The sequence below is a fragment of the Lathamus discolor genome, chromosome 1, assembly GCF_037157495.1.
Source record: "Lathamus discolor isolate bLatDis1 chromosome 1, bLatDis1.hap1, whole genome shotgun sequence".
NCBI classification, from domain to species: domain Eukaryota; kingdom Metazoa; phylum Chordata; class Aves; order Psittaciformes; family Psittacidae; genus Lathamus; species Lathamus discolor.
This window is the reverse complement of record NC_088884.1, coordinates 67,427,382-67,698,463: the sequence shown is the minus strand read 5'-3', so window position 1 is coordinate 67,698,463 and position 271,082 is coordinate 67,427,382. Positions and strand designations below refer to the sequence as shown.

Sequence of the window (271,082 nt, the reverse complement as noted above, 5' to 3'; positions counted from 1 at the left end):
GGAAGGGCAGCAAATCCGGCACCACCACTGTTTCCTTTGGCAAATACTGCCTCACCCTGCCTTGCCCTGTCGGTATTCTAACCTGGGGAATGGGGCTGTCTCTGAGCTGTGCAGTGCCAGCATCCACATACCAGCACCCAGGCACGCAGTGATGCAAAAGGACATTGTAATGATAGAGACGGGATTAAACTGGACCTGCTAGAGCGAACCCAGAAGAGGGCCATGAAGATGCTCAGAGGGCTGGAGCGCCTCTCCAATGGAGACAGGCTGAGAGAGTTGGGCTTGTTCAGCCTGGAGAAGAGAGCTCCAGGGAGACCTTAGAGCAGCTTCCAGTCCCTAAAGGGGGCCTACAAGAAACCTGGAGAGGGACTTTTGACAAGGGCCTGTAGTGACAAGACAAGGGGAAGTGGATTTAAACTGACAGAGGGGGATTTAAATTAGATATTGGGAAGAAATTCTTCATTATGAGGGTGCTGAGGCGCTGGCACAGGCTGCCCAGAGGAGCTGTGGCTGCCCCATCCCTGGCAGTGTTCAAGGCCAGGCTGGACACAGGGGCTTGGAGCACCCTGCTCTAGTGGAAGGTGTCCCTGCCTGTGGCAGGGGTTGGAACTGGGTGAGCTTTAAGGTCCCTTTGAACACAAACCATTCTGTGATTCTATGACTCTACAAAAGGGAGGCTCAGCTCCCTCCTTTGGGCCAGCGCTGAAGCTCTGTGGACCAGCCTGTCCTCAGAACAATCCCTTACCTGCCCCACCACAGCCGGCAGGCTGAGGGTCTCACATGGACATGGAGCTCCCGCAGAGACTACTGCCCTGCCTGGGAGCTTGGGGGCCTCTTGTGCGCAGGTAGGGCTAGAGCTGGCTGTTGCGAGCTGCTGGGGTGCAAGAGCACTGTGCCACATGTCACAGAGGGGAGCAAAACACGCTGTCTTCATCCTCCCTGAGCATCAAGGCAATGCGGTGTTCCGCATGTCTGTTTGCACAGACAGCAGGGTGGAACGCTGCTGTGTTTTGCTGAGGGAGGGATTTAGGGGATAAAATATCCTCTCCCAAGTCACCAAGCCTGGCCCTGCAGGCCCCCGGCCACTTCCCATCTGGAGGCTGGTGAAAGCCAGATACTGTTGAAAACATGGATAAGGAGAGCAGCTGGAGCCCAGGATACATCCGACCACCCCCCTCAGTGCCACAACCTAATAGAGATCCATTAGGCAAGGTAGCTTGTGGCCTCCAGAGCTTTCTGAAAGAGATAAAAAGCCAGCGAGGTGGAAGAAAACTGCACATCTCCGAAAGCCAACTTTCCCCCAGTCTCGGAGGGGCTCTCTGATGAAAGGCCCCATTGCAGGAAGTGGCAGACATGGGGGCCGTTAGCACTAATAACCAACAGCAGCATCGGCCCTGAGAGAAGCTGCGCAAGCAAAGTTTGCTGCTGCCCAGGTGATGCCAGCAGCCATTTCCCAGGCACTGGGCGATCGCTCCCGACATGCATGCGAGCAAAGCCGCCGCAGGGGCCCGGAGGGTTTAACAGGCTGTTAGCAAGCAGAGCGAAAAACTGGCCAAAATCAGGGAGTTTGCTGGAAAACGGTTGCCTGGCGCGACTTGGGAGAACAGGAATGGGTTTAAGGGGGAGAGGATGTTCACTGAGTGTGAAGCAGCCGATTTAAACGGTCTCTGGGAGCAAGAGCGAGGGAGGGAGAGCCGCTCACAGGTGTTAGCTGCGTGCATCAACCCAAAAGGAGGGCAAACCCAAGGGCACGGTGTGGAGGAGCAACCCCCTGGCAAGGGCTGGCTCCATGTGTTGCTGGCACATCCACCCACAGCCCCACTGAGCCTTCAGCTTGTCTTCGTCAAACAGCCGACCCAGCCACTAGCTGTATCCCAAAAGGGAGGGGGCTGCGGCAGTGAAATGCTATAGCCTGGCACCCACACCACTCAGATCTCCAGGAATCAGTGTCAGGACCTGCAGGAAGAATCAGGTCAGCAGGGACCTCCAGAGAAAAAGCAAAAGCAGAGCGTGCAACATCCACGGGCATTTCTCAGGATGGGGAGTTGGGAGAGGAGCTCTGGTAGGCTTTGGCCACCAGTGTTGGAGGATGTCACAGGAATCTGCCCTGCAGTGACAACGCCACCCAGACTACAGAAGGGTGTCTCTGCGCCTGCAGAAATAGGATACTGGCGGGGAGGAATACGCCAAGCACTGACACTGTAAACAGATTGTTTCTGGCAATGATCTCTGTGTCATGGCCACAGATCCCAACAGACCCAGATCCCTGCCGATCATGGGAGCGTGCAAGGCAGGCAGAGCTGCCAGGCCCCTGCCTGGTGATGATGATGAGGGAGCCATCACCACCACCCATGTGAAGCAAAGCCACGGGAGTGTCCCTGAGCACAGGAGGCTTTGGGGTGCAATCAGCTCCTTGTGAAAGCAGGCAGAGGGTGTTCAGAGCCCCAGAGCTACCAAGGGAGTCCCTAAAAAGCCAGGGAATCAGAGACATTTGCTCCCAAAAGTGATTGTTGCCATGCAGGACCCAGTTGCCCCCCTGGCCATGGGGTGAACAGAGGAAAGGATGCTGCTGTGAGGTGGATTTCCAATGCTGAAGGGCTGTGTTGGGCAGGAGGGCTCCTGCCAGCAGGCACCTCCTGCCCGTGTGCCGAGGAGCGCTGCTAGACTTGGTTTTGCTGCTTGCGGATCAGCCGCTAACGCCCAGCATCATCAGCTGGGAAGAGCCGGAAGCGAACCAAGGCTGTCGGGAAGAACTGCCAGCACGTGCTGTGATGCTGCCCGCTGCCTGGAGGCAGAGAAGAGGCAGAGTCCTGCCACTACCCCTGGGGGTGCACGGGGTGCTGGCACCCTCTGCACCTCCCAGTGTCCCCAGGACACCCGGACAAACCTGTTCCCCTCCAACACTTCAGCTACTGAAGCTGGTGCTGTTCCAGCCCCGAGCAGAGCTAGAGAAGAGGCTCTCCTTACATCTGACTCCACTATGGGGGAAATTTCTTTGGCCACCAGCATCTTGCTGGGAAGTCGTCTAGGACTGGGATAAGAGATCCCTGGGGCTGGGGGCTGGGCTAACGTGCAGTAAGATGCTGCTCCCCTCCACATGTCCTCACGGGCTCAGTGAATGAGGGAAGCTGAAGAAGGTCATGGGCTTCTGGTGTGTGTGATAGGGAGCTAAAGCAAGGGGAAGTTAAATGCACGGGGAGGAGGGCACACGAATGCTGTGGCAGAGCCTGGAGCAGCTCCCAGCCACCCTACTTCCATCCCAGTGTGCACAAGGGTTTTATTTCCCTGCCTGTGCTTGATGCTCTGGCTGTAAAACGGCTGTAAAAGAGCAACTGTGCCTCGTAATGGCTTCTAGAGAACACAGAAGCATATGTGCCTTTACCATTACGATCATAATTGCAAGCATTCAAAAGTTGAGATTTGCAAGCTCCCAGCTTCCCAAAGGCGGCTGGATCCGAACCCAAATGACATCCAGAGGAACGAGGAGAAAATCAGCTCAAAGCAAGGACTCATCTTTAATTGATGCTGCAGTACGGGTGAGCAGGATCCAGGCTGGCAGCCTGAGCTCCCCCAGCTGCCTCTGTTAGAGGGCAGCCGTGCCCACAGGTATGGCCATGGAGGGGCCCCAAGCATTGGCTAAGACCCTCATGGTCCCGGCAGGGCTGGCTGTGTATGGGCTTTGTGTATTTAGGATTAACCCCAGAGACCGTGATGGTGGCAGGGGCTGTGCTGGTGAATGCCCCTCCTGTGCAGGCACTCAGTACCCTGCAGCTCGCTGGCCCCTGGGGCTTTGCTGGTGTGGCCTGGATATCATTCTGCAAATGGGTGCAGGGTCTTTGCAGCCGCATTTACAGTAAGCTGAGCTTTGGGGCAGCTGGTACAGCATTGGACCTAAACCATTCCTTCACAGGTGCCTGTGAGTGGAGTGAGAACAGCCCAGCCCCAAACCTCCCTCCCATGCTGGGCTTGTGCAGCTGGTCCCTGAAGCTATTGTGAGGGAAGCCTGAGCATCCTCTGCTTTTCCTGTTGAAAGCAAGTTTCCAGCAGCCTTTTGAGCATCAAAAGAACATATAAGCACGCATGGTGCACAGCCCAGCTTACCCAGCACCACCATGGTGTCCCTCCTCCTCACCCCTTCTTCCCTCATCACCTCTCATGCAAGTTGTTGATTCAAACCACAATCATTTAGGGTAAAACACACCCAAATGTAGAAGGGATAAGAGCAGCTCTACCCATGCTGGGCATCCCCAGGGCTGGGGAGGCTCTGCTGCAGAGCTGACAGGGGGCAGTGGGGCCAGCCCCTGGCTGCTTTTGTCCTTACTGGATTTGCAACAAACCCCAGGCTGTGGCTGCAAAAGGGACCCCGAGCTTCAGGACTGGCGACGGTGGTGGCAGCGGAGTGAGCTGCTGGTGTTTGCTGGGGGATTCAGGGCGCAGGGTGTGCGGGAGCGGGCCATATGGCCGGGAGCAGCGTGCGGCACGCCGTCCCGGCGGCAGACCGGCAGCCGCGGGCAGAGCCTCTCCTTGGGAAGGGCGGCCGTGCCAAGCGCCGGCTCCGGGCACAGGTACCGGCCGCCTGCCAGGTACACTCGGATGCCACGGGAAGCTGGAGCCCGTGGCGCAGCACGGCACGGCAGGGCCCGCGCAGCAGCATGCTCCGTGCAAACCTGCGGCCCCTCCTCACCCCCGGGGACATGCAGCGGGTCACTTGTCGCCTCCACCCGGCCCTGGTGAGTGTAACCATGTGGGTGGTTGTAGCAGGGTGTTGGTGTTGATGTGCCGGGGTCGTCATGGGGACTACGAGCGGTGGAACGGGATGCAGCCACCTAAATGTGCGTGTGTGGCAACGCGTGGCGGAGGGGGCACAGGCGTGTGCTGCTCAGCCCTGTGCTTGCGGCCGTCTCAGGAGATTTAACATGGAAACAGGATGGCGAGTGGCACACTGGCAGTTACGGCACATCCAGCTCCTCCTCTGCTTGCTCTGTCCCATGCCGGGGGACAGGCTTCTCCAGTGGGGGCATAGAAGGGCTCAGCATCACTGTCCTCTTATGATAATCGTTTTCCAGCAAGGGAAAGACAAGGCAGCACTCCTGCCTTGTTTGAGGTGCAAGGGGGTGAAAAAAGCTATCAGGGATGTGTCCTGAGAAAGAAGGGCTTTGGGGCAGGCATCACAGAAGGCTCATGAGCAGAACAGGTCCTTAACTAATGCTACGGAAGGAAGGGGAGGGGGCAGCGCATCAGGTTTGCCTTTCACATGGCAGAATAGAGGGTGAGGGAGAAGGTAAAGAAAACACAGAGGTGCAGACGTGCCATTCCTGTGCGTTGCCTCTATAGTGAGCAGCGTGCTGCCTTACGGACCGTCACCTTCCTTCGGCCACCCTTCCCTGGGGGCTGGCACAGGCCCAGCTGCCTCTTCTCCTCTGCTCACCCTTGGCTTCCCAAGAGCAGTCCCAGGATGGATGCTTTTGCCCTTCGATGTCTCTTTCCCCCAGATTAGGGAGGAGGAGAGAGCTTTGCTATCAGAGGGCTGGCTGTGGGCAGAGCTCCCTCACCCACTGAGAGCCTATGGGCTCTTGAGCCAGCTTCGTTTGGCACGGTCTCCTTTGCAAGTGAGACCTGCTGAAGGCGGCCCAATCCTATTAGCATCAGGGATTTGCTTCAGGTCTCCCGTCATTATCCTGATGACATTTCACTGTGCAATAAGCTTCAGTCTTTCAGGAGACTCAGATTCAAGCGTGCCGCTTTTCCCCCCACAGGAACCATCCCTGTGCTGTGCCAGCGGAGCCTCGCTGCTGCAATCAAGAGTCACCTTGGTATTCCCACTGGATATGGCATTTTCTTTCTGCCTTTCACATCCCAGGCCGGGAGCAGGATGGATGCCACCGCCAGCAGAGCTTTGGGTGAAACAAGTCCTGTGTTTGTCACCCAGTGACCCAAGACAAAGCCATTGTGTCTTTAAGCCCCTCAGAAGGGTAGGAGCAGGCAGGGTCAGGCCAAGGGTTTGTCCAGCCCTGGCAGCGACCGAAGGGAGATGCTGGAGACAGTCAGAGGGCAAGCATTCACTGAGACTTTCCCCAGGCCTCCAGAAGCTCGGGGATGGAGGACTCCTGACCCAGGGATTGCTTCTTGGATTTGGTGTGTCCCAAAGGGTTTCTTCTTCCTGAGTTTGTCTGGGCTTCCCTTGGACCCAGGAAGTGCTCATCACCTGCAACAGCCAGGGGTGTAGAGTACCCACTGTTGAGCCTCAGCCACACCACCACCCCACCCCCCCCGTCCCCCGTCCCCCGTCCCACTCCTCACTGCTTCAGCAAAGGAAAGTGTGAAACACCTGTGATCAGGGATGCAGGAGAATCCATGGAAAACCTTGGGAAAATAAGGGAAGGAAAAGAAGGTGAGATACTGAATCCTAACAAGTTATTCCTGATGATCTATGTGAGGTTTTCAAAACGCTGAGGACAGATGAGGGGCTCACTAACTACTTGCAGCCTCACAAAGGACAAGGTAAGAAGGAAAATGTGCAATGGGAGGAATAGGACTAAATGAAAAAGAACAGGAATAATACATGAGACTCCAGTGACACGTATGTGGCTAAAGCAGCGTGTCAGGCTGGAGCAAGCCAAGCATCATTAAAACTGTGCCAAAAGCAGCGGGGCGGGCTCAGGATGAAGGATGTGACAGGTCTGCTCTCACTTCTGCAATCTCCTGAGCACAGTGTTGGGGTATGGATGGAGGGGACAATGAAGCCTCCTGTGTGCTAGCTCACGTACCATGGGCAGGGAAGGTGTGCGACCCTGTGAGGAGAGCTAAGTTTGAGCCTCCCGGGCCCTGCACAGGGCAGGTGTTCATCCTCACCCATTGCTCCTCTTGGAGATGTTCACAGTCCAATAGTTGCTGCAGGGACAGATATCCCTGTTGTCCCCCGAATGGGGTTCTCACTGATGGACATTCATCCTGTGATGAGAGCCCCAGGTGCTGCCGTTGGTCTCACCCTTTGCTTTCCACTCTTTGCACTGCTTCAGGATGCACCATCAGCCTTTCGCAGGCAGAGGGTGATGAAGTGCATGCCCTCACTGGCCGTGGGCTCAAATGCAGGGCTGCTGCCCTGCTAACTTTTAATGCTTGCCAATGTTTGTCACAAGCAATGGAGGTAATTGCAAGCGCAAGGAGGAAAATGAGCACTTGGCATCCACCAGCAATGAGTTCCCCCTCTGTTGCCAGCAGCACTTGAGCCAGGTTAGAAATAGGTGTAAAAGCTGCCGTCCGCATCCTTTTTAAGCCGGAGCAGCCAGCAGGGGTGGAGGCGCTGGAGCTGGCACCGCTGGGGAAGGGCCGGCTGCTGCACGCCGAGCCAAGCGCCGGGAGAGGAGTGGAGCTTGGCTGGAGGCTTCCGCACCAGGGTCCTGACTGGTGCAGGGGAATGGGGAACCAGGTCCCGGGCAGAGCAAAGCTGGCTCAGGAAGCTGCTCCCCACTGTGCCCCAGAGCTCCTGTGTTATCGCAGGCACATCACTGAGCACAGCATGGCCAGAAGCATCTCCTGGGTTCTGCTCCCTTTGTGTTTAAGAGACTAAGATGAGACCTTGGTCCCCTGATTATGGAAGGTGTGAAGGATGCAGAGAGCTAAGTGTTTGGAAATCTGGGAGCTCTCCTGACCCAGTTTGCCCCTCCGGAGTGAAGGCTGGAGCCCCTGTTTCATGGGGAGAGCTAACAGCTTAAGGTGGCTCTCACTAAAGTATTTCCAGCGCTTTAGGTGAAGGAGATAGCCTCAGACACTTAGAATCATAGAATCGTTTGGTTGGAAGGGACCTTCAAAACTCATCTAGTCCAAACCCCCCGCAAAGAGCAGGGTCATCTTCAGCTAGATCACTTGCACCATCCTGCAGCAGGAAAGTGGTACAGGCACCAGAGATGCCTTGTACCAAAGGGCTCTTTGGAGAGGCAGGTGATGCTTTAGCATCAAGCTCACATTTGAATGTTAAACTCAGATGTCCAGGTTGTCCTTCAGCCCTGAACAGGAGCTCTCTGGCTGTGTGGGGACAGCGGCTGCCACCAGCCTGCCCTCAGCAGGCAGCAGGACCAGTGGGAGAAGGGGTGGCCAGGACAGCAGCAGTAGGAAATGTCATGCCTTGCTGAGCAGCGGAATTGCACAGACAAAAAAAAGCTCAGTCCTCAGAATTAGCAACACCTGAATGGGCCTTCTACCGTCTTCCACATCATCGCCAGAGACAGTTCCCTGTTGCACCAGCGGTACCTCGGGGGACAGATGCCCCTGCAAGCCACGCTGCCCTTGCAGCCGCTCTCGTGCCACTTCTCCCTGTGCTATGGGGGATCAGTGGCTTTAGAAGCTGAAGGGGCTGGAGCCCCCCAAACCTTGCCAGGTTCCCCTTTCACACAAATGCCCGTGGGGCTCTGACTTCATTAGTGAGATGTGGGCTTCCAGTCCTGCTCACAGAGAAAAACCTTGCAAAGGTAACGCAAGTGCAGCCTGGAGGCTCAGGAGTGGGGATGAAATAAGAAAAGTCCCCAAATTCCCCCCCCCCACCTTTTATATTTTTTGCTTTAATCTCACCATCTTTATGCCAGCTTTTGGCTTTCCGCAAGCCTGGGTCCTGCCTCCAGCTGCCCAAGGGCAACACCGTGCCAGGGCTCCCCTGGGACAGGCGCTGATGGACATTGCAGTCTCCTCCTGCAGCAAAGATGCTTTCCCTCCAGAGCAAGAGAGCTGGGCTGCTGGCACCCATCCCACTCCCTGTGTGCCTGGTGGGGACCCTGGGTGGGCTACCGGCCCTCTGCTCTCCATCTGGCTCACAGCAGGGGATGCATCCCCATCTGCATGGCCTGCCTGGAGCTGCAGCTACTCTCCGGAATGTCTCCCAACGAGCCCGAGCCGGTCCCCCTCCCCTCGCCTCTTCCCCGGGGGCCGCATGCTGCGTGGCTCCATGCGATTGCAGTGGGAGGACAGATCTGAGGAGACAGGAGGAAAACAAACTCCCTTAAATGTGATGGAGGGACTGCCTTGTTCTGTCAGCCATCGCCCCCCCTGCTCCTGGCTTGTCTCCTGCCGTTTTCCTCTCTTTCTGGGTATAAGATGTCACAAGGATTAGGCCCGTATCTCCCCTGGGTGCTGTGGCTCACACCCTGTTCATCTCTTGAGGTCACCTTGGAAGCTAGCTCTGCCCCTTCGAACACGGCTCCAGAGAAGACTACAGTGGAAACTGCACCTTTGAAACGCCGGGCATGGGTGGACATGGAGTTCTGCTCTTACCCTTCATGAGCAAACCCTTGAACTGTCCTGGCTTGGTGACCAGCCAACGTTGCTGCTGGAAGAGGGATGCACTGCTCGGAGAGCCAGCGGGGCTGCACTGGGGCAGTGGGGGTGTAGCCAGGGCAGGGGCGAGATGCTCCAAACCTTCAGAGGTGTCCTGCAGCTCCAGAGGTGGCCGCTGAATGTGAGTCCATGAAGCATGGTGCTGGCACCACAATTGCAAGGCGCGCAGATGTGTGTGGCAGAGTGCACCACGTCCCAGGAAGTTCACCATCTTTTGGGGGTCATTGATGCGAGACACTGTCCTGATGTGTTTTATCTGCTGCACAGCCTCGCTGGCAGCAGAGGGAAGACTCATGGGGTCTCCTGGTGCACTTCATCCCCTTCTCAAAGTGGCTCAGAGAGGCCATACTTGCCCCCAATGCCCCAGAGCCAACCCTACCACCCTGTGCCCACAAGTCCTGCTGCCCTTTACCCCTGGGCATCCATCTACTGTCACACCACCTGTCTCACCTCTGCCACCATCAGGGCGGCCGCCTTCCTACCCAGCATCCTGGGAGAAAGCATCCCTTGCAGTCCTGACGCGTGGCACCTCTGCAGCGAGGCTGCCTTACCACTGGGCTTTTAATGTGGAGTTAATTGCAGCTGACAGTGTCTGAGCCAGGGAGATCTCTCCTGGGTCTCCGGGTCCATGGCAGTGCTTGGCCAGGATGGAGTGCGAGAGGAGGGAGAGTCAATGCTGCCAGCAAGTTGCTCCAAGACAGGCAGAGAGGGAGCAAGGGCTGCAGCGTCTTTATTCCCTCTTGACCCATTTAAAGCAAGCACCGGTGACTAAGGGAGCCGTCAGGAGGATAAAAATACCTCCCACATGTTTCCTAGGAGGCCAGGAACAGAAACAGGGGTGCCACCACCTCTCCGGTGAGCGCTTGGTATCATGAAGTATATTGCAGTCCCGAAGAGGGAGTCCTCCGGGGTCTCAAACATGACCACATGAGGGGGTCCTCTGCTCAGTGCCATGCGTGGTCCCCCAGAGCTATCTCCCTTCTACCCTCGCTTTCTCTTCCTGGGGCTGGAGCGGTCAGAAAATCCCCCCAAAAGCAGTGGCTCTCCCTTGCTCCCAACAAAAGGAGAAAAGCACCATGCAAGGATGTGTTCCCTGCAAACCTCAGCCGTGCGGGTCACTGCGCTGCTGTTGGAATGTCCCTGCTGCTGCACTGCTCTCCCCACTGGGCTCACTCCTCTGGGTGGGCTGTCGTGGCCAGAGGGATGGATCCCAGCAACCCAGAGGAATGCCTCCCTGGCCTGAGCTGCTTCAGGCATCACATTGCCATCTCGGGGAAACACACACCCGAATTCCTGGGTTGGTGGCAGGGATCTGATACTGCCTTCCCAGTCCCTCCATGCTGGCACACCTGAAAGCTTTTGCACTTGGAGCAGGCTCAGCACACCGATGCTTTGCAAGCAAGATGCTTGCTCCTGGTATGTGGTAGGTGTTCTGTTCTTCTTCAGGTCACACAGCTGGCTGCTGCTCTATTAGACCTGGAAATGCATCTTTCACAGGAAGCCACAATATTGGATGAACCTGGGGTTATTTTCAGCAAACCCAAAGGTATTAAACCACGCAAGATACCCTGGCTGCTTGACCGCAGCTAGCAGTTCAGGGAGGGGAAAGAACCCGTGCAGGAGGATGCTGTGGCCTTTGGGATGCTCTGGCCCCTGTGATGATGTGGTTTGCAAAGCAGAGAGCAAACAAGTCTCTCTTGTCCGCAGCTTTCATGGGCAGATATGTCTGCAAAATCTGGGTGAGGGTTAGCAGGAGGCTGGATGTGGAGGCAGAGGTTTACGGGAGCCAGCCGGTTGCACAGTGCTGAGCGAGCACCACCAGGAACCCAAATGTTGCCATCCCTAAAGGACTTGCTTGCTTAATAGATCCACCCAGATGTATATAAGCAGACGGTGCAGAGCAATGCTTTAGTGGTAGCGAGGGTGTAAGATGGTCTCCCTGGAGCATTACCGGGAAAAGCAGTATATGCTGAAATAGGCAGTCCTGCTTACCAAATCTGTAAATCCAGCTCTGGCTATATTTTCATCTTTCTAATAATAAGTGCAAATATAGTAAGGATGAATCACAGGCTGCATGCTGCAGGGCTTTTTTCCCCTCCTTTCTCTATGAATCTATCATGTAGGGGAGAGGGGCTGTCAGAGAAAAGGAGCTCAGACCCAGGCAAGGTCCTGTCCCAGGCAAGTCTAAACCCATCCCCTTGCACCTCTGCAGGCTCTCTGTCCTGGCCAGGAGCCAGCGGTCCCTCCTGCTCCGATTGCCTCCACCATTCCATCCCACCAATGTAACACTCCTGCTCATGGATGTTTCCTTCCTGGGACACTCCTGGACCACCTCCAAACCACTGGACCTGTCCCATCCCTGTCCGCATCCCAGATGCTTTGTACATCCCCACATCTGGATTTGCCTGCTGGGATTTTTTTTGCTTTGTTGCAAGGACCTTTCTCAAATGTTAATGCTTTCCTTTTGCTGGAGAGCTCCTCGGCTCATCTGCCACAACACATTTCACACGCTTCTCCTAAAATTATGCCCTTTGCTTTTCCCAGTGTTCAAGCTGATGTGGAGCCCGGCGTGCCGGCGGCATGCGAGGACAGCAGCTTGTCGGCTCTGCCTGGCTCCTGGGGCAGCAGAGTGAGGGGTTAAGCGCTGCCCAAGTGAGCATTTGCTGGCTGGTGGCTCCTGGGTAGAGGACTGCAGAGGTGGGAGAGCTGGGAGATGTTGGGGGACAGTGGGGGGCTCTGCACGGACCCACTCTGGGCTTCACACATGCTGTAAGTGGGGAGAGGAAGATAGATCAGAGCATCCCTTGAAGCAGGACAGGTTTCAACACTTCCCCCACCTCAGCACACATAAGCCTGAGATCAAAGTACATTACAACATAGGCGCAAGAATTTTAGCTGCGGGTGGCTCTGGATTTGGGCTGAAAGCAAGGGATGAGCTAAAGATAAGCTGCTCTTAACACCTCCCAGGCCAGCCCAGTGGTTCCCTGCCTCCCACCGATTTCTCTCTACTGTAGCCCAACCATAGTGGGCTGCACATACTCCTTGCACAGCCTTTACCCACCTCCCTCATTGCCACTGCTGCTGTCTGGGCCAGGAGCGGGGACACAGGATGTGCCCCAGTGGGCCCCTGCGGTGGGGGAGCAGAAAGGCCTGGCCTTGGTGGGAGAGGTTCCCACAGAAAGTAACCCCAGCGGCAAGGGGGGGCTCTCCTGAGCATGGGGTCAGTGCCCGGTTGGCTTTGGCAGACACCCGCTGTCATGGGGAGGTGGTGTTGAGGGGTCCCTTTCACTGCTGAGCCGTGGCCACTCAGCATGAGGCCTGGGATGGGGCTCAGGTGGGCAGGGGAGTGCTGGGGGCAGGTCAGCAGGGCCCAGAGGGACTGCCCTGGCACACACCCCACTGTTCTGCCAGTACCTGCAAAGGGCTCTCCACAGCCCCCGGCACAATGTGTCCATGCATGTGGGCATCCCCCCAATCCCCTGCATCCTTCCAGCCCCTTCCATCTCCTGCACCCCTTCTTCCACTGCGTTCCCATGTGTGCTTTGCATCCCTCATCTCCTACAGTGTCCCTCACATCCCCCTGCATCCCTTTACATCCCCCTCCACCGCCTGTATTCCCTGAATCCCCTGCATCCCATCACAGTGTCTGTAACCTCCCACGTCCCCTGCATCCCTGAATCCCCACTTTCCCCTCCTCCATACCTGTATGTGGGTTATGGGGATGTTATATTTACCTCCCAACCACTCTAAACTGTAAATGAGGACATTCAGGGTTTACCCTTCTCCAGCAGGACTCCCCCCAAATATCCGTGTTGGGAAATGCCAAGGGGGGATCCAGATTTGGCCACTGTCCCTCTGCGGCTGATGCTGCAGTAAGCAGCCAGTCATGACTGTGTCTGTGGTTAGAGCTGATTAAATACATCTAAAATGACTCATTGGGGAATTTTCATCGTTTTTCTTTTAATAACTCCTGGGTCACTACAGGGCATGAAGTTTGCTTCCCTGAGTCTGGTTCCCCATTTCCTTGTGGAGATAGATAAATAATTGAGGAACTGAATAGAAAACCAGAAACACAGGGAGACGGTTATCAGGAATGCTCTGGGAAACGTGTCACCCCAGCTGCCTTTATAGATTTCATTTTGATATCAGTGGTAAGGGGTGGGGGGGCAGAGACACAAGGGAATTTGGCAGGAAGGGATTGAAGCAGGCAGGGCTGGGGGCTGGGGCTGGGCTCTGTGGGAGGATATGGAAGGGAGGATGATAGGTCTCTCATTCCCCCTGATCCCGATCCACTGCTCCAGCTGTTTCTGCCCCTCTGCAGTGGGGTTGCTCAGCGTCACAACAATGCTCCCTCTCCTTCTGAATGGGAAGTGCTTTCGGTATCTTCTACTGCAGATAAGCCAGGATCATGCTCAAGGGAGGGTGATGGTGGCCATGAGGGGCTAGCAAAGGTGCCCAGCCACAGCCGTCCCTCCTGTTCCCATCCTTTGCATTGATCTGGCATCTACTTTAAGATTACCCTAGCTTCACAAAGGAATTAATAGCCTTACCAAAAACATTATTATCGTCAGAGAATAAGAATGGCAATTACTTGCAGTGGAGGAAGAAGATGCTCTTTTACGCTTCACTCCCACCATAAACCCCGATTTGAATTGCCATCATGAGCTCAGTCTCAGCCACAGCTTTTGGCTGCAGGTGCCTTCATCCTGGAGTTCCGCTGCTCCGCAAAATGCCGGTGCCTCTCAAATCAGGAAGCAGCATCTGGTAGCAGGACCCAGTCAGACTGCAACCCCTGTAGGGAAGGAAACGAGAAAGACATCTGCACCGCTGAAACCTGTTGGGATGGGGAAGCAGGGGGAATCTCCTGAAAAATCCCACCTGCTCTTCCCTGCCCGCAGCTCTCCTCCCAGCACGCGTCCTGTGGCTGTCACCCAAACCCCTGCCCATCGATCCAGGCTCAGAATAGCTCCGGCAGCAGCCGGTGAGCTGGGGCCAGCTGACACCGGAGCTGATGGATGAAGGACACGGGGCCTCGCTCCCATGGCACCCTGCTGCTGGTGACCCCCCTGCCTCTGCCCCCTCCAGCTCCACAGCCCCACGCTTGGAAAAGGTGGGGAAAAAGGTGAAATAGCATAAAGCTATTTCAATAAGCTATTAAGCATAAAGGAAGAGGGGAAGAGGCTTGTAGCAGGGAGGGCTGTGTTGTGCGCTCTGGCACCAGCCACCTTGCCACCCTGCTGATCCCTTCTGGGGGGAGATCCAAAAGTGGACCCTCACTCCTGGGAGTCTTCCACATCCTATGTCCATGTCCACAGTCCTTTGGGAGCAGCACGATGGGGTGGCCGGCCTCCCGGCAGGGGGAGAGCCCTGCATGCCTTGGGGGTGTCCCCGGCCGGGGGGGGGGGGGTCCCTGTCACAGCAGTGCCTCGGAAGGAGCGCAGAGGCTCTCCCCGCACAATCTGCCTGTCGCTGCCGATCACTTCAGCTGTCAGACGGGGTTTGTGTCACTCGGCACGGCTCTGCACCCCTCGCTGGCTGGGACTGGCAAGAACAGCGGGTTTAAACGGCCCCACTTGCTGGGGCCGGGGGCGGGGAGCTACCTTCTGAAGCCCAGGGGATGTGCAGCCTTGTCATACACCTGCCTTTGGGCTTCCTCGCAGAGCATCCCCTGAGCAAGGTCAGGCTGACACCAAACACAGGGCTGAGCATCCTCCCTCATGGGGCTGAGCATCCGCCCTGCCCGGCATGTCTCTGTCCCTGCATCTCTGGGGTGCAATGGGGAACAATGGCCCAGGCACCCTGAGAGCATTCAGGGCAGTGGTTGGGGGCAGGAGGAGGGTTTCCCTCACACCCCCTATATCCCCCATAGCCCTCGGTGCACCTGCAGCTTGGCAGGCAGCTCTGGAGGCAGGCGGCAACACCCAGAGCCTGGGGAAGGGGCTTGGTGAGAAGTTCGGAGGGATTCGGCTGCAGGAGGTGAAGCTGGGAGCATCGTGGTCCCTGTTCATGCTTTGGTCTCTGAGGTCTGGTTTTGGGGCCAGTGTCCTTGGTTCATGATGCTGGGGGAAGTGTGGGACTGCCCCTTGGCCAGCTCTTTCTGCCAGGGAAGCTGCTGCCTGCTCACTGCAGCCCCTCAGGTGGGGTTTGGCTGTCCTCCCCTTACCCCCTGGGGAAGGCTCACTGAGCACAGCCAGCAAAGAGGGGAGCAGTAGAGGCGGCCCCGGGGGAGAGCCCATGAAGGCAGCGAGGAAACCCCCTCCACACCATGCCCATGCCCCCTTCCATTGCCTCTCTGGCACCCTGAAACTCCTGGGTTGGTTGGAGACAGGGGGAGGCAGAAGGCAGCCAGTGCCACTTCTCAGCGTTTCCTCAGCTTGCCCATGGACCAAAGTGATCCTGACACTAAGTGAAGGAAGGGGAGGCTGATCAAAGCTGAGTGGTGTGTTTTTTCCTTTCCTTCCTTTTTTTTCGATCTTTCCTTAACTGCGAACACCATCTGGCTCCCCCAGCTCCATCAGCGCTTCCAGTCCCCAGGCAGCTTCGCTCTCTCTAATTACTGTCATTAGGCAGCGGGTAGCAATTAGGGAGGGATGCTGATGAGCAGCATCAGGAAGGCTGTGGTCCCCCGGCAGCCTCATGCAGGGGGCCGGGTGGCCTTTCCTCCCCAGCCCGGGGCCTTTTCCAGCTGGGAGCTTGGTGGGGAGCACGGGGGTTTCTGTTTTGGTGGAGGCTGATGGGTAGGGATGGGCAAGAGAAGTGCCAGCTGGGGGTCCCAGGGAGTCCTGGGGGAGGCCTGACAGCACTGGCGATGGGCTGCTCTGCCTCAGCAGAGTTGCTCACCAGCTGCTGCTGGTGGAAGGAGCAGGGGTGCGCTGCATCCCACTGTGCCTGTGGCTGTCCCACCACTCCGTGCCTGCTTTGCCCATACATGTCCAGCCACCGAGGACCATTTCCCCTGGGCAGCCCAGAAGTCATGGTGATGGGCTGCGCGACCAGACAGAGTCATGCCCAACTGCCACCTTTCTGCCTGGCCAAAGTGGGGCTGGCGACCAGCCTGCCTGACCTCCCTGGTTCACCTCGCTGCATTTGTGCATTCACCCTCCCTTGCAGGTCCCCTGGGGTGCTGCAGCCATGCAAGCCAGTGTGCAGTGTCAGTGCCATCTCACGGCAGGTACCCTGGGCCTGATGGGCTCTCCTCTTCACCCATGGCCTCCCACGGGTGTCCCCTGGAGATTGCACCCAAGTATCCCTCTGCCATGCCTGGCACAGGGAAGTGGGGAAGGCTCCTGTGGGGCGGATGAGATCAGTGCCCTGGGTCGGGCGGTGATAGGTGGCCAAAGGAGTGGCCATGCAGCCCCATCTTCTTGCACAAGTGGGGTAATTGGAGGCTGTGCCCCGAGATGAGTGGTCCCTGTTCGACGTTGGTCATTGGAGTATTGCTTCATGCACGACATAAAATGAAGCCGTCCATACCCTGCCTGCTGCCAAGGTCCAGCACCCACAGGAAACCTATAGAGGGGTAAGCTGGGTCTGTGAGGACTGCTTTGGGCTGGAGTAGCTGGGCCTGTGTGTGAACTGTAGGAGATTAAAACTGGTGGGTGAACCAGCAAGGAGAGGGGAAAGGACAAAGTGAAGCAGAAGAACCCAGGCAGGGAGGCTGGTGGAGAAAAGACAAGCACTTTGGAGGCTGGGAAGCCTGTGGGATTGAGGAGGGCTTGGCAGAAGTGACTGGTGGCTGCAGAAGAAGACCATGGCCATGGGTACCCTGGTTCCTCACCTCTCTGTACCACCACATTCTGTTGGCCCGTTGGCTCCTGCCTGTAAGGCCAGGGATGGAAATCACTGCGCATCCCTAGGGACACCAAGGTTTCCACCCTTTACCACCACCATCATTGATGGAATCTGCAGGAGCTCAAATACCTTTGTGATTCCCATCACAGGGAGGTTGAAATAGCTAGAGGTATGCCTGAGCAGGAATTGCATTGAGGAGGGGTTTAGCTTCGGCTCCTTCCTCTTGCCTAGGGGTTTCCTCAGACTTTCCCCTGGCTCTCCCCAAAACCCCGCACCGCTGTGGCCCAGTGAAGCCTGGTCTCACCAGCCCTTGGGGCAGGCAGTGTGGCGGGAGGAAGCACAGCTCCTGCCTCGCAGGGGGAAGTGAGAAACTGCTGTGCAAAGTCAAAGACAGGCGACACCCCCCAATAAATACTTGCGTCACTCCTCATCCTTCCAAAGAGCTCCCGGGGTGGCTGTGGTGGGATGAAGGTGGCCAGGCTCCACCGGTCCTCATCATGCAGGGGACATGCCAGGAAGCTGGTGCAGATGGAGCCTCTCCAGCTGTACCCCCGGGCCCACAATGCTGGAGACCCCTGAAGCCTGGGGAATGGGGACCCCATACAGACCCCTGGGCACACACTGGCAATGGGATCACTTTATTTTTTCATTTTTACAACCATATTTTCATCTCTGCTCCCTCTGCTCTCCATGTGTCAGACAGACAGACATCCCCCTGCCCTCTACATAAGGATGGGGGCACATGCACAGAGGGGGTGGCAAATCCATCCGAGGCCCAGGCGGGCTGGGCAGGAGGGAGCAATATCCCACCATGACTGGCAGTTGGGAAGGCAGGATGTGAGGAAGATGCCCTGCATGCCATAAAAGAGAGGGGATCCCAGAGGCATTCACTGGTTGAGGAATCCAATGTGGATCAAAATGCCACTTCTGCAAACTGCAGATGCTGGTGGCATCCTGTAGAAGAGATGCCTGGCTGAAGTTCTAGTAGAAATGAGAGCAGAAGCCCTTACCTGAACAGAAAGAGGGGCTTTTCCAACAGGATTGTGTGGCAGTTGCTTTTCCAAATGGCCACGCTGGTCAGGGTGAGTGGTGCATCTGCAGGGCTGAGCCACAACAGCCACCGGGTGGGAAGCAGGAGATGCTCCTGACAGTCCTGGTTCACTTTGCTCTCACCACCATCTCCAGTGAAGCAGGCTGCTCTGCCTCCACAAGCAGTCCTTCCAGTGCTAAAATGTCCCCCAGCCTGGCTTTGGCTCATTTCCCCACTGCACAGATGCACAAAGGTTGCTCAAAGTCACTTCACAGGGTCCAGTGTGGAGCATAGTTACGAGGACGTGCCCAATTTGTGCTGCAGGGATAACCCTCCTGCAGCTGGCAGCACGGCTGCTGCAGGTAACTGGGAGTGCTGGAGCCTGCACAGGTCCACAGCCAGGAGACAGTCACCGGGCGCGGGGAAGAGTCCCTCCACCGTCCTCAGCCTCAGGACTGAGATGAGGACCCGACCCATCGCATCCCATCGCATCCCATCCTGTCCTGGGTCATGCAGTCTCACCCAGATGAAGACTTGCCTCCACCAGCACATTTGGGTCTGGGAGAGGAGGCGTGATGAGGAATTTGGCCCTTGGCACCTGTGGTTCACCTTTTGTGACGGATCCTCTGAGTTCAGCTCCAGTGCCAGGGGCAGGGGCGAAGAGGGACAGGCAGCATTCAGCAGCAGTGCCTGGTCCTGCAGCCCCAGCAGAGCTCAGGTGTGGGCAGGCAGTCACCTTCCCATCATCAGAGGGACATCCCCTCTGCTCACTGCTGCTGGGTGACCCTGCCATGAGCTGTGGCTCTCGGTGGCCCATTGGTGCTTGAAGGCAGTGCTCCCACACCTTGCTCTGCTCAGTCTCCAAGGCCTCCAGGCTGAGGAAGCCACCTCACCAAAGGAAGAGTAGACCTGAGCTGCCACTGAGATGGGGCTTCTTGCAAATAACTTCTAATCGCCCAATCACCCCCTCTGGGGCCACCAGGGCTTCTCACCCAACACAATGGCCGGGGTCTGTTCAGCCAGGGGATCAGCTGCTGTCATTACGTGGGAACAGCACTCTCACGTTAGCAAGTTCCTTCCCGAAGCAGAGCCCTTCCTGCACATAAAACATCTTGTGGGCAGGTGAACAAGACCATCCACAGAGAAAAGCCTTGGACGAGCAACACCGGCCAGCTCTGGCACACAGGCAAAGCTTTGCAGACACATGAATAGTCATCCTGCCTACACTCGCATCACTCCCTGCCTGGTTTTGCATGGCATGATAGCATCCATCCCAAGCGATACGTGGTATTTCTGCAGCCACAGTGAACTGAAGTGGTGGTGGTCTGGGGCTGTAGTGACAAGCTCATGGACCTCCTCTAGACCAGCAGTCTGCCTGCCCCTGGTCCCCCCTGAACTCAGCGACTGCAGGTCGGAGCAGACAGATGTTTTTTACCCTCTTTCCTTCCTTGCTGCCTGCTTGGGAAGATGGACTTGTTTCCCATCCCCAGCTGAAAAGGGCTTTCCCATGAGTGCCAGTGGATGCCTGCCACTGCATGAGAGTCCCCAGAGGGACAAGAGATCTGAATATTACAGCTGGCAAAAGACAGGGGAAACAGGACTGTGAATGGAGTAGATGCTGGATGTGCCTTGCTCCATATAGTCCCAAGCTTCCTCCTACTGAGATCAGTAACAAAAATCGAGCTAATAGCAGCAGTGTGGGATTTGGTCCCAGTGTAACACCCTGCTTTTCCCTCCATCTTCCTTTCCCCACTCTCTTTCTGCTATCCCAGCCCCATGTTCACAGAAATCACCCATCCAGCAGCGAGTTTGTGCTGCCACAACAGCAGCCTCACAAGTGACACAGCAGCCCCTGCCATGCTCTGTCCTCACCAGACACGTCTCACTCTGCCTCCTCCCAACGGTACAGCCGTGGCAGCGTGTGGCATAACTCAGCATGATCCATTTCGGCTTCCTCCAGCACTTACAGGTATAACCTTGGACTCAGCACAAACAGGAAAATAGAGAAGTCATCTTAGAATACTCATCTTGCTCGAGGCAAAACCTGGTCTGCAGACACGGATGCAAGGCTTTGCCCCATTCTCCCTGCCTTCAGGCTCTCTCCTCTCAAGCACAGTTCTGGGTTGTTTTGGTGGTGACCAGGGCTGTGGCCCCCAGCTCTGTGGCAGGCAGCGGGAAGCTGTGGTTGCATTCCTCGTGCCGAGGGTACACGGTGGAGAGCAGGATGATGTCGCCATCAGCATCACCCTGGCAGCATGGCCTCCGCTTTGCCCCAGCTTTCGCAGGTGGATTCAGCATCTTCAGACCTCCATTGAGATGCTGACATGGGGCCGGGGCCAGGGTGGCATCTTCCTCTGTCACAGCAGGGTCCTGACAGCCTGGGATGGGCAGGGGGCTGGTGGCTTCCATGTTTGCTGGGAGGGAGCAAGAAAAGGGGGTTACGGGGCTTACAAAGTGGGACGAGGCTGGTCCCAGGGAGAGGGTCCCATCCCTGGGGACACGTGGTGGGGAAGATGGTGCTGGAGCAGGAGGCGTGCACAAGGTCCTGCTGCAGAGAAGCTCCTGCTTACAACTGGCGTTATAAGGAGGTGTTTCCCCCCCCACCTAGAAAAGAACAGGACTTGGAGCCGTGTTGCTAAGCCCTGCCCGTGCAGGGCAGCTCTTCTTCCCCAGCCACCTCCTACTTAAAAATAGACTTGTTTACACCCTTCAAACACAGGCGCGTGCTGCCAGCCCTGAGCTCCTGCGGCTTTCCATGCCCCCTGTGCTGCAGGGGTGGGCTGGCTGGCTATGGGACAGGGGACACAGGGACCAGGGCACACAGCAGGGCATAGCCGAGGGATGCCTCCGATGTGCTCCTCTCCTGCTGCTGGATTTCTCCCTCCCCTTTCGTTATTGGTGTTTTCCCTAGGTGTGCGCATCACAAGCGGTGACAGATGCACTTGGTTTAGCGGAAAAGCCCTGGGTAATGTCCCCAAAAGCCTGAGTCACGCAGCCAGCTCTATGGGCGGCAAGTGGGCAATGAGGAGCCATTCCCCCTGCCCAGGGACGGGGAGCAGTGATGCCAGGCAAGATCATTGCTGAGAAGAGTGGCCAAGGTTGAGCCCCTCCGGTGCAGGGGTTCTGGGGGGAAGAAACAGCCATCCAACCCCATCACGGAGCACTGTGGCCTCCCCTCACCCCGAAAATACACCACCACTAAAGTGTAGGGTATTGAAATACTCTCACCCCCAGCCCTATTTTTGATGCCACTGGGGACAGCCTTGTGTGGTGTTTCAGTTTCCTGGCAATGGGACAGGCCCTGACCCTGTCGGGGTCTCTCGGGTGTGTGTTGGAGGGCGCTGGGCATCCCAAGCAGGAATGGCAAGCTGGGCGATCAACACAGGACCCCCAGTCACAGCGCCATGGGGAAAGGCTCCCTAAGGAGGTGTTCACCACTGTCCCCACAGCCTGCGATCCATCCATGGCCGTCTCTCAGCTACTGGGAGGGAGGCTCCTCACCAGTGCTCTGTATGGGCACCCCGTGAAGTGGGGATGGTGCCAGAAGGCGCTTTGTGCACCTGGCAAAAGGAGAGATGTTCAGCAGGGTTGCACTGGCAGCCAAGTGCAGCTATGTGTTTCAGGGGAGGATGTGGGATACCATTGCTCAGGGGGTAGCTCAGCTGCCCTGCAATGCTCCAGGGTGTCCGTGGAGCCTGTGTCAGGGTGGCGAAGCCAGCCTCAACAGGGATGTGCCTCAGGGGAGCCAGGGACAAGTAACCCCATCTGCCCTGGGGTCCTCAGGGTGCTGCGATAGGGAGAGCAAGAGGTCCCCTACCTTGGGCCTCCTTGTCGGCCGCCTTCGTCTTTCTCCTCCACTTCCCCAGCTTACAGACCAGGAAGCCCAAGAGGGTGGCCAGGAGCAGGACGACCACCACTGCTGCCGGGACCCCGAAGATGAGGAGGGTGCTGGGCAGGTCCATTGAGGGGTGGGTGGGCTCCAGGGCCGAGGCGGGCACCTCACTGGCAGGCTCTGCTGTGGGGCGAGATGCCAGCAGTGTCAGGGAGGGGAGAGCTGGGGTGAGGGCAGGAGGGCAGCAGCATTACCCACCCATCTGCAGAGGCAGGGAAGGAGAGCGGCTCTGCAGCACTGATCACCCTCAATGAACTGTCCCCCTGCCTGACGGGACCCCCATCCCATGTGCTGGCTGGTGGGAGACGAGGGCATCCTGCTGTCCCCATGGTCACCCCTGTGGCCGGCTGTGACCCCTGCACTGGGCTAGATCACTCTTCTCCCTGCACTGCATTCCCCTCACTGGGACGGGCTGCCCTCTTCCTCTCCTCCTCCCTCCCTTCCCGGTGAAGGCAGCACTCCATCCCTCGTCACCCCCTCCATTGTCCCCACAAAGTTCCCTTCACCTGCCCACCCCAGGGTGCCCCCAGCCCTCTTGGGCCATCACCAACGAGCCCTGGGGAGCTCAGTCCCCATCCACCCTTGCCCCCTTACTTGTGTTTTCCTTGAAGAGGTCGGAGCACTTGACGCAGGACTTGGTCAGGGGGTCAAAGCACTGGGAGGAGAGGCAGGAGGAGGCAGAGACGGCTTTTCCTGAGGAGGACATGGCGGAGTGGGAGCGAGAGCCCGGCTCCCCCATGGCGTGTCGGCCGAGGGGCCGCCCGAGTGTGAAATCGCAGCGCCCCGAGGCCCGTGGCAGAGGGAGATACAGTCTGTCAAGCTTTGCTGATTCCCTTGGGGCTCGTGATCACTGTGCTTGCCATGGGGCGGATCTTCTGGGGAGGAGGAGGGTGAGGGCTCAAGCCCTCTCCCTGCCTGCGCAACTGCCCTCAAACTGCTCCTCTCCTCCACACTATGCCTCCAAAATCCCCACAGCCCCTGGCATTCCCAACCTCGCAGCACCCCAGCCCAGTGGTGTCACCTCCCCAGCCCGCCCGTGTTACCTCCAACCGGGGCATGTCCCCCAGCGTGACCCAAGCCTCCCCGGCATCCCCCTGTGCCACAGGAGGCTTTCCTGTGCCTGTACTTTACAAGACCTCATCACAGGGATCCAGCTTGGATAGAAAATGCAGAAAAGGACCCCAGGAGAAGAGTGCAGGGGCACCAAGGTTTCCCCTTTAAAAGCTCCCACTGCCCCCAGGACACAGCCTGTTCGTGATCGCTGCACAGGCAGGATAACTGGTGTGTGTTCTCCATCCTATTAATGATGACGCTCTCCATCACTTCACTCTTTCCTTTGTCTCCATGCCAGACCTAGATGTGTGGCAAGGATCCTCCCAGCTCTTGGCACCATGTCTCATTTGCCAGGGGTTGGATCTGGCTCTGCTCAGCAGCTGCCCAGGGTGTGGGCAAAGTAAGTCACACCAAGCCAGTCTGGTCACCATACCCCTTTGAAGGGACTAAATAAACTCTCAATGGTCTTAGGTGTTCTCGATCAGGAAGAGAAACATCCTGCCACCAGTACCTGCACATCGAAGCCTGATGCTTGAGATCTGAAATGGATAGGTGATGGGTTTCAGTGCTGTAGGTAGCTCTTCTTCATCCCTATCAAACAACAGTCATGTCCCGGTCTTTTTCACCCTATAGGAAAGAAAGGGACCAGCCACAGTTGCTGGATTGCTCTCAGTGGAAGGAGGTGGCACAGGAGACCTGCCCCGGCCACAAGAGCCCTAAGAGGGCTTTGCTGCTGGAGTTCCATCCTTGCAGCAGCTACAGCCTCCAGGCTCTTTCTGGTGAGGTCTCTGCCACTTGCTGCCCTGGACCAACGCTGGGATGGGAGAAGGAGGAAAGCTGGAGGATGCTCTGGCTCAAGATGGCAGGGTACCGGGCAGCCAAGCTCCTCTGGAGCTGGAGGCCTTGCTCCCTGGATGTGCCTGCCCCTCTGCAATGGCTTTTGGCCAAGCTGAGCCTACAGCCTCCACACACCACCCTGAAGCTCCAAGTGGGGAGCTGGCCTCAGGGCAGTACCCAAGTGGCCCTGGCACTGCCTCAGCCCTTCCCATGCGGCACCATGGGGCTCTGGGCGAGTGAAAGTGCTGACCAAAACTGGTCGCTGCCCACCAGTTGCACGCCTGCCTTGATTTCAGTTCCCTTTACAGCTGCATGCCCAGCCATTCAGCCCTTCGCCTGGCTGCCAGGCAGCACCCTGCCCAAGCACTATGCCGGTGGGGATGGCTGTGCCAAGCCCAGGGTGCTGCAGGCTCCACTGAGGAGCTGTGAGACCCGGCTGCCATTCCTGCACCTCTAACTCAGTTATTTCTCCTCCATCATAATTGCGACAACCACCCCCCAGGTGAGCAGGAGAACACCAAGCGCTTCCCTCTCTCAGCACATCCCCACATGCCAAGGTGCAGGCATTGGAGCTGAAAGGGCATGCATCCAGCAGCAGGGAGCATCCCGAGCAGCTCCGGGGCAATGGAAATCGGTGATGCAGTGCCATGACCCACAGCAGGGAGAAAAAGAAAAGCCAAGGCTTGCTTCAGTCCACATCTGAGCTCCACAGTGGAGATCCCCAGGCAGGAGAGGGCATCCGGAGCCCCCGCTGTCCACAGCAGGCAGCTCACAAAAGCATAAGGGAAGGGACTAGGGAGCAGAAAACATCTTGTGCTGTGGGCTGGTGGGGCTGGAGCCATGCACAGCGGCAGAGGACCCCACAAAACAGCTCTGTAAGTGCTCTGTAAGGATTCCTACCCCTGAAATGCCTCCCTGCTCCAAAGGCTTAGGTGTTCCTCTTGCCTTGGGGTGTTTCCACCTGCTGGTCTCCTTTTCCCAAAGGGGGATGCTCCTCCATCACCCCCTTCTTGCCCTCCCCTTGAAATTCCCCTGCTGTGCTTCCTCTGCATCAGTTGTCTTTCAGTGACCCCCCAGCCTCTATTCCCATGGGTCCTGCTGTAGCACTGCCACCCTGCTGCTCTCCCTCCCCACTCGGCTTAATGCACAGTGGGGGTAAATGGGTCCTGGCATCTGCCAGGATTAACTCTGTGACCCCTCCAGTCAAATACGCACACTGGGGAAAGCCCAGACGTGTTGCATTGACGTGGAGGGTGAAGTTTACTGTAACGCTCAGGAGCTGATGGCTCCCATTTTGGTACCTGGAGTGAAAATTTGAAGCTGCAAATGCATGGCAGGGAGCCTGAGACAGCAGCCATGATGTCCTCCTGCAAATAAAGTGATCCCAGCTCCTGTTACATAGAAGGAGGTTGCAGTCCCATCGCCACAGTCAGCCTTACCTATTCCGCTGCATTTCATGAGCCCTCTTCATCCTCCTCTGCAGCTCTTCCACACTCCGCTTCTGCCCCAGCTGCCTCCTCCCGGCCAAGAAAATGATGTTTGGATTCACACATGATAACACTTACTCATGGAGAAAATCACCACTGACTTCCCCAGCAGCACTTGCACGTGTGCCTGCTCATGAGCGTGGCCCATGCTGCCCGGCTGGCTCCAGGCATCGGCCATCCCCATCTTCATCTCACCCATCTTTGCCTCCCCTGTCCTTCGTAGCAATGGTTGGTTGGTTTTGAAGCAGCAAAAGTTAAAGCTTGATGAGTAGTTTGAACTGTTTGCACCTCAGAGCTGAATACACTTGGTAATAGCACAAATGCATAATTAAAGAGCAGAAAAAATGACTCACTGGATAAGGAAATGCGTGTTTCTTATCTTCTCTGCAGTGAAACGAAAGCCCCGGGAGCCTGGGACTCTGGCTAACCAAGTGCCTTTATTAAACATATAAACCAGCGGAGATATCAAACAAGCTGTTTAATATCGTATCTTAACCCTGGAGTCGGAGGGCTGGATCCCCAGTGCCGCGTGCTCCAGCCTCACACTGGGAGGGCTGGCTTGGGCCGAGGCCGGCTGCTGGGATACCCACGGTGCACGGGGCAGTGACGCAGGAGCGTGGAGGGACAGTGGCATTCTGCGGGTGCCTGTGCACACATGAGTGACCGGACCAGTGTGAGCAGTTCCTCTGGTGTCGGGGCGGGTGAAGTGACTCACGCACACGCCTGCAGCAGAAAATACCCACCGAAAGTTCACCTTGTGCTCGTGTGCACCGGAAACCCAAAGGCTTGTTGATCGCAGAAGCTGCAAGGTGTTTGTCGAGCAGACCCAGTCACTGTGGGACAAGCCTCTGGCAGGATGCACCCAACACCCCGGGAACGCCTGATGGCTGCCCCACATCCAGATGGTGCCTCTGGAAGGCTTTGGCTGGAGCCGGCCCCCAAAGCACATTTGGCACCTCACCTGCGCTCCCTTTTCCAACACCCGTGTGCTGGCTGGTGGGAAGCATCTCCTCCCAAGAGGTCGCACTGTGGCTCTCGGGAGCTGGTTTCACAGGGCTCCAGCACAAACCGGATCCTCCTCGGGATCCCTTGCATGGCCTAGTCCCGCTTTGCTCTGCCTTCTCTAAGCCAGCTGGGCTTAGGTGCAAAATCTGGGAAGGTTTTATGAATAATGTGGGGAAACCGAAGGCTTTAAGAGATTCCCTGTGACCCCAAAACTCAGACCCCTCTGTAGGTGCTCTGCTTCTTGCCACGGTATTTTGCGGCACTGCTCAGGCACGTGCATGGGAGTTTGGCACGGGGCAGCACCCTGGCAGCATCAGCTCTGAAAGCTGTTCAGCTTCTCCCTCCCTGTTTCATGTCCCTGGACCTGTTCTTCTCCATGAGGCTAAGGAACAATGAGCAGGTGTCCTTGGCTCCTCTTCAAAGGGACTTGGACCCCTCCACAGGTGATGCTGAGCACCCACATTCGGCTTCTACAGTGGGCTGCCCTTGGAAGACCCCTCCAGGGTTGCAAAGTGGTGGGCTCAAGCTCCCTCTGCCCATTCCTGCTCCCTCCCCTAGAGAGCCCAGGAGGGACACAGCACCATGGACAACATGAGGAAACCTCCCTCCAGCCCTGGGGGAGCTGAGCCCTCGACCTCCCCTGTGAGGAGGAGGTGGTGGTGAGGAGCGAGGGGTGCTTCCAGCCGATGTGCTGGCTGCTCTTGCCACTCCGCAGAGCTCAGTGGGGCTCTCTCACAAGGCTCAGGTCCCCACATACTGCCTGGGCTCCCACAACCCCCTGTGTAGTGAGTGACACACCTTTAGCTGAGTCCAGCTCTTCTGCCTGGACATCCCTGCAAGCAAATGGTGACCAAAGCCCCCTGACTGCTCTGTCTGCATCAGGGATGCTGCCCCCATCCCTATGCTGAGAACGGGTGGGAGCTCACCCTGTCCCCCTTGGGTGACAGGGGGAAGGCCAAGTGCTCTGCAGCTTTGCACATCATAGGAAGCCTCCATGTGCTCAGCAGGGCCAGGCAGCACCTCCAGCACCAAAAGAGAAGCCAGTGGCTGAGGGTGATGTGCTGCTACACCACAAACCTCTGAGCAGGAGGGTTCAGGCACGTGCACGCTGGGGCAGAAACCTCCCCAGCACCTGCAGCACAGCCCCACCGTGCTCTCTCGGGGCAGGAATCTCCAACAGATGGCTCCAGAGCCAAAATCAAAGCCTGCTGAGGATAAGGGGCTGCATCCCTTGGAGCCCCCACCCTCTGCAGCTGGCTCCAGCAGCCAGGCACAGGGAGCTGCTTCAGTCAGCCTGGAAGTCAAAACTAAATTCGTCAGCCCCAACTGCGTTTTGCATAGCGCTTTATTATAATGAACTGCTTGCAGGAGAGCTGCGGCTCCAGCGCACACGCAAGAGTGGTCTGGTGAATTCATTTGAACAAGAAGGCAACCCGAGAGAACACAAAGGTGCTTGCAAGCAATCCCAGTGCAGAAGAAACGATGTTTTTCCTGATTGCACCAATTTCTTGCAATTTATCCTGCTTCCTGCTGTACAACCACCTGCCTTCCCCACACAGACATGACACCGCACCGGCACACATGCACTGCAGCTCAGCCGCAGCACAGCCATGCTCCTCAGCACTGGTCATAGGAGCCATTCTAACAGGGATGCTTAAAACCAGCAGCGTGCAAGGATAATTTAAGCACAGCGCAAGCAGGGGACAGGGGAAAAAGAACCCAGAGCTCCTGTGGCAGCTGCAGATTGCAACAGCTTAAGTAGGAGTATGGGAACAGGAGCCTGTGTTGTTTCCACTACTAAGCACTGCTCCAGAGACAGGCCCCTGGGCCACCCTGCAGCTCCCATCACCCCGGACACAGGCTAGGGTGGCAGGTCCAAGTCTGGCCTCCCTCAGCCCCACCACTGGGGAGCTCCATCTTCGAGTGTCACCGGATGATGCCCCGTGAGCAGCTGAGCAGGGGGAGTACAGGGACTGTGACTGTAGGCTGCTCGGACGGTCAGATGCCAAACCCAAGCTGGTGTCAGCCCCGTGGCGCTGAGAAGCACTGCAGCGCTGCAGGAGGAACGAGCAGCACGTGTCTGGACATGAGCGAAGCCCCGATCCAGGATGAGAAGCGAGGAAGCATGTCCCCGCTGAGCCAAAGCGGGCCCCGCAGCCAGCTGGCTGCCTCTGGCAGTGAGCTCGTCACCACCGCGCTGTCGCTGTCAGCTGTGAGGGTCCGGCTGACAGCTTCCCCTCTCCAGCAAAGCACCGGGCTGTGTCTCATCAGCCTGCAATGGCATCGCCACACTTGCCAGTACCTGCACCGTTCTATGGCTTCTCAATGACCTTCATGCACTGGCCTGGGGTAAAAAGGCCAGAGGGATCCTTCAGGTCAAAATGATGTAATGAATCTCCATGGCCACATTAAGGATGCAATGTAGGAGAAAGCTGAAAGGCAGATCTGGCCCATGCCCCTGTTTTCCTGGCCAGCATCTGGGCTTGATGCCTCCACTGTCCTGCCAAAGCCCAGAGAAGCAAGAGGGGAGCAATGCATTGGGTGGAAAACAGGAGGATGAGGGGCTGCAGAGGTAGAAGCAGGGCTGGAGAGGTGGGTCAGCCGGCAGCCTTGGGCTATACTCACCCCACCACCACCCCGGCTTCCCAGGGACCTGTGCGCAAAGGCGTTTGGTTCCCTTTCAAAGGATGATCCCCCCCACAGCTTGCAGGGGCTGCCTCTGGACACACTTAGGAGCCTATGGGGCTTCAAAGGCTCTGGATGAATGGGTGATGAGTTGCACTGGCACAGGAAGGGAGATACTGGGGTGGGGGGTGGAACTGCACTGTCAAGGCAAGCAGACATCGTCCCTGCTCCGAGATCCCTTTCCCCATTTCCCATTCCAGGGAGAGCACCCACAGGGGAGGTCCTGCCTTCCACCACAGTGCATGGGGAAGGCTGCCCACCTGCCCCTAGGGAACATCTCCTGGCCAGCACAGCTCCCTGGCTCACGCTTGCCTTCCCCTTCCATGCTGCACCACCTCACTACACAGGGCTGGCCACCAGCGGATGCAGGCAGGCTTCCAAGGGACTGTGCAGCGACGTAGCATCTCCCATCACCCAACCTAAAAACACATCAGAATCTGGGGGCAGATACAGCTTTGTACCCTGTAATAATCTTGTCTCTAGGCTAGATAACTAGGACTGTAAATCCCTGCTGATAATCACAGCCACCATGTCTGCAAGCTCTCCTCTGGACCATTCATTTGGCTTGATGATGCTTTAAAGAGACACCTAATGAGGATAATCTGATTCAAATCCCCTCTGCTTTTGGGCAGCAGAGCAATTCAATCCCCTTCAAACTCCTTCTTCCTCCATGACTGTCTATTTCTTCTTCTCATATGAATCACTCTGGGGTTTCCTTTGCTTTTTGCATTACTATTTGGAGTCTTTGATACGATCACTGCAATCAAGATTTGCTCCCTTTAGAACCTAATCAGCATTAAATCAGACTCACTTTTTACTCACAGCCTCGTAATAGGATGCTGGCCTATGCTTCAGCTCTCACTTTGGGTGCAGGGAACATTGCAGCCTGTTAAAAAAATTCCCTTTTTACCTGATTCAATCAGAACCACTTACAGGAGATCCGCACACATTGCAAGCTTGGCAAGAGAGCCAAGCTTTGGGAAGGGGGGAAGGTCTCAATCACACTCTGCTTTCAGCGCAGAGCAGATGGCGAACATATCGACTATATAATTTATAGGACACCATCACTACGTATTAGTCCCATGCAGTGGCTGAGCGCAGCTAAACCACGGCTCGCACACACAGAGGGGACTTGTGCAGGTGATGCTCCACGTGCAATCTGGGCAAGACGGAAGAGCCAGGCTGCGGAGAAAGCACACGCTTCACGTTTCATCTCCCGTAACACGGAGCAGAGGACATGGCGCAGCAACCCTTGCCCCGGAGGGGTTCTCTTCCCTATGGGCCGAGCACAGACTTCCCAGCCCACAAACTTGTGCTCGAACTAGGTCGGTATTACGCAACATCTGCGCGCGAGCAACTCCCCTCTCTCTTTCCCTTCCCCAGAAGCAGCTCACACAGCAGCACAGTGGATGCCAGGGCAGCCCAAGGCCAGGAGCTGGGTTTGTTTGCCTGCCATGCTGGCACAGCCTGGTGTGCGGCTTGAAGGGGGTCACAGAGACCACCCACAGGGGACGTGCAGCACCACCACAGCCCTGTTTACACGCTGCCTAAGCCTCCCTGCCCCTGCCTGTCACCTGGACTCACACTGGGATGGCAGGGAGGTGTGAAAGAGGGACCACAAGGAAGAATTGCCCAGGATGGCCAAGTTGGGTTGTAACCAAAGAAAAGATCAAAAGGGAACAACTGGGTAGTAAGCACATTCCCTGCAGAGCAAGCAGAGGGCAGGTCAGCCCCATCTCTAAGGCAGGAGAGCTTTCAGCCCTCAGCAAGGCTAGAAAGGAGCCCCGGAGACGAGTGCGCAAGACTGAGCCTTCACAGGTACCAGCAACACCCCTTTACCCCCGGGCTTCCCCAGCTCCAGTGCCTTTGATCCTCTGCTGCTCGGAGCAACAGCACGAGGCACCGAGTGACCCCTCAGTCCCATGGCAGAAGGAGGATTAATTAGTTGATGTTGGAACATCGCTTTGAAGAGAGGTGCTCCACTGCAGCACGAGCCACAGGTTGTTAGATACCGAGCTGAGCCAAACGCTGCCCTGGCTTCATAGCTGTCATCTCTGGAAGAGCAGGAGCAGGAAACAGCAGTGGGGGAAGATCTCGAACGCCACACTGGGGCAGTGCCTGTGCTGCCATCCAACCTGGAAGAGCAGCCCGCACAGAGGTTCAGGAGAGCTTTGAGCTGACCAGTGCACAGTGACGGTGCCTCAAGGACCGTCAGCCCTCAGCAAACACCACTGGTGTTTCTACAGCCGAGTGCTGTCGTGACTTGGCCAGCTTGGCAGGAGGAAGGCAGGCCCAGGCACAGCAAGCCACCATCGCCCTGTCTCTGCAGCGTGGGCACACAGTGGGACTCGAGAGCTTCCATGGGAAGACAGGGAAGGAAAGCCTCCTTAGCGTGTTTTATACTAGCAGGGCTTTTTAGGTCGGTGTAGCTGTGCCTGGCTCCTGCACAAGCACTGCTTTCAAGCACGGCTGCTGCAGCATGCTGGACCGAGGGCAGAGCAGGTTCCCCACGGGGGGGGTGGCCTCTCTCTGTTCCGCCCTCACCCCATCTCGGTGCTCCCTCCCGTGACGCACAGGGCCCACAGGGCCCTCGCACGCAGCCCGCAGCCGCACCTGCGCCTGTGTAGAACACGTCTCTTCCACACCCCACTGGCTGCCCTCGGCAGAGGAGGCTGTGGGGCAGGGGACAGGCACAGAGCCTTTCCTGGCCCCTCTCAAACCACCCCCCTACGTGGAGAGCTCGAGGGGGTCAGTATGGTGGCACGTGTCAGCTCCCGCAGAAGGGGCCCGTGGCAAGGGAAACGTGTCCCAGCACGGGCCGGGAGCCCGCGCTGCTCAGCTGCCAAGAAGTCAGAGCGAGTCACATCACTCCCGAGGCCCCCCAGCCCAACCTCTCTCTCGCTCCACACCGGTTCTTCACAGCCAAGGCGGCCCCCCCTGCGTAGAGCCGACCCGAGGGGATGCCATCCTGCTCGGCATCGTCGCGCCGTGTTAATATTTAAACAGTGAGGAAGAGATCCAGAGACTTTGATTTCTCCCACCAGCCAATTCAAGGATAACTGAACTGCACGGGGAATTTCAGCGTTTCAGAGTGTAATTTTGTTCCAGTTCACAACAAAACCCAACCATGCCGCAATGCCTCATGAGCGGGATCGCAGCCCAGTTTCAGGCAGCCCCCCTGCAGCAGAGTCAGGCAGGTAAGCAGCACAAAACACAGCCAATCTTAAGCAGGTCCCACCAAACCCTGCTCCAGAACACAGGTAACAATCACACTCTGCACATTAGGTTTCTTCTGAATATTTCCACCCGATTACAGACTTGTGACCCCAAAGCAATGTCAATTCGCCCTCATCACACCCCTCCAGTGGAGGCAGCTCCTGCTGTAGAGGCAGAGCAAGAGAAGCCCGGTGAGTTTTAACCCGTGCACCCAGGGTCACGCAAGGAATCAGGAAGAGAGGTGACACAAGCCCAGTACTTCTGGCTCCCAGCTCTGGGCTGTGCCAGCCACTGCTTTCTCTTGCATACAAATCACTTTTCCCCACCAGTGAAGGACAGCTGGTCACTGAATGGAAAGTGGCAGTTGTTCAGCAGCCCACAGCAAGGCTGCACACCAGCTTAGGGTGGGAAGTGGAGAACACTCAGAAGAGACTGCCAGGGGATCTGGGCCAGCTGAATGGAGATGTAGCAGCTGGAATCCGGCCAGAGTAAAGCCCAATGCTCCTGCAAAACAAGTTAAAAATCCCACAGGAGAAAGCGTCTCCTTTGCTTTTTCCAGCAGAGCAAGCACCTCTGCCGGAGCTCTGCAGGGCAGCTCCAGGCAGCACAAGCCTCTTCATGACCACTATCCACAGCAGCAGCAGGCAAGAGCTGCCAAGCAGCTCTTACAGCCTGAGCACAGCTGCCGAGCGCCACAGCTGACCTAACCCAGCCAGCCCCTTCCAACTACAGGTCTTGGCAAGCAGAGATACCAAGTTTTAATCAGTGCCCAAAGCAAATATTAGAGGTGGCCTTGAGTTTAAACCTCTACCACAAGTTTCAAGGTTTGGAGGGAAAGATAAGTCCCCAGGGCAGAACTGATCTCTGATCTTTGTTCCAGGACAGAGATCTTTTACTACAGGAGCTATATCAGCACACAGACTTTCTCTCCTGCTAGTATAGACCAAGCATGTCATGTCTTATCACACTTAAGAGCTGGTCTGATTTAACTGCTGGTGTGGCACTGCCAGCAAGAAAAACCCTTCCCTTGGAAAACCTGGGCTAGCAGAGAGCTATGGTCTCAGGAGGCAATGCCAACTATGCTGACACAGAGCAGCTCAGCTAGCAGGCTGAGGATATAGAATCTTCTTCATGTGAAGAGGCTGAGCGCAAAATCCTGTGGTCAGCCTGCTGTACCAGAACAGACCCTGATACAGCCTCAACCAGTTCCACCACCACCACCCAAAAAAAAAAAGCACTGCACGACTGAAGCTTACACTAGTGCAACTGTGTGCAAGGTCTTCTGTACTTATTATACTGCTTTTACACTAGTGTTGCCGACAAACAAAACCACATCCACAAACAGAAGCAGTCAAACCAGGAACGCTCATGGGCGCTCTTGCTACAGAAAGGGGGATTTCTCTTTGAAAATCTCCGCAGGGATAGGGAACTGAGGCAACAGAGAGAGAAAGAGAAAGCAAGTAATTCCAAAATATCTCTGTTAGTTTAGATTTCAGCCACCTCGGCAAGCTTTTTCCTAGTGTTTAAACATGACAGTCACTAGCCCTAGTTCAGCTTCAGGCCCTTCATGCCGCTGATCCCAGTCCAAGTACTACTTTCACAAGGCCTTTATCAAATGTTAGCCCTGGCCACTCCATCCAGATGAAAGATATCCTCAGATGCCTTGTCCTCTCTGGTAGGGGCAGTGTTACAGCCTGTCTAAACTAATAGCTGACAGTTCCTAGACGTATTTACTTAGCTGAAGCTGTAGCTTTAGATGTGTCCCAACTACTTTTAGTTGTAAAACATGATGGACCTGAGACATTGTGTCAGGTTCTTAGATATGCACCACTTCCCCTGCCACTTCTAGTGAAGACTTTTTCCTAAGAGCATGAAAAATATTTGCCTCAAGGTGAAGCGAGATGCTGCTCTTAAGGAACTAGATTTTATTTTGTACCAGCTGGGATCGGCCACCTGTAGGAAGTGGTACAAACAAAATCTTTCTTCTTTGAAAGTAGTAGAAAGAAAGAAATACCACATCTGAAACACAGTGGTAGGAAAAAACCCAGCCTCATGTTTGAAGACACAGGAATGGACAGTAGCACGTGTGGGTTGCTACGAAGCAGTCTGGGTGAACCAAAGGAAGTTTCGTTTTCACCAGTCAAGAAAGCACAGCAAAATTACTCTTGAGGCCAAAGGGATTTTACCCCAGTCCAATAGTGATTAGAGGCAACCAGGGAGCAACCTAGGAGACTGAAGTCTCCTTACCTTAGAGCAGCTGTGGAGGAGATGAGAGACTGGCTCATTTCATGCTGCAGCCCTTCCTTCCCTCCCCCAGATTGCACCTGCACAACGAGAGCAAATCGAAACCAGTCTGTTCTAAACCATGGTCTCATTTATCTTCAGGGACCCAAAGCGAGAGCAAGGCTGAGACAGCATAACCAACAGAGAAACTTGTCTCTCAGCATGACTGCCTCTCTCTGGTAGCCAAGTCCTGGCTGGTACCTTCAGGATCACAAAGCTAGCTGAAAGTAGGGCATGCCCATTAAGCTTCCGATCCTTCTTAAACAGCCAGGAGAGTTTGCATATTTCTTTCTCCTTTGGGTTTTAGCCAGTCCAACTCTTTTGGGCACCATAACACAGCCGAATGGTTTAGCTCCTTTTGTTTCAGCTGATAAATAACCTAGCCCTCCCCTGCCACCAACAATGCAACTGGAGCTGGGATTTGTGTGTCCTCTGAGCAAGGATACAGGCTTTGTGCCTTGCTGAGCTGTCTTTACAAGGACTGCCAACACTCACAGCTGATTAAGCCTGCAGTGCTGCTTTCTGCTTTTTCCTGCTCACAGACAGATGCCAGAGACAAGCTAAGCGAAACAGCACACACAGATAAAGCTCTGCACCTAGCTACATTAAAGCACACCATTGGGGATTAAATAAATTAAACCAGGAGGGAGCTTAACCCATTCTCTCTGGGCTTCATTTCCACCTGGCACGCATTTCTGGGTAAGAAACATCCCGGCGTTTCAAGAAACATTGTATTCGAGAAGGTGGCTCAAGTGGGTATACCGGAAGACTCGTATTTGAAAAGCTTTTGCCACCACCCCGTGGCTGAAGTCGTGACTGCAGCCCACCAACTAACTGGAAGCTCAACCTGCGAGCAAGGACCGGCCTCCCTGCCAGGGCAAACCTGGGCAAGTGTTCATAGGTCTTCAAAGGCAGTGCCGTATACCTGAACAAAGAGCATACAGCTGATTATTAAATAGTACACATTTTATTAACTTACAACTCCGTAACAAACTACTGAATTGCAGTAAGAATATGGTTATCGTAGGCTTAATAAAACAGGGTTGCTTGTTATCCTGAGTTTGCTAGATGAAGCCTTACTCTTTAAAGATCTATAAGAAAGCTAAAGTGCTCAATTATCTTATTTAGTCCCTTCCTCCCCAGTTAGGCATCAGCCATGGAATACTGAGCCCTTCACTGGGCAGATGCTCACATACCTGGATCACTAACTGCCCACTGAAGTACAACCCTTCTCCCCCATTATTCTCTTGGTGGGGAGACAAAACCTAGCAGCCAGGTTTCATGTTAGTCCAAGGTGCTATATTTCAACTGGAAGGAAGCAGGAACCTGCTGCCTCTTCTCTAGTACTTTGGGAAACTAAGATACTCAACATGATATGAGGCATTTGGGATTGCAGTGTGTTCTTCTGATATTCTCTCAGTAAAACACATAGCTCCTGGCCACTGGCGAAGTGGGTGAAACTCAAACTTGATCATGAAATGGGATCGAGATGTAATAATTGATAGGAGTCCCCAGTTCAAACTGCCCCCCCCGCCCCCCCCCAGCAGCTCTACATTATCAACTGAACAGAAATCAAGCTTTTCTTGAGAGATTAGCAACTAGGAACAGCTCTGGATGAGTGCTCATGACAAGTTAGGCAAAAAAAGCTTCCCAGTGTGATTCCAACTGAAGCAGCTTGAATGCCTGAAGTAAAAAATCCTGATGAATGTGACTCAATTCTCACAATGTCAAGCTAGTAAGAGTTTCTCAACATAAAGTTAAAGGTCAAGGCAGAAACTCCTGGTACATGACCAGCACAGATCTGTAACATCCGGAGAAGTCGCTGAGCAGTGGCAACTCGTATCCTTTCCAACTGGAAACAAAATCGAGAAATTATTTCAGCAACAGAAAAGAAAAGCAGTGCAAAGCTGTGATAAAATAAAACCAAAAACAGAGCAGGCATTAAGTATGGTTCAGAGCAGCCAGATACAGAAACCTCCAAACAGGCCTGTTTACTCCCCTAATGTTAAGGAAGGTACAGTGTTGTCAGCTGAAAACCCTGAAGGGCTTGCCAAAGGCACAGATATTACCTGCTCGTAGGGAAGTGATCTCTGAGGGTGGAATGATGAACACACAGAAAAGTGAACACACATTTGCTGAACGCCAAACTCTCCCTTCAGCTTTTCAGACCAAACAGGTAATTGGAAAGAGTGGCGTATCAGATGGCAAAACAGCCTGTGAAGCAACAAAGCCTGGCTAACAGGGAACATTATATAGACAAGAGAGTCACATGGCAAATAACGGCTATGGGGCTCCCAGGAAGAGAAAATGCCTCAAAGAACAAGCGTACCGAGGCTTTGTGTATCAGTGAAGTCTTTGTTAATTTAGACTCGGCTTCCTGAGGCTTTGAAGTAGCACAGAAATAAGCAGGTAATTTACAAGACCCATTTCGAGAACAGCCAGACTCCTGTACCTCTACTACTCTTACAGAGTATGGTCTTTGACACTTAAGCAAGACAGTAGTGTATGTACATATATTTATTGCTAAAGTAATGATGTTCCTGAGGATCAGAGAGCACTGGAATGCACAAAACCCTACAGACACCAAATCAGCACCTTACCTCCAGCTCACAGTATAGCACAGGACTGCAGTAGACTTCTCCCAGTTTCCAGATGGAACTCATTTCTACACTGCAGTAATTCACCCTGCCAACTACAGAAAAAGATTTCCCGTATTACAAGCCACACATTCAACATCCAGTTAAGAAAAGTACAGGGAATTCCGCATCCACAAAATTATCCAGAGCTAGCTATGAGAGCACTGTAGAAGGTAAGGCAACAGTGAGCAGTACAAACAGAATGGTACAAGACTCACAATGGAATTAGCACAGAAGTATTTCATAATACTAATGTGGAATAGTACTATCACATTACCAAGTACTGTAACATTCCCATTTTGGATAAGGGACTGGTACACTATTGTCAGCACAGTATGAATCTTCCACTCAGCAGTAGAAGCCCTCCTAGCTCATGTGGCTTCACAGAGTGCTCAAGTCTCTGAGGAATTAACTTGCTCAGGAGAGCTATAGCACAGGACAACACTAAGACTCTTTCTCACCACAGAATTAGGCTTTCTGAGCCCAAAATTCCAAGGACACAGGACCTCTAGGCCAACACTGAGCAGTACAGTCTGTCCACTCCAGTTGCACAGAGCTGAAGCAGGGAGGATACAGGAAAACGCTCTCTCTACTTGAGGGGGGGGCGGAGGAAAGAGATTAGAGGCACAACAGGGCCAGACAGTACACAGCAGGGATACCAGTGTTGTATTAAAACCATACTTAATAGTTTAGTAGCTCATCCATTTAAATGCATTTTATTACCACAGTATCATATGCTCCTCGCTGCTTATTAAGATAATCATTAAGACAGATCTGCAAGAGCAGATAGAATAGACTTCTACAGTACCACAGGAAAAAAATACAAATCAATAACACAAATCATATTCAGGGATTAGGGACAGAGAAGAGAGGTCTCACTGGCAAAAACAAGGAGAAAACAAGTGAGCATAAGACAAGAACTGTGTTTCATCTAAGAAGACAATCAAAAACCCCCACAGGTGAGTTCAGATATAATTTAAACAAAGCTTTTGAGAAAGCCACTGGTTTCCTTTGTCTTGTTTCAAGTTAAGTCACTGTTTTAAGGCAAGCAACCGTGAGTTGTGCTGCTTAGAGAGGAGGAAGAGGGCAGATGCCATACGTACCCCCAGTGACAAGAAAGCACACTTTCCCAAGGAAGAAGCTGGCAGCCACATGAGCTAAGGAAGCTTCGACATTCTTCAAGCTGCCAGAGAAACACAGATAATCCAGTTGGACAGGGAGGTAAAAACAGTTCAGCATAAGGACAAATAGAATAACTTTCAGAAGCACATTTAGAAATCCAATGATGTTAACATCTGCTGATCTGAGAGCTGGCAGAGTTATGCTCTGTGCCAAAAGCATGGCATGAGAGCTCTCTGTAATACCCACAGCTGTTTAATAATCCATAACATATCCTTTTCTACCCAAGACTCAACAGTTAGACTTAGTTTGAATGGTCTCCTCTGTGATTTGCGGACACTAAGCATCCACATTCATTAACAACCAACAAGACTTCAGCACTACTTTGGCTCTTTCAGAAGAGCTAGCCCACACACTTCCGCAGCACCATTTGTGCTATAAGTATGCAGCTGGGCCTGTCATTTTTGGTAAATGAGAGCCCAGGATCATCACTCACAAGTTAAGTAAATAATAAAATGCTGACTTCTGTGCCTTAGCAAGTTTTTACTTATGGCCTGGGGACTGAAACATCATTTCTACAAAGATGAGCACAAGATGAGAGAAAAGGGATCATCCCTGCAGACCTTTCTCTTTTACCTAAAGACATCCGCAGTGCTGATCCAACTCGACCAGCAGTATCAGTGAACTGGGGACACGGATGCAGCAACTGGCAGGTTATTAGGTAGCACTACCCAGTGTACATCAGCCCTCTGCATATTACAGAACTTAACAGCATGACCATCATTTCCATCTAATTTTAGAGACAGCATCTTTTCAAAGCTCAGTTCCCATCACCACATATCCGTATTCGGGAATAAATTCTGCCTTCTCTGCTATGGCAACTTAGTGCACAACAAGCATGTTATTAGACAGAGCAGTTCAGAACTAATCCTTGCTGAAGGCCAGAAAACCACTGCATATATTACTGAGCTGTTCCACCACAGCAAGTCTTGGCTTTGAAACCCACTATTTAGAAATTCTGACACAGTAAAAATATAAATTTATTTATCAATCCAAGAAAGAATATCAGTTTCCCCTCTCAGATTTTTGCCCTTCTTTTACCTGTATTTGCTCTTGATGTCAATCATAAACACAATCAGATCTATCCTGGGCCGAAGATGATCCCCCTCTGAAGGTAAGGGGAGGGATGTAGCAAGATGACTGAAAGAGAATAAATTGTCCAGTTTAACCAACTAGCTTGGCAAGATATTATCCACTTAACCACATCCAGATAACCATCACAGTTTACCATGTAGCAAGTTACCAGAAAGCATACTAAACATGTAGGAACTGAAGAGACGCTGCAATTCTTTAAGTGGTATTCCAATATCATAGGCCTACTCATAGCTGCTGACAGCCACAATGGTACTTGCTAGACAAGCTTGTTTATAATGGGAAGCTTATTAGAGCATAACAAGACTCACGGAAGCATTTGCTCCCAACAGATTCATACAGCAGTCATTTAATTGTTAAGAAGAGTCCTTTCTAACAAAGCAAATCCCAGTACTTTACTGGTATATTTTGCTGCCAAGTTTCATTTAAAATGCACCAGTGCTTTCCTGTCACGTTCCAAAGATACTGCTCATGCTCTCACACAGGAGAGGCTACCTTCTCAAACGCCCATGATAGAGGTGTGTTGTATTCACAAAACCTTAAAAATAGCGTATTATCACTAATACAGCTTTATAGATGAAGTTTTAATTCACAAAGAGCTCCTATTATACCATTACCCCTTTTTTTATCCCTTTCACTGCATCAGGAGTTACTAGATTGGTTGATATTTCCTTCTATTCAATATTACCACTGCTGATACAGCTGTTGGAAAAAATACAGGGTGGGGATTTTCTGTGTGTCTTCCCACTACAAGTAAAAAGAAAAAAAAGAGAAAAGCTTCAGTAGTGCCTATCTGGGCCTTCCACAGGCAAGCATCGTATTTTGGGAAGTTCACCTGAAAGAGAGATTGGACAAAAAATAAATCCCAGAATTTCAATCTCTCTCACAATCCACTTCCTCTCTGGAAGCTGAGAGAGAAACACTGGTTTTGGTCTCCTAGGGGAACATTACTTCTAGCAATTAAATAAGGACTTCACAGCTTTCCCCAGCAGCCACAGACCACAGCACACATTCCCTCCTACTAATCACATGTAGTTTATACTTTTGTCTGCCAGTCTCCACATAAAGGTGTGTTGCTTCCTACAAGTAAGGAAGCTATGATTTAACGAAAACATTCTGAAGCAAACACAAGATATGAGCAAAGTGTGCTTGAAAGACACACTGCAACACAAGCAAGCTTATCAATTTAAAGTGCAATTTAGTGAGAAGCTGTGGTGAAAGGGAAGTCTCAGATCGCATTGTCTGGAAGCAGGTACGGAACTACCCAAAACTTCCACGATTTAGAATTCTACTATATACTATATTCTCCCATATGAAGACAGGCTGAGAAAGCTGGGGCTGTTCAGCCTGGAGAAGAGAAGGTTGCGTGAAGACCTCATAGCAGCCTTCTAGTATCTGAAGAGGGCCTATAAGGATGCTGGGGAGGGACTCTTCATTAGGGACTGTAGTGATAGGACAGGGGGTAATGGGTTAAAACTTAAACAGCAAAAGTTTAGATTGGATATAAGGAAGAAGTTCTTTACTGTTAGGGTGGTAAGGCACTGGAAGGGGTTGCCCAAGGAAGTTGTGAATGCTCCATCCCTGGCAGTGCTCAAGGCCAGGCTGGACAGAGCCTTGGGCAACATGGTCTAGTGTGAGATGTCCCTGCCCATGGCAGGGCAGTTGGAACTTGATGATCTTAAGGTCCTTTCCAACCCAAACCATTCTACGATTCTATGATATTTAAACCAACATCACTAGATGATGCCAGTAGCCTCCAGATATGCGCTGCAGAAGCCTTTTTTCCCCAGGTGAAAAGAGACACAAGAACCCCAGCCCTGCAATTCTCTCAACAGCTGTATCTGGCAGGTAGTCTTGCCAGAAAACACTATATTGCTTTGTAATGTGTATAATCCCAAAGAAGGTGAGCTAGGTGGAGAACCCCAACTGTCACACACTTATGGCTTCCCTAATGATACTAGGGCAGGAACTTATCTGCAGTATGCGCATAAGTTTCCATGCCTTAGGTAATTACCCAGCTATAGTAACAGTAGGCATCTAGTTATGGTGCTCCACAGCCCAACAGAGGCTGCAGGATTTGAACAGAAAATTGGGTTATTAATGTATTGTTAGCTAGCACAAACATCCAAAATGCCATGATGACAGCAATACAGTCACTAACTGGCTAGTAGATCATTAGCTCGAGTTTGCCTTTACTGCATAGCCTTGGATTACAGCAGCGAAATAACACAAATGCCTTCTGAAGAGCTGAATAAATTCATTTGGTCTTAGCAAGAGAGCTGTCAAGGACATTCCATCATTAAACGTTAGTTAATCAAGCTTTTTAAGAGAGGGCTTGTCATGCAGCTAAAGTTGGAATTCCAAATGCATCTTAATAGCCTGAGGAGGAAAAGCACATGCATGCACAGAAAATCGAAAATGGCTATGAAGAGCATCAAAAGCAATGGTCATCTTTCAGCAAAACTTGTTTGGTTTCAAAGAGTTGCAAGCATTGCAACTTGTCCCATTTTGTCCCAGGATGTTAAGTTCATGTATATGCCTATCTCCCAGGAGAAGAAAAAAATACCTGTGCTCCTCTCATTCTCTTGCAATTTAGTAATCAAGCATCTGTGCCACATCCAAAGGGCAATGGTATGTGCACAGTGAACATGATGAATGTGAGCATTATTTCCACTCCCACATCTAGCCATGCCCAGACTGCTTGCCCTTGTCCTGGCTTCAGCTGGGCCAGAATTCATTTTCTTCCTAGTAGCTGGTACAGTGCTGTGTTTTGACTACAGTCTGAGAACAACACTGATAACACAGCGATGTTTTAGTTGATGCTGGGTGGTGCTTACCCTGATCAAGAACTTTTCTGTCTCATCCCCTGCCAGTGAGGAGGGACACAATAAGCTGGGATGAAGCAAAGACAGGACACTTGACCAGAACTTGCCAAAGGGGTATTCCATACCACAGCACATCATGCCCAGTATATAAACTGGGGGGAGCTGGCTGGAAGGGGCCAGTTGCTGTTCAGCAAAGAGATGGGCATCAGTCAGTGGGTGGTGAGCAATTGTACTGTGCATCACTTGTTTATTCCTTCCTCTCTCTGAAGGAAACATAAAATATTATAACAATATGAATATTTCCTACTGTTATAACATTTTACTTGTACTTCAATTATGAAACCGTTCTTATCTCAACCCATGGGTTTTTACACTTCTTCCCGTTCCCCTCCCCATCCCACCGGTGGGGGGGGTGAGGGCAGTGAGCGAGCGGCCGCGTGGTCCTTTCCCTGCTGGGCGAGGTTAACCCCACCACGCTGGAGGCGGACCGCGTTTCCCCCCGCGGTAACGCACTCCAGCGTTCACCACAGCACGTTCTCTGAAGCAGAAACGCCGTGGACCCTCATCACAGCCGCCGCTTTAGCTCCACCTCTCGGACAAGGCGGCGGCAGGCAGCAGTAGGATCCCGCTCCCCACCACTCACATGCTAATCTTGAAGCTCTTCTTCTCCTGGAGCATCGCCTTCGCCAGCTCCTGCTGGAGCCCTTCGTCCGAGCCCACCAGCTGCGCGGACAGAGAGGGAAAGCGCGGTCAGAGGCCGCTGGCAAAAGGCGCCCGCGGTGCCGAGGGTCGCGCACGAACCGGCACCGGAGCCAGCACGACCGTCGCCCCTGAAGGGACGGAGGGGGTCGGAAAGCGTACCGGGAAGGGTACGCGGGGCCGCGGCGCAGGCGGACGTACCAGCAAAGTGGCGGAGTTGAGCACCGGGAGCTTGTCGAAGGGCCGCAACACCGCCATTGCTCACCCGCCGGGATTCAAACCGACGCAGTGACGTGCACGTCGGGGGCGGGGCTGCCAGCGCGCATGTGCGTTGGGGAGGGGAGAGGGCGCTGTCCGGGGGGGGCAGTGAGGGCCGTGCTGTGTGGTGCCACCGCGCGGCTTCCGCCAGAGGGGGCCGGTGCGAGCCGTGTCCGAGCGGGGCCTGGGCGCTGCCGGGGATGGGGCAGCCGCGGCTTCCTTGGGCAGCCTGTGCCAGCGCCTCAGCGCCCTCACAGGGAAGAGCTGCTTCCTGACATCAGATCTCGATCTCCCCTCTGCCAGGTTAAAGCCGTCCCCCCTTGTCCTGTCACTCCCTGCCTGTGTAAGAAGCCCCTCTCCAGATTTCTTGTAGCCCTTTTAGGCACTGGGAGCTGCTCTAAGGTCTCCCCAGAGCCTTCTCTTCTCCAGGCTGAACAAGCCCAGCTCTCTTGGCCTGTCTCCATTGGAGAGGTCCTGCAGCCCTGTGGCCATCTTCATGGCCTTACTCTGGACTCGCTCCAAGAGCTCCGTGTCCCTCTTGTGTTGGGGACCCCAGAGTTGAACACAGTACTCCAGGTAAATACAATAGCTAGGGAAGGGAATGTTGCTAACAGCGCACAGCAGCAGCACTCAGCGTTGCATGCCGAATTGTCCTGTGTGAGGTGTCGCAGCAGCTCCTGCAGCCCCAACCTCCACCCTCCCCTTTCCAGAGCATCTCCCCCTTGCCCCTAGGGTTGGCTGGCCCCTGCCCAGCCCAGCACTCCCCTGTCCATGAGACAGGCGGGAAGGAGCCTGTGCTGAAGCACTGCAGTTCTGGAGGTAAGGCTGAGCTTTCCTTAGTCCAAGATCAGAGCAGGAGGATGACTTGCACTGATGTAAAGGCCTCAGAGGTCCAGTGGCCCCCAGTGGCCTGCGGTCTCCTTTGCTGCATCTCCTGCTCTTTGGCTCACCCCCAGGTTTGGCTCCAGCTTGGCGTGGGGCAGGGTCCAGGACCCCCTCAGCTCCCTGCTGGGGCTGGCCCTTCCTCCGCCATCAACCAGGTTACCTGTGAATGCCAGATGTGCCTTGGGGAGGAGGAAGGCCACAGGAGGATGAAGACATCTCCCCCCGCTGCAGCAAGCAGGAGAGGGGAGGCGGAGGGGAGCGAGGGGGGTGTAATGTAAGCTGACATCACATGGCTGCCGTGGCTTTTTTGATCTTGACAAAGGCAGACGGTTCCGCTCCTCCTTGCCAGCATGAGACAAATTACAGGTGAAGCAGAAGAGATTACAGGGTATTTCTGGTTGTTGTTGAGTTTGACGGGGGGAAGGGAGGACGAATCCAGGGCAGACGTGTCCTGAAGATGGGAGGCAGGCAGATGCGGTAAATAAAGAGACCCAGCTCCCGGGTTCTGGGGAGATGGGGAACAGTTAGGACAATGCTCCTCTGGGCTGCTGAGGTGTTTGTCTTCTTCGTGCTCCTGTTGCCTGCCCTCTGGCTGTGCAGCAGGACCTGGGTGCTTCAGTGTCTGGTGGGGGAGATGCTCGCTGTTCCCTGTCCCTTCAGGCTTCCTCCTTTTCACAACCTGCTGTCTGTTGAGGTGCGGTGGGTCATGGGGAGCTACCACCAATCCCACAGTTATTTTTCCTTGTCCCTAGCAGGTTATTGGCTGTCCCTGGGCAGAATTCCCTTGGCAGGGCTGACCCCCACCTTCCTGTGGGGACACAGAGGTTCATCCCGCTCCCTCTGTGTGCAGCCTTCACTGTACCCTTTAGCCAGAGGGGGTCTTAACCCCTTACCAACAGAGGGGTTAATGGGATGGGGGAGTGCAGTGGTACTGCCGATCGCTGCCTGAAAGTCCAGGCTTTGGCAGAGCAAATGTACTCCTGGGATGCAAAGCCACTGACAGATAGCTGGCACTGCGAGCTGCGCCAGGCAGATTCACTTTGCCTTCCTTCCTCTTTGAAATGCGGGCAGGGATGCTCCACGGGGGATGCAAAGCCAGCAGAGCGAGCTCACCTCTGTGGGGAGCCAGAGGGGAGAGCAAGAGTCACCGTCTTGCACCCTCAATGGCTATTTACCCATAGACCAGGGGGCATGAAATAGATCTAATGCCAAAGGGTAGCATTTATAAACTGCTTTTCATGGGAGAGAATAGCATAAGGAGGTGGAGACTCAGACTGGCAATGTGCCTGCAGCTCTTGTCTAAATCTGTAGCTTGGCAAGGAGAGGAAGAGAGAGGGTTGAGACACAATTGGTGATGGAGCCTGGGGTATATTTTACATACCACTGTATGGCTGTGTCAGGCCGTTTCACCTCTTTCCACCCTGTTTCCAGTTTGCAAAGCAGGAATAGTGAGTCCATCTCCCCTGCTGAGCAGTGCAGGAGAGCTGATGCAGGGGTGTCAGCGCTCTGGCCCCCAGCTCAGGCAGAAGGGGCAAGAGCAGGGCATGATACAGAAGGGGAAAGCTCCTGATTGTACCCTGTGGGGCACTTTATGTTGCTGTGGTAGAATAAACCATTCAAAAAATGAGTAGAAGTGTAATTGTAACCAAAGTGAAGATGCTCTGGTGCTGCCAATGAGGGCAATTTGCATCAGTGAGACTTGGCCTGGCCATTACCAGTCCTCCCTGGGAATGATGCAGTCACTTCTGCAGCAGGACAGCACCAGCTGCTAGAAAAAATGTTATACAGCACCCCTTGCGCTCTTGTATCCTTGGGTACTTTGCTGTGTACTGCACCCAGTGGGTTGATGGCTGAATCTTGAGATACTTTCTCTGAATGATCATAGAACCACAGACTGGTTTGGGTTGGAAGAGACCTTAAAGCTCATCCAGTTCCAACCCCTGCCATGGGCAGGGACACCTTCTGCTAGACCAGGTTGCTCCAAGCCCTGTCCAACCTGGCCTTGAACACTGCCAGGGATGGGGCAGGCACAGCTTCTCTGGGCAACCTGTGCCAGTGCCTCAGCACCCTCACATGGAAGAATTTCTTCCTTATCTCTAAGCTAAAGCTCCCCTCTGTCAGCTTAAAGCCATTCCCCCTTGTCCTGTCACTCCATTCTCCAAGCAGCCAGAGGAGCAAAGGAGACAGGCTTTGGAAATGGTCTCGAAAGGAGTGCTGCCCCCATTGTGGTCCCCGTTGTCTCAACACCCACTCCCACATCTCCTGGCAGTGGTGGCTTCATCCCAGCCCCGTTCAGCATGAGTTTTGGTGATGTCACCTGGCCATGTTTCGCTGTCTCTGAGCTGAGCTCTCACAGTGCTGCCCAGGAAGCTTGCAGAATACAAACTCGTGTGTATTTCATTGCACTTGTTCTCTCACTAATAGATAAAAACAATATCAGTTGCAGCAAGCGCTAATTGTTAGGGAAACTAGTGACATTTCCACATATGTTGCTGGCAAGTTCAGCTTCCTTTGGCAAGGGCTCTCTCCAGCTATCATTAGGCACAGAGTAAGTCTGATTTTTCCATTCTGCTCTTTAATTTAAGTCACCGTAGACATTTCCTTAGCTTTTTGATCAACTCAGCAAAGCTTCTCAATTGGGTTTCCTTACTGGAAGCTGCAGTAGCACCCAGAAGGCAGGTTATTCTGCTTTTCCACCAGAGTATCTGACTCATGCCCTCCCATGCACCCAGGGTGCCCTTTGCGTCCTGCAGCAGCTCCCTCCCCTCCAGCAGCCGAGCAGGGAGGTATTTCTGTGACTCTTGCAGGAGTTTCGCCCTCTACTGCAGATGTTGGGGGAGGCTAGTTTGATACAGTCCAACTTCTCCCATGCCTCTGCCGACCTTGGGACAGTAGTGTTTAGGGGATTGGTGCTGCCTTAAAACCAGGCAGACTAGTGTCTGATTATCTTGGAAGATGCTGATAAAAGCCTAAGGGATGCTAAAGAATGCCAAGAAAACTTGTTAGGAAAAAACTTGAATGACGCTTAATCAGGTTTGGGATTAAGCTGAGCTCAGTATGTTGTTCATGCTGTGATTTCTGGGCATGCGACAAGCAGGAAGCATGTGGCTGAGGTTGCCCAACCATCTCCTTTTTCTCCAGCCAGGGCTTTTGTCTGAGAAGGGTTTCATGGTCTCTGCTCTGGCTGGGTGACCCTCTCACATCAAACCCAACCCCATGCTTGCCTTCGTCACGCAGGTGAATCTGTGGGTGCCCAGACATATGGAGAGAGTCAGAAGCTTGGTGGTGGGCAAGTATCCTTGAGTGGATGGCTTTGAGGGGCTTGTGTGTGCACAGCCGCTCAGGGGCTTCCTGCAAGTGAGGTGGAAGCGGCTGGAAGTCCCCCAGGGCCAGGCAGAATGATATGCACATGCTTATGCCTGGAAGATGCTGAGTGGCGCACAGCAGCCTTATTCATAGTGAAAGCTGAACAGCAGTGAAGCGTTTCCATGTGGTTTGAGCTGTACGTGGAGCCTGGAGCTGTCTCAATGCTGTACCTCTTGTCAGAAACCAAAGGATGTGACAGCACCTGAGAGCCCTGTCACAGGCAGCAAGAGCTGCCGTGGAGTCAGAGGTAGGGGCTCTGCAAGCGCATCCCAGCTCCTGTGCTCATTTCCTGCTGCCTCCAAGAGTACTTTGGACTCAGCTGGGAGAGTTCTTGAAGCAAGGGCGACTGCCATGTCATGACATGTACTGTGCCTTTGCCTACCCTTAGGGTTTGCTCTGGGAACACAACAAATAATATCCTTTCAACATCTTACTTTTTGTTTTAAATCTATTTGGCTTTTGGTTTGTCCAAACCACATTTCTCCCAGTACTGTCAAAACCATGAGGCCTATGCTTTCCTCCTAATGCAGTGGGATTAGTGAAGCAGTTACTGCACTGGTGGTCAAGGTGGGTGTCACGGTTGAATCTCAGTGAGGTTAAAATTAAGGTGCGATTGCAGGCTTCTCCCTGGAGGCACATGGCTACCATATGGAGTGCCCATCAAACCAAGAAGCAGTTGGCTAATCCTGATGCATCTGATCCTCCAAGCAGATACCCGCTAGGTAGAAGGGTATATTGAGCCTATACTCAGTGCTTGTAAGCTATTATGAAGTTACATCAAGCAGAAGTGGGGCTTGGGAGGACAAAAGGAGGATCAGGAGGAAATGGTGGAGTGTGCCAGACATCTTCCACGGCTCCTAGCACAGCCCTGTCCCTGCACCGATGCATGAAACCCCAGTGCAGACCAGGAGACAGGTCCCTTGGGTGTATCACCATTGGAGCCAGCAAGCACATGTGGGGTCTGTGACCAACCTGGGGAGAGAACGAACCCCTTTGTGCCTGGAACACAATCTACTGGGAAGCCAAACCTTGCACCTCACAGCGCCTGGGGCATAGGCATGTAGCAGGCATGAAGGTGGGGCTCAGACAGTTTGGTGGGTATTAGTAGTCCCCAAGCCTTGACAATCACCCCCTGCAGGCGCCTGCAGGGCTGTAGGTGTCAGAGACTAAGCAGGCAGGGCTGGGCGGCACAGGCAGCTCTCAGGGCTGGAGGCTGGTTGTTTGATGGATTTTGTTAAAACACTTGCATTAAACGACTTCTGCGTCATGGTGAAAAATTCCCTGTGTACAAAAAACCCCAAAACACAAACAACAACAACAGCAAAATAGCTTGGTAGCTGTTTGGTGCTGTTTGTTCTGTGCTGCTTTGAAAAGCCAAAAATGGTTTGACATTGCAGCAGCAGTGACAGAGCCAGGTATGGATCCAGGAAACAAGGTATTTCACTGAGCAAAACCACTACTTCAGGCAGCGATGTTTTTGTTTTCTGCTGGAAGACACTTTTGGTCAGTGTCGATCATTTCATTTTTGCATAAACTCCTCAAAGGGAGCACCAACCTCTCTCCCCCTTCCACTCCTGCTTCCCCCTGCCTCCATCCCGCTGCTGACAAGCCCCCAGCCCCTGGCGGGGCTCACCGGTAGAGCTGCGGAACCTTAACATCTCGTACATTGCCATCATCCCGAGCCCACACACGTCTCCCCCAGCACTTCGCCTCCTCCCCAGCCCCATCCTGAGAGGACTCAGCCCGGCGGAGAGCAGCTCCTCCGGCGCTGCGGGCTGCGGATGATGCGGGAAGAGGGAAGAGCATCTCTCGGCCGCGTCTCCCGTGGCTCCCGCCCGGGTACCATGTGCGGGTGAGCTCGGGAAGCCCGTTGCCATAACGACGACTGCTAAAATCCTCCCCCCGCCTCCAGCTCTCCCGTACGCGGGAATGCAATTGGTGCAGACGCTCCGTCCTCCGGGGGCTGAGGCCGGCGGAGGGTGCCCTGGGGAGGCTGCAGCGGGGCTGTAGCTGCCGGGGAGGGGATGGGGGAAGCCCCCAGGAGCCACGGTGGGGAATGAGGCTGCGTGTCACCCCTGCCCGCGCCCGCCATCCCTCCTTCCCTCCCTCCTTCCCTCCCGGCTTCCCTCCTTCCCTCCCGCCCCGCGCCCGTCGCCTCTCACTGTCGCCCTCCTCTCCCGGAGCGGGGTCCCTTCTCCCCGGCACTGCCAGGCTGGGGAAAGAGCCCGACTCATCCCGACCGGCCCGGCTGATGCCGGAGGGAGCAGCCTCAGCCCGTCTCCCTGCGGCCGTGGAAGGAGGTAGGAGGCACGTTGCAGGCCAGGTGACGGGGTTTTGTCGGGGATGCAATGTATGGGAGCGGGGTCGTGTCCTGGTCCCCAGCCATCGGCAGCCCCTTGCCCCAAGCTGCTCCGGGGTGCCCAGTCCTGGGGGTTCTTTTATAGTCGGGGTGAGCCCGTGGCTGGTAACGCTGCAACTTGGTGTGTGCTCCCACCCATTCACACAGGAGGGGTTTGTGCCTGAAGTCACCCATGTCCTGGCACTCTGCATGGCACTCCTGCCTCACTCACCCCTGCCTGGTCACCACTAGGTTTCTATGTCCCCTGCAGACCCCCTCTCCCTGCTCCTGGCCTCTCCTGAGCAGTTTCTGCGCAGTCACTTTCAGTATGCCCCCGGGTTGCCCATCACAAGGGCACCCGCAGCACATGGGGGGGGGGGGGGCAGCGGAAGGTGGCATGAGGGGATCCAGGGGTGACACTGAAGGAGAGCGGTTGGAATGACACATGTAGCAGGGATTTCTAAAGGGTCAGTCAGCTTACCTCCGTGAGACACTGTCTCAAATGAAAGACCAAGAACACTTACCTGTCTTTGGGAGGTCACAGATGTCCCATTGCAAAATGGGGAGCTGAGTTCCACTGGTCCAACAGGGTTAGGGCACATTTAATGTATGCAGGGCTGCTCCAGAAAGCTGACATCTTTGAATAAAACTCCCTCTTTTCAGCATTTTCAGCCAAAATCTGCTCACCCACCTGACAAGAGCAAGGGCTTTGCTGGGCCAGTCCTGCAGAGGCTGTGTGTGTGGGGAATGACACCTCAGCTTAGCCATGGCCAGGGACTAGGCGAGTGAGGGGGGGATGCAGCACGAGGTGAGGGCTGCATAGCAAGTAGACTGAAGAATAGGTTGCTGGCAAGGAGCTGGGAAATGCTGGCGCTGCTGGCTACAGAGAAAGGATAAACTGGGAAGTCTGTAAGGCTGCTTTTTATTGCGGTACTTTTTGGATGGCAGCTTCACTCCCAGGTTTGGAAAGCAGACGGTCAGGGAAGGAAATGAGGTTGCTGGCTTTCCTCCTGTCGTACCAGGGGCTCCAAGCCAGAGTCACCTTTCCTGCCCATTGGTGTCATGAGCTGGGACCGATGGCAGAGGCACCTCTGGAAGAGGGGTTTGCAGCATCCTTGGCCACCAGCCTGGCTGCGGCAGCTGAGGGGTGCAGGGGGTGCACAGGAGCTGCTTCTACAGAGCATAGAGAAAAGTTGCACTGAGGGGGCTCTGGCCAAACCTGGACCTCAGGCTCCTGTCAGGGGGCATGATCTGTGCCCGGTTCCTTCTGGAAGCCCCGCAGCAGGATCCCTGCTCCCCACAACACACCTGCAGTGTTACTGCAGGCTGGGGCAGGGGGCTTCTCCTGAGGCAGGCAGAGGCAGCCATGAAGAGGTGGGAGCAGCACCAAGACTGCCCTTTGATCCCAGCCATATGGTGGCCAGCACTGAGCTGCCCAGTCCCATTGCTCTTGATCAGGTGGAGCAAGGACCTGGCAAAAGGGAGCTGTGAATCATTGAGAAGGAGATGGAAAAAGTCCTCCAGGACTTGGCAATGGTAGGAGCAGCACCGTGGGCAGCAAACCCAATGGCTGCTGAAAGCCAAACAGCGTGGTAAGAGGAGGCAAAATCCTCTGAGGTCTTCCCTGTCATGCAAAGAGAACAGATAAGTATCAACATCCATGCCAATAAGTGGGAGGAAATCAGGCATTTTCTCCAATGCTGGTAGTTTCTTGCTTACATTAACAAGAATTGCAACTTTATTCAGATCTAACCCTGCAACAATAAAGGTCTATTCAGAGAGCAGAGATGAACCTCATGCAAGTCTTGGTATAAGCAGGCAGGGATGGGCTCTCCTGCTGCAAGAGGCAGCATCCTCACAGGCCAGGAGCAGGAAAGAGGATAGAGATCCTCAGAGGTCTCCCCAGCCTCCCCTGAAGTGCCCCACACAAGGAAGGTAGTGGACATGTGGTTGCAGGCTGAGGGGTGTCTTAGGGACAGTTGCAGGTGACATCTTTCAGGTATCTGGAAAAGCAGGAGCTTGGCATGGGTGCAGCTCTGCCCTATCTGCTGCCACTGAAATCAAGGGGCATTTCAACACCCCCACTGGAGTGCAAGCCTGGAGGGCTGCTTTTTGTGCCTGCGCCTGATGCTTCTGTGGGTTGTAATGCGGACTGCTCCATCACAAAGGATGGGGATAAGGGCTGGACACAAACATGGTGCCATTACAGCTTTTAAATGGCCCTGAGCCAGGGTGTATGTCGGCCAGGGCACCAGCAGGTTGTGGGGCTGGAACCCCATCAGCCTGCCCTCCATAAAGCTTCAGCCTTGGTGGCCAGGCAGGAGAGGTTTTCTGTCCTGCTCACTCATTTTTAGCACTGGATCTACAGCGATCACGCGTCTGTGTTGGTTTGTGTCCCCCAGGGCAGTGGTGCTCCAGACTTGGCACCTCGTTCCTGGGTGCCAAGGGCTTCCTGGCAAGACAGATCTGCTGCCCCTGGTAAGTGGCTCCCACTGCCCAGCACCTGATGTGATGTGGGGATCTGGGCTCTGCTCAGCCAAGCGCTGCAAGGTCCTTGAGCCCTGACAAAGCGGGACACAAAATAGGTGAGCAGCAAGGGAGGGCTCATCCCGAGCCGGACCATCTCAGACTGGGTATTCAGAGGGGTCATGGAGCATCAGGAGAAAGAGCAGCAGAATTCCCTACAAGCAGACAAGGAGCAGGGCTGGGGGCCTGAGGGCTCACCCTTGTCTGTGGGGAGGGAGCAGGACTGCCACTCAGTGAGGGGGTCCCAGCAATGAGCCAGAGGGATTGCTCTCTTCTAAAGGCTGAGGTGCCTTGGTGTGCGACCCAGCACAAACTGGGGTGCGGTGGGGCAGTGAGGAGGGGTGCAGGGAGGCTGGGCCCTGATGATGGGGCAGGTGTCTCATCATGAAGCTTGGTGTGTTTCTTGGGTGCTCCCACTGCATGGGGTTTCTTGCCTTTTCTCTGGCAGCCATGCCCCACTTCTTGGATTGGTTTGTGCCGGTGTATCTGATGATCTCTATTCTCATCCTGGTGGGCTTTGGAGCTTGCATTTACTACTTTGAGCCAGGACTCCAGGAAGCCCATAAGTGGCGAACTCAGAGGCCGATCATGGAACGAGACCTTCGGAAGACACTGATGATTCGGGACAACCTGGCCTTCGGGGTGCCCGAGGTCTGACACGCTGCCCATCTGGTCCAGAAGAGCCTCTCCTGCATGGACAGCAGTCTGCAAGCCTCAGCACGGATGATAGTCCAGCCCTGTGCAAGCTGGGCTGATAGCAGCTTTGCTCTTTGCTGGTCTGGGTTTTGTACCCACCGCTCAACTTTCTGCCCCTTTGTTTCTTAGGCGAGGTTTGTGTGACACTGTAGGCTCGGGGCTTCCCACATGCTCACAGCCCTCCACCCAGCCAGGGTCTTCTGCTCCTTCCCATGGCCAAGACTGGTGAATGACTCAAACGAAAGCTCCCTTGTCGATCATGCCTTCTCCCTCCCTGCCAGCCCAGTGCGAGGCCCCGTGTGTACAGGCAGGTTTGGGAGAGCTCCGAACCTGTGGCAGCAGGTTGTCTCAAAAGCCTCTCATCACCTCTCCTCCCACCCCAACACCCACCCTTGGGATGCAGTGGGTGCAGCAGTGAGTGCCCTATACAGGGCCCTGTGTGCCGCACTCCTGATGTCCCGGGGGATGTCAGACAGTGCCACATCTGCATGAGTCTGTGCATCCCATGCTGTCTCATGGACCTGCAGAGCGACCCACATCCCCAGGGTGCTGTGTCTGTGCTGTAGTCCCTGACGGCTGCTTTGGGCAGCAGGAGTCCCTCAAGCCAGCTGCCCGAGTCTGCCACATGTCCTAGATGGGCTCATGTCACTCAGTCTCTCCTGTGAACCTGTCAATGGAAGCTTTCTCCTCTATTCCCAAAGAAAGGAGGAGGGTGCCCTGGGCTGGTTTGGGTGAGCGATGCTCCGAGGGTAATCTCTGGGGATGAAAGTTAATTTCTAGCTCTCTGGTTTCTGGCTGAGGAAGGAATGGGTCAGAACATCCTGCAAACATCCCGAGTCTTTCTGGGACATTTCATCCCTCATTCAGTCCTTACATTCAGCCAAAACACCGAGATGTGAGTACCCTAACTGGGGAGTCTTGCTCTGCAGGGAGATGCAGTGAGTGCGATTACTCCTGTGCCCAAAGTAATGCTTGCCCTGGCAAGCAATTGCTCAAAGCGCAGGTGCAGCCTGAAACAGGTAAATCCCACGTACTTTTGTGCCTTGGTGACTTGGGCTGTGAGAGGGAAATGACGTGGGGTTGGGCTGCATGGTCTGCATGGCTCACATCCCCTGCCCGCCAGCACAACACAGCCATATCTCCAAGCGCCAGCTTGGAAACCTTCTCCCTCACCTCCACTCCCTTGTAACTGGGGACATGGTGTAGCAATAAAACACTCTGTACCGGAGCTGAGGGGCTTGGAACCACCAGGGACAGGTTACACCGTCCCTGTGGGAAGGGGGGTCTGGTCTCTGGGGCCTGCACCAGTGCAGGCTGCTCTGCCATCGCACCTTCTCCAAACCTGCCTTCACCCGCTGAGTGGAAAGGGAAGAGAGAAGCCACCAGCCTGGTAAAACCGAAGGGCTGGGTCTGCAACTGCTGCCCTCACCCGGCCGGCACCCGTGCTGTGATGGGGCTCCCCTGTGCCCTCCTCGGCGCCCTCCTCTGCGTGCTGCCCTGCCTGTTCTCACCTCCGCTCCGCTGATGACACGCTGTAGAAACCAAGCAAAAAGAAGACAACAAACAGGTCAGGGCTGAACTAGAGAGAAGCTGGTTGTTCATCTCCTCTGGCTCGTCTCGCACTGTCAGTCCTGCTGCAGCCAGTATTTAGCCAGGTATTTTCCATGTGTATGAAGGACTTTATTGCCAGCGGTGTCGAAGCCCTCCCCAGTGGAATAAAATTGTGTGATGGAATGCGTGGCCGATGCTTGGTTTTCCTGTTGCTCCCCCTGGGATCTGCCTCCCTCCAGCTCCAGGCAGGTAACAAGGACCAGCGTGCAGTGAGGTTTCCTTTACAGCAGGGTAGGTCCTCATCCGCGTGGTGTCTGTGCTGGCTATGCCACAGGGCTATCTGGGAATAATCCAGCCAAATGCAAACACTGCCTGAAAACTGAGACTGTGTCACCCCTGTGGGACCTGTGCAACCAGAGAGGCCTCGGGGGAGAGGGAAATAGTCACAGATACTGAATTAAACTGTGTAAAGCATCAGGCAAGATACTCAGTGCTGGGCATACTGCACAGGAGCAGGATGGTCTTTCCCACCTTCTCTATCTCTTTGCCTTTAAAGATGCAGAGAAGTTAGTTTGTCCTTATCTCCAGCACTCCTCACAGCTTGTTGTTACCCCTCCAGCCCTCAGCCCTGGCCACCCAAAGGCCACCGCTGGGTGCATGGTCTGACATGCCACCGTGGGTGCCATGCTTTGGGTGCTACGTGTGCCCTGCTCTCCTCTTTGCTCCCATTTGCCCAACAAACCACACATATTCTCATCCTGTTCCATCAAAACGCTTTTCTTCTCCCTTCCTTTGTCACTGCGTTGCCCTTCGAGGTCTCTTTCATGGTGAGGAAGGTGCACAGTGGCAACCTGCTTGCTTGACCCCGAAGCTGGCAAAATTAAGAAACAATCAGAATAATGGAGAAGCAGAAGAAAATCAGGGTAAAGGAAAGAAGTGTTAACCTTGATGAACACCTGACGAGCGAACACTGAACTTTCCCAGGAAGGCAAAAATCCCTTAACTGCAATCTGCTATTTGAAGAAAAGAAACCCACCAAACCCCCAAAAAGAGAGAGGATGGGAAAAGATTTCAAAAATTCAGAGATTTTCACTTTGTGTTTTTTCCAGTCACCCCGGTTGTCCCTGGGAGCAGCCAGCACCGGCCCGACCCGGTGGGTCTGCGCTGCTCCATCACCTCCCACCGGGCGAGCAGGGCCGGGGCTGTGCCGTGGGGCTGCCCATGGTGCGGGGCTGCCCGCGGCACGGAGCCTGGGAGGCGCCAGGGCAGGGGCAGGAGCGGCCGCAGCGCCGGGCGTGGGCCCGGGGCACAGGCTCGCTATTGTCCTGCCCGGAGGCGGGCTGGCCCCTGGGCAGCGCTGCCGGGGACCTGCGCCCCGGGACGCCGCGGCCCCGGCAGCAGGGAGCGCCGAGACCCTGCCTTCGTTCTTGCAGCCATGGAGGAGGACGTCGCCCATCACCGCGGCCACCCGCCCGTCCCAGGCGGCCCCAGCCGCATCCCGGCGCCGTCGCAGAGGCGGGACAGCCCTCTTGGTGCCCCCACGAAGCGGAGCTGCCTCTCAGTCACCCTGCGCCAGGCCAGTGCGGGTGCCGGGGGGTTCCTCTGGGAGCGGCTGCGGGGCCCGGCGCCCATCACCCCCGTCCCCCCTCGGCCCCGGCCCACAGTGGCCGAGGGGTCCCAGCGGCGTGGCGGGGCCGAAGCCTCCCCGGTGGTGAAGATGGGGGTTCCCTGTGCTCTGCCATGCTCCGGTGGGTCTCTGCTGCTGGGATGGGCTGGGCAAGCGGGAAGGGAGGCACAAAGGGGTGTATTGGTAGTGCCATGGGGCTTGGCATGGGGCAGGGCCCTGCGGGAGCAGTGTGGTGACATGGGGACAATGGGGAGCAATTCCTTCCTTGGAGGCCATTTCTCCTTTCCCTACACTGGTCATGTGGGTGGGCAAAGGCAGACAGGAGGTGAGCCTGTGTGGAGGTGAGCCTGGCACTCAGCGAGGAAATGGACACCCATGGGCACCATGTCAGGAGATGCTTGGGGTGCTGGGATGCTTGTCTGTCGTCTGTCTGTCTTCGGCAGCCAGGCTATGGACCACTCAGCCTACCCTGGGTAATGACTGACAGTGACTCCTAAATGGTCCTGTAACCCACGGAGGGTGCAGTTTCCTTTATGCCCTGGCCCCAGCACAGCATGGCAGGGGCACAGTGCAGCCAGGGTTTGCAAACAGAGTCCCAGACTGGTTTGGGTTGGAAGGGACATTAAAGCCCATCCAGTTCCAACCCCCTGCCATGGGCAGGGACACCTTCCGCTAGGGCAGGTTGCTCCAAGACCCTGTGTCCAACCTGGCCTTGAGCTCTGCCAGGGATGGGGCAGTCACAACTTCCTTGAGCAGTTCCAGGTTTTTTTTCCCCACTATCTAATCTAAATCTCTCCTCTGACTGTTCATATCCATTCCCCCTTGTTCTGTCACTACTTGCCCTTGCAAGAAGTCCCTCTCCAGATAGATTTCTTGTAGAATGCAGAAGGAAACACAGAGAGAGGAAGGGGCATCCCCCTCCAGGATGTGCCCACTCTGCAGATGCAAGCACATCCACTGGGCACATGCAGGTGGGCACTGCCAGGCATGTGTGTATGCCTACGGGGGCACACGGGATGTGACCTGCGTACCCCAGCATGGCCCATGGGCAGCACCTCTTCCTGCTCACCACACACATGGCCACACACGCATGCACACATGCATGCACATGTGTACACACACACACAGAGGGGACAGCACTCGCTCTGCCTCTGCACCACGGGCCGAGAGCCAGGAGTCGCAGCTCCAGAGGAGAGAAGGTTTCTCACGCCTCCACAAGCGGATCTGAAGGGCAAGTCACTTCTGATGAGCCAAAACATTCCTAATTTCCCTCCCCCGGGAAAGCAGAAGGGAGGCCTTGCAATAAATACCTAGGGAAAAGAGCGCCCTTGAGCGCCCTGCCAGAGCCAAGCTGCGAAGGGTTAATGATCCTCCTCCCTAAACAAGCAGAGATGCTGAAAACGCTGGGGAATTGGGAGGGAAAGGGGTAAGAAGAGGCCTGTGTGATGTGGGTGTGCAAGGGGGGCCCCTCCAGGGCACGGAGGGGGCCCATCGGCGGTGCTGTCCCCATCCCCGTGGCTGTTCGCCCCCCCGGCGGGGCCGGGGATGGAGCCGGGGCCCGGGATGGAGCCGGGGAGGGTGCGCGGGGGGAGATTTTGCGGCGATGTTTAATATTCAGGTCACATGACGATGGCAGCAGGAGCAGCACCAGCATCCCCTCTCCGCTGAAATAGCCACTGGAGAAGGAGGGGAAGGAGAGGGGGGGAGAAGAGGATACAGGGAAGAAAGAGGGAGGTAAAAGCGGCGCCTCGTAGCCCACCGTGCCGTGCCAGCGTCAGGCTAGGAAAGTAAGGGGAAACCCACCCCCTTGGGCGAGGATTCGGAGACAAAGGAAGCTTCATGTTCAAAGGTAGGATGCTCTGGGCTTGGCAGGGCTGGGCGATGCCGGAGGGACGCCGCTGGGGCTTTTTGTGCAGGCACCCTCCGCTGTGCTTCCATACTGCCCAGCTCTGGCCACGGAGGGGGAATAACGCCGAAGGGCAGCAGGGGAAATCGGTCCTGGCTTTGTCTGTCTTCTTTTTTCCTTTTGGTGGCAGCAGTCTGGCATGAAGGAGAATGAGATGGGCTGTTTGCGGATCTGATCGGGAGTAGCTGGCGTCAGGGGCTGCTTTGAAAGAAAGAGATAATCCGAGCTGGTCCAGGGCTGGGGGAAGCCCACAAGCTGCTCGTCGGCTGGCTTGTCCCTTGCTAGTGACAGGCAGTGGCTGCAGGGGCAACAGGGACGTCCTGTGCTGCTCCTTGTGCATCTGTGCAGGAGCCAGCGGCGGGCAGGGAGGCCCCGCACGGGCGGGCAGGCGGGCAGGGTCAGAGGCAGCTGCGGTGGTCCAGGGGTGCTCAGCATCCTCTCGCCCTGTGGTACAGCCGTGCCACCCAGGGGTGAGCCGGGGTGTGGGGTAAGAGATGCTCGGCCGGCGAGTGGCAGTCTGGGTACATCTGGGGCTGAGGTGAGCATCTAACCCTGCAGCGGCTGGGCTGGGGACGTGCCCGGCCCCTTCACCCCCACTCCCTTCACTTCCAGAGAAGCTTCAGCACACACTGCCCTAGATTTCACTGCGGCCCCGGCAGAGCCGGGCTCCTGCCCGAGCCCTCTGCAGAGCACTGAGGGGAAGGAAGGTTGCTGCCAGGAAGGCTGCAGCAGCCGAAGGACTGGGATGAGTTTCCCTGCCTCACTGGAAACGTCCAGTGGTCCTCAGGCCAGGCAAAAAGATCTGGTAAGAAGAATGGCTCTGTTCTGCACCCTGAGGCCACACAGTGCATCCAGCACAGCTTAGCCTTTGCCCTGCACAACTGGGAGAAATGCCTGGCTCATCACGGAAACTGGGGGGTAAAAGGGTTTTCCAGTAGAGGGATGCTCAGTCCAGCACCTCTGCAGATCAGAAGCAATGCCTGCAAGCCCCAGGAAGGATGGGCTATTGAAGGAGCTGATGGCTTTTCTTCCTAGGAACCTGGTGTTACACCTGTCAGACACCTTCAAGCTCCAACCCCATCCTTCTTCCCTGTTCCACGTTTGCAGGCAGTGGAACTGTGGGTCCAGAGCCATGTAAGTGGAAGGGGCCGGGGTGAGACCCATGTGTCGGTTTCTGCCTCCAGCCAGAGTAGGACAGCCTCATGCCACACGGGAGCTGCCAGGAGGTTGTCCATGAGCTATGTGGGGGTTAAATAGCCTTTCCTTGCTGGAAGCTGGGCTGTGGTGAGCAACTGTTTGCAGCCCTCCCTCCGTCTTACCACTCAGACAAAGGATGGGAGGGCAGGGGGAGGGGATGCGACTGTATCTGGGTTATGGGGACAGAGTAGATGTTAGTCCCCACTACCTGAGCCCCTAAGGGACCCGCAGGGCCACCTCTGTTCCCAGCTAGCTGCTGTGAATACGAAGCAGGCAGATGTGAGGCGTGTGCTTCAGGAGTGGTGTCTGCAGCTGGCCATGTACACCAGCCTTCCAGGGAGTGGTTTTGGGGTGGATCTGGGGGTGTTAGAAGCAGGAGCCAGCTGGGATCATGGGGACCTCTCCAGGCTCTGCCCTCCCTAGTCTCAGATGCTGCACCTCTCCCTGCTCCAGAGCCAAGTGGTACATCTCCTATGAGCCAGAGATTATCCTCTGTCAGCCCAGCCCAAGCCGGCTCCCACCAGGAACCGGGCAGCAACGACCCTCTTAAATGAACTTGGCTTAGCACACGGAACAAAGTGGCAAGGAAAAGGGTGGCAATGCAAGCAGCGGATGCAAGTGGTTAACCTTGGCTAACCCTCTATTCATTATCAGCTGTACTGGCTGTAGTACCCTATCATGTATTCATTACAGCAGACAGCTGGAGGGGCCAGGATGTGCCGAGCATGCACAATACTACCCCTTGACCAGTCATTCAGGGCACTAATGAGGTTTCCTAGCAGCATTAGCATTACTGCATGTGAAGCGGAGCCATTCCTGAGAGACCAAGTAGGCACGTTTCATGTCTCAAGGTGGCTCTCATAGCTCTGCCTCGGTTTTTGCAGACCCTGGCCTCCCCAGCAAGCTGCTCCTCAGCTGGCTCCTTGGATTCCTCTGTGGGAGTCAAGAAGTGGAAAACTGTGTGGAAAGCTGAGCCCTTGGGCACCTCTTTGCAAAATGGGGCTTCCCTGCCTGAGGCTGTGTGGGAAGAGAGGAGAAAGGGAGAGTGCCTACACCGAGACCTTGAATGTCCAAAATCAAATGCCCAGGGCAACACCGCTGATGGAAAATCCAGGAAATGTCTACGGAGTCTTCTGCAGATCTTTTCTCTTGGTCTCAGGGCTTTATATGGGTGGTCAGGAACCTGACTCCGAAATATCTGCTCCAGCTGCTGCAAGCTCCTGGCTCCAGCAGTAAAGCCTGCAAACGGATGGCCATATATTGAATGTCCACAGAGTTGGGAACATCTCCTGGCTCTGGGCAAAGCATCCCTTGGTGAGGCTGAGGTATGAGCTATGAACCTCTTAGTGATCCTGAGGTTGGCTGCCAGCAACTTCCCTGCTTCCTCCTCCCTGTGTAAGAACAAGGAGTTGGAGGCATAAAAGAGAGGGCAACAGCTTCCCTGAAGACAAGCTACAGCCCAGGCAGCAAAGGGGTTGCAGCCAGGTCATGCACTCATCCCATGCAGCTGCTCAGCTGGGCTTTCTTCTCACCTTGTCCTGTTCCCTGTCCACCTCTGGTGTTTATTTGCCCCCATTACTGCAGTAGGCAAGTGCCCTACTGGGACCACAATCCCCTGCCCCATCTCCCCACATCATTCCCTCTCTCATTCTCTCTTCTCCCTGTCTTTGGGGTAGGTGGGACCAGAGCAGGTCTCTGTGAGCTGTGCACTGGAGGACGCTGCAGCAGGATGAGGGGCATGGCACAGCCACATGACTATGGCACAGGTCCTGTACCTGGGTGAGGAGGGGCAAAGGGCAGAGTGCAAGAGAGCTGGCTGCCTTGGCCCACCATGCTGTGCAGGGCTCTCCTGGCTGGCAGCAGCTTTGAGAAAGCTGGAAAAAGACAGCAGGAGCCCCAGGGGATGCTCTGTCAGCAGGGAAGGCACAGGCGAGCTGTGATGGGTGCAAGAGCAGACTGCAGCTGGGAAGCGCTCGGCTGGGCAGGCTGCTCCCCAGGCAGCTGCCCGGCAGCATGAGGGCCTCTGAGCTGCCAACCTGGTTCAAGCCAACAGCCCATCTTGTGCTCTGGTCCCCCCAGGGTACTGCTCGCTGCTTCAGGAGAGGATGGTGATAGCTCAGAGTGAGGGACCATCTCCAGCAGAGCACTCCCCTGCCGGCAAGGTGAAGGTACAAGAACCTTCCGACGTTATCCACAGTGCTGTGCATGGGTGGAAGTGCTACCCCTCTCTCCCACAGGGGGAGCATCCCTTCTCCACTCTAACATAAAAAACTTCTCAAGTGGTGTTGAAGGAGCTGGGTGGAGGCACCCTTCTCCCTGCCAGTGGTGGCCCTTCCACAAGGTCTGCCCTCAGCACATGATCACGGGGTATTAAAGATTACATACAATGTAAAATCTTCACTGTGTAGAGCAGCCCTTGTGTCTATACAGGGGCTTTGATGTGGCAATGCTGGGCAGGGTCACCAGCCACCCGTGCAGCCTAACCCTGTCCTCAAACAACATCACTCTGACCTCTCCCCAGCCCCGGTCTCTGCCTGGCCTGGCTGAGCTGTCACAAGGACCCTGACCTGGTGCTGTCAGTGTCCCCAGCCTGGCGACCTCTGAATCACCTTCCTCTCCAGGCAGCATCCATCACCCACCAAATGGCAGTCGCTTGCCTGGCTTCTCACTTCCTGCTCTGCAGCCAATGGGTTCTGCTGAGTGGAGCAAAAAACTCCACTGAATGATGGAAAGGGATAATTTAGTGTGAGATACTTGAACTGAAGTGGCATCCAAAACAAGTGGAGTGCTTAGCAAGCAAAAACAGATGCTGTCCCTGTCCCAGGAAAATAACCATCTAATAAGACAAAGCATGGGGGAGGCAAGTAATTAGAGTGGGAGAGGCTTTAGTTTGCAGCTGGTTTGTGTATGAAAGGTATTTGATTCCCATCCCCTTCATCTTCCTTTCTAGATTTATCCCTCATGCCTCCCTTCTCCATCAACTGCAGCTTTTCTCCCAATTCCTGTCCTCTCCCAACCTTCAGCTTCCTCCCAGCGGGTGGGAGCTGCTCACTAATGAGAAAAGAGATGGAGATAAATGGATGAGGACCACCTCAAGCAGTGTGTGCCATCACCTGAAAAAGGGAGCCCACAAAGCCCACAGGAGCTTTCTCTTTGCCTGTTTGTTTTACATGGAAGAAGTGAGGAGGGAAAGATGCAGATAATTAGTTTATTGGCCTTAATGATTAGTTTCTTGAGCACGATAAAACCCATTGATCTATGGGTGGGAGGTAAGTGAAGAGGTTGTGACCATGCTTTTGCACTTCCATCACTGCCTTTCTCTGGGGAACTCAGCCTTCACAGCACAGGTAATAATGCAGCTGCCCCTGGCAAGGGCTAAGCTTTGAAGTCCCCCATGGTAAATCCCAAACTCTGTTTCAATGACAGGACTTGACACATGATAGTTTTTGGAAGTCTGTTCCACTGCAAATTTCATGCTAAACTTGGAGGGGCAAAACACCAGTGATCCTGGTGAGAACTGGGAGACAAAACTGAGGAGACACACACAGAACTTTGGGCACCCCAATAGGAACCCAGCCAGATTGACTGCGTCTGCTTGTGCTGTTTGGAGGTAGCATTCAGCACACTGCATGCTCAACGAACCCCACTTCTCTGCCTCCTCATCTGGTATGATACACTGAAGGGTGTGCTGGAAACTCAAGTCGATGTTCCTCCCTGAAGAGGAACTTCTTACTGCTAAAATCCATGCCACCCAGTCATCAAGTACCCTTGAAATGGATGCTCAAAGTTGCCCTCAGTCCCTGTGACAGGTCAGCAAGGAGGTCCTTATTACAGCTTAATGATGATCTCTCAATCTTTCTCCCTGTGCAGGACCAGTGGAGAACAAAAACGAAGCAGCCATGTCTGAGCTGGTCCCAGAGCCACGACAAAAACCAGTTGTGCCAATGAAACCCATGAACATTAACGCCAATTTGTTGGGCTACATCGGTATAGACACCATCATTGAGCAGATGCGGAAGAAAACTATGAAGATAGGTTTCGACTTCAACATCATGGTTGTAGGTAGGCATGTACCAGCTGAGGTATGGGAAACTATGGCCAGGGACTGTCCTATGGGGCCAGGTGGGGGGGTGAGCCCTGCAGAGAGGGGTTGGTGCAGGGGAAAGGAGAGCCTGCACAAGGCAAGGAGACCCCTGCAGTCCCTTCCCCTGCCAGGCTGGCTCCATCCCCTGGGCCTGCTGTCATTGCAGGGCTGTGGCACATGTCATAGGCTTCCTCTTTGCAATCCTCAGGTCAGAGTGGACTCGGAAAATCGACATTGGTGAACACCCTCTTCAAATCCCAGGTGAGCCGCAAATCTTCAGGATGGAACCGGGAGGAGAAGATCCCCAAGACGGTGGAGATCAAAGCCATTGGGCATGGTAAGAGCCAGGCTGCTGGGGTGAAGCAATACTTATGCTTCAGCAGAGTCTTGCAGAAGACCTCAGTAGTTTATGCAGACAGTTCTTTGGTATTAGGCAGTCCTTTCTCCATGGGAAGCTAAAGGACAAGTGTCAGTTTTAGATGGCCTCAGATCCAGCCACGGCTTTTTTTAAACAGTGATGCCACTGATGCCACAGCCAAAAGCGAGGGGTAAAAAAAGGGTTATAGATGTTTCTTCTGCCAAGACATTAGTCTACATATGCAGATTAAGCCCTGTCGTAAGTCGTTCCCACCTGCGGACACTTAATAGTCAATACAAACTGCATTAGCGGGTCCCGCCCCAAGTTTGGTAGAATACATCTCCATCAGCATAGCTTCTACAGTGGCGCAGAGTAATGCGTATCATCTCAGATTCAGGATGGGGAGGACAAGTTGTGTAAGACAGGTACTAGCTCTGAGCCACAAACTGAGCACAAATCCATCTTCCTGTGGCAGAGTGGTATAAGGTGGCTTTGGTGCAGAGGTTAGCAAAATTTGGTGTCAGAAATGCAAGTGGGGGTCACCACTGTTGAGGCATGACCCAGCCTGGCCTGGTAATGCTTGCTGGGCAGGGATGAGGGCAGAGCACTCTTGTTCCCTTGTAGGGTGCAGAAACATGTTTCATGGTAGAGCAGTGCCCTGGGAGGCTTATTGATTGTTTGCAATGTCTTCCCCAGTCATCGAAGAAGGCGGTGTCAAAATGAAGCTGACAGTGATTGACACACCAGGATTTGGGGACCAGATCAACAACGAGAACTGGTGGGTTTTACATGGTCAAGAACTTGTGTCCCAGAAAGGGCTGGAGTTAAGGGGGTATATGGAGCAATTCTCATCTACTTGGCCTGGAAATCATCTGGGACTCCTATTGCACTTAGGGAGCCAATAGTGGGGACATGGAACTGTGAACACCTTGGGCCTGTGTGCATGCTTGGGGATATGCACACATTACATAGGAAGTGCCTATTTCTGTGCCCAGTTACAGAAACTCTTAAACATCTCAGCTAATGGTGAGATGCTTGTGGTGGGTATTTTTTACGCCTGAGTGTGTTTTGCTGCTGTCAGAGCTGGGAACACTGTAGGCAGGAACATGTGGAGATTTGTACCTGTCTATTCATCTCTCTCTCCCACCTTAACAGCTGGGAGCCTATTGAGAAATACATCAATGAGCAATATGAAAAATTTCTGAAAGAGGAGGTGAACATTGCAAGGAAGAAACGAATTCCAGACACACGAGTGCACTGCTGCCTCTACTTCATCTCCCCCACAGGCCACTCGTATGTACACAGTCCCTCATCCTTTCTCAAGTCCCTGGTGCTCTGTACCAGATACATACTCTGCACTGCTCCATTTCAGGCTCAGGGGTGCTTAATTTTGGGTGCTGTGGGGCTTGGAAGGGTCTAGGATAACAAGGGCAGCAGAAATACCCCTGTTTTCTGGGAGAGGGCAGGATGGATGGGAAGAAGGAGATGAGAGCATGGTGGTGGCAATCAGGGTACGTACAAGGGGGGGTTAATTGATGCCCTGATGCTGGGAGAGTCACTAGGATGAAAGGGGAGGAGGGTAAAGTGACCCTTTCCGTGTTGTTCCCCCTTGGGCTGCAGCCTGCGGCCTTTGGACCTGGAGTTTATGAAACACCTCAGCAAAGTAGTGAACATCATCCCAGTTATTGCCAAGGCTGACACCATGACCTTGGAGGAAAAGACTGAATTCAAACAAAGAGTGAGTATCTCCTCTCCTGCAGGAGATCCTTCCCTGCCCTGGCTTGGAGGTGGGAGAAATGCATGCTATGCTTCTTCCTGGGATTGCAGCACAGTCCCTGGGGCATGCACAGAGTCTAGTGCTGGGTTGGGGGGTAAGTCCTGAAGATGCAGCTGTTTGCAGCAAGAAAGGCATCTGTTAGAGGGGGAAGAAACGTGTGTATCCCTGTGACACCTAGTGTCACGGGAACGGCAGAGCCAGGCAAGTAACTGGGGTTTGGGAAGAAAGACTCATTATTGCCTCCGTGTGCCCTCACTTTGCTGCCCAGTCCCCAGGCACAATCCCTCCAGCCCCTGCCTGCTGGAAGGATGTCCCAGATGTGTTTGCCCAGCCACTCCGCCTGCCTTTCCCTCAGGTTTGTGTTGTTTTGTGCTCCAAGATGTCTCTCTGCCCAGGTACGCAAAGAGCTAGAAGTAAATGGGATCGAGTTTTACCCCCAGAAAGAATTCGATGAGGACTTGGAGGATAAAACAGAGAATGACAAAATCAGGGTAGGAAACATTTCATCATGGGAGGGGAAGGGGGGATGAGGGCTGGTCATATTTAACAAGTGTAAAATGGAAATGTGTCACTAGAGGTTTTTAAATGCTTCTTGGTTCATGAATGAAAGATGTAACAGATGTAGGGACCTTCTGGTCAGCTAAAGGAGACAAGGTCCTTTGGATGAGCCTTCCATTCCTCAGTAGTCCATGCTCCTAGTCACTTTTTCCTGTGACTGCTCCAGTTTGATTTGATTTGTAGCACTGGTGCTGGTACCCGATGCTCCCCCATCTCTCCTGTGATCTGAACTGCTAAGCCCATGTGTATTTTAAACAATTGCATCACACTGGTGGCTCATGGTCATTCTGTATCTGACTAGCACACGGGGTCCTTCCATTCCCTCAGACACCACTTGTTCATGAGCTCTGAAGTCGTAGCAGAAATTCTTGCTGTTATTCCCTAAATGCTGCTCTTTGTGCCTCAAACTTACATCTTCCCATATAATAACCCAGGCTGCTTTTGTACTGACAACACCTCTTGGCCTCGTGATGCTAGTGCATTTAATTATCTCACCCATCATTTCTGTAGCTAGGCTCTTAGCGAAAATAGGCTGTCCTCCACAGCAGTCCTCAAGAAACTCTTGTACTGCTGCCTGACACTTGCCCTTTCAACTGCCCCAACTGTCACAGCCCCAGCAGAAATTCCCACCTTCTCCATCTTATTAATCATTTCCCATTTGGCAATATATTACACATTCTGGAGAAGACTAGATGGGTTTTGCTTCTTCTCCAAACAGCTACTGGTTTTGATGAGAGCACCAACCACATTTTGTTCTGCACTTCAGCATCACACATTAAGAAATAAACTGCTTTTTGATCTCCGTTCCTTTGGTAACTGCAGTCCCTTCCCAGGCCCAGTGAGATCTATAAAGCAGAGCAAATCTATGAACATCTGCACACCGTTATGGATAGCAGCGTCTCCAGCACCTGTGTTCTGGAAATGGATGGTTTCTCCCTGTGCTTAAGAGTCTCAGTCACCAATAGCCTCACCTACTGTCCCACTTCCAGGGAAAGCTGCACCCCTACCCCATTTCTGGTCTTCCTCAGTACAACCATTTCAGACATCAAATGTCTTGTTGAATGTTCATGTCTCTTGCTGGGGAGGATTATTTTGAGTTATCTCCTTCTGGTGGAGAACTACAACCTGGGTGAGAAACAGGGCAAATTATCTACATGAATAGTGCTGGGCTGACAGACCCTCATAAGAAGTACCAGCCAAGGTACTTCTTATTTGGTTATCCCCCTCGTCAGAAATGCTGGAGATGGGAACAGAAAAGCTCTTCCCCACGCCCAGCCCCCCCCCCTGAGCCTTTGCACTGCTGCAAACTACCCACTCAGCTTAGGGGGTGCAAAGGTAAAGATGACTGCCAGTGAAGTGTTGTCCTGGAGAATCTCTCCTCTTGGAAAAGGCCTTATGTTCGGTGAGCTGAGAGAAGGAAAACGGATGGGGAACAGTGACTGTGCTGCTCTCTGGAACGGGTTCAATAGATCTCTGCACATGTCTCTCCCCAGCAGGAAAGCATGCCCTTTGCAGTAGTGGGCAGCGACAAGGAATACCAAGTGAATGGCAAAAGAGTCCTGGGCAGGAAAACACCCTGGGGAATCATTGAAGGTAAAAGAATCCCTTGTTTCTGGGAGCTGAAAGTTTCCCTGCAGGCCCAGTAATAAACCAGGGTGCACACAGCATGTCCCATGGCCACCTTCCCATCCCTTTTGTGATAAACTTTTTGAAACCAAGCAAGAAGAGAATTCTCAAATAGCACTGTTGGGAGGGAACTGCCATGGTCAATGTGGTACCACTGCTGCCAACTGGTAGAAGCTGGAGCCACTCTGAACAGCACTGTGTGTGAGGCTGAGGTCCTGAGGTTGCCTTGGTTTTCAAATACAATTGCACACATGACTGCTCAGCATCTGTTAGCGTGTCTCCTCGATGCCTGACTGTGCCTTTCAGACAGCTGTCTGTCCCTTCTGAAGTATGCAGGCTCTGCCCACCCAGAACCTGCCCCATAGCAATGACCTTCCCATGCTCTTCCATGTAACCACAAAGCGGTTGTTGGAAAAAGTCGAACCTAACATTTGCTTGCTACCTTTTCAGTGGAAAACCTGACTCACTGTGAATTTGCCCTACTTCGAGATTTTGTCATCAGGTAAGGCTATGGTGCTTTTGCTCTTGATGAGCAGGGAGTCTTCCTGAGACACTCTTACAGTGAAATAGCCCCTATGGAAAGGAAAATAGAGTATATTTCAGGCAGTGAAGACTTATGTGGGGTAGGGTTAGACTGAGTTAAGGGCTGGATGCTCTAGTGCCTTTCTTAGTGACACGACCACTGTGTGAAGTAGGCACTAGTTTTCATGTATAAGCTGGATGCCTGGAGAAAAGCAGGGTACTACCACCCCCCTTATATCCCATTAAGGATATTAGGTTGAAACTGCTTCCATTTGTTGCTGACAATAGGTTTGGGGTGGAGTCAGTGAAAAAGAGGCCACTACCACATCCTAGGTCATATGTCCTACTAGGCTGAGGGATGTGCTGGAATATATGACCTGGAAATGGGAAGTTCCATATTTCATTTATCTTTTATTGTTCTGTCTTATTTCTACTCTGTTTCATGAAGTTGTCTCAGCACAAGTGATACCTGCCCTAAATTCTGTAGAAGAGCTGCAGATCCAGGGTCACCTCAGCTCCCTGTAAATATAAGAAGGTTTTAAAACAACACCAAAACTAAGAAAATAAAATAAACACGTTTAGAAGATAGAGCCCTGTGGCTCATTCCACCTGTTGGTATGGTGGTATTGAGACAATGCTTGGACATCACCTCACTGCCCTCTTTTTGTTCTGCGATACCTTCTGCAGCAGACATGCTTTCCCCAAGTCTTACAGTGAAAACATCCTACCCAAGTGATCATCACATAGTACACAGAAATGCAAGCCCACAGGCTTTCTATGGAGGTTAAAGATGATGTTCACAGCAGTGTTCTGAGGTAACATCTGCAGTGGACATGCTACACCCTCCTGGTGCTTGTCTTGTGCTTCCTTGTCTCACCACTGCTTCAGATAAGACCATGTCTGCTGTGACATACCAGGATGGCCAGTGGCTGTCCCACTGGCACAGATGTGGGGGGCAGGACACTGGCAAGCACAGCCAGGATTTCAGCCCATATCCTGCATCCTGCGTATGCATTCTTGAATGCTGATGCTCCAGCTCTCAGATGTGTATGGTGGCACCCATGCCATCCATGCAGAAAGGGGTATGCTCACTAGCCAGACTGCCTAAAGAAATCTTACATTTATCTTGGGGAATAAAATGATCATCAGAAGATTAATACTGACTGAGCTGATCTTGCTTATCGTATCTTCCTCCTAACCCCACCTTCACTTTGCCCCCTGCAGGACTCACCTTCAGGACCTGAAAGAAGTGACCCACAACATCCACTATGAGACCTACAGGGCCAAGCGGCTGAATGACAACGGAGGGCTGCCCCCCATGACTGTCGAGACAGAGGAAAACCACGAAAGTAACCTGTGAATGACGCACACACACCCGCCCCCACTGTCACCCAGTGTCTCTGGATATGACAACCCACCCCTGCTACCTTTGAGTCTGCCATGGACCCATCTTGAAACATGTGGTGCATCCTCCATGTGTGCGAGAGGATGTGAGTGTGAGTGTGTGCGTGCGCCTAAGTGATCAAAGGTGAGGTCTCCCCTATCCTCCCCAGAGTGTCCTCATTCTCAGTTTGGTTTTCGCATAGCGGACTGTCCGTCATGTTCCTTTCTCTTGTTTCTGTGTCTCAGCTCTCTGTCTTGTCTGGGGGGAACAGGGATGGGGGGAAGGATTTCTAGGAGCAGGAGAGGTTTGCAGGTGGGAGGTGTGGGTCATGCTGTGGTCCTGTTTTAATCACTTGAAGACACAGCAAGGAGAGACTCCAGGAGAGATGGTGAAGCCAGTGCTTGCAGTGTCTTCAACTGAGGGCAGCAGAGATTTCTCTTGGCTCCTCTGTGGGTGGGAAGGCAGCTGGTTGGGCTGAGGGCATGGTGGCCCAGCATTTTAAGCCCATTTGTTGCTGTGGCTTCCCAAGGGGAAATGGCAGCTTGGAAGTGGATGAGAGAAGTGACAGACTGACATGTTTTGTGGTTCAGAGGAAGTGACCAGTGGGAGGAGACAGAATTAGTCCTTGGGCTGTATCTTCTATTGAGAAGCATCAAAGTGCTTGAGGAAAATAGCTGTATTTGAAAAAAAAAAAAAAAGAAAAAAGCAAAACCCAGAGAAAAAGAACACCCTCTGTTCTGCTACAGAGGGTGCGTTTGCCCTGCTCAGTGCTAAGATCCAAAGCCGTGCTTGTGTCACAGGCTTCTGATCCTGTACAGATGAGACCAAGCTGTCCTGCCGTCACTCCACTTCATCCCCCATTGCAGCAATCTCTCTCCACCAGTACTGAGGTGGTCCTGGACAAACCTTCCTCCCACAACACAGCCCCTGTGCTGTGGGAGCACAGGGAAGACAGTGCCATGGCGGGTCTCTGCTAGGAGCTTCCCAGGGGCAGTGCCACTCAGCACATGGCCTTCAAGATCTTGAAGGAGTGCAAAGAGCCATGGATTGACAAGCACTGGGTCTCTACTGATGGTGGGAACAAAAGAGATATCTCCTCTTCCCTCGCTGAGATGTCTGCGTTTGCTACTCCAGCAGTCTCAGCTTGTGCTGCTCCTCCACCCTCTTACTGCCCTCCCAGCTTCCATGGCCCCTTCTCCTGTGCTTTTGTTGTTATTCCCTTTTAGCCTTCCATAGCTTGCTTCCTTACTTTCTTTCCCTATCTCACTTCCTCTGCTCTTGACCCTTTCTGTCTCTCCTTCATCTCTCTGACCACTTGAACCTTCCTCTTCTCCAGACCGCTTTCTCCCGCTTCATCTCCCAATCCTGCACAACTCCTCATCAGTGTGTCCTTTCGAAAGCTCTCATTTTACCTTCCCCTGGAGGGAAGGTAAAGATTCAGGAGCAGAAAGGGGCACAACTTCACCGAAGCTATATGCTTGTGTCTAGCTGGCATCACCTCTTTTCTGGGGGTCTCTGAGCCAGGTGGAAAGTGTCAGGGCCGGCTGGGCAGATGGGAAGAGAGGAGAATGTCCCTAGTTTGGCAGCCTCTGCCTGTCACCTAGCACATCACATGGCTGGCCAGGGTTGTCACCTCCAGGAGAATTTCCAGTTGCATTTCAAACGCAAGTGCAGAATGCCATAGAATGGGATGGCAGCACTGCAAGGAAAGGGAGTGCAAAGGATTTGGGATAAGGTTGGGAAGGCTGGCACAGGAGGGAGCGAGGAAGAGGTCCCAGCAAGGGAACAGCAGAAGAGGGCTGAAGCCAAGCCTGAGGTTGGTTGATAGAGCTGTACAGGGGCCAGGGCTGGAAGAGGGCTCTCCAAGCCTCAGCAAAACCATCTGAGAGTATATGTCCATCCTGTGGCTCTCTCTGGTGCTGTCCCTGCAAAGCAAAGGTCTCCTCACTCCTGCGTTCCCACCTGCCCACACAAACCAGACATTCTCAGCACTGCTGGGACACGAGGGCCATACCAGCCCTTTGTGGTCCTTTCACCACCCATGTTCACAGCTCCACATACAGCTTCCATGTGTACCAGCCCTGCTCAACCTGCAGAGAACAAAAGCCCCATCACCAGTACCATGGACCCTACAGAAACCGTACACTGCTCCCCATCCTGCCACCTACACTGGCCAGTGTGGGGTCAGAGCCTCCTCCCAGCTTGTCTCCACCAGCCATGGAGGAGTTCTCAGCATCACTGGCTACCAAAAGCATCTTCTCAGCCTTCTCTGCTCTGGCTGCTCCTGCCCAGCCTCTACATAATGTTTTAAACCCAGAGCAGTAGGAAAGACTCCCTCAGGGCTCCTCTTCTTCACTGCACTCAAGCACGAAGCAGTGCTCCATCGTCTGGAGGAACTCTCTTGCCACTGGTCTGCATCACCTTGGGCTGTGGTATGGTCATTCCTACGACTCTTGGCCCCAAACAAGGGTTACGGCAAAGATTGCCCTGCTTAATGAAAGCAAAGCAGACCCCACACAACAGAAGGGAATTTTCTTTGCTTGTAACTGGATTGCAAGGACAAGGCCATGTATTTGCTCTATAGGTTTAGGAATTTTTGTTCGTTTGTAATAAGGTGTTTTTTAAGCTCTGCTCTATAATTTCCTGCCGGATCATGGACTAATTCTAAAGGATCCATAAAAGTGAGCTGAGAAAAACGGGCTCAGCTATTCCTCACTGCCATCTGCTCGTCTGTCTGAAGGTCTACAAAGGGCAAACATAAAGACTGTCACATGTTGTGCAACGGCTGCAGACACCTTTGGGAAAAAGTCTCTGTGGATGGATCAGGTAGGAAAAGCCTGAACGAATCCCAGCTCTTGTGTGCCAACAGCTGCGCGCAGGATGACCCCAGCACGCCAGATGATCCCTCGGGTATCACTTGAACGATACCGTAGGAGGGTAGAGGCTAAATTTTACGCTGGAGATACGTCCTCAGTGTGTTCAGAGACAACTCTTCACCACCAAAGCCACTCACCAGACAAACTGCGGTAAATCCCAAAGGCTGGATAAATTCCACCAGGCTAAGCCGGTAACGAACACCACGGCAGGTGTGGCTATGCAGTGAGCAGAGGGCCAGAAGAGCAAGCAGCGCTTGTGCAGGCACTAGTATTTGTGGTTAGTCGTAAGGACAAGTTAATTCCAGCTCAGTACGGTCGGTGAGCGGGCGCCTGAGGAACGGCTGCCCGAGGCAGGCCGCCAGCTCCTCTCCACCGCAGCAGCCCGCTTGGAAAGCAGGAAGCGGCGCTGCGATGGTTACGTGAACAGAGGGCGGCAGAAAGCGCTCTTCAGCCACACACCGCACCGGGAGCCTGGGGGAAACCCTCCTGGGCCCAACCGGGAGCCGGGCCGCGGCCCTTTCCAGCGGCAGCCCGCGGCCCGTCACGGGGCAGACGCGGGGCCCGGAGCGCTGCGGGCCGAGCCGGGCGGTGCCGCCCGATGTAGCGCCCTCCGCGCCGGTCGCCATTAAACCTCACGTCGCCTAGCAACCGCCTCACGTCCTCCTGACGGCGCGCGTCGCCGGGGGCGGGGTGTCGAGGGAAGCGGGGCCCTATGGGGGGAGAGAGGAGGGTGAGCGTCACAGGTCAGAGGCGGGGTCAGCGGGGGACAAGATGGCGCTGAACAGGCACCACTCGCAGCAGGGTGGCGTCGTCATCCCCAATGCCGAGAGGTACGGGGCCGGGGATGGTGCTGCGGGGGCTCCTCACCCCTGTCCTCGCAGCGGGGCCCAGCCGGGGGCTGGCGGAGCGCGCCGCAGGGAGGCAGCGGGTGCCCACTGCCGCGACTCCTGTCCCCTCCCGGCTCGACCCGCCCTGGGGGCTGCGTTATTGTCGTGAATCACCGTACTATGGAATGGGTTGGGTTGGGTTGGAGGGGACCTCAGGGCTCACCCAGTTCCGACCCCTGCCACGGGCAGGGACACCTTCCACTAGAGCAGGGTGCTCCAAGCCCCTGTGTCCAGCCTGGCCTTGAGCACTGCCAGGGATGGGGCAGCCGCAGCTCCTCTGGGCAGCCTCTGCCAGCGCCTTAGCACCCTCACAGGGAAGAATTTCTTCCTGATTTGTAATCTAAATCTCCCCTCTGTTGGTTTAAAGCCATCACTCTCTTGTCCTGTCCCTACAGACCCTTGTAGAAACCCCTCTCCAGGTTTCTTGTAGCCCCTTTAGGCACTGGAAGCTGTTCTAAGGTTTCCCCTTAGGGAGCCTTCTCCAGGCTGAACAAGCCCAGCTCTCTCAGCCTGTCTTCATAGCAGAGCTGTTCCAGACCTCTGAGCGTCTTCATCGCCCTCCTCCGGACTCAGCCCAACAGTTCCATGTCCCTCTTGTGTTGTGGGCCCCAGAGCTGATGCAGAGCTCCAGGTGGGATCTCAGTAGAATGGTGTAGAAGAGGAAAATCCCCTTCTTGGACCTGCTGGCCACACTCCTTTTGATGCAGCCCAGGACATGGTTGGCTTTCTGGGCTGCGAGTGCACATTGCTGGGTCATGTTGAGCTTCTTAAAGTGGGAATGTGCTGGGGCAGGCAGCGGGGAGCAGGCCTGCTGGAGTCATCAGAGCAGCTCCATCGGTCCTTAGTGCCACTCCAGCAAGCACATGGGTTGAAGAGTGAGCTGCCATCACTTTCAAGACACAAAGAATTGTTTAGGGTTTTTTATGTTATGCAACCAGCTAGTGATGTCAGAGAGGCAGAGGCCACTGAAGATAGGAGTCTGAATCACATGAACCTAAAGGAAGGAGAACTTGTCCAAGTTGAGACCTGAGCAGAGCAGGTCCTCTCCTCATGAAAGCACAGGCTTGATGCCTGCCCTCCCCCTGAGTGGGGATTGACAGACTAGCTTGACAGGCTTGGGCTTTGGTTTGGTTGTGTTCAGGTGCTCCTGGCATCCTGGCCTTGGCTAGAGAAACCCAGTAAAGGATCATTGAGTGGATTTCCTGTTGTTTACCAAGGGTGGTAAACAATAGGAAAAAATAGGCTCCAAAAATATGCTTTAGATAATGTTGAGCTCACAACTGACTGCTAGTACTTGAGTCAGTACTTCTCTGGCATGTTGAGCTCTTGCTGGCTTAAAGGAGATCATTTTATCCCTTGATCTTAAGCCATTCGTCAAGGTGCTACTTAGTCGTAGGTGGGTGCAGCGTGGCTCCATGGAGTGCACAGCTGTCCTGTGACAGCTCTGCACAGGTATGCAGGCAGCCCATGCAAACCAGTTCAGCAGCCTCATTATGCCCAATGGTGCTTGCTGCTGCGTGTAATTTGTGTGTGTGCGTAGCTGGGAAAGAGTAAACGTTACAGTGACTACGCAGAAAGTCTTCCCAGTGAGGCAAACTGACGTGAAATGCTGCTACAGGATGTGGTTGAGGAAGTGTTCTGGTAAGATCCAGGCTGTTGGGGAGCTATTTAGCTCAGAAGAAGTGTTTCCCCGTTGCATCTTGGAAATGGAAATTGCTCTCTGCAGTCTCTTCAGTCTGTCCCTCCCAGCCAGTTTGGGAAGCTGCATCTTACTCAACTATGAAGTAATTTCCCAGTAGAATTTCCTGGTCAGGCTAAGTTTTTCTCTCATTAAAGCTAGGGCTTTTAATATCTTCCTCCTTGGCTGGCTGCATTTTTCAGATACATCTATACTGCTATGCTTTTCCCTGAAGAGCACACAACCCCAAACTGCAGGGCTTTGGGTTGTTTTCTCATACACTAGCCCTGCTGATTCCTCCCTTCCCCCAGTAATTCTGCCGTTTCCTGACTTGATCTGACTTCTACAGTGTGCTGATCAGAATACATCAGGATTACTTTAGACCCGGCCTCTTCAGGCTTGTGTTGGATTAAGAGCTTATGTTTTCTTTTTCCAGCTCTTGAACCATCAAACACCTCAGATCCTTCTGTGACTGTAACACACTGTTAACGCTGTAGGTTTGTCACCCCCAAGGCCTTTTTGTTTATTCTGCAAATTTTCTTACTAGGTGGTATGTTTGGGATCTGCCCTGCACATTCATGGACATGCTCTCCCAAATTGACTCATTTTTCCTTAAAATAGGTTTAATTTTCCAGGCACCTCCATGCCCTTGACCCTGCGGTGATCACAGTTCTCATCTGGCTTTGTGTCACAAGCAAACTTCTCTCACTTTCCCGTAGATATCCAACAACAATAACCTTGTTGCTGACATTACTGGCTCCTCATTTTGTTCCATAGCATGGTGCTGTTTCTTACAAATACTTAAATCGTGTGAAGCAGGGTCAGCAGTGAGGGTATTACTGAAGCAACTTCCTCAGTTTGCACAGTGGGTGCAGTCTTACAGCAGTGCTGTTTTCCTGTATGGTGCACAATGTTGGATTTGAGCACAGGCTTGGAGAGAGAGGCTTGCTCTGAGATGATACCTGGCCATCAAGGGGGTGGTTTCAGGCACCTCCACCCTTTCTGTGCCCTGATCTTTGGGCTGAGGGTCTTCTCATGCAGAGAGAGGAATTCCTCGGCCTGATGGTTTGGGGGACAGAAAGAGAAACTGTCATTTAAATCTTCGCTCTGTGGAGGAGGTGAGAGGATTGTTGTCACAGGTGAGAGGATGAATTCTTGCCTTCCGCATAAATTACCCATCTGTGTTCAAAGGAGGAATGTCAGGGCCCACATCAGAACTGGCTCTTTTGGGATTATACTCATTGTTTCTGGTGTGTTGTCCCCTCCCTGCATGATGGGGGTGTGTGTCAGAGCTGTTGCTGAGTTTGTCTCTCCGATTTGTTTGATTTCCTCCTCTAGTGTTCTCAAACACTGTAAAGATGTGGAGCTCTCCTTCAGTGACGTGACGGGCAAGCCTGAAGCCTTCAGAGGCACCAAGAAGGGGATGCTTTATCTCACCCCTTACAGAGTAAGTCTGATGCTAGCAGGGCTTCTTCTTTCTCAAAGGATCTTGTAGACTTTAGACCAGAAGCCTAGCTGGTGAGAGAAGAAATGACTTTTGCTATGGGAGAAACCACTGAGAGTACTAGGTAGGAGAAGGGAAGGTGGAAATGGAATAGTTCATGCTTGCGTCACAATCCTGGTTCCCTACAAAGTCATGTGCAGTCCTGGATATTGTTGTCTAGAGAATGTATTTCATATAATGTGTCAGTCAGTATTACTTTCTTTGAAAACTATCATAGCTTATCCTTAAAAAGCAGTTGTTGTGGTTTAGACCCAGGCAGTAACCCAGCACCATGCAGCTGTTTGTTCATCCCCTCCTTCCCCTGTCCCCAGGGCAGGATGGGGAGGAGAATCGAAAGAATGTAAACCCCATGGGTTGAGATGAGAACAGTCCAATAACTAAAATAAAGTAAGATATAGTGATAATAGATATAGTGATAATAGAAAGTAAGATATAGTGATAATAGAAAGAATACCAACAATAACAGTAGGAAACAACAGGAGAAGAAATGAAAGCTTAGAAAACACAAGTGCTGCAAAATACAATTGCTCACCACCTGCTGAGCGATACCCAGCCTGACCTGAGCAGCGATCTGCCCTTCTAGGTGACTCCCCTCAGTTTATATACTGGGCATGACATGCTGCGGTGTAGAACACCCTTTGGCTAGTTTGGGTCAGGTGGCCCATCTCTGCTCCCTACTGGCTTCTTGTGCGTCTCCTCACTGGCAAAGCACGAGACTAAAAAGTCGTTGGTTGGGGTAAGCATTATTTAGCAACAACTAAAACATCGGTGTGTTATCAGCATTGTTTGCAGACTAAAGCTAAAACACAGCCACTGCACCAGCTACTAGGGAAAAAATTAACTGTTGGAGCTGAACCCTGGGCAGCAGCACAATAAAATTGTCTAAATGTGCACATGTGTTTTGAGTGATTTATGATTTTGCAACATAACACACTTCAGGTGAGTGAGCCATGTGCCATCAGATCTGTTTGGGATCCTGCAGTATTAAAGCTGTGAAATAATAGTGCATACTGATAGCAGGAGTTCAGTTATCCTCTTTTTGGATGCTGCTACAACTAGAACTCCATGACCACCCTTTGTACCTAATTCATATAATTCAGAGGTGTTCCCTCCTGTCTTGCAGATGATCTTTGTGTCAAAGGGGAAGGATCCTATGCTGTCTTTCATGATGCCATTTTATTTGATGAAAGGATGCTCAATTGAGCAGCCTGTTTTCTCTGCCAATTACATCAAAGGACAGATCCAGGCGGAGGCTGGAGGTATGTGCCTGTGCTCTGTAGATCGAACTCTTCCTGAGTGTTGAAAGTCCTTTTCTGTTGAGCATTACATACCCAGCATACCCAGCACAGGAAAGACAGACAGAGTAGCTGTGGCAGTACAGCTGAGATGTCCTCACTGAGATAACTTGTGTCTTCTGACCTTTAAGGCACTGCTTCTGTGTTACTTCCTGCCCCCAAAGCTGGTAACTGACTTTCACAGGATGACTTTTGTTTAATCCTGTAACTTGTTTCTTGCTGTGTATGTTGTGTTTACTCAGTTTCCGTATGTGCTTGTTTTCTTCTGTCTTTGACCTAGAAGGGATAGGTAAGTGACCGAGTCAGCAGTCATTGGTGTTGATAGACAGGATTAACAACACTTTTGTTTTCTGAAGGTCAGTAGCCACTTACCACCTTGGGGATGTTTGCTGCAGCTAGGATGCTGCTGTATATCAGTGATTTAGCTTTGTTCTCAGTTTGATGATGAAACTGTGGTTTGGTCATGACCAAACATGGGGAGTTGCAGAAGATAATCAGGGGTTGAAAACAAGAACTCAAATTTCTTCACTCTTCACCCCTGGAATTAGTTTATATGCATTTTGATGGCATCTGGAGAGCTTATACGTTTGCTTTCTGTCTCTAACAATGTTTTAAAGTGACTGGGTCCTCTGGACTGTGGATCAGCCCACTTTCTTGGGCTGAAATCATCCTAAGAGGTTTTAAAGAGGTGACTAAGGGGCTGACTGTGTCCATGGTGGGTTGTTTTGTTGCATTTCTATACTCCATTATTACCTTCATTGTTAGGCAAAGAAGATAAATCGTATTCTATGAAATGTTCTATTTAAATGAAATCTTTTTTCTTAAAATCATCAAAAACCCAGAGCACCCCCCAAAAGAAACACCAAAAAACACCCTGCAAAACAAAGCACTCAATTATCTTGCAATTTCATCTCCTACTTGATTTCTTTTTCCAAAAAATTGATATTTTACTGAAGTGTTTATAATCTGTCTGAGCTTCCACATGTCAAATGGATTTTAAGTATTGCATTTAAGTCCTAGCTTGAGCTGCAGATCTTGATCTGTAGTCCACTGAGGTCAGCAGTAAAACTTCATCTGAATTCACCTCAGTGAGTTAAGTGGTTTTTTTCTTTACACTGTGTTCATTATTAGGTTCTATTAAACCTTTCAGGAGAGAACAAGACAGCCTAGTATCTACAGTAGGCTGCTCCTATGTAACTGTAGTGGGGATTGTCTTCTAAAGGGTAAATAAATAAATTCCTGATCTTCTTGAGATTCTATTTTTGGGGTCATCTGCTAGCAATTCCATGTCTCTTTCCAAAATAATTGGAGTTTTAGCCGGTTTGCTGTCTTGGCTGCTACTGAGGAGATTGTTTCAATTCTTATTTTCTAATTCTCTCTCCCCTAGGTGGCTGGGAAGGGCAGGGGACATTTAAACTGACTTTCAACAGTGGAGGAGCCATTGAGTTTGGACAGCTGATGCTCAAAGCTGCCTCTAGTGGTAAGGGATCTTCAGAGTTGCAGTTCCCCCGTGGCTGAGCTGGTTAGAGTAGTGCTCTTCTTGAGCTTCACGGGGGAAAAGGGTACCCTGTGCACACTTCCGCATTTTTTAATGTATTTTTTAATCTTGCCAGGGGAATTTTTGTTTTGCCTTCGTAGAATAGTATCATAGAGTGGTTTGGGTTGGAAGGGACCTTAAAGATCATGTAGTTCCAACCCCCCTGCCACGGGCAGGGGTACCTTCCACTAGGCCAGGTTGCTCAAAGCCCCGTCCAGCCCCATACTTCCAGGGATAGGGCAGCCACAACTTCCAGTCTTTCTTCTTTATTTCATCTTAGTGCCTTTTGCAGTCAGAATATTCTTGGGTTTGTGCTCCTGAGGCAGACCACCTTTTTTCTACAGACCCTTATTCCTCTTGCAATAAAATTGAAATATGTGATGGTGAAAAATTCATTCACTCAGCTCAGTTCTGTAATACTGGAGTAAGATGGGGGAGAGGGGAAAAAATACATCTTAAAAAATAACTTAAAACTTTTGAATGGGGGAAGAATGTACTTTATTTCTGGTAAGAAAGATTTCTTTTTAAAGGAATGTGCATTTAAAGATGTACCTTTTCCCCCCCCCCCCCCCGATAAGAAAGTTTGAAAAAGAGGCAAAAAGCAGCCTACTTGCTTTAGAGAGGTCTTTCCTCCAGCAGTGGGAGCTCTGTGACGGGACTAGTACCTGATAGCTAGTGTTTTTGTAGTGGGCTTCCTTTAGCACCCTGTGAACTTGCAGGGAGGAGACTGATGCTTTGCAAGCACAGCACCACTCCAGGACTGTGTAGTGAATTTAGATGAAGGGAAGCAATGCTGCATGAAGAGGACTGTTTTCCTTTCATTCTATATGTTTAGTTGTAACAAAAGGATGTCTGTCTTAGTAAACACATGTTCCTTAGCTTCCAGTGGCATTCCTCTCCAGAACCCTGGCTATGGCTATACACCTTTTCCTGGAGGATATGCACCCACCCCACCTGCTCCTGAGGGCTATGCAGCTCCTCCACCACCAAACGGACCATATCCTTATGCACCACCTCCGATGAATGCCTATGGACCTGCTCCACAGCCCATGGGATATCCATATGCCCAGAGTCCAGGTTTGGAAGTTGTGTGGTGATGACTGGCAGGGTGTGTTTGGTGTTAGCTGTAAAGAAATCACAGTGGTATGGTTGGGGTTACTGTCTCTCTATTTGCAGCTGGATGGGAGGTGAAAATGTTGTTTGTAAATGGTGCTGCTGCTTGGCAGAGAATTGTTGCCTCCTGGCATGTCAAATCCCTGCTGTCTGCACCCGTGCCAAGCCTCCAGAGCTTCTCTCACCACTGCTCTTGTCCAGAACCAGTGTGCTGCTGAGCCTGTGAGCTCTCTTCCACCCTGTCCCATTGCCATGGTTCAAAGCATCAATCCAGTTTCATCTTTTTCAGGTATTTACCCACCACTTCCCAACATGAGCCCCATGTTTGTGCCACCTCCTCTGCCCCCCTACTCTGGGCCGTCTCCTGCAGGACCCTCAGGTCCCGCAGCCTCGCTGGGCCCAGGGATGCCAGGTAAGTGAGACTTGGGGGCTGCCAGAGTTTGGGTGCAGAAGGGTGCTTAGGGCTGGAGCTGTGGGTGGTGGTGTGGGCACAGCATGGGGTGCAGAAGCTGTTGTTTCAGGGGCTCAGAGTTGTCTTGATCAATTATTTGAGGTAGCGGGGGGTCGATGGGGACCCTTCAGCTCTGCACTGCACTGGTTGTGGTCAGCTCTTGCCAGCTTGCAGCTTTCCCAAGGCTCTGAATTCTAACCCAGCTTGCTGCAGTTGCTGTTGCCTTTTTGGACCTTTGTTGCCTCCTCAAAAGAGCTGTGGCTATGGGAGAAGGCTCTGGGACTTGGGCCACTGCCTAAGGCATGTAAGATGGCTTTTTCTTTCCTTTGTAGGAGACAGTAGGGCCATGGAAGCCACTTCCAGTGCGTATTACAACTCTGCCAACCCACACAATGTATACATGCCTGTGGTAAGTACTGTGCCTGTGGTCTGCCTATGCCTCCTTCTTCATCTTTGCTAGCAGAGACAGTGGAGACAGTGGTTTGTTTCCTAGCAAAGTCCACTGTGCCTTCATACTGAACATGCACAGAAAGTATGTGTTTTCCTGGGAGGAAGGTGTGGCTATTTGTCCCATGTTAAATCCTCAGTCAGGAAAGGAGAAGCACCTTAAGACTTTTCCAGTAATAGCCATTTGGTATTTGTGTTGCTCTTAAAGGCATAGCAAATTTGCATGGGCACAGAACAGACAGAGTACTCTGCTTTCTGATGGGCCTGAAAGTGAGAAGGGCTAAAGAGCAGCAGGTCACTTAAGGAGGAGAGCGTGTGGGTTTCTCTCGTTTTCTTCTGAGCTGTATGGAGACAGGGTTGTCTCTCACTGTTCAGTCAGTGGCAGGTGGTAGGCAGGCTGTAGCTTACACAGTGGTATGTGGTAGCTGATGTGCCTGTGCCCTTCACTGCCTCCCGTGGCTCTGTGGTGGGCTGGAGACCGATGGAGCAGCAAAGCTGGCCCTCAGCCCAGGGGTTTGCTCTCTGCTGGGTCAGAGCTATGAACATCAACAGAGCCCTGGAAGTGTGGTGATTAAAACAAATTAAATGCAATTTTAAACATGGCCTGTTTGCAGTAGGCCATTTGTTTCCTGGGTTTGAGGGGACCTTCACTGGAAACATTGTGGGAGGCAGCGTATATCCTGGAGTGTACTGATACTAGAGAGGAATGGTGTGATGAAATGACAGCTTAAAACACAGCTCCTGGCTCGCTCTGTAGCTTACTGAAGAGCAGTCATTTCTTGTAAGCCAAGCCTGAGAATGCCTGGGAAGAGCTTGTCATGAAACAAGTAGGGTTGTTGACTCCACTGTATCTCCTTCCAGGATCAGCCACCTCCTTATACACCTCCTGAGGATAAGAAGAACAACTAGCAGAAGGAAGCTGCAACCAGCCTCCCGCAGTCTCTGTCTCCGAAAACAACTTGGCTGTCCCTACCCCCTGGGTTAGCGTATCTCTAGGTCTCTTTGTGTATATACAGTATATGTCATGATGGGCAACTGAGCACCTGCCTTTAAACACTCAGTCAGTGGCAATGCAAGGTGGAACAACAGCACTTTCCTTCTTATTTGCTTTATCTCATGGGGTCGAAGCACTAACCTTTTGCTCTGCCATTGGCTTGAAGAGAAAGATGGACTTCATATTAAACCACCACTATACCACACCACTAATCTAGGACTAAAATATGAAGGTTCTGGGATCTTGGAGTAAAACTATTTGGAATGCCAAACTTCTGAAGTACCATCCAAGAGGAGAGGTAGACCATTGGGTGCCCCGGAAGGGTATTAGGTTTCCTGAAATTCTGGCACAGTTAAGCATGAGATGGGACTCTGGACATTCTGTATTGTGCTGGAAGCGTGTTTCATGTCCTGGACCAACAGACATGGGGTGACAAACTTGGGAAGTGCATCCAGAAAGACACTGAAGCATTTGGCTATGCAAGAGGGAAGGGGGTGGGCCCCACTCCTTGTGGACACTGCACAGAAAAGCAGACAAAGGCGTGCTGCAGGGCAGTGAGCTGACAGACTGGAGGTATGGATCAGTCTTCCTTCCCCTCTCCTAGAAGCAGGTCCTGTGCCTGTGGAGTGATCCTGTGCTGCGTAATGGAGGAGACAAGTGCTGCACAGGAAGCTGCTTGCCTTGGAGCAAAGTCTGTTGCATTAGGAAGATAACCTGGGGCTAGCCTTGTCAGGAGATGGGTCCCACAGCTCTGTGTGCTGAGCAGCTTCGTGCTGTCTGCTGGCTCCACAGGGGGAAGTGGGCCTTTTCCTTTAGCCACTGCATCCAAGCGCTGCAGTACTGGAGCTGGGATGCTTGGGGGGTGCAGTGCCCTCTCTCAGGGGGGAACTGATGCCTGGTGTGGGTGTTACTGATGCTCAGCTCTCTTGCAGGGACTGGCTGCTCAACCACAACCTTTCCTTCTTCCCTAGGACATAGTGCCATTAAATCTGCTCTGAAGAGAGTCCCCCTAGTCTGGTAGAGACGCTTGTGATCCTTTGCATAGGGAGTGATCATGCTTCTTCCTACAGCCTTCCTACCTTCACAGTGAAGGGGAAGGAGTGTTTTCCTTCTCACTTCCCTGTGTGCCAGGGCTCTCCTGTAAATCAGGCTTGTATGACTTGCAAGTGGAAATTCCTAAAGCAGCCCTGCATAGCGGGAAGGAAATTTCCTTATCTATGAATACGTTTTAGGTCTGAGAGATATTCTAATAACTCTGTATTTAAAATGAAGAAAAAATCAATCATGAATGTTTGTAACCTTTTGCATTGCACTTTAATACAGGAGTGTTGATACTTTTAGCTGCCTGGTCACTGTTGTGTGCGTTGTGTTGACCTTCATTCTTCCCTTCTCTTTCCCTGGTGTGTGGCTAAGCTGGATCTGGAACCAATTAACTGGGGGAGAAGAAGGTGGGGCTCATCCTGTTGCTGCCTGGGGAGGGTGGAAAGCTGGTTTGTGCCTTTGCCCTCGCCCAGATCGCCAGAACTGGTGTGTGTTCATGTCCTGGAGGCAGGGACAACATTGCACTTACCAGGGGCTGGGCCAGCGCCCTGCTATTCACTGTAGCTATATTTGTAGCACCTCTCCTATGTGCATTCGGTGCCAGAAGGAAGTCTCTCTTTTAACAGGGACTCTTCACTGGCCAGTTTTTTCCAGTGAGGCAAAAATAAATAAATAGCTGGTAAAGCGAAATGGCAGGTAACTGTGGACTGTGAAATCTGTTTCCCTTTGTAGCAAGGAAAGCTGTTGCCCTGCTGAACACGATGTAACTATTGGAACACCATTTCCTACTCAGCATCTGTCCAGTCTCTGACAGGAAACCAGCTGTTTCACAGCATAGGTGTTCTGTTTTGAGGTAATGACCCTACATTAGCGAAGCAGCTATAGCCAGCAACATAAATAAACATGAAACGAGAGAGCCTGGAGCCCACCTCCCCTTTATTTCAATTAATTTGTTGCAATCACTCCCCAAGAACCAAGCCAACTCCTGTACATAGACATGAAGTGTGCTCATCCTTTCTCGCTGGCACCGCAAGCATCACGTTCAGTACCCTGCCGCTGCACTTGGAGAACATTTCTGGAACTGGCCAGAATCAGCCATTTGGTCCTGCAGGAACCAGACCTGGGGGGTGACCAGGAGCCCTCCAGCATCTGAACAGAAAGGGGAAACCTGGTTTTGCTGATCTAAGACGTGGTGTTTCCCCAGTCTGAGGCTTCATCTTGTGTCTGTCTCCCTGGGCTGCAATCTTAAGCAGCAGTCTTCATGAATGCTGCATTGATGAAGTCCAGGGCAGTCGGGGTAGGCCATGTCTCACCTCAAACTCCTCCATAGGATGTGCGCTGTAGAAAGGTGAAGCAGTTGAGGGCTTTAGTCTGTCTCACTGCGCGCTTGCAGTTTGTTAGTGTAGGCTCCTTCTCAGAATGGAGCTGTGGATGTAGCTGCCCTTGGGAGGAGCCTTTCCCTGAGAAACCCTGAGTGTCCAGCCTGCAGCAGGAGGCCCTGAGCCCCCTTTTAGCAGGAATTTCCTGCCAGATCAACAACAGGATGCAGCTTCATTTCGGAGACACATGTGGCCATCTCCCAACTCAAAAGACACTGTCAGCTGAGCATCAGCATCTTCCCTACACCGCTTGTGCACAACACCCTGCAGCTCCTGCGGCTGTACCACAGCAAGGATGTTGGGGTTGTGCATGGTCAGTAGAGGATTTTGCTCTGCTGTACTCTGATTCCAGAGGAGCTTTAACACAATGCTAGCATGCATGCTAGGCTGTAGTAGTGCCAGCCTCCAGGCTGCTAGAGCTGGATCAGGCCTGCAAGGACTCTGCACAGGACCATCATGTCTCCAGGAGCTCTTGGTCCTGGGATGGGTACACAGGAAGGGTGCAGCCCTACTGACAGCCCCTTATTCTAAGCCAAGCTGATTATAGCAAAGAAAAGAAGGTGACTAGGTCTGATCCTTGAAGCTATTGCCATCCATCACACATGGAGGGAGGGGAGTCACTACCCTAGAAGATACAAAAGCATCCAAAGCCTTTCTACAGGGTTAGTTAAAAACAGCCCCGCAACAGTCAGTGGTACCCAGCCTGAAGCAGAGAAACGCTCGGGTGTCAGAGCTGATGAACTAAACCAGCGGCTGAGCTCTGCTTGTATGGAGTCTTCCAAAGGAGGACCTCAGAAGGCTTTGCCATCACTGAGGAACTACGCTCTGCACACCCTTAAGAGGTGGCAACAAGACGCAGACTGAGCAGACATCATCGAGCTGGTACCAGAGGAACAGTCGCCCCCAGCACTGCTGGGCACACCACCAAAAGGCACTTGTGCAGGGCAGAGCCGCATGCCCCAGGCAGGGTCTCACAGCCCACTGCGGCACGGACCCACACCCCCATCTGCTGAGCCCTGTCACAGGAGGACCGGGCGGAAACCCTCGCGGGGGGCTTGCTGTCTGACAATGCGCCAGGGCTGTGCCACAGGGTACAGGTACCACATCACCACCCCCGAGGGGTTAACAGTGACTGAGAAGTTGTCCCCCGTCTTCAAGCCTCTGATGATCTCCCCACTGTACACGTCTTGTACCTGGAAGAGAGAGATGGTGGCTACCAGGATTTCCACACACCTTTCATCTTGAGGGCCAGCCGTGGGCACTGACATGGCATGGCAGGACAGGGCACAGCAGCAGGCAACAGGAGGGCGACCCAATGTGTGGCTGCCCCTTCATGCTGAAAGCAGAGAGTGGGAGCCCTTCCCTCCCAAAAAACAGCCAGGGTGGCAAAGGAGGGAGCTGGCAAGAGAGGGATCCAGGTGCTGTGGGGTATGGGGCTCACCTCATACACAGCATCCTCAGGGAAATGGAGCTTGGCCAGGCTAGTGGTGTAGACGTAGGGTATGTCTGCCCTCCGGCTGAAGAAGACAAGGGCACTGGCACCCTGGGACAGCGGGCGCAGGAACACCTCAATGAGGGACTTCTCCTGAGGGTGGGAATAAGCGGGTGAGGCAGAGCTCCTGGGATCAGCACTGGCCCACAGACCTTGTCCTGCAGGATTGCTGCACCAACAGATCCCCAGCTCCCACCGCTCTCCTTCTCATGTTTCTCTGCATCACTTCCCTCTCCCTCCTTATTGTGACACCCTGCGCTGCTCCTGTCAGCTCTCCCAAACACATCCACCTTCCTCCTAACCTTGACAATCCTGCGCCCTTGGATTCCCAGGGGGTCCTGGTTGATCTGGATCATCAGGCGGTTCTGCAGGATCTCCCTGGCGCTCGGGGAGATGGTGCGGAGATCCGTGGACATGAGGAGCGGAGCTGCCATCACTGTCCACAAGGCCATTTGGGAGCGCGACTGCTCGTAGCTAAGGCCAAAGTTTCCAATGACGAGCTGGAGGGGAGAGGCAGAAAAGGGTTAGAAACTTGCCTGCTTGTCACCCTCAGTGATGCTGCAGCCTGCTGGGAGTGAGCACACATCAGAAACCTCTGCACGCTCTTGCTTCCCCTCTAGAAGCCTACCACTGCCGGGAGAGCTCACCCCTGCTAGCTGCTGAGCCTTCAGCACACATTCAAATGCACTCACTAACACCCTTTGCTTCACCATTACCCCCAACGGCAACATGAGCTTTCCCTCTCTGCAGCAACAGGGCTCCTGCCCCTGGCACTCCTCTTTTGCCCTGCCCCTACAAGGGGATCACTGGAGGTCCCCCGTCCACAGCACCCATCACCCAGCCGCACCATGTCTGGGTCATTCCAGTGGCCAGGGCCAGCTGCTGGCTGCAGCACGTCCTGATTTGCGAAGAACCAGTCCAGGATGGAAAGCACACTGTCCCAGGAGTCCTGGATGTCGTCGTAGTTACGCCACAGGTTGCAGACCTCTGCCAGGATGGTGTAGTTCACCTGCAGAGGAGCACAGCGTCAGGCAGGAGGGAGAAAGGACCCAGTCTGCAAGGTGGGGGAGAAGGGGCGGCCACACTTGTTGAGAGCTGCAGCGTCCAGGAAGGGTGTCAAAGGCAGAGGGATCTGGAGAAGGGCAACATCACGTAGTGAAGGAGGACAGAGTCATACCCCGATAGGACTGGGCACATCCCGCTATAATAAGATGTCTGGCAAAACAACCACAAAGGCCATGTGGAAATATGAGCAGCTGCAAGAATGAGGGCAGCTCAGGATTCACTCAGACGATGTAAAAGGAAATAAACACACACACTCAATTCTCAAGAAACATCACTAGGAAGAGCATCCTCTTTCATGCATTTAAAGACAGGACCCATATCAGAAGACTGTCAGGATCAACCAGGTGAGTGGGGTGGAGAGGGCATGCCGCAGGGCCTTCTTTCCCCAGACTCCCATCACTCAGCATGCAGGGAGCCCCAGGTGTCCCAGATGCCTGGCAGGGAGGCCATGTCCTCTCCAGGGACCTGCTACAATCCTACCAGCAACGGTGATAAGCAGGGTTTAGTGTCCGGCTCCTGCAGTTCCAACAAGAGCTTCCCTGAGGGCACAGGAGACATGGGAAACAGCCACTGGAAGGGACAACCCTCACCTTGGGGGGGAGCCCCCCCTGATAGGCTGGCCAGCTGCAGGAGTAGACGATGGGGTGGCCCGTGGCGTTCAAGGCCCTCGCCATTTCTGGGTAGCCTTAAGGAGAGAAGATGACAACTGGTGAAGGGGAGAGCTGGCAGCAGCTTGTGTCCCAGCCCGTCTGGCCTCCTGCCTCACAGCAGCTCCAGGGCACCCCAACTCCCTCCTCTTTGCCCACGAGCTGCACCAGGAGACATGAGGGAAGAACCGGCTGTTCCAGCGTTGCTGCGGAGAGCCAGCTGCCCTGACCAGAGCAGCCAGGGGAGGAGTGCCAGCCGGCCGGGGAGCTTTTACCCTCTGCCTGCTCCTCTCCTGATGAGTAGCACCCGTCCAGCTTCAGCATGTCCACACCCCACTCTGCAAAGGTCTGGGCGTCCTGCTTCACGCGGTCCAGTGTGGTGCCCGGGTAGCCCCCGCAGGTGAGTGTGCCCAGGTCGCCGTAAATGCCCAGCTTTAGGCCCCGGGCATGGACCTGCGGGGAGAGGAGAGCTGCAAGGAGAGCACGAGGAGGATCCCATGTGCCTCCCAGAGTCCTCCATCAGCTCCCAGCTCCTGCCACGGCAGCACGGGGATGCAGGGATGCCCACCACACACTCACGTAATCAGCCAGAGCTTTAATCCCCCTGGGAAACCTCTCGGGGTCGGGCACCAGCTGTCCCGCCGCATCCCGCTTCTTGGCAGACCAGCAGTCGTCGATGTTGATGTACTTGTAGCCCAGCTCCCTCCAGCCATCCTCGGCCAGGCGGTCGGCCATCTCGAAGAACAGCGTCTCGCTGCAGGTCGAGGGGATGGGGACACGGCAGCTGAGACCCCACAACCCACCGCTTCGTGCCCCACCACTTGAGGTAGACAGCAGGACGCCAGGTCTATCGGGGGGGCTCTGGAGGGTCGGTAGCTGCGGGCCTAGCCCGGCCCGCACGGCAGGGTCTCCAGGCCTCCTGTTTAAACCTCGCCCATGCCCCGTTCACTGATCTCGCAGAGGGGAAGCGCTGCCCCAACACCCCGCAAAGGCCAGCCATGTCCTTCCGCACCGCGGACCGCCAGCACCGAGCTCCCCACCTCCCGCACACCGTGATCCCACCGCGGTGCCAGAGCGGCCCCGGGCCCGGCAGCCGACCCGACCACCCTCTTCTCTCCTTCCCCGGCACCACGCCGTGCACCCCCCCGGGGCAGACCCGAACAGGCTCCCTGAGGCAGGGGACACAGAGGACAGGCGCTCTGTGCAGGGAGGCAGTGGCCGAGCCCCGGGCTCCCCCGCGGCCCCGCTGACCTGATGCAGTTGCGAGGGTCCGCCCGGCAGTCCACATTGCAGCGGAACCTCTCCCAGGCCAGCCAGCCCATGGGGGGGGTGAGCGCCAGACCGTTCTCCAGGGCCGCCGAGGGCAGCGCCAGGGCCAAGGCCAGGGCCAAGGGCAGCCCGCTGAGCACCGCCGGCCCCATGGCCGCCGCCGGGACACACACCGCCTCGGCCCGCCGCGGCCCGGCCCCGCTCACATGACGCCGCCCGCGTCACCTGACCGACGGATCGCACCTCCCTCCCTGCCGGCCCGGCCGCGCTGTGCCCCGCGGGCGCCCTGCCGCCCCGGTATCGCCCCCTTCGCTGCGGCACCCTGTGGGCACTGCGCCCAGCCGGTGCCGCCCCCCGCGGCTGTTGCACCCCACTGCCGTTGCCCGCCGCTGCTGGCACCGTGTCGCCGCCGCACCCCGGCAGTTGCGCTGGGAGGAGGCGGAAAGGGGCTTGCCCCCGCCGTGGCACCGCGGGAGTGCCCTGCGGAGCGAGGAGGTGCGGGAGGTGCCGCTGCGGCCGGCGGCGCGGTGCTGCCGGCGCGGCCCTCCGCAGACCCGCCGCGGCTGGCCCCGGCTGCCGCGCACCGCCGCGCACCGCCGGCAGCGCCGCCGAGCAGGAGCGGCCCGAGGTGAGCCGGGACGGGAGCCCGGAGGGCGGCGGTGGGGCGGGAGCGCGCGGCGGGGCCGGGCCGGGGCCGCGGCGCGCCGTAGGTAGGAGGCAAACACCGGGGCACACAAAGAGACAGAGCCCGGCACCGCACACACACACGCGGGATCCCCGCAGCCCGCCCCGGTCAGCGCTGCCGTGGGACAGGGCTGGACATGGCTCGGGGGGCGGCGCTGAGGACGAAGCACCCCCAGGGAATGGGTTCTGTTCACTTTCCAACCGGGGGGCTGTCCCCAGCCCTGCCCCGAGAGCCCTCATGGGGGAGAAGGGCTCCGGGAGGGATCCTGGAGGGTGCTCAGCAGTGGGGAGGTTCCCTCACCCGGATCTGGCCAGGGAGCGGCGGCTGTGGTTTGCTTTCTGCATAGCTCTGTGCGGAGCTCCAGCCGTTGGACATCCCTTTGCAGCTGCAGAATCACCAAGGCTGCACTCCCTGTGTCCGTCGGCAGCACCAGGCCGAGTTGCCTGCTTGGGGGTCTTCACACAGCACATCCTGTACTCCTACAAAAACCAACCCAACCCCCCAGGAGCGAAAAAATAACCCCCCAGGAGCACTGGCGTTGAAGACAGTGAGAGTGCCCCTCGGTTTTGCCACCCTGGTTTCCAGAGTCCCCCGCCTGCACTGCCCGTCCCTGGCCACTCTTGTGCGCCAAGGGTCCCAGCTTGCAGGGGTGGGAGTGATGCAGCTCTTTACTGTTCCACTCCAAAGCTGTTCTGGTTTGTGACTCTCTTTCTGCCACCTTTCCTCCAGCCAGGGATGGGGCTCGGCACGGTGAAGCTTTGGAGGCCCTCAGCAAGGGAGCAGCCTGCCCAGGGAAGACAGCAAGGGGTTGTGGTCTGACCCGCGCAGCCGGTACGGCACCATGCACCTCACTGACAGTGAACCTCCTGGGGCTGGGGGTGCTGCTGGTGGGAGGGCTGGTGGGGACGGGTGGCCCTGCATGGAGCAGGAAGCAGGTGCTCAAAAGGAGGTCCCAGACCCCTTGGGTCTGAAAATGCCCTCCTTATCCTGCCCTATTAATGAGAGCAAAATTAATGTCTTGCAGGCACAGAGGCAAATTTCTTTGATGTGCCCCATAAAAAGCCAGTAAAGTAGGTCACTCGTGGAATAGGAAATGAAGCACCAGTGTGGTTGTGCCTGGAGAAGGCAGGTGTCTTAGTGGTGGGGCTCTAGTGATGACTTCCCTCCCCTCTGCAGCAGCAGGGAGCCAGCTTGCTGGGGTAGACACTGTCCTGTAGCATGGGCTGCTGGCGTTGTGGCTGCTTTTCCCAGTGACAGGCCCGGGGCAGGATCATGCCTTTCCTGGCAGGGTGGCTAAGATGCTCCTCACCCAGAACCAATTTCTTCCCTGTCTTCCTCTTCTAGTTAGGGCGATGAAGCTGAATGAGCGGAGTGTGGCCCACTACGCTACCTGCGACTCACCCACCGACCATGCCGGCTTCCTCCGCAAGCGCGTGGAGAAGCATCACCACCATGCCCATCACCACCATGCCACCTCCTACCAGCGCCGCTGGTTCGTCCTCAAGGGCAACCTCCTTTTCTACTTCGAGGAGCGGGAGAGCCGGGAGCCCGTGGGGCTGGTGGTGCTGGAGGGCTGCACCGTGGAGCTGTGCGAGGCTGCTGAGGAGTTTGCCTTCGCCATCCGCTTTGATGATGCTGGTGCCAGGGCTTATGTGCTGGTGGCCGATGGGCAGGCTGCCATGGAAGCCTGGGTGAAGGCTCTGTCACGGGCTAGCTTTGACTACATGCGGCTGGTGGTGAGGGAGCTGGAGAAGCAACTGGAGGAGGCCTGCAAGAGCTTGGCTGCTTGCCGCCAGTCCCCACGGAGGTCCTCCTCCAGCAGGAAGAGGCACCTTTCCAACCCTGCCTTGCTGCCTCTCCAGGAGAAGCCTGCCGTCCTGGAGAACGGTTATTCCACGTGGGGTAGTGGTGGTGCTGTTCCTGGTGGGGCCACCTGCCCTGACCGTGATGGAGGGCAAGCGAAGCCCCCACCCCTGCCTCCACGCCGGCGCTCAGCTGCCAGCAGTGCTGCGGGGTCCCCGGCACCCGGCCTCTCGCCAGGCATGACCGAGAGCCCAGTGTCACCGGAGACAGCCTGTTTCTCCAAGCTGCACGGCTGGTACGGGCAGGAGATCGCAGTGCTGAGGCGGGAATGGCAGGAGAGGCAGAAGCGGGGACACCCATGAGCGGGGACAAGGGGTGCGAGTCGCCAGCCAGTCAGTGCACGGCAAGCTGTCTCCCATGTGGGAAGAGCAAAACGAAGGACACTGCTTGTCCCCTGCCCTGGTTGGTGGCTGAGTGTGCAGTGTGTGTGTGCTTCATGGGGCATGTGGGAGGGACACAAATCTTCCGCAGACCTCGCATTTCATTTCCCTGAAGCTTTACACAGCTGGAGAGTGTGCAATACCAGTGGAGCTGCCTTTGAATGCTCCTCTGCTGGTGGTACGAGGTGTGGAAGGGGCCCAAATCAGCACATATGCAACGAACCTCACCCAATGGCCTTTGTCCCTTGCTGCCCTGGTGTGGTCAATGCTGCGGGTGCTTCCTCGCCTGCCTTTGCTTCACACTATTTTTTGGTTTTATTTCTCAGCATGGGAGTTTGCATAGGTCAGCATTTATTATTGACTGTGGTCTTCCGCCAAACTTCTGCCTTTGCTCTTTCGTGGCAGATAAAGCTGGGCTCTTACGAAATGCCTCCAAAGGGGCACTGGCCCTGACGGGTGCTTCCAGCCTTGTGCCTCTCCGCACAGGACACTGTGAGATGCTGCAGCTGTGGCTGGCCCAGCAGCTGCAGCAATGAGGACTGGGCTCTTCTGTCATGCTGGTCTTTTTTTTACTTTCATATGCACTAACCCTCCTCCTCCTAAATCCTTCAGGATGTGGATTTCATGGGCTTGCATGATGCGTCTCTTTGGGTGGCCAAAACCAGCAGCAAGGCTGAAATGGAGACACTGAGCCTGGTCCAAAGGAACAGCAAGGACCAAAAGCTCCCAGGGCTGATCTGGACTCTGCTGAGTGGTAGCCAAGCCTGTTAATATCTCCATCACAAGCCTTCCTTGTTCTAAAACAGGGACGCTAAAGCCTCTTTGCCTGGGCAGGGATAAATTTCTTTGCTCCTGCTAAGTGCCATGTAGGGCTCAGCCGGCTCACTGGGCAGCGTGCCCGAGACGGTGCCCACAGCCACATTCTTGCAGGGCCTCTTGTGCTTTTGTGGCTCTGCCCAGCTCCGGGCAGAGCTGTGCAGTTGGAGGAGTGGGGAGGAGGAGAGGGCTGCTCCTGCAAGTTGGGGTGTGGGAGTGAGTTACTGGGCTACAGTGTCTGGGCTTGCCTCTCCAGCGTCAAAGCTGTATCACTGCCTTCTACCAAAGCCAGCACCTGACTTGCCAGTGCTTCCCTCTGATTTCATGTCAGCATCACTCAGCTGATATCCGTAGCACGTCCCATCCTCCCAGCATGTGAGGAGTGCAGTGGGGAGGCATGCCTGTCGCCTTGCTGCAGAAACAGACTTGTCCTTCAGTAGGTCAGAATCCTTGGCCATGAAGAAGATGGTACAAGTAGGTGGGTGCTGTGTCCAGGGGCTCTAACACCCTGGAGATGGGGTTTATAAATCCCCTCCCTGGCAAAGGCTGTTTCTCAAGAAAAAAAATATACAAAAAAATCTTGTGCTTCTTATCTACCAGTGTTAAACCTGGTTTTATTGCCCTGTTTTATTAAGGAGCCTTGCTAGGAAACCAAGAGGCAGTTTCAGGTCATGATGGGTAGGAACCTATTTGCACTCAGCTTAATACTTTGCAATAGCCAGTAGAGATTGCCAATGCAGAAATCGAAAGACTTCCATTAACTCTTGGTGCCTTTGAAAACATACCTCTGATAGTTTTGGATGATGAGCTTCCAGCTTCCTGCCTAATTATAGCTCAATGGTATATTAGAGGAAATCGGATCTTAAATCAGATCTTTCAGATGCAGTTCCAGGCAGTGGGTGTGTTACCTTCACATGCGAACGATGCAATCCAGTCCTCTCCAGTTTGTGCCTGTTTTTCTTCACAGTAAGGATCTTTGAGGTCGGGAGGATTCTTTTTATTCTGCTTTTTCAAGTGAAAACAGTTCAGAAAAACTGGGAGCAGATGGCCACGGGCCAGTGCCCAGGCTTTTTCAGCAGCCCAACTGGCTGGACTTAGGGGCCAGCTCTGCCTCCCTACCTGCTGCTTGAATCGTTCAGTGCTGCAGCATTCCCAGCTGGGAACCTATGCCCTTCCCCATGTCATGGCAGCATCAAGGGATGGCGCTTCTTGGTGCCTCCTCACTCTAAGTGTGGGTATTTTGGGACCAGCATCGGATTTAGCAAGCATTTTTCAGTGGTTATTTTTTGTCTTCACGTAATACAGAAGGAAGAACATTCCTGATGCCTCAGACTTACATAAGGCAGTTTGACGGTAAAGATTTAACTTCCAAAATAAATCAAAATGTGGTGGCAGTTCCTACATGAGACCCAAGAATCATGAGCGCCTTGAAAGGGGAAATAAATTAACAAAGCCAGTTCTGTCAAAACTGGAGCTGAAACTGTATTATTCATTTAAGGGCAGTTTCAATTTTAAGAAGCTTAGTTTGTTTTAATAAGCCAGGATTGTGCTAGTAACACTACTAAAGAGCTTATATTTAATGCTTTAATCTGTCCCATTCAAATGGCACAATTTGCACGCTACCTTCCTTTACGTTAGCACATATCCCAGCTAAATCCTCAATCTTGCAAATGAGGTGCTGCTCTCTGCCTTCCGTCTGATGGCATTTGGAGTAATTCTGTGGTTCATTCTGCAGTGCCGAGAAGGAAATGGCTGAATCCCAGCCAGTATTTGTCCTCAGCTGCGCTGTCCATGCCCGGGTCTTTGCTAGGTCACCAAAGTGCTGCGTGACTTTGGATGAGCTTGGTCAGGGCTTCCTCACCATCCTGCTCATGTAGCAGGGATGGCCCTTTTGTGAGTAAAAAGAGCTGTAATTGGAGTCCTGCTCAAATCTGTTTGGGAGTACGGGGGTTTTAATGACCGCTGCTACTTGCTTCATTAGGCAGGAAGCACCTGTGTGCTCCGCCACCTCCTCTGAGATGGAGCTATCAAACCAGCTCTGCTGAGACTCGCTTGTGCTGGCAGCACCTTTGAAGCAGCCCCTGTGCAGAAGGTCGGGATTTCAGCTTCCTGAGATTGCACATGTGTCTGGCTAATAGGGTATCCTCTCTGTCAGCCTGCAGGCACAGATCATTATGGGAAAAGCAGAGAATGTTCATTGCACATTGTCCGCGACAGCAGAATAAGACTGATCGCCACACACAGTTTTTCCTCCGGTCATTCAGGTTTGGACTGTTTCACCTCCTGCCTTTGCTTTCCCTTTATTATTTTTTAAAGCTAGAAAACGTCTGGGCAGCATAGGACAGGTTCCCTTGCAAAAGGGGAGCTGAACACTAAAGCGGGACGGCTACTGAAGTCACATCATTTTCAAAGTTTTCTTTAGTGTAATGACACAAAAGCAATAGGACAAAAATGCTTGAAATTAAAAAGAACTGAAGTCTGAAAGGAGGGCAATTCTGCCATGGCCTTTGTAAGCTGTGCCAAGAAGGGCTCCCAATCCTGGTAATATAGTTGGCGGAATCCTTGTATTTTTCTGAGGCTGGAGTTTCACATTGAGAGTACTGTTTTATTTCTGAACATTTATATAAAACAACATTTTTCCATCGAATCCAGGTCCTAGCAGGTTACTGTAGGAAGAGTAACGTGATGGTTTCATCCATGGTCATTCACAACCAAGACCGGATATTTTCCATTAGAACAGCTACCAAATTAATAGTTTGGAGGTGGTACCCCCCGATCTTACCCCTCTCAACTGCCTTTGCAGAGAAGCCTCAATACCCTGCTGAAGCTCACAGGGAGTGCGTGGAGCTCCTGTGTCAGGGGCACCTTTCTGCAGCACGGAGCAGTTACTGGGCAACACTGAGCAACCTGCGGAAACACTCTCACCTCTTTGAAGTGCTTGTATTTTATGCACACATGTATCTTTCTAAGAGGCGGTTTTGCATGCGCCTTTGTTTTACATGCGGAAATTGTATTTTGCATTTCAAGACGTTTGTATTTTATGCCGCGAAGCCAAATAAACCGTTTTGATTCGTAGCCAATGGAGTTGTGAACGCCCAGCGCCGGCAGGACCTGCCCGTTTGCAGGGTCACCCGGCCCGGTTCTCCGCCACCGAGGTTTTGCGGGCCCTTTCCTGGAGCCCGTAAAAGGCTGCCCGGCTCCGTCGCCACCGGTCGCACCGACACCAGCCGCCCAGCGCCCAGCAGCGCCCCCTCACCCGCACCGGTCACCGGGCAACGCACGGCCCCGCCTCACGCATGCGCGGCGAGGACCCCGCCCCTCCCCTTAAGCCTCGCGAGAAGAGGAGGCCCCGCAGCCTCGGTTGATTCGTTGGCTCGGCGGTTACGGGAGCCCAGCCCGACGGAGGATGGCCACGGCGGGCGGGAGGCTGCTGGCGGCGGCCGCGGCTCGTTCGGGACGGGTATGCCGGGCCGTGCCGCGCCTCACACCGGGCGGGCCGCTTGTGCCCTCCCGGAGCGCCACCGTTACTCGCAGCGGCGCCATTTTGCCCAAGCCGGTTAAGGTGAGCGAGGGGCGAGCGGGTGGGGGCGCAGCCAATCGCGGCGTGACGGATGGCAGCGGTGGCCAATCAGAGCGGGAGCACGTGCTGTGGGTGGGACGCTGGGGGTGAACCGGCTGAGGAGGGCAACGGCTGGCGCTGGGGCGGGGCACGGAGGCGGAAGCGGGCGGGTGACGGGGAGGGCCGTGAGGGGCCGGGAGGAGGTAAGAGGCGGGCGGCGCGGGGGCAGACCTTGCTCCGCGGCAGTACGTGGGCTTAGGCACTGCACAACTTGCTGGTAAAGCTCGATCTTTTCCAATCGACCCCTCGCAGACGCCCTTCGGTCTCCTCAGAGTGTTCAGCGTCGTGATCCCCTTCCTGTATGTTGGCACTCAGATCAGTAAGAACTTCGCAGCCCTGCTTGAAGAACATGATATCTTTGTCCCGGAGGATGATGACGACGATGATTAACGGGTATACTGTTAACATCACCAGCGATCTGATTATTTATGCTTCCTGTTTGGTGTGGGACAGGGAGGAGAAACCTCTCACACCAGGAAATATAGACAGCTATAGCTTCAAAGGTGCATTTGCAGTTAAACAGATGGACAGTGTTGCCTCTGGCTACCAGCTTTCCTGTTCTTTCATACCAGAGTAGGCCATACTAATATCTGAACGTGAAATCACAACATACATTCATTAGAGATTGGAATAAATTGTGGTTTAGCTCTTGTCATTTGAATCAGAATGAACTGTAGTCAGTGTGTACTGCAGACAGAAAAGAGGGGTTTTAGTGTTATTATGTTTTCAGAGAAGAGCAGTGAAGCTGGTGAAAGGCCTTGAGCACAAGTCTATTGAGGAATGGCTGAAGGCACTGCAGGGGGTTTAGTCTGAAGAAGAGAAGGCTTAGAGAAGACAAGGGGGTACCTTATCACTTCCTTACAAGTACCTGAAAGGAGGTTGTAGCTAGGTCAGGATTAGTCTCTTAACAAGGAATAGAACAAGAGGAAATGGTCTCAAGTTGCACAAAGAGAGGTTTAGACTGGACACTGGGAAATGTTTCTTCCCCAAAGGCTTGTCAAGCATTGGAACAGGCTGCTCAGGGAAGTGGTTGAATTGCCATCCCTGGGGGTAGTTAGAAGACATTAATGTAGTGCTTAGTGACATGGCTTAGTGGTAGACTTGGCAGTCCTGGGGTAAAGGTTGTAATCAACGATCTAAGGATCTCTTACAACCTAAACAATTCCATGATGCATGTTTACCCGTTTAAAAGTCTTCTGCTAACTCAGAGTTACTATTTTAGAGAATCACTTACTGTCTGAAATTCTGATACAGAACTGAACAATTTAAAAGCATTCCAGAACCCATCAGAACAAACTGGCGTAGCTGGGACCATTCAGATTCATTGGATAAAGGAAGAAAAGAAATTATTCACTTTCATCTGCAGTGCATTACACTTTCCACCATTTTATGTTATTCCATTTGGCCTGCCCGTGTGTAAACATTTGAGTTTGGGTGTATTTGATTCTTTATAGAATGAAGAAGCTGTTTCAAAGAAGCTGTAAATAGTGTTGCTTTATAACTGGTTTGGTGAATTCCATTTGATAAAGGGATATTCCAGCATGCACCACACAGCTAAAAGCAAAGAATTAAAATGTTGTAAAGACTGCAATGACCTGTTAAAAACTCCTTTTATGTAAACCCCACTTGTGTGGTTCAGGGGGAGGGAGAGGTTCACTGGAGCTCAGTACTGCATATCTGAAGAGTAATGGCTTCTTATTATATTTCCAGAAGTGTAATGGAAGAACAGAAGGGAGAAAGCCATCAGCAAAGCAATGCTTCCAACATCTGTCACCTGTGTTTTGTCCTTCCTAAATGGGATGAGGGCTCTATATCCCCTTTACCAGCGAGTGTCCTGCACATCTGTATGACAGAATCTGTAGGTGCGGGTTGAAGGAAGTGCTTGATAGGCCCTGCACCCTCACACACACACACATGCTCACCTCAGCAGAGGCTGCTTGGGATTCCTTACATTAGCAGTATAGGAAACACTTAATTAAAGATCAAGAGATTAAGATGTATGACTTTGGTTTTGTGTTTGGTCTTGAGCATTTCTGTCTCAACCTTTCTACCTCTACATCTGCTCTGCTACAGATGCTCTCTGCGTATTTATTTCTTCCTAAGAGTACTTTCCACAACTCTGCACTAATCTGCAGTATTGTAAAGGAAGCAGCAGCCCTCTTAAAAGAATGGAGTGCATATTGAGATTGGCACTGCAGTGCAAATAATGCTGGTTTACAGCCTAGCAGGTCTGTCTGATGGAGACTGTATCATTAATTTCACCTCACTGATGATTAACTACAACATTATCACAGTTAAAAAGTTTTGAGTAGGTTTGGTGAAAGTTTAAGATCACGAGTGGCAAACTAACTCACTGATATCTTACAGAATTTAATCTCTGAACACTGACTCCAAGTTCCTAGTATTTCCTCAGCAGTTCACTACTTATTTCTGTATGAGCCCTATTACATTTATTTTCTGACCAGGGTATAAACTTCAACTCTTCCTATTTCCTACTCTAATTAAATCCTTGCATAGTAGACTTTAAAAGGTCTTTTCTACAATTAGGGCATGTGTAGCGTAACTTCAGTCACATCAGACCATCTGTTTTCTCTAATACCTTGAGAGGTTAGGAAAAAATGATTTTATTTTTCCCCAAGCCAGCATTATCCCAGTGCCTCTCTCACGGTTTCCTGTCGCTGCATCTGGCCTCTTCTCTCCACTGCCCACTTTTCCCTTCAGTATTCATGTAGTGTTAAGAACTTTCTTCTAATGTTGCACGCATTAGCATGGTGTATAGTTCAAACAGCCACATTTGCTCCCTTTTTACTTGGCCCTGCTTTCCATGCTTGTTCTGTAACTCTGTAGCTACTGAGAGAAAGGGAGGCTGCAATCTCAGTGAACTGTAACCTAAGAGCTGAAGGCAGCTGGCAGGTTCTTGAGTCACCACTGTTCAAGTTGCCCCATTCACCCCGCAAAACTGCCTGAGAAGGGGTTGCTCCAGTGCATCTGTTCTTGTGAGCCAAACATGGCCCTGCTCCTTTTTTCTATACTGCCAAATTCCTTGTCGTTATTTTATTCCACCATCTCTCCTGGCCCTTCCTGACTGTGTCAATCCTGTCTTTAAAAACACCACACGCGAAGCCCCGACAGACACATTCCTGAGGAGTGCTGCTTTACAGGTCTCCGATGGGGAAGAATGCCCCCTTACTTGGCCATAGATGAAAAGAAGTTTGAGCATACTACAAAGATTCAATGCTGATCACGCATGGGGGAGCTCCAGCACGAGTTACCTCCTGAAAACCTGTTCTGACTGGTGAGAAAACAGATTCTCCTTACCCTTCTCAGAACAGAGCTAGTGATTCCTGATTCAATTAAGGTGACAGGACACCACCTTCTGCAAAGCCTCTGAAGTTCTAATAGAGCCTCCCTATTATAGGCAACAGTGCAAATTCCCGTTTTTCCAGGTAATTTCACTTTACAGCAGGGAAATTGCCTCTGCTGATCTTTTTACTGCACAAAAGGTTGTATTTGCCTATTGGATTTTATGCCATTCTCTGTGAAGAAGTAAACAGAGACTAATGTCCAAGTAAAAAACACAAGGTCAACAAAGTCATAGCATGGAGTTGCAAAACACTGTATGAATACAGATGGGCCTCAAGCATGAGAATATTTCTGCAACTACACTGGCTTTTCTGAACACCCACTTTTTCTTCCATGGGGCTGAGGCTTAGCACGGGGCTGTAGGCTAAACAGAAAGCCCCACAGCCAGGATGCGTTCTGGTGACTCAGCAGACGCTCCAGAGCAAGTGATGGGACAAACTCCATCTACTGGAAATACGCATTGGCAAAACTAGGAAATCACAGCTCTTCATACAGATCACAACGAATTGCACACACACTGGATTCAGTTAGTCATTAGGCTCCTAACATGCTATACAATCTTTCTGTATGGATTTTTTATTTTCTACTGCGTAGAACTGTATTTATAATACAAGGCAAGAGGACACAAGAGTCGATCTCTCAGGGACTGTGGCCTGCATAGAATTTGGAAAGAAAGTCTTTAGGTTGCGGGGTTTCCGTCTCGTGGAAATACCTCATGATGTGAGTCCTTTGCTTCCACACATGGATGGTTTCTTGAAGTTCCATTTTTCCCTGCACACAGACAAAATAATTTTAGACTAATTCTCAATTAGAGCCCAAATCTAACTATGAAGCACTACGAAAGGTATTTGAATGCACTTAGAAACGCCCTTGAGATAGCTACATCAACAGTTCTGTACTCCTAAAGGCTGCCTGCATCACCTATGCTGTCACACAAATATATACATTGCTCCTGCCTTGTGACTGTACAGCTTCATGTCTTGTTCTAACAAGTCGCTTGTCTCTACAGTACAGCTTCCCAGCCCTGTGGAATAGGCAAGGGAACCTTCTTGGAACTTCTCATGTTTCTCTCATGACTGGCACCCCCATAAAATTCTACACCACATTCCCAGATTTCATGCACCTCTAATCTTTTTAGTAGTGGCAAGTTAGCTGTGAAACCAAGCAAAACTGCTGCTAGGTGCTTTGCCCTGGTGTCTCTACCACAGAGGTATCAAACATAACTTCTTCATGACCCTGGTCTAGGAATTACTGTACTGGTTTCAGAGGATAGCAAGGCAGCACGGGGCAAAACGAGACTGCCTGGAATTGTCACCTACAATATTATCTAGGGTTTTCTTTCCACAATATTTTACTCGTGTAAAGACAAGACTATCTCTTAAGTGCAAGAAATGCAACAGGTGAGCACAGCAGTCCTCGACTGAAAGCTTTCTAATGCATTAGAACTGCAGAGGTCTGTTTTGAACTCTTGCCCCTCTCTTGGCATGCTGATTATTACGTTGAACCAGACAGGCCTCTTAGGCCTGAGACACGACCAGATGTGTTACAAAGGTGGGGTGTTCTGCCACCCAAAGCCAAGTACTGCGACTTTAATGGATGTTACAGCATTGGTGAAGAAACCCACGTCCCAACATAAGGAAGTACTGTAGAGAGTAGAAAGGTCATATTTAAGGATAAACTAGCTAGCAGCATCTTTCTCCCCTTTCTTTGCCATTGTTTAAAAAAAAAAAAACCCAAACCCCAACCCAACTAGAAAATATACGCCAACCCAAAAAACCCACAACAAACTGCCAACAAATGTGGTATTTAACTATTGTTTTGCTTCATACACTTTCTCTTTTAAATATCTATAATCTGGAAGAGCCAGTACACTGTGTGACAGACATCCCCATTCTAGCATCTCTGACTTAGTGAGCTAAGACCCTGCTCCTCGGCACACTAAAAAGCAGCTTGATCCCTTATCAACAGGTTTGTTGACAGAGATAAACCAATTTGGGCTGCAAGAGACAACTCCTCCTTAGCACAAGCTGAAATGAAACCGTTCCTCTCCTCCACCACATTAATTATGGACTCTCACATTCTCTGCTGCTTCAACAAAAAGGGAATAACTTGTTTGTACCTTAATAACCAGCATGTCTATCACCCGTGGGTCTGTAACGTGGGCATTCTTCATGAACATCTCTCGCACCTTGTTACGCCCCTGTTTCACCGTGATGTCCAGCTGGTATAGGTGCACTACGACAAACACAACACCCACACAGGCCATCTGTATTACTTCTCATTATTTTTCACTGACAACATGCAACTCAGCCATATGAAACACTACACGGTCATTCTTGCAATGCCTGCCAGCTTAATACGATCGAGGCACATGACCAACAGCCACAGTACCCGTCCCAGTGCAGTTTTAAGGAAGCAGGCAATCATGCCACACACCCCCGTTCTGGAACGTTATAGCTTAATTTCTCTTTCGCTTAGCTAGGAAAACCCAAAGACAAGTAAGGAAATGAGGAGACGGGGGTTTCCTGCCCAGACCTCCGCCAGCGGAGGCAAGCGGGCAGGCGGGGGCCCCACAACCCAGCAGCCGCTGTCAGGCCCCAAACAACCGCGTCTCCTTGGCCCACACGCAGCGGGGAAAGGGCCCCGAAGGGACCCCGAGGGTAACCAGCACCACCGACGGGCCCTTTAAGAACACCGCGGGGTGGCCGTCCCGACCTTGAGCTGTGGCCCCCGCCCGCGCATGCGCCGCTCACCGGTGTTGGGCACCTCGCGGTACCAGGCCCGGTACAGCTCTCTCACTCTCCGCTTCGCCTCGCCCAGGTCCCGGCTGAAGATCGGCTTCACCAACGCCGCCCCCCTGCCCGCTACCGACATCTTGGGGCTGCCGCCACCTCAGCGACCCTCCGGGCGCCGTATCCCGCCCCCTCCCCGCTGCCGATAGGACCGCGCACCCGGGCGGCGGCACCCTATTGGTCCGCTGCCCTGCCACTCCAGGCCCCTTTTGCCGGCAGTCTCTCCTCCCATTGGTCAGAAGAAACTCCAATCACAGCTGGCTGCGCAGCGCACGAAGAGGGCGGGTGGGCGTGTCCGCGGTGTACTCCGCCCCCGGGGCGGCGGGGCGTGTGCAGCCCGGCTGGAGCCGGGAGGGGAGGGCGCGGGGAGGGGTACGAGGAGGGGCGGGGGTAACCCCGCAAGGCTCCTCGGCGCCCGGGGCGGCCTCCGTGGAGAGGGCGCAGTGCGGGACTGCCGCAGGCCGGGGGGGTCACCTGCAGGGGGACAGGAGGCAGCAGAGCACTGCTCAGCAGGGACCCCGTTCTCGCAGCCGTCGTGCCTGCTCGCAGCCCAGCACCAGCTGCGGGGCTTGTACGGCCGTTTTTGGCTTGGAGAGCTTGCTTTCCGCCTCCCCGTTACCAGTGCTAGATCTGTGTTGTGCAACGGTGACCTCTTTGTCCCCTTTTGCCCTCCAAAATGCCACACCAGCTAATGTTTGCACACGAAGGTTGACTTTGAGTGCATTCTTGCATGCTAGAAAAAAACAGTCCTTACTCTTGGTATAGCCACACGGTTTGTCCAAATACGTGAGTGCTGGAAACCTTTCTGTTTGAAGTGTAGTTCACTGAACCCCCAGTGGCAGGGGGTTGGAACTAGATGATCTTTAAGGTCCCTTCCAAACCAAACGGTTCGAAAACCCTATGAAACCTTCACTTTAAAAACATTTATGCGTGTGCTGGTAGCCATAAACCCAGACGTGTTCAGTGCGGTGTCATTGAGCCAACCAGAAGAGTAACACTGAAAGGATCTTGAAAACAACAGGTCGGTTGCTGACTGTAATTGGAGAAATGTCAAGCGAGTAGCCAAGGCAGGTGTACAGCAGGACTGTGAGACAACCACAAAGAAGAGGGGTGAGAAAGATGACTTTTATTCTTTCAGACTATCTTGTAGATGAAAGGCATAAATGTGCAGTTCCTGCAAAGTAAAACTCTTTTAACAGCAAGATTAATAAGCATTTACATAAATCAATGATTTTCATAACTTCCAAAATTACTATTAGAAATCTAGATATGAATGCATGAAACGTGCCCTCAGAGACCTTCTTTTACTAGTGACTACGCACAGATGCTCATTTATGCTATGGTCATGTCAGCCATGTGGTTACAAAGCAGCGACTGATCTAATCATGGCCACATCTTAACACCTTGCAAAACAATTTGTCAGGAATATTGCAGGAGGAAAGGCAGCTCTGAAATCTACAACTGGGCTCCCCTGGGCACCAGGCAGAGGCACACGCTGCTGCGTGGGGAGGAACACGCTGCGCATGGGAGGCAGTGTGGCTGGGTATGCAGTGAGGCTAGCAAGGAGGAGCACAGGCCACGAGGACCTTAGAGATATTCCGAGGTTGTTTTTTGTTCCTAGAACTGGCAAGACCCCAGGGCTGTATTTTACCCAGGATAGCCTTGGTTTTTTCAATAAACTAATTCAGGACTAATAATTCTTTCAGCAGCTGTGCACTCAGGGAACTGCTTCTGCAATTGATGAGAGCCCAAAGTACAGCAGAGCTGGCTAATGAGGCATATATGTACTTGCAGGTTTGATCATAGTTTATAACGTGCTATGGCTGTCCCATTCAAGATCCAGGTCTGGAATTAAAGAGGTCTTGAGTGGAACCTGGCATGGCCCTGCCTTAGACCTTCAGCCTTCCTGACGCAGTTTACATTGGTGGAGGTGTGTGAGTGAAAGGAGAGCGGTGCACATTCATCTTGGGATAGCTTGTACCAGGAATGGGTATGGGGAGCTCGTGAGGGCAAAGTGACCATCCTCCCGTGGCCTGGGCTGGTCTTTGGGGAGCACAAAGGTGAATTTCTGCAGGAGTGTGGTAAAGAAGATAAAGAGCTCCATCCTGGCCAGCTGCTCCCCAAGGCAGACACGGTGACCTGCAAGAGAGGGAGGAGTAGAAAAGTGTCCGTGAAAGAGGACATTAAACCGCACTGGAATTGTGGCAGGAGGAACAGGTCACTCCTCCTGCTGTGCCTCTGGCTTCCAGCTGGATCCTTCTCTCAGATTTACCTGCTGAGAAAGGCAGGAAGGCCTCTGGCTTCACAAACTGCCCATTTGCATCCAGGAAGTGTTCAGGGTAGAACTCATTTGGCTTCTCCCAGACAGCCTCATCCTTCAGCACGGAAGACAAGTTGGTGACGATTGTCGTCCCCTGCACTCCTCCGCAAGAGGAAGTAAGTTATGTGAGAACAGCAGCGTTATCTTGACACCATGGGTCCGTGCTGATCCCCCTTTTGTCTGTTTCTCCCATCGACTAGCAACCATCATTTGGTGCTTCAGAATACGGCACCAATCTCCTCCTCAGTATGTTATTTAAACAGAGGTAAGGCAGGCCACTTTTCCAGTGAGGTGTGATGCCTGCCCTATGCTCTGAAGCATCTGAACTTCAGCAGTTGGTATCTTCACAAAGGCCATTGCATGCCAATGTGGATTTTGTGGTTACACAGTTTGTGGTTACACAGCCTCTGCTTACCAGATCCTCCTGGACTACTTGTGTAGCCAGAGAGAAAAAGCTGACTGACTGACTTCAAAGCCCACCTTTCGCAGGGGCCATAGGAAATTGCAAAGCTTTCCTGTTTCACGCGTCAGTGTTCTAAACCAGAGGAGATATTGCAAGGTTGAAAGTAAAATCCCAGGCTTGCATTACTGCCAGGGCAGCTGCCCGGCACAGTGACAGTAGACTGAGTGCCAGTGGAATTTGAACAGGTTCAGAGATTAGAGTTGTAACTACTACCATCCCAGGAAAGCCAGTAAGCTGGAGCCCTGTGCCTGCAGTGAGCCTGTGAGGCTCTGTGACTTTCTCCCTCCAACATGGACAGTGAGTATCACAGCTCATCAAGAGGAAAGCAAACCTCTGCACTGAGCTGCCACTGCAGTTGGGTTCCCACATAACCAGCTCAAACCTAGAGCACAAATGTGACCATCTGCCTGGATTTAGCATTTCAAAATGCCCTACTTCAGTGTTCACCAGTGATTCTACTTTGGGTCTGGAAGTGCACTGCTGCAGAGTTGTGTGGGGTCACCCACACCCCATGCCTGGTCTGCACAGGGAGAGGATGCTGCATTGCCTATCTGGTCACGGTCACCTTGGGAATGAAGAAGCCTTGCAACTCCGTGTCCCGGTACGTCATGTGAGGTAGTCCAATAGGAACAATGTCCCCAAAGCGTTGCGTTTCGTGGATCACAGCGTTGGTGTAGGGCATGTTCACTTGGTCCTTCATAGTGGGTGATTGCTCTCTACCAATCACTTTATCAATCTCTGCTTGGACCTTACCTGGAATAAAAGCAGCTATGGAATTAGAATGCCCTTACATAAACAGGAGGGGGTGGTACGAGCTGTAGGAAGGCTGGCAGCATGAGATTGTAGACACCGACTGAAAGCTGGACATGCAATTAGAGAAAGCAAGAGAAGCTAGAGGGGAATGCAGTTGTTTTCAGTTGCTCAGAGCCATCTGTATAACTATTCTTTGTGCACAGTGTCTTTAATAAGGGTCTTGTCACTTGGTGTGCTACCTTACCCCTTCTCTATGCAGCTGAAAGGGTACCTGGGCATGTGGCAGTAGAATATTAAACAAGCTGAGCATCTATCCCAAATACTGGAAGGAGGTTACCCTGGCCACTGAAAGTCCCCAGGTAGCCTGCAAAATGAAGGCTAGAGCGAACTTGCCCTTCCAACTACAGTCTTTTTAGCAGGGCTTCCCCACTGCCAGAACAGCTATGTTTGGGAAGTGTTTCTCCTTGTTTCTGCTAGACCAACTATCGCCAAAGCTGTTCCTCATTGCAAGAGCCCCAAACCATGGACACTCGTTCAGACGCCACGCCTCTGCCTGTCTTCTGACTTACTCTGTATTTCCGGGTGGAGAAGCATGTACAGTAGTGCCCACCGGAGAGTGGTGGAGGTGGTCTCGGAACCAGCTGCAAACAGGTCTGAGGTCACCAGACGAAGGTTGTTATAGTTGAAACCACTCTTTTCAGCCTCCTTACCCTGTGGAGGGCAAACAAGTGGGTGATAGGAGCTGGGGTACTCACTGGCTGAGAAGACCATTGTTCCAGAGAAGTACTGAGAAACACTAGATCCAGTTTTGCTGACCAAGAAGTTCACTGGGGGGTAGAGCACAATACAGACCGTGGTCTCTGTGTGACTGATGTACTTTGCTAACCGTGTTACCTCCTGTATTTGAAGGTCACTGGCCAGCTCCTGTGTCCTGAGAGATGAAAGCTATGCTTGCCTTCAGGACAGAAGTGAATGCCTTGTGCTCTCAACTCAGACAGACAGCATCCCCCCACCACTTGCCACGAGATCTTCCCCCAGAGGGGGTGGAACACAGTTACTGAGGTTTGATCAGATCATGAAACTCACACAGTAGAAAGGAGGCTGCATTGATGTGACAAATGCAAAATGGGCAGTATCTTGAGTGGGTTCTCTATAGCTGTGCATTACAGATTGTCTGCTTCTGCCCTGCAATTTTCTTACAATTAAAAAAAAAAAAAGAAAAAAGAAAAAAGATCAGGGTATTATTGCTGCCTATTAAGTCTGCAACACCAGTTTCAGCAAAACTGGTCTGTCATCCAAATGCTAATTGAGCTCAAATTTGTCGGCATATGAGATATGACAAGCTCTCTGCATGAGTTCATCTGCTTGTCTTTCCTAATCCTCTTTATACTTTCCTTTCCTAGGGACCAGCTTCTGTTAAGTTATTCTGTATACTTTGATGCTGTTGTAATATGGGTAGCAATTAATAAGGCATTAAAGACTCAGCTGGTACTCCAATAAAAGATCTCTGTCAAGGGAGCTATGGGGCTGACCCAAGTTAACCCAGTAGGATTTATCAGACTGGCTGATCAGGGGACCTTAGTGACAAGAGGAAACATGGTCAGGCTCATGTCCACCCCCAAATAGTGCTGCTCAGTGCAGAGTAACTAACGTAGGTCACATTGCTCTGCCTGTACGTGGACGGGAGGTGCCCAGCGCCCACAGCACAGCAGGGTTTGTTATGCAGAGCAACAGTCCAGATTGAGGACTTGGATGGTGGAAGCAATTTGCGAGCTGAATTTGCTACTATAGCTCATCCGGCACTTGAAATTTAGTGAATGCACGTGTAGAAACATGTTGTGGATGGATGGGCTGCTGAAAGTACCTTTGATGTCATACTGACTTCATGCCTGATTGAATCAAAGGGAAGACTCCTTTTAATTTCAGTAAGTTCAGATTTCCCTTCATCTGATCTGTAGGGAGCCAGGTCTTAGCAAGCAATTCAAAGAAGCACATCTCAGAGGAGATGCTGTCTTTCCAAGTCATAACTTGCTTTAAAAACAGGCTGTGGACTAGGCAAAAAGCCAGTCTGTTGCTGCAGTTTTGTAACCAGTTTTGGGTCAGTCAATTGTCAAAGCACTGGTGTATCCAGAACCTTGCATATTCACCTGTTCCCTGGTGCAAACTTGGAAATATCAGTAAATTCTCAATCATTGCCTTTTAAATGCCTTCCAAGAGCTGTGGGCTGGAAGAAAGGGAGTTGCTAGACTCTGAGGGGAATGTGAAGGCAGAAAGTGGGAACAAGCATCAGCAGATAATATGGCCTCTTAATAAAGCAGGTTGCAGCACGAAGAAGTTAACACTTTCTCAAGATAAAACATGGAATTAAAAGATAGGAAATAGTAAGAGGGTTTATACAGCTTTATGAGGAAAGTCAGCTTCTATCAATGAGCTTATATAGGCAGAAGAATTGCCCCAGAACCTGAGGGTCTGCTGGCATCACCCTACCTTCTCCATTTCCTTTAAAAATGCATCAGTGAAATCTCGGATGTTAGCAGGGTTCCAGGTCTTCATGTGCTTATCTATGAGCACATCTATGAAGTCCATGAATGCTTTTTGCCCTCGAAATACTTTCTGTGGCACTCCAGGGATACGCAGCAAAACAGGCACCACGTTAAGAAGCTGAGGTGTCAGAACCAAAGGGAGAGAAGATATTATGTGATACAGAAAGAATAATAATGAAAGCTCAAGCAACCAAGGGCAGCTTCTTACAGAACATACTGTGGTCTTGGTTTACCTGAGGCAGGAATCCAGTTTCTTCATTCAGGAAGTTTTCAAACAAGTGTAACAGCTTCTTGAATGTCTCGTCACCATAGTCAAAGCGCTCTCCATAGATGGTGGTGCAGATCACGTTGCAGACAGCATTATTGACAAGAAAACGTAAATCAAAAGGATGGCCTAAAAATGGAAGTGGAGACCAAGCAGTGAAGCTAAGCAACACCAAGCCGTTGGACCTCAGCTGTCAGCCACGAGAACAGACAAATGCCTCCTTCAAGCCTTGTACAGAAAAAGCTAACAAGCCACTGCAAGTACACATGCATCATACTAGGAAGTGAAAATCTTCTCATCTCCTTCCACTCTTTGGTTGATCCTTGTTTAGAGGAGCAGACTCCACAAAAAGCTGACTTGCAGCGTAGTTCTGCGACTTGACAGATAACCTTTGCTTTGTGTTCAGGTGACAGGTGATGTAATGTGAAAACGTTCAGCTGCACTTCTATTGCATGTGATAATATCAGTATGTTCCACTGAACTTCATAAAGGTAATAGTTACACAGCTCTAGGAATGATTATGTGTTTTACCTCTTTATAGCTGTTTATTTCCCATTTGTTTGCTGTTTCAAAGGAGCTAGTGTTACAGTAGCCCTACTGTGTGAATTAGCAGTGGCTTCCAGGTAAAGCAGGTGCCTAATGCTTATAGACGAGAAACACTGCATGTGTTTAGGAAGAGATCGATCCAGGTTGGATCAAGCCTTGGGTGACATGGTTTAGTGCGAGGTGTCCTGCCCATGGAAGGGGGGTTGGAGCTAGATGATCTTAAGGTCCTTTCCAACCCTGTTCTATGATTGTATGAGATCACTGCTTGCAAACAAGAGTGGCTGTAGTATTACTTCTCTCTCTGCATCACTGTGTTGCCTTTTTCTGTGATTTCTCCATCCTTCTGGATGTGACAAACCTTCTTCAGCATTAACTGCAGCACACAGAAATCGAGCTTCCTCCGTCAATTTCTCCTCCAAGGATTTCTTTCCCATCCCAAAGTTCCTCAAGGTAGACAGTGTGAATTTCCTTAGCTCCTTCCAGACATGCCCGTATCTTGCTACAACAATCCCTGGAATTATGGATGAGGAAGAAATGTCAGGATCTCTGACCTGCACATCAAGCAAAGTTCACTAGAGAACAGCAAACGTGAGTTTGGAGGCACAGGTCTGTGTGGATAAATTAAAGGGTCTGATCTTGTACAGCTTGTTCATACAGCAGTTTTAAATCAGGTTACTGCACCTTCATGTGCGTTGTGTATGGCTAGTGAAGGTGGAGAGGGCATTCAATGAGAGCAAACGCTGCTAAGGATAAAGGAATCATTCCCCAAAACCATTCAGCATTACACCCTTAGCTTGTGTGAGCTTATGCCACTGCACAGCAGCCGAGGATGAATGCTGGATAATGCTCTGTCTTGGGAAGAAGTTACCTTCTTTTCTTGTGACGATGGCACACACACAGTGTGTGAGCATAAGCACTAACCACTGCGTGTTGGGAGCTAGCAGCTCCAGTGCTGACAGGGAAGTTGTAGTACTGATAGTGTCCTAACATTGCTGCAGAGGTGTGTGCTAGCACCTGGAGCTGTACTACAGCCACTAAGGGGAGCTCCTTTTTATCAAATCTGATTTTGTTGCCACCAAAGCGTGGCAGGCATACAAAGAGGTTGACCAGAGGGACACACCATACTGAGGAAACCTTCCATCTACCCAGTCCTCCCTGTGCTAGTGCCAGCAGAGAATGTCCATTTCCAAGGGACTTGCCTTCAGATTTATCTCCGTAGCCCAGATGTTCGTACATTGGCAAGTATGGCCGGTCAGCAAAGTCCTCTGATCTGTGGACCAGGGCTTCCTTCACTGTTTTGTACCCATTCAGTACTACCATGTTGGTCCAGCAGTTCTGGAGACTGAAGATGTTTCCAAACTTCTTGTGAAGCTGCCAAGATAAAAAAGTATGTCCCTGTAAAAGAGCTGAATGTAACATCAAAAGTATCACCATATCCTTCCTTAGAGCCTTTACTTTCTGGTGATTTTTGACATGCTTTTATTAGGAAACCTTCAGCTGATCTTTAGCCTTTGTCTTTGTAGTGCAACAGCTCAGGGCAGTGCCAAACAGCAGCTGTAGCAGGGATCAATGCTCTGTGAGCACAAAGTTTTAGAATACACCTATCCAGGCCAAACTGCTGCTGTGACCATTAAGCAAGTCTTTTGGACTTTGTCTGACAACACAAGGTCAAGGACCTTTATGAGGATTTTCAAAGGCTGCATGCTCCGCAAGGAATTATTTCCTAATACTTGTATTCATCTTTATGTGAAAGACAAGTTTTGAGTTGGTCTGCTTCTGCTATAAGGAAATATTGACGATAAGCTGATAGGAATTGTATTTTTTTTTTTGAATATGCATTTGTTCCTAAAAGATCTACCCAGAACATGGTTCCCAGAAACATGGTTGGAAGAGGCAATTCAACACTGGAATTCAGGTCAACTTGCTCCCCAGAAGGAGCATACACATGTAGTATGTGCTGTGCCTGTTGTGATCTGTAAGAGACATAGTGCCCACAGCAGGATGGCTGCACAGGTAAGTGTGTCAGCCGTACACTTCACTGTGGGCTCTTGCCGTGGAGCTAAGTCCCCTCCAGGTAGACAAGCCCTTTGACTGGTCCTAGACCCCTGGGAAGGCAGGTCGAAGCTCCCCTGCTAGTCAGCAACACTGAACAAAGCACTCGGGAGCGTGTTGGTGGAAGACAGCGCAGTAGTAGCAGTGCCCCACAGAGTGTGCTCTGTTTTCTTTCTCTTCTTTTCCTGTCTTCTTTCTTTTTTTTTTAGTTAAAAAGCTGAATGTCTTTATTTCTGCACTGTAGCGATGCAAGGAGCTGAAGTACTTAAGACCGTATTTGTAGGGGGGCTGGAAAGGGAATTAGCACTTTACCGGCACTTAGAAATACATCATTAAAAGTGATTAGTGGTCAAGAGATTGTGGTGAGCATGACCCTGACGTAACGTGGTTTGCAAGCAGTAATCTTTTGGACTGTGTGCAAGGAAATAATACAAATGCTATATTTAGCATTTATATATTTAGCGTTTGGCAGATTTTGGACAGTGTTGAACGATGCCTTCCTAGAAGAAAGGTCTTCAGAGTTTGCAGACTGAAGCACAAAACCCCTGTGGTGTATCAGCTGCAAGCTGTGCTGGGCTTTTCCTTTGAGGAAAGCTAAGCCCTGACTTTCAATAGGAACACTAGCGAGAGTTTGGGCATCGCTGCTGGGGCAAATCCTGCAAGCTGATCCCTTTAACTGAAGCTGTCGTATGCCTGTAGGTGTGCTTAAGTAACTCACAGGGAAGTCTGCCGTTCCCACAGCCACATCCCCAGCCCACAGATTGTCTTCTCTTGTTTGTACATCTCCCTGTTCCCTTGCCCCCACAGCTGCCCATGTTTTAAGTTGGTGGCCAGCTTTACAGCAGAGCAAACGAAGTCTGTCACTGGGGGCACGACAGCATCTCCCACTGAGCTCATGCAGAGATCGGGTGGTGTTGGTGTGTGATTATCTATTTATCTGTGTGAGCCAGGTCAGTCCTTAGGCAGTGACGTGCTTTGCCTTGGGCTTTGGAGAGGGCATTGTCCTTCAGCTTTGTGCAAAGGTAGATCGCGCCAGGGCATCCCCACCCCGCCTGGACCCATGGTTGTGTGAGGGGCGCTTCATCATGGGGGTCAGCACTGACCTGGTTGAAGGAGCGCTGGGGGTTGTGAAAGTCAACGCACAGCATGGTCCCAACGAAAGGCAGTGACACTGGGCCTGGGGGGTAACGGCTCCACTTCCTCCTGCGCTTCATGAAATCGAAAAGTAAGGTAAAGACTGTTAGAAAAACTCCCAGGACAGAGAAGCTGCTCCAGCAGGATGACAGCTGGGACGCCAGCCACAGAAGCAATGCCATTTCGTAGCCTGTCTGCCCCTCGGTCTTCCTCCTTTCACCCAAGACTGTTTCTGCCCTCTCCTCTCCTCTCCTCTCCTCTCCTCTCCTCTCCTCTCCTCTCCTCTCCTCTCCTCTCCTCTCCTCTCCTCTCCTCTGTTCTCTTCTGTTCCCCTCTCTCCCTGCAGTTGCTGCACTCTGAATGTGGGACTTGGCTCAAACCCATAGCTCCTCCTCTGCTCAACTCAGCCTTTGGGGAGGGCCATGCCTCCTCTTCCTCCTCCTCCTCCAAAGCCAGAGCTCAGACGCCTCTTTGTCCCTGCCGGTGGCAGTTCCTGCACTGTTGCCCTACGTGGCCTGGGTGAGGTCCACGTGCTTGGGTGCCCTCTCCCACAGGCGAGGTGGGATCACAACAAGCGACCCCGTTTTGCTGCATTCCCATGGGGTGATTTTGACTTTAAATCTGTGTCGCTGCCTTGTTTGTACAGACGAGTTGTGGGAGAAGCAGTTCCAAAGCACAGATCACCCATATTTCTGTTTGCAGGGCTGAGGATTTGTTCCATTGGAACCTGAGAAAGCTCAGGTTAGGTCAAGCTTTCTGTAACAGAAAGCACTTGTCACAGAAATTAGCCTAAAATGGTGACCTGAGACTTTAAAGGTCCTTTGTGTTTCTGGCAATAACAATCTTTATCCAACTCCAAATGTCAGTCAGCACAATGACCTTGATTTTTGAAGTATACTGCTCAGCTACAAGGGAGAAAGCACATGTATTGCAAGAAGCCTCGTGTTTCCAGCCTTTGGGGCAGCAGTAATGCAAACGCAGTTATGGAGACAGCCAAAGTATTTCCTAAAGCAGCACAGCTGCGTGCTGCTGGCATCTCCGCCATCTGAGATCAATAAAGCTCACTCTTACAACAGTTAGTTCTAGCTAAAAGGAAGCAGTAAAGCCATCACAGTTTGATCTGTGATCTCAGCGTGATCAGAGAAAAGCTCCTAATGGAGCAATTGCTGCAGCAGTGATGGAGAGCTCAGACTGCAAAGTGATGCACCTGCAAAGCCTGTGCAGCCAGCTCTGGTGTACAGCCAGGGCCTCCAAAAGCCCCTTGCCCAAAGAGGCACCTGAATGCTCATGATCTCTGCAGGGCTCCCCTCAGGTCCCCTCACTGGAGTCTCTGCAGCATGATCCTGCATGTCCCTTGTGAAAGCATCATGACTAAGGGCTCATCTCAACTATTTGTAAACAAACATATGCAGCATGGGAAACAACCAGGGGAATTACCAGCCTCCCCCTTCCACCCCCAACAGCAGGATAGTGATTTCATCTGGATTAGAGAGACATGGTGGGATAGTTCACATGGGTGAAGAGCTGCCATAGACGGACACGGTCTCTTCAGGAAAGTCAGGCTGGAAAGGGTGAGGAGCAGTTGTGCTTTATGCAGAGGAATGCCCACAGCTTTGCCAGGGGACAGGTGATGAGCCAGCTGAGTGCAAGGAGAAGGAGGCAAAGCAACACAGGCAATGTTGTGTGAGTTGCTACAGGCTACTTGATCAAGGAGAGGAAGTCAGTAGAGTCATCTCATACAGTCACAGGCCTTAGGACTGAGTCAGGGGTGTGCTCTAACAGGAACAGCTGTATGGTCAGGCACAATCCAGATGGTTTCTGGAGCGTGCTGAAGTCTGTTTCTTGACACAGGCAATCAAAACAACGAGGGGAGGTGCTCTGCTGGGTCTGCTGTTCACAGAAAAGGAAGAATTGGTCTGGGACATGGTGGTCAAGGGTAAGTTTGCCAGCACCAGCCCAGAAACCTGGAATGTTACATCCTGCAAGACGTCAGCAGGACAAAGAGCATTACTGCTCCTGCCTTCAGGAGAGGAGATTTCACCTAGTTCGGGGTTCTGCTTAGCAGGATCCCAAAGAGAGCTGCCCTGGAGAGCAAAGGGGCCCAGGACAGCTGGTTGTTCTTCAAGGGCAGCCTTCACAAAACATGAAAGCCATGCATGTGATTTATTAACCTGACTTTGGCAAAGCCTTTAGCACCATCTCCCACAGCATCCTGGTAGCTAAATCAGTGACATACAGACTGGCAAGGTACACCCTAAAGTGGGTGGAGGATTGTTCAGACTGTGGGGCTCAAAGAAGTGAGATCAGGGGTACAGAATCCAGATGGTGGCTGGTCACTGGTGACATCTCTTACATATCCATACTGGGGCTGATGAAGTTTAACATATTTGTTAATGGCCTGGATGATGGGACAGAGTGTGCTGTTAGGAAGCACAGTCTGGGAAAGCTAATGAGAGCCAAAGTATGTCTGCAGCTCAGTCTGGGATTCTGTTGGCTTCTGAGTACCCACCGCACTTTGAACACCTCTGCTGTGAGCTCTTAGGAGGCAGAGCTGCAGCAGTCCTGTGCTCAGGGGACTGTCTGTCTGGAGCTGGAGATGCCTGAATGCCAAAAGGTGACCCAGGGGTTCCTCTCACACTGTTTTTCATGACCCATGCACTCAGATGACAAGTGAAAAGGTGGGAAATGTAGTCCCAAGAGTGCCAGTGGACATTTGCTGGCCACCCCACGGGTAAAAGGATATTACCCTGCCCGTTTCAATTTATTCTGAGCTCCACCTTCATGAACTTCAGCTGAAAAATATCCACCTGGGTTCTTCCCGTTTGGCTTGTCTTGGCTAGAGCCAAAGGCTGTCTGACTCCAGTAACTCACCTCCAGGCTATAAGAGGATGGGTGATTGGAATTTGGGAAGTGGATTTGCTTTTGATGAACATCACCCTAGAAGACCACCAGAAGACTTCAGCTGCTTTTCATCCCGTGGCTCAGCCTTGAAGTAAGGTGACAAAGCTGCAACCTGAGAAATGCACATACACACAATTTAAACCTTTCCAAAGGTCTCTGGGTAAAGGATCTTTTCCTCTACCCCCTTCAAGCTGCAGACTAGACAGCTCCTCCACTTTTGGCCAGTAGCAGGGACTGCCAAGGGACTGCTAAGGGATTGCCAAGGGACTGCCAAGGGATTGCCAAGGGACTGCCATTCCTGCAGAGGACTGGAGAAAGTGCTGCAGCTTAAGCGATTTCAAAAGAACAGTTTTCAAAGCAAGCAAAGAAACAACAGACATCAAATTGTCCGAGAAAGAGAAAGAGAAAAGGGTAATTCTCCTTCTGAAGAGTGTGAGATGTTAATTTGTGTTTCTTTTCAATAAAGCAATATTTTGAGTGATTTTCAAGGCAGAGAAAAGCCCCTCCAAACCCATCCGTACTGATTGTAGCTGCCTGCAGCCCCGCTGTGCACCTCTTTGACTGTGCACAGTCAGTTAGGAGATGAGCTGAGTGAGGTTACAGCAGTTGTATGCGGACATCGCCATTCTTTGACTGGAGACCCTGCAATACAAGCAGAAGGGCAACTTTAAGAAAAAAGACCGTTAGTAATACTGCAAAATGAGGCATCCAGAAGTAAGGTAACGCACCAGCTGCCTGCGCAGTTTTAATGGAGCCTTTTTGTCTGTATGTTCCATAAGGTCGCTTTTAATTATGATCTCATGGTATTTTTTTCTTTCTGAAGGATGCTCCCTTTATTCAGTGCGTAGGATTGATGATAATCATTTACTAATCCTGTTTTAATTATAGTATTTGATTTCAAAGCCTATTTTGCCACCCGCTGTTCACACCCTCCCCGTAAGGGTGGTTTTGGTGGGCTTTTCCACAGGGATCATCAGTGAGTGGCTGCATGGGTTCAGAGCAGGCAGTCTTTTGTACTCACAGCATCCCTCTGAGGCGTCTCTAATGGAGAAAATGGAAACGTAAGAGCAGATCATCTCCTAGGTGGTGGTACCTCATAGGAAAAGCCTAGAAGCTGCACACAGAGCTCTCCAGGACCTGTGCCCAGCTCCTGGTTGGCTGGGGTTGTAGGCACCGCAGACATGAAGGTCACAGATTAGTGCCTCTCATGAAAACTGCTGTTTTCCCAGCATCACATACTCGTTCCTTTGCAGAAATGTGGTGGAAATCCTTCAGTGGCCGAAGAAACACTCTTCCTTCTCTCCCTCTTTGCTTCGAGGCTGGAGCCAGCCAGGAGGCACTGGTCTCGTAACATGTATATTTCCTTGAGCCTTCAGAAACCTTTCATCCAAATCCCAGCAGGGAGAGTGCTTTCCTCTTAGCACCATTAGATGGATCCAGACCTCAGCAATGTTTCATTCTGGAGCAGCAAAATCTCTTGGAACAACAAAAATGGTCAGCGTGCAGCCCACTGCTCTTGTTCCCTGGCTGTCCATCCCCCCAGCTACAGCAGAGCTGGGGCTGGTGAAGACACCAGAAACTCCTCCTCCATGTTGACCTCTTCTGAGCCCAGAAAATAGGGTCTCCAGGTCTCCCACCCAGTCTCAGGCAATTTTGGACCTTACTTCACCTCCTTACTTCATCCCACCCATTACCTTTTGCCTGTTTTGCCTTCACTTGGATGCCCGCCCCCCCCCCCCCATCCCAACCACTTCAGTGCTGGAAAGGGGCAGGGGAGTGCGGAGGAGCCCAGCTTCACACTTGTCATTCACCTTGCCAGCCACCAGCAGCCAGCAGCAACCACCACCTGCTCCCTTCAGACGTCTCTGGGGAATTGGAGCCGAAAAACTGAGAACTCCATCAAGCACACGCAAAGCGGGTTCTCAAGTGCTTGTAACGCTGCCAAGTTTGAGCACAGTTTGAGAGCTGGTGCAATGTGTCTTCCTAACAGAAGGCTGCCTCCTGCCAAATTCCGGGTGCAATGCTTCAAAGCATGAAACTGAGAAAGGGAAATATCGCCAGAAATTTTTCTAATGGGTTAGGAGGAGGTCGGATAAACAATGGGTTTCTAAGAACGATGTTAGCCGTTAGAAAGGGATTAAACCAGTTTTGGCTGAGTGTTCCCAAACAAATTTAGCCTGAGACACAACCCCAACTCAGGAAATCTTTGTCTCAGCCATTTCACTGTGACTTTCTTGGCCTTCAGATGGGGTTTTATACGTTGGAAGTACTTCTACAGCCTTAAGATGGACTGTGTTAACAGCTTGTTTGTAATAAAGCAGTCGGCAGAACCGAAATAGCCAAGTCTTTCATAGTTACTGTTACTATGACTTACTGCCAGCCTTCCCACATTGCAAAGAAACCTGTTCTTCAGTCTTTTCTTCTTTAAATTCCCCATGGCTTCCTACCCTTTTCCCTACATCAATAATAGCAGCCCACCTATCACCAAAGTGAGTGTTGGTTGGACTCTGCTTCTTTCACCCATCTTCTAATGGCACTCCATCCCACTCCACCTCATCCCACTCCTCCTCATCCCCATACATGTCCCTTGCTCTTAAAGCACATTGAACTTGGTACCAAAGGCAAGGCAGGGCCCCATGTGGCCAGCCGGAGCCATCCCTGCAGACATTCAAGGCCAGGCTGGACGTGGTTCTGGGCATCCTGATCTAGTTGAAGATGTCCCTGCTCATTGCAGGGGGTTGGACCAGGTGAGCTTTGAAGGTCCCTTCCAACCCAGACTGTTCTATGATTCTATGATCGTTCACCCCAGAGAGAAAACTCTGCGCTGGTGCCATAACCTGTCGAGGAGCCAGGCCCTAGCGACCCCTGTGAACAGCTTGGCAGTGCGAGCTGGGCTGTTGCTGCAGGCGTCAGCATCTGGATGAATAAAGCAGCCACCGAGTGGCTTGGTTTTAGTTGCTGGATTCCAGTTCAGATTCTCCTACAGGCCTTAATTCCTCAGGCTAAAACGTTCCCACCGTTACTTTAACCTGAGTTAGCCAAACAGCTCGGCACACACAAATCCTAACCCCAGCACAGAGAGGCAACAAATCAGGGTGCTGTTCTGCGCAGGTCGCGGTACCAGAACTGGTCTAAAATGCCTCCTGAAGATACCGTTCAACCTCTGTGATGTGGCCAAGCCCCGGGGAGCCGCCTGCTCTCCCAGAGGACGACTGGCAGCAGTTGCCTTGACTCACACTCTGCTGTGAAACTGCCAGAAAAGCATGGCTTACGCCCCCGATACCACGGGCTGTTGATTTGTCTCAGCTGCTGGGTTTGGTTTCTTGTTCCTTCAGCTCCTCAAGAGCTGTGAATGTATTGCTTTTCTGTTCGCTTTTGGGTTAGGACTAGTACCACGGGGCTTTTCTTTGCTGAAATGAGAGCATCCCGGGGAATTTTGTACAAATCCTGTTAGCATTGTGGGTTTTTTTCCATAAGAGATGCATTTAAATCCATATGGGGAAACTCATGCTGCTTTCCTGAAACGTGAGCTCACTGGGACACCGTTGGAAACAATAAGGTGATTAAATCCATTTGGAACTGGTTTGGAAGCCAAACAGACAAAAAGCATCTTGGTTCATTTTCTGCTGTTGATTTGCCCCGCGAGTTAGAGGCCCGACTCCGCTACCTGCTACCTCAGTTTCCTTGCTCATAAACTGTGTTTAAGGGTGTTGTTTACCCGGTTCTGATAAAGCACCTACAAATCAACATGCAAAGTACATTAATGAGCACTGATGTCATAATTATTAGAGAGCAAAGAGGCGGATGCCAAAGGGCACAGAATAGAGGTAGAAAAAAGGTAAAACATTAATCTGAGCCCTCGCGCTTTCCGTCATCTATCTAGGAAACATCTATACTAGGAAACATTGAACTACGATCTTTGTCTTCTGGCAGAGGGAGTGTTTCACAGGGAGCATTTTACTGCTGTTTGTGTGGTGGAAGGATAGCTGGGAATGCTGCTGTTTTCACAATTAGGTCCTCAATTCAGTTCTTTATGAATCAGAATCCAAAGGGAAGCTAATCTGTCTAAAAAGAGAATAGCATTTTTCTGCTGTGCTTGTGGCACTCAGGAGCAGACAGAATAACCTTGGGTGATGCTGTCTTCTAGTAGGCAAGTCAGATTTCAGGTTACAGTGATAATTCTCTCTCTTTTCACTCCAAGCTCATTAGCCTGTTTCTGATGGCTCCTGAACATCCCTGGCTTCCCAGGAAAGCATTCAGAGCTGTGTGTGCTCAGCGCATCTCAGAAAGAAGAGATGAAGAGAAGCAATACACCTAAACCACACTTGCTGTCACAATTTCCTTCGAGTCAATAAAGGCAGAAGTGACTATCTCTGTTCACGTCACCTTCCTCCCGGCTTGCTGGCTGTGATTGCTCCAACCGTGAAAGTAAAACTGTTCTTGTTCTGGTAAAGTGGTACATTATCTACTTTGTCCATTTAAGCGTGTGCTCAGGGTGATGCCGCAGCGGTTATTTTGGCGCATGCCGTTAGCTCCTGCCCCACTGAAGTCACAAGCCATTTTCAACATTGTGAGCACAGGCTGTCGGTCAGCTCAGGATCCCTTTCCTCCCCTTGTGCCACCACATTCGCACAGCTCTTTTGTATAGAGGACCTTGTGTTAGCTGACCTGTCGCTGTATGATGAGGTGTGCGGACATCAGCCTCTCAAGCACTGTCTTTTTGTGTGGTTGCCTTGGGCTAGGTCTGGTTGACACAGTGGACCCTACAGAAACAGTAGAGCAGTCCCTAGTCTGGGGCCTCACTGTGCTGGTCCCTACTGAGACACAACAAGGGATTTCTGCAGGGAAACTCAAACGCAGGGCATCAAACACAAGCAAACACCTGAGTGAACCGAACCCGGTCACTTTTGCCACTCTGAGTGCAGACCTCGCTCCATGGCACTCGCAAGGAAGCTGCAGGCAGAGCCACACTGCAGTTTTCTCAGGTTTAAAGGACAGTGACTGCAGGCTCAGGACATTTCATAGCGTCACAGAGCCAACCAGGTTTGAAAAGAAGGACCTTTAAGATCAGTGAGGCTGTCCACCTGCTACCCCAGCACTACCCAGGCCACCACGAACCCATGTCACTGAGAGCCTCATCCACACAGTTTGTGAACACTTCCAGGGACGTGACTCCACCACTGCCCTGGGCAGCCTGTTCCAATGCCTGACCACCCTTTCGGTGGAGAAGTTTTTCCTAATATCCAGTTTAACCCCCCGGCCGGCGCAGCTTGAGGTCATTTCCTCTTGTCTTATCACTTGTTACCTGGGAGAAGAGACCAGCCACCTGTGCGCTCCATCCTCCTTTACATCAACGTGGATGTTTGCTATAGCTGTTGGTTAACCTCACACAGCACCGAGGACAGGCATTCGCTGTGCCTGGGTGTGTGCACTGCAGGCGGTAGGAAGTACCTGGAGCTTGGGGACATCATGGGCACATATGAGTGCCATGGAAGGGACAGCACTGGGGATGTGGTTTCCCTTGCCACAGTAAAAGCAGCGTGAGCCTGAATGGAGAGCTTCCCATGCCTGCTATGGGGCGACAGCCAACGGATGCTCCTCCAACCACTAAACACCACATAGCTTCTCCTGGCAATCTGAAAAGAAACAGCCGAGGCTTTGGTCAGAACAAACTGGCACAAATCCCAGCAATCTCAATGCTCCCATCTTTGTCCCAGACACCTGAGGAGCTTCGAGGGGCAGGAATTAATAATGGGAGAAAGAAAAAACAGTGACTGATGGAGAAATCCAAGGGGAGAAGGGAAGCAGTGGAAAGACAGCACGGCCTGGAGAGCAGGCTGTCACTGACGAAGGCACATGTACTAAGAGGCCAGGCTTCACTGCAGCAGAAAGCGTGACTGCTGCTCACTGGGTACAAACTGGTGATTGTTCTGTCAAGTAATCCACGCTCTCCTGAACCATGCCCTTTGTTCAGCAGTCCATTAGGGCAGCAGCAGATGATGAGTGGAACAACTTACAGTGATTCCACTGAGAAACTGTAAAAAACTTTAACGGCAAAAATAAAACCTGCCTTTGTCCAGCATCTTTTCCCCCCAAATGATCGTTAATCCACTTAAAATTAAAAAAATACTCAAACACATAATTCTGGCGATCCAAAACCTCTGATAAGGATTGCCAAGAGCACAGGGTTCATTATTTGCTGTTTCCATGAATAGCACAGTGTCAAGCTCTCGCTAAAAGTCTGTCGGGGGTTTATCTGCGCTTACTCTGTCAGTATAAACAATGGCTTGAATACAAGTCAGCGCGGAGAAGTTTTTATCAGTGTGCTGGAACGAGAAGCTCATCATGTGTTACTATGACAGTGAAGCAGGTTGTTGATGTTTGGTTTCTCTGTGAAGCTCCTAATGATAGTTTCTGCCTCACGGATCCGAATGTGCATTGGAAATCGGAATGTATGTTTTATTTCTTTAAGAGCAGCAAACCTACAAATAACTCTTTTGGTTTGAAACACTGGCTCAGCTACGCTCACAGTTTGATTAATAACAGCGACAGCATATGGAGTGAAATAGAAATTAGAAATGATGGGAACGCAGGCAAGATCTTTCTACGGAGTGCTCAGCTCGTCGGTTACCTTTGGAACTCCATCCCTAATGATCCGTAGGTTGTTGTTGCCAATAGCAGTTGCTACAGTCTGACAGCGATGCCAGGTAACAAGCTTGTTTCTCTGCATTCGTTTTCGCATTTTCTACAGCTGTGAAATTGGGGGTTTGCGCTCAGAAATACTGCATCAACAGAAATACCCACAGTCTTTTGCCCAGGAAGCACCCATAAGCAGTGGAAGGAGCAAGAAGCAGAGCTGGGGGCTGCAGCAAGAACTGAAAAGCAAAGTATTTTCTCTGTGTTGTTTCAGCTGGCCAAAATACCGAATGGATGCCTAAAGACATGAGGCTGCCAGGCTGGGGTTGTGAGAGGGACAGCGATGACACAGGAGGTGTCTGACCCTGCTCCCCTCCTCCCGATGGCAAAGCACTGAGCTCCTTGACATAAAGAAGCTCTCCACCTGCAGAGAAACAGCAGCTTCCCAAATGCTGACCAGAGGGCTCGTGCTCGCAGCCCAGAGCTGAGCACCAGCGATGAGCAGGGCTGAGGAAGGCAGGAGGAAGGAACGGGTTTGCGGTAACAGCACATTAAAAGATGTTGTGTTGCTTAAAAGCATGAAAACCTGGAAGCTGTGAAAGCCACGTCACACGCAGAGATGGCAAACCTTAGTGCTCCTACAGGCATGTGAGGTGCATGAGTCAAAGCCTTTCTGCAGCTCCCTTCTGATTTGTGTCACTCCAGGATAAGACACGTTGGTTCCTATGCAGAAAGAGGGAAAGGCCTAAGACAAACTCTTAATTACTTTACACTCTTCATTGCCTGTTCCAAAGTCCAAAGCTTTTTGATTTGTCTTCACTGTGTTTTGAGCTAAGACCTAATATCTGGGATAGTCCTTGTACTTGGGATTAGAAATCCAACAACTGTATCTGATGCTACCTGTTTTCCTGCGCAGGTATTACAAGTTAGATAGCGAAGGGTACCTCCTGTGGTGACAGCTGTGTGTCAGACGGATCCTACCCCCTCAGTGTACCTGTGGAAGCAGAGTCCTGACTCTGCACACCTTGCTGCTTGTGGTGCCTGGAGGGAAAGGTGATGTGGGGGAAAGCTGCCTGCCCCAGCCAAGCTGCCTCCTGCAGGCCTGCGTGAGGGTGAGAGCCGCTGCTGACCACGCTCTGCTCTCCTGGCTGGTTGCTCCAGGCAAGCAGGGTGCCAGGTTCAGCCAGGAGCGCAGCGCGATGGGAAGGCTGCAGATCACAAAGAAGTCAATGAGCAGTGAAGTTTGCCACAGAAAAGCATCCAGAATGCAAATGCAATGTGCAAACCCATTCATACCTCTTGGCTCCTCTGAACCACGGGAAAGGAGTGTCTGGCCCTGAGCTCTGGTGCACAGCACAGGCCGCCTCTGTGCCTGCCCGTACCAGAAACGGGTGCTGCAAAAATCTGCTCTCGGAGAGAAACCTTCATCTTCTGCCTCATCTGCTCCAGCTCAGGGGTAATTTAGATTCAGCTGGTGCTACCTGAGGGGAGACTGAGGTGAGCTCTTAGGCAGAAGCTCTTCCCTGTGAGGGTGCTGAGGCGCTGGCACAGGCTGCCCAGAGAAGCTGTGGCTGCCCCATCCCTGGCAGTGCTCAAGGCCAGGCTGGACACAGGGGCTTGCAGCACCCTGCTCTAGTGGAAGGTGTCCCTGCCCGTGGCAGGGGTCGGAACTGGGTGAGCTCTGAGGTGCCTTCCAACCCAAACCAGTCTGGGACTCTGTGATTCTGCCCTGCAGGTTGCAAAGGGCGGTTTCTCAGGAGCCTGCAAACCCAAGAGGTGTCTGAAACGCCGCTACACTTCTCCATGCGAGCCGTGGAGCAGCCGCAGGGCTCATCGAAAGCAGAGTAACCGCTTTATGCCGTGCTCAAACTGCCGCGACCGGCCTGTGGCCAGGCCCCACCTCCTCACCGTCTGTCCCCCAGCTTAACCCGTGCCCGGGCTCTGCTGCGGTATGAACCCGAGCAGCCTTAAGGTGGCAGCACCGGACAGCCCTCACCGCTGGGCCCCTGCGGGCCCCCTGAGGAGCAGAAGGACCAAGGGCTGGAGGGCAGCGGTGCCCCAAGCTGGAGCAGGCAGGGGAGGCTGCACAGGGAGCTCGGGGCTGTGAGAAGCAAAGGGAAACTCCTTCACACCTCACGGGTCGAGGGGAAGGTGGCTCAGCAGCCTGAGGAGCGCCCGCGCCAGCAGGGATGGAAAGCTGCTGCCGCCTGACAAGCTCCACGTGTGCGGCCTGGGGTCTTGGTCCTGCTCCCCTCAAGCAGACTGGGCTTGACTGAAACCAGGGCAAAGAGCTCTGGTCTCCGAAGCGTCAGCCCCAGTGCCAGGTTTGCCGGAGACCAGAAGAAAAGCAAGCGGGGGTTTCAGTTAGAAAGAAGTTTCAGTTAGAAGAAGTAAGGCCTCGAAGATGAAGGCTTTTCCAAAGGCTTCCTGCAGGCAGTGCTCTACACTCCCTTTTCCTCCTGGCTGAGGAGGGAGGGATCATGGCACAGTTCCCTGCAGGAACGGGGTCCAGCTGCACCAAAGCCCTGCGGGTGTGCTGCATTTCAGGGTTAAACATTGAGCATTAGAAGGGATCCGTGCAGATTGGCTGCCCTGACTTGTGACACCGACATGAACTGCTGCATTTGTAAGCAGGAGGGAGCCACGTTCTTCTCCAGCCTGCACGGGGACAGGCAGGAGGCCACTAACAAGCTGCAGCAATGGGAACTGTGATTCCATAAAGGAGGAAGTGGTGCTCCAGGGGAACGGCTCAGCACAGGAATGAGGGCGCAGAGAGGGAGTGGAGGCTCTACCCTGAAGGTTTATCAGGACCTCACTGTGCACAGCCTTGGGCGACCCAATGCAGGTCTGAGACCGGCCTTCACTGAGCCATGAGAGAGACCTGCAGAGATCCCGTGCAGTCTGTTCTGCAGGCTTCCCAGCTGGCTTTCAAACGTGAATGTGAACTGCAGGCAGAAAGTTCCCCTCTGTCCTTTCCGTAATAGCCATGGCTGCTGGGCTGGGGTTGCTGCTCACAGGCACGGGTTGAACTCCTATGTAACTCTTGATCTGGAGCACGTCTACCTCTGCGATCTGTGGAGATTTCTGCGGTTTTGGAAAAATAAAAAGCAAAGCTGAAGAAATATAGAATAAATTTACTGATCCTATTGAAAAAAAAAGGAGAGAGAACCCCCCCCCCCCCCCGAATTCTGAGATTTCTGGCCTGCCCCAATGATGCAGACCTGTGACAGGCCAAAAACCCTACTGGAGAAGTTGCTGAAGTGTAACAGCACTGAAATAGCCAGCAGCTACCAGGGGAGTAACCCCTGGGCGAGCCTGGAGGTGCTGGGGCTTTGTGTCTGTCTGAGGAACAGAGACCAGCTACAGATGCCCTTGGCTGCACCTCAGGGTCAGAAAGAGGGCTGGGAGATGCAAGTTCCTGCATCCCAAATCCTTAGGGCTGTCATTGCAGAACACAATCCTTGAGCGACCCCAAGATGGGTTACAAAAGGCAGGATGAATTACCTGCAAGCCACACAGGCAAGCACACACAGAATACCCAACAGCAATGTAAAAGATGGAGGAATATAATGACAGAGTCTTGAGAAGCCTGCCATAATGAACAGAAGCGAGGATGAAGATGGCTCAATCTGTTCCCGCCTGTTATGAACTCTCAGGTGCTTTTTGAATCACAGCGCCACGAGGCTCTCCAGAATGACTAGGGATACTTGTCGCTCTGGCAATTACAACAGCCTGAGCTGCACAGGCGGCTGTGTAAATCAAGCTCAAATCCTTGCCGGCAGATGAGGCAGAAGGGAAAGTACGGGAGGTTGTGGTTTCTTTGCCTCCAACGTGAGTTGTTGTGTGCCTGTTAGAAGCTTATTTCAAGGATGGGCACTTAGGAAGTTGTGGTCTGAAGGTACAAAGCCTGCTTGTTCAGCTTGGAGAATAGCAGGCTCAGGGATGACCTCAGAGCAGCTTCTGGGGCTTAAAGGGGCTACAAGAAACCTGGAGAGGAGCTTTTTACGAGGGCACAGTGACAGGACAAGGGGGGAAATGGCTTTAACCTGACAGAAGGTAGATTTAGACTAGACATTAGGAAGAAGTTATGAGTGTCCCAACACTACGAGGGTGCTGAGGTGCTGGCACAGGCTGCCCAGAGGAGCTGTGGCTGCCCCATGCCTGGCAGTGCTCAAGGCCAAGCTGGACACAGGGGCTTGGAGCAACCTGCCCTAGTGGAAGGTGTCCCTGCCCGTGGCAGGGGTTGGAACTGGATGAGCTCTAAGGTCCCTTCCAACCCAAACCAGTCTGGGACTCTGTGATTCTTACAGCAAGGAAGGATCTTATTCTTTCATGAACACTGTCCGTTTCCTTGGGCAGAGGCACAGTGCCTCAAGGGAGACTTGGAATCGTGGCATTTAAGTGCCCCCTGACCTCATGACAGAGAGCGGCTGTGGTTTTTACCATTCCCACAAAAAGTCATGCAGTCTCTTTAATGAATATAAATGTCCAGTGTTCAATGAATATAACATAGCTGTTTCTCAGCTACTGAACCCTGTTCTCATGTATTTCCAGTCATAGGCATACACTTACGAACCAAAAACGTAAGGACATATATCCTTAAACCCCACAAATCCGTATATCCTTAATGCACCTCGTGAAGAAAAAAGTGGGTCAGCAGGGAGCTGTCGCAAATAGGCAGATAGGAAGGCTGTTAGGACAAGCCCCAGACTGGTCCTTCCTCTTGCACTGGAAAGGACAAGAAAGGAAAGCTCCACCAGACCCTTCACTGAACACTTGACTGCAGACCGCGAGGGCTGTTTACGTTTTTGATCAGGTGCTCTCAAAGTCCAAGTAACTCCAATAAAGGCTAAAAATGAGGGGCAAATCTCTCCCTCTGCAGAAATAAAGGTTGCACAGGCAGTTCTTTCAATCAGCTCAAATGAAACCCTAGAAAATGAGCACCAACCTCCGTGTTCCATGGTTTCTGTGGGCTGCTGTTGACTGGAGGCAGAAAACCAAGATGATGTGTGTGTGCTTTGAAGAGGCACCAAACAACCCCAGTGACCTGGCCAATGTTTCCCTTTTAAGTACAACGGAGACTGTCCTCTATTTGGAACAACCATTTGGATGCAAAAAGGTTGTTCTGCGTTAAAGAGCTGACTTCAGGGCTTGTTGCTTTGTAGTCTAATAAATGGCAAAGCATGAGTTTGGTATGGTACCTACCCAGACTGTTCTTCCAAAACTCACACACACGCAGCTCCCCATGGAACAGATCAGCAGGAGCAGCCACCTCCACTAGTGACAATACCAGGCCTTTGGGTGCCTTTCTGGTGGTGTCAGGTCCCCTCCGCTAATGTTTTAGCAAGAACAAGCCCCAAGAACAAACCTTCTTCTACTGACCTGTCATTTCTTCGTGGCTCCTTCACACAGATAGGCTGCTCTTTTCTCACCTTTCCTTATTTTTGAGAGGAACTTTGCACCATAAAGCTGTAGTCTGACCCTCGTCTCAGGGGTGAATCCATCAAATGCAAGCGATAGGCAGCACTTCAGCCCAATGGGGCACTCTCCAAAGCAGAATTTGTCTCAGTTACTGGCAGTCTGCAGTCACTGTTGCCAATTATTAGGGATTGGGATCAGTTCTAGTGATTTACACTCTAATTTGTTCATTTTCTGATTTGTTCATTTTCTAGACTGCAACAATTCCACACAGTCCAAAAGGATGCACCTTCCTTCCCCCTTCTTCTGAAGCAACAAACCACAAACTCAGTGTTTGCGAAGTCCATCTTTTACATTTGTCATAAGGAATGCTTAAATTTCTGCTGTAACAGCACCTTTTCCGAGTCCTTTGTGTTTCTGTGGCAATGTGCTGCTGTTGTTTTTAATGAGTTGTGTGGCTGAAATAGGCCACAATGACTGCAGCCATTAATACCTTCTTTAAAGCTGCAAATGCCCACTTCCATCTCACGGCTCTGGAAGCTGTTCCTTCTCCCAGCACAATTTCCTGCTCTGTGAAGTTGAGAATGTTTCATACTTGGAGCAGAATCAAACACGAAAAATCTGGAAATCTGCTTAGAGTCCACAAAATTGGTCCGTTCTGTACAGCCTCTGCTTTTGGGTGCTGGAAACATCTCCATCAACGGTGTTGCACAAGCTTTGCTCATTTTCTTGCAGAATGCAGCTCTCTGGTTTCATTCCCCAATGGTCACTTACAGCTTTGCCATCTGTCACCTGTACAGGCAGCAGCAGTTCCTCCTCAAGTGTTTTAGCCACACCAGGGACAGGCTGCAACATCCATTTATACACGGTAACCTCCTCATCTTTGTTTCCAAAACAGTAGATACGATACAAGCCCCAGAAGCGTTACACTAAATCAGTCTTTATTCTGCTTAGACACACAGTCTTTTCTTGCCTCTTTGAGATCCATTTCCACCTGCCAATTCCTAATCTCATTTTCATCATACAACACTGAACAATAATTTGTATTTCTTTTTTCTGTATTTCTTACAGCTACAAACGGGAACATATACAAGTGGGATTTGTCTTAGTAGAACGGTATTTCAACACCAGCTGATGAAAAGTGCATGAGAAGTAGATATTGTTATGCCCCGTAATCTAGGTCAAGTATCTATTCAACATCCAAGTATCATTCCAACACCCCCAAAATAATGTCCTCAAAATAATCTATAATGTGTAAGAGCCACCTTTCTTCTGAGAGGGAAACACAGCTCAGGTGCAGGAACCCAGGTGGAATTTCATTTTTCCTAATACAAGTGCTATAAAATGTCCAGACTTTTCCCTTTATAATACAATTCTTAGATGTGGTGACACTCCTCTGACAGAGTGGCTTCAGCTCACAGGACTCTCACTGAAAGATGTGGTACTGAAAAGAAACAGTTTCAGTAAAACCCAGAAAAACAATGTCGTGATATAGCTCATAGCCAGGGTCACCAACCTCCAAACCTCTTGCACAGGAGGTTTGCTATGAGCTAGAAGAGTATATTTCTTTTCCAAATTATTTAGATGGGAGGTAACTCTATGGCTGATAAGAATTACCAGCATTTCCCTAAAGCTAGCCAGGCAAGGCTGAGAACCTGAAACCATAGCATTAAAACTGAGTGAAGAAATAGGTTATAATTGTGCAGGAGAAGGAGGAAAGGGAAGCTCTCAATACAGCCCCATGAAAGAAGCCAGCAAACAAGCAGTGCTTTCCCTCTAATTCAGTCTCCCTCCTGTAGAGGTACTAACTAGGACACTTAAGAAATTAAATCCTACAAAAAGACTCTGTAAGCAGCACCCTGTTCACTTTTCAGCTGGATGACAGAGCGAACTTTCTGTATCTCACCAAAACCACAGGCAGGGTAAAAGCTTAAACACTCACGTATAGAGATAACGACAGCAACTATTTCACTGACCTTTAGACCGTAAAGAAAACCTAATTCTTTAAATAATAAATTACAATATTTAAATAATTATAACTTAATTATGATTTATATTTATAAATAAAATCATAATTTATAAATAATAAATAATAATTTCCAGCTGAATAGTGCAGGCCACTTTGGGAGCTAGGTAGGGTGCAGGGTATCTGCACGGAAGTGATTTTTCAGTCATATGCATTAGCCAAACTCTCTCTGGCATGCAGCAGTGCCATAAAGAAAGTACCGGAGTTACTGGTCTCCCACAATGTTCTAATAACTACTTGTGCCTCTACTTTTATTGACTGAATTGTCTGACTCACAGTATACTGCAGTAGCTCTACCTAAAAAAGCCCCAAAACCCTAACTAAACCAACCAACAAAAAACCCCAAACCTGTTTGTTAGAAATATTCCACAAACAAGAATCTTACCCCGTTTCACAAGAGGATTTCTAACCCAAAACTCTTGATTGTAACTATACCTCCAAATTCTCACAGGGAAGTCAGAAGAGCCACAAAATATTTGCCGTATCTTTGCACATTCTACATCTGTAACTGTCCCTGGATGACCTGTATTCTTTCTGGTTTTTCCACAACTTTTAACCACTGAAAGGACATTCAGACCAATGATGATTTATTCATCCTCAGCCATCCGGATATCCAGTTCCACTTCCAAAGATCTGATATTTGAACTTAATTTTCTGTATTTCTAGACAGAGGACCACTTCTTCCAACCACTGTGATAAGCCAGGGACTAGCTCAGACAAAGCAATTTTGTGTCCCTCTAGCAACGATTTCTACCATGTACGGGATAACTACTGCATTAAAGATGGCAGAGGTAATTCCTGACGTAGTAACACTGTTATTAGGCATGATGACTTAGAAAGTTTATATCTGAGCCCCAAAACATTCTCCGTGTGAAAGTCACAGTTTAAAGGTATTATCTTTCCTCACGTACGTTCTTATGTACCTCACAGCTTATACCGCACATGGAACAGCCAGAATTCCAGAGCTGTCATTTAGTTGCCCATATCTTGATGAACTACTTTAAAAAATGCATGTTCCACCAAAGTGTTTTTCTTTAGCTTGGCACTAGCTGGACTCCACGAACTCGATGCACAGCATTCCTTGGCAGATGCTTTGCTGTGAACCCCTTAGCATTCTTTTATTTCAACACCATTATGGACCATCAGTTTGCTTTGGTCTGATTCAAAAGGTTCAAGAACATCACAACCCCAGGTAAAACCCCACTCATACCTAGGTTACACACAAGTTAGGGAGGATGGCCCCCACCTTCTGCAGTGACAGTTGAGCCTGCTTTCTCCTCTGTTGCACAATGTTACTCACTGTAAGCTCCACAGCAGTCTATGCCTTGGCTTTCCGAGGGTAGATTTCACATGCAGTTAAAATCCATGATCAGTATTACCCATCAGCAGCTCCTGGAATCAAGGTATGCTCTCTGTACACATCCCAGGGCCTCCGTCAGTTCCTGTGGGAGGAGTTCCCTCATCCTTGTCTCCAGTCGAACACTGATGAGCTTGTAAGACATCCTTTGCAAGTTGAACCCACTGCATATCCATTATGGAAAAACATGGGGTTTTTTTCCTTTGACCTTGTTCAGCAGTGTTGGCTCACTCAGGTTGGTTGTACCAGCTTCCTTTCAAAATGGCAACCATGCACTTCAGAAACACCATTAAACCATCACACACGTTCCCCAGCAAACCAGTGCTTTTTCCTCTCAGAGATCCTGATGGGAGTCAGGCAGTATGGAGAAACACTTGACAAATGAGCTCCCTTATCCAAAGTCTCATTAGTTCATTCCTCATCCAAACAGGTAATTCCCAAGTGGCTGGCAGGCCACACGTTTTCTTCTTTACACAATATCCATGTTTTAATGTTCTGCCGCAGGTAATTTCTGCTCCACAAACTAAATTAGCCAAGATTTCCAAACCTTTCAAGTTTGAGGTATCCATAGTATCAAACTGTTAATTGCTTTTGCAGGATGGAGCTGGCAAACATTTTGTACAACGGCTTTCAGAATCCACTCTGGCACTTTGTATCTTCTCAGCCAAAAGAAATTTTTCTTTCCAACAGGATTTTATGAGTGTTCTGGGTCGGTTCCAGGTTCTCCTAAAAAGCCATTACACACAGTTTTAGATTCCTCCTGCCTTGGTTTCAGAGAACCATGGTTTCTGCTAAGACTCAACCAACAAAGATGACGAACTCGTAACACCCCTCTCTACTGCAGCACACCCCTTACCTCTGCCAACAGGGCTGATGAGGGGCTAAGCAGCAGCCAATTTGAACCTTTAAACACACCCCACTGAGAAACACTTCTCATAGAGCCAAGTGTGGTGTTTCACAGAACACCACAACAGAACAATTGCCATGAACACCCACACGGCTCCTCCAAGACTCCCTCCCAGGTACCCAAACCCCTTCCTCAGACACGTGACACCACCCTGAAGAGACAAAAAGGAACAAGCTGAGCAGCGTCACCACACAGTCCTCTGCTGTGGTAGTACCACAATGTGGATTCTTCACCAACATGAATCAGTGTGATTACAGTGACTCTTTTTTTTCCGGAACAGGTAGAATAGAACAGACACTAGCAAAAAAAAAAAAAAAAAAAAAAAAGAACCAATTTTTATTCAGTTGAAAAGAAGTCATTTACTCAATCACATGAACTATGCTAAAAATGAGTTTTTTTCTGACTACACCAGCAGTTAAATATTTTCAGCACCAATTCAGGACACATTAGTGACATTTATCACAACAGGTCTATTTCTTAATGTAGAAGGACATACTGACTCAAGTAGCCGCTACCAGGAAAGCAGTAAGCAGGAGGCTGCCCTTTCTTTCCAAATACTTATCATTGAGAGTAGCAACTTCCAGAAATAAATAAATGCCAAATTATCTCCCAAATCTTTAAATTGATCTTAAAAAATAGAGTTAAAATAGATATCTTAATATGAGCTATCATAGATTTTATTTTTTATGTGCTGAATACTCCAAAATGCGAGTAGTTGAGCAAGCATCCAGTACATAACTTCTTAAAATAGTTCTTCCCTCCCCACAGTATCGACCCCATTCTTTTGTCCAAGTCATGCTGGTTAGATCCCTACCTCTAGTGACTTCCCAGCAAACACCACGCTGTTTGATATCGCTAGGATATGCTGCCATCCTATGAGTGAAAGAAGTCAGTAACTTGGTGCAATTCCACCAACTTCACATGAACAAAATCCATCCAGTCATTGGCTTGTTATCTCTGAACATCAAACAATTCCTAAGCTTTAGTTTTTAAAAGCTTTTGTAGTCTTCCTCTTGCTAGGCCAGTTCAGAAGGTCATCACTGAAGGCAGAACCAATGAAGGCAAAGAAACCAAAAAGCAGCAGGTAGTACTGTCTCTCTGTCCTTTGAAACAAATCAAGTTCGCGCAAAATAAAAGGAGACAAGGTTAAAATGAAGTTTATTAGTTTTTTTGGTTTTTTTTAAGCCTTTTTTATATAAAACTGTTTGTGAAACAGCTATTTTATTCCCATGGCAGAGTGACCCCTGAAAGATGCACTAACCCCTTTCTTAAGGCCTTAACAAGAAAAAAGAAGTTAGGATTTTGTTGTAGTTCATTACAAACCCAAATTTTTTAAAATTACATAATTTACAAAAAAAAAAAAAAAACCCAAACAAAAAACCCAAACCAAACCACCCTAAATACCCACACCGTGCAGGCTGTTACACTGACATTCCCTCTTCCTTCCTCAGGAAAAGCAAAACGTAAATTAATAAAAGGGCCAAGTGGATTTCCTGATCAGTTTGAAGACAGATTGACTCCAAGAACATTCAGGCTTCCTTTCCAACTCCCCCATCTGGCAGGTAAACTGTATCTTCCTTTCACCTGCCTTCAAGAAAGAAGGCAGCGCCTCGCAATGATTTGGGAGTGCATGTTGCCACCACAAAGGGCAGATACCCTTTCCAACCCTGTGGTACAGACGTTCCCACACAAACAAGGTGTACAGGATCTAGCCAGCAGCAGCCACCTCTTACTTCATGAGTCTCATGACCCAAGAGTGTTCTAGATGTTTTAACAGTGTTTCTCAAAAACGATAACCTCCCTACCCTGCATACGCAAGTACTGACACCCCATCACCTGCAACCACCCAAGCCTTCTTCCCAAACCCTACAATTTATCCTGCTTTTATCTGCCTTTTAAAATTGAACTTCCTTGGATGTTGTGAGAAAGCAAGCAAGAGGAAGGGAGACAAGTCCTATCTGGAGTAGTCCCAGTTCTGCTCTTCTTTCCCACAAAACGTTAGGCTCCATAAGCCTTGCTTTGATTTTGGATTTAATATTTACTTTAGCTACAGTTTTCTTTATTAATTTATATGGGGTTTTGGTAATTTTAATCAAAAGCATCAAAAGGGATATAGCGCACCTTTCATTTAAAACAAAGTCTTTCAAGACTAAAAAATAGATCTTTATATATATATATATATATTTATCCCTCCCTCTTTAATTCCCCCCACCTGTTTCCTTTTTCCCCCTCCCCTTCCCACTGTCACTATGGAGATTGTGTCCATGGAAACAGCTGGTTCAGACTCCTTGGTCAGATTCTGTGATGTCCTCAGTCTTGAGTGTGATGTAAGAATTTATGAAGGAAGTGCTGGCATTGGCAGGCACGTCGAGAGGGGGCATGGCTGCACAGTGGGAGAGATTCCATTCAGTCACGAATGTCCACCGCTTTTTATCTCAACAGCCTAACCTGAAAAACAAAGTGAAACAGTAATATTGGAATGGATCCTTCCCTCTGGTTGCCAACACCCCCCTCCCTGCCTTTGGAAAAACTCACTCAAGCAGCCTACCACTGCAGTAACACCAAGAGCTCTTTAGTTTTGCGGGCTGAAAACGGGTGTAAGCACCACGGTGTGCAGTTTGCAAAAGCAAATCCACGTGATAAAAAGGAAAAGATAAAACTTAGTTTAGCAACCAGCAGAAAACTAAGTAAGCCCAGTTTTGGAGGAGGCCCAGGATAACCTGTGCCATTAACAATGGCATAGCACTCTTATGGAACAGCTACCTTCGGCAGCCAAAAAGGAGCTCGGTCACCTCATTCGTGTTTCCTCCTCATCCTGACTATGAAAACTGGAAACAGAGGAGCCACACATGTCCAAATGCAATGACAGATTCTGGGATGCCACTCCTTAGAGACTGGACCCAACTGTTTTAATGCAGATCACCAAGCTACCCTCTGTCATTAGTTTTCAGTGAACACGCAGCAGACAGTGAAATCAGTATCAAAATTATACAAGTCCAGCTGCAGGAACCAAATCTGGGAAATGCCTGGATTTCACAAGCTAAAGGCAAAGCTGCAGTTAAACTAATTGGAGGGCTGGTAACACTGTTGGGGTTTTGTTATTTTAATGTTGGGGGTTTTTGCTATAATTGCCAGATTACAGTGGTGTCGGCAGCTCAGGGAAGGACTAAGCTTGTGAAGTTTTTCAAGATACATGTGGGAGCATCCAAGTGTTTAGCATGCTCATTCTCCTGGCCAGAAATTCTCAGAGGTGAGAAAATGAACTTCAGGAGTTTGCTAAGTTGGTGGAGGCTCCGTTCAAAAGAGAAACTGCAGACCAAGTTAAAATTTCATTTCTGTAAGATACGGTTCTTCCTCCTAAATCTGCACAGCTGAGAGAGCAAAGCTTGAAACAATACATTCCTTTCTTCCCTTCTCCCACAGCACAAGTAAGCCCAGAAGCAATTTGTTTATTTAGTAAGGTTACTTACTTTGATATAACTTAGATAAATCCCTCCTCACCAGCTAGTAAGCTTGGGAAAAGGAAAAAAGCTCTCAACATAAGTGACACATATGGAAAGCGGTTAACGGCATTAGAGGTGTGCCTGGGAACAAAGTAACACCCATGTTCATTCATAGCTGGTAATTAAACTCCCAGAACCCTAAGTGTGATACAGAAGTCAATGCTGTTCTGATTATCAGCACACCAAACAGATTACATCCCAGCAAGCCTACCTCTTGGCTGCAAATATCTCCTCATATAGGGGTGCCAGGCTAAGAGCGAAGAGTCAGGCAAGTAAGTATGAGAGGGGTAAGCCACGGAGCTACAGCTAAAGAGGAAACGAGGGAGGTTCCTAGAGAGTTCAGGCAGCTGACCTTTGTGGTATTCATTACTGTGCAACTGTGAGCCCTCGCTGAAGGAGTGTCAAGGCCGTGTTGCTGTCTCTGGCTCCTGTACAACTACAGCTTGCCCATGCCTGGAATCAGTCCAGAGCATTAGGCACTGGCTCAGGGAGGAAATAGGCTCAACACACAGAGAGAGTCCTTCCCAGTTCCTGGACAAGATCCAGAGCACCAGACTCACTCACACAGTCACTCCTCAGATCTGGATCTGATCCAAATGTTCTAGAGGCAACTGGCTCAGGGAGAGAGAAGCAACACAGACAGAATACACTGACTTGCCTGGATGTTATCCAACATGCGGGATTTTTCTTAACTTGCTGGGCCCAGGCGTGAACCAGGAATAAACGAACCCAATAACCTAACAGCTGAGTGCCCATTCTATCTTACACTAAGGCCAGCAGAAAGGCAGCTCCTGCACTACCAGGACTGCTACAGGATTCCCTTAAACTTCTTACCGCAGCAATGCAACAATTTATTTAGTGTTTTAACAAGTGGATCTTTCAGAATTTACATGGTTTTTATTTTGGGATGCAAGGCCAGGTTGGAGAAACTATATTTTAAGGCACATTCAGCATCAAAAAGGGGAGCCTAAATAAGATCCTCAGATAAAAACTGACTGAAGCAAAAGTGATGCCTCAGGGAGAATTCTAGAGCACACAGTGAATATGGTGCAGAGATTCCGCAGTCTGCAAGGTCTTAAGCCAATACGTTCCTATGATACATTAAAAAAGAGTTAGCACTGGAAAATAATACAGGAAACAAAGCTGTGTAAAGGTCTCTGGGACACAGTAATGTTCACCAGCACCTCAAATAAATGGCCCCAAAAATCATCACTGAGAAAACTTCTCTAGCATTAAAACAGTTGTAACAGAAACCTTCTCTGTTGAGACTATCATCCTATTGTACCATTATGAATTACATTGCCTTTTACACTTCAAGGAAAAGGCAAAAGCTTAAAAGAGTCCCAATGACCTTTACCATGGAAGGAAAAAGTTACTCAAATAATGAACACGAAACACTGTGTGCATGGTAACTGTTCTAACACCACTCCAAAGCCAAGGAAGACTGCTGCTGAAAATGAAAAATCACAGAACACAGCAGAGCTAAACCAAGTCAGCTGTCAGTCTACAAAGTGTTTATATGGCATACTGTCTTCTGCTACTGCACTAAAAAAATGCCAGAATTCTATGATTAATCTCTCATCCTTCACAGAAAACACCATTAAAAGCACTTCACAATTACTTAACTTGGGAAACAGGTAAGATCTTAAGGTAAGGGAGGTGCCTGGGAAGCAAGGGAATGGCAGTGAGGGTAAGGAACTGTTATAATCAGCTCAGAGAACAGACATGAAAGAGCACCTTCGCCTGCATGATTGCAAGAAAGAGAAGCAACTAGCTTGAGTAAGAAATGCAACTGAGCAGTGAAATGAAGGCAAGAGACCTTCCTGGGCTGTAGTTTATGGGAAAGGGTGTCAGCAAGAGTTAATCTGAAATCAAACACTTACCTCATCTAGACCTCCCCACTGCCATCAAATGGCAATGCACTTGGTGGAAATGAAATAAGAAATCCCAACCTCATCCCATTCCCTGGGTGCTAACTCCTACCTCTGTGCAGCTCCCTCCTTCTGCAGGGATATTTGCCCAGCCACACAGTGAACCAGATTAGGAAAATAACCCAGCTCAGTTGTTAACATGAGCAAATGCAGTTTGAGACAAACTGAATTCCCCACCATACAGTTCATACATGGCTATATGAATGCTGTGACAAAGGAGAAGACAGGAAAGAAGGGCAGTGGGGGAGCTGATGTGTGAGAGCAAAACTGCCACTTTCCACAGTGGTGCTGACTTAGGGCACACACAGCCCATGCTGGACCCACAACGAAGGAAGGTGAAGGACCAGAGTAAACGTTACAACCTTAGAAAACTGGGGCCAATTGTGGATACAGTTCCACCTTCTACCAGCCATGTCTGTTTGCGAAACACAGGAAAATGACAGCCCTAAGGGCTCCTGACAAGATTAATGTACTTATCCCCATATTTACATTTCCAGAAGACAGGGGATTGGAGATTACAATAACCTTGAACTCATCAGTATTCTTACAGGCAAAATTTAAGATACTTTGATGAATTTATTTATACGAAAGCTTACTATTAACTACTCTGAGACTTACGGTAAAAAACCCTTCAGATCCTTATGGACATGATCATGGCAATATGAAAAGAGATTTCTGCCACTGGTTTAGCTGAGAGAGTAATCAGGCAGTTGTAACAGCTAACAAGATTTGCCTTTCACTTCTAAACAGAAGGAATTGCTGTGCAAATATAAAAAAGTGCAGTCACTAGCCTGAACAGAATGGTAGCAGGAAAAACCCCAACCAAACAAAAAACCAGTTCTTGCAAGTTTTCTGAATGTACACAAAAGCACCCTGATTTCTGATAGATATGGGGAAGGTATTGGAGGTAAGGAGCCACAGAAGAAGGCAGGTGGAAACTGGAAACTCTCCCCAACTCACCTGTGCTTGCTTTTATTTCCATTCCCAGGAGTACACTTCCCCCCTCACCCCCGCTCCGACTGCTCTGTGCTGAGGCTGCCTTTCACCATCTTGTTCTGCAAGGAGGGAAGAGAGCAAGGAAGGAGGGGCTGACGAACCAGCAAGCCAAAAGGAGGAGGAAAAAGAAAATGAGGGAGAAAAGGAAGACAGGGGGAGGGAAAGTGAACATACAGAGAGTGAGAGAGAGAAAGAGAAGTCAGTATTGGAGCCAGACAGATTTTTCAGACAGAGTTTTCCCTGTGACAAAAGCAGGCAATTCTGAAAAAGTAAAGAGTTTGGGATAAGAAAGCTTGGTTAATTTTAAGAAACACAGAATTTAACACAAAAAGGTAGAACAAGCTGAGAAACATCACTTAAAATTGCCCCACAGATGGTTTAAAACAATCTAAGACTGCAGTGCCCCCAAAAGGTGAGGTACCCCCATCCCCTTTATATGCTACTCAGTGCCTTGGCTTCCTTATCCGTTCTGTTGCACCAGCACTTGATGCGGTGCAGACACACTGCTAGTTGGATTTGTGAGAGGAAGCTAACCCTTCAGAAGATGATTAGTTTTCAGACAGCGTTTTCCCTGTGATAAAAGCTGCTATTTTGCAAAAGTAGCACATTCAGGACATGGATGGTTGAAGCATCAATGCTGACAGAAGGAAATGGGAAAGCTCACTGGGGAGTACGGGGAAAGGCAGGACCAGTCCCTCTGGACTTAGCTTGCTTATGCCTGAAGTGTCAAGCGCAGTTAATGAGGCAAGAAGCACCTTTGCTCTCCAGGAGCCACTTATTATGATGAGGTGTATTTACTGATGTGAGGCAGGGACTGAAAAAGGGTAAGAGGCACTATACCGGGGGACTTACTTGTTATATTGTATTTATGAAGTTAGTTCTTCCACCCATTAACTAGAGAAGAATGAGGTATCAGACAGCTACTAAATAGCTACTAATGTTTAACTGGCATTACCTAAAAGCATGGGTTTAAATGGTCTAGTCTTTCTTCCTCTCAATTGCTTATATCATGCAAAAAACCAATGCAATTTCTTCTCCAGTCATTCTAGAGCAATAGCTTTCAACCCTCCTGTTACTGCCTTGCAACTGGCTGGTACTCCTCTTTCCAGCCACTACGATGGGAGGAGCAGGGTGACCCTACGTTCTGCCCTGCAGAAGGATCTGGAACAAACCAGCAATGATCAGTGAACTGCAGGACAAGGGCAGAGTCACAGCCAAGGCAAAGAAAACTCTGCTTGACTTCAAATAAAGGAGTCATGTCTTCACTGAGCAAAAGCCAACAAACTTCAGTGTCAAAGAAAGGCTGCTGGTGTTAAATTCCTTTGCGACGCAACACAGAAAATGATCTGCAGTGGGACAGTTTTGAATGAAGTTCAAAATTTTATTGCCTCATGAAGTACTTTTATCAATTTAATTGGCAGTTTTCCCCCTCCCGCTCCCAAGATTACTTTGGAAATCGATGGGCCTGCTCAGTATCTTCTTCGGGAGGCTGGAGTCTGTCGTTTCCTTCCGAGGTTCAAGCACCATAGCTGTAAGGACATATACAGCAGCACTGACCCAAGCTAGCTATGAAAAGCTTAACACTACGTTTCCCTGCAATACTTCAGGCAATAGGCAGCAAAAATAAAACAGCCTTCAAAGACATAACCTTCCTATTCTCTTTAGTCAAGTATCCAAATGTGCATTCCACAGTAAGGGGAGCTCACCCTTCCCATTTTTCCTCGGCAAGATCTGCAGGTTCATGTGGCATTAATGCATCAATTTAAGCCTGCTGCACATTTTTAACATTATTCCTCAACTGTGAAAGGAAATAAATTACGCTGTACATGATGAAAAGTAGGCCAGCTTTGGATAACAGCGTGAATGCCCTCAGAATCTTCCAGCACATTTAAATACATGGGTATAAATACATCATATTGTGGTAGAACATTCATAAAGGAACATGAGACTAATTCTTATATGTTCACAAAAGACAGATTAAAGATAATCTGTGAAGACAAAAGACCACCAGATGTCAGTCTAATTCTAGGCAGAGAAGAGATCTGCAGAAAAGACCTAACTGGAGACTAATCCCTGCTAGAAAGAAACACCATTCTTCCTTATTATCACTTACTTTCCAGCATAAGCCCTCCACACTCTTGCACAATTCCTGTTGTAAGCAACTGGTCACAAAAACCAGCCATTTTCTCCATACTCTGAGCATTTAAAACTGATGGAGAGTTTTAAGCTATTCACAGCCTCCCAGAGATATAGCCTCCCTTATAGTCTGGGAGGCATATTCCCAGCACTGTATCACATTGCTTATATGTGCAAGAGAGTTATGTACTGTCTGCCTTGTTTCCTCTTTCCATATGGACAGAGTAACAGCAGTCCAGCTCTTAGCACCATTCTGTTGGCAGGCTTCAGGAACACTCAGTAAAGCATGGCTGAGCCCTAGGCAGAAGCAGCATGCTGAAAATGAGGATGGGTCTTCTGAAGAGTCAAAGATCTACAGAACAACTAAACAGATACATTGAAGGCTGAGTGGTAAGTCTAGTTACTATCAACAGACTAGAACGAGGTGCTTCAGGTTCATCACTATACTGGTTCATGACGCAGTCTACGTGTTTCTAGAAGCCAGATAGAACTTTTCCATGAACCATTTTAATTCCTCCTTGCATCCGTAAATCCAAGGAGAAAAACTACCACCAGTTTCAATGTAGCACTCAAAGAGAAACAGTGAGCAATGTACTGATTCTATCACAGAAGACAGGAAATGAAGCCAGGTTTTTCTAAAGAATCATTAATGATCTAAAGAACAACTGAACAGATAAGGCAAAAACTTATCTTCTTAAACTCCCCGTATTCTTCTCAAGTTGATGTTTGCCCCCAGAATATACTACCAGCACACACCACAGAAGAACTGATCTAACGGCATCTGTGACTACAGATGTATCCAGGTATAAAATTACTAATCCAAGTTTAGACACCAGAAGAGGGCAGTAAAAAAATGGACCTGATGCAGGAGAGGATTCTTACCTTGTGCTTGGGGCACCTCACTGAGAAATTCTCTTCGTTTAGTAAACAATCTAAAGGAGAAGAAGAAAGCAATTTATTAGTTTTTTAATAAAACACAACTTGAATAATACATCACATGTTAATCTTGCCTCACAGGCATGTATTTTTCATTCCAAGATCTCTTGAAGGAATACTGTCTTATTAGCAGGTTCATCCCTTCCACCCCCAAAGTTTTAGCAAATAAAATTACTAAACACCCCAAGTGACAATGTTGCGTGGATTACCAAGACAAGTTCAAGCATCCCCAGTCTCCCTGATACTCTGTATGGAGCAAGAATCACAACAGCAAGTCTACAAATCCTGTATCCCAACCCCTTTCTGCTATTCCAGCCTTCCTTGCTACAGCACAAGATGGATGCATTCATCCAATCTGAACAGGTAATCCCTGCTCTATACTCCATAGGCAGATTGTTGCCTTTCATGCTTATCCCACAGCCCTGCAAACATCAAGGGGAGAAGGGGTGCAGGTCTCTAGGTATGGGTGTTTATGGCAGTTTATCTGCAATCCCAAATCCTCGTTATCAGTTTCCACTTTGATACTACATCTAGCAGTCAGGTCACTCATGCTGCTCTTGGATCTGCTTCTGTGACTTAGATCACAGAAACTTCATATATACAAGTAGTAGTTTAATTAATCATTTAAACCTATTAGGGACAGCAGAATGCCTACATAGAATTGCTTATTTAGGAACAAATTAAGCAATACTATCATTTGAAGAGCGTTTCTTTAGTGGCACTGCCATTGTAAAGTGTTGCTTCTCCCTCCCAGACTATGCCTCTAACACACGTCAAGTAGGTGGCTCCTGAAACCTCAGTGCTATGCCCACATCAGGAGCACCACAGGCCAGTTCTCTGCCTTCCATTTGTGTCTTCAGACACCCTGTATTCAGCCTCACAGCCAAGTGAAAAAGCAGCATTCTCCTGAGAGAATCCAGCTCCCTCCCCTGGACACATGGAACACCTCTCAACCAGCCCAAGGTTCTGACACTGTTCTTTCCTACCGCCCCATGTACCAAAGGCAAGCTGGCCAAACACTATCGGTGCATCAGTAGGATGGAGCCCTATTACCACCTCAGTGCAACCAACACCACTGAGAATTCAGCAAGGTGGCTGTGACCTCCTGCCTCCTCCAACCTACCCAAACAGCTAGCAAGTAAAGAAGCACAATGGTAAATAAAATGTGCTAATTTAAAAAGCTCTTAAGTATGCAGCATAACCAGTGCTACCTGCTGTTTCAATCTGCTGGAAGAGTTTAACAGACAGCAGGAGACTATAACTAAAGCTTGAGGGAAAAGCTTTCTAGACACCCAAGCTTTGGCAGAGCATCCCTCTGCTATGAAACGCTTATGTTTCAACACGAATGCCTCTGGCCTGAATCAAAGGGAAACAGCATGCAATGGGCTAAGATACTTGAGAGATTTTAGCAAAGGGGAGTAAAACCCTTAATCCTGCCACGGATAACAATTTCAAATGTAGTATTAGCAAACAACAGGGAATAAATAAAATGTTGCCTCATTATAAGGGCAGGAATTGTACATTTAGACTGCAGCATGAATTATCACTGCATAATACAGCAATCATCGAAAATATACAGAGCAATCATCAAAAACACACAGTACGTTAGAACAGGATGGAGTTTTCTTCTTTCTTGGAAACCCATCATTGGTAATGAACGCGCCTCTCTAGCTAGTACATCAGAAAGGAAGACTGTACCATGATCAGGGAGAACTGTCAGAAACCTCATACCTCATGCCTGATCTGCATATGGAGCTCTGTTTCTTTCTCAGGTTTGTCATTTTTGTTGCAGATACAAATACCAGATCCAATTAATAGCGATCTATTTGTTTCTAGTAAGGGACAACTATGAAAAATTTCATCAGCTCACTGTAGAAAATCAGCTGAATACCAATAAGGCAAAAATTGTTCATCATTACAAAGCTGGCCTGCATTTCGGTCAGCGGTTCCAAGTACTTTATATCACAGATTACAATTCATCATGAAGTCACAAGACACACAGCTATGATCAGCTCATTGTGGCAGAAAGGGAGGAAGAGACGAGACTTGTCCTTGTTTATACATATTTTTCTCCATAAAGTAGTCAGGGAAGAGCTAAAACATTTCTGATAGAAGCAATTATTCTTCTGTAAGCTTTACACTTTGTCTCACCCTCTGTGTTCTGCCTCTTACTCATCTTTAACAATACTTGGGAAGACGCAGGATTTCTGTTCTCTGAAAATTCATTCTATTTTTCTGCTAGTCTTTTCCTAATTTACAGTCAAAAATCTTTTGTATGTGAAACTGCCTCCGATCCATGTTGTGGAGACAAGTGTGCTGCAGCAATCAGGATCCGACTCCAGGTGGGGAGGAACAAGCAGAGGGAGAGGATATAAAATTTCAGAAAACAAAGATCCTGTTTCCATGGAGACATCCCTAGGACTAAGTTATCTTGAGACATCAGAGGCTCTTCATAAATTTGGACAGACGAAGCCAAACACAGACAATGTTAACCGCAGTCATTTCCATATAAAGATTACTTAAGTGGCACTACTGATCTTGATTTTTATGCAAATGGCTAAGAGGAATTCAGCTCCCTTGCACCCTATATTGCCAAAGACTACTTTCTATGAAAGGAGATTAAAAGGAAGGCTGAATTAGGCTATATAAAAACATCCATATGTACAAACTGGCAGCTTATGAAGCCACGTGCCTTGCATAGCAGTCAATTAGCAACAGCGGGGCAAAACCTGGCTCCTCACCAGGGTGCGACTGGAAACCAAGCATCGGCGCAGAAGCCAGAGCTCAGGGCACATTGCAAGGCCAGCCTTCAGTGCTGCAAGTAACTGAAGCCCTTTCCAGGTATTTCACCCTCCAGACCTTTATGGAAAATGTAGTGCCTTTCCAATGAGGCACAGTAACTGACAGGGTACTAACTTCTAACTCACACCAATGCAGAGCTAAAAAGACACTTCAGCTCACAATGCAACTGCCTAGCAGCACAATATGCATACTTCATCCCAGCTGAGGCACGGTCACTTCCAGAGATGTTACAGCCAAACACCAAGTGTTTATGACTTGATGTACCCTAAAAAACACTCTAAAAAAATATCAGAAAACACTTGCTAAAGATACAAGACCAGGCATACATATTCCAAAAGCCCAAAAGCCCTTGCAAATGTTAACACAGACTTGAGGACTCAGAAGAGATCTGTTTTCAGGACCTCAGTGAAGCAAGGTGGCAACACCTCCGAAAGCAGGATAGCCAACTTCAAAAGAAACCCAAAGAACTTGAGAAATATCTGCATCTGATTCACTACAGAAAGACAGCAGCACTGCATAGCCAGTAACAGGGGTTTATAGGTAGACAGCAGGCTAAGGAAAAAGAAAAGAATGCTGATGTACTTATCAAGAAAGCCTACATTTTTTGCTTGGCCACAGCCAAAACCCAAGTCCTATTCCATATAGCTTATTTCTTTTATACAGATTTACTGGAAGAATGGCTATAGATTAAAACAGCTTGATTACACCCACAGATATACCCAACTGCAAACAAGGTCTTTCACTGTTGTACCATCAGGCTGAAACTTTGAATGCTGAGAATCTACTTCAAGCTGGGTTCCATCATTTGTTTTGGTTGAAAACTGCAGCTGAAGCAGCCTAACAATTTTCTTGAGACTCTTTCTTGGGAAAAAAGTTATTCTGCCCCTATTAAACTTCTCTAGAAAGTTCTGGCATACCCTGCTTTTCAGTAGGACCTCAATTCTCAGGCATGTCCTTGCCAGCTTACCACAAAATCAGTAAATCCAACTCTCTGAAAGGAGCAATGGGAATTTTAATCTACATATCTTCAAGTGACGCTTCTGAAGCTTTTAGTAGTTAAATCCTTCAAAAATTCCTCCAAATACACTTTTGTTTGGGGGTAAACAGGTCTTTAATGTAAATGAACCTCTGGCCTCAGACTTAGGCACCCGACCCAAAAGCTCTGCAGCTGTTGGGGGACATTGCTAAGGCTAAGATAGGCAGAAGAAATGAGAAAGGCAGTATGGAACTGGGAAAAGAGTGGAGGCTAGCAGTATGAGGAGACCAGTGCTGGTAGAAGTTAGCAGGGAATTTAGGATGAGTGTGCCAGCAGGCTTCAGCCAGAAGACTGGAGCCTAAGAATTAGTGGGATAAGGCACAGAATGGTGAAACAGAGGAGATCAAGGGCAATATACAAGAACAAACAGGGAGTATCAGGGTTAAGTGCGACAAATGGCTAAGTTAGGAGAACCAAACAGGAATAAGAAGCCCAGAGAGGAAAAAACCTCAAGAGCTAGAAGCAAGAAAGGAGAGGAGTAGGTGATGCAAGAGCACAGAGGAGGACACCAGAATGACAGCTAGAAATCTGGGCAAAGGAAAAGTTAGAACGGAGTAGGGAGAATTGTGTCTTACAAAAGAGACTGGAATAAGAAATTTGAGATGAGGAACCTGGGACCAACCAGATAAAGAGCTTGCGGCTGGTATGAAGAGCCAGAGTGGAGAAAGTATCAGACACATCCAGACTGATGACGAAGAAACAAAAGGGAAGATGTAAACAGAAACGAAGAGAAGTTTTTGTTTTCACTAAAACCTACTCTTCCTGGAGCAAAACCAGAGATGTACCAGTTTTACCAACTCTTCTCCTATTATTTAAGTATGTATGCGAATCTCATAGTCCAAGTATCCCACCTCCATGCAGCTCTTGCAATATATTACTGCCGTATTACTCAAAGGAGGAAAACTAGCTTGGAATGGTGCACTCTGACAGATGGCCACATGACAACATGATGTCGCATAACAAAATTACAAGAAAATGAAGTAAGCACAGTCTTGGAACTTGAACACAAAAAGCTACTCTAAAAAAAACCCAAAAGCTCAAAGGCTGCAAAGTCAAGACAAATGGAAGGAAAAGCCAAATTAACATAGCCCTTTTCTACATATTATGGGTAGACATATTAGATTACATTTAATATGATGCAAATAGTATGATTATGTACTATTTCTTGCAGAGGACACTGCCTCTTCCGTGCATGACAGAACTGCTCTTGGGAATCAGTCATGATTGTTCAGTATATTTGTCATCTGGAGGATCCTACTGCATTTGCTGAAGTGGAGTAGAGTTAATGAGGAAGGTATATCTGAAGAAAAAGGACAATATCTTAATTTTGATACCTGTATTTATAACATGGAAAATGCAACATACTGTATCTAGTAACAAGAATTCATATTAAGCACCCCAACCTATTAGGAACATTCCCTACCATTTTTTTCATGGTATTATAAAGGGTAGGTCACAAACCAGAAACAAATTACTAAACACAATATGAATGCAAATCTCACGATTGTGTCTCTCAAATGGATGAACAAAAAGGTTGTTGATGTTCATAAAACTCTTAGGCATGACAGAGATGAGCATCACAGAAAATTTCACAATTCTACTTTCAGAACTGAGATGGACTCATACACAGCAAGTAAAATACAGAATCAGTGAGGACAACATATGTTCATGAATGAGTACTCTTCCATCCCGCAGGCTGAGGTAGGGCATTATGGAAGAAGATGTCAGTCTTTGATTAGGTAATTACTGTTTTATAAGGTACATTCATAAGAGACCAAAATCACACTTACAAGGGCACCCTTATTTGTGGCATTTTTTGAGCGTGTGATTTTTGCAACCCAAATAATATTTAACACCTTATTGCATGTAAAATCAAGCATTCTCTATCTATGTGGTACTAGTAGCATTCCACTGCAATACTAATTTAATTAAAAACATTTCTATTAGAATAAAATAAGGTGCTCCAATAGGGTGGGATTTCACAGTGAGAGGTGCGATGCAGTCATTCAGAAATGAGCATACCTACTTCAAATACCGTAAACACTTGGAAAACAGCGTAAAATAGCTGGTGAAACAAGTGAGCTGCTGTGGAACTGGGGTAACAAACAGGAAGCTTGCAATTATTTGCCAATCTAGAGTTGTAATCTTGAACCTTTACTGCTTGCTATCAAACTACGTACTGTATGATAGAAGTGAGTTACAGAGGACTGGAACAGCGGGATATTATTCATTCTAAGCTGGCTTTTTTTTTTTTTAACCCAAGAATAAACTTTATCTTCATTGAACCACTTTCACTATTGTACACAAAACGACAGCTCACAACCCCAGGCTAGGCAGAATACCATCCAAACCACTAGCTTGTTCAATGACAAAAACTGGACCTACTCAAGAGACTGGCTGAAATGCTTCTAAGGAGGGAGAAGGAAGGCTGTGCTGCAAGTGGTACTGATGATTCTACAAACCCTTTGCACTTGAAATCATTACTATGGCTATCCACAGGACTGTAAACCTGAAACAGCAGACACCTTCCTGGTCACTGGCACCCTTTTAACAAAGGGTTTCTAATTTTTGCAAGAAAAGAGTGGTCAGCTGTCATACTCTAGCCAAATATGAGCCACTGTAGCTACATTCCCCCAAACCGGGCTTCTTCCTGCACTTTCAGGTAGATTCTTTTTCATTACAAGTTCCATCTTGTCCCACTGCGTTATTTATCTGATGCCATTTCTCCCCATTTATATTACTATATCTTTATGGTAGGTGAAAAACTGAGAGGGAATAAAATTGTAAAGTACTTGAGAATTATTTTGTGTCGTGTGGTTTTGAATAAACATGAAATACAGTTGGCACGCCGTTTGTTCTTACCTGCATCGATGGCACATGGGTAATGGTATCGGAAGGAGCAGCCTTTGATGTAGCAGCCTAAGGTGGCTCCCGATTCCTGGCAATGGGAACATTTCTGAAAGGGAAACCAAGAAATAGCAATGAAGACTACAATCAACTTTCCAAATATCTTTCCAGGTATTTTCCTGGGAATTTCAGTTAACCCCATCTCAGCACAAATTTCTCAAGTATCACAACATTAGAACTGTATCTTTCAATGCCACATGACTAAAGGCCTTTTGAATAGGCAATAATATAAGCTCTTTCAAACAATAAACTTTTCAGGTGTACTAACCAGGTAAGAGATACCAAACCTTCAAACCAACCATTAAGAACTCGAAACACTTCTCAAATCTATTTCTCTGGCCCATGTTTCAGTACCTGACAATGACATCAGTGTTAAAATTGGCAAAGAGCTTTTTTTGACTCTACAGCAGCTTTAAAATGAGAATTAGCATGACAAAGAATGATTTAGGAGACACCATTAGTGTAAAAGTAATTTGGTTACATCATTTTCATTATCACTAAGCAGCCCAAAAAGATCAAGGCTAAGTTGAACACTTTTCAGAGGTGATTCAAAAAGGTTTATCTGGAGCAGGAGAAGATGCCATCAAGGAGAAAATAGCTCACAATCACAGAAATGGCACATCTCCAAAAGAAACACCTGCAATACTACAAGGATGTTCATACATTTATTGTCAAAGTAGTTAAGACTCATCTGATGTCCACGTTCAATTTTCATTACTTAAATCCCATTATCTCAACCGGTCAATGACGTATTTAACCATATTAACAGTGAGATGTAAATGCAGCAGAATGAAAGCCACTCACCCATTTACTTCATCCTGAATGACTTAAGGAATGACCTATGGAAGTTGGCCTATAGTGCACCTCGTTTAGACAGCAATTTTATTTCTTGAAGGTATACAGTGATTTTCATTAACTAATCTAAGATTCTGATGAAAACTGATTTCTGACAGGTTGACATTTTTCTCTTCTAAAGAGACAACAAGCCACATCTGGTAGAATGCACCAAAGGCTAAGAGAATGCTATTATTTAAAAATTAAAATGCAAATAGACTAGTATAAGAAAAAAAAAATGACCTACAATAACTTTAGAGTCACACACAGAAATTTTGGTTGTGCTGATAAACACAACTGAAAACAGAAATAAGGCCTTGTATAGCTGATACAATTCACCTTGAATTCAGGCTAAGAGACACTGCCTTTGGTCACTGACTGCGCATGGACAGATGATGACATGATCTAAACCCTCTTTTTCCTATTGGGAAAGCCAGTATCAAACTCTGTGCGCAGTATTAACACTATTAGCAAGTGACACCTGTACAGGTGTGCTCAAAACAGCAGTGTGAACCTGGCACTGGACAAACCATGGTCTTTTACCATACAGGGAGACGGCCACATCAAGCTAGACCACACTTCTTCACATCCCCAATGAACATACATGCTGCGGTGGAGGTCTGCCAAATAGATGTGGCCACAGCGAAGATCCTCCCTCTGCATAGTAATCAGGGCTTTGATTACACTATTTCAGAAACCACCGAGAATATATGACAGTTACTGCTTTTCCTACTCTTCTATGCTATGCAGGGATGACTACAGTTTGTATTTAAATGACTGAATGAGGATGAAAGCAAAACTAGCTCCAGCCATAAACCAGGTGGCCTCCTTCAAATCAAAGCAGATGCAACTAACAGAAAAGCTTGTGAGATGTCAGTTCTCATGACACCTACAACTGCAGCCTTGAATACTGCCTTCTCTTTTTGGTTACGCCAAAGCATTGAGAGCCTGATCTCCAGCGCTCCCTACTTAAACTGCGTCCATCTTCTAAGCAGAGAATGTGTATCATGACAAACTACTGCAGTATTCATGATGTAAGGAAAGTGTCCTGAGGCCTAGAAAGGGACACTCAAGCAGCCTTACTCTTGCCTGTCAGAACATGAATGCTAGTTTCCAAAGCTAAAAAAACCCATCTAAACCAATATTTGAATGTATACCAAAGCGTATGGACCCCCAGCCAAACTGCAATGTAATTCTCTTTCTCATGGGAGTAAAACCAAGTTTCATGTGTAGAAAAGTATCTCTTCCTGGCTATGAAGTCAACCCTGGAAGAATATTAGGTACTGGCAATAGTCTTAGATTCACCTATGCCAAATATGCACAAAGTGCAGCTTGAAGAGTTCTGAACCAAAGCTCTTTACCCGTACACTTTATTCTTTTAGATGCGGCTGACTGAGATTAATTATTCCAACAGGACAGAACCCAAATTGTCTAATCTTTTTGAAGACAGATATGATTTTCTAGGTTTATTTCTCAGAGGCATTCTGTCCTCCCCATTTTATCTGGAATGTGAAGTAACACCGCACTGTTGCAACAGAGGAGGCCATTCTTCCCAGGAACACTCTGTCCTGTACAGAGCAGTCAGTAAGAGCATAAGAACTACAGCAGCAGAGATTAAACTGCAGCTGCGTGAAATATTTGTTAACACTGAAAAGGCATGTCTTAGAAGAGCGTTCTGTGTGATACAGCTGAAAACAGGACGGCAAAATTTTTGATACTTTTCCAAATGTTAATTTAAGTCTTTGAACTTACTCTGCTCAGTCTAGTTCATCTTGCTATTCTGAAACTTGAAGAAGAAACACGACAGGCATTCTGAACAATTTCACATATGCCTATGGTGTTCAGCTGAGAATGGGTACCCACTACTTTCAAATGGGTTGTAGTTAGGGCTGATTAGACAGTAAAAGCGGGTAGTTAAGATGCCAGAGATTAAGCATCAAGCCTTCATTTCCCTTTTTTTAGCCTGCCAGACCAACCAGATTATTACCAAGGTTACCTGCAGCTACACCCACAACAGCAGTTCCCCAGCGACTACTACACCACTGACTGCTCAAGGCAGAGATCATCTGCTGCTGCTGGCTCCCCTGCTGCTGAACAAGTCTCCATTCTGGCAGATGCTTCTGCTTTTCACAAGTCACTGACAGTCTAATGGCCCCATTTTTGCTACCTCCTGGGACCCCCGACCATCTGCTTCTTTCAGGGGAAGCTGGGGGAACCACATACACAATAAGTACTCTCTTCTTTCGAGTTCTTCCTTCTTGACACAGTACAGTGATTGAACAAAGCAGACACCTTACAAAGCTGTATGGTTCTAAACCAACTCACGAGTCTATCATTAAATCTTTGAAAGAGACTATCATCAAGTAATGCCACATGGATTCCAAATATATCCAGGTGTTTCTAGAAAGACAGAGTAAAGTGATTAAAAAAATGTCTGCATGGTCTCAGTCTGCTTTTGCAAGACATCGCTGTTGTGCTTTGAAAGATAAAACTATGCACAGATCCTGCTGGTACTTTCTATGGCTTTGGTTAGAACCCTTATCTTACGCATTTATGTTTCAAAACAAAGCAAAAATCACACCACAATTAGAAAACATTCTAAAGACAAAATGAAATAGTGGAACTTCGTACAGGAAATATGTGAATTGGGCTTAATGACCACTAATTGTTCTCTTTGGTCCATGAGCAAATTTCCAGCAAACTCCATCGCCCTGCAGCCATTCAACCAGCAGATGGTAGCAGCCTGCTTGTCACTTGTAAAGGAATTATAGCATTCTTAGCCAGGGAAACAGCACTCAGGCTCTCATGGGAAGAGAAATTCCTTTTGCCCAGTAAGCAGCCTGCTTAACCTCCCCTGCTTTAAAGAGCTGAAGGCTGGTACTTGGAGTGTGCTCCCAATGGGATGTGCCAATGGATAGTAATCATTGCCAGGCATCTAATCAACTCCTGGCTTAAATTAAAAAAAAAGAAAAAAAAGGAAAGAAAAAAGTAGGGGTGGGGGGAAAGACCATACAGCAGAGACTGATTCAGAGGTCCTATCACCACAATTCATCTCTGGCCACAAGGCACATATATCTCATTTAGAATAGGCTGGAGAGACTGAAAAGTGCCATTTAGAAGAGACACTCCATCCCTTGAACTAAATTATCAATAGCATTAAAGCCAGATACATTGTCTCTACCTCTCCATGCTATTAGCAGCCCATTTCTTCCTTGCAACAGCTCATCATTCTCTGTCTACCAAAATGAAGTAACACCCAACCTGGAGGCGTGAACAGTTGGGGGAGAGCTACCACAGCGACAGCAGAGTTGCTCTGATTCATTCCAAATGCTAAACCATCCACTAGTTCTATTTCTTTTGTTTCAAGGTTGTGGGTTCTTTTTTCCCTGCCATTTGTATTCCTTTATTTCTACAGGAGTAAACTCTGTGGAAAGCACATTGTTCTAAATGTAATAAATAGAGGTGTGGATTTTGGGTTTGGGGTTTTTTTTTCCTCCCTCAGATTTGTATCCTGCTCCACCTAGGTGTTGTAACACAAGTGTGTCCTGAGCTACCCACCTTCCTCCTCCCAGTCAAGCACAAGCTCTCATACTCATGAAAAGAAGTGCCCCAAGTTGCTCATGTAAAATACATACACCTTAACTTTCCTCTTCAGCTGTACATTGACAAGAGATGATGCCTGTGTAGGTGTACTGGAATCCCACAGTGGACAAGGTTTTGCTGGTGGGAGGATGGGAGTTGCCAAACTAGCCCTTCTGACATATTCTGGGTAGCAGCAGGATCAGTTGATGAGAAGCAGAAATTAACTCCTGCCTAACAGCAATATAAGGTGTTTTCAGATGATTCTTCCATTATCTTTTTGGTGGAACAACTACAAAAGCAGTTTAACCGAGGACATTCATGACAGATGCAACTATATCGTATTTTCTACGTGTCTATAATCTGAAGAGTCTTTTAATACTGATCGGCTGCTTCTTCCAGCTTGCACACCTACACCCCACACTCAGGCCTCATTCTAATTTCCCTTCTTCCAAGCAGCAGTTTTTCTTTTGCTTTATGTTTTCTTCCCTTTTCCCTTTCTTCACTTTCTAGGCACACCCTTGGTTTTCCTCTTCTTGCACAGCAGTGTCAAGAATGCACAAACAGAATAAAATGGAAAGCAACTACTAAAGGTTACTAAAAAAGGAAAGGCAAGCAAAAAAATGAAATACATGTGGCATTAATTACACAGGTACAAGTCTTCACTTCACATGTTATATGCATTTTTCATACGCTCTCCCTCATCTGTTTAAATTATAAGCTTTTAGGAAAATAATTGCTTCTGCATAATTGCACTGCACACATGCAGATGTAAGATAATGAGGATTTCAGAGTCAGCTGCAATATTAGGAAGGAGGGCCTTCTGACTATTTCTGGTTAAGCAGTTGGCAGGCTATGCAGAGGCTCAGCTTTAATATCCAGGCGAAAGGGCAACAGAAGCAGCAGGCAGCCACATTCTCTTTCCTGGAAAGCGGGATGCGGAGACAGCTTACTCCAACTAGCTACAAGGAAAGCTAAACCCAAGAACATTTGGACTGCTGCGGGAGAAAAGAGTAAGTGGTTATTTTGGAAGGCTGCTACAGAAAGGGACTGAGATGAACAAGAGCAGGGTGAGCAGACATTTTTAGGAAGCAGAAAACACCACTGCTGCTCCGATATGCAGATACCAGTTAATGAAAAAATTTGCTTATGTGACTGGGGCTAGAGAGTAACAACCAGTCCTGAAGGATACAGAATTATTAGTTTGCATTTCCTGTCAAACAATTGAAGTTCTCCAAAAAACCAGGCACAGAATAATAGAGAAAAACACAAACCCCACAATTAAAAAGATAAAAATCCTTTAAACCTGCATTATTATAAGGGATCTCTTGCCAATGATGATATACTCCTGCAGCAAGGAAATAAAGTAATAATAAAAGGAAAATAGTCACTGAAGTAAAACTGGGCAGCTATCTTCAAGCTAAGAAACTAAGGAGAAATTTAGATTCCAAGATTTCAGCAAAGAGACAAATCAATGATCTGGAAGACGCTACACTAATAAAGCTGCATTAGGAACCACAGTGAAAAGTCAGAACTGCAGTGCTGCACAGGCTGCTGAAGCACAAAGGGAAGCTGCAGCTCAAAATGGATGGCATGGAAAAAAAATAAAAACCCACAAGAACTGAAAAATGTCTTAAAAAAGGGAAATGCTATTCAATACACACAGAACTGATTAAAGTACAACAGAAGCACTTCAAATGAAAAACAGAGCATTCTATTTCCCTTGACTTGGAAGAAAAAGAGAGAATAACAAGAACAGAAATAAACTGCTCGTTTTGACAAGGAATGGTTTGCCAGCAGAAATTTCTAAGGTCTTATGCAGACACGTCAGCTATTCAGCTGTACTTAGAGACCCTCAAAGAGGGGGGTGAACAGTAAGGTGTGAAAACTTGTGAAGTTTGTGAAATTATCCAAGGTAAGTCAGATCTCAAACTGGTGGCAAACAGCCACAGAAACATCTCACAATCCTGGATAACTGCATGATAAAAGGGAGATGAAAATTAATGTTGTTAAGTGCAAAGTGATACACATGGGGGAAGGATTTTTACCTACGCACACACATAATGACAGACTTTAAATTAGCTTTTACTAATCATGGGAAGGTATCAGTAGTCATCCTGGACAAAACCATCACACAGTCCCTGCAACCGCAGAAACAAAGCCAGAACCTAAGAAGTTATTAGAAAAACAAATCAATAATGAAACCCAAATCTTCATTATGTCTATCTGTTACTGTCGTAGCAGCACTGTGACATCTGAATATGGTGTGTGGTTCTGGTCACCCTACTAAAAAAGGATCACAGATCAGAAAAAAAACCCAAACACACTGCGGAAATAACATAAAGAGCTTCCATATGAGAAAAAAGTAAGTATTCTGGAAAAGAGGCAACTGAAGGCGGACTGAGATCTACAAAATCAAATACAGTGGGCATAAGAGAATAATTCTTGGCCATTTCCAAAAAGGAAGTGTAAATTACAAGTTTAAATCCATGATAAATCAGCTTCCATTTTTTTTCTTTTTCCCTTCACACAACAACTAATTAAACTACAAAAGTCACTGCCAAAGAACACTGCACTGGGAAAAAGACAAACGAGTTCAAAACCAGATTAGACAAATTCATCAAGGATAGGTATGCCACTGCCAGTTAAACACAGTGATGCAAAAGAGACTACTCTAAAGCTGTGATTGCTGAACGGAGGGAGAAAATATGAAAGCAGCACTCTGTACATGCCTGGCTTCCTATACATCTCTGAAGATAAGTGCTCCTGGCCACTCCTGGCCTCTGCTGGCCACCACAACAAAACATACTTTTGCACCTGCCTGGAATGGCAGTTGTTTTGTAGATCAAGATATTTGATTGTGAAATTCCACAGTGAACAACAAAAACCACCTCACAATTACTAAAAAGTATGCACGCACCCAGAAATTAGTGTCAGGTTACAAGTTTTTAAGCCTCTTCAGTCATACCTCCAGAACAGGAAGGCTGAGCTGAACTGTAACACCATATCAAAGAGCTGAAATCTGATCTAAGCAATAAATTCATGTTCACTACTCCATACAAGCCTAAGTGTTTCACTCACTTGGTGGAGTGATCAAAGGCTTAAATGTGTATGAACATACTCTAGGAGACGAGACTGGGGAAAAGCTGAAAAAGTCATGGAGGATGATGAACCATCCCTGCCTCTCGCACAACGGAAGGAGAAAAAAACCTAAATGAAATAAGGACCAAGCATATCTGAAACAGATTATAGGTTTGATACTTCAGGAGTAAACTGATGTTAACTAAAACCTATTTAGCAAAATTAACTAAACCCAGAAACTATGAACGGTCATGAAAAAGCATGTTTAATTTCAAATTAAGCAGGCTGATGAGTACACACCTTTGCAGCCATATTTTCAAAAGGGTATTAAAGTAATACACAGACTACCAAGTCCAAGAAGAAATGCGTAAATCTTGTTTCCTTTGATGACAAAGAGCCACCCTGAATGAGAGAAACGTTTCAGACAAACACTTAGATGTATATGGATTTGAATTTGCTAACGTATGCCAGTCTAGCAAAAAAAAAAATTACACAGTTTATGTTATCTTGGCTATTCATTTGGGGGATTAAATGTGCAACAATAAGTGCAATTTAGTTACCAAAAGGTCTGAAAGATAGAAGAACAGAAGAAAAGAGGAAAAAGAAATTCAAATTTTCCAGCAGTGATTATGCGATAAGGACATACAGAGTTGTGGGAACAGCAGAGTCAATAAGAGAGAGCGTTCACGCCAGCTGGGTTTTGTGCCAGTACTAGGTTTCTTTCCTATCTTAGGTAGTGATTACAGAAAATATCCAAATATATAGTGAATTTCCATTTAGCACAAGGTCTATCACGTGCTGTGTAAAACGACAGCATGTGGTTGCCTTAAAACAAAGCAAATAGCTGCTATAAGGGAAGAGGGTTTGGATAAATTAGATAATTACCAAGAGCTCCCCCCTGTAAAGCAAAACCTTTGAATATCAATGATTACACTGATAAAAAAAGGATAAAACTGACACAAACAAGTAAATGCAAACAATTCCAGGAATTTGTTTTCAAGAAGCGAAGTGCATGATGGAACCAGTTTTTCTCTGGTCAAAGAAAAAAAGAGATGATGCTTCTTATCTCCTCAAAGAAAATAAAGGTCTAGCTCATTAAGGACACAATCACTACGTTATTAGTGGCAGTGGATTCAGTAGAAGCAAAACCTTTGTAAAGGCTTTTAAAAAAAGGAAATGTTTTTGAGCAAAGTGAACAGTAAATGTTAAGAGATTCTTACAAGATACTAAATACCCATGCAACCTGGCAGGAAAAAGGGTGCAGCACAAATCCACCCAGCCAACAACTCAAAGACTTGTAACACTGAACAGAAATAAACCATTTGTCATTATTTGTACTAATCTGTGCAAGTCCTAGTCATAAACAGAGCCCCACTGTGCAAGACACTTCAGTAATACAGAACAAAGCGTTGGTGGATGCAAAGGGATGAAACAGGAATAGTGGGACTGAGCCAGCAGCATTAGGCAGAGTCCATCACAGCAGCAGGCTAACCATATCCAATCGTTCAGCAAAAATCCCAGACAAGAAAGGCTTTGAAGAAATGCGTGAAAGAAAACAAAGGTAAACACGCAGGGTGTTGAAAGTGAGGCACTTCATTTGGGAAATTATAAAATTAGCCAGGATGCACTGAGAGGAAGCAGATCGTAAGTTCTTGAAACTGAAAGAAGAAAAGCAGCAGGATGAAGGCACATAAAATAATGATGAGTAACTTATGCCTGAGCATAAGAAAAGAGGAAGTCAGCAGATGAATGTGAGAGAAGTAGGCATTTGAAAATTATAGTTTAGAAAAAAAATGTTTGTAACAGCATTCCAAATGGATGGTTGCTCATTAATACAAACATCAATTCCAAAATTACGGTCTAAAGAGCTGCTCCTATTGCACAATCAAACGACAGCCCACTGCAAGCAAGAATAGGTGGAAAAGGTACAATGCTAATCTTACTAGAAAACTATCAACTAGAGAAAAGGCAGCAAATAAATATACTATTGAATACTGTTAAAAAGAGAAGGATGAGAAGACAACAGATCCTCCAGAAGGATGCTGGAGCAATAGCTGGCAGCAGAGCTATAATAAGGAGTAGCAAATTGCACACAAGTATTCCTGAGGTCACTGGGGGTGGTTGCTACAACCCAGGAAAAGAAGAGCAACAACAGTAGATGAAATTAATCCAAGAGGTAAAGGTGCAGTGCTTGCAGAAGGAGAAATGCCTGAGAGTCAGTACAACTCTCTTTAGCGATAAGCTGTCAAGTAACACACCAGTGTTAAAAAGAAAATTGGAAAAAAGAAGCTCATGAACTACAGCAATAAATAATCACAGCCGAGGAAAACTAAACAAATCAGTAACACACACTGATGAAATTATCTCATATACAGCGGAGGTACTGTACATAAAATCATGTTTGCTGGCCAAAAATCTGAACGGGTTTTAAGAGGAATATGTTCTTGTACTATTCAATAATCATCAGGGAAAAACCCTATAAACCATAATGACATATGTGCTGCCTAAACTGCCCATTACAATAATAGCTACTTCTCATGAATTCTAAACTGAATTTATTCAAAAATATCTAGGGTCAGGAGGCTTGCCAGAGACACATGACCCAGGAAAACTTCGCATGAGCTAGTAGCAGTTTAGAAGCAGCAGCAAATATAAATAGCAGCAGAAGTCCAAGGCCGGATGGCATTCCAGCTGGATATTACAAAGCCGCTGAGGCAGTGTCAGTAGGTTCCTTAAAGGACAGACTTAATGTTGTTCTCCTGGGGGAAGAACTTCCCCTGACAAAGGATTAAGAAGCTGTCTGGTTCTCTGAAGGGAAAATACTTCACAAAGATCTCTTGGGCTCAGAACACTGCTGAATCACGGTAAAAGCGATAATATCTAACTATTTGCAAGCCAGATCTTCAGTTTTTATAAATCGAGATCAATCTATGATAACATAAAAAGGACTGCTATAAGCCATGGACAACTACAAATATGTCACTGTGCAAGATCAAAGAGAAATTTCAGTCTTCTTCCCACCTGAGGCAGAAACTGAAGGATACAGGCATTTTTGTTTTGTTTTTCGTTTATTTCACACAGACACACCCTCTTCTCACTTCCTATTCCTCCACCTTCTGGAGGCTGTAGCCTAAAGAGCGTAAGTCAGCAGTAAAGTCTTTATTAGACAGCTTCAGAGACTCAGAACAGAAAATTCTTCTTCTGGCATTGCCGTTGAAGTTAATTTGTCCAGAAAATGGAATTTATTGGTAACTATCCAGTTATCCTGGGAACTGCCTCTGAAGATTTCTGCTTAGAGGAATGGTACTAAGAGGTACCACTAAAGAATCCTTACTCTCCCCCCCAATGATAATGTGTGACACTTCAAAGGAGGAATAATTAAAGTACAGGAGTTAAGACTGCACTAAAACCTCATAGAATAGTTTTATGTACCTATAACGTGCATACTGGATTTTTTCTGATCTAACCTGAACAGTTTTCTGATACCTAGGAAAAGAAAAACAACCCGCTTGTTTTGCTGGAAAGCATCGGTTATGCACTGTGTCACTTCTGAAATTTTAGTGATAAAATTTAACTTGAAGGGTTATTCTCCCAGAAAACACCTAGCAAACTTAATAATGAATGTACATATGGTGCCAGTACATTCAAGTTAGGATCTTCAGCATTTTAGCTTTCTACCAGAAAGAAGAAAGCCACCATGAGATGAACACCTTGTGTGGATCTGACTCTAAATGATACATGAACAAACTTTAACTTCGCTTCCTCCCATTATATCTATGCAATTAAAACAGGCAACCTTGTATCAGCTCCTTAGTTTTCTCACTGAAGAAGACCTGATCATTCAAAAGCATACTGTACTTTCAATTTTCAAAGCACCCTACAAATTTGTCTTAATGGTCATAAAATAAGTGGTTTTAACACCTGCTTTACAGATCAACTGTCTTGTCAAAGGCCACAGAGGAAATTTTTGATAGCACAGACAAAAGCCTGAAAAGTTCACAGCTCTCAAACCTGAGCACATGAAGTTGCCTTTCCCTCCCATTCCCACCCCTTCCTTTTCCCCGCTTTCCCCCTGCTTTTAAGTTTCCCACTGAGCAGCAGCGCCCTTCAGACAAAGTCCCCATTTCAAGCGATTCATGTCAGGACACCCTCCTCCTTCTTTCCATTCCTTAGTAGTAAGTCTTTTATGAAGATGGACAGTCTCCTTTAATCATCAATAACTTTCTGAAACTTAGCAAGTGTGAGCTCTCAGCAAGAATAAAGGAGTCAGAGGTGCAAGAAAAGCTGCAATTAACAGCAGTATAGTGCAAAGTACCAACAAACCCACATTTTGTGAAATGACTACCCATGAGAAAAACACAAACACAGAGCTGAGAGCTAAGGGAGCTAAGCATAAATCAAAAGAATATCAAATGGAAGGAGCTAGAAACATAAAGAAAAAAAGTCATTAGCAAGCAAAGAGTGCACAACCAGTTTTTAACACCAAACTTCCATATTTTCTCAAACAGCAGGAAAGCTTAAGACAGAAAATCAGCTGGTTGAGGCAAGACATAAGTGTGTTCATGCTATAATCGGTTGTGCAACCAGACCTCCTCAAGACAAACACACTATTTTTACCACTAGCAGCTCAGGTACTGACAAAGGGTGCAGCTGCAGCACACAGAGCCCTGGGTGGGCTTTGCCACTCAGTAGTCTCTGTGTCTTGAACAGGGGTGGTATTTTATGCTAAGTCCTACCCTGTTACGTCTACTCTTACTAAGATTTCACAGCTGAAGACAGCCTAAGTATATCTTCATGGTTAAAGAAACTCCCTGAGCACTACCAGAATTTCTCAAAAGAACCTGCAGGTATTTTAGTCCTTTTAGCTGAAAAGAAGTGCCTGCTTTAGGTTACTCCAGCTAGCAAAGCAGCCTAGAGGAGGGGAGGGAGCATTCAGTCCCTAGTGCTTCTAGACTGTGGATAACACTAACAAAAATCCCCTACCTTTTCAAAGGTCTAGACAAGTAGATGGTTGTGCTTAACCTAAGTAACAAATGCCGCAAAGCTGTATACATTTGAGAACCACCCTAGGCAAATTTTCAAATGTACCTTTTACTGTATCTGCTAGTTTGTGTAACTAGTAATGTTCTGGAAAACTTTTCTATCTGAAGTCGTCACCTTGGCTGGTCCATTCATTTCCAGACCACTTTAAGACATCGGTTTGTACTCTCACATCCTGCTGCCCCTCTACCCCCAGCAGATTTCCCTGTATCAGTACTGACACTAGGAGCCAAGAAAGCTGGTCCAGCCAAAAAATTAGCTTGATAAAAATGAGGGCAGGCATGTGTGTGTAGAATTTGCTGGCCAGATCAGCTGCCTGACATGGTTCAGTCACAGTGCAGTTGTGCTGGCAGGTCACTTCAGTGTTGGCAAAAGGGAAGGTGTGAGGGAGAAGAATGGCTTCTAACAACTCTAATGTAGCCTAGATAAAATTACTGCCATATTTCATCTTCACAACAGACTTCTCAATGGAACAGAAGTGCTTTACAAGGGACACTTCACTTTTTTTGTACCTTTAACAGCAGAGGAGCCTTGAACTTTTGCTACATTCCTGCCTCCCTCTACCCTCATCCTATTCCAGTTCCCCAAGCCTAATGTCTAATCTAAACCCCTCCTCTGTCAGTTTAAAGCCATTCTCCCCCCCATGTCCTGTCGCTACATGCCCTTGTAAAAAGCCCCCTCCAGATTTCTTGTAGGCCTCCTTTAGGCACTGGAAGACTGTTCCAAAGTCTCTCCTGAGCCTTCCCCTCACCAGGCTGATTGAGCTCAACTTCCTCAGCCTGTCGTCATAGCAGAGGCGCTCCAAATCTCACAGCATCTGGGCTAACAACCTTGTGCCCACATCTTCAGCTACATACCTTCCCAACATGGCTCAAGCCACTTTTGCTAACCCATAGCTCAAGCGATACAAGACTGCTGTTAAACGCTAATTGCTGACTAATGAAAACTAATCATCATGCAATTAAACTTTAATTGCTAAGCAGCTGGCTAAGATCCAATCCCTAACAATGAAGGCTCATTAATAACTTTTTTCCAAAGTACTCTACCCATGAAGATTATACCAGAGTCCAGCTAAGTGTATGGAACTTTTTGGAAAATATTTCCTCTGCCTAGAAAGAAAAAGTACCCAGAGCATAACAGCGCAGGAGCAGCACAGTTTAGATTATCTGGAAACGATGGTTTCAAGATTCACCTGAACTCCATCCCTGGCTTCTTCCATAACCTCAGGCAAAATGTGCAGTACAGACAGAACCTCTCTTCTCCAACCCTTTTTTCCTGCAGACTAACCGTTTTGATTTTGCTGTAGTTTCTAAAATTATTACATAAATACTCATCATACTTCAGGTTGATTTTTTACCTTTCTAAATCTAGGGAAATTAATCACTTTCAGAACACATTTTTCCAATTAAAAAAAGTGTATTTGGATTATATAACTAGGTTTATAATGGCACATAGATGAAAATTTACTTTTGAAAAGAAAAAAAGTTTAAAACCTGCTTTCTACATGGTCTTAAATCTCACATCACCATGAGTAAATGTCTCAGTTTTGTCTGCACCATTCCCACCCAAGGCTACCGCACAAAGCATTATGCTTCTATAGCTTTTGCTGAACTTGGTTTGCACTGAAATGTTTGGCGAGCCTTTCTTTATCATGAATAACAGAACATTAGTATAGTTGAAGCCTTATTTTTTGCTTATTCAGCGATCAAAGAATTCAGGATAATCACAGAATCATAGGATAGTTAGGGTTGGAAAGGACCGTAAGATCTTCTAGTTCAAGCCCCCTGCCATGGGCAGGGACACCTCACACTAAACCATCCCACCCAAGGCTCTGTCCAACTTGGCCTTGAACACCGTCAGGGATGGGGCACTCACAACTTCCCTGGGCAACCCATTCCAGTGCCTCACCACCCTTAAAGAACTTCCTTATATCCAATCTAAACTTCCCCTGTTTAAGTTTTAACCCATTACCCCTTGTCCTAACACTATAGTCCCTAATGAATGTTTAACAATAAGCAATAATTCTTTATTTTAGAAGTCTCACAAAAGATAGAATGTGACTTTAATAATCCATACAATATTATACAACAGAAAGTAATGAATTCTTACCTCTAGAAATAAACCTCTTATCAAACTGAACAAGCAAAGAAAGATTAAATACATATATAGCTTTTTCCCCCGCAAAGATCAGTGAAAGTATTTTTCAAAGTTTACATGTTTGCCTGGTTGTAATCAAATAGAGACCGTTTTAAACAGAGGCATGGAGCAAAATAAGCTTCTCAAAGTTCTTAAATGTCCTTCAACACTTATTTGTTACTAGCATTCTTCTAATGAAGTTAAGGGGATACAGCTCTTGACTACCATCTGGAATTTGTCTAAGTTAAAGTCTTAGCTCACTTTAAGTTAACAAAACACAAACAGCACAACAACCCTTCTCCGCAATTTCAGGGCATCTTAATCTATTTACCAGCCCAGCTTAAAAAGATTCAAGCTAAAACGACGCATAAATGGATTGTATTCAGCCACTATTGAGAATTTAGCAAGAGTTTGGCATCTCTACAAGTAACAGGCAACTTAAATCTTACAAAAAGAATTGTGTGAGCTTGTGGATAGCCAGACAAAAAGCTCTACAGCTTTGTTTAGAAATCTCCTGCACAGACAAGGCCCCATTCACATCTGGAAGAGCTTCTTAGAAATTAAAGATACTTAAATGTATTTTTAAATGAAAATTGTACAGATTTTGAGGATCCCTGATGCTTTACAGAAAGGCCACAAATGTGGAATGGAAAAGCTGCTTTTTACATACAAGTTTCCAGTGCTTCTGGCTACAACTAATGTAAGTGATTAAACATCCTATTCTTTCCCAAGAGTCTATTGTCAGTAAATCTATTTTCCGCTTTCCTCACTCCACATGCTAGACAAACAGTAAAATGCAAACCCACATGCAAGCACAGTCATAATACCCATACTTCGGGACAAAATCACGGCAAAGGAGTCTGCTAGTAAAGATGCACAAGAATTACTTCCCTGCCTACCCTCTGTCTTCTCTCTGCCCCCTGCAAAAGGGGAGAATTCTCAATACCAGAGAAGTATTTCTTCTTTTCCCAGTATCATCTTATGTCCAAAACCTCAACTAAGCTGTACCTCCTGCCATCTACAATTCATCTTCACCAATACACTGCACCAGTTTCACATGATTTCTACTCACAATTAAGCAAATGAAAGCCAGCTTCAGATCATAAATGTAATGAATGGCTTCCAGTCACTCAAGATATTGAAATACATGCATCACAAATGTAGATGTGGATTCTGTCTGCTCACCTCTTCAGCATTTGAGGCTTGTGATACCAATACACAGAGCTGCTGTGAGTTCCGAAGTGCTGTAGCACCAGTCATTCACACTTCTAGGTCTCTACCAGAGGAAGACAACAACTGAGATACAACAGGGGCTCCTAGCAGGTTCTCATCTCTGTGGTGGCACTCTCTTACAGACCAGGAGTCATGACAGCACAGAGTTTCAGTAGTACAGCAGATGGCAATGCCTTTCTGAGGAAACAGAATCTGAAGTTCATTATTCAGCCTGTCTTTCAGAATTTGTTCTCCACCCAAGATTTCATGCTTCCTTATTTTTGTAACACTGCGGAAGAATACGAATGATGCTGCCATTTCCCAAGGAATGAAAATGAATGTTAAACTAATTGTATTAAGGGCTGCCATTGAGAAAGACTGAGCACACTGCCAGCTCAGGCAACAAGGTGTTTGGACACAGCCTGTCAATGAAAACCAAGAACTCAACCACTTCAGGGTTGCAGAAGGTGCCTCAAGATTCTGCGGCACTCCTCACTTGAGGCGTTAAAACATACTAAAAGCTGTTGCCAAAGATAAAAATAAGCAGACAATGTTCTCAATACACCCCTTTTTCAAACACTGCTAACAGTTCTTGAATTCATTACTGGTTTCCCTTTCCCCACAGTGAAAAATTAACAAGCTCCAGTGTCACTTCTTCCTACTCTGGAAATTTCTCCCTACTTGTACAGTTTTGGGTGTAAGAAACACAGGTTTTCCTTCCAGTATTTGTCAGGCATTTGGTCTTTGAAGCAGCAGATTATTATTTCAGCTGAACCCTGACCTGATGCTGAACTTCACTTGAAGGGCTTTCTGGAGGGGAAGAAAAAAAAGTCAGGTTCTGCACATTTTTCTTCTCTAAAAGGAAGGGTAATGAATTTTAAAAAGTCAGCATTCATCTCCCAACACTTAGAAACAGCAGCACTGTGGGTCTAAAATACTTCCAAGTGGTGGTGTCACCTGGGCACAATTTTGTGTTACAGCTAACTTGATCTAATGGTTCTAATTACCAGTGGAAAGGGCCTTCCCTGTCAGTGGCAGCAAGCGTGGTTCAGAGAGTAAGTGGATTCAGATGGCTGATCTGGCACAAAGATCTCCACCCCAAGCTAGTCTTCTGATGGATTAGCTAGCTAAAAGTCAACCCACTGTGCAAATGCAGCTCTAGCAAAAGGGAAGCAAGCAGCTTGCAAAGAGGATGAAGCAGGATCACCCCTCTTGACAGGAAATCACTCCTAGCCTGGCTTAGGGATAACAAAGCACATCCGTGCCAAATGAGACATTCAGAATAAACTGACACCTTCAGACTCATGGTGACACACTACTTAGGTTTCTGGGGCTAGAAGCTGTTTTGCCAGAGGCAGCTCACCTTCCACAATTTTTTCAGTTCATACTGATTCCCTAGCTTAGGCATTTGATTAGCCACACAGTTAGGAACCTTTTAAGAGCAATTACTTACAGAGTGTGGGAGCACTTTTGTCAAGCTTTGATTTCCCAAATCTGAGAATATAAATAGCGTAATTCCTATTGATCCCTGTCGGCACCTTTCTTTACCCAATTTACAGCTAGGGTCCAAAATGGTAGAGGTAAACAAAAGAAAATGGTTCTATAAAAGCAACAGAATAAACGAAGTATTATAAATAAGTAATCCTCATTTCCTCTGTGGTACAGATTTCCATGTATAAGGTACCATGGGAGACCAGGAATCTTTAGTGCTCCATCCCTGGCGGTGTTCAAGGCCAGGTTGGATGAAGCCTTGTGTGGGATGGTTTAGTGTGAGGTGTCCCTGTCCATGGCAGGGGGGTTGGAACTAGATGATCTTGAGGTCCTTTCCAACCCTAACCATTCTATGATTCTATGATTCTAAAGTGTGTGAAACCAGAAGTTGTTCTTCATAAAATCTGGACAGCATCTGTAGGACTGGAGGTAGGTTTACAAACTAAAGACACACTCAATGTGAGCCCGAAGGCTGCCACTGCCCAACTGTACTGGGAAAAAAAAATCCATTATTTTAAGTACCCATTTGCAAAGAGAGAGACATGCATTTAGGTTCTCAACTTCTGTGAGCCCATATGTGGGTTTTAAGAACTTTCTCCAAAGTCAGTCTGACCTTCCGAACAGGCCTGTTAATGCCTCTAAAGGAGACAGATTTCTCATCTTCAGGTAAGCAGCAGGCTTTGAAAGATAATCCACGGGCAGCTGAACAGACAAAATTCCAGACTGGCGCTAGAAAGCCCAGAATCTCCTTTCATTCTACCACGACCATGGGCAGATTTTACCCTTCACCACCTGTTACTCCAAAGTTCTCCTGACTGAAACCCAAGATGATCCTTCCAGTAAGAAGCAACATAGGAAACAGTTTCCAAGGACTTCTTTACATGTATAAGGATTAAAAGATGTCTCAAGCTGGAAGCAAAACAGAGATTGATGAGAAAAGCTTCAAATTCTTTAGACCTTCTAAAAGAGATCTTTAAAACGGGGATAAACAAGTTTTCCTTTCACAGAGCATTGTCAGCAGAAACAAAAGCTACATTTACCTTCAGCAAGGTCAGTTCTGACAAGGGGAGGCGGGAAGAAACAAAACCCAAAAAAACAACACATGAAAAAATGCCAGAAGTAGTGCCTGTGCCAGGGCAGAGCCTCTGCCCTGGAAAAAAAAGTGTTTTATAAAGAAATTTCACCTCCTAGTCAACAGCTTTCCAGAGCACAACTATCTTCAACCTAACCATGTGCTTTGCATTGTTCTTCACTCACAGCTTCTTCAATTTAGTAACGAGAATAAAGACCGCCAGTTCTTCTGAACGCTAAATCTGCTGACAACTACTGAAGTGACTCCATAGTTTTGCTAGTTTCAAAGGTAACCAAAGATTTCATCTTGCATGAAAACAAGTTTCTGATGAATAGGAAAACAATGAAAAGATAAACAAGATGGGAAACTGTTCCCTTCAAGGTATTTACAGAAAACTGCATGCAACTCTTAGTTTTCCAAATTTATAAATGCAAAAAAAAAAAAAAAAAAAAAGGCTGACATGACTCTGAGACACCAAAAATTTTCCAGAGGAAGAATATGGATATATTTTCAACCCTGTTGCAGAAATACCTGCTGTAAGTTTCTTAATATCACAAAGGAAAGATCTTATCCCAAAACACTTACAATCTTCTTTAACTAGCCCAAAACATGGTGTCTGGCTATCTTCAATATTTGAAAGAAAGCATTTTATAGGCAACAAGATCACCCTGAACTAAGGAGATGGCGTTTCTTCAAGATGTCATCAGCCTTGGAAACAAAAATGTCTAACTCTAAGAAGGCCAGTGAGCACCCTTACTATGGTTTTAAAAACAGTTTAAGAGAGAAAGACAGACTACTTGGCAAGTAGGTCCATCTGCTGGGGTATCTAATTTGAACCTTAAAATAAGGAGAAGCCATTAAGCCATTCTGCATCTGAAGCAGCCCAATTAATCTGCTCAGCTACTGACATTCTCAGAGCCTTCCAGAGCTGCCAGAGTAAGCGGAACACCTTTTCTGCCTTTGAGAAAACAAGATTCTAACACTAGGTTGCTGCTTCAAAGACAATACATTCACATCTTCACTCTAGGGTGAAATCACACGTTAAGGAAAGCTCAAAGCTCAGGACAGTGACTTCACAGTTTGATAAACCTTTTTAAGATAATACCCTCTCAAATTCATCTAGAGCATCTGGTACAAGGTGATCTTTCAGCAACCTCACTGGCATGCTAAGCCTTCCTTGAGACTGACTATGGGGCTGTTCTCAAGAAAAACCCTGCAGTTAGGAGTTGGACATTTACAAGGAACAGAAAACTTAACATAGCAAGAAAAATATTTCAAATTCCTTCCTGATTCTAGAAGGCTAATGAGAAACAGAGGTGTTGGGAGGAGGGCAAATAAATGTTATGACCTTCCATGTGAGGAAAAAAAAGAGGTGAGTTTGTGTGAGAACAAGGAGAGGGGGATCACTTATGCCGCTACCTCTACATTATGGTTTGATGGTTTACTGCCTTTGACTAGAAGCTTAAGTTTCTTATTTGTACACCGGGATGCTGCAAAAGCAACAATAGAGTCAGATCTCTAAAGAAAATATTTCAACTCAATGATAGGATTCCATTTAAATTTGGTGCACATTTGCCCTTTGTGGGTATTACAGGCAATTTACATAGATTCTGAATTATGGCAGTATTTCACTTGCACAGAGTGTGTTACATACATGAACTGTTTACTTCCAGGCTCACAACCCTTCACATGCCATACACTAATGTCTTTCCTTATCCCAGTCAAAACCTAACACCTAGATTCCTGTTATGCTTCTGCACTCATCTGTCTATCCTCTCCTGCTAGAAGCAGCTACATGGTTTGCACGTCTGCTTTTCCAGACACTAACACTGATGAACTGCATGTCACACAGAACTAAAAGAAAATGCACTTGCAAAGCACAGGAAAGGTAAAGAAAGAGCGTAACAACAAGCACAGGCAATCAGCTGTCTGAGCCAGAAGGCTATCCTCAGGCAGTGGGGCAGAAGAATCTATTTCAGCACAGTCTTTCCACTGCCTGGGGTTGGCTTCTGGCAGGTACACCTGTGAATACCCTGACGGCCATCTTCATGTTGCACATAATCCTCTCCTATCTGGAGGAGGAGGATATACTGCTTCCAGTGGAGAATACAGCACTACAATTTGCTACAATAGGATAAAAAGGTTGAGGAGAAAAAAAAAAACCCAAAAAAACCCACAACGCTGGAAGAAAACCTATTCCATTATTTGTGACAGAGGCGAAAGATGGATTAGTCTTATGGAGGTAAGGCAGCAGAGCCCAGCATTCAGGTAGGATACCTCTTAATGTGTTTGTGTAAGACAGTAACAAAGCACACACAAGAAAAAGGTCCCTGCCTCAGTTCAGTCTTGTAACAGAACAGTGGAGAGCACTAAAAGGCTACATATTACTTCTCACACACAGAAAAGCAAGCAGCATTTCTTACAGACTTAAATAGGAAGCATTAAGAAGAAATAATTTTAGAATCAAATGAGATTGTAAGTCTGAGCGATGAGAAAAATCAGAACAAGATGGCAGTTGATGGATTAAGGATGGTGTAAAGTAAGTCACATTTTGAAGTGAGAGTCTGAGAACTCACCACGAGTTCCAGAACAATTTAAGTTTGTGGCTGAAAAACATGAATCTGGAATAAAAAGGAAGCTCTGCAAGACACTGGGGAAAAAAACCTACTGCGTTACCAAAAGCTCTCCAAAGGCACGGTGTTCCAGGATAAAGGGAAGGAAAGCACAAGCAGAACTTCAGTGAATGCCACATAAAAAGCTAGGAGTAACGAACAACAGCCTCTGCAAAAGCAGCAGAAATAAAGGATGTAATCAAAAGAGGACACAGACAGGCAACAAAGGTGGAACAACACTTCAACAGCAGCACAGCTGATGGTGATAAATGTAGCTGACAGGGAAAGGAAAATTAAGTACTGGATCTGAACCTTAGCTAGAAAGAGTTCACCATTAACACTGATTGCAATTGGAGTAAAGCACAATCAAAACCACAGTGGAGGACAAGAACCCCAGACAATGCACTCAAGAATTTTGACATAAAAAAAGGGAAAGGAAATTAAGAGGCAGTTGCAAAGGCAAGGAGGCCACAGGCATTTTGTATCCATCCCTTTTTAAAAAATGGCAAACACTCGTGTCTACAGGTACTATGAAGGAAAAGAAAAGCCAGGAGTTAAGCAAGTGATTAAAGGAATGAGGTAAAGAGAAAGGACACAAGGTTCAAGGGATAAGGAGATATTCTTATATGGTGCCCTAAGAGTAGATGAGAGAGTTAAGAAAAGGAGAGAAAAAACATGTTCTACTTGTGACAAAGAGATGATCACAACAGTTGGAAGAATGTGATAAAGGGTAGGCCAAAGTGTATTCAGTCAGAAAGTCGTAAAGATCCTACGCAGAGAAAGAGCTACACGTCAAACAACATGCAAACCTTATAGAAAATGTTACGGATAACTGGCTGCTATTTGACAAGTCTGATTACAGCCTATCAACATAGCATGTTTCTGCTGGGTTTACACCCCTTGAAGGTACAGGAACACAAAATGCGTCGCTGGAGGACAACCCAAGAACTTGGCATTTGCTATTAGAGAAAAACAAGAACCATAAAAGACATGCCTTAAAAAAAAAGGAGGAAGAAGGAAGTATCAGGCTGGAGCGATCCAAATTCAAAATACTGGTGAACTACAAGACATATGAAAGCACAGCACATCGTAAGTAGAATCCAAATGGTGGTGGAAATCCTGAAAGAAACCGTGCAATTATCAAAGATACGAAATTCAACAGTTGCATCAGAACAAGCACACAGGCATGGCTCGATGAAAACCAAAGGAAATTAACTGACTTTGTTTAATGAGAGGCTAGAAACAAGAATGCAGGCCAAATCAAGTTAGGGCAAAGAAGCATGTAATTACTGTCAAAGAACAGTAAGTGAAAATTCAGAACAAGCCAGGAATCAAACCTGAAGGGAAAAAGCTCATAGAGAGGAAACGAGCACACTGTATGTAACAATACAGAGGGAAGAGAAGATACAAAATGGATCCCAACACTGTTTAGAGAATGGAAGAATCTGAAGGCAACACGAAGAAGTAGTCTAGTGCCTTCTCTGCCATGGTCTGGCTGATGACAGAGAGCCTGAAGCAAAAGGTAACCATAAATAAAGGGATGCAACATACTGATGATGGCAAAGCAAGCCACCTAACTGTGTTTTTTAAAGCACCAGCTTCTGTCTTAGAAAATCAAGAATAGCGAGTGTCTCCATCCACAAACACGTCCTTGCTTTCATTTTACCTATTTCTTCTCACTCTTTTATACATGCACTTTGAGGAAGTCAGTTATCCATATAATTTATGGTATAATCCATACTAATTAATATTACACCCACCCACATTTCACTTAAAGCTTGCAGACCTCTGTGCAGTCCTACTCTATCCACCTTGTAAGGGCTGTAAATTCTTCTATAGTTCAGCAGTATGTATTGCAATCACAGAATAAGTTAAGTTGGAAGGGACCCCTGCTGAAAGCAGAGTCAATTCTGAAGACAGATCCAACTTGAGAGGTAAAGTGGGTTGCTTACGGCCTTGCCCAGTCACATTTGCGCAACTCCAAAATTCCACACCTTCTGTCGTTCCCTGTTCCTTCAATTCAATGTCTGACCACCCCCACTTTGTTGCAATTTGTGTCTGCTGCTACTTGTCCTTTCACTGTATGACTCCAGAAAGAGCCCTCAGGAATGTTAAATATGTAATAGGATAGAATAAGGAAAGGCAGGGGGGAAGGAGGGGGAGAAGGGAGATCACTGTAATCGTCAGAAAGCCTTTAGACATCCAGAACATTTAGTAGGTAAGGAGCATCCAGCTTTTGGATGCCTGAAAAATCTATCCAATCAGGTGTGGCAGAGACCTAAACAAGGTCATCAAAAGGACACCACTAGAGATATACTTAAGATGAAAGACGATTGTTTAAGACGAGAGAAAAACAAGAAAACATGGTATTCCAAACGGTACACATATTGCAAATGAAAAAAAAAAATCATTACATACAGCAAGGTTAGGTACTCACCATCTCTTTCGCCATTTCCACAGCTTCCTGCAGCCCATAGAGCCTGCCACAGACCAGGTAGATTCCATTGGCCCAGAGAATACAACCCTCATGGACCCAAAATTCATTGCTGTCAAGAGGTAGTACAGGAATATGTAACTCCAGCTCAGTGCCACCTTCTGAAGTGGGCATAGACGGTTTTGAGTCCAAAGGAGTCTTTTCACCACCACTGCCGCTATCAGTGGTTGCCTTTTTACAAGCAGGTCCCCTTGAAAGTGACCGAGAGGCTCCACTACAGTCCTCAGAGCGGTGTCGCCTCTTAAAGCGGGGATGAGCAGCTAGGCTTCTTTGTTCCTTCTGTTGTTGCTGTTCCTCTTCCTCTTCCGTATCCGTCTTGGAACCATTAGCAGCACTTTTGTGCCGTACCTTGACCTTGCTCTGCATTTCTGTGGCCCTCTTTGGAGGTGGGTTCTTGGGCAAGGTGGCTGCATAATCCTGGGGGTAGAAAGGGCCAAAGAGGTCACCCATGTTACGATAGTTGGCCCATTTGCCACACAGGCAGCAAACCAGAGGCCCTAAGACAGAAGACTCTGTTACCACAGGGCCTTGCAGCATGAAAGTTGAGGTGGGCAGCACTTTGCTCTCCACATTGCTAGGAGGGGGTGTTGAAGACCGCTGTCCTTTCCGACCTCTCACCAGTTTGTTCTGCTCTTCTTCCTCTGCATTAATGATTGTGCACACAGCGCCTAAGTCACACTTGTTTACCACGTGAATATAAGGGAAAAAGAACTTATTCTTGGAGTCAGTTTTATCTACAGACTGGGTAGCATATTTAAGCTTGATCTCTGGTTCTTGAGGCTCCACAATCGGAGCAGCCCGTCTAGGCTTCCGCTTCCGTGGCTGTGCTGCAGGTTTTCTCCTCTCCCTCCTTTGCCTCTTCGGCTTTGGCTCACCAACAACTTCCCCTTCTGAAGACTGCGAAGGTACCGGTGGGGGTGGTGGCGGTGGGGGCAGTTGCTGCTGTTGCTGCTGTTGTTGTTGCTTCTTCTGCTTGTTTACGCTCCCAATTGGCCTCCCCTTTTTCTTTCCAGAGGGAAAATATCCCTTTGGAGGGAAACCATCTGGCTTGGGCGAAATGTTTGTCACATCTCCATCTTTTTCCTCAGACTTTGGATTTGGTTCAGAAGTAAACACACTGGAAGGGGAGATCGGTTTTGAGTCAGTAAAGGTCAGAGTTCCAGCTCCGCTTGCAGGTCCCTCCGACCTTCCCTGACCAAATGACTTCTGAGACGATGGTGCTGCTGCACTGGATCCTGCTCCTTCTTTACCAACACTGGCAGTTTCAGGGACCTTTTTCTTGGTTTTATCATCCTCACTGCTTTGCCACTCTTCTGAGGATCTTGGAAGAGTTATTTCGCCAGTTGTGTCCTGGCTGACTGGCCCCACTTGATCTGACACGTCTCCTTTTCTCTTTTCAGCCTCTGGTCCATGTCCAGTCATATTTCCTCCTTCAGGTCCACTCTTAAGGGACAGGATGTCATCAAGAGTGACGGTATCTGCACCAGTTTCAGCACTGTTGGTAGAAACGCTTCTCCTAATATTAGGAGATGTAATTTTCTGAACAATAGCTTCCAGTTTTAATCCTCGCCCCTTTCTTGGAGGCAGTATTTTGGTCTTAGCCGGGCTTGTGAGGGAAACAGCAGGGCAATTCCTATTATCAGGACTCGGCAGATTCTTGAAGGAATCTCCCTTTGCAACGGACTTGCCAACATCTTGGCTTTGAGATGAATGGGCGTAAGAGTTGTACGTTTTATCAGCTCCTTCTTTTGCTGAAGTCATCAGACGCCCTTTATCTTCACTGCCACTGTGCTTCATGTCATGTGGCTGTCTTTTGGTAGGGATAGGCGAGATGAAAGAACGGACTCTCCTCCTCATAATTAATGGATTTTGAGGAGACTGGTCTTCCTGGCCAGGAAGCCTAAGCATGGCATTGCTTGGCTTGGGCAGATCTGTAGAGTCTTCTCGTCGATGCCCATCGCTTTCTTGAGGGCAGTATCTTTTTTGATTGGGTCCAAGAGGGCCACTGCTTTTGGCCGGAGAAGTTTGCCGAGAGAGGTCCCAACCAGATTCATGATGCTGCAACTTCTGGTTGCCATGTTTCAGTTCAGTACATTTGCTCTGAGTACTGTCAACCCCCATAACACAGCGGCCAGCTTCCTGGCTTCCAGTATCGTGATAAGAGCTACCCTGAAAGTACATCATTCCGTCCTTGTCATTTTTTACAGGACTCCTCACTCTTTCCAGAAACTGCTGTTGTCTTGGGCTTTTCCTTGCTCCTTCCTGCCTGTGCTGAGCTGCAGCAATCACACCCTGAGCAGTGCTGCTTGCCCAGTCTTTGTACTCTTCTTGCTGTTGCTGGTACATCTGTCTCTTGTAATGGTACTGGGAATTTAAACTCTGGTTAGGGTCACTGAAAGCATGAGGCCTAGCATTTGTGTGATATGCTGAAGCCAGAGATGGGCCTTCTGAATTCTGAGGGTAAGCAGAATGCAAGGAAGCCCTGTTGACTCTTTCAGACAGCGTCATATGTGGGTTCATGTGATGCAGATCTGTCCCTGGACCTCTGCTTCTGCCAGGTGACATTTTCAGCTTATCAGCAAGATCCTGAAACTGAGAAGGTGATTTGCCCCTGCTGCTTCCAGTTCTGCCAGGTCCTCGTCTCATCTGCATTGATCTGCTGTCCTGCTGGGGAATGTAGTCTGGAGCAGTATCGGAAACTGCAGCTCCAGGGCTGGCGTTGCCTCGGAAAGATTCATGCTTGATGCCAGCAGGATGACAATGGTCTCCCGTTTTTTTACTATTGAGACTAGCTGAGCTCTTTGACTGTTCAAAATCTTCTTCTTTTACTTGCCCACTGTGAGCTTTCATCTTGGTTTCCATGGATACTAAACCACCAGGGAGTATTACTGACTGGCTCAAGCCAGGGGCAAGACGTTCGCTCCTTCCACTTCTGCCCTCAGGACCCATGTGCCCCATTGGGTGAGGGCCAGGATCTCTGACAAGCTGCCTTAATGGAGATATGTCACAGATCACTGACCTCCTCTCTGAGAGTGTCCCCCCTTCATGGGCAGACGACTGAGACTCCACATCGAACTTTCTACCAATAGGGTAATCGGCTAGATTTATCTGCTTCATATCAGGAGCTGCACTGCCAGACTTCCTATCCCAGGGACCCCAGTGAGGGCTTTCCAGGAGAGACCCCATGCTTTTGTTTAAGAGGCCTCTATTGGTCAATTCATTGGTTTGACTGATTAAGATATTAGGCCTCATGGCTCCCTCCAAACTCCCAGCCATCCCAGAATGCTCTTGTGCGTTCCTGGAGTACCTTCTGTCTGGATGGTGGTGGTGGTACCCCTGTAAAACCTCCTGCAGGAGGCTGGGAAACTTCTCATTCCGGCCTTTGCGCTCACTGTGCCCTGGAAAATCCAGTTTTTCTTGACCAGAAGGATACTGTGGAAAGCCACCGATATTTCTCTGTATACCTGCTGCTACGTTATCCTTGTAACTGTACCTTAAACTGCCAGGAGATTTCGAAGGTTCTGTTCTTGCAGGAAAATTTGGCCCAACAACTGCATGACCAGGCTGGCTGTTCCCCTCTCCATTATGGTTAGTGTTATCACCACTTTTGCCTCCTTTGCTTCCTCCTTGAGTTTCTGGCTGTGTCCCTGCCTGCCCAGCTTCTTTTGCTCCACTAGCACTAGCTGGTGCCTGAGTGGCTGTGGAAGCATCATCCTGTGCAGGTTTATCTTGTCCACCTGACTTTTCTACTCTTCCTGTCATGGCTTCGCGGGAGACAATCACCCCAACTGCCTTTTCATTCACTTTGGGGGCATTTTCTACAGCCACCACAGCTTCCTTCGTGCCAGGGGAGGCCACATCTTCCCTAGCTGCAGGGCTGCTGCTGAGTTTTGATGGCTCATTCTGAGAGCCCTGTGCTGGTGAGGAGTTGGATCTCTCTAAGTTACCCCCTTTGTAAGTGGTGTCTGAGCTGGTGCTCTGGCCGCTCAGCTGTCTCACCCTTTCCCCATGATCCTCTGAACTACTGGAACAGCCACCATCAAGGGACTCTGCTAGGGGAGACTTGAGCTGCTCCTCTGCCTGGGAGGAGCCTTCTGAGTTGGTGCAGCTGTCGGCCTTCTTTGAAGAGGATGACCTTTTGGAACTTTTCTTCTGAGGTGCCAAGGCATCTGAAAGCAACATATGCTGGACAGTGTTAGGCAGATTGGCCACTTGAGAACTTAGAGCACTCAGGCTGCTCAGCCCTGGATCTGTGAGCCTTTTTTCCTGCAGTCCTTCCATCCCAAACCCCTTGAATCCCCCTCCATGAGCATTGGGACTTGGCATCATGGATGGTGTAGGACTCAGCTGAGGCATCATCTGCAGGATTCGGTTTCTAGAACCCATGGACATGTTGCCTTGCCCACACTGGAGATTTTCTCCACTTGGCATGAGTGGAGAAGGGGTAGAACTGCAGCTTGGAGACTGAACCACAGATGCAGCAGGAGATGGATTAGAGATTGGACTGAAGTTCTGGTGGAACTGCATCGGTGACCTTACAGGAACTTCGGTCTGGCTGTACTGTCCCACTTGACTTTGAAGAGAGAGCTTGGTGGCAGTATTTGAATACTGCATTACATGCTGAGGTGGGTGCTGTTGCTGCTGCCCCTGCTGCCCACTTTGGGGCAGCTTTGACTGCTCAAAGCTTTTCATTGGTTGAGTCTGAAAGCTGTAGTTTGACTGGGTCCCATACGCCTGTGCATTGGAACCCACAGCATGGCCTTCATACTGCGAGCCAGAATTCACGCTGTAACTTCCATCGTAATTCTGTCCTGACTGGCCAAAACGCTGTGGGGACGGGAATGAGGAGGAGGAGGACGACGAAGGTGGCTGATAGTGTTGGCTGAACTGACCCACTCGTAACTGGTATCCAGAAGCAGAGGAAGGCAGGGTGGATGGACGCTGCATGGGCTGCAAGTGTGAGGTGCTAGAAGCAGACTGGCTGGAAGCCTGGGGTAAAGGCTGATGAGATTGATAGATCTGCTGCCTCAGCTGCTGCACTTGCTGCTGGCTAGAAGCCTGCTGCTGATACTGGGAACTCCCTGGAGAAAAAGGACCAGTATAATCCTGTTGATAGTGGGATACACCCCCAAGGGTTGAGTGCTGTGTCTGAAACTGGCCCACATGTCCCTCACTTCCATACTGACTTCCAAAGCTACTCCCTTGAGGGGGACCATAGCTCTGTACTGGTCCAGAAGGTCTGCGCTGAGGTGGCTGCTGCCCTCCTGACACTACTGGATCTTTACTGGCAGACATATAGTAAAACTCTCCTGTTTCTTTTCTGAAACCTTGATAACTCTGATGGCCAGAGCTTTCACCAGGCATTGCTGTAGAGGCTCCTGCTGCTCCGCGACGTCCACTGCCGGCACCTCCTCCAAAGCTCTGGAACATCTGGGCCTGCTGCCGGGGGCTGAACTGCTGCAGTCGGGATGAACTGTGCACTTCCTGCGGGTAGCTCTGCTGGTTTCCGTGATAACTATTTTGCTCCCGAAAGGACTGCATGCTGTTCAGCAGCAAACCAGCAACTGCAAGGCCCTAAATGGGGAGAAAAAGAGAAAAAAAAAGGTATAGCATCCACATCTCCCAGTCACACCGACACCACTGCTCAATTTCATTGCTTTAATGGCTATTAAAATCAAGCATTTGTTTCCTACCTCAATGTGTATCCCCTCTCCTTGCAACTTTTCACCCTTCTAGGTAGTGCAAGTAAGAGGAATCACTCACTTTCAAGAACAGAAGTCACCAGCCTACTACCAGTTGTAATACATTTTCAGCATTACTAATTCCCTGCAGGCATTTACTACCTGTGCCTGTTTATGTGCCCCTAAAGAAACAAACTTCCAACAATATTTTTACAAAGCAATGAAGAACAATCCTCACCCTACAGCTGTTTTTCATGGCTAATACCGGTAACAGCAATCAAGCATTTGCTACCATGTTTAAAGATGCAACAAGAACCCTGCAACACACCCAAACCACACTCGAATCTACTGCAGGAATTATAATCCAAGGCCCATAGTTCATTTTGGGAAAGATCTCTTTTAGAAAACAAGATACAATTGATCAAAGCTCTAACCAAGATACTAAAATTAAAGAATCTGTGGGAGCCTATGAAAGAACAGGCACTAGCATGCCCAAAGACATCTGCTCCGTGCTCTGTTCCTGACTACCCAAGGAACTCTGGTGAAAAGGAACATGGCAAGACAACACATGGTACTTCCCCTCATGGAAAGTCAGAACAAGTCCACTTTTCTTTGGGTCTACAACTTCATCTCTTGGGACTTTTATATTAGCCTGAATGACACGTAACTGAAAATATTTGTCAGACAAAATACATACTCTGGAATACCATGTATGACCATCTACATTTACATAATCAACTCTTAAGCAAATGCACTTCAGGAAGGATCTTTATGTACTCCAATTTATTTTTCAGTATGTGGAATCACAACTCTTCCTTCAAGGCCTAACCTTATAGCTGCAAAATTGTTTGGGGACCCTGGCAAGCCCCTTTGTAAAAGCCTGACAAATCACTATACACATTAAGTATGGTAATGAACAAGTATATGCATATACCCTGTCAGTATTATTATTTGAATAAATAAAAATCAATAAACAGATGAGAAAGACATTACATTTCTGAAGCACCTTATGGTTTTCTCTTCCTGAAAACAAACTGGATAAAGCCACCTGGAGAGAGTCCTTCCTTTAAACAGAGGTTAAGACAATGCTCAAACTTTTCCAGGAAACAGAACACTGACTCCTCAGATTGGAGACTTCCTGGAAGACTTGAATTACGTTTTCTCATTTAGCCATGTTTCGTGTTTACCACATTCAACTGAACCCACTTAGAATTAAAGCCTAGTTTTGCACTTAAAAAGTTTTGTTCATGTAGATCACCAAAGAAGCCCAAGAAAACAGGCACACAAATGAGAAGATGCAGGGGATGTCTTGGCATCACACTCTTTTCCCATCTGGGTCTCAATATATACTATATGTTTTAATTAATATATAAGTTAGATACAGAAAGCTCTAACTCTACCTTTAGAGTCATTCAGAAAGGCACCCTGGTTATAGCTGGGTTTCTACAATCTGTGCATGCAGGCTACAGAACACACACACAAAAAAACCCCACTGCAATACATGTCTCCACAATCCCTTTCTCCTAACTCAATGGCATCTTTGTGTTGCAACCTTGGTTCATGCAGCCTGATGTCCACAAGAATATAACTGAAACATCTACTAGAATCAAAAGAGAACTTTCAAATTGTTAGTAATTCCAAATTTGTCTTTCCCCTTCCTGAAAGTCAACTTTACCACTGTTATTATTTTATACTCTTTTAAGTATCATACAGTAAGAGAGGTCTGCTGTTCTTCTGAACTTGCACTGTTATAGCATTTTAAAGACTACATATACCACATAAGTAACACTTCTATGAATGCCAATCCAGTTTGGGCTTCTTATGGAGAAACCCTCCTTTCTGCCAGTTGTTCCCTTTGATGTTTTCATCAGTCTGAAGCTTCTGCCCTCAAAACTGGGATACCTAATGCAAGCTTTTTTTCTCCCTTTCTGTATGACTTGCTGTTAAGATGAAAAATAGGACCAAATAATAAAAGCAGGAAAGAAGACATACATTGAAATAAAAGGGAGTTACCAAACTAAGAGCAGGAGAACATTTACTGTAACTGGCAGATGTTAGAAAGCAGCTTCTCTAGATAAGCAGTTTGGGACTTTGCAATCAGCAACATTCACGTGCTATGGAGACGACGTGCATGCCCTGGCAGTCAGTGCTCTGCATCTTCTTCTCATGAAAGCAACATTTCCACCCTCATCACAGCCTCAGTCTCTCCCAGAATCTCAGCCTCATTTTTAAATGACTTTACTAAAGCTTACTTTGCATAGTCTGAACGAGGCCTCAGGAAGTCTCTCTTGCATTACGTCATACAAAACTTTTTGTCACTGATGATATTCATTCTTCTATAATACTAACAAAGGGTTGAAAACTGCTAACGTCCTTTAACAGTAGGAAACATCCTTAAGACTTCGTCACTATTAAAAAGAGTAATTTTAATCACATAATGGAACAGAAACAGCAGCAGATGTTGGAAAATACCTTTAGGAACACAGATCCAGTAAAGATCAACCTGAGGCATGAATTTCTATCCTCCATAGTCTCATGCAATCACAAAATATTTACTGAGTCCAGAAGACAGATACACTAACTCAAAATATGTTTTTATCCTTCAGTTTATTGGGGTTTTGTTTGTTTGGGTTTTATTAATCTTGGATTTTATCTTGACAAATATAAGTTTTCACCCACAGAACTTATATCACTGGTGCCCTAAGCAAACATGTTCTGTGTTCATGTCTCCTACAGAACAACACTTGCTTTGAATATCTCACAAGGACATTAACTTGAGTAACACAACAGCAGAATAGCAACAGATAAAACAAACAGGAAAAAAAAGGGGCATTCTGTTAATAACAAGAGTAAGAAAAGACAGGAGGTGCTTCAATCCACTACATCACTGATAACTTAAGACATAGAGCACATTCCTGTCGTTAATGTACTATAAATATAGGACTATTACAATTACTATAGTAATAATCTTTGTTAATAATAACAGCCCTGTAAAGTGCTTAGATCTAAGTGCTATGTTCTCAGAAAACCGCTGAGACTAATTCCATGGGCAAGCCCTGTTAATAAAATATATTCAGATAGACTTTGAAGGTCTCATCTATCTCGATTCACAGGAAAAAATATATCTATTTGATTAAATTCTTCCTGGAAGTCTTTAAAGAAAAGATTTTCAGCTGGTACATACTCCTCCACATGCAAGAACCCTAGAGAACGATATACCAGCTGGTGACTAGAGACTACAACACAATCATGTAGAACTCCGTAACGGTGGCATACACCCATAATCCCACCCCCAGCAGAAGGGGACAAGTCCCACCTCCAAGTGCTCCATCAACATCCACAAATTACACACATCTACAGTATCTTCCAACTCGCACAACAAAACCCACCCAAAACCCTCCTCATTTATTCAAAGGGAAGGTAAGATTCTAACACCGCTTTCACTACTCCAGTGTCACACCTACACTGTCACTACACGTGCATGTAGCTCTCATTAAAGCTTTGTGATTCTCCTCAAGAATTTATAGCCTGTAGCTCTAGAGCCATCTAAGCATATCCACCTAGAGATTACAGAGTACATTCACTCTGCTCAGCAGCTTCACTCTGCTCCTACACATTTGTTTCCTCGCCAGTAGCCCAGTACTCAAAATTCGCCTTCAACCCAGTAAGAACAAAGGGAGCATGTTACAAGCTTGTGTGGCTGATAAAGAAACAGCCTCACTTATGAAATCACTGCACAGAAGTCAGGGCTATAGAGAACCAGTAGGTCTTCTTATCCATATCTCACTTGGACTTACTTGTGAAACTTCTGAAGTTATTTCAGATGGTCCTTCAACCTACCTTCTCCATATGAACTTATTTTTAAGCACATTTACAATGCAGATTTTTTTCTTAATTGTCCAAAACAGCCTTGTAGAACTTAGGTTAACATCGGAGTCCCTCAAAATATGGAGCTACTGCATTGTGATCCTACTGTGAGCAAGATTATCAAATGGTAGTCAACAGCATGTAAGCATCTTTCAACGGTTCCTGCATGTATATGAGACTGCCCCCAACCATTGCTGCTTAACAGCGTTCATCAGTACTCCCACACCAAGACTACTGTGTGAAATGATCTTTGCAACATACTGTGCTAAGTTTTTTTAATCCACATAAATCTTGAAAGCTTTTTTGGTCCCAATTACCAAGGATTGGACAAATACAGGACAGCTGCCCAGATCTTCCCACGTAACACTGATGCCAGTATAGTAGTGCATCATTACAGACAGACAGCTCAAAACAAGCAAGCTAAAACCCAAAAAAACTGTGGGGATATGCTTAATTCTTAATGATAAGCCTGTAAAGGAGCAAATGAAACCAGCACCACTTAATTCTCTAGGACATAAGTGAGGTCTTTCTGCTTCGCTAAATTTTCTTTAGATTTGGGTTGACTACTGTGACCCATCTGTGCAGAGAATTCTCAGGCAGCAGTCAAACGTAATATATTTTCGCTGATCTGTCAAAGACCTCTCACTTCCTAGCATGCTTATCAGGGAAGAAAATGTAGTTCCAGGCAGGTGACAAACAGTAAGATAGCATTTGCCACAGTATAAAGAATAAAAGTACATGAACAAGTGGGGTCTCTCTAGAGTGCCTAAGCTTCTGATTAAAATACTTCTTTGCTAAATGCTGTGCAAATAACAAAGATATGCATACATCTCCATAGCCATTTCTAGTCATAACCCGTACAAGATGCAAAAATCACCATTTTTGTCCTTCCTCACTGTATCTTCTTAAAGTAGCAGAACACACCCACAACCAAACCCCATCAAGCCAGAACCTGAGTATGAGCAACTCAGTGGCATAATTTGTGAGTAAACAATCTCCAGGATCTGAATTAAGCCTGAAATACAGGAAAAGAGATTTGCATGTACTGAGTGTCATTTCCATCACCAAGGCCAAGTTTCTAACCCTCATTTTTGCAGGTACAGAGTTATCTGGATGCCAGAGAGGTACTCTTCCTAAGGGACTGCAGTGGTAGGACAAGGGGTAATGGGTTTAAACTTAAACAGGGTAAGTTTACATTGGATATAAGGAAGAAGTTCTTTCTTTTGGGGGTGGTGAGGCACTGGAATGGGCTGCCTAAGAAAGCTGTGAATGCTCCATCCCTGGCAGTGTTCCAGGCCAGCTGGACAGGCCTTGGGCAACACCGTCTAGTGTGAGCTACCCCTGCCCATGGCAGGGGGTTGGAACTAGATGATCTTAAAGTACCTATATGTAGTTATTGCACATGCTTAAGTGTCTAATAATAATACATATTAGCAACATGTCACTAATGCTGGTCTTGACACAAACCCCCTAAATTCTGTCCTGCCCAATGAAAATCTTCATCAAAAAATTCCTCAAATGAGTTAAAAGTTTGGCTAAGCGGTTGTAAACCATTTCCATCATCTCACAGAGACACCATGCCTTTTCCATTAAAATATCTGTACAGCCTTTCAGAAAGTCAGTCTGTATGAGCTTAAATCCGAACAATTAAGGAACTGGTTCTCACAGAATGGACAAAGAATAGATAAGGATGGCAGAAGGAACACAGTGAGCTTTGTCACTTGAGAGAGAGGAACGTTCTGAGGATTATTGTGCTAGATAACATCTACATTCACTTCTTACTTCATATATTTCCCTAAGTGGCCACAGAAAATTTTACTAAGCCTGAGTCATTCCATCTTCCTATCTCACAGGGGAGATGTGAGCAGATATACTTGTAGTATTATATACTGCTACAATAAAAGGCATCATATAAGCAAGCGACAGCAAAAAATAATCAGCATTTTGCCTGCGGCTATTATCTGACTGCCCATTTCTTCCTCCACTCCCAAAATGAATAAATAAATACATACATGTGGACAATCCCAAATTAAAAATACCCAGATTTTTTGCATCTGCATTCCTTACTCGCTATAGAACTCAAATACTAACTCCAGTTTAGCTCTGTACTTTAAGTGTACTGTTAAATTAATATTCTTAAACACAAAGAAATAAGTGACAGGAACAAAATTTTCTTATAAGCTGGTATTAAAAGTTGTGGTACTATTAAAACACGCAGTTCTAGCCATGTAACTCATGATCAAAGTTCAGCAGAATTCTATGTGATTTTATAGATCTCATTTTCACAGAATCATGGAATGGTTCAGGTTATTACTACGTCATTGGTATCTGTCTCAATAAACATTACAGATGCACTTGAATAGTTTTCCAAAATCCACCAACTGATTGCTGGAAGTTCTCTACCTACATTTCTAATACCACTCTTTTAATAAGAACCTATGCAAATCAGATTCCATTTCAGGTTAAAGATTAAACCAATAATTTTGGTTTCACATATAGGGTCAGTCCTCTGTGCACTAGCTGAAGAGGTCCAGCCTCCTGTGTGGTGCTAACACAGGCAATCATGCAGCAATCCAGCTCAGGGAACCAATATGGTTGAGAAGTAATTCTGCAAGGGAGAAAAGCCATTTCTGAACTGACAGATCCATTCACTGTATCGTTACACAAACATCTGTACCAGCAAAAAGGACACAGCAGGAACTGCTTAAGTGGCATGGCTACTGGAGTGCACTTGAAAGCAGAAGTTCGTATTTAAAAAGCTCTTTATCTTTACACAACAGTCAAACAACCCTTCCCACCATCAAAACGAAAATAATGCTGTACCTCAGCTCTTGATTTCTTTTCTCCAAGCTGCAGATCAGCTCACTGCACATCCTAATCCAATTCACTGATTTTCTGAAAAGTCTGGCAACTTACTATATGCCTCTTATTATGAATTCACCTGTGTCTGTATCTCCAATGTCCCCAAACAGTCAAAACATCATGTCTGCTTTGGCAGTACAGCAGTATCGGACCACCCATTTCAAGGACAATTGCTGATCTGCTCTTCACCTCCTCAGACATGCAAGAGAGGAGGTTCAGCAAAGGCATCACAGTTCTCACCATCTTTCACTCACAAAACTGATGACAGTGAGAAGTCAATTATTAATTGCAAGAGGAAAGCAGAAAAGAGTGAGCAGGGTTGCCAGGTTCTATCTAAGAACCTGTGTCCTAGCCAAGGACCAAGGGTTCTGTCCAAGCTCCCACTTACACAGCGGACATTAATCAAGTACAAAAATAGTCAGAGGCATCCAGCAGTAAATAAAAATTATGTGTTAGAGGGATTTTTTTTAATTAACTTTAATGATTTGTTCATACTAAGAAGTAGCCCCTGCCTTTAAAATCTTAAAAATCTCTTCAAATTATGACAACTTGCTAAGATGACTACTTAGGTCATACTAAATATTACCTGTAATACATGTCTTTCTTTTCTATTCAATGTAGTCTATACAATTAAGTCTTTTTTATTCTGTTGTACAATGCCTGGTGCAATGAGCCTGTAACTAAGGCTCCTGGGAACTCCTCAAGGCAAAAAACTCTATCAGTTACATTCAAGTACTATTACGATACAGGTTAGGCACTGTATATAAGAATTAAATTCATTGATCAGGATAAAACCATTGTTGAGGATAATACCACCTAGTTACATGATATGCAATAACATTAAAGTCAGGTAGAAATATAAGCGTGATCTACCTAAACAAACTGAAGAATTGCTATCCAATTGCAGAGAAGCTGCATCAAATTTATGTCCCCCAAATTTCTTTCAGAGCTTTTAGGCCTTGAAGACCCAGGGAAATCCTGCCTGACCAATTTGGTGGCCTTCTAGGATGGGGCTATAGAAGTGATGGACAGGGATAGAGCAGTTGACATCATCTACCTGGACTTGTGCAAAGTGTTTGACACTGTCCCACACAACATCCTTGTCTCTAAATTGCAGAGACATCAATTTGACGGATGGACCACTCGGTGGATAAAGAACTGGCTGGATGGCCGCGCACAAAGAGTTGTGGTCAATGGCTCGATGTCCAGCTGGAGACCAGTAACGAGTGGTGTTCCTCAGGGATCGGTGTTGGGACCGGTCTTGTTCAACATCTTTGTCGCTGACATGGACAGTGGGATTGAGTGCGCCCTCAGCAAGTTTGCCGATGACACCAAGCTGTGTGGTCCGGTTGATCTGCTGGAGGGAAGGGATGCCATCCAGAGGGACCTCGACACGCTTGTGAGGTGGGCTGATGCCAACCTTATGAAGTTCAACCACGACAAGTGCAAGGTCCTACACCTGGGTTGGAGCAATCCCAGGCACAGCTACAGGCTGGGCAGAGGAGAGATTCAGAGCAGCCCAGCAGAGAAGGACTTGGGGGTGCTGGTCGATGAGAAAATGAACATGAGCCGGCTGCAGTGTGCGCTCGCAGCCCAGAAAGCCAACCGTATCCTGGGCTGCATCAAAAGGAGCGTGACCAGCAGGTAGAGGGAGGTGATTCTGCCCCTCTATTCTGCTCTTGTGAGACCTCACTTGGAGTACTGTGAACAGTTCTGGTGTCCTCAACATAAAAAGGACATGGAACTGTTGGAAAAAGTCCAGAGGAGGGCCACGAGGATGATCAGGGGACTGGAGCACCTCCCGTATGAAGACAGGCTGAGGAAGTTGGGGCTGTTCAGCCTGGAGAAGAGAAGGCTGCGTGGAGACCTCATAGCAGCCTTCCAGTACCTGAAGGGGGCCTATAAGGATGCTGGGGAGGGACTCTTCATTAGGGACTGTAGTGACAGGACAAGGGGTAATGGGTTAAAGCTTAAACAGGGGAAGTTTAGATTGGTTATAAGGAGGAAGCTCTTTACTCTGAGGGTGGTGAGGCACTGGAATGGGTCGCCCAAGGAAGTTGCTAATGCTCCATCCCTGGCAGTGTTTAAGTCTGGAGGCTGGACTGAACAGAGCCTTGGGTGAGATGGTTTAGTGTGAGGTGTCCCTGCCCATGGCAGGGCGATTGGAACTAGATGATCTTAAGGTCCTTTCCAACCCTAACTATTCTATGATTCTAAGATAACACAAGAAATCTAGCTATACCACTTCCAAGTTTCACCAGCCAAGGTTATCATTCTTCCTATCAACCTAGCACTTCATCTCCCTAAAGTGACACAGATTTAAGAGCAATTTGGGTGTGGAAGGCCTGCAAATACTCTTGCTGTGGAAAGCTTGAGAAAAAAATACAGTCAAGGCCATATCTTGTTTATCAATAGACTGTTAGGGGAAAATAAGGTTTTTCTCTAACATAAAAAAGAAGTGGTTTAACTTCCTTAAAATTCCTCCACCCTCTGGATTCCATAGCACCTGGCTCACGCTAAAGCCAAAAGCTGGAACAGACCCACTCCTACAACTGAAGTGTTTTCTCCTAAAACAGATTAGCTGGGAGAGGCTGCAGCCACAGATCCAGGGAGACAGAAGAACAGTTCAGATTAACACAAAATAACTCCATTATATAAAACCTCACATAAGTGATTCAACAGAAAGACTACTTCTCCAGCAGCACTATTTTAAGAAGTTCCTCCCCCTTCCTACCTCCCCATCCCTAAGACTCTCATCCCACCCCGGCACTACAGGTTTTCTTTGGGTTTTTCAGATTGGACTGGTTCCTTCAAGCATCTCATTATGCATCCCCACTGTTATAGCGGCATAACCAACAGACAGATGACAGAGGAGGCAGCATACTGCAGTGTTGGAGCAAACAGTTAAAAACTAAAGTTTGGTTTTGGGTTGTTTTTTTCTTGTGAATTCCTGTATTACTAAGCCTTGGCCTAAAACACTTGAATTGTCTGACTCTCACCAGCTCCCCCCATGGAGTCAATCAAGCCTTCCAGAAGGTCTCTTTTCATGTCACGTTTATGCATATAAGGTGATGAAACTTCTAATACACCTCAGTTAAATGTCTGAAACTACATGGTATAAACTCAGGCCAATGTAACCACCAAACAAGATACTGTACCCTGTCACTTTAACTCCACGCTCCTAAGTTCTGCTACCAAAGGCTACTACAACAGTAGTCAGACTACAACACAGTCACAAAATTAACTCGAATGAGCTTATGGAGTTCACAATAAATGAACAAGCTACAGCTGCAGACATTCTCACAACTGGGGTCTAAAGCCTTCTCCACCCCCAAGAGATTTCAGCATCACCACAGCGATAGTGTCAGGCAGCATTTGAGGCTGTTGATGGAGATACACTTGGAAAACTGATGGACAGAGTTCGTGCTGCATATATTCCACCTCGTATCTAGAGCACATATCCTGAAGAAAGTCGGCAGTTGAAAACAAAGAGGAGGTATGAATTCAGCATCAAAGGACAAATGCCTCTATAAATACACATTAGTGGAGGATAACAAAGGTGCTGCACTCTGAGCATACCACTGGGGACAAAATAAAAAGCAAAAACAAATCCAGAAGACTCTACTGTTTCTTTCTTCACCCTGCCTCCCCTCAAGCAGAGGCTACATAAAGAAGGAAAAATAACATAAACCATACATGATGGATTATAATCATTCCATAATGTTAATGTATTCCTAGAGTTCTATTAGAAGAAGACCAGATACAGTTTCCTCTCTTGTTCTAAAACATCCAAATGTTCTATGAAACACTGAAAGGTTTGCTGCCTTCTTTCAGCTAGAAAGGTGACAACAAAGACAAGTCATTGACTTTTCCCTTGAGAATTGCTCCTGATTTAAATTTTATTCTTGCCAATCAACTGGGCAAAAGGATCTTGCTCCTTAGCTTATTTCTGAAGAACAATGTTCATATGGAGCTAATTAGGACAGTTTTCATGAGTAAACACAGCCTAACAACAGTTTTATAAACACTACAGCTCTGTGGAGAAGCAAGAAACTTTACCTCCTAATTCCTCCTCCTGCCCATGTTTAGGAGCTTCTCGAGACTGTTCTCATTAAGCCGAGAGATGCATTTTCTCCCAGTGAGCCTGACTGAGATTCACTCAAATCATCTTTTTTCCACCAACTCTGAGAGGCTTTTTAGTATGCTGGAGAGCGTACATACAGTTACCCACCTCTCCCCCCATCACTTTCAGCAGCTCTGTTATATATCCACACCCCTTAGGTTTTCCAAAATTCCACCTTTCTAACATACAGCAAACTACTTCTGTGCAAGGCAAAACTACAAGGAAACAAATACATGACAAGCCCAATTTCCATATCCAAATTGCAGGATACTGCCATTATTAAAAAAAAAAAAGTACTCAACTGAGTAGTTTTCAAGAAAGAAAAACTGTTTTGTCTCTGATAACTGGAAGATGAGAAGATACCAAATGCAGAAAATGCATAAGATACTAAATGCAGAAAAATACCCAGAGCAAAAAGGAGTTAAGACCAGAAGGCAAGAATCACCACACTGCTCCTCAACTGCAGTAAACGTGATGGTGCTCAAGTCAGAAGTGCACAGATGCAGAACACCACACTGCAGAGGAAGCCCCTGGGTCATCACCAAAGCCAATCCACAACCACAGTTCTCAGTGAAGTTCTCTTTATGCACCCTCACAGGAAATGCAAGACTAAGAAAGGCAGAGAAAGAATGTTTCTCCATTACAATGCAGTGATTTGGAGAGAAGGGGAACGTGGATAGCACAGTTCAAGGTTTTTTTCATGCAAAATAAATAGCTGTCACTTTGGAGCAGTTCTCAATTATGCCTCTACTACTTCCACTCTCCTGCATTACAGAAGAGAATCTGTCACTCATTCAGCAAGCCCGGCTATACAAAGACAATCTGCTGCTACCTTCTGTAGAAATTCTGCCCAACTCATTTCACTCACTGCCTGCTAAGTGCCTGCGCTACTTTTCCAGACCTATCCAAAAGACCATGTAGCAATACCCACAAGACATGGTCAGGATCAAGATGACCAGAAAATCTGATGACTACAACATTTCATGCAAACATATCGGAGAAGGGGGAGAAAGGAAACCTGCCCACCTCCACATGCATGAAGTGAGAGAGGGAAAACTTTAGTGGCAAATTAAACTGTACACCAAACGCCAGAACACTGCTGACTTTGCTTTCATCATTCCCCCACCCCCCACAAGGCAAGATGAGAAACAAAAGACATGGTAATATAGAATTACTGAATCATTTAGACTGGAAAAGGCCTATAAAATCAAGTCCAAACACTGCCTCAAGCACCACATCTACATGTCAACCCTTCCAATGAGAAAATGTTTCCTAATACCCAATCTAAACCTCCCTGGCACAACTTGAGGCCATTTTCTCTCATCCTATCATTTGTTACTTGGGAGAAGAGACCAATATCCACCCCACTGCAATAAGGTCCACCTGAGCCTTCTCTTCTCCAGACTAAACCCCCGCAGGTCCCTCAGCCGTTCCCCATCACACTTGTGCTCCAGACCCTTCACCAGCTTCTCTGGGCCCGCTCCAGCACCTCAATGTCTCTCTTGTAGTGAGCAGCCCAGAACTGAACACATTATTCGTGGTGCAGCCTCACCAGGGCCCAGTACAGGGGGATGATCCCTGCCCTGGCGCTGCTGCCACTCTATTGCTGATACAGGCCAGGATGCTGTTGGCCTTCTTGGCTGCTTGGGCACGAGCTGGCTCATGTTCAGCTCCATCAGTCCATACCCCCAAGTCCTTTTCCATAAGCAGCTTTCCAGCCTGAAGCATTGCATGGGGTTGTTGTGACTCAAGCGCAGGACCCAGCACTTGACCTTGCCGAATCTCACACAACTGGCCTTCGCCCATTGATGCAGCCTGTCCAGATCCCTCTGTGGAGCCTTCCTACCCTTCAGCAGATCAACACTCCCACCTGAATTGGTGCTGTCTGCAAATTTACTGAGGGTGCTCTTGATCCTCTCATCCAGACCACTGGTAAAGATATCAAACAGAACAGGCCCCAGTACCAAGCCCAGGGAACACCACTTGTGACCAGTCACCGATTGGAGTTAACTTCATTCAGCACCACTCTTTGGGCCTGGCCATCCAGCCGGTTTTTTACCCAGCAAGGACTACACCCATCCAAGCCACGAGCAGCTTCTCCAGGAGAATGCTGGGGAAAGCGGTGTCAAAGGTTTTATTGAAGTCTCAGCAGACAACAACCACAGCCTTTCCCTCATCCACTCAGTGGGTCACTGTCACAGAAGGAGATCAGGTTGGTCAAGCAGGACCTGCCTTTCATAAACCCATGCTGACTGGACCCGATAGCCTGGCTGTGCCATATGTGCCACGTGATGGCACTCAAGATGATATGCTCCATAGGCTTGTGTGTATCTAAGTGGGGTAGCAGGTCACTGACCATTTCTCCTTGGATTATGGGGACTTCTTTATGCTCCCCATCCCCATCTTCCAGCTCAGGGGTCTGGGTACCCAGAGGACAACTGATCTTACTCTTACAAACTGAGGCAAAGAAGGCATTAAGTGCCTCATTCTTTGTCACTACGTTTTCTCCCACACCCAATAAAGGATGGAGACGCTCCTTAGCCACCCTCTTGTTGCTAATGAATTCATAGAAACATTTTTTATTGTCTTTAACAGCATTAGCTAGAGGAAGTTCTAGTGGGGCTTTGGTCCTTCTAATTTTCTCTCTGCATAACCTCACAACACCCTTGTAGTCTTCCTGAGTTGCCTGCCCCTTCTTCCAAAGGTCACCAACTCCTTCCCCCCCCCACTCCCAGCCAAGTTCCAGCCAGAGTTCTGTTCAGTCAGACTGGTTTCTTCCCCACCAGCTCAGCTTTTGGCACATGGGGATGTCCTGCTCCTGCACCTTAAAGACTTCCTTGTTGAAGAAGGCCCAGCCTTCCTGGACTCCTTTTCCCTTCAGGATTGCTTCCCAAGGGACTCTCTCATCCAGGCTCCTATACAGGCTAAAGTCTGCCCCCCAGAAGCCCAAGGTGGCAGCTCTGTCCCCTCCTTACTTCTCTGTCATTTTGTGATTGCTGTGCTCAAGACAGGCTCCAACCACCACATCACCTACAAGTCCTTCTCTGTTGAGGAACAACAGGTCCAGCGGGCACCTTCCCTAGCTGTGTCACTCACCAGCTGTGCCAGGAAGTTACCTGCCACACACTCCAGGAACCTCCTAGGCCGTTTCCTCTCTGCTGTGTTGTATTTCCAGCAGACACTATAATGTTGATTGTACAGCATTCACTAAATTTATGAGATAACCATTTACATGAATCAAAAAACCAAAACACAACCAAACACACATATAATGATCCCACTATTCCAGAACTTCTACTTATAGGTAACACTGTTGTACAAATCCAATCTCATGGAAATTCAGGTGTTTTGACCAGGCATTTGACCAAAGGTAACAGCAGACGGCAGGTATCGAATTTGAAGCTGATTAACAACATTTCACTATGGTATACAGTGGTTTATTCCTTTAAGTTCTGACAGGTGTGACAGCACGTATTCTTCTTTCGGCTAATAAGTTTTAGGTACGTTTTTCCTAGTCATTAGCAATGTTGCATATGGACACAAGCCATCTATAGTCTGCTATGCTAATACAAAGTATCTAGTTCAGTTCAAAGCTATTAACAAGGCAGAGGTTACAGCACATTATTTCTACAGGAAAAGGGATATGAACAATACTCCCAATAAACTGTGTTAAAGCTTCTAGCATAGCAGCTCCCCATTCAATTTCTAGCTAATACTAAGTTCTTATCAGAACTCATCAGAGAGTTCTGTTTATGACTTGCAATTTACTAGCAATTACGTGACAGAGTTCCTACTAGTAAAATACTCCAAAATAAATCATCATATCCCAGCACAGAACATACTACAATTCCATATGTAGTGGAATATGTGTTCCATATGAACACAGACATGATGCATGCTTATGCGGGTGATTTTCACAGCTTTTCTGTTTTTGTTGCACTGCAACACAGCCAAGAAATAGTGGGCTTCTCAAATGGAGAACAGATCAAATCCAAAAGGGATTCAAGGCAGGGCTCTTAGACAAAGAACCTGGGAACACTTTCCTCATTCTTCCAATATTATCACCAGTTACAACCACCGGTAAAAAGAAACACAAAAAGCACTGAGAAAAATACAGGCATGTTCACTGTCACCAGATCGAGCCAAGAGGATGCTTATGCTTTCTTCTACAATTTCTTAACTCTGTTCTTGAGGAATCACTAGACAAGAGGCAGGAAAAAACAGGAGTTTTACTGCAACATGAATGCTTTGTTGTGTAGAGGTCCCTTGACTGTGCTGTTGTTCACAAATGCAGCACAAGTTCAAGGGTGAGTAAAATTTAATTTTCATATTTTCTCTTTTTAAAGGCAAACATGCAGCATATCACAGACTCCAGAACATCCTAGACTGATCTGATCCTCCACAGGGCTTAAGAGAATGCACATTCGATTATGCATCAGCCTCAACTTTTGAGTCTTTTGGTCTGGCTTACTTTCTCCCCCCTCCCCATTAAATGAAACCCCCATACACACATAGTGAAGGAAATCATATGCTTTTCCAAGTGTGCCAAACCAATACGTAACTTAGATGTATGCAGCAGTGGGAAGGCTCAGCTGAAGAAATCAAAGAGTAGTATAGCTGGCCATGAGCGTGACACAGATGCACCAGCAGTACATGGCCGGAAGACAGAACCTTCATCTCTTCCAGTCAGTCAAGACTGAAGTCTTAAGAGTCAAGGACTCTAACGAAGGGGACCCTTAAATAAGCTTGACAGAAACAGAATCTCACATTAGGATCCCATCACCAGAATACAGCAGCCTCTTCTGCATGATTTTAGAGAAGTACAAACCTCTGCTGACATTGTGTGTGTCCTCTATCAGTAGTACTAAACAGCTTTCTACAAAGAAAAATAATAATCTACATACGCGTTTTCAACTGATTCTAATAATAATGATATGCTAAGACTATTTTTTATTTTACAAGTCCAAAAGCAAGATCAGGATTTTTTTTTTCTTTTTGAGAGTTCTTGCCTAAAATAGTCCAGAAAACACAAAAAACCCTTTTGCTATTGGACAGCAGTTCAGTTACTTGAATGGGAAGAGTTGGTTGGTCTCAGTCCAGTGTCTACCAACAAATCAGCATGCTAGTTGGCTCTTCAGAAGCTTCTACATAATCTTTCCTGTCTCAGAGGCCAACTGCAGGATTAGGTAACATGAATTCTCACCCAGGCAGCTAAGGTACATACTGAAGCCTGAGAAGGCAGTGCTGCCAGAACCAGCTCCAGATCTTTGAAAGTTGTCAGAACGCAGGTTCCAAAAACATTAGTCTAATACCATTCCTAAGTATAAAAAATAATTGAACAGGGTATGAAAAAATAAATACATGTTTTAATTAAAAAGCCAGCCCACCCAAACTGAGATTTGGCATACCCTATGTCAAAAGGCAAGATACGCATAAACTATAAACTCTTAAATATATCCTTATCTCAAATTATAGGGAAGCCAAGCAAGCAGCATGAAATTATTCAAGTTTATTACAGATTATGCCCTCATTCCAGACAGCAACCTGCCAAGCTAGTAGAATAGCAACAGGAATTGTGCAGTACAATTCCTGTGAAGGGACCCTTCCAAGAGCAGCAGTATTGCCATTTTGCTGTGCTTCATGGGTGGTTTAGTTAAACATGACCTAAAAAGGAAGGAAGAACAGTGGTATACAACGATTTTAACATTGCACCAAGAACCCAAAAGGATGACTTTGCACACATTTCCACAACAGGGAGGGGGGAGAGGAAATCCCAAACCTACATATTGCACTCTTTTTCCTAACAGACTTCATACACGTATCAATCATAGAGAGAACCACATTAAGAACTGTTTTACTTACACTGCTTTAAGTCTTTACACTTAATGTGAATGTCCTTTAAAATACAGTAAAGAGGTTAATAACTCCACAGTTCTTCAGCTGAAGGTTAAGGAAACAACCTCTGACGAGAAAAAGAGGCTTGTGTATAAGTTGCAGAGACAAGTTTTCTGTTTCATTTAAATAACCTTCAGATCTTTTTTATACACTATAGAAACAGATTTTCTCAGTTATTAAACAAGTCCTCTCAAGCCTTCTTTATGAAGCATCAGTAACTAAGAAAAGGAAACCCCAGCTCCCTACTGAAGACACTCACAACCAAGCTGCTCCTAGTGCTGTCAGACTGGGAACCATGCTTATCCTGCCCCAGGCTGCAAAGGCATATTAAAGTATACATTTTAGAAAAATACAGGTTTCATCAATCCCAAAGCCTCTGATATCTGATTTAGAGATCAAAGCCCAATTTGTGTCTTGAGGTCATTCCCAAAACTAGAAGCGGTAAAAATGTACAGCAGCAAGTTGCACTTTTGACATAAAAGCTGTTGTCGTACTCACACTCAGAAGACATAGTAGCTTGCTTGCTAATTTAACCAGAAAATACAAAAATACGCATTTCATGTACCAGCAATTTACAGAAACAAGGGAATACTATTCTCCTCTCCTCACAACACTAACAAAGTTTAAGGCATAGATGCCTAAACTAATAAACCACAGAATCACAGAATGGTTTGGGTAGACCGTAAGATCATGTAGTTCCAGTCCCCTGCCATGGGCAGGGACACCCCACACCTGACCATGTTGCCCAAGGCTCTGTCCAACCTGGCCTTGAACACTGCCAGGGATGAAACATGTATCACTTCTTTGGGCAACCTGTTTCAGCGCCTCACCACCCTCACAGTAAAGAACTTCTTCCTTATATCTAACCTGAACTTCCCCTGTGTAAATTTAAACTCATTATCCCTTGTCCTACCACTACAGTCCCTGATGAAGAGTCCCTCTTCAGCATCCTCACAGGCCCTCTTGAGATACTGGAAGGCTGCTATAAGGTCTCCACGCAGCCTTCTCTTCTCCAGGCTGAACAGCCCCAACTTTCTCAGCCTGTTTTACCCAGAAATTGTTCCTGCAGTGTGCAAATGCAGCTGTGTTTTTATACGCCAACTAATCCCAATGCAAAGACAACAGATGAAACACAACTTCAAACAACTCAAAGTGAACTAATACAGAACCTTATTTAAAGGAGCAGATCTAAGGAAACAAGCAAACAAAACCTCACAAGTAACAATACTGATTTTTTACCGCATACACTTAGCCAAATGGACTTAGTTCTGCTGTGCAATACCCACCTATAAATCTCAGAAATCAAAGTTCTCAAACCAAAAAGCAGCATAGAAAATCGGTGGAAAAAAAATCCAACTCTTTTCTAATTAAGTTCAGCCAATATGCTACAGACCTAACCCACGAGCTGCTGCATCTCCACCATCCCGCCACTGTATCCTTCTACAATGAGTGGGTAAAGGTGAGCCAAATGCTACATGCACATTCATTGCTCAGGAAGCATGCTAAAAATTAAACACTCCGAAGAATTACCCATGGATGAATCAACAGATGGCAACAAGTCACACAAACATGAACAGCTTTCAAAATGCTAACCTAAACACAGAAAGCTCTGCCACTGAGCCTCAATCCCCCCACAGGTACCTGGTATGGTACAATGCTGCAGTTTAAGCAAATTGCCCACCCTTTTAATGAAGGGGGAATGCCACGGCTGAGAAAATATACACAAGAAATAAAGGATTCTGATGGTGCCAGATCTATGCACGGAGACAATCACTTGTTGATTCACATGCAAATGTGCTCCTGTTTTCAACTTAATAACAGAGTGACAGTATGATTAGACAGCTCTGATACACAGGCTAAAACGCTTCGGTTACATAACTTTCTCTTATTCCTTCCTTGAAAGTAATAACTTCCAACTGCAGTTCTAAACACAGCTTCCAGCCAAGCAAACAGCACTAACGAAAGACACCCTGATCCTCACAGCAGACCAAATACTACATTCTGATCCTCTCTGCAAGTGAGCAGTGCTAGGTTAGCCACCCAGAGCGAAAAGAGCACTACAAACCCCAAGCATTCACAACACGGCCGGTGCCCCTCCTGCAGTTTGCGTACAGGGTGCTCCCACCTTCTCTGACATTTTTGATCATTTACCCCTTGAACGGTAGCACCATCTCCACATCCCCATCAGAACTTCGCATTTCTTGCAAAAGACCGCTTTGGGGATAGAAAAACAGATGGGCACCTCACCAGGGAGCACAAGGGCCTCTTTAAACACACATAAACACGTTTGCTTTCTTCAAGGAAAAAACGGGATTAACCGTGCGGGTTAACCGTTCTGAGCACAGAACTTCCCCAGACCCTTTCACAAGCCCTCCTCCTACCCAGCACTCGCCCTCCACCTCACGGATGAGACCCCAGTCTCCTCCCGCACCACCGACACTGCCCCGGCCTCCCCGGCGTGGGACTACCGGGGCCCCCACCCGTAGGGCTCCCCACACCGCGACACTCCCGGACACCCCCTTACCTGCGACCCTCCCTCCCCCCCCCCCCCAACCCCCGCCGCCGCCTTCCCCGGCGCCTCCCCCCCCCCCGCGGCGGCGGGAGGCGCGGGCGGGGCGGGGCGGGGGCGGCTCAGCAGCGGGGGCGGCGGGGCGCGGCGGCGGAGCGGGACCGGGAGCGGGTCCCGGGGCGGGGGCGCGGCGGGGGCCCAGGGGCGCCTCGCTCCATTCTCCCCTCACACGCACACACACACACACAGGAAATAACACGGGGTCAGCTGACCCCCGACAGCCAATGGCGGCGGGCGACGGGGTAGCAGCGCGCGCCAGCGGGAAGGGCGCGAGGCGGCGGGTCCCGGCCGAGAGAGGGAGGGAGGGAGGGGAGGGGGGAGCGGCGTGCGCGCGCCCCCGCGTGCACGCGTGTGTCTGCGTGCGAGCGCGCGGCCGCCGCCTCGCCTCCCCTCCCCTGCCACCACGCGCCCGCTTAAAGGGGCCGCCGCCGCCCCGGCGCGCCGGGAGCGGGCGGGGCGCGGCCTCCGCACGTGCCGCCCGTTGAGACTTCACGCACACACGGCCGAGCCCGGCGGCCCAGGCGTGGCGGGGGCAGCGCAGCGGGAAGGGCCCGTGGCCGTTTCCAGTCCAATCGCCTCATATGCCAATACCCGCCGTTACAGGCCCCCCCCCCGCCCCAAGTCATTTTAAGATCCGGCCTTATGCCGTTTGGCCGCCCAGGTGCGAGTAAGGCAGCTGCGGCCTGGTGGTCCCCTCACCGACCCAGAGTCCTGGAGCACACCCCGAGCCCGCGGCCAGGCCGCACGCCGGGGCCGGGCAGGCCCCGAACCAGAGGCACCTCAGCGGAGAGCTCGGGAAACAACATGGAGGCGGCGGGCGGCGCGGGGCTCTCCTCCCCGCCGCCCGGCTGTGCCCCGCGCGTCCAGCCCCGCTGGGGCAGTTACAAGCAGCGCTCCCGAGCCCCCCATCGGCAGCGAATGTGGGGGTTAACTACGACTAACGGCACTTCTGCGCTGGAGAAACGGCCCGGCTATTGTAAGAGTAGTCACTAGGAGTTGTGTTGGTTATGAGTTTGAGAGTGAGGGGGCAAGGAGACTGGTGGAAGGCAGCAAGGATGCTCCTCTGCCAGCTGACCCTGCGTGCCGGCAAAGGAAGCTCTGTATGACACTAGTTTCCTCCATCTGCCACTCAGCATTTCAGGTGAAAACTCAGGAGGCTGCAGCCTGAGAAGCTCCAAGTGCTGCTGGGCAGGGAAAGCTCCAGCATCATTTAGAACTTGCTCTGCCAGGAGCTTTACTGAGCAGGTATCACAATTTCCATAACCACCTGTTGGCCAAGCTTTGTTCCCCAGATCCTCAGCAAGCCTTATCCTGAGAGAAGGGCCCTGCTCATAGCTTAGCCCAAAAAGCAATGGACTACTTAGAAGGACCGGGTTGTATGCACAGCCAGGTGACAACTTCACTGATGGCTCCTCCACAGCTGACTTGCTCTTTATGAAACATAAATACAAACCACCACATCTTGTACTACGCATTGTCTGTCAGAAACAATTCACTGACTGCAATTCCATCTAGGTAAGACTGCAACGACGGCATGAGTCTGGGGAAAACAACTGGAGCAGACGACAATTACATGTGCTCCTACCATGTGTCTTCCAAGTTAACAATGTGCAGGTGCTGGGGACTCCCCAGCTGCCGGTCAGGCACTGGTGCAGCAGGAGTGCTCAGAAGGACTCACCAGCTCCTCTGCTCCTCTTTGGACTCACGGGCAAGGGCTCCTTTTGGAGGCAAGCCTTCTACTGTCACCTATGCCTCATCTCCTTCAGATGAGATTACAGTGATGTGCTGTACATCAGCTACCTGGGAATTACAGCTACAGCAGGCAGGCGCTGCCTTACTGCATGTGTTTGAGGCACAGTGCTCCCCTTACAAGAGGTGGAGGTCACTGCTTCCTTTGCCTGAAGAAGAGGCTTCCACAGCACATTCACCGTCACAAAGCGTGAGGTTGCTCTAGTGGCAGTCAGCCTTAATCTTGTTGACTGCCACGGCATGCTAAGAGCTTGGTTAGAGCAACATTCCCTCTGGGGATTCAGGACTCTGATAAAAGCTGTAATGGGGTGGGGGAACTCGATAAGGTTTTTATAATTTGGTTTTCCATTATCTGTTTTCTGATTTTGAAGTGAAACGTCAATTGAGGTCAATCTTTCACGTAGATTTATATGGTAAGAGCGCTTAGAGCGCTCTACCTTAAGTTAAATTTAAGCTTACCTTAAGGTAGAACCCTTTTGTATATACAAATACATGAGAACATAGCTTACAGAGATAAACTTGGTATATCCAGGTATTTTTTACCTAATGTCCAAAACGAAGTTGCAGCATAAGTAGACAAAGTTTTGTAATATGCTCAAAAAGGTCCTGTAAAACTACAAGCACAGCTAACACTCACAAGTTAAGCACTTCTCAAAGGACCAAAAAAGTGAATCTGCATACTTAAATGCCTGCACCTCCAGTCTGCCGCACAGCACCATTTCCCACTTTTGCGTGTTAAGGAAAGTACAAAAGGAGCTGCTTTTTAAAAGCTCAAAACTACACAGCTGATTTTAAAGGACGAAATTCAGTTTAAGAAGAACCTGTACCATATATATAGGCAAATGCCGAGCTATTGGCAGCTCTTGCACTACAGTAGACATCACTGGTAATAGACAGGGTCATTAAAAGCACAGAATGAAAACAAAGTTACCACAACAATATTAGTTAAATAGCACACGAGCAGAGATGCTACAGCCTTTGCAGCTTTTGAAGTGATGTATCAGGCTTTCACGTACAACCCCACTGAGCTTAATGGAGAATTTAATTCTCTCAGAAACTAATTTTTGGCTGTCTGCAGACTCCGGATGAAAAACCACTGTCATTAGTACACCTTGTTCACATCACTGAGGTTTTTATTTGCCACTGAACATTTCATTCTCTTTCCAGAAAAAAGAAATTCACCCTTCTGACTTGGCCATTCAGTGACAACCCTTGGCCACCATCAGTTACACAAAAAATATGGTTATATATAAAATATATATTTAATAAAGTATATCATGTTACTAGAGCTGTGATCCTGCAAACACACAAGCAGGGCAGGAATCCAACATCCATGGCAAGCAGCTCTAGTTCATGGTGAAGTCATCATTAATATCTATATACTCTTACCTTAGAAGCAATATGTAAGCAATTCTGAAAAGAAAAAAATACTGGGATTTAAGGCCAAAAATAGTTCCCCAGTCTTAAAAGATCATTTTTAAAATCAATGCAACAAACTAAAAAGGTTTGCATGTAAATTTCATGCAGCAAATACATTCCATCTTCGAAGAGTGCTATAAATTGAGCAGATGTGCTATACCACAGTCATAAGAAAGACTGAAGTCTCTGCATTTAGTGCAAGAAAATTGGCTCAGCCATAACTGTACTGCGCCCTTACGGCATCACCACAACAGGAACCTTCCAAATCAAATCCTCCCCGTTCTGCCCAGACACCTTCTCCCCCTCTCCTAATCAAAGTGCTTCTGAGTACAGAGGCAAAAAGCACAGACAGGCAGGCAGGAAAATGGCCTCAAGACTTGGCACCCTTCTCTAGGCTGGATGGCAGATTCCAGGCAAAATAAAGCCCCCCGAGTAGCCCTTAAGGTTAGTGCCATTGCTCCTACCACTGCTGCTGCCCTAGCACACATGTAAGCAACGCTGACATGAACTCCTGCAATGGCAAAAGCAAACATTTGTTTGCCCTTATGCCTGAAAGTAAGGCTTACGTTGCATGTCCCTTTCCCCCCCTCTCACAGACCCTGGAGAAAAAAGGGTCCTTTTGACCCCAGAGGACTGACAAATGGAGATGGAGAGTAGCCTTCTGTCTTTGAGGTCATCACTTCTGATCTAGCTGTAATTCAGTAATTACTCCGTTCATGTGGCTCTCCAGAAGCATATGTTAGTAGTTTCAGGGGGGAAGGACAGAAGGATGACACCATTCCTGACCCCAGCCACCTCTCATCTCCACACACCCTCCGAGCTCCCTCTGCCTGGAAGCAGGGAGGACAGAAAGTGATGCAGGCGGGGGGGGGGGGGGTGGGGGGGGGTGGGGGTGGGAATCGATAACAAATTTGCAGGTAACATATGCTGGAAAGACTCTGAGCGCCCCAGTGTTTGTTAGAGGAAAGATGATTTCTGAATGCAGCTGGTGGGGTCCTCTGAGAGATTTCTTCTCCTTTACAAAAGGTTTCCTTGCTGGTGAAAAGCACTGAACTTCAGCACCAGGATGCTGAAGTCTCCACAGAGTCGGGCACAGGCATGGCACACATCCCCTCGAAGTATTACCCTTATCCTAATGCCTTCCCCTGGTACACAATTTCATGTCATTCTCACCACTCCACTTTTACAGCTTTCATCTAGAGGCACTCAGATGCTATTGGGAATGGGCATTAGAGACTGGCTTGAAGACGGATAATACAAAAGATGACAGCAAGATCGGGCACCTACAGGTCACACAGCCAGGGACTGGAACTTAAATTCACAGTGGGACAGCTACATCTTTGAGCGAGTGTAAAGCAAGGGCAGCTGGTCTGCGTCTCTTTCTCCAAGAAAGACATCAGCATGGCTGCATTCATTAACATTTCCTACCTCTCTCCCTATCTAGCCCCAGGATTTCCCATACCTTCCTCCTATTTCTTGTAAGCCTACTTCAGATAAAAAGTGTTACATGTGACCCTCCACAAGGGAGAAGCACTATCAGATGTCTCCCAAGGAACTGCAGCAAAGACAGGGAGGGCTCTCCTTGCATTAATGCACCAACACTGAACTTTTCCCCTGAAGACAGCCAAAGGATCTGTGTGCTTGCTGGGAAGTGTTTTGGACAAGCACAGATTCTCAGCATACTGACTGCCATATCTTTGGTGCATCACTCAGAAGCAGCCCTCCTCCAGACACAAGCAGCATCTCCATAAGCCATAGCATTAGTTCCTACAGCCCAATTCCTGCAACAGAGCAACAACTGGATTGAAAGACTGGAGCATCTCAAAGAAAGGAAAATGACAAAGCAGTTGAAGGTAGTTAGCATGAATCTTTCTGCTCCATTTTCCAATACTGCAACACTTCTTTCCTCTCATCTTCCTGTTACAAGGACCTGATTCATAAAAATATGATCTATGTACCTTAAGACCTGCTCAGCTTCTTCTGCTTTTTCCTTTTACCTCCTGCCAAAAAAACACTTCTGGCAGGATCAGAATTCGTTGCTGTGATAGCGATTGTGATGCTGCAGACAAAAGAATCTGAGTACTGTAAAAAAAGCAAGAAACAAGCTTGACTTTTGAGGAAAAGCGGATCACATTTCCATGCAGATGTCCAAAGTAATAAAAGTGCAAATTAAAATAGAAAGCCACACAAATATGACTCTTAGCAAGACTGTCTCCAACAAGGCAGAAAAGGCCATCAATAGACCTTGGTTATCTGAATTGCTAAATGTATCTAAATAAAAGGAGAAACTCAAATATTAGAAGAACTCACCTTTTAAAGTGGTCTTAAATAAAACTAACTCTGCTTTGCCTGAGCATGTTTTACAGAAAGGGATTTTTTTTTCTTTTACTTCTGCTGCCCTTTTACAGAGGTTTCATTTGCTGGGGTTTTTTTTCCCCGCCTACAGGGAAGTGGGAATTTCCAGGCTTAACAAGCTTAAATCCCCATGACATATAGTCCCAAGTTCTAGAGGCAACTAAGATTTTGATTCTGACTTTGCTCCCTGTTGGTTTCCTCCCTGATGCATGCAGTAGCAGTTTTGAATCTCAGCTGTTCCAACAGGAGGGAAAAAAGGTCCCTGAAGAAAAAGCATTAGTTCTTCCAGCCACCTTTCTGCTACCACACTCCAGAATTCATGCACATGAAACAGCACATGAGAAGGGCTTGCAGCAGCAAGAGGGCATCAGACTGGACCAAAACCAAGAGGTCTTCTACATACACCTGGTAAGAAGGCTATATTTATACTGGGTAGTAATGCAAGGGTCCACAGAAGGTATACGTTGCATGAAATCGCATTAACTTCTAGTCACTGACTTCGGCTTTTTCTGTCACGTACAGTGATGTTCTCTGGTCCCAATTCATCAGAGAGATCGGTTTATTAAAAATAGTTTTAAAGTTCCACCACTGTTTACTTCTGTATCTCCTACTGCTAACAGAACATTAGGAAAAAACCCTACTTCAAACACAACCACTTTAATTACTTTGTATCTTGAGACTCATAAAAGTATATTCAATGCTCAAACCCTCTAATTCTACATTTCAAAAGACATTAATGTCTTCTTTTAGTGCCCTGCATTAAAGTCACACTCAAATCCAAGTCAGTTTAGGGCACATGAGAACATACAGAACTTATGACTTTAAACACAACAGATTCAACTATTTATGAGCACCACCGACAGCCCTGGGGTTGGAAGAAGGAAGTATATTACCTGCATGTCACCTAACCCAAGTGATGGCAATGCCTTAAAAGCCATCAGGTAACAGAGGTAACCATCCTGGGTTAAGAAAACCGGAATTTCATTCTGTAAAGACTGGACAGACCCATCTTTATAGAGTCCAAGGCACAGAGTAAAATCTCGTCACTTCTTTCTGTTTCAGGATTCAAAGAATTCTTCCAGTTACTTACTGAAGTTCAGGTTCAAACTAACCAAACCTCTGCTTATGTACCAGGGCTTTCATCATTCCTCTTGAAGAGACTGTCTTCTGCAGCTGGGAATCCTGTGGGCACCCACATTTGTCCCGAGAGGTAATGAGGACTCAAGGCCCCCATCTAACTTTCCTGTAAATGTGCTCAGAGTTGTGGGTTCCATCAGGGCTCTGAAAACAAGATAAGCACTTCTTCTTGAGACATGACCAGCGAGCACTGAAGCAAGAACAGAAGCCTCCTCAGCAAGCACAATTCATGTCGACCTACCAATTTAATGAGCGCTCCACTGTCTTTGGCAAGTTTCGGACCCACAGGTAAGAACACAAGCTATCCCAACACAAATAAGGAGCACCAGCATTCAGGGGGGCTGCAGTTATCAAGGTGGTTCCCTAATAACCCTGCCTGAACCCAGGTCTAATGGAGAGACATCACTTACACTGGTGATGACAAAGCATTTCATCAGGGGTGAAATTTCACATTCCCTGGGGTACCTGCCTAGAACTGAGGGGTGTCCCCCCCATTAGGGCCAAGCCTTTCCACAGCAGGGAGCATGGCATGAGAGAAAGGATGACTACTCTTCTCCAAAACCGGGAATGCTTCAAACTCTTACAGCATGATTCATTCCACAGGCTGAAGATCAAGGTGTTGGCTTACTCCTAATATTGATGGAAAAGGGTAGTCACCCTATTCATAATCAGCCAGCATTATCTCATCTCCAGAAACAGTAAGTCAGCAGCCAGCCTTAGGTGATAAGTAGGGGGTTTCCTTAACAGTCCTCTTCATTGAGATTGAAGGGTTTTTTCTTTAAGAATTAAAAAAAAAAAAAAAAAAGAAAAAAAGAAGAAAGAAGAAAAAAGCAGTGGTGGTAACAAGAAAGGGAATATCTTAACAGAAAGGGGGGGGGGAACCAATTAACACTTTCAGCTCAACCCCCTTCACCACTGCATGGAAATTCTCCTCTGATATAAGCATTGCCTGCTTAGGGCTTTTTGAGAGACCCTTGCACATCCTCACTGATTACTTCCCCTACTCAGGGAGACAAGACTGTCCTTTACCCTAAATGCTTTTATCCTCTTGATGAGGTCTCTTACCCAGCTGGATCCTGCCTTCTTCTCCCACTGCAATCTCTGAGCCTGCGAGAAGACACCTGGGGACCTTCCACTTTGCTTAGGAAAGAGATTTAATCCTTTCATATCCTAGCATGGGGCTGAAGTGATGCACGCCTCCCCCCTCCCCAAACACCTATGGTTACAGTCCTGGGTGATGGATGTCCCCAGCTGAAGAGAAATCAAAGGAAAGGGTTTACTCTGCTTTTTTCTGCCTTTCAGGAGTCATTTGAAAGCAGGTGTAGATAAAGAACTGAGGAAAACCCCACAGGGGACAATCCTGCCATACCCAGACAAGATGATGAGGCTTAAAATCTCTGCCGTATCTCATTTTAGCTAAATCACATCCCCAGTGTCCTCTGCCCTCAGTTTCGCAGGGTGCACATTTTGCTCATTGCCCTCCACCTCCTCGGCTCACAGGCAGCGTTTGGTCACACCACTTCTGCCTTCCCTGGGGAGGACCCCCTCAATGGGTCGTTTCACTTAATCCTCCAGGAGGGCTGCAGGGTGATTCCAGGCTTCAACTCCCAGCCAAGCCCGGGTGGTGACTCAGAGGAGCCAACAGATAGCACTCAATGCAGACAATGATTTTTTTTTATCTTCAAAGTGCTTTACAAACTAACAAATCCTTACTTCCCCTCTGAGAAAAGAAAGGAAGGGGGGTGGGGGGAATCCCTAAACATCACCACCGTGATGGAGCAGAGATGTAAATAACTCCGAAAGTCCTTTCAGGTCGGAGCAGGGGCAGAGGAGAGGAGTCCTGCTGTGCAGCAGTGGTTTGGGTTTGGGTTTTTTTTTTGTGGTGTTTTTGGCTTTTACACCAGAGACCTGGATCTGAATCCTGTTTCAGATCACTACAGACAGCATGGTAGGACAGAGGCTGTAAGGCTGTAGCCAGCAGGTCCCTTCCCTGAGGGCCATGAAGCTGGGGGTCTGAGAAGCAGGCGGTGGTACATGGGTGTCTTCCAAGAATCCACTTGCCTGTTCAGACTGCAAAAGTGCTGCACAATTAATTATACATCTGTGCTACAAAAGATCAGCTCTATAACTGCAGGGGGTGCTATTCATCAGCCTTGAAACGCACTGGCAGAGGACAGCCAGGGTCCAGTAGTTGAAATAAAGAAATAAATAACTACAAAAGCAGGATGCGCTCTGGGTGGCTGGGGGTGAAGTGCAGCAGCGGGACCCAAGTGACCGGGAGCAGAGGAGCGTGGCGCTGCAGCCGGTCTGGATGCGGTGCTTTGCCCCGGAGCTTCGCCAACCGGAGCGGCCGAGGAGCCACCGGTCACCGGTGTGAGGTGTGTAGGCAGATAGAGCAGTGGCAGCGAGGAGCCTGCCTGACACCTGCATGTGCTTTTCCTTCCTCAACCCTCCCCTTTCGAGGAGGCAGCAAAACATCACGTTCCCAGCAGCGAGAGTGTGGTCCAAAGTGGCTTGATCGCAGGGGCAAATCCTCAAGGATACCCTTTTCCTCATCCCTTTATTTTGAAGCCCCCCTTCCTGGAGCAGGCATTTAGCAAGTACAAATACACCACAACGTTAGGCATCCTTCCACTGTCACTCTCCACTATCCTTCCTCCTCCAGACACACACACTAACACAAAATGACGGCTTCCTCAGTAGACTGAATGAGCAAAGCCCTCGCCACGATCCTTAATTGTCTGTGCTTTACTCTCTTGCTCCAGTCATATTATATCACAAAACTCAAAGCAGCCCACCCACTGCCCCGGTCTTTGTCCAAAATCTCAAGTGAACAGTAAACTGGACACAGGGAAAAAAAAATGCTGAAGAAGAAGGGAGGGGCAAGCTAGCCCCCCTTTTTCTCCTCCCCCCATTTTTTTTTCCTTCTTCTTCCTTTTTTTTTCATGTTGAGGTTGCTCTTTGCTGGTGCACCCACACTGCTATTGTCAGTTAAAAAAACAACAACAACAACCACCAAAATCCCTCCCCAAAAGACTGAGATATTGAATAAATCTTATCTCACAGCCCTTGAGAACGTGACCCTGAGGCCCTGCCCTTCTCCCTCCTGCTGTCCCCACGCATGCCGGGGAAATGGCAGGCCCCCACCCCATCCACCCCCTGCTACTTTCAACCTGCAGAGCCAGAGAAAAATAAAACCGCATCCAGAACCAAAACAAAATAACAACGAAAACCGTCGTCAACGAGAGATACAGGGGAAAGCATGGGGGGGGGGGGGGGGGGAGAGAAGCCCACACACACACACACGCATAAACCCCATAACCCATTTATGTCGGTCTCGGAGCAAGCAGGAGCCAGACTGCAGCGAGCAGCCAACAAACAGCTGGGGCCTTTCAGCAGGGACAAGGCGAGCGGCCCCCCGTGCCCGGCCACGCCGGACCCCGGCCCCCACGCGTCCCCCGCTACCCTCCCGGCCGGGCCCCCAGCCACCCAGGCAGGCACCCACCCGGCTCCCCGCGCACCCGGGGTGGGCACGGCTGCGTCACTGGGGCGGGTGACACGCACAGGGCGCCGCAGACACACGGCCGCCGCCACCGCCACCGCTGCGCGCGTGGTCGGCCAGAGCTGGCCTCTGCAGGGCAATTTTCCACTCTCAACTTTCAGGGAGAGGAAGAGGGAGATAAAGCCCATGTTACTGTACCTTTCTGGCATCTTTCTCAGCTTTCCCTGCTGCTTCTCCCCACCCCCTTCCGATTTATCTCAGCTACTGGTTTTATAAACCGAGAGGGTGGAGGGGGGGAGGGAGGGAAGAGGAGGGGGCTTTTCCCCCCCCCCCTCTTCTCTCAGCCCCGTCTGCACCTTCTTCCCGAGCCCGCCGGTGAAGTCACAAGACTGAGTCTCTGACATCACACAGAGCCCACAAACGCCGGATTGTGACTTCACTGCAGGGTAGAACAGGGAGGAATAGGAGAGGGGAGGGGAAAAGGCTCTTATTCAAACACATATCTGCAGTAGTAACAAAGGGAACTCAGGAAATGGCTGGCCAAGAAAATGGCTTTTTTTTCTTCTTTTTTTTTCTTTTTTATATTTGGTATAAAATATACTCTCTTTTCTTGCGAGTTTTTGGTGGGGTTTTACCCAAATAAAGTTTGTGACGCCGATGATAATACCTTTTCAAAGTGGTTTGAGCAGGACGGACAGCAAGCGCCAGTCCAAGTGCCAGCCCCCAGCACAGCACAGGCTCCCACAGCCCTTTGGGACAGAGCCACCCTCCATAGCCGCGCTGGACCTGGCGGGGCTGGAGCAGGACAATGTGCTGGTGTGAAAACCGAGGGGTGCTGGCACGGGAAAGGCTCTGGGGGACATTAATGGCGGAGGGGATTGAGAGGAAAGGACTGAAACAGGCAGATGCTGAGGGTCGCGCCTGGGATGTGCTGGGAAGGCAAATGCAGAGAGCCACCGGGCAAGCAGGGCCACCCGTTGCGACCAAAGACACATGGCAGAGGTCTGGGAGCCATGGGCCAGCTGAGGTAACGCTAACCAGTGTGCACTCGCGGTTTCTGTTTTCCCACCTGAGGGTCAGAAGCCACTTTTAAACTATAATTGGAGTAAAAGAGGTGGTAAAGGTCAGGGTTAAGGTAACAGAGTTGAATGTGAGGCCTAAGCAAGGCAATAGCGTTAAAGAGGGAGGTTTTTGCTTCCCTGATGTATTTTTAGGTCTTAGGAGCCCTGGGGAGGGGAAGGGAGCCTGGGGTAGGTGAGAGAAAGGCCAGGAGCCTTTGAGGTACTACCAATACAATGCTTGGATGTTGCTCTGGGAGCAAAATCTGATACAGACTTCTGTGGTCATTTCTGAAATAAAGCCCAAGAGAACAAAAAAGGAGCATGAAGTAGCTCTTGGCTTACCATGGCCTGGGAAGGTCTGGGGGGGGGGGTTGGCTATTCAGCTGAAGGTTGGTTTTTTTAACGTGAATTTCTTAAAATTTAACACAACCTCAAACATGTTGATAAATACCACCTCCCCCCCCCAAAAAAAAAAAAATCTGTTCTTTTTCTTTGAAATGGGTACTTTTTGTTTTCCCCTCTTTTTGAAGCAAGGCAGCTCCAACACTTGCACTGTGCTTAATCCTGCCTGAAGGCCAGGAATTCAGAGGGATAAGCCAAGGGCACGGCCACAGCCAAGTGAAATAAAAAAAAATTCAAGAATTAAATAGTGCTAATTGCGGACAATGTTGTGTTTGTAAAGTTACTTGAACCGCGGAGCCAAAGGGGAGGGAGCCTGTGCTCCTCACAGTGTGTCCACTCCTCTCTCCAGCCTCCATCCCTGCCCTCAACAAGGCCTACAAAGCATTCCCCACCGCCGCGCAGACATGGAAGGGAGGAGAAACCAGCGCTGCCATCACCGCCTGCCCTTCCCGCAACCTGCCAGTGCGGCAGGAGGGAAACTTGCACGTGGAGCGCGTGAGAAGCGAGGAGGAAACGATCCAGATCCCTGCCAGGAACCGGCTGGCAGGTACGCTCCCGGCTTGCGGCTGCCTGGCGGCGGGAGCACCCCGCCAGTGCCCAAGGTGCCTCAGAAGGCTGGCAACGTGAGCAGGCGAACTGGAAGTCCAACAGCAGGCAGGGGTGAGAGGTGCTTGTAGGAAGCTTGAACCCCAGTGGCTCCATGTGCTTCCAGCATAAAACCCAGGCAGCCAGAGGATGCTCTTCTAGATGAGAGCTCCTCCATGGCTGAAGCCTCCCTTCCCACACCAGTTCTGATCCCAGTGCCTTGGGGCATCACCCGAGCCCTGGCACAGTCACAACTCCAGGAATGATTTCCCCTGTTGTTTTATGGCTTCTCTGTGCCAGTACAGCAATAAACCAGGCTGCAGTGGAAGGAATAAACTCTCCTGCCTCTGCTTGCAAAAGGGAGGGAAAAGGTATGAATTGCAAGCAGGGAGGTCCCCATCTGATCTTGTATCCTCCAGCAAGTCTTGCTCCTTCTTTGGCCACAACTTTTCTACCTTTTTTATACTGACTGAATGTCCTTTCATAATTTCTAATTGTTGTTTTTTCCACCCTGCTGACTGCATGAAACATCCATGTTTATCCCGCTCCTCCTCTCTTGGGGAATCTCTCTCAAGCCGCCAGTGGCAGGGAGGCAACATGGCTGCCAGCGCACCAGGATGCCAGCAAGGCAAGGAGGTGAAGGAGGGAGAGAGGGAGGCACCGGCATTTGTTGGGAAGCGGAATAAAGAATTGGGGAAGAGGAAGGAATCTAACACATGCACACCGACTAGCATGGGCTTGCTCCAACTTGGCCCACAATGCAATTACCTGACTTGGAGGCCAGCCAAAGCCTCCCTGGCTAAGTCCCTCTGCACTTGTGCAAAGTGCTGTCAGAGCTGCTGGGACCACGAACAGTCAGGGCTTCGGCAGCGCATCTCATCCAGAACAGAGAAAGGGAAAAGAAAACCCCAACCAAGAGGCAGGGCAGGGACTGAATGGGCTTATTTTCACACAACTGCAATTGTTTTGTTGATGCGGAAAGGTAATTAAAAAAAGTTCTGATTTCAAACGTGCCACAGAATTCCCAGAGCCCGGAGGCTGCTGCTTAGAGGCAGATTAATCACACTGAATTCTCCATCTAGATATTGCATGCACTCCAAACTCCCACCGCTAATAGCTCTAATATTCTCCTCAGCGTGTGCATGCTGCTGGTGTTATGTTCCAGGAATATTAATTCCCCAACTCAGGCTCCTTTCGCTTGCGCATGTACCCTAAAGGCTTGCTGCCGGGCACAGGGAGATTATGGAAAAGAGAAAACAGGGCTAGAGGAGAACCGGGGTGCAAAGGTACTGGCTGGAACTCCTCAAGGAAAGTCATTAATGTTCTTTGGATAAGCAAGCCGTCCAAATAAAATCTACCTGAAGGACAAGTTCTTTAAACAAAGACAGCTAACTACACACGCACAAGATGGTTGAAATTAAAATGAGCTCCCAATGCTGGCTTTGTGTTACCCATTCTTGCTACCCTGAGACTTGCCCAAAATTTCAGTCCTGTTGTGAGCTCTGAATTAGGCGTTTTGTTTGTCTTCTCCTGGTGTCTTCCCCCAGCCTCCTTTACCTCAAGTAAGGCTGCACTCATCAACTCTTGCTGCCACAGGCTAGCAACAGTGAAAAATAGAGCAGGGTATAGTACAAGCACCCACAGAGCAGGTAGCGCTTTACATGGCGAGCCCGTTCTGCCCCTCGCAAAACCAACAGGCCGGTAGGTTCAGGGTCCAGCTCAAGGTCTCACTTCATGTCAGGAACCAGGAGGTGCACCCCTGGGATCCTCATTCCACACGGAAAACAGAGAAGGGGAGGACGAAGACAGGAGAGAAACGCACGATTTTTCTTTGAATTCAAATAACTGCTGTTCCTAGTAAGCAGTTCAGTGTGTGTGTGATCTATATATATGGCCAAAAGGCCAGCTGCTAAGCTTTAAAACCAATGCACACTTGAAAAGTACCATTTAAGATGCCTATGATGTAATTTTCAAAGCTGCTAAATGCCCAAAGCTCCCAATGCTGTTCAGTGAAGACTGCAGGCAATTGCCAGATTAAAACAGTTCCCTGAAACTGGCCACACCAGGACACTGGAAACCACCACACAGAAGACACCTCAAAACGGATGGTGCTGGTCACGTTCCATTTAGTAGGATTACTTGCATGACAGGAAGTTGTCATGGGCATGATTTTCTTTGTTAAGCAGTCAAAATATGTATCTCCATGCAATACAGATCAGCATGCCTGTGTCGGAGCAAGAAAATAAAAGGGAGTTTGCCCCTTTTATTGCAGGCGTTTCTAAAAAAGCACATCAGCACAGTACTTGAACCGCGCGTTAATTTGGATGTACAGACCAGCCCACCAGAGTGTTTTCACAGCTCACACCACCTTACCTAGTCTCTGGACTAGAACCTGCAATACCACCAATGCACACATGTAGGTGACGGTCCTTTCCACAATAATGACAGGTCAAAGAAAAAAGGCAACATCTTTATGGCTGAACATTTTACAGGGGGCTGGTGGTGGTGGGAGGGAGACTCATTAGAACACTGTTGAAACTCATGCAGGTCTACAATCACACACATGCCCTGAACTCTCAGCCGATTCCTTAAACTTGGCTCCTGCAGCAGGGAGCGGGAGGACAGGACTCCAACACACGCACTGCCTGTGTAAGGCCCTTGAGGCTTAACACTGCTGTACTGGAAGGGAAGAGGCATGAGCTTCCCTCACTGCGATAAACCGAGGCATCACTCTGTGTAGCTTAGGTGCAAATCTGTGATCCGCTTTCTCTCTTTGTACACAAAGAATGAAGGTGATAGTGAAGCTGACATCTAAATCCTCACTATTGCACATCTGAGATAACCCCGGCTGTTTTTGTTTTTCATACTCAAATGTATGGGAAGGGAGAAAGACAGGAGGATTTCAACCCTTGCCAAACCCTGTTGCCAGCCCCCTGAGTTACAGATCTAAGAACTCTTACATGGGATGAGGGCTCTTTGCTTTTATCTCCTTGCGCAGCGCATGTCCTTAGCCCTTTGCAAATAGATGTTTCGCCCTCAGAAAGGGAAAAGAAGGAAAAGAGAAAGAGAGAGGGAGCACCAGCCCACGAGAGAGAGCGCGAGCATGAGCAAGAATGCTGTCTGCAGATGTCAATCAGGACTTCAGTCTAGGTCTAACCTGCCAGTCCTGCAAAAGGAGGATACATGAATTTTCTAGCTGGATAGTCAGTATCATCAAACAAGAAAATTGTGAGGTTTAGATTGTAATGCAGTGTCACGTTCAGGAAAAGGGCCTCGCTACATGGAGATGATGTGGGACTGAGGAGCCTATTCCTAGCACCTTAAAAATTAAAATTTCACTACAAATATTCTAAAGCCATGGTCAAAAATAGCACAGCATTTCAGACCGGTTTTGTACAGCATGGTAATATTGGCACGGGGGAAGTGATTGTAGGTAGAATACTGTCAGGTTTGGGGAGAGCTTTCTCTGCATTTTAAAAAATTGTACGAAGGAAAATATTCTTGGGAATGCAAAGTCTAATGATTACATGTATATAGAGAGTGTCATCTCTATCTTGGCGTTTAGCAGAAATCAACTCCCCCACGCCAACACCCTCCCCTCCAGCCACCCACCCTGATATTCTTCTTCACCACTTCCCACCCATTAACCCAGTACCTGCAGTGCAGTGTTCAAGTGGGACTGGCGGAGCTGCTGCCGCTGTCATCTCCTCGGAGCTGGCAGTCACCTGCCAATCTCGCCCCCACTTCCTCCTCCCTCCTGCTCCCCCCCACCCCTCGTCAGTGCAGCTTTCCCTGGGGATAGATCACTCTCCCCCCCCTCCAGCAGCCTGACAAATAACTACTGTTAACTCAATAATATCCCCCTCCCGGGTTTTTAATTACCAGCCGTCCGCAGGGCGCGAGACTCGCACGTACAGATGGGAACGGGCCAGAGAGGGAGGACAGCAACAGGGGGGTCACAGAGTTTGGGCTGACACCAGCTTCACCCCGAGGGATGGGCTCCTTGTCCTCCATCCACATGGCAGGGCTGGCACAGGCAACCTGCAAATCCCAGTGGGATGCTGCCGCCAGGGCAGGCGGGGGGCGGGGGGGGGAGTAATGTGCCACTGTATTGGGGGGGGCGGATTTAGCCCTGCAAGGGCTGATGTGGGAAGCTGCTCCTGCAGGACAAGGAGAAGCTCTGCTACACCCGCTAGGGAAGCACCATCCATCCAGGACAACGTTTGTTTATATGGCATTTTAAATGAGAACCAGAAAAAAGGTGGGGGAGGGGAGGGGGGAAATCAGGTGCATTTCTGCTTGTACATCTTTACCAAATACATCTGTGTTTTCACATACGAAACGGCTTTCTTTTTTCCCCCTTTGCAAGGCAATAGTCTTATTTTGCCATTTTTATTTGCTGAAAATTCATGGGTCTGCGGCCTTGTATTAAACGGGCATGGCTTTCTGACCTTTCAAGCAAGCTCTCCATTTAGTATTTGTTTTTTACACTTCCATTTACACACCCTTGATTTTTAACAGGTCTGAATAAGGCTCATGTTTTTAATATGAAGTTTTATCTGAATAGTCATAAGCCTGCTACTGCTCAAGCTGCCCCTCGAACTCCCCCTCCCCCCCCAGAGGTTAAACAAGACCAGAAATCCTTTTGTACTTGAAATAACAAGCTGGGAAGAAAGGAAGAAAAGAAGGATAAAAAAGCCCAAGCCCCACATAAAGAGACACTGCAAATGGGGCATAAACACAAGGCTTCTTTTTTTTTTTACCCCCCTCTTCTTTTCCTCCTCTCCTTCCTTTGTAGGTCACCTTTACTATGAAGACATAGATGCTTCGAGTCTTCATTTGCTTAAATCAAGAGAGTAAGTTCAGCACCTCAATCAGGTAGCCACCATCCCCTAGGCAGGCGATGAAAGGGAAGGGGCATCCATCCCAGCCCGAGGGAGGAGGCACCCTGCCTGGGGAGAGGGTGTGCTCTTTCCTGGGAAGAGGCAGGCGTTTTGGGAGGAGGACAAGTCTGAGGGCAGGGCACCGGACAGGCTGTGCTCAGGTGGAAGGGGAGCAGGCAGAGATGTGGTGCTGGGGGATGGCCTGATGACAGCCTCTGCACCCTGGCAAGGGCTGATGGAGGCAGTTGAGGGAGAGCGTTTTGGCAGCCACCCCTCGGCTTCGGGGGAGCATCCTGGCAGGCGAGAGAGCCCCCGCTCCCCTGAAACAAACAGCAGCCTTCCCAATGCTTCATTAAACTAACACAGCTTCCCGCCATTGCCCCGGCAACCGACACAGGCCTCCTGTTTGCCAGCTGGGGGAATTAAAGGCAGCCTGGCAGCCAGCCCCTGGCTCCTCCGAAAGCTCCCCTTACACCGTCAGAAAGCACCCCCAGGTAGGGGAGGGTGCCAGGCGATTCCCAAGGTGCTACCTGAGATGGGGCAGGAGTCTGCCAAGCTGCAGTCACCAGGGACCTCATCACTGACTGCCACCACTGCTGGTGCTGGAGGGCTCGCCAAAACGATCCCTGGACTGGAAAAGGACTAAGTAACCCCCTGGATGGGCCAATGGAGCAAAGGTAGACACTACTCCCCATCACAGCATCACCTCTGTCCAAACGTGATCAATACTTCACACTAATTAGCAACACACTCCTCTCGCTGCCCATCTGCCAGCTGAGTTAGCAAATCACATTCCCTTGTCTCTGGTTTTCTTCCTTTCTCTTAAATCACATACACCACAAGGCAGGTCTTAGTGTGAGCCCCCCTTTCCATTACCCCCTTGGTGGACACTGGAGACCACAGAGGACAAGCTGCCCTGTCCTTCGTTGTTCTTGAAGAAAGCTGCTTTAAGAAGAGCTGCAAATGAAAACACTGATGTTGTACTGGCCTTGAGCGCTCAGACACCCTCCCGCCCCTCTGCCTGCTCCCGGTCCAGCCGTTCATATTGAATAGGCAGAGATGTCCCTCCTCACAGCCACAGCAGAGGAGCTCCTTACGCTGTCCAAATCCCCAAATTAGATCCGCTGGGCAGTGTGGGTGTAATGTGCCAGAAGGCTCGCCAAACTGGTGAGGGGAGGAAAACACCTCACTGCACAACGGCCACGGATAAAGGAGCACTATTCACTCGCTCGGGCATCCACATCTGTTTTGTCCTGTTTGCCATGACTACTGGCTGTGAGCAGAGGTCTCACAGGGAGAAGCAGCATTAAGTATTTATTCCAGCTCTCAGTTTTGTCAGTTTCTGATGCCACCAACGTGTTTCATTTCTGCCTTGAAAACAACATTGGGGTTTTTTAATCCAGGGATCCCAAAACAACCCTGCAAAGGTACCTCCAACCCCATCAGCAGTAGCCTTCCTCAGCTCTGCAGCACACATTTCTCCACAATCTTAACTCTGTCTGACCCACTCGTGTCCTGCCTCTGAACAATTACTATGTCCTACTCCTCTCTTATTTTGTGATAATATTTTGCTTTGTAAAATGCTACTTAGCTACACTTAGAAGAATTAAGAAAAAATAAAAAGGGAGGAAAATAATGAAATCTGTACATTCCAGCATCTGGCCACTACTCTGCACTGCAAGAGGAAGCGGCACATTGAAAATGTGGAGCTGTTTATAAGTATTAAATACACTCTCTAGCAATCTTTCAGGGACAGATGTACAGGCAGCACACCCAAACAACCCTACAAAAATCAGCCCAGAGATCCCACCTCAGTGACAGAAGACAGCACTATAGTTAAGGGTGTCCCTGCAAACCTTGAGCAGAGGGAAATAAGGGGCTGAAAAATACAACTAAACACCTCCCTTCAGTCCAAAGCTCCCCAAAAGAACTGTTGCAGACCATGAAAGGGAAGTCTGAGGTTAAGGGGAAAAAGTACGAACATTTTGACATCACCCACTGTAAATTCTAGCAGCAGTGGGAAGAATATTGCCTTAGCTTGGATGGGAGATGCAGAGAAAAGGGGAAGCTTTCAGCTACTTGCAGAAGAAATTGTGACGGGAAATTGCACAGGGAAGATGAGCAAGACCACTGCAGGTAATGGCCATTAGACTGGGAAGACAGGTTCAAAGCTCCAGGCCAGCAGTCCTGGTTTAACCATGTGTCTCCTACTTTGGAATTCTCTGCTATTCTCATCTTCTGGTTCTCTCCTTGTGCAGGACTCTGACCTCTCAATAACACCACACACACACACACACACACAGGAAGCAGGTTTCTGGTTCTTAAGCTTTCCTTCACAGCAGTAAGAAGTTGAATCTGGGAGACTTAAAACCAAATTCCTTCCCCCAAACAGAAACCAATTTATGTTTAAATCTCCTTTTTTTTTCTAGTGCCGGTGTGTGGAAGGAGGGGAGGCTGACAACCCAGAGGCAGAGGGACACCTGACCAGTCTGGACTGCTCTGTGCCCTGTCCCCACCTCCCCAGCTGGGAAGCACTCAAAGCCTGCTGTTGCCAAACCCACTTTTATTCTTTCCACGCTCCTCACTAATTAAACCTTCAGTCAGGTCTGCCTCTCCTCCCACCTGGAGTAGCTCAGCTCCCCGCTTTCACATTTTTTCATTCTTCCCCAGACCCAGGAGATTCAAGTTTCTGGAGTCTCAAAGCTCCTGGATGACGGGGTGCGTAAGGAACCGTCTCTTGTCTCCGGTGAAACCCGGCTCCCCCCTGGCCTGCCGGCCTCGGGGGCTGGATTTCAGAGCAGAAGAGACCGCTGCCAGCGAGCCAAAGGCGCGCAGGGGTAGGGGAGGTGCTGGTCTGTGTGTGCGCCGTGTCCTCCTTCCTCGCTGCTGCCATACATGATTAATCATCCCTGAGACACGCCCGCTGCTTCCCTCTGGCTCTCCAACAACCACAGCAGCGGCGGCGGCAGCAGCGGAGAGCAGAGAGACCTCCTCAGGTCCCCGGCCCCGGCCCAGCGAGCATCTCCCAGCAGGGCCCTCTGATCCTCGCGCACATCTCTCTCTCTCGCACGCGCCAGCCTGCCTCATGGCTTCGCAATTAATCGCTCCCTTCCCCCCACTTTCAAACTCGGCTCGTCTCCCACCCCTCCCCCACCCCCGTCCATCTGTGTCTGATTGCATTTCAGCTGTAGTCATTCTCTGGAAAACTCACCGGGAAGGTGTCCAGGAGACCAGCACAAGCTCCAACACGCGCCTGACACGGGGAGCCGCGGGGAGCCCGGCTGCTGCGCCGAGGCGGATCGGGGGCCCACCTCTCGCCTCCCTGCTCCCAGCCTGGGCAGGGGATGGGGTGCCTGCTGGCGGGCAGGAGGCTGGCAGCAGGGAGAGGCGGCACGCAGCCAGGAAGGGCCAGCACTGCTGGCGGGGCAGAGGTGAGGCTGCTCAGATGCCAGCTTGTGCTCCACCACGGGAAGCTTTGCTCCTCTGCTTTCTCTGCCAAGCAGTGCCGGTGAGCTCTGCCAAGGCCAGTGCTGGGGGAAAGGCAGGGTCCCCCCAGCATGACCTGCAACCAACAGCATTTGGCAGCTCCCATTGCCTCTGCTCTCTGGGACGCTGCCCCCTTCCCCATACAGGCTCTTTCCACTGGCATTACAGGATGTTCCTGCCTCATCCACTGCACACTTAAGCCAGCCACATCCCAGCTGTGCCTAGTGCAGCACATGCAGCCCTGCTGGCCACACAGCTCCTTGGTCCCACACCATCACTTTCCTGCTGCTCCAATCCCAGATGGCCTCCTGTAAAATCCGTATGTTAGCCTAAGACTTGATCACCCAGGGAAGGGAGCAATAAGCTAGGCCCTGAAGAGAGCACACTGGGCACTGCACACCAGCTCACGCCGTAACCACTCTTACTGGACACCACTGGAGCAAGCAGCTCAGCTCTTAACTGCGTATGTAAAATGCCCACACAAAATAGTCCAGAACAGCCAGAGAGCCATAAACTCACACCCCAGCTTATTGCATGCCAACTTCCCTGCATAAACAAGCCTAAGTGCACAGTGGTTTTACACTGCAAGCAAGTTTCCTCCCCGAGAGGCGGGCCCCCAGTGTGCGCTGATTAAGGTGTTAGACGAGGGGCTGGGCACACATCACAAGTACATTTTGCATAGGCTGGAGCCACCTGACTTCACTGCTGCATTACACAAAGGTACAGGATAATCTGTGGCTGCTCTAAAGGTCAGCTTGGCTCTCAACAAGGGAAAGGTTCTCCACCTTTTCCACAGAGTCAGTCTTCCAGCTGTGGGAGGGTAGGGACTGAACTACTAACCCACATAAAACCACCTTAAGCCTTGTCCATTTGCTGCCAAAACTTCAAGCGTTCACAGCTCTGATGAGGGTGACATTTACTTCAGTAGTCCAGCATTTTAAACCCAGACTAATCTTTTTCAACTTTTTTCCTCCAGCCAGCCTGCAGGCTCTGCAGGCTTGTTTCTACCCAGGCTACCAGTGAGGAGAGGGACTGCAACCAGGCAACTCCCAGGTTTTCCCTTTCGTATTTGGCTTCCATTGACAATGGCTGCCCACCAAAATCAGTCCAAGAGATGCAAACACAGAAGCAAGCAACTGAGTTACCATGACTAATAAGTTGCCATTTGCCAGCTGAGTCACAGTAACATTGAACCAACCAACCAACCTCCTGACAGTTGAGGCGAACATTTTACTACTTACTGCCACGAAGGAGACTACTAGTGTCTAGATGACAACTTATAATCTCATTGTGGTAAATCAACTTGCTGGCAGTCGTCTGTTCGTACACTTTGCTCTGCCAGTATCAGATTGAGTCAAACCTTTTGGTTCCACCAAATGCCACGAGCCAAATGCACTTCTGCGGTACAACTGCAGTACTGTTTGCAGTGAAGATGCAAAAAGCTACTACATCTTAATCATTTTAAGCCCCTTCTCAATTATTCTAATGAAAAGTGCCATATTGAAGCTGTTCACTTCCAGAAGCAGATTCAACAGAAACATAAGTAAATATATCTTTAAATAAACACAAAAATCATTCTGCCTTATTCCTATGTATTGGACACCGAACCAAGAATCCCAGAAGTCTGGGTTCGGTTCCCAGTTTTGATGCAGCCCTTCTGCACCATTTCACACAGCACAGTTCTTTATGAAGATACAAAATGGGGATGCTACCAGTTTTGACACGAAGTAAGGTAGAATGCATGCATCGATGTGTGTTAAAAACCCACACATAAAAGACAAGGGTTGTATAAATATAAATACACACAAGCAATTTACCACTGCCCCATAACTCTGACATTGTAAGGTGGTCTACAGAGAAGGGTATTTTCCTGACGCTTACTCATTTAATGAAAATAAGTACCTGGAAGAGAACAGACAGCACTCCATCTGCAGATAAATTTTACCTGCTTTCAATGCCAGTTCAGAGCCAGCACATGCTGGGAGTAAACAAAATCCATTACAAGACAACAATTTGTGACAAATGAGAGCAACACATGGACCGAGGACCAGTGAACAGGTCCCCCGTGCACACCAACATCACACAAACTACCATCACCCTCCTGAACTCTTGCAGAGGTCAGGAACTGGGGAAGACACAAACTTACCTATCCTTCCTCTGCTAGTGGCACTCTGCTCTGTGTCAGCACACGTCCCCCACGCTGGCAGAGGAAGTTTTTACTGGCATTGTCTAAACTGTATCGTAACAGTGCAAGGATTGTCAACCCTGTCTCTTTCATCAGCACAGAGTTCTCCTTATCAGAGACGAGAAGCACAAAAGGCAGCGAGAATTCCGTACACACTAGCAGTGTTTCTCCCATGCTCAGCATAAAAATATAATCAAAAATTGTACCAGAATGGTGATGTGAAAAGCACCCTGCCAAGTCAGTAATAAATATAAAATTCATATCTTACATTTCCACAATGTATCACCTCTCATCCCGCAGTACTTTACGCATTGTTGGGACTCAGATGAATCCCCAAATCAGAACAGATTTGTCCTGGAATCTAACATTTTTGTTGGCTTCACATTCATTCAAATTACACCCTTTAGCGTGAGCAGGATAACAGCACTTAAAATGGCCCCCTGAATGCGGTGGCGGCCATTTTAAATGGGCTCAATTCCTTCCAGCCACCCAACTCATCCCCTCCAGTTTGTCCCACGCACCCCCTGTCCCTCTCACTCCCTGCGCCCCGTCCTCGGCCCTGGTCCCCCTCCCGCCCGCCCTGTGGCAGAGGAAAGACAAAGCGGTATTCTCCGGGTGTATAAACAGCTGGCTCACACCAGTAGGCCCCACTGACGATACCCTAACTCCAAATACAAACCCTCTAATTCTGGAGACCGCAGTCACTGCCATCTGAGCGAGCCTCAGCGTTAAAAAGGCAATAAACCCCTATCTTCTCATCTTTCACCCTTCCCAAGCAATACCATTGCACAGGTATTACACACAGCATCCGCAGAGACCAAGAACTACACGTTGTGCAGCCAGCAGTAGTAACAGCTTCTCCTTTTTGTGAAGGCCTCGTGAAAACTAGAGGTGACAAGGAGTGAAAAGTCATAGCCCACCTCCCCACGGCTCATTATCCTAATACCCATCACTGAAGCCTTCCCGACAGATGCATTTGCCAAGGATTCTGATGGAAACATTGAGCAGTGACGTTCCTTCTTATCCCATCAACACGCCTGTATGACAAAACCATGTCCATTTTGGCCTAAATATTTCATCTTCTGAAAGACAGATGCATAAAACGTAGGAGGTGCTAGAAAACCCTGAGGAATATTGCAAGTGCTAGTAGCAGGAGGTACCTTAAGGCAGAATTGCTGACTGTAGTCCTTCATGCAACATACCATACCTGATCCCCATAGGTCTAAATAGGGAAACATCTTCTAAAAGCTCAGCTAACACTCAAGCGTGCAAACAAAGACCAGATTGTCACAGCTCAGGAGCCATGAGCAGCAGTTTGGTTCTTCTAAATTCTGATGTTGCCTCTAAGGAGGCACAGACAATCTCAAACTCCTCTGCCTTACCACTCGTGGTAGCACAGCTCACTAGGGATGGCAGCAGTGAAATGCACTGCAAGGTTTCCCTTCTGTCAGTAAGATTTTGGAGCTCTTCATATTTTTCATATTCCTATCTATTCACTTATTGGTGGCACTGCCTACAAACAAAGTAGGGAAGATGAAAACTTTGGAAGCCACAACAATATGAATGATTTAAAGTAGCCCATCCAAAGAAGGAAAAAGAAGCTACTAATACTTGGAGATGCTTCCAAAAGGAGGTACATGATACAGGTATTTTTATTTCTTCTGTACTTCCAAGTCCATTTATCTGCATCTACACTGACAAAAAATCAGGACCGTTATTTCACCTCTAGCAGCAGAAACACAACTGTAGCCCACTCAAGAAGCAACTTCTGACATTAAACAAAAAAAAAAAAACAAAACAAAACCAAAACCATAGAAAACCCCCACCACCCCACCATGTCATTTAGCTTTACAATGAGACGATAAACTATACATCATTTGTCTTCCTTTTCCTAGCATAGATAAGGCCATACAACAGCATCACCCAAAGTGGGGTCCACGTGTCGCTACTGGCCTACAATAGGTGATCTGTGCAGCATGCTACCTGCAAACAACACTCAGTGAGCCATGGTACCTAATAAAACTCCCTATTATAGAATCATAGAATGGTTTGGGTTGGAAAGGACCTTAAGATCATCTGGTTCCAACCCCCCTGCCATTGGCAGGGACATCTCACACTAAATCATGTTGCCCAAGGCTCTGTCCAACCTGGCCTTGATGCTCCAGGAATGGAGCATTTACCACTTCCTTGGGCAACTTGTACCAGGTGCCTCATCACCCTCACAGTAAAGAACTTCTTCCTTACATCTAACCTGAACTTCCGCTGTTGCTCTGTGTCATTTTCCTCATTATAAACTGAATTATAAAAACTGAATGTTTTTATGCCTATATAACAGATAAGCATTACATCAAAATGTAAAATATCATCCAGAGTGCATCTGTTTTGACCAAAGGGAAGAGGCAGTACGAGACCTGGAATTCCTGAGCCAGCCATCACAACTGAAACATCATCATTTTAAACTCATAGTCACTGCAATGATGCAGACATAGGAGAAGCAGGATGCATCGGTGGGCAGTCTCCTGGAGAAGACTGTTGTGGCAGAGCTACTTCTCTGTACAGGTGGGCACTGCTGCAAGTAAACAGCTGTGCTTTGCAGTATTATTAGCAGTCTCTAGAGCTGACAAGCATCAGATGTTTTGGTTGCAACCATACCTGAAAGCTGGTATTTAATTCTGGATGAAACCTACTCAAAAACCTCACGATAAAGTAGGAGGTTGCAGAAGAGCATCAAGGACCAGAAATCAATTTATGAACACAAGGATTAAATACAGGAGACTGTTGAGCAATGGTCAATGAGCTGGGAACTGAACTGTCTACAATCCTCTGACAAGCACATACTAAAAAGGGGCTCATTCAATGCTAGCTGAACTATGCATAGGTCCAGTGGAAACCAAGAAAGGAAAAACATAAGCCAGTTGCTGCATGGGGGAAAAGAGGACAAATCACCTTAACAGGGAGGCATACAGTCTCTTCTTAAGAAAACATTGGAAATGCAATCACCTGGGACAGCTAAAACTAAACTGAACTCAACCACCAGAAAATGTGCAGAAGGAAGAACAACATCTACTGTGTTTTGATCATGTGAAGGCAATCAGATCAGGGGGGTGGGGTTTTTTTGTTGTTGCTGGCTAAAGGATATTCAATTCCACAGCTGAACAGTGACTTACTATTACTTACCATGGTCTCCCCAGGCTTCAGTGTGGGAAAGTCCCTGTTGCACATAAATGTGACACACCTGTCCCTACAGTACAGTACTGTGCAAGAGGCTTCAGGCAGAACCTCCATTCCTGGCTCTTTGAGGATAATCAAACAGGCATGCTCAATCAGGCTGGTGGTTTGTTTGGCTTAAAATACATATACTCCAATAAGTAATTAATATATTGAGTAAAGGAGACCTTCATTAAAGTTTCTCCACATTCACTCCTTCAATTAAGGTTTTAAACATTTGCATTCATAGATTTACACCTCCCTCTTGTCTTTAAGCAATGCCAGAAAAGGCCAGAGTTTACATTCCTGGCATCTCAAAGACAGAAAAAGAGAGGGAAAATAAAACCAAATCCTCCAGAAAAAACAACAAAATGAAAAGGAAAAAAAAAAAAAAGGCACCAAAAACCTACCAGGGTCCTTATCCCTCTCCATAAAGAAGAAATGATGTTCCTGTGGGCCGGCTGGGATTTTTTTCTCTTCAGATGTCTATAAATGTGTCTGTAAGATGAATTAGAGAAGAAACTTGGGCAACCGGAGGAGAAAACCTGAGCCCTCCAACCCAGGTGTGGGGCTGCTCTGCACCCCAACAAGAGCAGTGGGGAGAGGGCAGATGTGGGGTAAGAGGATCCCGTCTCCCTTAGTACCTTGGCAAAGGCATTTTTGCTGCCCATGCGGTGCACTCGGTTCACTCCAGCGATGGACAGGTACCCCGGGGTGACCGGGGTGTTTGCGCATACTAACTGCAATGTCAAGGTGTCTGCGCCTGCGGCGCTTACCTCTTCAGTGAGGGAAATGGCAGCAGGATGCAACTCTTACCTGCGCCGTGCCGGTGACGTCACAAGCAGCTAATTCCAGCCTGGTTGCCATGGAAACCAGCAGGCCTCAGCACCAGTTAGCGGTTCAATATATAATTTACTTATTCTTTTTCACCTAAGTGATTAGGACTCAAAATACAGAAACATCTCACAGATCCTCTGATCATTTCACAGGAATTTCTGGAAGGCAAACACCAGCCTGAACTACTGAGCTGTGCACTCTCCGGGGAAAAAACCCAAACAAACAAAACCCAGGCAAACAAAAAGCCAAAACCAAACCAATCCTCTCCCCCGCTATCCCCTGCCCTCCCAAGTTTCAAGGGAGACAAACGCTGCAGCTCCTGAAGATTTCACAGGGCTGTCACTGTCTGAAGGAGATGAGCCGACAGCAAAGGAGGAGATAAAAGCCCAACACAGGAGCTGCGGCATGAGGCAGGACCTTTGGTCTGTTCCACCTGGGACACCACATCCCACAGGCTGCTGCTACCCAATACCGCTGTCAGCGTAAGGCACATCTGAACTGCTGGTGATGGGCAGCAGCAGGACCCCAGAAAGTCCCTTTTGGCTCCTACAAGCATCACACATTAAGGAACAAGCCTCTCCTCTCAGCAGAAGCCTTTATGAGCACTGCTAGTCAATGCAACACCAACCAGGGCCCTGGGGAAAGCACAGCTCCATCTCCATCCCGTCTCACAACCCAGGACTGGTTGCCTGTATTTTCCACAACTTTAACTAGTGCTGCAGTCAGAGGTGATTTCTCTGCTTTTTCCACTGCCTAATTAGTCAGTGCAGAGCTTGTGCAAGACCTGAAGGTTACACTTCAACATATTGGTCCAGTGAGAGCAAATATTTCTACTGGGAGAATTTTCAAGTGATTCATCTATCTTCAGGTAGGTTTAAAGAACTGGTCTTACTGTTTCTTATTGTGCTCCATTATGTTTTAAACCAGTATCTTTCAAAATGGGAAGTTTTAAACATTGACTTTGAAAACTAGCTGCTTTGTGGCTGAACCACGCAGTCTGGCAGAACAATAGGAACAGCAGCACTCCCCAGCCCCCCTGTTTCAACCCAGCATGGGCCATCCCCCTCTTACTTCCCAAAACAAGTCATCCCGAACAATCCCTGCTGCACCCCTTCTCCTCGCTGGTCCTTCCCCACATGCAGAGCTGGCAGCAGGGAGAAGACGACAGCCACCAGTAAGACCCAAACAAACAAAACCAGAGGCGTTATTTTGGCACAGTTTTAAATCAGACACGATTCCCTAAAGAGTAAAAGAAGAATCCACAGACAAGAATCTTTACGTAGTTACTTTTTGTTCATGTTCCTGAATGCTCTACATGGTAGAAGTTCTCATCTGCAACACATTTGAAAGCCACCAGGACAAACTGGTAGGGGACTGTGCCAAGCCATTAACACTTTCAAGAGTCCAAGGGGCTCTTTTCTAGGGAAAGGGGTGGACCATCAGACACCAGGATTACCTCACCAGCAGATTGTAGAGATCCTCCTACTCCAAATTATTTACCACGATAATTTAGAGTGGACCAGTGCTTTCATTTGTGCTCCCTTTCCTTCTTCGATCTGCAGCATCTCCATTCCTCACCCTTTGCATAACCCTCTACATTCCCCACAGCTCAACACCAGCTTCCCTCTGGTACCCTTTGGTCTAAACTTGCTCCTCTTATTTCCATTACTGTCATTCTGGTACCCTTTCTGCCCCTTCATGCTCTCACCCTAATCCTGTTGGGTCACAGGGTGCTTCCCTCCTCCTCTAGTATTAGGATCTGCTGCATGCTCTACCAACATCAATTATATTAAACAGCAACAAAACCTTTGAGAGTTTTCCAGGAGTTACCCTGATTTCAACGCTAAGGGAAATAAAGGATCACATGGGAAGTGAGTAGTATCAGAGGGAATAAAATACAGAACCAGGCTGATCTGTACTTGGGGCACTTCATTGTCAGAACTGGATCACACCCCTGACAAATTGGAACAGATTTGTGCCAAGACTAAACCAGAAAGAACCACTGAAAAAAAATAACATTGTTTGGCTGTACATCGAGGAGTATGATTAAAAAGATGATTAAATGTTTCTATTTGGGGGAAAAAAATAAATAAAACCAACCAAAAAAAAACCCCAATGAATGTCTTTAAAACTCCTTTGCTACAGCAGCTCATTTCATACAGGGAGCGAGGCAAGAAAAACATATTGCAGTGACTTTAGCTATGGGAAAATGACTGATACTTTGGATTGAGCTGACGGCTGACTTAAGAGTCATCACTAGGGCTAACTTCTTCCTTCTCCGCAGAGCCTACAGCGGTCTGGCATGTCTCAACACTTGAAAGAAAGAAAGAAAAAGAAAAGGGGGAAAAAAAGCTGCTGATTTCATAGGGAAGAAGCCTAAGAGGCTGTTTGGAGGATGAAGTCAAGTACATATGGTTCTATTTATTTGTTTGTTTTGGGGTGGGGAGAGGGAGTCAGTGGCAAATTCTCAGCCCTAACAACCAGCTCACAATAAAAGGAGCACATGAAGTCAAGAGTTCCTCAAGGAAAAGAAATGCTCTTAAAGTTTGTCTTTAATACATAAATGGCAACATATTTGCAAGATTCAAAAACTCGGGCAGCATCCAGATCCAATGATTAAAGAGTGTTTCTCCTTGAGGCCACCATCTGAATCCAGCCCATGTAAACTGTAATCCAAAACTGCGTTTGGATAGCTGGTCAATATAGTTTACACAAAACCCCCCACTGTGCACTGAGGTGATACAAAACAGGTACATGAGGCAGGTCATGTCCTAACACACACTTAGACCTCTCCACCACAAACCAAACACAGCTGCATTTGAATGCATGACCAAAGTTCTCTGCATTTTCTTTTAGTAGGAGGGGGAAAGAAAAAAATCCCCTTAGGAAACACTGTACAAAAATATCCCTTCTCTGTGCTTTATGAATGAGAAGTCACATAGAAAAAGGCAGGAAATGAGGTAAGGTTGCTTTTTGCCTCACTCTAGATCGTGACCGCAATGCACACATACATTTCTGAGTTTAAGAATATAACCATATACTCGTATATAGCTGCATCTCATCCAAGTGCTGATCACTTGGGAAAACTTGGAAATTCAAGAATTCTTTGCCTCTGATCCTACAGCCATTACCAGTTGGGAGCTAACATACATTTCTTTTTTTGTTCATCCTGAAGCTTTGAATTATAATTTGCTCATTAGCCTAATAAATATCTCATCGTTGTGTGGCCTGGAACAGCAGAAACAGCAGTTATTAGAACAGTTCCCCACTGCAGCAGAGGAAGCTTGTCTGACCTCAGCATCCCTCAGCAGCTTAAGCAAACACAGATCCACCACAGCCGTGATCCTCATGGAGCTTTCCTGCTAACCCAGACATAGCAAAGCAAGAGGTTGTGACTCTCCTCTCCCCAGAGCGCGCACAGGCTCTTCTTCAGTCACAGGAGAAATACCCCACCCCAAAGGTTTTCTCCATCTGCTCCCAGGAAAAAAAAAGGAATTAAAAATCCATGGCACAGGGGCAACAAGTGCTGTAAAAAAGGTTCACTGGCTCAAGCACTTTGGTTGTGCTGAGCATTTCAGTAGTGCCCAACATCATTTCCTGACATTCCAATTTTCCCAGGTTGCCTCTACATCTGTCCTGTGTCTTTGTGAAACTCCTGTTTATACCTGATACAGAGCCTTAACAGAAATGCCCTCTTAGAATGGAGGGGTAAGAAAACCAAGAGGGACTAACAGCTAACAGAGGTTTTTTAAAAATAAATAAACCCCAACAACATTTCTCAATGCATAGAGAAATGACCCCAAAATAATGAGTCTGGGTTGTTTGGTTGTTGGGGTTTTTTAAAGCCAAGATTGTGATTCGGATTCTGTTGAAACCTCCCCTGGCCCATTCCCAAAACATATGCGTGATGAGAAGAGTAATGACTCTCCCAAACGCACTAAATAGGGCAATTTTGGGACCTCCTCCAAGATCTCTCTCCATCTGTCCATCTCCTGCCCAGCAACTCATCATGCCCCCAGATCACTAACTTTACTCTGATCTCCAGCCCCAGCATTAGCTCCTCTCTCTGCCCCATGTTAATTTGGTCACATCCTACTCCAGAGCAACATCTTTGCTTTTCCTGGAGTTGCCTCCTTTCAAGACTGACATCAGGGAAATTCCCTGGTTTTCCATTCCCAAAGCCAAGTGGTCATTGAGGCACAAAGGGGCAGAACCTACTGCTGGCAAAAGGGAGACGAGCAATCCTGTGGCACAGATCTTCATCAATCCCAAAAGCAGAGGCACCAAGTTCTACCTCCTTTCTACGCCAGCTCACACTACCTCCAGTAGCTCACTTGTCCTGTTTCTCTCTGGGGCTACTTTTCAAGCAAGGCTGAATGTTCTAACATCGTTATCAGCCCTAGTTCAGCCCTGCTGAAATCCCCTTATTTGCCTGTAGAAAATATGGAAAGAATTAGCACTGATATTGGGCCCCAACTACAAACTGTCCCTATAGACAAAACACTGAAGTACTGATGTTGCACGTACCCAAAGGGGATAGCAGAACGACTCTTCTGCCTGCAGCAGGTGAGAGGCAGACCTGCAATTTCCCTGGGAATTGGGCTTTTTCCCTTAGCCTTCTGATTTACAGCACAATCAATAGGTTTCTGCCCACTGCTGCCACCCCCTTTAGTTTCAGAATTGATGGGTGGCAGCGCTCCAGCACTACTGTGCTACAGACAAACTGCAGAATGCCACCAAGGCGAGTGCTCCACTGAGTCACACACGGTCAGCTCAGCACAACACAACCGGGCCAGGCAGCACACTGGAAAGCTCTGCGCTTCTCAGCCTGCTGAAGCTGGGAAATACTATTAAATGGGGATAACAGAAGAGGGCAAAGGGTAGCAGCAGACAAGTTAGCTAAATAAGCTGAAAACAAATTGTTGGATAACACATCGAGACAATCCAAGTCTTCACTTCTGCTGAGAGGGGCAAACAAGCCCCTCCTGCCTATTTCCTCCCTCCCTCAGCACATTTCCCTGACTAGATGTGGCTGAAAAATGACATTCTTATTAGGTTAGTTTACCACAGCACACTTGAAGCAGTAACAAGGAATGTGGGAGGCAACTAGGTCCATTCTATTTGTCAACCATGCTGATCTGTATCTACTTCAACCCACCACGAAGCTGTGCACTTATAAGCAACTTGAAACCACAAGCCAAACCCCAGTACTGCCTCATATCTGAAGTGTACATTTCATCTCCAAATCAGGAATGGTACAGATTAAGTCCAAGCCTGCTTCCATTCAGATTCGTCCATCTGCTTCCCTTCCCCCAGTTCAGTCGGAAGGGGTTCAAGCCTAATTCCTGCCTTCCTCATCAGACACCCACAGCCAGAGCTTACACAGGGAAGCCCTCTGGCACATCCTCTTCTGGAGAAGCAAAACAACATCATCAGCAGAGACAGGCTTGAGTGTGAAGCACAGCATGTTGAGTCCTCATGCAGCACCTTCCCTCCAGTGTTATGGCACACCTTCTCTCCTCTCGCCGAGATGCATGTGTTGGAAATGATACCGCATCCACGGCACTGCCAGTACCACTTAATACGAACTTGCAGCTTGACAAGCAATTACTTAGTGCATCATATCAACAAGTACCTGGACCATAATTTGCAACCCAGCCCTACCTTTTCACCCTCCAACACCTTTTGAGGGCATTTTCCAGGAAAAAATTATCACAGGCCGGCTCCCAAAGTCAAACAGATGTAAAAATGCCTTAATTACACTGCAATAGATCACACGCGTTTTCAAAGCTTTAAGGAAACAAAACACAAAACAAAACAAGCCTTGCTTCAAAACAAGCCTCTCCTCCTCTTCACGGAAGCGCTTTAAGGCACAGCTGGATCCTGCCTGCTGGTGACAAAGGTGGTTTGGGAAGCCACTAGTGCTCACTCCTTCCCCAGGTGCGACTGGGAAGAGGTTCTGTTTCAGTAAGGACAACCACCAAAAGCACTCTGCCCACAGCCGTGAGCACAAAGCCATGCTCCAGCTCAGGAGGGCCTTTATGCTGGCAGGGTAGGGAATATTCCAGGCAGCTGGACAACACCACATTCCTTTCCCAGTGAAACTCGTATGAAATGCCGCATCTTAAACAGACACTTATTACTGTTTAAACTAACACTTGCCAAAAGAGAGAGAGAGAAAAAATTAATCAATATTCCCAACCTGCTCAAGTGCTCAAACGTACAATGGAAGGAGAAAAGAAACGCCAAGAGGGACAAGAGAGGAAAAAGAGAGTGTTTTCAGATTATATGAGAGATGAAAGAGAGAACCAACAAAACAGAGATGGTCAGCAAGTCTCTTCCACAGACACACAGCTGTACAGGAGCTTTTTGTACCCAAGGACAGATTTTATAGCCAGCCAGAGAACCAGCAACTCTCTTTAAAGGAGTGCAAGGTGAAGAGAATGGAAGGTGAAGGAAAAGGGAAGCTCAAGCTGCTTAATTTTGGACTGGGACCAGCGGACAATAAGCTATAAAACACGTTGGCTGGATGTATGGATAGGAATGAACAAAGGGATCACTCATTTTCATCTCCAGTGCCTGCAGTTCTGGCAGGAGGCTCCCTGGACACTTGGACACAGAGTGCAAGTGAAGTTTCTTAGATGTAGGCACCACCCAAGACGAGGCCTTGCTAAATCACAGCCTCTGCAGCCACAGGATAGAAGCACATGGAGCTGCTTTGACAGTCCAGAAAAGAAAACAACCTGCCACTATCTTAATTCAGTTAGACTTTCCTATAGACAAAGAAAGCATCCACAGTGGTATCAGATGAAAAAATCAGTTATAAAGAAGTACAGACCCTCAAATTTCAAAGTATACAAAAGCCAAATGGCAGAAACACAAAGTAGCTTCTCTCTCCGGGTTGTTGCTTCAAACTATCCATGAAGAATGGTGTTTTGCTTTCCAACCAACACTTGGTCTCAGCTCCAGCATCACAGCCAGCTCCAGTGTCCAAGGAAGCATATCAGACTGAACAGCCCAGCAGCTCACGCAGTGCGGTGATGTGTCTCTGGCACCTTATGCTACCATAGGCATTAAGAGAAGACGACGGTGCTTCAGTTCCACTGAAGATACCCAAGGACTCACCCCATCACTGGAGAGTTTTGGGTGATGAGCTACCTGGTTAAAATAGACGTTTTGGCCGCTAGCAAGAGCCCCAAATAGTTCCTTTCAACTAATCTGCAGAAGAGTCCTACGAGAAATAGGATTAACCTGCAAATATCAGAAAAGTAGATGCCCCTTCCCAATAAGGCTTTACAGGTCAGAGTCCTCTAGGGCAGAAATGTGGCTTATGACAAAAATTTGGGGGAGGGGACCTAAAAGGATGATTGAAATGTAAGGCTACATCTATGATAAAGCTCTTCTAGGGAAACACGGGAAACAGCAGAAAGACATTTCTGCTGTGCAAAACCCAGCATGGCCCATCTTCACCTGAACTGCCCACCCACAGGGTCTAATCAGCAAAAGCACATGTTCCACTGGCAAGGGACAAGCCAGACAGGCAAAGGCAGACAAAACAGAGGGCCTCTGAGAGGTCTCTGCATCCTCCACTCTCCCAAGGCAGAGCTGGAAGTCATCACTTCAAAAAGCTAATGGAAAAAAGGGAGAAGGTTGGGGGGGAAGAAGGGGGGAAGAGATCAGACTCTGTATTGCAGATTCCGGGAGCTGAAAGAGAATAAAAAGCTAGTTGAAGCCTAGCAATCTGCTCTGCTAAAAACCCTATGAGCAGACACAGAACAATGCTGATTTTACACTAGAAACCAGAAAACGAGGTGGAGGGAGAATGCAGGACAGTGCTGTGTTTCTACATTAGGATTTTTAAGTACACTGCAGGATTTCTATCTCAGAGTCCTCACTGAGTTACATCAGACTGTAATGGCCTGTTGATTTGAGAGATTATGGCAGTGCTGCTGATGCAGGGGGAGAGGAGATAGAAGATATGGTGTACCAGCCAGCGTGCACACACGTTTAGATGATCACCTAACACTCCTGGGTGAGAAAGACACAGCGGATTCCCAATGGCACCCAGGACCAGGAGGGGACCGTGCACAAGACCCTGTTAGTAATCTAGGCTGCGCTGCAGGCAGGTTTAGTCCATCCCTGATCCCCATTTCATTTCCCTGAGGCAGCAGATGCCAAAAGCAACATTTCCGCAGGGGAGTCCCATCCAGGGTTGGCAGGACCAGAGCCACATGGCACGGCACAGCAAGTGTAATGGAGGAGGTGAATCCCGTGCGCGGCGTGTTCCTGAGATGGATTCAGCCTCACTCTGCCAGGCTGACAACTTTGCCTGCCTGCCTTTCTCCTGTATTTCACAGAGAAACGGTATCCTTTCCTTTCCCTTTCTTTGCTCCCGGGCACAAGCAATCAAGAACAAAGGATGAAAGAAAAATGCGGGGGGGGGGGGGGGGGGGGGGGAGCGAGGCGGGGGAGGGACATTTGAGAGTTAAGGAGCAATCTTCAGCAGAGGGAAGAGAAATATTATTTTTTATTAAAAAGGAGGAAGAAAGGCGATGCAGAGGCTTGGAAAAAACACAATATGCAAATGAGGCAGAACAAAAATCAGAGCTGGAAAAAAATAAAATCAAATCACACCTAAGAAACCCACCTCACCATGAGCTCTCTGTCTCTCAAACAGGGGGATGCCACCGGGGTGAGGGGTTCGCAAAGCCCTCCATCTCCAGCAGGCACCCGTGGCTCACTGCTTGCAGGCAATCTGCCCTCTGGGGCATAGCAAGGGAAGGGAAGAGGGAAGAGTAAAGCGATTCTCAAGCAGTGCAAATCCTTGTTTTCTCTCTGAGGTAGGGAGCTGTGGGGCAAACAGAACCAGCCAGGTGCTTCTAACATGATGTTTGTCAAACAATCTGATTTCAGGCTTCACTGGAGTAGTCCCTCGGCAGCTGCTTTAATCTACCGCAGCACTTCTCCCCCACAGCAGGCTGCATTCCCCTTGTCCCTCCTCCACGCTTCCTCCAGGACCGAAGTCCCCCAGGAGCAGAGACCTCCAACCCAGCTGGCAGTGCGTTGCCTCACGGACCAACCACCTCAGGCCATGCCACAAGCTAAGCAGGATGAGGCTTGAACTGGAGGTTTCCAGCGGAAAAGGGAGATCCTGCTGCTGCAGATGACATCCCGCACTGAGTGCAGAGCCCTCATGCCGCTCAGAGGTGGGTGTCAGCAAAGGTGGTCTCTTCCCTCTGGACCGTGGAGTAAATAGCTCATCCATCAGCTTGTTCATTAGTGGCACTGTAGCTGGTGGTGTGTTACAACACACTGTAGTGCAGTTACCCTTCTACTCATCATCATTTATTTCTTCTCCTTCCAAGGTATGGCAAAATATCAGTGTGTGCTCCTCAGCTGCCAAGAGGGAGAGGTGTAAAAGGGAACTAGGAAGCAGCAGGATTCCTCGCTTTTAGACCAACTCTGGGACTCACCTGAAACACCATACTTCAGCACCAGCAGTGCTCTCTTTACTTGTAAACAACAGTTCCTTTGCCACAGCTTTCTTTTCTCCTTCATCCCACACTTCCGCTCCAAACATTGTCAGTTGTTGGTCCAGTTCTGCCTGCAAACACCTGATGCTAAGGACTATAAGCTACGAGTTGGTCTTTAAAAACCAAACCATTTTTGATAAAGTTTATCCATATCAGAAAAATTGACTACTACTTTTACTTACTACCAAGGAGCATCGTTTAACTTAGTAAATACTAACTGCCAAGGAGCACAAGTCACAGCTATGTTGCAAGGGCCAGTTAATAACAACTTCAAGAAGCTGACAAATTCCACAGCAGAGGTGTCTACGCACTGGTGGGGAACATAAAAGACAAGGCAAAACCTTGCACTGTGTTTTACAGAGGACGGTGGATATCCAGGTAAAGCAGGCACGGGAAGCCGTGCACACACTGAGGGCAGTAAGTTGTCTAAGGGGAAAAAAGCAAGAGCACAAAATGCAGCCATGAGGTGTGGAAGGAGAAGGGGACAACAAGTTTTAGCAGAGCTCTGTGCCAGACAACCGCCCGCAAAGGTCTCTCGCACTTCCAGCACCCGGAGCGGCTGCAGGAATTGCCCAGGAGCTCCTGTGCTCCCAAGAGTGACTCCCTCACCCAGACACCCGCAGGGACGCAGTGAGAAGACATACGACGTCTCAGTTCACATCTTAGCCATGTCTGTGTCCCCATCAGTAAGAACCGCCACCACAACTGACACTAATTGGTTCTCTTGTTGTCAAGCTGCAGAGGTGACAAGGACCACATGGGCACAGACAAGAAGCCTCCCTCTCTCCGGTCCCCCCAGGTCATGGCTAGGTACCCTGGTAGGAACAGTGTGCTTGGATAGCTGGTATTGCCATGATATGTGTGATGCTTGCTGGTGAATAAAGAGCATCACTATCTGGAGCTGTCGAGCCTGCGTCACTCACTGCAAGAAGCGGGGGGGGGAAGACAACTACCAGCTTAAACCAGATTTTACTGGTAGGAGCACCATCAGCATCCAGGCTCTCTGGGACTGTACAAGGGAACCTGAAACGTTACCAGCTGCAGTTGCAGCCTCCATTCCCTCCTTCATCCTGGAAAAACAACAATTAGCACACGTGTGCATTAGTGCATGCATGTGTTTGCATGAGCCTGCAGTGCAAACATATACAATAAACAGAGCGAGGAAGAAAGGGGTTGTTGTTTGAAGCTCAAAGCAGCTATTTGTAAAAATCAGTGTGCAAGTGAGAATGAAAAAAGAGCAAGAATTACTTTCATCTTTCTGGGAGGGAGAAGAGGGGCAGGGAATTAAGCACACACACACCCCGAGCAATGCCTAAGAAGAATTATGCAGCTCATGATAAATGCACTTTTCTGGTTCTGTGAAAAATCTGACATAATGAAAGTACCTTGAATGCAATTACTGGCACTTGTTTAGCGTGGCAGGGCATTGCACTGCCACTGGGCTTGCTCCTCTCTGCTCCCAATTAGCATGCCAAGTACTCCAGCCACACACATGGGCTCACGGGTCAGGGATTGGTGCGGAGGAGCAGCAACGAGCTACCTGCCCTCCAATGAGGGAGCAAGCGATGTGCTGGAAAGCTCCAGCTTCCTTCATTTTACATCCTCCCATCGCTATCACACTCTTTTCCTCCACTCCTCCAGGGTCTCTGGAGGCAGTGATAAAAACCGCAAACTCTCCCCCTCCCCTCTCAGCTGGTCTCATTCACGGCTCATGGCAGACCCAGTTTCCTCTGGGGACTCACTAATGAAGACGGCCAACGTTAATCTCTTTCCCCCTCCCTGACGGGTCGATTTATAGTTCCACGGAGAGTCCTGGATTGCAGCCAGAGGGCTTGACACATTCTTCTTGTTCCAAGACGGAAGGGGGGGGAAGAGACAGGCGCACGCACACACACACACACTCTCTGAAGACACACGCGCATTTATGATTTGGATTTAGCTGGAAGATGCGGCTGGAAAACCTGTTTACCTGTTCCAAAACAGCAGCTGAAGGGAACAGCAACCAACAGTGCTTTTGTATATACATGTACACTCCAAACATCTTTGTGTTTCCATAGCACCTCTCTCAGCCCAAAGACCCCAAATCACAGGGATCACTCCCTCATCACCAGGATGAAATAAAGCATCAGTTGTGTGCCAGCAGCATTACCCGTGAGTCATTATGAGAGGAAGCAAATGATAACTCCTCCAGGATAAACGGCAGCGGGGAGGGCAAAGGGAAATTTTAGACAGGCAGAAAGTAATGAACTGGAATTTGGCCAGGACACCGAGATTATTGTCCCCTCATCTCGTGGAAAGTGCAGTGGGATCTTTAACAATCGATTGATCAAGGTCCCACCTCTACCTCTCATCTATAAGAGGTTCCAGCAGTAGTTGCAGCTTCTCCCAGGAGCAATGCTAGTACATGAGGTCAGGAGGGGTTCAGAGAGAAAGGCACCCCTGTGATACCCCCTAACCTGCTTTTCCTATAGCACTCCATGGCATTGCATTCACTGAAACCCCTCAGACTTGTCATTCCCTTTTCAAAGGAAACCGGACAGAAGTAAAAAAGGGTATATTTCTACCACTGAGCTAAAAGGGAGTATCCCTTCCTCCCTACCAGCCTTTAATTTCTTCCCCCTTTGGCAGTTGCTGCCGTAGCCTCACCGCATCCCCTAACTTTGCGCTATTTGTTTAGTTCAGTTCCCGGTCCACTCATCGGATTCGGCCGTGATGACAGCACCGCTCTGCTAATAGGGTCAGTCAGTGAGCTACTGCTGCAGAGCCGCAGGGGAGCACAAAACACTGCCTTTATTCCTGTAAGACCTATACATTACCTCCTCACCCCCGCCCCCTCAGGAACCAAGTGGTGGATTTAAAAGGAGCACTGTCAAGTCATTTAGGCCCATTATTTTGCACTAGAAGAAATGGCCTTTACATGGCTCTCCTTTAAATGGCTCTCATTCCATCTTTAAGTAATCTTGAAGGTTTCAATTGCAGGGCTGTAAACCACAATGCAAAAAAGCACAGACAAATAGATCAGATCAGATATGAGACTGCCCAGACACAGAGTTCCACTTGCCAAGCTGACTGCAGAGCAAAAATAGAAATGAACACTGCACATAATTACAGTATTTTACATTTCCACTGCACTTTCCATCCTGAAAGATCCCCAAGTGCACACACATGTGCATGCATGTGCATACAGAGAGGCAAGACACTGGGAAAATTCACTTGCTTGTGAAACAGACCAAGAAATCGTGGTCCAGTAATAACAGCTTGTACTGAACCAAAGCCTTCATTAACACACACACAAGCTCATAGAAAATCATTATAATGTGAAACAAGACTAAGCCAAGCCACAGCAATCTGTAGATCAGCAGCTCTGCTGCTGCTCAGTGTTCCCCCCAAAACAGAAGATTAGAAACTGATCTTTCATTAGCTCTTGCCCTACGTTTCTAGGGAAGCCCAAGGTGCCAATTCTACTTTGCTACCGCAGGGCAGGGGCAGCTCTGCAGCAGTCGCTCCCCAGCCTTCCCCTCTGCTGCTGGGAAGTGCCTTGCAGCCTGTTAGTGCACACATCCTCCAGCCCTGTGGGCTGCAATAGCCCCATTTTGCAGACAGCAGAACATCTGAACAGGGGAACCAAAGCCAGGGACAGTGCCCTAACCACAGTGCTCCTCTTTCCCTCCTGACAAAAGAGCCGATGTCAGGTACAAAGGCCCGTTCTCTACATGTGTGCCACCCAAGATGCTCTGAGCAAGGATGAAAAGAGCCAGGGAAAAAAGCACTGGAAGAGAAGCAGAAGCAGAGACGTGATGCTTTGGCAGAAACCTCCAACTTTCTCAGCAGGCTGGAGGCAGGGAGAAAAGACCAGGCACTAGCTCAAGCCTCAGGCTAGGGTGCTGGGTCACTCCCTTCTCTTTCCTGCACGTCTGTGGCAAGTCAGTTTTGTCTTCCACATATTAAATATCTCATAGCGGTTTTAAACTCCCATCTGAGCACACAGGCATTTCGATGTTGACTTGTGGCCAAGCATATGAAGAATGGGGGTAGGAAGTTCAAGAGGAGACAGAGAAGGCGGCGGCTCTGAGGGCACTACAAAAAGCGAAGATAAGTCAGGAGGAGGGAAGGAAACAGTCTGAGGTTATGAAATGATACGACAGCTGGCTAGATAGAGCTGAGAGGTTTTGTTTCTTAATGAAAACCAGGAATCTCACCAACAATACAATGTAATGAAGCGTAGTACACAACTACCCGTTCAGCGCAGAGCCTCCCTACTAGGAACCTTACACTACTACCATGAGGCTGATACCCGTTTTTGATGCCCTTCACAGAACAATCTATTCACTCAGCAACACACTGCAGTTGTGTCTGAGGCTCGGTGAACAACTGGCACGTGCCCCTCTCAGCAGAGATTTTGGGGAAGGAAGAGATTTTGTCAAGGACACTGCAGCAACACCCTCCCCTGTACTTAAGAAAACAGCCATGGGATTGTTAATGTCCAGAGAAAACTCCAGGTTTTAATAAGGTCACATCTGAAAGAGCCCCACATAATAAGCTGCATGGAAGTCAATTTATCGACCTGAGCACACAGGGCTAAGGCAAGCCTGCTGGGATTCAAAGTTGTGGTTGCAGGGTGCATAGGTAATTCATACCTGATGCTTGAGGCCAGCCCCTCTGGCTACAAATGGAAAACCAATGCGATTCCTTAAATTTCATTTAGTTTAACAGTCCAGTGCATTATTCAGGAATGCAAGGAAAAGCCTGCTTAAAACGGTATTTTTATGTTGACAGTGTCACTTTACCAACAAATAGCTCGGGCTCTCAGTGTCCTCAGCGGGAGACAGCCGGCGCTCAGCTGGCTGATGTACGTACCAGCAGCCACAACCGCCACCACGAGCTGCTGCGCGCAGTGCACAGGCTGCGGTTCCCTGCTCCTCCCAACGGGACTGCAGATTCCCAAGGAGGGGGAAGGGCTAACGGGAGTGAGAGAAGAGGCACAGGGGCAAGCTTGGGGTGAAGGATTATTAAATTAAGGCACAAACCTCACTGCCACTTCACTGGGACACCCTCATTGGCCTCCGATCGGCACCCATGTCAGCTGCCTTTCCCCAGCCTTGTGTGCTCCCCCCCAGACAGGGTCAGGAGGCTCCTTTCCCCTCCCAGAGATAACATGCCCACTTTTTACCTGCATGCAACATCAGCAAGATATTCCATGGGCTTCCGAGACCTTACCCAGTGGCTTCAGCTCTGCCTTAGTAAACAACTAGACCATGTGGCACAGCCTTGTGCCTACAGAACAGGAGGGCTATGGCAATAACACATCTTAGCAGAGGGGATGGTATAGCCAAGTGGCATGAGGTTGCTAGAAATGACCTTAAAATAATCTTTAGAATTAAAAATAGATGGGTGCATGTGACTTTGCGGTTTGGTGTTTGCTGTTTTGGGGTTTTGTTTTTTGGTTTGTGGTGGGTTTGGTTGGGGTTTTTTTGTGTTTTAGTTTGAGGATTTTATTTTATTCTTACAAACATACTACATAAAGAACGTCAAGACAAAAGTTCTGGCCATTTCCTTTTCCTCCCCTCTCTTTCCTAGCTAGCAATGAAAGTTTCTTCTAGGCTGAAAGACTGTGACAAGCAGCGGACCAAGAAAATGCTGTCCTCCTAAACAGCGAGAAACTGAAAGCCGTGGTGTTGAAGTGGAATAGGATTTTACTCAGCCCACACCAAGTTCTGGTTGGTCTTCACTTGCTTTTGCTACTGTCTGTAACAAGACCTCTTGTTTTAAGCTGAAGACAGTCAGCAGGCTCAAAATTCTCTTACCTGCAATTAAAGTATTAAAGCTCACGGCAACATCCGTTCTACCTCAGCAGCAGTTCTCTTAACTATGCCCCCAGTAAAATTAAAACACAGAGCACGCTTTACTCCTTATTGTAACCTAAGATATATCAGGTCTGATGACAGTACCATATTTTAAATTCATCATGGCAGGGGGGTGGTGGTGGAGATAAATTAGTACAAGCCCAGTGTAAAACAAACATTCCCTCTGGGTCATCTTTAAAACTAATCAGGGCACGACACTGGAAAGCATGCTTGAGGAGACAAACAAAAACCTTGCAGTTGTTTTATAAGCATACTATCAGTGGAAGAGGCCCAAGTAAAAATAATACTATATGGCTGTATTAGCTGACTGTTATTGTTGGCTACTCAAGCAAAGTAGGGCTTCAACAACCCAGAATTTACAGGACTGCGAGCCTGGTGGGTCTCTGGGTTTGGTTTTGTGCCAATTCACATTCACTCATGCTCTTGGATAAGTCATGATGCCGTCAGCAACCTCAGCCCAGCTGGAAAACTGGGTTAAGAAAGCAGTGGACACTCACTGAAAACTAGGGCTTGCCTGCACAGGGACACACAGGAGACGCAAGCTGAGGCACTTTAAGCAGACGAATAAAATGGCATTAAACCCCTGTGTGGACAGATTTATCCAGAACACAAATGTGTCCCTGATTTGCCTGCTTCACTACTAAACCTATTTTTACTAAATCAGCTGAAAGTTAATCTAAATCTAAATCAGGGTATGGTCAGATCAGCCAAGCAATCCGGTCAGTGCAGGCCATCCCTTCAGTCCGACAGCAGTAACTCACCTTACGTGCTTCCAGTCTTCTGTAATGCAAAGAAACTCACAGCGTCCTCAGACAAATCTTCCGCAAACTGTTTTTGTGCTGCTTAAGAATCAGAAGGGACAGTCTGGCTGGGAGTCAGCAATCTGGTACGTTGGCAGAGGCTGGCTACAAAGGATGTCCCTAGAGTTGCCAGTCTAGCACCGTTCCTCAGCTCCAAAATTAAATAGACAGTCAAACTTTAAATTTCCCCCCAAAAAAGACAAATAAAGCTTTTCACCCTGCTGTGATGCTGCCTCAGGAACGGCCAGGAACATTGCCACCAAGAAGGGGCATTCATCTGCAGCAGGGCATTTTCCAGCACCACAGTTATTTCACAGAAGCAAGAAGCCAGGCAAGGTCTGTTGGCAGCTCTCACACATGCACTACTCCAGGACTGGGCAGGGACTCATGAAAACAACTTCCCAACCTCTTCTGAGCAGTGACCCCCGCCATGCACTGGCCTCAAGAGATACTGGCACGTCTTTATGGCCTTGACAAGAAGATGCCTTTCACGCACTGCCTTCCTCACTTGGAGGAGGCCCACAAAGCACATGAGCTCAACACTGGGTGAACAGACCTCCTCTGAGTAGACATGGAGAGCTAAGCTGGTTGCTGAGGGCAGGGGAAATACAGAGCTGCCACAGTAGCTGTTTCCTGAGGAACACAAGCTGCTGGCACCAGGGAAAGCGCTGTTTTAGTGTCTACCTGATTTTCTGTCCTTCCTGCCCCAGGGTCACATCATCCTCAAATGGGATTTAAGAATGAGAGTGTAAGGATGAAAGAGAGATGTCACTGCTCTCCCAACCCTCCTGCATCAGGAGCTGTCTGAAGGTGGGCCTGTCCATCGCATCTGCCCCTTCCAGCAACCTGTCACTGTGTCACGAGGGCCATCCTCTTCTGACTGTTCTATCTAATGGGCACACACCAGCATCAGGGCTGCTGTCTGCCCCCGTCGCCAGAGCTATGCAGTATTAATTCTCTGCCAGCAGCTCTCGCTCCCCTCACGCGAGTTCTTCCTCACTGCTCCATCAAGCACACCTCTGCTTCGACCTGCTGCCCTGCACCACAGCCCCGGCCACCGGGCTGCTGACCCCCAGCCCCCCCCAGCACTGCTGCCCCCCAGCCCCGGCGGCACTCTGCATGCAGCTGGAACAGAAAAGCAGCAAAACCCCACATCGCCCCAGGGAGCTGGCTCGGACCACCAGCCTCATCCTGCCTGCAGCTTCACTAACAAGTTACGCCTGGAAGGGGAAAATGCCCTGTGCCCCTGCATCCACACCTCCCCCTCCTCCTCAGCTAGCCACCGGAGCAGAAACCCTTTTGTTTCTCATCAGAAATACAGCAATTATTTCAGAAAAATCTCTCCCCTCACCACTGGCAGAAATACCACAGCCTGAGCCAGCAGCTCTCTTGATGATCACAGACAGTGGAATATTCCAGAAAAAAAGAGGATGATTTGGGGAGGGGGAGGGGAGGAGGTATGTGGGATCCAATCTTCCTCTCCCTGCCAACCCCTCTCCATCTCTAACAGATTTCATTTGGTATCATCAGGATTTCTGTGAAATTTACACCCAGTCCTCCCTTTCTCCCATTTCAACTCCTGGCTAAGCTCAGGCAAAGGTGCACAAGAATAACATGCTGCTCCACTTTTCTCGCAGGCTGGACAAATAAGTCTTCAGCTAGCCACATGGAAGCCATTAAAAATATATTAACATACCCAGCAGGGTCTGTCACTTTTTCTTTTCTCCCCCCCACCCCCCCCCTCCCCTTTTCTTAAACACAGAGAAGGAAGAAATCTTGCCACAGTAACAAGAGGTTTTCATCAAGTCTCATTACCTCAAGCACAGCCGCGCACCACAGCCCCCACAGAGAACAGCCTTCGGTTCCCGCTGTCATTAAAGCAACGGAGATCTTAAACAAAAATTAAACCCAGGACAGCATGAAGTTGGGAGCACATGAACGGATCAGGCAGTGAAGGGTGCATGAAAGCCAAGGGGAAGAGTGGGAGCAGAGCCATCAGACAGGGCTCTGCTCAAGCCGTGCAGGAGGGATGAGGCAGGTTAAACATGCCCTGCAGAGTGGGGCAGGGGCACTATTTTCAGTTTCAAGCTGGCATCTAGAGGTATGCTGTATTTCCCGGTGACTAAGTGACACAGCAACATACCAGAACATTCGTAAGTCTGGGTAAAACCAGCCTAGCAATTATGATAAGCAAGAAGCTTTTTCTGAGATGATGGACAAGAAGGATGATTCTGCACGCTTTGTCACACGTCCATTTGTACTCCAGGGGGTCCTCGTCCCTTCCGAGCAGTGTTGTGGCTCATGCTTCCTGGAGCGGCTGCACAGCTCATCTTAACCTGCAGCAGCTGCTCTAAACCTGAAGCAGGTGGCCAATGATGTTACTGGTTTGGGATGGGGGTTTGAAAGGCAGGAGGCAGCAACTCTACATTTAAACAAGGGATTTCTATACCAGGGCGTTGTTAGTCACAGGGCTATTAAGTCAAAGCGCTCTTAAACTGTAGTTTCTCAAGTATTTCTTTGGGCAAACCACTGGGTTAAGCAGCTTTCCTCTCTACCCTGGCTACTTTAATCCAGATCAATTCCCTGATCCAGTTCAGTGTGCAGGAGCATGTTCAGCTGCGCTGGCACAGCTGAACAAGCAGCTCAGGAGCAGCAGCAGGGGCTGCTGAAAACAACACTCGTAAAACTACACCCTAGGATTCAACAGGCATGGCACTAGCCCCAGGAGAGCAAGACGCTGCATGCAAACCCCATGAATGCAAAGATAAGGGAAGAGGGATACTTCATGCACAGTTAACTGGAAAGAGATGATTCGAGCCAAACAGGATGTAAAATAAACCCCCAAAAGTTGGTGACTCTGTGTGCATGTTTTATGCACCTCCAGATGAGATTAAGTTTTATTTCTCCCATGGGAATGGAAGAAAGCAACAAGCTCTTTGTAAAGCAGGCAGTACAGTTAGAAAGGTAGAGCTATGAAGAGGTGATGATGGTAAAACGCCAATGAAAGGTGGACCTCTGAGGAGCAAGGTTCCTGCACATGAGAAAAAGCAACTCTGCAGGGACACCACAGAAATAACTCCCTGGCAGAGTAGTGAGGAGCAGAAGGGAGCCAAGACGTAACTGGATGAGTAAGGACTTAGAGGGGTCCACCCCAGGTGCAGAGAAGGGGATCAGGAGAAAGGAAGCTACTTCACATCTCTGGCGTCACAACCATTCCAGTTGTGAACAGTTTAACAGGTCATTATCCAAACAGTTTATACATCCTCTGGTTCTGGAGTAATTACATCAATTCTTAAAAAGACATCACATAATAAAGTCTACGGATCTCACAGAAGCAGCTAGGAAAGTAAGCAAAATGTCTGACTATACTGGGAACAGACCAGAAAATAGTGCTGATTTAATAACAATATGATACAAGTTGAAGATATATTTGCCTCTGCAGCACTGAAACCTGCTCTACTCATCCTACCTTGGAAAGGGAATGCAAGGAACTGAGGTGGTTCAGCACATGGCAAGTAGCAGATGAGACTTGGAGGACAGCAAATGCTTACAAGAAGTCCACATGTGCAAAACAGCAGCTATGTGCTAGCGAGGAAGATAAGTCTTCTACTGCAACCAGACTATACTGCGTCCAGGGCTATGACACAGTGGGTGCACACTTTTTCCCAGGAAACCCATCCACTCTCTCACAGCCAGCTACCACAACCTAGCAATAACTGCCATCAGCCATTGGAGAGAGCCATCCCTTGAAGAGACTGCAAGGCAGACTCTATCCGCATGCCAGCCCAACTCAATACACCATATGCAGTCTTCACTGTGGAGCTTCATGCTTGGTACTTTGACAGCCTTGCAGACCAACAGCTTGAATGGGTTGCATTTCCTAGCCACTGCAACATAGAATTATACAATGGGTTGGAGGGAAAGGACCTTAAGATCATCTAGTTCCAGCCCCGTGCCATGGGCAGGGACACCTTACACTAGACCATGTCACCCAAGGTCCTGTCCAGCCTGGCCTTGAAGCTCCAGGGATGGAGCATTTACCACTTCTTTGCGCAACCTGCGCCAGTGCACAAAGTCTGTCATGTAAAAGAAATCAAGAGCCCCGCTTTAAGCTGATTGCAGGAATATAAGTGAGTCTTACCCACACTCCCGAGTGCGACAGCAATGTAATTAGGTCAGGGGATAGCTGCGCTGTAACAGATTCCTTGGGCTTGGCTCTATCCAAGGTAGAGCCGCACATGAATGCTGTTTCAGCTTGTGTCTGCTCACTGCCAGCAGCCTGGATTCTTGAAAACCTACTCCAAGTGACTAGCCCGTCTCAGATCACAGCTCAGGCCCTTGATGTGGGCTCCCAGCTCTGTACTTCTGCAACAGCCTCCAACAGCAGGGCTAAGGGCAGCAAAGTTTGAGCCAAGGTACAGCTGCCTGCAGCTGAAACAGGCCTGCAATAAATGCCAGAGGAGAGGAGGGGGTAGGCTCAAGGCAGCACAGGCAAGGAAGGCACTTGTATTGATGCAGGTTAAGGTCATCGTGGGGACCAGGAGTTTGACACCGTGATTAAAGCACAATCAAGAAATGTTTCCTGACAGTTAAGTCTATTAGGCTGTGGAACAGGCTCCCACGGGAAGCAGGGGAATCCTCATCCTACTGTCTCTGTAAGAAGTGATGGGACAAGTAGTAAGGAATCGAGCTCCATGACTGGCGATGGCATGATGGGGCTGGTCCCACAAGATGCCTCTTTCACGAGTAACACCAACTTAAGAAATTCCCTCTGCCCCTCCTGCAACATCTCTGTTTTGCCGACACTGCTGCTTGCAAGGCAGCACCATGGACTAAATCCTTGTGGTCACTTCACATATTTGGAGGGATGGGAGTTTTGACTGACATTTTACACCACAGTCTTACGAACGGTTGCATCCACACAACTGACGGGATGGCAGTGGTGGGACAGGACAGGAATGTGAGGTGGGAGGTGAGGAAATAGGAATTTCTTAGGTTGTGCTGCAGGTGTCTTTATACTAACCCAGAGTGAATGGATTCATGCAAAGGCAGAGAAGGATGCAACTGAGGTGGAGGGTGTTAACTAAAACATGATTTAGCATAGTCAGACTTGTGGATTTGGACATGACCTAACATATATGGAAATTTACAGCAGAGAATGTCCCTGTTAATAATATATATGGTATCAACTAAGTTTCTGACACACTGGGCTGGCACTAACTGAGTGGTTTAGGTCTTAAAGACTGTCTCAGTTTTGATTTATTTAATTGCCTCCCTTATAGCAGCCTTCCAGTACCTGAAGGGGGCCTATAGGGATGCTGGGGAGGGACTCTTCGTCAGGGACTGTAGTGACAGGACAAGGGGTAACGGGTTAAAACTTAAACAGGGGAAGTTTAAATTGGATATAAGGAGGAAATTCTTTCCTGTTAGGGTGGTGAGACACTGGAATGGGTTGCCCAGGGAGGTTGTGAGTGCTCCATCCCTGGCGGTATTCAAGGCCAGGTTGGATGAAGCCTTGTGTGGGATGGTTTAGTGTGAGGTGTCCCTGCCCATGGCAGGGGGGTTGGAACTAGATGATCTTGAGGTCCTTTACAACCCTAACTATTCTATGATTCTATGATTCCATATTTTTTGAATGGGTAAAAGATCAGGTTGGTTTTGAACTGTGCAAATCAACAGGAACATGCATTCTGCCCCATTTAAAGTAGCAGACACCTATCTCCTTTTTTACTGGGTTGGGTTCTTTTTTTTTTTGTTTGAGGATGGGGGGAAAGAAGGTGTTAAGAACATCACAAAGTTCAAACTTAATGTCTCAACTTGTAACACACTTCTCCCTCTCCCACAACACTGGTTGCAGAAGCTACCCACGGCTGACACTACTCATGAAGCTCCATATGGTTCTGCTTCCCTTCATTTTTCCTCAGCCTGACAAACTTTGGCACTGCTCAGGTTTTCCTGGTCCTTGGAAAACAGGAGAGATTCCAACAATTCCAGTTTTTACAAAGCTGCCATGGTGCTATCTATGAAAAACCTATTGTAATGGCAAAGCATACAGGCAAATTTGGCTTAACATCACTGGTGCTATAGAACCTTTCATAATGCACTTAGCATTGGTAACAATTATTTACACTGCAGTAGAGTTGAAGGATTTCAGTAACACAACATACATATACAGCAACAGATGTCTGTGCCTGAATAACAGGTTAATAAAGTTATTTTATTTAAGACAGAAAGGGCTCAAAACGGTGTGTCATTTTAAAGCGCCCATGATTTGACAACAGTTTGTGCAATTATCACAAACCTCTCAAGGAAAGCTTCTAGTACACTCAGGAAATAACCCTGCACACAGTGAGTACCCTGCACACACCGTAACTCAGCAAGTGCTTTTTGCAGCTCCCTTCTACACTCAGTCATGAAGGATACAGATCATTACAGCCTCCAGCTATAGAGCTTTAGCTCCCAGAGTAGCAGCTCACACTTTTAGCTCTGGAGATCCCCAGTTCAATCTGCTGCATGTCAGCCAAGAGGGCAGCTGTCATATAATTACAGCCACAACTTTGCATGTGAAAAAGTAGGGAGAGCGAACAGAGATCTTATTATAGAATCCTGGTTGCAACCTGCTGAAGAGCTTCCTATTTAAAGTAACTTCTTGTAAAGAGAGGCAGAGGGAGGGGAAAAGGAAAAAAAAAGGAAAGAGTCTTCCAACGCAGCTTCCCAATGCTCTCTGGTTTGCAGAAGAAATCAATGCTGCTTTGCAAAAAAGCCTTTTGTTACAAATGCAGGTATATATTAGATGGAGCATGCAATTGCAGACCAGGAGTAAGGCTCTAGCCCCTTATAAGTCCCCCAAAAAAGAGAAAAAGAAAAGAAAAAAATGCTCACTGCTGCTACTGAGATATCAGAGCTGCAACAGTGCATCGTAGTGTCTTTCTGAACTATAAACCCTCAGCAGCAGCCAGGATATTTTGCTATGCAACTTAAGTATTAAAATCTAAATGTAACTCAGTTACATCTTGTTTTCTTCAAACTGTACACACTCGCAGGGAGACTTAACAGAAGATCTGGGAGAAGAGTATGTTTGAACTATAAAGGTACAAACCATGACAAAAAAAATCAGTCTCAAATTAAAAGATCTCTTAATGATCACAACACAAAACAATTAGACCAAGTTTCTTCTTCTCTGTTAACCTTTCTGCAGACCCTTCTGCACACATACAGCAATTTTTGAACCAAACATTTTTCCAAGCCAAGAAGTTCAAAACCAGAATTTGAAGCAATGTAATCCAGTTTTAAAGACACATTTGTTTTCCCCAAACAATTATTCTGGAAAGCTATCTTTCTTCAGTAAAGCATTTTCAGGCTTAAGATACAGATTAAATCATTTGCAGAACATTCTCCTCTCCTATAGTCCCATCCATACATTCATCCATCTATATATCCATCAGCCAGGAGCACAGAATCTATGGATTCCCCACAGCCTGGGGTGAATCAAACACTTTGGACCATGGGCAACAGATGAGAAGAAGATATTCCTTCAAACTACCTACCCGCTTGCTAAACACCGCTCGAAGTAAACCAATCTGACTCGAACTGTTCAGTATCTGCCTGCAGGAACATAGACTCGCTGAAACACGGAAATGAGTTCACGCACATGCTGTACCAGTGACCCTTCAAAACTCCCTGAAACACAGTGCTGTGATTCCAACAGGATTTGAAGGAGAAGTGCCTAGTAGACGCCAAGCAGGAAGGTGTTCAAACGACTGCTAACACCAACAGCAAGCCTGCAATAGTTAACTCCAGAATTCACTAACACTTTGTATTTAAACCAGCTGAATTCTCTGGTGACATCCTCTCAGCAGCCTCATTTCTGAAGCCCCATTTTCACTTGGCTCAGACAGTCTTCTGCTCCTCACCTCAAGCAATACCTAACTCAGGAAAAACACTAACTACAACACTAACTACCTGCCCATCTCTCTCCCTTCAGAAAAGCATGAGGGAGAGAATCAAGGACACAAAGCTCAGTTTTAAAGAAAGCTATGTGCAGCTGCAGCAGCACAGAAACATTTGGGGCTGATTACACACACGCAGCAGAACCCTGGCTGGGCTCATCCCACAGAAGGGACCCATAAAAGGTTCACCTCTCCCTCACCTACTGCAACCAGGCAAAGCTCACGAACATCTGAACCACGCTTGCTGCAGACATCCAATGAAAGCAGTACAATCCTATGCAGAGATGAGTGAAATGAGACACCGTTATGCTATTTTCTGGTATTATTTCTGTAAATTTAGCACTGCTAAAAGGTTCCAGATAGACATTCTCTGGAGACCAAAATCCTTTGCCTACCCTGAGAAGATATGCAGAGAGAACAGCAGCAAAACTTATACGTGCTTTTCTCATCTCTCCCAGCCTGCCGAGGCTGAAATGACTGACAAAGGTCCAAAATGAGGGACACACATAAATTATTAATATTGCACTAGTAGTCTTGCTGTTGCTGTGACAGTCTAAAGACTTAACAGAGGCAGGCTCTGCAGGGAAATATTACTTTACTTCAAATCATTCATTCAGGAAACTTACATACTGAGGAGAAAAGAATCATTCTGCAGCATGCTCTGTCAAACCCCTCAGCTTTAAGACCCTTCATTTCTAAAGCAAAAGCAATTTTAACAAGAACAGGAAATTGGCGTGAAGCATGAGGCGCTTCAGATTTCAAGTGAGCAACACTGGAACAGCATTACTTTTGGACACAAATCCTAACATAAGTCTTTTCATGCCTGACCTGGAAAGTCCATCCCACTTCTAAGAGCCAGGTAAGTGTTCTGTCTCTGCAGCCTCTCTGCTGAAACAGCCAAGTGACAGTGAGAGGATAATGGGTAGCCATGCACTGGCAAGTGGAAGGGAGCCAAAAAGCCACTTCAGTTGGCCGCTCAAGCTGCAACCTGTGCTTTAAGCCTGTGTGAGGCTCCAGATTTACCTTTGTTTCATTCCAGGTCCCATGCTATACCTGCTGCCAGAGTAGCTGTGTATCCATAAACAATACATGAAGAGATGTGGCTCTCTACTGATCTATTAGCTTCCTCTCTCCTGTTACAAGGGAACAGTTTATGCAGGGGTATTAATCTGTTTTACATTAATTTCTAGAACTGGAACAAACGACCTGAACTTTGACATGTCTGAAGAAAGTTAAATTATTTTCATCTTTCTTAGTAATGAGAATAGATTTACTTCTTACTTTAAACACAAAATTTCCCTCCCAAAATATTTGAAGTACTTACTGAAATGTTTTCTTTACCAAAGCCCTGCAAAGCCTCAAGATTATTAATAACATTTTGAATAAAGAGGCACAACATTGCTTCATACCAACAAAAAAAGCAGTCAACTTTTCACACAATAAAGTAATTAATTTTGAAAACTAGTACTTTCTATTAAAATTCTTGTATTTAAAAATCCAAAAAGGTTTCAAGTAACTCTAGACACTGATGGGGGCAAAGAAAAAGCAGACCCTACCCCCAGCTGGATGGCATTCCTCTCTTTGGGTGCAATGTGGTAACATTTGATTGACGCATCTGATCCATTCCAAAACTCCAGGCGATGTTTTAATCATCAATAGGCAGAAGAATCCTAATAATTTTGAGGGAAAAAAAAAAAAAGAAAAATAGAAAAACAGAGTAGAATATGGAGGCAGGACACAGAGCACCTGGTGTTTGTCTAGCAAATCCAGCTGATTTAGCTGGGTCCAGAATCATCAACACTTTAAAGACCGAGTTGATGGCAGAAACTCACAGCTACCAGTATAAACCCCTTCCTCCCCTCCACCCTCTTTTTGCCATCTCAGCTCAACCCAGTCTCCCAACACAATCTGGAATGTTAGTCCTATACCAAAGGAAATGAAATAGGAAGCGGGAAAGGAGTGGGAAGAGAAAAACCAGGGTAAATAGGGATAGCATGAAGAGCCCATTGGCATGCAACCAAGAGCCTGCACAGGCCCTCGCTACACCAGAAAACAGGAGATCAGGCACGTACAAGGAGACGGCAGGAGAGCAGATGCAAAAAGGTGAAGGTTCAAGTGGTCCCTGAGCTCAGGGGGTAGGAAATGGCAGCAGACATAGCACAGAAGTGAGCCCCAGCATGCACAACGAGCTCAGCCTGCAGAAGCAGCAACACACCAGGTGACCTGCTAGCTTGTGATAGGCATTTTCATTATCGACGGGCACTGTACAAGAAATATATAGTGTGAACCTTCTACATTAAACAAGGCTTCCCAGTCCACCCATAAATTTATTTTGCTATCGGCCAAACTCAGATCCACCAATATCAACCACTTCTGCTCTGAAACAAGCCTCCACTTACAGTCTTGCACCAAACAGTTGCTGCTGCTTCATTTCAGCACTAATGAGCACTTGCAAGCCCTCAGGACCTGCCAATCTAAGAGATGGCACAATCCCAAAAGGACTTTACCTGTTCCAGCAGCAGCCAGAAGGCAAGCATCATCTGTGTGACCCTCCGGCTGGCCAGCTGACATATCAGACCAGCCCACATCCCAGTCAACCGACCAGCAGCCAGGCACCTTCCCACTAGAAGTGGAAAGCTGGCTGACTGGTCAGCAGGACATCAGGGAAATACTCCTGTTCTAGCAGGCCAGAGCTAGAGAGACCTGTTTGGGAACACGAGCTGCACAAAGCTCTCCAGGCACATCAGCCAGTCACCTAGTTGGTTTTTACATCTGCCGGGTGTTCCCAAGTCTTGGGAAGATTAACAGCAGAGAAGAGCTGGATGGGGGAAGGAGGGAATGCAAGAGAACAAGCTGATGTACTGCAAAGGGAAGGGAGCAGCAGGCTGAAGATGGGATCTCACAGCAGGAAAAGTGGTTGCTACAGTGCAGAGCAGGAGCTGGGGGAAACGGGAGGGGGCTGTTAGCAGAAAGAAGGCAGGTAAAGGCATGCTACTGCAGGGAATGGGAAGGGCCTGCAGCTGAGGGCTGATAAATCAAATGCTGCTGCCAGAGTCATACACCAGCCCCTGAAGCCTCTCTATCACTGACTGGGAGGCAGCACAAGTAGGATCTGCCACAAGCATGCCCATTCAGCAGCTTCAGGTAGTCATTTTAAGGTATGTCTGGACCATTAAGTACCCTGAAGATAAGGAGAGACCTTGAATTCAACATGACACAGTCATGTGATCTTGCACAATGAGAAGGATGCGCTCCCAGCCCTGACAAGGACTACACAGCAGCAGCTCACACCTCCCTTAGGCTCCCCGGAGCAAGCAGTTGCAGAGCAGCCAGACTGCCTTTGTAACCAACCCCCCAGCCCGTCAGGAGGGCCTGAACCCTGCACCAGCAGCAGTGAAAGCACAAACCTCCACCTCACGCTCTAAATAATTAAACTCTGTGGGAGCAGCAGCAGCCTCATAAAACTCCTACACAGACCAAGCCAGTCATTAATGGGGGTCAAAGATGAACACTCTATTTTTTGTAAGTGTGCTTTGATGTGTGGGGAGAGTGGTGAGAGGAGATCTTCATTACCCTCTCTGATACCTGATGAATTTTTCCTCTCCTGGCTATCAACATCTCCTGCTTCCACCCAAACCCCATACCGCTGGCAACCATCCGGAAGGCCAGGGACAATCAGGTGTGTCTGGATGACATCTGTGCTAACTGGTCACCTGCAGGCAGGGAAGCAAAAGGCCTCCCTGAGCAAAGCCAGGCTCTACCAGAGCCTCAGCCAGTGCTTATTACGAGGTCTGGGTTTCACACAGATGCCAATGGGTGGAATCCCAGGGCCAGTATGATGCAAACCACAACCCCACACACCGTCTCCCCTACAGCAAGGCACAGAGGAGAGTACAAGCCAGTAAAATCTGTCGGGATTATTAGCTTGGGCTCAGAGCCAGAGCTGGGAGCTGCCACAAGGGCAGGGAGGCTGCCTGCAGCCCTGCAGGTCAGCAGGAAGGAAGTGGAAGTCCCCTGACGGGCAAGGAAAGGCAGCAGGCAGGAAAGGCAAGACACAGTTGAGAAAAGGTCATAGAAACACTAGTCTGACCTACCCCTGCTGGCCTTAAAATATATACGTACACACAGATGTGCAAGCTGCTTACTACTATGCTTTGTTCAGACATTTTGAAGGAGAGAGCACTGCTCTTCCCACTCTCTTTGCATTCCCTCACAACCAGTTTTGGAAATGGTTCTTTAGTCTTCCCATCAATAACAGCCTCAGGTGGAGAGAAGCAAAGGCAGGCTGGTTTGGGGGTGGGGTCATCACATGGACACAGGAAATTCCCCCAGCAGCATGAAGGGATGTCGGATGCTCTATCAGCAGTGCCAGTTCCAGCCTGCACCATCCAAGCCTCTGCCAGCCTGTTTTTCCTGCTGCGTTTTCTCCACATGGCGAAGAAGTCACAGACTGGAAGTGGCTTCAAGATCTCTGCTACTGTGCTGAGAAAGTGGCTGGTGTAGCAAAGCCAGCTTTCATTTATTATTTATAAGCAGTACTGATAGATGCCCCTTTTTTCAAGTCACTAGGAACCTTCTCCCAACAAAGCCCAATACCTGCATTTACAGAGGGAAGTTAAGAGCTTTACACGCAATGCCAGCACTCATCTTTGCCAGCATGGCAAAAGCAGCTGCCGTTACTTACATTATTATCAGAAATAAGGGGGAAAATAGCTCGGACTCTTGAGCCTTGGCACCTCTTCTCTCCCACCGTTTGGCTACCAGAGCTCGGGTAACTATTCAGGGCAGAAGTGCTCACCAGGGCACACATTCCAGGGGGCTGGGCCATGCCACGTGGCCAGGCTCAAAATGGCAGACAGCGATGAATAGGGTAATTAGAAAGTACAACAGAAGCCACAACATAAAACCAAGGAGCTTCTATTACAAGAAAGGGTTCTATGGCATGGTTAGATCCATCACCCCATATGCTGGGTCATGGTGGTGCCTCGGGAGCCTGCTGCTGTTATCTGTTTGCAATCACATTTCAGCCCATCTTTCTGCTTAATGCACGAAAAGCAGAGCTAATCAGATTCACTCTCTCTCTCTGCTTAATGTCTTCAGTTCCCAAACATGTTCTGTACTGCTTCCACTGATGCTCAACTAAACCAGCCAGGAGCATGCTGGGCAAAAAAGAAAACAAAAAAAAATAAAATAATGGTCCTACCTATTAATTTTAGTCCATCTTCCCGCCGATTATGTCTAAAATTCCTTCTACATTTGAGCCTTGCAAACAAAACTCAGGAAATTCCCATTTCCCTCTCTCTGCCACACCCAGCTCATGTATGAGTTCCCTTCTCCAAGCTGCTCCTCCAGTGGTATCTGGGCAATTAATTCTAGCACAGACCTTTCAGCCTTTCCTCTCATTCTCTGGGACAGCTTCTTAAAATATTTCCTGGCTAGGAACCTCCACAGAAGGATGTCTTCTGCTGGCACCATAATAGCCCCTCTTTGTTAATCTATCTGAAGTGACCATCACATGCTCTCCTACTCCCTCTCTCCCCAGCACTATTTAATTATTGCAGTCTTACACAGGATCTCTAATGTGCCCACAGCATTTCCAGTCTGAAGACAAACAGGACCCTGTAACGGCTGCTTCTTTCACTGCATTCCTTTGCACTCCTCAGGGCAGCTGGAGCATTGCTGGAGTCAGCTATGACACCTGGATCTTCACTAAAGCAACCAACGCAACAGCTGAGAAGCCCCCAAACTGGGCAGACTGCATGAAAATTCAACAGAGACCCACGAAAAGACTGGCTTACAGGAACACCCACCATTATGAGCCAGGTTAAGCAGCACAGGAGGAGAGTCACCTATTGCAAGCACAATTGAAGATTTGCCAACAACAACAACAAAAAAACCCAGCAAGTATTTACAGGAGATGAGAAAGAGATGTAGGTGGAAGACAAAATTGCAGCATTCATCTCTCTATCCAGGAGGAGTGGAAAAAAGGAAGACTGCAGAGATGAAACCCCAGACAGCCTGTGCATCTGTCCGCATCCCCCAGCTCATCCCCACTACATCAATCAGAACAGTGGCAGCTCTGAAGAAGACCCCCATTATCCAGCTCCTGCACTAACATCTTCCCCAGAGGCTGCACGCATGTGCAAGGGGGTGGAAGAAAAACATACTTCTCAATGAGATTACTTACAGCATTTTCTATATTGCCCCCTCTCTTAAAAATGTCTTTAAAAAAATTACTGCAGCTGGCTTATAAATGTGTCAGACTTTTAAAAAAATATATCCTTGAAAACAAAGACACTTTGTGCTCAGCATATCCAGTGGCACCATTATTTAATATCAATACGCTGGTTTTTTCCTTTATGCACTCCATCCTTGGAACACAAATACACTGTAACAGCCACCCAGTGTATAATCTTACCATGCAAAGCAACACAACCCTCAAATAATCTTTCTACTGCCATAATGCTTTCACATACCAACAAGAAGAATTTAGGTTTAAACGCTTTTAAAAAAACCCAACCAATTGCAGTACAGCATGAAACAAATCTCTAAGAACTCTCAAGTTGTAGTAAATTCCCTCATCCCTCCCTACTACCTTCCTTATTTGAAAATGGCTGCACAAGTACTTCTAATTTGTGCACCAGACTGACTGCAACCTTCCCCTCCCGCCAGGTACAGCCGTTCACGCATAGGTCCACAGACACACAGGCTCACGGCATCCCGTTGCCTCTGGCACACTACTCCTCACTGACATCATCTTCACCTTCATGCTGTATAAAATTCACCAAACAGACAGAGTATCTGCTCCTTTAGCCATAAAGCAATCACTGTAGGCCAACAGACGCCTCCATCTAGTCTCCCAAATGCACACTCTGACCTGCACCGTGCCCCTGCTAAGTAGACGTTCAGGCATGCATCTTGTTAGGTGACACATGCCCCTTCCCTGCCGTCAGCCAGGGCTAATGCAGATGGTGTATCTGATGGATCCATCGCTGGTAAAGCCACAGCAGGAACACTGCTTGCGCCAATCAGCAGGAGCAAAGTTCCCACACAGGCTGAGCTTCCACATGCCCCTAGCTGCATCACATCCCTGGAGCAAGAAGGCACTGTTCTGTACTACCACAGCAGTGTCCCACAAGGACTTCCCAGTTTCTGCTGATGCCTGAAAATTAGGTAATAGCATCTGGAGCAATGGCGAGTCACAGTTCAGAAATAAAGAGACTTCCTCCTGGTGTGTGGTACCCAGCTTCAAGCTTGGCTCCCCACTGGTACGCAGAACACTCTCTGGCCATTTCCCTGTCCTTGCCATCTATCTGAGGCTTCAGGGATCACCTGGTCCCACCAGCTCCAAGTCCTCAGTCCAAACAGCCATCACCATGTTTAGGGAAGCTCTTTCACAAACAGCCTGCAAGTATCTCCTCAGCCAGTCTCTTTTTGCTCTCTCACAGGTGAGGATTATGGCTACTATTTTTTGAATCCTTTAATAATAATATATGAGCCTAATAATAATAACTATTATTATTATTAGGCTCATAGCAGTGGGCTGTTAGCAATGGGCTTTTGGGAACTGTGATATGCCTTTAACTGCAGAGGCAGTGAAACTCAACCTTTTCCCTTTTTCCCTCGCTTTTGAAAAATACTGCTTGGGAATGGAGTCAGCATCTGGAGGCACACAAGTACATCCCAGGGAAAGAATGAGAGGAGCAGAGGGGAAGGGAGGGACTTGAAAATGAAGGCTGAGGGCGAGGCTTCACATTACAACTGAACCAGGCTAAGAGTTCACTGCTGCCAAAAAAGGGGGCCCCATTTCCACCTTTCTTTCATTCCCTACCTTTCACTGCTGGGAAAATAAATCTTGCCCCTCCTGCGTGGCAGCTCTGATACTAGCTTGAACCTGGTAAGCAGGTTCAGCTCTCTCTCCCAGGAGAAAACTATTCACTTTTTCATATTTCGGGGCAAGTCAGCTTTCCTAAAGCTGAACAAGCTGGATCCGTTTAGTACCAGAGTGGGCACAAGGCAAGGAATACAGCCACAGAGCCGTGACCAAGGCATGTCCGCCCCTCTCAGAAGCAGCAAGTGGTTAGATCGGTTCAGCCACAGTACGAAAATCCATCCTCGCCCGTGTGAAGCTGTGATTTCACCCAGCAAGTACATCAATCAGCACAAAACAAGGGGCCAGGCTGAAAAACCTGCAACAGAAGTGTTTGCTAATAGTCTTGAAACAGGGAGTTTTACCTATTATAAGGCTCTACCCACCAGCTGCATTTCTGGATGATGAAAGCAGCTGTGTAGGTAAAGAATGACACTAAAACTGAGAAGACCAAAAGCAGACAGGAATACGAGAGGTTCTGCAGGATTTCCAACCATAATTGTGCCTATTTCTAAATTGGACTCTGTTATCAAACAAGATGGCTGCCTTCATCACTATGCTGAGAAATGTCTGTTTTCATTACAAACTTAACAACTAGTTTCATGGTGCTCTTGATAAAGCATTTTTTTTCCCCAGCAGCTTCTACATCATCAGATGAACAAAAATAATGCAGCTCTTTTTGATTAAAAAAAAAAAACCCAAGCCCATTTACTCCACTGTCTTTATTCCTCTCCACCTCCTCTGCTCAATTACTAAAAGCAATTTACAGACAATAAATGTAACTTCACAGCTGCCTGTATGAAGTATTCCCTTCATTTTATAGATGAGGTTACAGGCTATACAGAAATTAATATCAGCAAGGTCTACTTCAAAGCTGGATATGCAAGAGGAACAGATGAACTCCTAAAGAATACAGATCATGCCTGTACTCTAGTAAAACCAGTAATCAAGAATTAAGGATGTTACCAGTTGGATATAAATTCCCCAAATGTATCTGCTTAAATACAGTAACAAACAAAAGCTTGCACAGAAGTCTTGCTTAGGTTTATTCTGTTATTATTAGGAACACCATCATGAGATTTCAGATTTGCCGCTCAGCATCCCATAGACCAAACATGCTCGCTTTCCTTGTGAACACATGCTTAACTGCTACCCTCATGGGCTCAAAGAGGGTCTTACCAGCTGGCGCATGATCACCAGGAATCTGCAGCTAGAAACTCAGTACATCATTTTAATCCATGAAGATAAGCAAGCCAGGAGAGATTCCAACATTCTCTGCCACAACCTCAAAGGCTTTGGCAGAGCGAGAAGGAGCAAGAACCTATGTCTGCTGTTAAAATCACCACAGGTGACTTTGAAAAAGCACCTGGAATAGCAACACTAAAGGGGGGGGGGGAGGCGGGGGGGAAGGTGCAGTTTTGTGCAGGCACTCTTCTGATGATAACTGCTCCTTAAGGCTTAATAAAAATGCATGGCCAACTTTTCTTCTTCCACACATTAGCAGAGCTCAGAAATAGCACCCAAGTCTGGTTATACAACTCAGCAGGCCCAGCTTCTCCTAGGAGGAAAACACCACTGGCGTGCAGGTACTCCAAAGGCTGAGTCATCTCAACAGTCCCCTCAAGGGAAAATAATCCTATTAAGAACTGAGGTGTTGATACTGAAGACAAAAAGGAGTGTTAATTTTGGCACTCCTTAATTACACTGGTTCCACTGTGTCCATTTACTACCAAACCTAACACCTGAAGGTTAGTAAAATCACCACACTCACCCATCCACCCCCAAGGTCCTTTCCAGACACCAGCCCCTCTTTCGGCCAACAACTGCCTGGTCATTGCCTATACATTTTCTTACCCCTGACTAACACAAACCAGTACTTGTACAACCACAGCGCTTTGAAAACTAATTTAGGATTAAGGCCTTCATTTCTAGCCTGCATACAAATACCAGCCATGCTGAAACCAACAGAGCGTTGTGGACTTCTGTGCTGTGACCAGCTTAAAACCAACAGCCATATCACGCACGCATCAAAAAACAGATAGGCTTCAAGGCAGACCAAAAAAATCAAGCGTAACACAAAGGATTTTGACTTGTAAAATCTCTCACAAGGGGAGAGCTGATAAACTCCATCACGTTTCTAGCAGAACTGCCATTTCCTGCATTTTCACTGCAGCAAGTACAGATGTTTGTGCCCACTGATACTTTGTGCCCTTTTCACCCAAGCCAGCAACAGCATCTTGACATCACACTAGCCTTGAAAATGGCTCAGCAGATGTAGGTGCTGCAGAGAGCGCCCACCCTAGCAGGTGGGAATCCATGCAGGGAGCACGCAACCCATGCTCCTCTTTCCAGGCAAGGTCTGGGGTGTTCATGCCAACCCATCAAGCCCTGAAACCTCCCAAAAGCTACACAACAACAGCAGGAGGAGAAACACAACCTGGGTAGGCCTGTGGTTTAAACTGGCACCCCGACCCTACAGGAGTCCAGAATCTGACTCCTACCATGACCCCTGTGCAGTGGCCCCATCCGCTCCACCTGAGGACAGGCCACAGCACACGCTTCCCCACCTCAACAATTCCAAAGGGGATGGGCTGGGAAAGAAACCAGCAGCTCAGGCTTAGAATTTTATTTTTAAGGTTGGTAGTTCTGTTGTGGAGACTGATCCACTGATATTTTCCTAATATAAGGAACATATAAGATGCCTAAAATTTGATAGCTGCTTTTTAATTAAATTGAAATAAGTAAATCACAGCCTGTTGCCATGGAGAATGAACAGACACAGCCTCTTGACTCCAGGGCAGGATCAAGGAGGAGAGGCAGACAAGGCTGCGAAATTAAAAACACCTATTTTAAAGCAAATGGTCTTGATAATTAGCAAAAAACGTGGCACGAGGAAATAATATAACCATATGGCAGGAAGTGGTTTTCAAGGTGAACCATGAAGCTGTTTTAAATAAATGAATAAACTGCTGGAGTTGCTGGGTCACTCGCACAATCATATATGCAGGATTAAATGTGATTTAAAAAAATACACTGAGAAAATAGCAATTAGCTCTTCTTTCCCTTTCCTGCCTGTAGCCTGTGTCTGTTCTTATTTTTAAGGACTTGTTTTGAGTGATTAACGTTGGCACCTATTTGCAGTTACCAGAGGGCTGGCAAACTCAAAGCCTTGTGGTTCACCCTGAAGGGAAAACCAAGTTTATGGGATATAAAACCTTTTATCTGTTGCTCAGTGTCATTACACAGTCTTGGCCAGGTCATCAGACACTAATAATCATTCCTGAATCTGTGCATCCCTGTTATGTCTTCCATGACAAAGTGACTTTGGAGGGAATTTGCTGTCCACACACCACATATCCAACCCTGTGCTACATCTCTTAAGAAGCGGCACAGCTCAGAGAGAATCCATCAGTGGGAGACAGCACAACCTTCCGCACAAGCTTGGCTGATGGACAAGCCTTGCACGTCCCCTTCCCAGTATGCCCAGAGCATCAAAACGTTCCACCCCTTTTATGACAATTCTGCTGTGCTCAGATATAAAAGGGTTGCAGCATGGAAGTTCCTCATCACCTTTTCGAACCCAGCCAGGGCAAATCTGAACAACTGTCTTACAATTTCCAGCAAGCGTGCGGCCAAAGTGCATCAAATTCATGTCAGCTTAAAAATACTTTAAATTGTACCTGATGACTCAGTTTCAAAAACGTGCTGTACATTTTTCTGAAGGGAAGGGACAGATGAACAAACTTTCACTTCAAACCTCCCATCCACTCTAGACGAAAAGCCAACTTTTTCTCCTATTTTGTGAAGACAAAGATTGTCAGCCACAGTCTTCCATGGCAGCTAATGACACATATGAAACAAACCGTCAGGCTCCCAGTCCAGGCCCCTGTGACAAAGCTGGTTGCATTAAAAACCAGTCACATTCTAAGCCCTAATCAGCAAAAGTTGAGCTGGCTATTGACAATTTCCAGTCTGTTCCCCACCATGACCGAGAAACACCCGCGAAGGGAGGGGAATCATAACAGGAATCTTGGAGGAAGAAGGTGTTGGGGAAAAATGAGCAATTAAAATCAGCATTGTCTGCTTTCACAGTTTTGCCCTGTTTTGGAGCAATTGCTGCTTTAACTGAAGTCACACTACATAAGATTCATGCCTTTCATTAAAAATAAACTCCAGGCCCAAGTCTGCACGAAGACATGCTTAAACTTGCAAATTTGGTTTACTCTAAAGGATACTAACAAGGACCCCAACGCCACTCCTTAAAAACACCGGGGTGGGGATGGTACAAGCAGGCTAACCCATAGCCTTTGAGCAGCTGACACTGACAGCAGCATCTGCCCAACCTCCTCACTCATGCAACCCCCTTCTTTCCAAAGCCTGCAGTGAGAGGGACTGTGAAACATCTCGGGACCCATCAGCTGCATGGGAAGGTGCTGCACACTCTTGTCTTTCCCTCTCCCTGCACACCACTTCCCTGGTGTGCAATTGTTCTCTTGCTGCTTGAACCACAGTCCTACCCTATCACCTGAAAACAAATGGCTTTGCTGGAGCTGTTTCTGCCATTGTAGGCACCAGACACCCAGAGGGCAGCAGGTGGCTTGTTTCTCCTCACCTCGTAGCTTTAAGTTTAGTTTTGATTTAAAGAGATTTAACACAATTATCAAGGCCAGCCTAGCACCTCCCTCTGAAAGGGAACTGTGGTTTCTTCTCCATCTCCACCAGCCAGGATAACATAGAAGGGAAGACTCCTTCCCAGGGTCTCCCAGTTGGACAGAGCCAGGGTTAACAGGCATCGGTGTTAAGACTCAAGCCAGGCAGAAGCTTGGTGTAAGAGGGAAGATGCCAGTCGTGCCCAGGAGCAGATTATTTCCATATCATAGCAGAGAGGGCAGCAAGCCAAGAATAAAATCATGAAGTAAAAATAAAGTAAAAAAAAAAAGAAACCACCAAACAACCCTCACACATAAACCAGTCCCTTCACCAGCATCGCACCATGCCACACACACAAAGAGGGGAGAACACTCATGAGACTCAGTCCCCTGCCCAGGCTGCCCACAGTCCCCCATTCCAATCACTTGTACCTTCCCCTTGCCAGGTCTTCCCCGACCTCCCACCTGCTCCCATGCCACCCCAGCTCCCTGCACCCCCAGCCCACCTCCTCAGGACCCCCACAAACTGCTCCTGACCTCTACACCCCCAACACCCGTCCCAGCACACCACTCTCAGCACCCACATGCAGTAAAAACGGGGCAGAGCATTTCCCACAGAAGAGGCTTCAGACGCCAGCCTTGCTGGGATGTTTTTCACCCACCCTGGGCTCCCACCGAGAGTTTCCAGCCATAAACCTCGGCGCGAGGTCGCTCACTCGAGGAACGTGCGGCACATGTGCACGCCACCGTCAACAACTTCCAGCCACAGAGCCGGTGGGCAAGTCCCGGGTGGGCGAGGGGCTGCCTACCAGCAGGAATTTGGCTTGGGAAAGGCAGCTCGTAAGCGGGATGGCGCCTTGACAAAAATAAAGATCACCTTAATGTTCTTTTTAACAGCCAGAAAGGTTACGGTGTGCTGGTCCATACGGGGCTGGGGAGAAGGGTGGGAGACTGGGGGAGACAACGCATAAAACCGCACGGGGTTAACTGTTTGCTCACCGTAAAAAGCGAGTAACACTAAGGGATCGGGGGTTAACGACGGCTGCACGCAGGAAGCCGGACAGAACCCAGGCGAGGGCAGCGGGCAGCACCAGTGCCCTCGGCAGGGACCGCCTGCCCCCCGGCTGTGAGGCGCCCAGCCTCCACACGCGAGGGCGGCGGGTCCCGCTCTCCGTCCGCGGGGGGGGAGCTGGGGTTACGGCCCGCTCGAAAGCAAATAACACCCCCTCCCCTCCCCTTCCCTCCCCCCACAAACGCCGCACACGCCGGGGGCAGGAACACCGCAGAACTCCAAAGGTTTTAGGGAGTCACCGCACACCCAGAGGGTGCAGAGGAGCCCAGGGGTGCCGCTTCCACCCCGCCCCGCCCTGCCCGCCAGGCGGGGGGGGGGTTTTGCCCGCCAGGTAAGGCGGGCGGGCAAACGCCGTAAGGGCCGCCGCTTACCTGTGGGGGCCGGCCCTCAGGGTCCCATGGCGGTCCCGTCCCGCGGCGGGCAGAAGGGCTCCCGGCTCTTTGTTGCGCCGAGGGGAGCGGGTACGGATCCTGTCAGCTCATGTGACGCGACGGGGTCGGTCTCCGGGGCTTTTCCGTGCTGGATTTTCCCCACCTCTCCCCCGCCCGCCCTCCGCCAGCGCTCAGAGCAGGCCCCGCAGCCGGGCGCGGGTCTCAGGCCCGACCGGCTGCTGGCAGAGCGGCGGCGGCCGGGGAGGAGGAGGAGCCGCCGGCGGGGCGGGCTCCCTCGGCAGGGCCGGGCGCGGAGGAGGGCTCTGGCATCTCACAGCGCTGCCTGGAGGGGGAGGCGGCGGGGCAGGGCGCTGCCCCAGGGCCCGTCGTGTGTTGGCTCCCCCTCACCCCGGCTCCCGCTCTCGCCCCTGTTTCCCGGGAGGAGGCGGCGCTGCAGGCCCGTCCTCGCCCGAGGCTCGGTGGGCTCGGCCTCTGCTCCGGCCCGGCGGGCTCGGCTCTGGGGCGGCAAGGCCTCACCGCCAGCCCTCCTGCTGCAGGCGCCGGCTTTCCTAGAGGAAGGGCCGCTTCACTCGTAGAGAGGTGTTGGGATCACAGAGGAGCCGGGCAGGGGCTTCCGCGGTCTCCTTTAGCGTGGATAAGAGTGGGTAAAACGGACCCCTCAACTGTGGTTTTGTTCCCCTCTTAAGGCTACTGTTGCAGCACTCGGGGCCCTGATGCATATGCCTGGGCCTGCCGCTGCAGTCGGGAAAGTAAATGAAAACGCAATTACGTGCGTTCCAGTAAAAGCGAGGAAAGCCCCTCGTTTTCTATAGAAGAGAAACAGCAGTACTGAGTCAGATCAGTATCCTGCCTCCCGGAGCGCTGAACAGACAAACCCTAGCATAGGCTGTCAGCTCCAACAAGCAGCCGTGACACTGCCCTAGAAGACCTCCCCTATGACCTGGTGATCTGTGATCAGGCACTTCCTCACCCACAGGTGGGGTCTTCGCATTCAACAGCTTCCAAAGCATTTTTATTAATGAACGCAGTCAGCTTGGTTTTTTTTTCTTGATCCGTGTGAAATTTTCCTGTCTGCTACATCACGCTGCAAGCACCCAGCTCTCTTCTTCAGACAGCATTTAGTCAACCTCTGCTTGTTTGCCAAGCACAAAGTGGGGGGCAGAGAGAGATCACCTTTCTGCAGCTCTTTAACGCCTCGATACGCCATTTTTCTTCACAAGCCAAGTCTGAAAAACATTACACCACCAAGCCATGCTGTATATAGGAAACAGAGATGACATTTCTATCAGAAATGCGGGTAACTCAGAAAACCCTGGACTCCTTCATCAAATACAACCGCAAATTGAATGAGCAGCTTCCCTGCTGCTATAGTCGGTCCCAGGATTGCTCCTACACTGGTATCGGCTTTCTAGACACCACAATTGACATTAAAAAATGGCACCCTGCAAGCAAGCACGTACATAAGAACATACAGACCATAAAATCCCTCTATAAAGTGGATGCAATAAGACCAGCAGACATCCAAATGCACCAAGAGGCTGCGAGATTCAGCCAGCCCTGCAGATACTGTTGCACCTGCTCGGGGCAGGGGGGGGGAAACACTGGTGAACTGCTTTATCCAGCAAGGTCACTCTTCCAGCAAGATAGATTCAAATTTACTATGATAAAGATAACACAGCAACAGCAACGATTTTAGAAAATCACTTTTCAAAGGATCAAGGTTTATTTGGTATTTGTCTAGAACAACTGAAATTAACAAGGACTTGCAAAGACTGACCACATTAGCTTGCTGCAAATTTGTTTTTCTGCTTTTTAGCTTAGTCTCTGCTGTAGCATTCCTCCCACAAACACGTGCCCAGTAGCAATAATATTCCATGTTAAAAACCACACATAAAATAATCTTTTAAACTAGTGTCTCTGCAAGATTTTTTTTTTCCTGTGTCTCTTCTCTTAACCTTCAGGCTCTCCCTTTCCCAGCTCATTACAGGAAGTAAATCCACAGATGAAAACACATGAAATAGAACCAGATACAACCAGAGCATCAAACATGAAATACGCCAGGACCGCTGCACAGACAGCATAATCAATGCCCTTCCTCCCACAGCAAAACCACCAAAATTCTTTGTTCCTGCATGTACTTGTCCCACATCTCTACAGTTCATTGCTTCATCCTGCACGTGAAATAGCCCCACAGAAACAGTGTGAATGAACCTAAAATAATTGCTGTCTTAGAAAGTGCCTACTGTCAGCCAGTAAAGGACAGAAAACCGTATTCATCATTAGAGTACCTTTTGTGAGACAGCAGCAAGTTGAGCCCCTCCATCCTTATCCCAAAGGAGACCTACAAAATGTTCCCAAAAGATAAAGCTTGGCATTAAAACTTATAATCCCTAGACACTAAAGCTTGTGGATCTAAGGGAGGTATTGCCTTCCTAGCCTGTTACAGTCTGTCTGCTGACCTCTCCCTTTGTCACCAGCACAAACAACCCTTTTCTGCCAGTGGTTCAGCAGAGCACCAGCAGCCTGTCAGTCACTTCTGCTCACACCCTTTTCCACTTCATAGGTGCTCCTTTTTTTCCTCAAGTGGTCGCATTGATTAATATAATTAGATTAAACTAAGAGCAATTGCATCTAACCTGTAGTTAGCTGGAATATTGCTGCCTTCTGTCAGATCTGATAAAGAGACCCTGAGCCCAAAAGCCTGTTTGCTTTTTCCAGCTCTATCAGTTGATCTAATAAAGGATATTACCTTTTGCCACAAATCTTGCTTCCCTAGGATCTTTAGACCATCCGCAGCTACAACACCACTTTTAGCATCTCACCTGCTTTAACCAATTCTTCCAGATTCTCTTATCTGTGAAATAGAGTATGATAAAATGGATTCCCTTCTGTATCAATCCTTATAGTGTTTTCATGAACATAATATCCAAGTACCTTCTAGGACTGCATTAGCTCATCGGACTAACATCTGTCACATGGAGGGCTTTTATTTTTCTTGTTCTCTTCTTAGGAAGAAGATGCATGGAGCAAAATGGTTTGGTTTCATAAGTGGGGTTGTTTTTTTTTTCCTCTCCGCTGTTCCTGTTGCTTTGTGTTTATACCAGTGATAATGAGGATGGTGGCAGTTTCCGTGGTAGCTCTTATTTCCCAGGAAGGTTAATTGCAGAGCATTGAGCCACCCATAGAAAGAAGTCTCATGCACAAAGCAGCATTTTCATATGTCATTCCTCACCAAAGAAAAGCTAATCCATATTCTCGACATTTGGGACAGAAACTTCTTAAGGAAAGAACAGCGTTTCCTTTTCTCCAGAAAAAGAGTTTCAACCCGTGATCCTCAGTATGTGATGTTCAAACAGATTGTTGCAGATTATTAACATACAGGCCAGCCCTCTATACAGTTAGTTATAAATAGGAAAAATCTGGAAACCAAAAAGAGTAGCATGCCTTTTAATTGCACTGAGGCAGATTAGCATAGGACAGCTTGGAGGGAAAATGGTGGAGACAGACTATTTCACGCTAAAAAATAGAGATAATTTACTTATGTGTAAGGAATCACACTGCTGTTCCTCAAAGAGGAACCCTGAAAGATCCCACGTGTCTAAAAAGGCAGTAGGTACAACATATGAGCTACTGAAAGATAGAAACTGAGGTGAAGAGAGGAATCATCTGTGCTCAAGCACTGCAAGCAGAAATACCAGAAGACCTCAGGGAGACAGTAGACAGCAGATTTAATATGTTTTTGCAATGTGATATGGCAGCAAAAATCATGCAGTTAATTTAATTTGGGGTTGTAAAGGCAGAGACCTCTTCTCGGAGATATAGGCAATAGTCCCATTTTTTAATATAGTGGTGAGACCGCAGTTTGAAGACATGTTTAGTTCTGGACAACTCAGTGCTAGCTAGATGTCAACAACTTGGAGGGAAATAAAAAGAAAAGCAACATAAAATGATAAAAAAGCTGGAAGGGATTGCAGTGTGTGTAGGTTGCCGAAATAACGACTGTGAAGAGCATCATGGGAATTGCGTACGAGAACTTCAGGGGTGCAGAAGCACCAGGGAATGAGAAAGACTGTTTAGGGTTGTCTGAGGGAGTATAAATGGTTTACATGTAAATTAAATTAAGCAAAGGAAACATTAAGCTACAAGCCTGGAAGACAGCACCCCAGAGGAGCTTCCTATCACCTGGTTCACACAAGACCATTTGGAGCAAGGCACATAAGAAACCTGTCTGCAGCAAGGGATTAGATGAGGACAATATGCCTTGGAACTGTTTAACTGCTCGCTGACTGGAGTATCTGCAGAGCAATAGGTCTCAGCCCAGTACACAGTGGAAACTTTCCCTTCTCTACACCATTGCTGGAGACACTTGTAAATCCAAATACCCATGCTTAGTTTCAGCAGGTGACCATGGAGTGAGTGCTGTATTCAGAGTGGCTGGAGGGGTGTATTGTGAGCATTTTTCCCTTTTAGCCCTGGGATTTTCTTGTGAGATCACTGGCTTATCATCTGGTAAGAGCAGTTGTGGTGGCACTCCTGTGTTTTAGTATTGGCATCATAACGTTCCCTGGATTACGCAGACCTTTGAGTAGATGTCCAGAATGGCGCTTACCTCTCCCAAGAAGTCTGTGGCATACAGCTAATTGGAAAGAAAAAAATCAGAGCCCTTATTATTCCTTAGTTAGAGGGGTGATATCAAGATAAGTCCTTTTTCTAACATAGGAAAGCTGACTTAAACGTGTACCCATAACACCTTTATATCACTCTGTACCATCATATGTTCTGGCCTGCCTGTTACACAGAAAAGCAGGACCTGACAGTATAATATGTTCCTCCCAAGCAAGGGCTGGTACAGCATGTTGCTGCTCATGCTGGATGTGCTACACACACATTGCTGGGGGGGGTAGGGTGTGGAGGGAGGAGAGAAGGAGGGCAGGGAAAGGCCATGCTATTTTATAAACATTCTAGAAGGGGTTCGAATGTCTTTTCTTATTTGGTCTATATTTTTTTAACACCACCCCTTAGGGAGTCATATGCAGTGATAATTACCTGTGCAGCCATACACAGAGCACACAAAGGTATAGCCCCCTGTAACTGTTGACCTTAAATGGCCTTTCTCTGCATAGAAATGTCACCCATCTTCGTGAAGGAAACCTTTCTGCTTACTTGTTTAAATGAAGAACATGGCCTAACACAGATGAGCATACAGCAAAGTGTACTAACGGTTGGGTTTAAGATAATCTTGTAATGAATTGCTGAAGCATATGCTAAAATTAATTCGTCACACCCCCCTAGTTTATGACGAACCTCTGACTGTTTTATTTGCGCTCTGCCTAATGGCCCATCTTTCTCAGGACAACATACATTAAAAACCTCCCTGTAATTCCATGTTCTTACCTTCCAGGCTATGTTCGAAGAAAAAAAAAAAAAAAGGATGTGTTTTCTCCTTTCTTTTAAATGTAGCTCTTGTCTAAGTGCTAGGACAGGCACTGTCAGCTCTGAAAATTCAAGATTAATCAAACAATTAACAATTGATGTCAAGTGACTTGCCATGACTGGAAATGAGAGATGCTGCATTCATTTTAGCTCTGCAAGAACCAAAAATAGCTAACCTGATTTTTATGGACAGCAAGATTATTTTAAACCTTTTGGAGAGGAGAAAAGGAAGAGTTACAACTCCTATTAAACTGATTTCTTCAAATCTCCCATTGCATGTTGCATATTCTTTAGCAAAGGGCCAATCTGTAGAAAGGACCATGCTGGAAGAGCTGCTGTGCTTCAGGTTCACACCCTGCCTTGACCTGAATGAGACTGAAAGCATACAGAAATCCTGAGAGGGCAAAAGCTGAGCTGAAGTTTTACTTTCTCTTCCCTGTGTGCCAGCATAGCACTGCACTGCTTGAATAAACAGCCCAACCGAGTGGGAATTACATCACCTCAAAACTGTGGTTTCCTTTAAACATTAAAAAGAATGGCAAGTATTTCCATTCACATAATTATCAGCATTATCACCTCTCTTCACACCTCCTTCTTCTCTAGCATCTAACTGTTGGGATGGTAGGGACTTCTCTGCCTCTTCTCATGAGCAGAGAATGCCTTTGAGACTCAGCTGCAGCCATTTGCTCTTTCTTGTCTAAAGCCTCTTGACAAGCTCAGGAACATCTTCAGCAATCAGGAAGACTTTATGGGGTGGATGAGGAGCAGCTCAGCACATTCACTCCATAAACATTTATTTGGACAATTACAACATACATATTTGGGCTTTCCGTGGTATTTTGACTCTTATTGCCAAAATGGTGGATACCTGTGTAAAAGAGAGCAGTAACTTCTGCAGCTCTGCTACAGCCATGAGCCTGACTGATACTTGCATGGCAAATCAAAACTGACAAGCAAAGCCCTGCAGAAACTGGGGCTGGTGACTCAGGAAGAAACTTTTTTGGTTTTCCTAAACTGTATGGAGTTCAGCAGCTCCCTACTTACTCACCTACTGGCTCTCACCTGGACAACCTGGTACAAAGAAGAACATAGGAACCTGAATTCTGGTCCCGACTTCACCTCTGACACCCTGCAGTTTTGGAAAAGTAATTAAACCTCCTGAGACTCCATTAACCTCCTGAGTCTCCTTTTTTTCCTATTTATGAAGCTGAAACATCATACTGAGCCTTGCAAGAACTACTGGAATCTTTGATTTTAACAGTGTATGTCAGTGCCAAAAGCACCGTTTGAGGTATTACAGGGCTAATTTCTTCACAGGGGAGGGAAACTCACTGTGGTACAGGTATTTTGGGTACAATTATTGCCCCTGGAAGTACTCAGATATCATTGCATAAAATTGTAAGCAGACAAATCTTTCAGATGGGATAGAAACCAGAGGCCCTGACTAGTTATTAAAAGACATAACATTTTGAAGAAGTCCATATGTTAGCTTTTCCATGTTCACCCTGTTCCAATTTGGATAATTACATTCTGACTCCTTAAAGCAGGGTGGCTGACCTGCCTGGCCCTACCAGCTGTATATCCAAATCTTCATGTGGCCCAGAGCAATATGACACAACCCACATAATTCAAAGGGCTGAAAGAAAAGAGGATCTCCAGGAGAGTTCATCGAAAGACTCGCTCTCCTGAATGAGAGCAGATCCACAGCTCATAACAGTTTGGCAGCTTAAAAGCCTGGTTATTGATAGTGAAGTACCTAGTAACATACTAGTTACTAATAGTAACCTGCATTTCTATTTTATCACTAACAAAGAAAAACATTATACCCCTGACAGTATGTGGAGACTGGGCTTGCCCTAGAATCAAGCAAGAGAAGATGCTAAAGCTCACATTCTCCGCTTTTCCCTTGAAGATCACTGGTGCTCTCTGACCATCACCTTTTTTCATTTGTAAACTCAATGATACTTCACTGTGCCTAGCAAACCTTGGTGACCACAGAATGAGCGGTATCTGAGCCTTCATCAGCTTCCTGACACAGCAAAGAAGACGCATATGCTGCAAATGATGTTTTCATCATGGACACAGAAAATTTTCCCAAACCCAAGATAAGATGCCATTTCCAGATGGAAAGAAAAGTGGTGGCAGCTCCAAGCAGCCCTGAACATCTGGCCTATTTTGCATTTTAGATGCCAGTCTGACTCATTGATGGTGTCAGCAGCCACTCTCCTGGCCCTCACATGGGCAGCCCTGTGCCAAGACACTGGTAACTGATGAAGCTAATTCACCAGACTTCATGGATGCAGAGGGGAACCTGTCCTGTCCCCATCTCTTCAGAGGTGCTGGTGGTACCTGGGCCATGATGCAGAGCTGTGAGGGGTGCCAGAGGCACCAACCCCAGCGGTAGAAGACAGTCATGGCTGGGGATGTTCTGCATGGCTGAAGGTGCCCACCCCTGGGAGACTGTGGTCTGGGGGCTACCGGAGGAGCTGGCAAGGGGATGTGGGCAGGCAGGGGACAGGAAAAGGAGCAGAGAGGACCTAGGGCACCATCTGGTGGCTTCATTCACTGCCTACCCCAAATCCCTGTCTCACAGGGTCACAGTATTGCATTAGTCAAGGGCTGAAAGAGCACCAGGTCTTTCCAAGAGGCAACTCTGCAGGAAGAAGACATCCCTGCCCTTGGTTCAGACTTATGCACCTTTATGGCACTGCTGGACGGGACAGTGGTGCAAACCAGAGCCGTGGTAACCATTTCATTTGGATGCTGTTCAGTCAAGCACCTCCTTTGATTAAGAGCCAGCCCTAGGTATTTAGAGGTGATTTCCACTAGTGACACCCCTGAGAAGGAAAAAGGAGTAGAAGTTGTAATCGGTGAAGAACACCTTGGGCTACACCTTGGACGTACATTTCATTGTCATTATCCACCACAGCAAGGTCTTTCTTATCTACAGATAAAGACAAAATACAGTTGACGTGTTTCATACATCAGGACAGTACCCATGCAATTGCTTTGTCCTCTGCAGAAAAGGATGAAACCAACAAACCAAAGAACCACTCATGTGCACCCCAGGTTTTGCCTTCTCAAATTAGGATTTGCGGTAAAGCATTGTGAAGGAGTTGTTTTAAAAGGACTAGGTGACCTCAGAATTACCAAGGCCTTTTGAAGCAATACCAGCTAAGACAAGTGAGGATGATCACAGTGAGATACTGCATTTCTCAGGACCAAAGGCTTACAGCTGGTGGAGATGGCGAAGGACCTTGGTGCTAGCATGGCACCTCCTTTAGAAGGTGTCAGGGTAGCCCATTTCCGCCTTGCACCACTGCTTACTTCAATAGTGGGTCTCCACTTCAGTGAAATCCTGTCAATACAAAAGGATAATTCAACACTTGGAAATCAAAGTTTATACCACTGTAACCTGCGAGCACGCTCTGTACACAACAGCACTATGCTGGGGGAAGTAAGTGGAGCTGAGCACATTAGGGGCACAGTTTTTAAGAGGAAACTCAGTATTTACTTTAAAGCAAAACATGTAGAATGAACACAATAAGCTAGTCATCACCTCTCACCTTTGGGGAGCTGGGGGATCCCATCCTTTTTTTTCTTGTTTAATTGCTCAACACTTAAAAATTAACTCCTTTCCTCCTGTTAGTAATACTCATTTTCTGTGTCTATTCTCATGGGCCATAGAGCCAGGTAAGACAAAAAAA

At 48.6% G+C, this 271,082-nt stretch overlaps 11 protein-coding genes across 24 annotated transcripts; 5 read left to right on the top strand and 6 right to left on the bottom strand.

Moving 5' to 3' along the window:
• Nucleotides 1-17,740: 17,740 nt before the first annotated feature.
• TNFRSF13C (TNF receptor superfamily member 13C) lies at nt 17,741-23,018 on the bottom strand. 2 transcript variants are annotated; one of them, XM_065677044.1, is made up of 3 exons: nt 22,635-23,018; nt 21,966-22,163; nt 17,741-20,562 (listed from the first exon to the last, which is right to left on the bottom strand). In XM_065677044.1, the coding sequence occupies exons 1-3, from the start codon at nt 22,777-22,779 to the stop codon at nt 20,255-20,257; spliced, it is 651 nt and encodes a 216-aa protein (XP_065533116.1). In that variant the 5' UTR covers nt 22,780-23,018; the 3' UTR covers nt 17,741-20,254. The 2 variants fall into 2 exon arrangements, with proteins under 2 accessions (XP_065533116.1, XP_065533125.1); XM_065677053.1 differs by having other exon boundaries at nt 21,966-22,160; nt 22,635-22,915.
• Nucleotides 23,019-35,554: 12,536 nt separating this feature from the next.
• On the bottom strand, nt 35,555-43,343 carry CENPM (centromere protein M). The gene is made up of 6 exons (XM_065677031.1): nt 43,239-43,343; nt 42,982-43,061; nt 39,463-39,561; nt 38,346-38,425; nt 37,207-37,298; nt 35,555-36,458 (listed from the first exon to the last, which is right to left on the bottom strand). Exons 1-6 carry the CDS (start codon nt 43,293-43,295, stop codon nt 36,339-36,341), a joined length of 528 nt encoding a protein of 175 aa, XP_065533103.1. The 5' UTR covers nt 43,296-43,343; the 3' UTR covers nt 35,555-36,338.
• A 6,361-nt stretch (nt 43,344-49,704) lies between these two features.
• On the top strand, nt 49,705-54,754 carry SMIM45 (small integral membrane protein 45). The gene is made up of 3 exons (XM_065665103.1): nt 49,705-49,846; nt 52,287-52,362; nt 52,859-54,754. Exon 3 carries the CDS (start codon nt 52,861-52,863, stop codon nt 53,065-53,067), a length of 207 nt encoding a protein of 68 aa, XP_065521175.1. The 5' UTR covers nt 49,705-49,846; nt 52,287-52,362; nt 52,859-52,860; the 3' UTR covers nt 53,068-54,754.
• A 1,173-nt stretch (nt 54,755-55,927) lies between these two features.
• Nucleotides 55,928-73,220, top strand: SEPTIN3 (septin 3). 4 transcript variants are annotated; one of them, XM_065676991.1, is made up of 10 exons: nt 55,928-56,405; nt 63,258-63,449; nt 63,680-63,808; nt 64,526-64,607; nt 64,985-65,122; nt 65,450-65,567; nt 66,002-66,097; nt 67,661-67,757; nt 68,241-68,292; nt 69,537-73,220. In XM_065676991.1, the coding sequence occupies exons 1-10, from the start codon at nt 56,093-56,095 to the stop codon at nt 69,670-69,672; spliced, it is 1,353 nt and encodes a 450-aa protein (XP_065533063.1). In that variant the 5' UTR covers nt 55,928-56,092; the 3' UTR covers nt 69,673-73,220. The 4 variants fall into 4 exon arrangements, with proteins under 4 accessions (XP_065533063.1, XP_065533088.1, XP_065533081.1 ...); XM_065677016.1 differs by having other exon boundaries at nt 55,930-56,405; nt 67,658-67,757; XM_065677009.1 differs by lacking the exon at nt 55,928-56,405 and adding an exon at nt 57,624-57,710 and having other exon boundaries at nt 67,658-67,757.
• A 96-nt stretch (nt 73,221-73,316) lies between these two features.
• On the top strand, nt 73,317-83,818 carry WBP2NL (WBP2 N-terminal like). Of its 2 annotated transcripts, XM_065676956.1 has the most exons (8): nt 73,317-73,402; nt 76,476-76,584; nt 77,765-77,900; nt 79,324-79,416; nt 80,353-80,550; nt 80,876-80,998; nt 81,370-81,446; nt 82,346-83,818. In XM_065676956.1, the coding sequence occupies exons 1-8, from the start codon at nt 73,344-73,346 to the stop codon at nt 82,391-82,393; spliced, it is 843 nt and encodes a 280-aa protein (XP_065533028.1). In that variant the 5' UTR covers nt 73,317-73,343; the 3' UTR covers nt 82,394-83,818. The 2 variants fall into 2 exon arrangements, with proteins under 2 accessions (XP_065533028.1, XP_065533038.1); XM_065676966.1 differs by lacking the exon at nt 79,324-79,416.
• A 617-nt stretch (nt 83,819-84,435) lies between these two features.
• Nucleotides 84,436-89,602, bottom strand: NAGA (alpha-N-acetylgalactosaminidase). The gene is made up of 8 exons (XM_065676944.1): nt 89,354-89,602; nt 88,682-88,856; nt 88,378-88,555; nt 88,046-88,140; nt 87,238-87,399; nt 86,693-86,890; nt 86,340-86,483; nt 84,436-86,091 (listed from the first exon to the last, which is right to left on the bottom strand). The coding sequence occupies exons 1-8, from the start codon at nt 89,521-89,523 to the stop codon at nt 85,918-85,920; spliced, it is 1,296 nt and encodes a 431-aa protein (XP_065533016.1). The 5' UTR covers nt 89,524-89,602; the 3' UTR covers nt 84,436-85,917.
• On the top strand, nt 89,593-96,190 carry PHETA2 (PH domain containing endocytic trafficking adaptor 2). Its single transcript, XM_065676979.1, has 4 exons — nt 89,593-89,999; nt 90,786-90,887; nt 91,401-92,154; nt 92,912-96,190. Exons 3-4 carry the CDS (start codon nt 91,409-91,411, stop codon nt 92,988-92,990), a joined length of 825 nt encoding a protein of 274 aa, XP_065533051.1. The 5' UTR covers nt 89,593-89,999; nt 90,786-90,887; nt 91,401-91,408; the 3' UTR covers nt 92,991-96,190.
• A 236-nt stretch (nt 96,191-96,426) lies between these two features.
• SMDT1 (single-pass membrane protein with aspartate rich tail 1) lies at nt 96,427-98,734 on the top strand. The gene is made up of 3 exons (XM_065676930.1): nt 96,427-96,677; nt 96,987-97,127; nt 98,445-98,734. The coding sequence occupies exons 1-2, from the start codon at nt 96,522-96,524 to the stop codon at nt 97,122-97,124; spliced, it is 294 nt and encodes a 97-aa protein (XP_065533002.1). The 5' UTR covers nt 96,427-96,521; the 3' UTR covers nt 97,125-97,127; nt 98,445-98,734.
• A 1,923-nt stretch (nt 98,735-100,657) lies between these two features.
• Nucleotides 100,658-103,026, bottom strand: NDUFA6 (NADH:ubiquinone oxidoreductase subunit A6). The gene is made up of 3 exons (XM_065676917.1): nt 102,851-103,026; nt 102,217-102,332; nt 100,658-100,868 (listed from the first exon to the last, which is right to left on the bottom strand). The coding sequence occupies exons 1-3, from the start codon at nt 102,969-102,971 to the stop codon at nt 100,737-100,739; spliced, it is 369 nt and encodes a 122-aa protein (XP_065532989.1). The 5' UTR covers nt 102,972-103,026; the 3' UTR covers nt 100,658-100,736.
• Nucleotides 103,027-104,000: 974 nt separating this feature from the next.
• LOC136013263 (cytochrome P450 2D17) lies at nt 104,001-113,263 on the bottom strand. Its single transcript, XM_065676905.1, has 9 exons — nt 112,935-113,263; nt 110,979-111,150; nt 110,138-110,290; nt 109,207-109,362; nt 108,913-109,091; nt 106,995-107,136; nt 106,238-106,425; nt 105,162-105,303; nt 104,001-105,028 (listed from the first exon to the last, which is right to left on the bottom strand). The coding sequence occupies exons 1-9, from the start codon at nt 113,145-113,147 to the stop codon at nt 104,850-104,852; spliced, it is 1,524 nt and encodes a 507-aa protein (XP_065532977.1). The 5' UTR covers nt 113,148-113,263; the 3' UTR covers nt 104,001-104,849.
• A 20,088-nt stretch (nt 113,264-133,351) lies between these two features.
• On the bottom strand, nt 133,352-262,203 carry TCF20 (transcription factor 20). 9 transcript variants are annotated; one of them, XM_065676823.1, is made up of 8 exons: nt 261,922-262,203; nt 261,141-261,334; nt 249,516-249,629; nt 171,952-177,582; nt 148,413-148,506; nt 141,659-141,708; nt 138,605-138,732; nt 133,352-134,658 (listed from the first exon to the last, which is right to left on the bottom strand). In XM_065676823.1, exons 4-7 carry the CDS (start codon nt 177,547-177,549, stop codon nt 138,649-138,651), a joined length of 5,826 nt encoding a protein of 1,941 aa, XP_065532895.1. In that variant the 5' UTR covers nt 177,550-177,582; nt 249,516-249,629; nt 261,141-261,334; nt 261,922-262,203; the 3' UTR covers nt 133,352-134,658; nt 138,605-138,648. The 9 variants fall into 9 exon arrangements, with proteins under 9 accessions (XP_065532895.1, XP_065532885.1, XP_065532953.1 ...); XM_065676813.1 differs by lacking the exon at nt 261,141-261,334; XM_065676881.1 differs by lacking the exon at nt 261,141-261,334 and having other exon boundaries at nt 138,605-138,699.
• Between the last annotated feature and the right edge of the window lie 8,879 nt (nt 262,204-271,082).

Excerpts from the sequence above, each read along its gene's own strand:
- TNFRSF13C (XM_065677044.1), bottom strand. The coding sequence starts at position 22,779 with ATGGGGGAGCCGGGCTCTCGCTCCCACTCCGCCATGTCCTCCTCAGGA. Across the intron at positions 22,164-22,634 it reads CCTCTTCAAGGAAAACACAA|CAGAGCCTGCCAGTGAGGTG; the intron begins GTAAGGGGGCAA and ends CTCGCCCCACAG. Across the intron at positions 20,563-21,965 it reads GGCCGACAAGGAGGCCCAAG|CAAACATGGAAGCCACCAGC; the intron begins GTAGGGGACCTC and ends GCTCCCTCCCAG.
- LOC136013263 (XM_065676905.1), bottom strand. The coding sequence starts at position 113,147 with ATGGCATTGCTTCTGTGGCTGGCGTCCCAGCTGTCATCCTGCTGGAGC. Across the intron at positions 109,363-110,137 it reads TGCAGTTAATGCTGAAGAAG|GCCATCCTTTTGATTTACGT; the intron begins GTTTGTCACATC and ends TTCCATTTTTAG. Across the intron at positions 109,092-109,206 it reads TGAAGAAACTGGATTCCTGC|CTCAGCTTCTTAACGTGGTG; the intron begins CTCAGGTAAACC and ends TGGTTCTGACAC.
- NAGA (XM_065676944.1), bottom strand. The coding sequence starts at position 89,523 with ATGGGGCCGGCGGTGCTCAGCGGGCTGCCCTTGGCCCTGGCCTTGGCC. Across the intron at positions 87,400-88,045 it reads AGGGGGGGCTCCCCCCCAAG|GTGAACTACACCATCCTGGC; the intron begins GTGAGGGTTGTC and ends GCTCCTCTGCAG. Across the intron at positions 86,484-86,692 it reads AAGGGCGCAGGATTGTCAAG|GAGAAGTCCCTCATTGAGGT; the intron begins GTTAGGAGGAAG and ends TCCCACCCTCAG.
- SEPTIN3 (XM_065677016.1), top strand. The coding sequence starts at position 56,093 with ATGGAGGAGGACGTCGCCCATCACCGCGGCCACCCGCCCGTCCCAGGC. Across the intron at positions 56,406-63,257 it reads CTGTGCTCTGCCATGCTCCG|GACCAGTGGAGAACAAAAAC; the intron begins GTGGGTCTCTGC and ends CTCCCTGTGCAG. Across the intron at positions 66,098-67,657 it reads CAGAGAATGACAAAATCAGG|CAGGAAAGCATGCCCTTTGC; the intron begins GTAGGAAACATT and ends GTCTCTCCCCAG.
- TCF20 (XM_065676823.1), bottom strand. The coding sequence starts at position 177,549 with ATGCAGTCCTTTCGGGAGCAAAATAGTTATCACGGAAACCAGCAGAGC. Across the intron at positions 148,507-171,951 it reads TGGAAATGGCGAAAGAGATG|AAATGTTCCCATTGCCAGGA; the intron begins GTGAGTACCTAA and ends TTTCCCTTTCAG. Across the intron at positions 141,709-148,412 it reads CCCATGTGCCATCGATGCAG|ATTGTTTACTAAACGAAGAG; the intron begins GTAAGAACAAAC and ends CTTCTCCTTTAG.
- NDUFA6 (XM_065676917.1), bottom strand. The coding sequence starts at position 102,971 with ATGTCGGTAGCGGGCAGGGGGGCGGCGTTGGTGAAGCCGATCTTCAGC. Across the intron at positions 102,333-102,850 it reads CCGCGAGGTGCCCAACACCG|TGCACCTATACCAGCTGGAC; the intron begins GTGAGCGGCGCA and ends TGTTTGTCGTAG. Across the intron at positions 100,869-102,216 it reads TAGACATGCTGGTTATTAAG|GGAAAAATGGAACTTCAAGA; the intron begins GTACAAACAAGT and ends GTCTGTGTGCAG.
- WBP2NL (XM_065676956.1), top strand. The coding sequence starts at position 73,344 with ATGGCGCTGAACAGGCACCACTCGCAGCAGGGTGGCGTCGTCATCCCC. Across the intron at positions 73,403-76,475 it reads GTCATCCCCAATGCCGAGAG|TGTTCTCAAACACTGTAAAG; the intron begins GTACGGGGCCGG and ends TTCCTCCTCTAG. Across the intron at positions 80,551-80,875 it reads TCCATATGCCCAGAGTCCAG|GTATTTACCCACCACTTCCC; the intron begins GTTTGGAAGTTG and ends CATCTTTTTCAG.
- CENPM (XM_065677031.1), bottom strand. The coding sequence starts at position 43,295 with ATGGCGGTGTTGCGGCCCTTCGACAAGCTCCCGGTGCTCAACTCCGCC. Across the intron at positions 37,299-38,345 it reads GTGCTTTCTTGTCACTGGGG|TTGGCAGGGTGAATTACTGC; the intron begins GTACGTATGGCA and ends CTTTTTCTGTAG. Across the intron at positions 36,459-37,206 it reads TGCTATACTGTGAGCTGGAG|TTGGAAAGGATACGAGTTGC; the intron begins GTAAGGTGCTGA and ends TTTTGTTTCCAG.
- SMIM45 (XM_065665103.1), top strand. The coding sequence starts at position 52,861 with ATGCCCCACTTCTTGGATTGGTTTGTGCCGGTGTATCTGATGATCTCT.
- SMDT1 (XM_065676930.1), top strand. The coding sequence starts at position 96,522 with ATGGCCACGGCGGGCGGGAGGCTGCTGGCGGCGGCCGCGGCTCGTTCG. Across the intron at positions 96,678-96,986 it reads TTTTGCCCAAGCCGGTTAAG|ACGCCCTTCGGTCTCCTCAG; the intron begins GTGAGCGAGGGG and ends GACCCCTCGCAG.
- PHETA2 (XM_065676979.1), top strand. The coding sequence starts at position 91,409 with ATGAAGCTGAATGAGCGGAGTGTGGCCCACTACGCTACCTGCGACTCA. Across the intron at positions 92,155-92,911 it reads TTCTCCAAGCTGCACGGCTG|GATGTGGATTTCATGGGCTT; the intron begins GTACGGGCAGGA and ends TAAATCCTTCAG.